This window comes from Tiliqua scincoides, chromosome 1 (assembly GCF_035046505.1).
Source record: "Tiliqua scincoides isolate rTilSci1 chromosome 1, rTilSci1.hap2, whole genome shotgun sequence".
Lineage (NCBI taxonomy): Eukaryota > Metazoa > Chordata > Lepidosauria > Squamata > Scincidae > Tiliqua > Tiliqua scincoides.
In genome coordinates this window covers 248,371,666-248,660,023 of record NC_089821.1, presented here as the reverse complement: position 1 = coordinate 248,660,023, position 288,358 = coordinate 248,371,666, and the positions used below count along the sequence as shown (strand labels likewise).

At 43.6% G+C, this 288,358-nt stretch overlaps 6 protein-coding genes and 1 pseudogene across 8 annotated transcripts; 4 read left to right on the top strand and 3 right to left on the bottom strand.

Moving 5' to 3' along the window:
• The first annotated feature begins 61,709 nt into the window (after nt 1-61,709).
• SRP9 (signal recognition particle 9) lies at nt 61,710-68,188 on the top strand. Its single transcript, XM_066611669.1, has 3 exons — nt 61,710-61,887; nt 65,587-65,655; nt 66,681-68,188. The coding sequence occupies exons 1-3, from the start codon at nt 61,816-61,818 to the stop codon at nt 66,798-66,800; spliced, it is 261 nt and encodes an 86-aa protein (XP_066467766.1). The 5' UTR covers nt 61,710-61,815; the 3' UTR covers nt 66,801-68,188.
• Nucleotides 68,189-74,802: 6,614 nt separating this feature from the next.
• EPHX1 (epoxide hydrolase 1) lies at nt 74,803-111,424 on the top strand. Of its 2 annotated transcripts, XM_066611667.1 has the most exons (9): nt 74,803-74,920; nt 95,600-95,787; nt 98,187-98,367; nt 100,404-100,631; nt 102,660-102,789; nt 103,602-103,816; nt 104,483-104,591; nt 109,125-109,250; nt 109,965-111,424. In XM_066611667.1, exons 2-9 carry the CDS (start codon nt 95,605-95,607, stop codon nt 110,176-110,178), a joined length of 1,386 nt encoding a protein of 461 aa, XP_066467764.1. In that variant the 5' UTR covers nt 74,803-74,920; nt 95,600-95,604; the 3' UTR covers nt 110,179-111,424. The 2 variants fall into 2 exon arrangements, with proteins under 2 accessions (XP_066467764.1, XP_066467765.1); XM_066611668.1 differs by lacking the exon at nt 100,404-100,631.
• Nucleotides 111,425-136,251: 24,827 nt separating this feature from the next.
• On the bottom strand, nt 136,252-180,993 carry TMEM63A (transmembrane protein 63A). 2 transcript variants are annotated; one of them, XM_066611665.1, is made up of 23 exons: nt 180,915-180,993; nt 180,070-180,253; nt 178,890-178,969; nt 177,525-177,585; nt 174,819-174,856; nt 171,373-171,515; nt 168,731-168,782; nt 168,104-168,212; nt 166,993-167,063; nt 164,545-164,625; nt 161,938-162,061; nt 161,324-161,460; nt 158,631-158,777; nt 157,624-157,777; nt 156,226-156,332; nt 153,770-153,856; nt 153,111-153,173; nt 152,469-152,631; nt 150,412-150,517; nt 141,853-142,020; nt 141,062-141,177; nt 140,175-140,237; nt 136,252-139,222 (listed from the first exon to the last, which is right to left on the bottom strand). In XM_066611665.1, exons 2-23 carry the CDS (start codon nt 180,214-180,216, stop codon nt 138,716-138,718), a joined length of 2,724 nt encoding a protein of 907 aa, XP_066467762.1. In that variant the 5' UTR covers nt 180,217-180,253; nt 180,915-180,993; the 3' UTR covers nt 136,252-138,715. The 2 variants fall into 2 exon arrangements, with proteins under 2 accessions (XP_066467762.1, XP_066467763.1); XM_066611666.1 differs by having other exon boundaries at nt 161,324-161,457.
• On the bottom strand, nt 154,376-154,495 carry LOC136638197 (5S ribosomal RNA; annotated as a pseudogene).
• A 14,288-nt stretch (nt 180,994-195,281) lies between the features above and the next one.
• On the top strand, nt 195,282-201,810 carry LOC136636536 (left-right determination factor 2-like). Its single transcript, XM_066611662.1, has 4 exons — nt 195,282-195,549; nt 196,533-196,776; nt 200,093-200,332; nt 201,471-201,810. The coding sequence occupies exons 1-4, from the start codon at nt 195,282-195,284 to the stop codon at nt 201,808-201,810; spliced, it is 1,092 nt and encodes a 363-aa protein (XP_066467759.1).
• Nucleotides 201,811-217,984: 16,174 nt separating this feature from the next.
• Nucleotides 217,985-229,238, bottom strand: SDE2 (SDE2 telomere maintenance homolog). Its single transcript, XM_066611661.1, has 7 exons — nt 229,063-229,238; nt 226,319-226,436; nt 223,462-223,573; nt 222,233-222,402; nt 221,467-221,575; nt 219,773-220,133; nt 217,985-218,627 (listed from the first exon to the last, which is right to left on the bottom strand). Exons 1-7 carry the CDS (start codon nt 229,168-229,170, stop codon nt 218,412-218,414), a joined length of 1,194 nt encoding a protein of 397 aa, XP_066467758.1. The 5' UTR covers nt 229,171-229,238; the 3' UTR covers nt 217,985-218,411.
• Nucleotides 229,239-257,669: 28,431 nt separating this feature from the next.
• On the top strand, nt 257,670-263,967 carry H3-3A (H3.3 histone A). The gene is made up of 4 exons (XM_066611660.1): nt 257,670-257,777; nt 259,142-259,293; nt 260,393-260,546; nt 263,318-263,967. Exons 2-4 carry the CDS (start codon nt 259,166-259,168, stop codon nt 263,444-263,446), a joined length of 411 nt encoding a protein of 136 aa, XP_066467757.1. The 5' UTR covers nt 257,670-257,777; nt 259,142-259,165; the 3' UTR covers nt 263,447-263,967.
• Nucleotides 263,968-288,358: the final 24,391 nt, after the last annotated feature.

The following is a 288,358-nucleotide window of genomic DNA, read 5'->3' as shown; positions in this document are numbered from 1 at the left end:
GAGAGTGTCTATCCAGAATCGCAGTGCAGATTCTGAGCCACCAGGTCCACCACTGATATGGTATTCTCCCTTAGACAACTGCAGGAGAAATGCAGGGAACAACAACAGCCACTCTTTATAGCCTTCATAGATCTCACGAAGGCTTTCGACTTGGTCAGCAGGGACGGCCTCCAAGATTCTCCCCAAGATTGGATGTCCACCCAGGCTCCTCAGCATCATCGGATCTTTCCACAAGGACATGAAAGGCACTGTTGTCTTCGATGGCTCCACATCAGACCCCTTTGACATCTGAAACGGAGTGAAGCAGGGCTGTGTTCTTGCACCTACCTTGTTTGGGATTTTCTTCACTGTCCTGCTGAAGCATGCCTTTGGAACTGCAACAGAAGGCATCTATCTCCGGACCAGATCAGACGGAAAGCTCTTCAACCTCTCCAGACTGAGAGCAAAGTCCAAAGTTCAGCTGAAATGTCTGCGTGACTTCCTCTTTGCCGACGATGCAGCTGTCACTACCCACTCTGCCAAAGATCTCCAGCAGCTCATGGATCATTTTAGCAAGGCCTGCCAAGATTTTGGACTGACGATCAGCCTGAAGAAAACACAGGTCATGGTTCAGGATGTGGACACACCTCCCTGCATTACAATCTCTGCACATGAACTGGAGGTTGTCCATGACTTTGTGTACCTTGGCTCAACGATCTCCGACACTCTTTCTCTCGATAGCGAGCTAAACAATCGCATCGGTAAAGCAGCTACCACGTTTTCCAGACTCACAAAGAGAGTCTGGTCCAACAAGAAGCTGATGGAACATACCAAGATCCAGGTCTACAGAGCTTGCGTCCTGAGTACACTTCTGTACTGCAGCGAATCATGGACTCTTCGCTCACAACAGGAGAGGAATCTGAACACATTCCACATGCGCTGCCTCCAACGCATCCTTGGCATCACCTGGCAGGACAAAGTTCCAAACAACACAGTCCTGGAACGAGCTGGAATCCCTAGCATGTATGCACTGCTGAAACAGAGACGCCTGCGTTGGCTCGGTCATGTTGTGAGAATGGATGATGGCCTGATCCCTAAGGATCTCCTCTATGGAGAACTCGTGCAAGGAAAGCGCCCTACAGGTACACCACAGCTGCAATACAAGGACATCTGCAAGAGGGATCTGAAGGCCTTAGGAGTGGACCTCAACAGGTGGGAAACCCTGGCCTCTTAGCGGCCCGCTTGGAGGCAGGCTGTGCAGCATGGCCTTTCCCAGTTTGAAGAGACACTTGACCAACAGTCTGAGGCAAAGAGGCAAAGAAGGAAGGCCATTGAAAGTGGAAGCAAGTCAAACTAGACAGTACTGGGCTACATGGACCAATGGTCCAAAGGAGAATTGTATGTCCTCTTTTTCAAACTTTGAGAGTGTCACCAGAGTGAAAGGACTAATGGTTCCTGCCATATGTACTATCAAGCCTACTCTGTAACAACTATAGATACTTTAAAACCACCTGAAGAGCTCCAGTTGAAATTACAGCAATTAGCTACTAGATCTACATCACAGCTACACATGACACTTCTAATTAAAGGTGTATACTAGATGCCAACTCCTCAGTTCTCCAGTTAGTTTCATGGATGGATCTGGGGAACAAAAGGAGACTTTGCATGAAGTGATGGCAAGGTAAGAGCATGCAGATGAAATCTGAGGATAACACCAAGTTAGGAAGCACTGGGAGAGTCATGACATCCCTTAAAATAGGAGCCAGTGCTGCCTTTTGTATATCTTCCAAATCTTTTCTTTATAAATAATGGAGGAGCACAGACAGACAGAAAGACAGACAGGAGTCAGTGCACTCTGGAAATGCACTCGTCACAGTGTTGTCAGACATGCAGTCTCTCCAGAACTGAGCTCAAGGGGAAAGCAGTTTATTAGTTTGCTGCAGTAGATGGCTGGGCATGATGCTGACTAACTGAGAATGTGTGATGTCACAAGCCCTTTTTCCCCCTCTCCCCAGAGCTGTTTTTCAGCTTTAAAAAGCCTTGTTGGGTTTGGTTTTGTTTTTTAAAAAAAGGTTCCAAATGATATTTTAAATATTTTAATACACAGGTAGTGATATAGATAATGAGGAAGACAGGCCAAACATAGCTTCCAAAGCTGAAGAGGGGAAAAAAAGGTTTTCACATTTTTATACCACCCTTCCTCCAAGGAGCTATATTGTTCCCCCTTTTGCTCTCACAACAACTCTGTGAGGTAGGTCAGATTTAGGTATGCATGTTGTCATGGGCTGTGTCAGGGGTCAGTGCGTCAGTCACCACCAGAGGGCTCACGTGCCACTGATGGCCCATGTGGCTGCAGTCCATCAGGTGAAGGAAGTTGATCTCATTCCATGGGACTAAAGTGTACTGGCTCCTTTTATATATGGCACACCACAACAATGCTCAAAAAGCAACGTTTGTGGTGGAATGTCAAAAGACAAATCCTAAGCATGGTGGTGATGCACATGACTGTCTTACCAAAGGCTGAGAGCCAATCCATGCACGCTTTTCCTGGGATTACCCTGAACCAACACAACAACAAACTGCAAACAATCAGACCAATCAAGAAGAATCAAATGCCTTCAAAACAATGCAGGGATTAAAATAAAAAGGCAACAAACATCTGTGTTGGAAAACAAGACGCTCTTTATTCTCAACACAATTCAGGATATATTCTGTCTCAAGGGAAGTGAACTTTATCAAGCAGCTGGGTTTGCTCATTCTCCTGGTACTTAAAGTCTAAAAACTTCCTCTGTTAACATGTTTATATCAAGACAAGTAGACTTGCCCTAACCTACTTCCAAATGGTGACTGGCTGAAATGGTTGTTTCTCCTGTACTGTTCTCTCCTCCTCCACGTTTTTATCCTTGTGCTTCAGTGTTCAGTTAGATCTATTTCTGGCCATTAACACAGAGAATCTGAGAAGATCCAACCGCTTCAGTCATAAAGACCCTGAGGAGGACTGCATCTTGAAATGCAGTGAGAACGAAGGATCTGACTTTTCCTATACAGAACAGATATATCATTTCCATGTATCTATGGGGATGCGCTCTCCACTGCTTTCTTCCTCTCGCTTTTACCCATTTCATGCAGCGGTACAGCTCCGTGTGGTTGAGGGAAGGAATCGGTGAAGGAGTCTTGGAAAATACTTCATCCTTTCACGAAACGAGGATGGGTGCCATAGCACCCGTGCATTCTGCTGTATTGTGGGCTCTTGTGCTTTAGCATAGGAACATCATGCCTAGATCCACTGCAGGTAGATTTTTGCTTTTAATTGATGGAAGACGACAAAAAATAAGTCAGTTCAAAAACAAGCCGCTACCATGATATGAAAACCATCTGGTGATGTGGGTAAGATTTTGCCATCCATCTTCCACAATTAACTCCCATTGAAACTAGTTCCCTTTGTAAGAAGAGGAGCAGTCTTAAAGTATCTTTGAATGATGTCAAATCTGAAATGTTTATGTAGCAACAAGCCTCTGAATAGACTGAGTCTTGGAAATAAGATTCTAACTATGAACCTCTTCATTAGCGCAATTATAAGTAAACTCTTGTCACCGGAATTTCACTACAAGGCAAGGAAGCCTCATGTCATGAATTATTTCCATATGGGCTTATTTAGAAGACTTCATTGTGTGGAAATGGGATCTGCAACAACCCCAAGCTTAAAATGTTTGATTAGCCTCAACACGTTCAATGAATCTTGAAACTATATCATGGTGTTGTAAGGGCAGTGTGTCTCCTACTATAGTTATGGACCAGTGCCATTTCAACGGTCCAGATGGTGCATGGCTTTATTGTCATCATTTCTGATGGCTGGCCAAGGTCATGAGAGAATTTAACTCAGACAGAAATTAGCCTCAATTTCTAGCAGCTGCTGCTAGCTACATTTTTCAGAAGCAAGTACGGGGGGACGGGACTGAACACAAACACATGTTCAATATGTGTGGTCTGGGTATAAGCTTCCCTGGAACCGTGCAAGCTGGATGGCAGAGTCTATGCTGCAAAGTAAAAAAAACCTCAATAGCTAGTACTATGTGTGATAGCTTCTTGTAAATGTACTTTCATCATATATTCAGCCTCTCCATGACTGATATGCACTGCATACAAGAAGTGCATACACTTCTACCATAATGTTCAATAGTTTCACATCCATGGAGAGCAAGGGCTGTGATGTTTGCACATATCCCTTTCTGCTATATTTCCCCAGATCATAGCAGTACTGCAAGTAAACTTGCTTCCGTTTTGTGTGGTATATGGTTGGTTCACCAGGTGTAGTGTCAGACCAAACATGACAGGAGTACATACAGAGTAATGAGACAGCTGGAACCACATCTAGCTGGAATTAGGGGTGTCTCTGGCAGGAGTTTCCATCCTCGCCTCACCCCCCCCCCCTCCAACTCTGGCAGAATTACACAGTAATGCTTTTATATAAATATTGCTTCAGGCTTTCCACTTTCCTAAGCAGTAGGAAGTCCCTTTTATAGATTCTGATTCTTTGTATGGCGACAGTTGTGATAAGCTCTCACAAAAAAAGACATAAGAAATACCAGCAAACAGCGACTGAAAGAGATGCTTTGCTGAGATGAATAAGGACCATTGTCCTTTCACTGCTAAACATAAGAGAACCACCACTTAAAAGGTGCCTCTTTGTCCAGTTAGTAGGTGTAAACTCTATGATGTAACACTCTTTCTTGTAAACTTTTTCTCTTATTAATTATATTGGTGGAACAGATGATTCAGGTTTTGTTTTTCTTGGTTTTTTATTCTGTTGTGTGTTGTGTCCATTAAAAAAAAGCTTTTAAAAATTTTTTAAAAAATTCCTAATCCATGAACTATTTGGATATTATTCTGTATAAAATGTATCATTCTAAAGGGGATGTGTTCAGGACATGTTTGAAGTGTCTCAATCAGTAATCAAGCCACTTGCTAAAGTGAGTGCTTGAACTGGAGTTTTTACTGAGGAACATGAACTGGAATTGACCCCATTTTTTTTTAAAGGCTTGACTTTGTGCTAGTCATCGAACAAGCAGCAGATCCCCCAAATTAGCAACATATCCTTTGAGCCCCAGGAGGCACCCTCTTGCCAGCCAACTGCTACAACATAGACTTGTTAGTCCCTTGCTAGCTATATTAAAAATGAACAAATTGTTTCCTTCAGCTGCTATCTAAGCAGGTGGCATACATTTAGTAGTTAGTAGCCACCAGAAATACAAGGCTAAGAACCCAGCAATCAAGCTATACAGAACCGCAGAAAGAATATGATCTCTTCACTTGATACAACAGAATAGCATTTCCATTATTGTATAATGTTTTTATGCTTCAAAGAGGAGGTGGAGGTGAAGATAGGAAAACATTGAGATTTCCAAGAGTGAATGGTGATGATTTTGTCAGAGGGACAACTGGAAGTGGGAGTGGTACACTCTGCACAGGTATTGATTCCCCTCTTCTGGAGCATCACCAACATCAGTTAGGTGCATGTGATAGTGAAGGCCAAGAGCTTAGACGTGGTTCAAAACCGGCATTGTGTGTGCAGCATTAAACAGCTCTTGTAGATGTGGCCATAGAATGTTTTCACATGTCACAAGAAGAACATTTTTTATTTCAGAAATGCAGTTTAGTGAGCATGGTTCATGGAGCCAGTAACTTGAAACTGAAACAGGAGGAAGTACTGTTCTGTACCTGTAAAATGGGTGGCTAAATCTCTGCTAAACTCAGAGTGGAAACACTTAACAAAATATGAAACAAGGTCAGCATAAGAGATAAAATCCATAAATTAATATTTTATGTTGGAAAAAAATCAAAAGAAAATGTACAACCCTTTGGGAATCCAAAACATGATGCCTCATTAGGCTGCATGTTTATGCTTTATTCCTTTTCTAAGCTGACGTTATAGTAGTGGGATAAGGCTATTAGATCCTGGAAGGGGCAGGATTGGCGGTGGGCCCCCGGTATCATACATTATTTATTTGCTGGGGTTGTGGCACAAAATCTAGCTAACATGTTCCAAATTGTCTTCAAGGGCACCACCACATATAGCATATCACAGTGAACTAACCTGGATGCTTCAAGACCATGATTAACTATAACAAGAATACAGTATTTCTGTCTAGGAGGGGGTGACAGTTGGTGCATCAGTCAAAAATGGAGAAACATGTTTCATGTTGTGGATGCCACTTGAGCATGCACAGTCTTACAGTGCCCCCAAGCTATGAACTTGCTCTTTCAAGGGGAGTGCAACTCTGTTCAGAGTGGGCTGGATACTACCACCAATAAACATTGAACCACAGCTAACAGCACCTCTGGAATGAGTTTCGGTTTCTTACCTGTTGTCCAACCCATTACTGATTCCGGTCACCTGTTTAGCATTTCCACTAACCCTGATGATTCAGATGATTTGGGGGTGGGGGGAGAGATTGGCAAGGAAGACTGATGTAGAGGGCTTCCAGCAACATGCAGGGCCTTATGCTAAAGATGTAGATTCTGGTAATTTCTTCCTAGCATGATCCTTCCTATTGCCTCAAGAGAACCATGAATTGAACAGAGAGTTGTTGGGACTTCCATTTCCCAGGCTCCCTGATAGCAGTGAGTTCTAGGCACGAATCTAACATTCAATATGAAAAAAACACCAACATTAATTCTTTTGGATGAATGTTGAAGGATTTCAAGTATTAACATATTATTTCTACTTAAAAAACCCAATAGCAGCATTCATAATTGGGATTTAAATAAGAAGAATATGAATACTGTACTCATTTTTGCAATAAAATATTTGCTTGGGTTTCCATCCTATGCACACATACATGAGAAAGAGTCCAACCGAAATCAGTGGAACTTGCTCCCAAGCAAACATGCTTATGATTGGGTTGAGCAATTCCCACCCCCCACACACACCAATTCAGCTACAATTCAGTGGCTATATATAAGTAAGATCATTATTAGAATTTGCCATCCTTTACAATTTAAGTAGCTGTCATAAGGACAGATAAGGACACTCTTATACAGAAAGAGCCACAATAACCCCAAAGGCCTTTTGTATCCTGAAAGCATATGAGACAGAGGAAGGCCTGTGTCATGCTTTACAGTATCTTCACTGTCATCAAGGATACCTTGGGAACAGGGTTTTTTTTTTCACAGCCAAGAGAGATATAAATGGCTTGGGCTTGAATTGAATATTCTCAGCATAGCATGCATCATTCCTGACAGCATTCAAATCCTCATCCACCACATACAGAAACTGAGCTGGAATAACATAGATTTCACAGGAATACAATTCCACAGAAAGTAAACAGAGTAACAGAAATAGAACTGAAGGTAGAACCAGACTCTAAGTATGATACTTTATAGCTCTGTCAGCACTAAACTCTTAAACTGAAACAAATACTTGACAGCAGCGTTGGCAGCAACCTGGCCCCCCATTTGACAAGATTACGAGTAGTAAAAATATTGCTTAGGGTCACACTCTATACTTCCCTGCACAGATTTAATGAATGGAATGCATGATGTGCTTGCTAAGTTCGGCTGGATAAACATGGAAAAAATCTAGCGGAGCAGTGTCACAGACCACAATGGTTTCATCGTCGGCTATGTAATTGGAAGAAGAGATTCCTTTGCTATGTATCACTTACTTTTTATAGATCACCCTCAACAAATACTTCACGGCCATTAATTCTTCCCTGATGTCCGCATACAGGGATGATTTATATATATGGATGTGTAATGAATTAAAAAATTATGTGAGAGCTGCATTTCCTTTTGTGGGGTAACAACATGTTCCAAAAACAGCTTTACTACTCTCCCCCTCTTAATTAATTAACTCTCCCCCCCCCTAATACCTGTATATATAATTATGTTTGGAAAACTGGAATATTTTACATTTTGTTTTTTAGCATTTTGAAACTTGAAGCTCTGCAATGACCTATCTATATATAACTGGTGGACAAGCAGGTCCCCCCACCCCACCTGCCCAGATTTTGTGGCTTATTTGCAATAAAGAGGATACACTAGAAAGGTTTTAAAACAAATGCCACTCTCTTTCTACAGGCCTGCTCTCCTACTTATTTCATCCATCTCCTTGCTTTTCAAGTGCCAATGCTCCCAGAGCACTTTGGGAAGTCTCATCCAGAAGGCCAAACTACAGAAAACCTAAAGAGAAAAACTAAATTCAAGCAAGGCATGACTCACTACATATGCTTGAACTTATTTAGTTGACTCCAGTATTGTCTAGTCTGCCAGCAGCTGTCTAAGGTTTCACATTGAGGTCTTTTCCATCCCTGCTACTTGAGATGGTTGAAATTGGAGGCAAGGGGGATTGATGCAGTGAGATTTTGCATGCATGGAAAGCAGGAGCTTACCTGCTGAGCTATGGTACACCCCTAATTTCTCCCCAGACTACTTCTCCACAACCTTCTTTAGAGATACTGTTCTTCCTTTCATACCTTTGAACTGGGTACTCGTTTGAGACCTCTAGTCCATGTTTTCTGGACCACTAACACAACCTGCACAACACAATGGAGATGGCTTGCATGTGCAAAGCAGCACCACATTTTTGGATTCCCAAAAAACCTTCTCTCTATATCTGCCAGATCTAGAAATATAACTGTCAATTAATGGCAGCCACAAGAAATCCGATTTCAGACTGAGCCTGCAGAAATGGGGAGAGAGGGGTTAAATTTTTCCCCTACGACATTTTCCTAGTGAGAACAGTCCTCCACTCCACTTGCTATTTGTCCTACATGGAAAACATACAAGTATCATCTGTATGGTTTTCCCTTATTGGGTAAACAGCTTGGGAGAGTGCAATTTTCATCAGGAAAACATCAGAGGAAAGGGTTAACTCCCCAGCTGATCTAAATCAGCCCCTCCCCCATAGCTGCTTTTCAATTTTTTTTAATGTAGAAGATCCTATCCACAGATCACCACATCTAGGTGCTCCCACATCTAGTTGTTCCTCAGTTTGGTGCATTGTGCATTTAAAGCTAAAGTCTTGCTGGGCTTCCAAGCATCAGAAGACTGAGATTCTTCAGGCAGACTCAGAAAGGGTTATACAAAGTGAGCATAAGAACATGTGAAGGTTTTAGAAGTACTTTGGTATAAGGACTCTCATATTCAAGAGCTCTCATCGCAAGGTGCTCTGCCCCCCTCCAGATCAGCTGCCATGTCCCTTTCAGTTGATAAACATAATAAGTTTGTTGAAGCTGAACCTGTAGGCAAAGGATTTGTCATGAACTTGTGTAGGAGCTGCCACTTGTAAGCAGCCTCAAGGCCCTATAGTGCTTCAGCTGGTGGATACAGCAAAAGTCATTGGGTCCAACAGTATTGGAAGAACGATATTACTACAGAACATGTAACAACAGCAAGACAAGATGTCTACAAGACAAATCAGTGCCTCCTATTGTTTATCATGAAAGTGATACTTGTGATTTAGCAGCTAAGCACGCTTGGAATCCTGAAGTAATATATGAGATTCTGTTGTATGAACTTTTGGGGCATGTTCAAATTTACCATGAACTAGGAGAACAATTTTAAAAGATATGGTAATTTCTTGATTATTATTATTATTTTTTACCCTTTATTTTCCTCTCTAAATAGCAGGGATGGGGATTTGAGTCAGGTGACTTGAGTGCAAGTCACAAAAACACATGTTTTTTGCTGACTTGTGTACACTCAAGTCAGGCATATCAATGATTTCAGCACTGACTCAGAAATGAGTCCCACCGCAAGCAGCCTCAAGTCTATGTCTGGGTGTGCTTGCTTACTTTTTTCGTACTGTGAAAGACCTCATGGGGCCATCAGTCAGACCCGGTGAGCAGCAGGGAAGTTCCAGCCAGGAGGCGGGTTAATGTTTTGGTTTTGCATCAAGCAGGAGGCATGGGGGAAGCAGAAGTGGGCTCTCTTCTCCATCTCTGAAGGAACTTATGATTGTTGGACAAAGGTTTTTTTCTCTGGATGAGTGAGGGGAGAAGGCGGGGGGAGGCAGTTCCTAGCCATCCAGGAGAAATGGCATGGCTCCAGCAGGCTCATAGAATGACTGGCCATAATGGGACTACTTCTAAGTAGAGCTGCAAAGGATTGGGTCATTTTGGTAAGCCTCCCAGATGCTGCACGTCACCCTCCTCCCTCTTGCCACTTCTATCCCCGCTCTCACACCGTCCATCCCACCCCCTTCCACCTTGTTTACAGATGGGATAGGGACATCAGGGGAGTGTTTACAGAGAACTTGGACACACACACACACCCTGGTAGCAGCTCTGTTTTTTTCTGCAGCTGAATTTTTTTACGGAAAAGACTTGGGACTTGAGTCTTAGAGTTTCCAAAATACTCGACTTGTGACTTGACTCGAGTCAAACCACACTGGATTTGCCCATCTCTGCTAAATGGGAATGGGAAAGACCTTGTATCTATTAAGAAAGATAACTGATTGGAAGAGAGGTAACAAAACACACAGTAGGGTGCAATCCCCTGCACATTTTCCTGAGAGTAAGATTCATTGAATACATGGTGCTTATGTCTAAGTATAAAGATATAGGATTATGCGGTAGGTTCCCTTCAATTCCACGGAGGGATGGGGAACCATTGGGCTGCAAAATGGTGCCATTTATCATATGCCTCTTCCCATATGAATTATCCTCTCTCCTTAAGATTCACTGGAGAGAACTTATTAAAAATCCCATCATTGTGGGATGTAGTATTATAGGGTTTTTTGTGCATGCTCAAAGGTCCTCTCAATAGGCTGTATGGTGGACACATATCCTTCTTCATTGGCTTCCCAGATGCGGTTCAAATCTTATTTGTTTTGTCAGACATTTAGAGATTAACAACGTTCTTGTTGTTGCCTTGCATTTGAGCTATATGTGCTATGTTTTATATTTTTTTGTTATTTTAACTGCTGGTTGGATTGATGTTTATTTTTAGAAGGCTTTGTTTTATATACAGAGTCTTACTTTTGTACACTGCACCTTGAATGCAGGATATAAATGGAGTAAATATATATATAAGCATTCCAGGCCTGAATTCTTGTAGACTGACATATGAGATTTTCAAAATTGAATAATGGTCTAACAGCCCAATCCTATCTTTTGCCCCACCATAGCGGGCAGCTGCACCAAAACATGCTATGCTGCATCCCGTGGGGGGAGGGGGTTGATCAGGAGACTTGGGAGAGGTAAGGGAACATGTTTTCCCTTACCTCCCCTTAAACACCCCAATTGCCAATGGATCTCCTCAAACCTACACCAGCTCTTTGACTTGTGCAACTCAGAGGAGAGAAAGGGGGCATGTCAGGAGGCAAGGAACAGGCTAGCATACTGGTGCAGGTCGTGCACACTAGAACATGCCTCCTCCCCATCCTAGTTGCTGCCCCATTCTGCCCACCCCACCCCTACCCCATTTCACCCACCCTGCCAGCTTACCTGGACTCCCATGCAGAGCCAGGAGTTGGAGCAGGCCACCAGGTGGCAGATCTGAAATGGCTGCTAGCCACCCACTTTTGTAATGTCATTACTAGCGTTGCATATGTAATTAGTGTTATGACGTCTAAATATGCCCAATAGGATCTGGTCATAAGTTGTATCTCAATGTCTGTCCAAACCCTGATAGTTTGTGACTCTCCTTTGAATATACTCATTCTCTCACGTTCATCCTTTTTCATTCCTGGACAGTGCTGACTGTAAGCCAATTGGACCAACTGTTCCCAATTGGGCCCAGCACCTAAGGGCCCCCCAAGGGCTGGGATAATCTTCTCTAGCCTTGTATACAATTTATATTAAAATGTGCTTAGATTCATTTGGTCCCTTAACCCACGTGCACTTTTTAAGCACACATTTTGATTGCTTTCCTTCTACCATGGAGATATAAATGCTGCTAAAATAAACTTCATATCTCTACGATTCTACAGACTTTGGCTATGAATTTGGGGCCCTGCCAAAAATGTTTCCAATTGGGCCATGCAGTCTCTAAGGTTGGCCCTGTTCCTACACAGTGGCGTCACTAGGATTTGCGTCACCCAATGCGGGAGGCCTGCTCATCACCCCATGCAGTGGGTCTGGCAATGCCCCAGGTGGTGGGTGTTGTGATGTACCATCACCCTGCCCCCACTGGTTTTTTTGACTGTACCTTTTGTTAGAACACAGATATTTCAATGTGGTTTGCTTCATTGCATTCTGCATGAAATTACGCATTGATTGATATATAACATGATGGTATTATTCCTCCAAATTCTGATTTTTGTGCTTTTGAAAACTTGTAGAGTCACACAACACACACACACACCCCGTGTCAACTTACTAACACCTTATTGCAGCAGTTCTCAAACTTTTAGCACTTGGACCCACATTTTAGAATGATAATCTGTCCAGGACCCATTGAAAGTGATGTCATGGCCAGAAGTGACATCATCAAGCAATATAAATAATTATAAATAATTACATTAAAATAAAAGAAATAATTAAATAAGGGGGAGCCAGTCCTGTTCCACCAACTGAATCTACTCTGAAGTAAGTCCCATAGTGGTCAATGGGGCTTACTCTCAGGAAAGTGTGGGTAGAATTGCAGCCTGTGAGCTCAAGCCTATGCATGTCTACTCAGAAGTAAGTCCCATAGTGGTCAATGGAGCTTACTCTGTAGTCTGCCTGCAATAACAACCCCCCCCAAAGAATCAGTGAGATTTCCAGCCCTCCCCAGTGCCCAGTTTCAAGTTTTTCTATTTCAGACATATCAAGATAAAGACCTACCTGGCTTTGCAAGTGCAAAATAGAAAACTTCCCCTTACCAGTTGAAACCTCTTTTTTGTCCTTTTTAGTGGGGGGGGGGGGAGGCTGCCTTCTATCTGGAGCATTTGTTGCACTCCAGCTCCATTGTATCAGGACCCTTCTGGTGGCCTCACATTCCCCTTTGCCTGGCCTGACCACCAGCCAAGGCACGTCTGCCTACTCACAAGTAAATGCAACCATGAGGCTGCTTCGCTTTCCCTAGGGCTCAGTAGACTGCAGCTGGGAGGGAGGGACCTCCTTCTCAGGTATTTTGGGGGCTGCATTCATTGGATGAGGACCATTCTGATGTCCTTGGAGTCCTCTCAGCCTGCCATGTCCAACGGACTAAAACAAGTTCACCTGTTTGTGAGTAAACATGGCCACGTGGCTTCGTTTCGGGATCAATAGAGGGAGGGACCTTCTTGGGTGTTTTGGGGGGCTGCGTTCATTGGATTGGGACCATTCAGGTGTTGGATTCCTCTCAGCCTGCCCTTTTGGATGGACTATGGCAAGTACGCCTACTCGTGAGTAAACACACGATACAGCTCACTTTCACTTTCCATAGGGATCCTGCATTTTTTCTTTCCAGTTTTTTGGTCATAACTTTTGAAGGAGTGATTTCGCTCGGGTTTTTCGCATTGCATTCTGCTGGAAATTCCTGGTGTGGCCTGCACCCCCCGCACCTCCCTAGCAACGCCACTGTTCCTACATACAGTATTTGTCACTTTCTTCCATCTCCTCTGTCCTCCTCGATTCTTGAGTTTTGCCCTTGATCTTAATGGCAGTGGTTCTGGGCCTCTTTATAATCTTGGGGCAAGCTAAGGCTGGTGCTCACAATGTCTATGCTGAAGAAGCAGTTCCAATTCAGGAAGGGAGTATGGTTTACTGACAACATTAATATCCTTAAGGAGCAATAATATTGCTGTTGGATTCTGGCAAATTATGGAGGAACATGATGAGATGTGCAGAATCCACACTATTATCCTGCCCACAGCCTTCCACTGGCCCTAATAACAGCTTTGTTGCTAAACCTATATAATTTGATTTTTAATAGCATACTAAAAAGTAAGAGCTCAGCACTTTATAGAGCAATTCTACATAGTTTGTGGGACAAATATATTCTGGCTGCAGAATGTTATAATAATTAGTACAAACGGATTCAGATACAGAGAAAACAGAAGTGCTACAGCAACATGCTGTCAGGCAAGTGAGGCTGAGCTAAAGGCAGGGAAGAAAATCTTGAAGTGACTCTTAAGATACCTACTGAAGTCACCAAGAGCCGAAGGCTGCTTGGAACAAGTAGGGCACAAGTACCACTACTTTTTCAGAGTTTTATTTTGCACAGGGAGAAGCTCACTGATTAATGAACATAATTAAAGTAAGTTAAGCAAATACTGCAATAAGGCAAAAAGCTCTCTCAAGCTTTTGGCCAGCTAGCCACATGAGATTTCTCAAGTTTATAGGAAATTCAGCAGGGACAATGGAACTGACAATGACAATGGGACAATGACAGCAAATCCAGGAGGAACAATACAAACAATGGGTTGGGGTGATGGGAGGTGGAGTCTTGTAATTGGGAGATCAAGCAGCATTTTTCAGCTAACCTCTTTTTATTATAGCAAGAACCAGTAAATCCATTTTCAACTTTAACTTGGTATTTAACACTGTTCTGTGAGTGCGTCCACAATAGGGGCACTGAGCACTATAAGAGCTACGATATGCTTCTAATTCATCAGTTACATTCATTGATATATGACTTTTTGAAGGATTACAATGGGGCTCTGAACTAACTGGGTCAATTAAAAATAATAATAAGAGAATGTAAAAAACTGAGAAAGTAAAAAACCAAGCAGCACTTTCTCCCTTGCATAGCGCAGAACGGAATTACATCTCTCATTGATTTCTTGGATCAGGGTCTTGGTGTAGGGGGAGTGGCATCTAACCTTTCCCCTTGTGTCATGGCCCTGATTCAACATGCCTTCATGAAGTTACTATTAGCTGCAGAGGGGAAAACATAGGTACAAGAAGCTTCCTCTTCTATAGCTAGTAGCGGCTTCAGAAGAGGATTTGAATTGGGGAATCAGCACAGAAGCCCCTCATGCTGCAGCATTGATTCAAATTAGCCTTCATCCATAGCTGCTATTTGAAAAACAAACTGGGAGTTCTAATCAGGAAATTCCCATGTCATGCCTAGTTTAGCTCTAAGAAAAGTCCTGCTGCATTGTGTGCATGCATCATCCAAAACAAAGAATGTTTTCTGCAGAATCATCCTGTCATTTGCAGTCATGCAAATGGAATTAATCAATTAAAATGACTCATCTGATTTATTTCTCAAGATTTTTTGTAACTAGTCTACAGTTCTAAATAATAGGAAATGCTTCATTATACCAGTAATAGAAATACAGCACCAGTGTAAATACAGGATTGTGAGAGATTTATCTGGAACCCATTTTGTGTCTGGAACCCATTTTGAGGTCATAAAAGCCTGTATTCTTTTAGCCATTCTTACAGTGAGCATTTGACACCTCCAACTGTGTACTTTTGATTGCGCCTTCTCAAATCTGGCACAAAATCAACAAGAACTGAAGTTGATTCATAGATGTTATGATGTTAGATATTCCATTACCTTGAAACATGTAAAATTATGCATGGGATAAATAGAGCGGACAGAGGGAAGTTTCTTTCCGTCTGCAAAAGACCAGAACCAGGGGCCATCCACTAAAATTGACTAGCGGGAGAGTTAGACCAGACAAAAGGAAACATTTATTTCCTCAATACATAATTCATCTGTAGAACTCCTTGCCACAGGTGATGTGGTCATGGCATCTGAAGGTCTAGAGCCCTGTTTCTCAAACTGTGGGTTGGGATCCACTAGGTGGATTGCAAGCCAATTTCAGGTAGGTCCCCATTCATTTCAATATTTTGTTTTTAGTATATCAGACATGATGCCAATATGGTATGTGATTGCATTTGGGGAGATCTGTACTTTTAACAGGCTACTATGTATATGTTTTTAACAATGAAAGTCAATGGGGCTTACTCCTGGGTAAGTGTGGATCCAATTGCAGCCTAGGATTGTTAATAATTTTTCCTTCTTGGTGATGTCTCTTCCAGCCATGACTTCACTTCCAGGTTAATGACATCACTTCCTGTGGGTCCTGATACATTATCATTCTAAAAAGTGGGTCCAGGTTTGAGAACTGTTGGTCTAGATGCCTTTAAAAGGGAATTGGACTGATTTATGGTGTACAGGTCGTGCCTCGTTATCCATTGATTTGACTCACCACTGATATGGGGATCCGGTTTAAATGCCTTGTAACAAAGGGAAAAAGTACCAAAATCCCATTTCCTACCTTCGCGCTGTTAAACTGCTCCGGTTGCAAGCTTCTTGGGGGTTAAAGATAGCTTTAAAAACTCACTTTTGGGTTTCTTGCTCCTCCATTGTCAAGCCAGTATGCATCAGTGTAGACCAGTGGTTCTCAAACTTTTTAGCCCGACCCACTTTTTGAGAAACAGTGGTATAGATGCTATACCAACTGAATGTGGTATGGCATCTATACCAATGCATTCTGGAGTGCCAATGGAGGAGCAAGAAACCTGGAAGTGGCTCTTTAAAGCTATTTTTCCACTGATTTGGAATCCACTGATTTTTTTTTAATCCGCTAAGAGTTCTGGAATGGAACCCCAGTGGATAACGAGGCACAAACTCAAAAAGTCCATCTCATGTTACAAACCATGATGATAATATGCAACCTCTGGGTTTTAGAGGTAACCTATCTCCGAATTGCCAGATGCAAGAGAATAGCAACAGGATATAGGTATTTTGTTGTGTGCTGATACATCTAAAACATACAAATGAAAACTCAGAAGACAGTGAAAAAGTCCAAATTCCAGTACAACTTATATAAAACCAGCATCAGCCTGCTGAAAAACACAGTTCTTCTATGAAGGCATTGAAAAGCTTACAGAGCAAGTGCCTACTGGACTACATAGGGAAGAGAATTCCCTAGGGCAGAGACCATCACTCTTGTGAGTCACCACCAACTATAATTCAGAGGGTGGCAAAACTCACAAGAAGGCCTCCCAGAAGGACTATATAGGATGGGCAGGCTCATGTGGACAGATACAAGTCCTTGATATTCTTTGACTCTGAGTCATATAGGGCTTCAAAGGAAATAACGCTTTGAATCATGTCAGCACCTTGAGCCATGCCTGGAAACAAACAGCAATGGTGTAAGATGATCTTATATTGGGCACCCAGCAACACCTAGCAGATGTATTTTGCAGCAGCTAAAGTTTACTGTAGTATTCCCAGTAAACACTCGCAGCTTGAGCAGGAAGTTACTCCTGTAAATTGCATACTTCACAGCATCAGGACTGAATGTTATTTTGCAGAGTTATTCTCAACCCTGTTTCTCAGTCCCTTTAATCCATATTGAGAATCCCAAATAGTGACTAGAATATCAGCACATGGTCAACTGTTACATTAAGGCCAGAATCCTCTGCAGATTTACCTGGGAGCAAGTGCTATTGAACACAACAGAACTTACTTCTGAGGAAGTGTGCATAGTATAGCATTCAAATATACATTTTATAATTTACCTAGGATTTTTTAAAATTCCATTTTTCAATTTTTATGCATTTACCTTAAACTACTACAATCCACTCCAAAACTGTAGGATAAAATGAGCTAGATCTTTAAATGAAGTATAATAAGTCTCAAAGGAAAAATAAGTGCCAGGAGAAGAAAACACTCTAATGTTTAAATTTAAAATTGATTATTTTGTTGTTATAATCTTAATGAAGTGAGGGGTGCACCATGATGAACTCCTATACAAAACATTACACTACGCCACTGTTAGTAGCAGCAGCAGCAGCATTAACAACATTATCTACCAAGGTAACTACTGTATGTAGTAGCACACTGTTAAGAAATCAACTCAAAAATACAATTAAAACCATTCTAAAATTATCTTCCTAACTTTCAGAGAGAGAGAGAGAGAGAGAGAGAGAGAGAGAGAGAGAGAGCTGGCATCCATCATGATGTCATTGCTTGTGAATATTCTGTTTTGTATGATAATATGATTCAGTTTAAACAGATGTTTTAAAAGAGCATTATTATACAAACTTTGAGTTTGTTTGCTTTAAAAAAAAAAATCCTAGCTGAGCTAACTGAAACTGGAAGGTCAGGTTTACTTGAGCTTTTGTTTACTGACTGCATTGCATTCCCATTGCACAATAAAAGACATTGTGCGCATTACCTCCCAGGATCTGCCTTGGTAAGCTGTTTTCTCCTCCAACATGCTTCACACAGGTGAGCTTAATTGGATTTAAGTTCTCCTGCAATAATGACTGTGAGAATATTTGGGCTGTAAACATTGCAGACGAACTAATATGTAACCCAAATAAACTTTTTCTTTAGGACTTAAAAACAAGAATACACAGTCACGGAAAGATTTTCTGTACCCACTTTAATGTTTTCTGGCTTAACCCAAATCTATATGAACTCTTTAAGAATGCAAAACAGTAAGTTATCCAGCTACTTAGGGCAACCCACTCAGACCATTCTGACATTACAACTCTGTAACAGCTGCACAGAAGCACGAAATTGAACTGCTGCAGACACTCACCTATATGTCGACCTCACAGATAAGCCAAGGGCAGCTTTTCAGTCAAAAATCATGGAATTTTCTATGACCCTCGGATAAGTTGGGGGCAAAACTTAGGAATGCGTGAAATTCTTTGAAAATGACTTACCAGGAATTGTTCTGAAGCAGCAGCAAAAAACAAAAAGAAAAAAAATAAAGAGGTGGCATTTTTACCTTTTCCAAGCAGGAATGGAGTTGAAGGTGCTTATGGGAGTTGTAGGCTTTGTGAGGAATACAGTGCTGCACTTCTGTAGCAGCCACCCTCATATAGAACTACAATTTCCATAAGTGCCTACACATCTTTCCCTATTTGGAGAAGCTAAAATAGATACTTTTTTGTGTTGCTGCCTCTGAATGATTACTGATAAGTAAAATTACTCTTTTTTCCACGCACCACCCATGTGTCCTGCTTCTCAGCCCAGTTCCACCCCCACCTCACCAGGCAGAAGCTTTATTTACTATGTTGCCCCATGTATAAGTCAACCCAGGTTTTTGGGGTTGATTTTAGGCATGGATGTTTTTAGAGTTATACATGTTATACATGAGTATATATGGTAGGTGCTCTGCCTGGGGCCATATGAACCCATGGCCGGACCCCAAGGTTTTCAGGTACTTCATGCCCCCTCCAGCACTTTAATCTTTCACCCCGCTACAGCTGACAGCCTGACACTGGTATGGTAGGTACTAGATCGCAGTACATAGTCCTATATCCATTTGGAATTAAATTCTATTCACAATTTTTATATATTTTTATTGCTCTTCAAGAAAGCACATTTGGGGAGTATAATTGTTCGATACTGTAATATTTTGAATGAAATTTTTATTATTTATTTAAAAATATCATTTGAAATAGAGATATGGACAAAAAAGGAATCGGTAAGCAATATGGCATTAAAGTGTGTGTGTGTGTGTGTGCATTATACTTATACAGTAGAACCTCTTTAAGTTGACCACCCAAGGGACTGGAGGAAATTGGCCAACATAGGGAGGTGGTCAACATATGGAAAAATATGTGATACTGTATTTATAATATTTTTAGAGTCTTTATGATGGATATCATACCTAAATATATACAGTGAAGATACAGGAAAAAATGCATTCAGAATTTTTTACATTACATACATACATATACTGTATGTGAATTATTATGCTTTTTTTTAAAAAAAGAGTCAATCCTGGTTTGCTTCTTTTTTGTGTAAAGAAGAGAATGCACTATCAATGCTGGCTATCCCATTCAACATGCCTGGACATTTATTCATGGCATATGACTTCAACTGTTTTATCAGATGCCCAACATCCCCTTCCTTTGGAATCTCTGCATCCATGTCGTCCTCACTTTCTTGCACTTCCCTGGGTGGGCTTCACTTCTCTGCTGGGTTGTACTTCAGACAATATTGCTTGGAATATTGTTTCCGAATCAGGTTCATTGCAGGTTGCAATGTGCCCACCTATAAAAACCCTTTCACACACACGCTAGCAGGCGTAGGGGAGGGATTGTCGCGTGGCTTCTTTCTTTTCCAAGATGGGACAAACAAGACTAAATACAGCTCCACAGTATCGCGTTCAGTGGGCAACTTACGGAGGGTAAATTAATACTCTGTGCAATAGTCGAAGTGGTCAAGATACAACTTACAAAGGTGGGCAATATAGAAAGGTTGGTCTCCCATAGTGTATATGCAGTGTCTGTCCATACTGTGAAAATTAGGTCAACTTAAGGAGGTAGTCAATATAGAGAGGTGGTCAACTTTGGAGGTTCTACTGTATATTTATTCACACACACAAACACACACACGCGCTCTTATGTGTACACACACTCTTATGTATTCTTACAGCACAGAGTTCAAAGTGCCTTTAACTATTGGAGCCCTAGGGCACAGGTAACAGTACCTCAGCTAAAGAAATAAAATGATGGGCCCCTAGTCCCTGCAGGGCCCCTAGGCTTCAGCCTTATGAATAATACAGCCCTGGCTCTACCCATGTTAGGGTTATAATAATTTCAGAAAATCCGGGCCAAGCAGGAGAAGTGCATGCTACTTCTGAAGACAACAGTGGTGCCCCTTTTGGAAAATGAAATACTGAGAGAGGGGAGGGGGGATGCAAATAGACTCCTCCCACATGGTCCAGATGGGATGTGCAGCTTCCAAAAGTTATGTCAGAGGAGGCATTAAGAATCATTCTGCACCTCTCAGATAATTATGTGGAAGACTGAGGTGATAGATTGGGCCACTTCAGACTCCCGGATGATTTTTTTAAAAATACTCCTCTACACTGGAAAAAATCTTTGCAGCTTATACCTAATAAACAAATCAGGGAGCAAATTATGGTGTAGCCCTCTCTTTGGTGTGCTAGTTTATTTGGGGAATTTTTTTTCATGGGGGAGCCATTAAAAATATGAACTCCCCACCCACCTACAATCTGAAGTGCAACAATCCAGTAGTCTACTGTCCAAAATATACAGTACCTCTTCACTTTGTATAACATAGAGCACAGTGTATATTTCCTGTGCTTATTGGGATAAGCTCTGTGTACAAAAGAGTGGGACATCATGGGTGAAGTGCGATGCATTTATTTTGCCACAAAGTTGGCAAAATAGGAGAAACAAGTGTGTAGGGGCTCTCAGCATCTCTACTGTTTTTGTGATGCCAGTGCTAATCACAGAAACAGCTAAGTGAGCCGTATGCAAATGAAATGAAGGGTAAGCCTCACTGCAGTGAGGTAGCCTAGAGCAGCAGAAAAGCTTACTGAGTTTTTGCATTTTTGTTTTAATGAGGTGTAGGGAGAGATGTGTGCTTAAGACTGAAATCCTATACACACTGACCTGGGAGTAAGTTCCATTAAACTCAGGGGGGCTTACTTCTAAATAGGCATGTACAGGATTGTACTGTTAATGTGGAATGGAGAAGCACACAGCCAGAAAAGAAAAAGAACTTTAAAATAAAACATTCATGGAACAGTGGGGTATTGCTCTGGGAAAAGGGGTCAGCCCTACCCTATTTTGTTCTTTTTAAAGGACTACATGAGTGCTCATGGTAAAGTACTTAGTCTTTACTGAACTGAAAAACCACCCTTTAAACAGTTCTAAACAGCTAAATGAAGCACAATTAAGTTGGCATGATTTCATTTTTTTTCAAATCAAGTCACCTTGCATCTAAATTGCAGATACAACAGCATGCTCCTCAACTTCTTACAGAAAATGAAAATCTTGCTGTACACAGCAAGCCACTACTAACAAGAAAATATGCTCCAAACATACAACACACTTTTAAATTAAACATTCACCATGTTAGCATCAAGGGAGAGTGACTTAGAGAACACTGTTAACAGCAGAGAGCTGGAACATGATGTGGATAAAGCTACTGTTTAAAGCCATTTCAGCCAGTGTACAATCAGTACACCCCTGGCATCTCAGTCCATTAAAACTACACTAGATCTGTAAAAACTCTCTGCCTGCTGTTAAGGCTATGTGAATACTGGAACATTAAGTCACATGTGGTTGTCTGTGCACATACAAAAATATTGGGGAAAATGGATTTGCTGAAATTGGAATAACTCTTGGTTATGATGATATAATGCCTGATCCAACTCTGACATAATTGCGAATTTTGGAAAAAGACCAAAGCATTTCTCATGGAGTAGAGTCTCACTGCAGAGTGCATAAAGAAAATTGCCTAGCATCTACTGAGGCTTATCTAATTATGTCTGTGTGACAACTTTATATAATTACCTACAACTTTTATATACACTTGTATAATTAAAACTAAATGGCATGGGTGTTGTATGTTAATGGTAACTGGGTCAGGAACAGATAAATGTCAAACAGCCCTCACTTCAAAGAAACTTGTGAGAAGAGAGGGCAGCAGAGATGAAAAAGATATCAGCTGGTCAAACCTTCTGAAGCCTACATTCAAAATGTTGTCTCTGCCAAGTGAGGGCCCAATCCTATCCAACTTTCCAGCACTAGGGCAGCCGCAATGCAGCCCCGAGGTAAGGGAACAAATGATCCCATACCTTGAGGAGGCCTCCAAGACTGCTAGACTGCTTCCCTAACACAGGAAGCAGTGCATATCCCATAAGCACAGCAACACCGGCACTGGAAAATTGGATAGGATTGGGCCCTCAGGCAGTTACTACATCAACCTCCTCACTCCCTTCTGATATCCATTTACACCACAGAAATCAAGTAGTGGGATGTGCTCACCTGAAATGTACATGTTGTTTGAATTTTAACATCTGATATTTTTAATATCCTTTTGGTCCTTGGTATCATTGCTCAGTTTGGCTGAGGAGGTCACACAAGTTGTGAGATCATCAGCCTAATCCTGGCATATGGTGCCTTTAAAATACATTATGGTGATGTTTTCCTTTTGCTTTGGGACAAACCTTGACCTCAGGCTCTAATTTGCTGCTGTCCTGTGAGTAATGTAACTTTACTTTCAAGCAAATGATCTGGATCTTGTTCTCCTGAGCTATTCAACATCTTAGTTTAAAAGTAATCTTCACTATATGGGTATATGTATAACCTTTAAAAGTGCATAGTAACTGCTGCTTAGTAAAAGAACCTTTCAATGGGATATTCCTGGTTTGCCTGGAAACTTGAGAATTCTGTCTAATTCAGATGGGGGGCACAGGAGGTGTAGAGAGAGGCAATGGGAGATTGGCAAAATTAGGAGCACCCTTTGCACAATCACAAGGCAGAGCAAATGGAAGAAAGGGTATGGATACAGCCCATTGATTCGCAATTTATATTTACATATTCATTGTTTTTCACTTATTCAGTTCCACTAAAGATGTTCAAATTATTAAAAAACACAGATAATTATACACAGATAATTATATTTTATAATTAAATAAATTAGGATTATTAAACTGATGCATGCTTTACATAGTTTATCGTTAATGCCAAAAAGGAAGTTTTCAAAAAGCAGAAATCAAGATTTTTCTCCCTCCCATTATGGTTTTCACTGCATCCAGGCATCAGGAATGAAATGTAATTCAAGAATTACTAGGTGATAAAGAGACTAAGAGCCCAATCCTATGGGCTCTGAGCGCTGGCACTGAACTCCAGCGCTGGGTGTTGTAAATGTGTCATAAAGCACGTTTATGACACCCAGAGCGTAAAGAGTGTCAGCACTGTACCAGTGCTTGATGGACGCTACCTGGAACAAGGGAAGAGCTCTGGTCAGTGGTAAAGTCTTTCAGAGGGGAGAGAAGTGTTCCAGGGGAGGGGGAGGAAGGAGCCAAGGGGCAGATGGGAGGAACTGGCAGAGCCCTGCTCTGCCATATCCTATCCTCCATGTCAGGCTGAAAAGCCCAACACGGAAGTTCTCAAGTCTGCACCAGCAAAACAGCCGGCACAACTTGAGAAGCCCTATTGTAAGGCCTGGGGTTTTTCCGGAGGAAGAGGAGGCCTCTGGCGGCCTCAACAGTGCAGCTGGATACAGCACAACTGCACCCGGCCCCACCTCCAGGGAGAGGATTGGGTTGTAAATAAGTTAGGAATAAATGAGCTTGGTTTGTGGAACTCCTGCTTCAATATATCCGCTTACTTTTTTATCTACAGACAACAGCACACCACCAGTCTCTCCACTTGTAGCTTTGTATTACATGATCAAGTTCTGGGATTGCACATGCACAGTTCAAGGTCCATGGTACTATGTTCATGGCATTCATGTTCAGTTTGCTACATACCTTTTAAACAAATATTGTTCAAGATGTTGAAAATTTTCGAATGATGAATGAAACAGGATAAAAAATGTACTGCAATTATTTCCCACTGTTCTTCCAAAGAGCTCAGATACACAATATACAAAATTCATCCCTCTTTTATCCTCACAACCACCCTGTGAGGTAGGTGAGACTTATCCAAATTTCCAGCAGCAATGCAGCCCCATGTAAGGGGAAAAAAACATGCTCTTACCTTCAGGAGGCTTCCATGACTGCCCCACCATCACCACAGGATGCAGCGCATGTCCCGCTGGCACAGCTGCATCAGCACTGGAAAGCTGAATAGGACTGAGAGAGAGTTCCTAGCTCAAGGTCATCCAGTGTGCTTCACGGCTGAAAGGAGCTTTGAATCTGGATTTCCCCATTTCTAGTCCAACACTTTAAACACGACAGTGAAGTGGCTCTCATGGAAGGCACATTCACACCTAAAATGGAAAGCAAAGATCACCTCTCCCAAACAGACTATCTCTGTGTTTCCAGTGGCATTCATCATTCTTCCACATGTTCTTCTAGGGGTCTGTGGCATATCTCATTCTCCATGACTAATGTTCAAATATTCTTTTATTTTGCACTCTCTTTACCTTTCTTTTTACCTGCCTTCATTTCCTCACCAGGATTCTGCCAAGTTCTCATTGATAATTTCCTCTGTCTCTGTTTCCTTTCCCATTTTATCCTTTCTGTCCTTGTTTTTTTTTTAATTATTTAAAATGTAAATACAATGTGAATGTAAGAAGCAAAGTTGACTTCATCATAGATTTCCATATAGCAACAAGTTGAAAAGCAACACATACTACTTGAAAGATAATCTCTACAAGATGATTAAGAGCCCAATCCTATGCACTTCTACTCAGAAGTAAGTCCTATTATAGTCACTGGGGCTTACTCAAAGGAAAGTGTGAATAGGATTGGGCTGCAAGTCAGGTTAAATTCCTTCTCAACCTTTCCTTTTCTTTCTCCACCTCCCTTTCTTACCTCCATTTTCATTACTTTTGCTTCTGTTTGTCTGTCTGACCTTTCATCTTCTACTAAGCTACAGTCTGTTTTCTCGACCTTGTTCCTTCTCCCCTTTGAGAAACATTGCCCCTTTTGTCCCTCCCTAATTTGTTTTTTAATCTCTTGCCTCCTTTTCTACTGATCTTTTCTTGCCAGAACTTAAGGTCACCTTTCCATTCTTCAATTCTATCTGTCTTAAGCATTTAATACTTCGGACTGTTTATCCTTCCGTTGACATTGTGTGGGTTGTTTTAACGTTTCTTGGTTTTTCTGGACTCACTTTTCTGTTTGGTCTTCTATTGTTCCTTATTTTCTGCCTCAGTGGGAGTTCTTCATGAGGTTGTGTCATGAGTCCATTCCTCTTCACCTTCTTCCACCTGGTCCACTGCAGAACAATCCTATGCATGTCTACTCAGAAGTAAGCCCCACTGAATCCAATGAGGCTTACTTCAGGTAAGCGTGTATAGAATTGCAACCCTATTCATTCCTTAACATCAAGTATCACTTCTACATGACCAATTTACAACTTTATTTTTTGTCTCCTGATACAGCTTCTGCTTCTCCTGCCAATGTTCCTTCCTGTTTTTCTACTGTTTCAATCCAGGATGTAATCTTACTGCTGAAAATGTATTCTCTCTAATGCTGAATTTTTGGGTTATCTCCTTAATTGTTCCTCAACCTCTTCCTTTTCAGCTTTTTGCTTACACTGTATTTCTTCCTCCCTGCAAGTTTGAAACTTGGGGGTACTCTTTGATACTCCTTTTTCTTTTCTTTTTTTACTTTCCTTCAGGCAAAGATTTATGAGTTCCAACTTTTTAATATTTCAAAAATCTGCATATTCCATTCCACTGTTGCACTTTAAAAAATTATGACTACAATCCTATGCAAACTTTCCTGGGAGTAGGTCCCACTGAACACAATTGGTCTTACTTCTGTGTAGACCTGCCTAGGCTTGGCCTGTATGGCAAGCCTGGTGTTATCTCCCCCCCCCCCTCTCATCTACAGCCTTTTCTGTGGGTTTGAACCAAATCAAGCAACCAAATTCTTGGTCTTCCCATAATTGTGCTCCTTGATTTAGCTGCCCTTGCCTTTTAATATTTATTTGAAGTGTCTTATTTTTGTTTAGAAATACTCTTCTAGCTCAAGAATTTCACTGTAGGTTTTGCAGCAGCATCCTTTCTGGCTTGTAGTGGTCTCTGTCTGGAATCCATTGCCACCAGACCATCCCCCTCAGCCTTTACATGCAACACCTAAAGGCGTATTCATTCACTTGAGCCTTTCCCAATTGATCCTTTTATGTCTTATTCCCTTTTCTTGCTAGGAGACTGTGTGGCTACTGGAAGGGTCTGTATTGAGGTTTGTTTATTGCACTTATATCTTGCCTTTCTGTCAAGGCTAGAGGAGAGAGCTGTGGCCATACTAATCCCCAACTTGGTAGCACCCACACTTGCCTAGAATAATAGGAAAATAGCTTTTTCTCTGAATAGAAACAGACAAGTACTTCATAAAAAGGATAAGAGTTTATTAAGGAAGATTAAACCAAAGAGAAAATGGGTAAGGGCCAAATAGGCAAAAATAGACATTTGGAATTAGACAAATAGGTCTTACCATTTGAGAAAAATGAAAACAATAAATCATAACATGAACTAGACTGTTTCCCTGTCTAGTGTGACTTACATTGGATGCTTCTCCAATGTCCTATCATTCACCTTCCAGTCAGGAAGGGATCACTTTGACACTATCCAGGTTAACCTTGAAAAGGCTGGACCACATCATACCCAATTCAAAGCAGCCAATTTCTTATATGGAGTTTGAAGGGAGCTGGATTCTACTGTTCTGATTGGTGGTTTCCAGGTCATCCACCTGGACTTCCCCTCAGCCAAGGTCAGGTGGTTGGACTTTCCCAATGAACAGGTAGATGCCAAACTCAGGAGGGAGCTGATGTTTATCTCCTGGTTCTTTGTTCAACCAGAGACAGGTGTCAGTCACTGGTGCTTCCAATACACATCTCAGTCAAGCTGCTCCTTCCAAAGTTCAGATGGAAGAGGTTAAGATGACAGAGATGAACAATGCTGACTCATCTTAGCCAGTGCCTGTTGTGTTCACACACAAGGCTGTCAATTAGGGTGAAGGGTCTCCTTTCACCACACAGGCCTTTGGTTTTTTCTTTATGAATAACTTCTGTAGTTTTAGCAGTATTTGTCCATAGCAGCAAAAACCAAAGAGGCTTGTCAGACCTTAAAGACCGGTGCAGCTGAAATGCAGTGCTGTGGTAAGGGAACAAATATTCCCATACCTTGAGCAGGTCTTTGTGACTCTCTCCCCACCACAGAATGCAGCGTACACCCCACTGATAGAGTTGTACTGGCACTGGAAAACTGGATAGGATTGGGACCTGTCACATTTATTTCAGTATAAGCTTCATAGACTGCACTCCATTAAAGGATTTTATTTCAGGGTCAGCCATAACCCATTTTTGCCCAGTCCACAGGTGTACACATTCAGTCCCTGTTGCATATGCAACAATGGGCAGAAATGGCTTAAGCCAATTTATCTGATTTCACCAAATTGGGGTCTGTATTTTAAGATTCCCCATACTGAGCAGCAAGCAGATTGCCCACTGCTGTTGCTGGGACCTTACTGATCAAAGGCAGGACATCTGCTCCTGTGGGCCTGCCCACCTGCCCTGTATTCATTCAGCTGGTAATGCGCCTCATAGAAGTAGTTGTTGGTGGCAACAGGTGGACCTGGGCATGCCTGCCACTCATTGGGGTGAGTGGGGGCCATGCGGGATGGGGCCACAAAAAAGCCCCACAGCTTCCAAGGCCAGCCCTGTTTCGTTTTATGTATTTGATAATGTGAACTGCAGTCCACAAATGTTTATGCTGAAATAAATGTGTTAGTCTTTAATGTGCCAAAGTGTGCTATGTTTTAATCAGATGACATAATTTCCATGGCCTGAGTTTCTCTTTGCCTACCCTCCCTTCAGGGCACACAGGTTTATTTAACCCCTGAGACAGTGTAAGGGAGCCTATTCCAACAGTTTTTTTCAGGCCATTGGCAGCCTTTTCTGGAGTTGGTGCAAAGAGCTTCCTGCCCTTGGCTTCCCCTATTTAACTTTGGTACAATACCTAGATTTTGACAACACTTTGGAAATATTTAATACTATTTATATCTTATTGTTGTTGTTTTTTCCCCTGGGAGCTTTTCCCCATTAGTTTCCTCAGTTGTCTTTTATCTGATTTCAGTGCTTCTTTCCATATTTTCTACTATGACTGTTTTTCTCAACATGATTCATTATGCAGGCTTCTCCAAGCATTTTAATGTTTTATCTAAGCCACATCTTCTGTGTGAAGCCTACTAATATATGGATCTACAGAAGACTGCAGAATATGTTTAATCAGCTGGCTTTGCCAATGTTTGTTAGAAATAGAGCCTCAGGCTACAGTCCTGTGCACAGCTGAGCTGCCTAAATCCCAGTGAAGGCAATAGGATGCAGGTGCCTAACCTGCAGAATTGCAGCTTTAGCTTGTAAAAGGAAGTCACTGTGGTGATGCACTGAATTGGATTTGAGTGAAACAGGATCGAAGCTATGCTGAGCCATAGAATTCCCCTGGGAAAGTTATTATCTCTTGGTCTAATCTACCTCACAAGGTTGTTGTGGGGATAAATGAAATGTTCCTGGGTTCCCAGGAACAAAGTGGGGCAGAGTACCTATACCTTTAACCATTGTATAGAAAAGGGAACTTTGGCAGGTGCAGCTCGTTGTTGTTGGCAACCTTCAGTCTCGAAAGACTATGGTATCGCGCTCTGAAAGGTGGTTCTGGAACAGCGTCTAGTGTGGCTGAAAAGGCCAATTTGGGAGTGACAATCCCTTCCACACCGGGAGCAAGTGCAGTCTGTCCCTGGTCTGTCTCCCTGGCTATGGGCCTTCCTTCTTTGCCTCTTAGCCTCAGATTGTTGACCAAGTGTCTCTTCAAACTGGGAAAGGCCATGCTGCACAGCCTGCCTCCGAGCGGGCCGCTCAGAGGCCAGGGTTTCCCACTTGTTGAGGTCCACTCCTAAGGCCTTCAGATCCCTCTTGCAGATGTCCTTGTATCGCAGCTGTGGTCTACCTGTAGGGTGCTTTCCTTGCATGAGTTCTCCATAGAGGAGATCCTTTGGGATCCGGCCATCATCTATTCTCACGACATGACCGAGCCAAAGCAGGCATCTCTGTTTCAGCAGTGCATACATAGTAGGGATTCCAGCACGTTCCAGGAATGTGTTGTTTGGAACTTTGTCCTGCCAGGTGATGCCGAGAATGCGTCGGAGGCAGCACATGTGGAAAGCGTTCAGATTTCCCTCCTGTTGGTGAGCGAAGAGTCCATGACTCGCTGCAGTACAGAAGTGTACTCAGGATGCAAGCTCTGTAGACCTGGATCTTGGTATGTTCCGTCAGCTTCTTGTTGGACCAGACTCTCTTTGTGAGTCTGGAAAACATGGTAGCTGCTTTACCATGCATTTGTTTAGCTCGGTATCGAGAGAAAGAGTGTCGGAGATCATTGAACCAAGGTACACAAAGTCATGGACAACCTCCAGTTCATGTGCAGAGATTGTAATGCAGGGAGGTGAGTCCACATCCTGAACCATGACCTGTGTCTTCTTCAGGCTGATCGTCAGCCCAAAATCTTGGCAGGCCTTGCTAAAACGATCCATGAGCTGCTGGAGATCTTTGGCCGACTGGGTAGTGACAGCTGCATCGTCGGCAAAGAGGAAGTCATGCAGACATTTCAGCTGGACTTTGGACTTTGCTCTCAGTCTGGAGAGGTTGAAGAGCTTTCCGTCTGATCTGGTCCGGAGATAGATGCCTTCTGTTGCAGTTCCAAAGGCATGCTTCAGCAGAACAGCGAAGAAAATCCCAAACAAGGTTGGTGCAAGAACACAGCCCTGCTTCATGCCGCTTCGGATGTCAAAGGGGTTTGATGTGGAGCCATTGAAGACAACAGTGCCCTTCATGTCCTTGTGGAAGGATCTGATGATGCTGAGGAGCCTGGGTGGACATCCAATCTTGGGGAGAATCTTGAAGAGGCCATCCCTGCTGACCAGGTCGAAGGCCTTTGTGAGATCTATGAAGGCTATAAAGAGTGGCTGTCGTTGTTCCCTGCATTTCTCCTGCAGTTGTCTAAGGGTGAATACCATATCAGTGGTGGACCTGTTGACTTGGAATCCGCACTGTGATTCTGGATAAACGCTCTCTGCAAGTACCTGGAGCCTGTTTAGTGCAACTCGGGCAAACAACTTTCATACTACGCTAAGGAGAGAGATGCCACGGTAGTTGTTGCAGTCACCCCTGTCGCCTTTGTTCTTGTACAGCGTGATGATGTTTGCATCCCTCATGTCTTGAGGTACTCCACCTTCTCTCCAGCAAAGACAGAGGATTTCATGCAGCTCAGTGACGATGATCTCTTTGCAGCACTTTAGGACTTCAGCAGGGATGCTGTCTTTTCCAGGTACCTTGCCAAAGGCAAGTGAGTCCAGGGCCACGTGAAGTTCTTCTAGGGTTGGTTCACTGTCAAGCTCCTCCAGCACAGGCAGGCACTCAATGTGGTTCAGCGCTTCTTTGGTGACTACATTTCTCTGGAATATAACTCAGAGTAGTGCTGCACCCAGCGTTCCATCTGCTGCGCCCGATCCTGGATGACCTCGCCTGTGGCAGACTTTAGAGGGGCAATTTTCTTCTGCGTTGGAGCTAGGGCCTGCTTGATACCGTCATACATCCCCTTGATGTTGCCCGTGTCAGCTGCTATCTGTATCTCGGAACAGAGCTGGAGCCAGTAGTCGTTAGCACATCTCCTGGCAGTCTGTTGGACTTTGCTGCGAGCAGTTCGGAGGACCTGCAGGTTGCGCTCACTGGGACAGGTCTTGTATGCTGCTTGAGCTCTCCTCTTTTCCTCAATGACTGGTGTCAACTCCTCAGAGTGGGCTTCAAACCAGTCTGCTGTCTTGTTGGTCTTCTTGCCAAATATGTAGCTCAGCGTGGAAGGATTTAAAAAGTTGCCAAAATTTCCTTTTCTATACAATGATTAAAGGTATAGACACTCTGCCCCACTTTGTTTCTGGTAACACTAACCATAAAGCACTTTCTATAGCAATCCATTTGAATTTTAAGTAATGACAAAGATTTCAGGGTTAGAAGCAAGATTCAGATATCCACTCCTGAATAAATTCCAGATTAAACTGCAAGAAGCAATACATTTTAAGAGTGTTGGTCATGCTTAACTTTTATATCTCACAACAATAGCAAAATGAACCATACAGGACAGTCAGTCCCACCTGTTTTAAAGCCATTTCTGCTCAATGTTGCATATACACAACAGGAACCAAATGTGTATACCTGTGGGCTGGGCAAAAATGGGTTGAGCAGAGAGCTTTAAGAACATAAGAACAGCCCCACTGGATCAGGCCATAGGCCCATCTAGTCCAACTTCCTGTATCTCACAGCAGCCTACCAAATGCCCCAGGGAGCACACCAGATTACAAGAGACCTCATCCTGGTGCCCTCCCTTGCATCTGGCATTCTGACATAGCCCATTTCTAAAATCAGGAGGTTGTACATACACATCATGGCTTGTACCCCATAATGGATTTTTCCTCCAGAAACTTGTCCCTTTTAATGGCATCCACGCCAGATGCCATCACCACATCCTGTGGCAAGGAGTTCCACAGACCAACCACACGCTGAATAAAGGAATATTTTCTTTTGTCTGTTCTAACTCTCCCAACACTCAATTTTAGTGGATGTCCCCTGGTTCTGGTGTTATGTGAGAGTGTAAAGAGCATTTCTCTATCCACTCTGTCCTTCCCATGCATAATTTTGTATGTCTCAATCATGTCCCCCCTTCAGGCGCCTCTTTTCTAGGCTGAAGAGGCCCAAACGCCTTAGCCTTTGCTCATAAGGAAGGTGCCCCAGCCCAGCAATCATCTTAGTTGCTCTCTTTTGCACCTTTGTACATGCAAGCCAAATGCATAATACCATTTCATTGTTTATAACAATAGGTCATTGAACTCATGAGCAGGCTGCAGATGTAGATGAGAACAACACATGAGGCCTGAAACACAGTGTTTGTGTGTGCATGCACAAGAGACAGGCAGACTTCTCAACTGGCACATGAAAGTGCCAAATGAGACTAAAGTACACATTATAGTAAATGTGTTGTTAAGAGGTACTCTTAAGATTTGCATCTTTTAAAAAGCAAACATCAGCAGCAGCATCCCCAATACAAAACTGGATCATGGCATGTGGGGTTAATCTTTTTCCTCACTGAAAATCCCATAAAAAACTATTAGCCTCCAAAGTTGCTATTTCTAGAAAATAGCAACTATAGGAGGGTGATTTTTGGCAGAAAATGGTGGCGTGGAAAGGGTTAACACCCAAGCTCTCCCATGCCTGAGGCTCTGATTTGGATTGGGGCCCACTGCTGCTTTAAAAAAAAAATTACCTGTCCACTGCACACTTCTTAATAATGTGTTTACTACAACGTGATTTACATCGTAATTCTAATTGCACTTTAGGCTGGCACAAGTCCCTTGCGCTAGCCTAGGAGGGTCACAAATGTGTCATAAAGCATGTTTGCACCTCCTCAGGAGGAAGCTGTGCTGGCACATGGAGGTACACTGGTACATGGAGGCTGAATCCAGCCTCTGTGGTAGCTTCCGCCAGGTAAGTTGCGTTGGCCGAGGTGAGTCGACGCAGGGTTTGGGGGGATAGGGAGGAGGCAGGAGGAAGGTGTTCCGGGGTGGGGATAAGGCAGGCGGAGGGCATCCTGGAGTGGGCGGCAGGGCTGGGATCCAGCTGTTATGCCAGATCCCAACCCCCATTCCCGAGGTGTGCGGAACGGCTTCAAGCCACTCTGCACTCCTTGGACTTGTGCCACCTCAGGAGGTGGCATAAGTCTAAGGAGACCCATAGGGGCTGCAGTGGCTTACCTGGAGGTAAGGGGTAGAGTTTCCCCTTACCTCTGGCTGAGCCATTTTGGGCACCTATCCGGTGCTGGATACAGAGCAAGCCTCTTGGTTGCCTGTTCCAGCGCAAGATAGGATTGCACCCTAAGATTATTAATATTCGCATTCATGAGGTCTACGTTTTTGATATTTTTAAATGGTTCTTTGACACCATTTCTCTTCTGTTATCACCTGAGTGGAAATGAAAATACAGTATTGTCTTAAATGCATGCAGGTATAATTTTTACCCCCTTCATGGAATCAGGTCCAAGCCAGCAATTGAACAGTATTTTACTCAATTTTTCTACATAACCTCTGCACACTCAGTGGAAAAATCCCCATGATTTTTCTGCAGCATTTTTAATCAATTCCATAGGCTTCCCATCACTACTGATACTGTACAGAAGGCTTCCCTCTGCACCCCTCCCCCTGCTTTGATCATTTCCCTTGTATTTCACATCATAGTCCTTGAAGGTCTGCATTCAGCAACCAGCAGAAACTGTTTCCCAGATGGTAAAATCAGACATCCCACTTGGGTTATTGTATTTTTCTTTTTAGCTTCTCACAATCCCCTTTGCACCGTTAGGGCTTTACTGTTGCTAAGCTTAGTGCGATCTTGGCTCGGTTCCAGTGTAGGTAATTATATCCTGACTGGTCTAAAAATTCCTCCTGTTGTTTCATCTGGAGAAGCAGATCTTCAGTTTCTGTGCTCCAGGGTCTCTGGGTGCCCATAAATGATAGGATACTTCTCCCCCCCCCCCGTCCCAAAGGAGGATACATTTCAGGATGAATGAAGGCTTTTTGAAGGGGAGAGAGTGAAAAGCACAGCAGTTTGCTAAGCAAAAAAGCACAGCAGTTTGCTGAGCACCCTTCCCATGTATGACTAAGGAAGGAGAGGAAAGAGGGGAGAATTTGGTACAAAATAGAATGGGAAGGTGTCTGCTTAGCAAGGCAGCAAGATATAACTCTGGCCTGCACTTCTGAGCACTTGTAGGCAGCAGGATGAAAGCCCTAGCATGTGCAGAATTCATTTCCCTCACCAGTATCTTCAGTAAGCTCCCAGGTACAGTATCTGCGGCTATAAGCAGAACTGAATCAGTATGTGAATTACAAGTCCCCTTAATCTTTCTGATGTCTTTTTAGCTACTGTTTGTAAAAGGTTAGAGGGGATACACTGGCTGTAATTGGGGGAGTGGAAATCAGAGAGTAGGGCTTCTGGTTTTCCTTAAGGACCTTATATCTTTTACCTCAGAATCTGGGGACTAAACTACATGTTAAGAAATATGGGGCAACTGTCAAAAATGGAAGCCTTGGCTCCGGTTCCCCACCCCAAGAGGAAGAGTACAACTTATAAAGCCTGTGCTGAAAATTTTCCTGGGAAAACTTTGGGAGGCTGTAGCTCAAAATTTTTATTTAATTAAAATAATTTTTATCCTGCTTTTCCCCTCCCAAAAGAGAACCCAAGACTGTTGGCAAAAAATCAAAACAGTAAAACCACTGTAAAAGCCAAATGATATACAGTATAATAAATATGACCATAGCAATAACAGACCACATGAAACCAAAACTGAAGCTAGGTAAGCATATCTTTGCCAGTTCTGCACCTTGGCTCTAATCTGGTAGTGTCCCTGCTTTAGGGCTTGGAGAGGGTCCAGATTGGGGCGGGGGGCATTGGATCCCCTGAGGTCTCAAGTTCCTTGAGAGGAACATCTATGGGAGAGCAAATTCTTCTCCCCAAGAAGGTCTGCTTAGAGGTCAGATATGGACCCCACCAGAAGCACCTCATATATAGCAGATTCAGGAAAATACACATCACAGCATCAGGACTTGGGTAAACTGTGCAAGAGAATATCGAGGGAGAGATTGGAATTTAATGTGGGGCTAGATATTTCTTATAACAGGTATTTCCTCTGTAAGGGGCTAGACTTCTAGGTAGGTATGAGTTGTACTCATGCTTCAGAGAGACTTGTGCCTCAGAGAGATTTGTACCTCAGAACTTCTGCTTAACAAAGTAAACCTTGAGTTTCAGAGTATAATTTTGTATCATTGATCCTAAAGGAACATACATTTGAGGACTCATGGTCCTCAATGCCTTTTTTTGCCTCCCCCCCACCCCAAATTCTGTGACTTCCTTCTAAATGGCTTCATTCTGCATTACAAAATTCAGATTCTGAAAAATATCTTAGACCATTTTTGGATTAGTTTATATCCTCCAACCCATGTGATGCTAAAGAGAGTCTGGAGGAAACTGATCTGGAATAATTGGCAGCTGGCAGGATGATGAGCAGGGAGGAGGTATTGGACAGCAGAGAGCCAGTTTTAGGCAGCTGATCAGAATCAGTACCACAAGACCTGGGAGAGCTTTGAGGAGCAGCAGACATTTGTCCCACAAAGGTCCAAGTTCAGTCAAATCCTTATACCTCAAGCAGGTCTGTTGCCCAGGTCTGGTTCCCACCATGCCCACAGGACCAGGCAAAGGAGATGAAACTGGGGGGAGGAAGAGGAATGGGATGGGAGGGCTGCAGGAATGGGTGGATCCAGCAGCTATGGCACGCATCGGATTCTATCCCCTCTTTTAGCAGCCTTCCCACCCCTTTCTTCTTGGTCTTGCACCACCTACCAAATTGGCGCAGGTCCAAGGAGACCCATTGTGGAATGGGAGGCTTACAAAGGGGTAAGGGGAAATAATTCCCCTTTCCCCTCCAAAGCCTCCTGATTCCCCAACCCCCCCCCCCACTGGATACAGCACACTCATTTTTCTGCACAGCTGCATTGGTGGGGGGAAGGTTAGGATTGGATTCTTAATGCCTTCTATTGTCTTCTCACAAACAGCAAGATGAGATGTAAAATCAAATTTCAGGTAACAGCTCACATGATGTAATGTTCCTCCTCCACCACCACCACCACCGCCCAAGATTCCTACATATAGAACATCAGTACCTTAAGGAGAACACTAATTAGAACTTCCTGGAAAGTTCTGGAAGTTTGTCTGTCACCATCAAATGCCAGACAAAAACCCAAGTACAGGATTTGAGCTGCCTGCAGAAGAAAAGAATCTTACGGTCAAAATCAGGGTATGGTTAAGAGACTGAGGAGCACAACATGTGGAATATCTTAGATCAGTGATTTTCAACCTTTTTCATCTCATGGCACATTGGCAGGGTAGTAGTGGTTGAAAATGGCTGTTTAGCTAAAAATGTTGTTTAGCTTCCCAATGCTATTTACGTAAACTAGCCCAGCTTTGGGGAGTAAAATGCTTCTTGATGTTCAGAGTGGAGCTCAATAATCACGACTGCATTTTACTGGTGGAGGTGAATGCCATTTACTCTCTGAACCATTTCTGAACAGAATCTATCTGTGTCTAGACTTAACATAAACTCTAGGGTGCCTCCAGCCTTCTAATTCTAGCCTAGGACTGAAGGACCTGCAGAGGAATCCTTCACTTATCAGAAGCCAGGACGTATTCACAGAGTATTTTTCCTGATATCTGCCATGTTCTCATATATCAAGCAAGAGTGCCCTCAAGGGCATGCAAACAGGCATTTTCTATGGTTGCTCCATAGTTGCATTTTCTATGGTAGCTTTATGGTTGCTCCATAGTTCTGGTACTCTCCTCCTCCTGAGGTTCACCAAAGCTTGAGTCTGGGCATCATCCAGATGCAGCCAAAACACCAAACTGTATACACCATTCTTACACATGCAGATTTGTACACAATCCTGGGTATTGCTACAGAAAGGAAGAACACTTTTTTAAAATAATAAATGAAAGCATGTGGCCTACATTGATCTATACTATATATCAATGCAGGCCACATGCTTTCATTTATTATTGTTTCTCAAACTATGGGTCGGGACCCACTAGGTGGGTCACGAGCCAATTTCAGGTGGGTCCCCATTCATTACAATATTTTATTTTTCATATATTACACTTGATGCTACCATGGTATGTGACTGCATTTGGGGAAATGTTACAGACCTGTACATTTAACAGACTACTATATATATTCTTTTAACAATGATAGTAAATGGGACTTACTCCTGGGTAAGTGTGGTAGGATTGCAACCTAGGACTGTTAAAAATGTTCCTGCTTGATAACATCACTTCTGGCCATGACATCGCTTCTCCCAAAGTGATTCTTCGTGTCCCGACAGATTCTCATTCTAAAAAGTGGGTCCGGTGCTAAATGTGTGAGAACCACTGATCTATAGCCTTTCTTGTTTCACATAGCCTATAACTGAAAAATGTTGATATCTTGCTATATGTAAAAATGAAGCCATGATTTAGCAAAGAATTATTAAAATGTGGGTCTTCCTCAATAATCTCATTGGGTGCCCACCAGCAAAGTTACAGATGAAGAGCTCACAGGATAGAACTAGGGTGCATAACTTTCCTGTTTCGAATTGCACAGGGTTGTACTTTAGAATATTCAGCAGCAGCCACCACTGAACAATACCAACAAAATTCTTCAGATGAGTTTTACAGCTGCCAGAGACTTCTAACTATGGAATCTTAGCCACAAAAGGAGAAACAGAGCCAAGGAGAACACATTATCTGTTTGCAGTCCTGACAAAAGCCTCATTGTGGTGTGAGTAGGAAAACAAAAGGGTTCACCACACTCTGGTTATGCAGGCACAAATGCTTGCTACAGTCTTTAAAGGCCCAGAGAGGGAGCTCTGATTTGGGGAGCAGGAATGCTGATTTAGTAGCTACTCTCACTCACCACAGGATCTGTGGACTGATCCTGTCTATCCAGTTGGCTGGGTCCATCATCGGATATGCTTTCTCCATTACTGATTCTTTGTATCATGCACATCAGGGGTTCGTGCAATACTCTCTTGGTCTACAGTGCCCAACTGGAAAGCTGCCATCTAGATGTGAGCAAACAAACACCAGGGTCAGCTTGCAGGATAAACCCAAAGGTCAAAGCTAGTTCAGCATATCATCTCCCAGGTATCCCTGGAAAGCTCCCAAGACAAGATGGTGATAGACAACTCAGAATTGTGTATTCAGATATATTGCTAAGGTCCCCTGCCACCTGAGGTGGTAAGCCAAATGTTGTCCCCTCTTACCTGGTGATGAGTCAGGCTGCTCCTGCCACTTCCTGGATTGGAAAAGGAAAGTGAGACAGAGCAAAAGTGTGGAGAAGAGAGTGGTGGTCTAGGGTATCTCCACTGCTCTAGCTCATCGGTTCTCAAAGTCACTCGAAGTTTGAGCCTGAAGGTAAGTCTTTGCGGGAGTGGGGAGAATGGCAGTAACACGATCCTTGGGGTCATGCTGCTGCAGGGGAAAAGAGGGCTTTTCAAAAATGTAACTCACCTGCTGCTGGGGTCTGGGGGTTGCGGGGAACCCCACGGAGCCCTCTGCAGGGCTTCCTGCGGCTTGTAGAAAGTAAATTGTGAAGCCAGAAGTGGGTTGCGATTGCTTTTTTTTACTTTCTACAAGCTGTGGGGAGCCCTGCAGAAGGCTCTGTGGGGCTCCCTGCATTCCCTGGACCCTGGCAGCAGGTAAGTTATGTTTTTTAAAAGCCCCTCTTCCCCGCAGCAGTCCTGCTTTCCCCCTGCTCCCACCCCTTAAAGTGAAATGGGTAGCGGTTTTTCAGCTGGTGGGTCATGTCCCACCAGTTTGAGAACCACTGCTGTAGCTAGCCCACCACTCTCCCCCCAAAGCCTTCCTCTTCCTCTCTAACTCCCTCTTTCTTTTCCAATTCATGGAGTAGGAGAAGGAGCAGTGGAGGCGAGTGGATGGATGGAGGTGGGCACACTCTGCCACTCTATTGCTTGAGGCACCCACCTCAGTTGACCTCATGGATGGGCCAGCCCTGGTGTTATGTATGCAAGTTATACAGGATCGAAATCCTGCATAACTGATTGGCCCAGACTTATGGCTGGCCAATCAGGTGATGGATCGAAATCCTACCATCCGATTGGCCCTCTAGTTAATTGCACCAATCACGGGAAGTCGGGGTGGAGTTAAAGGCTATAAAAAGCCAGGGGTTTGCCTTGTATTTTGCTAGGTTCTGTTCTGAAGATGGAATAAACGTATTGAGCTGTTATCACTATGCCTTCCTTTATTCTCATGGACCCACTGTATAACACTGGTGACGAGGATGGAATCCTATTCCTCCATGCTGAACAACGCTAGAACCAAGAGCTGATCCACTTAGAGCTGATTCACCTCTGGGGAATTGTCGCCCCAGACAAAGAAAGAAGACCGGCTTCCATATGTCTGTTGAGCTGCCACCATGACCACCCAAGGTTACATTGGGGAATTTGATCCAGCGTCCCCAGAGCTATGGGACACTTACACAGAACGTCTTGAGTTCTTCCTGGAGACCAATGCAGTTAAAGATGCCGCCCTAAAGTGGGCCACCTTGCTCAGCATCTGTGGCTCTGTTGCTTTTGAAATCGCCCAGAATCTTGTGGCACCAGCAGAATTAAGGGATACCAGTTATAAGGATATCGTGGGCCTCCTACAGAATCACTTCTCGCCCCAGCCGTCCCGTTTTGCGCACCGCCATGCCTTCTACAAGCGAGATCAGGCTGCCAGTGAGTCTCTTCCAGCTTACGTGTCCGTACTTCGTCATCTTGCATGAAGATGTGAATTCCGAGACCTGGAAGAAATGCTTCTCGACCGGTTCGTATGTGGCCTCTGGGACAAAAGGATTCAGAGGAAGCTCTTTGCGAAGGAAGAGCTGACCTTTCAAGAGGCTGTCAAGGAGGCGCTGGCATTTGAAAAAGCAGAAGATGCAGCAAGGGAGATTCGTGCCTCTTGCAGCCCAGCCACAACTTGAAAAGCCAAGGCAGTCCACCATGAGGACACGGCCGCAGACCGTCTGGAAGAAGGGGAGGTGCTATGAATTAATCGAGGTATGTCAAGACGCAATGATCGCCAGGAACAACAAGCACCTAGATCCAGGGTCCGGCAAGCCTCCGATGTCTCCAGCCAGGGCCCTTGTGCCAGCTTTGGGGAACCACATGAACGTCAGAGTTGCCAGTTCCGTGATGTGACTTGTCGGGCCTGCGGAAAGAGGGGCCATATTGCCTGCACTTGTCTCAGTAAGCCTTCTCAGGCTCAGAGCCAGAAAGTTCTTCAGGGGTCTGTAGGCCAGGAAGAGATCTACACTACTTCCAGAGTACACCCCATCCAGAGCGCCCGGTTGCCAACCAAGGAAAAGATAAAGGTAACAGTAGAAATTCAAGGCTCTTCCTGCGTAATGGAAGTGGACTCTGGATCAGCGCTCGCTATTATTTCTACAGAGACTTTTCGGCGCATTTGCCCTAGAAATAGCCCCAGCCTGAAGCCAATTGGACTTCTGCTTACGGATTTTCAGGGTAACCGTGTCCCTGTTCGGGGTGCGGGTAAGTTAAAGGTTCTTTATAAACACTTTGATGGGCTCCTGGATCTGGTGGTCACCGAGGGACATTGCAGCAGTCTCCTTGGCCTTGCGTGGTTTGATGCTCTGGACATCCAGGTGACTGAGTATCAGCAAGTTAGACTTTGATGCAGTCTGCCAAGAGTTCGCCCAGGTCTTCGAGGGGACCCTTGGCTGTTACACTGGCCCCCTGGTCTCTCTGCACCTAGATCCGGCCGTCACGCCCATCCGCATGAAAGCCCAAGGTAGACGAGGAACTGGATCACCTTGTGGCTCAAGGGGTCTTAGAGCCAGTGCAGCACGCACTCTGGGAGATTCCAATTGTTACCCCTCTCAAGCCTAATGGGGATGTGAGGATCTGCGCGGATTACAAATGTACAATCAACAAGGCTCTCCAGCAACATGCATACCCGGTGCCGGTCATCAGCCATCTCCTTGCCTCCCTTGCAGGCTCCAAGGTTTTCAGAAAATTGGACTTAGCCCAGGGTTATCAGCAGTTGCCAGTGGATGATGACACAGCAGAGGCACAGACGATAGTTACCCACCGGGGTGCCTTTAGGGTCAAGCGCTTACAGTTTGGCGTCTGTGTTGCACCAGGAATTTTTCAGGGCCTCATGGACACTCTCCTCAAAGGAATTCCTGGGGTCATTCCCTTTTTTGACGACGTGCTGATTGCCCAGGCATCGGATTTGGAATTCATCAGTCGCCTTTGCGAGGTCCTTCACCACTTCCAGTCTGCTGGACTTAAGGTAAAGAAAGAAAAGTGCATCTTGGGAACCCCAAAAGTTTAGTTCCTGGGATACCTCATCGATGCTAATGGTATCCATCCTGCACCAGAAAAGGTTCGAGCTATTGTGAATGCCCAACCTCCAAGCAGGAGTTACAGGCATTTTTAGGACTCCTGAGCTTTTAACATTCTTTTTGCCATATAAGCCAGCATTAGCAGAGCCACTCCATCGCCTCCTGGACAAGAGGACCCCCTGGGTCTGGGGCCGCCGCGAGGATGCTGCCTTCCAAGAGGTAAAGAATTTACTCACTTCCAACTCCGTACTGGCTCACTTTGATGAGTCACTTCCTGTTGTCCTTGCATGCGACACCTCTCCATATGGTATTGGTGCTGTCCTCAGCCACACACTCCCAGATGGAAGAGAGGCTCCAGTAGCCTATTATTCGCACACCTTGTCTCCTGCTGAACAGAATTATGCACAGATAGATAAAGAGGCTCTGGCTATAGTGGCAGACGTCAAAAAATTCCATGGCTATCTTTATGGTCGATGATTTTTGATATTGACGGACCATAAGCCTCTGCTGGGTCTTTTCACCCCTGATAAACAGACGCCACAGATTCTGTCTCCCCGCATCCTGCGTTGGTCCATATTCCTGGCAGCCTACCAGTACTCCCTGAATTACAGGCCTAGCAAAGCGATGGGCCACGCAGATGCCCTCAGTTGCCTTCCGCTGCCTGCTCATGGACCTGATCCAACTCCAGCACATGGCATCATGCTCCTAGAATCATTCCCAGAACCGCCGCTCCATGCGTCGGACATGGCTTCACACTTGGCCAAGGACTGTATCCTTTCCCGTGTTCTCAACTGGGTGTGGAGGGGGTGGCCTACGGACCGCATGGACACAGAGTTCAATGCATATGTCTCCCACCAGCGCAAACTCTCAGCCCATAAGGGTTCCCTCCTCTGGGGAAGCAGGGTCGTCATTCCAACTAAGCTCCGTCACCGGGTCCTAGAAGCCCTAGATGAAAACCATCCGGGCATCATACGAATGAAGACACTGGCCAGGAGCTACGTCTGGTGGCCCAGAATTGATGTGGCCATCAAAGAATGTGTGAATCGATGCAACACCTGCCAGGAGTCTCGGCCAGAAGCACCTAGAGTGCCCGTACAACAGTGGGAGTCCACTGGAGTCCCCGTGGTTCTGACTACATACAGATTTTGCAGGGCCCTTTCACGGCCAAAATTTCTTCATTCTAGTGGACTCCTACACCAAATGGCTAGAAGTTGTCCCAGTAGCAGCTATGACATCCCAGGCATTCATCAGGGCTCTCCGCAAGATCTTTGTTACCCATGGCCTACCTGATATGATGGTGTCTGATAACGCTGCCCAGTTCACATCAGCAGAATTCAAGGAGTTCATCGGCAGGTATTTGATCCACCATGTGACATCAGCTCCCTTCCATCCATCCACGAATGGTTAAGCTGAACGCAATGGTGAGAACCACAAAAGCAGCACACACCTGCATCATCCAGGGTGAGCGGGACCATCAGCTGGCAGCGTTCCTTTTTAGCCAGCGAGTCACACCATACACTGCCACAGGCCGCAGTCCAGCGGAACTTCTTATGGGGCGGCACCTGACAATGCATCTTGACTGGCTGCACCTAGATAGGACTTCGGAAAGACCACCGACCTCCAAGATACGAGAGGGTGTACATGGGTTCAGCCCAAATGACCCAGTGTATGTACAGAACTATGTGAATAGTCCAGCGTGGATCCCAGCAACTGTCATTAGAATCACTGGCCCCGTCTCATACGAGGTGGCCATTCCGGACGGCCGGACCCTCCGCCGTCATGTGGACCAGATGCGTCGCCGCCTGGCTGACTCAGCACCCACCATGCGACTAAGATGATTTCTTTGCATCTGTCTTCACGGCAGAAGACCTCAGGCAGATACCGCTGCCCGAACGGCCTCTCCTGACCGAGGAGTTAAGTCAGATAGAGGTTAAAAGAGAAGATGTTTCAGACCTCATTGATAAATTAAAGATCAATAAGTCACCGGGCCCTGATGGCATCCACCCAAGAGTTATTAAGGAATTGAAGAATGAAGTTGCAGATCTCTTGACTAAAATATGCAACTTGTCCCTCAAAACGGCCACAGTGCCAGAGGATTGGAGGATAGCAAATGTCACGCCTATTTTTAAAAAGGGAAAGAGGGGGGACCCGGGAAACTATAGGCCGGTCAGCCTAACATCCATACCGGGTAAGATGGTGGAATGCCTCATCAAAGATAGGATCTCAAAACACAGACGAACAGGTCTTGTTGAGGGAGAGTCAGCATGGCTTCTGTAAGGGTAAGTCTTGCCTCACGAACCTTATAGAATTCTTTGAAAAGGTCAACAGGCATGTGGATGTGGGAGAACCCATGGACATTATATACCTGGACTTTCAGAAGGCGTTTGACACGGTCCCTCACCAAAGGCTACTGAAAAAACTCCACAGTCAGGGAATTAGAGGGCAGGTCCTCTCATGGATTGAGAACTGGTTGGAGGCCAGGAAGCAGAGAGTGGGTGTCAATGGGCAATTTTCACAATGGAGAGAGGTGAAAAGCGGTGTGCCCCAAGGATCTGTCCTGGGACCGGTGCTTTTCAACCTCTTCATAAATGACCTGGAGACAGGGTTGAGCAGTGAAGTGGCTAAGTTTGCAGACGACACCAAACTTTTCCAAGTGGTGAAGACCAGAAGTGATTGTGAGGAGCTCCAGAAGGATCTCTCCAGACTGGCAGAATGGGCAGCAAAATGGCAGATGCGCTTCAATGTCAGTAAGTGTAAAGTCATGCACATTGGGGCAAAAAATCAAAACTTTAGATATAGGCTGATGGGTTCTGAGCTGTCTGTGACAGATCAGGAGAGAGATCTTGGGGTGGTGGTGGACAGGTCGATGAAAGTGTCGACCCAATGTGCGGCGGCAGTGAAGAAGGCCAATTCTATGCTTGGGATCATTAGGAAGGGTATTGAGAACAAAACGGCTAGTATTATAATGCCGTTGTACAAATCTATGGTAAGGCCACACCTGGAGTATTGTGTCCAGTTCTGGTCGCCGCATCTCAAAAAAGACATAGTGGAAATGGAAAAGGTGCAAAAGAGAGCGACTAAGATGATTTCGGGGCTGGGGCACCTTCCTTATGAGGAAAGGCTACGGCGTTTGGGCCTCTTCAGCCTAGAAAAGAGACGCCTGAGGGGGGACATGATTGAGACATACAAAATTATGCAGGGGATGGACAGAGTGGATAGGGAGATGCTCTTTACACTCTCACATAATACCAGAACCAGGGGACATCCACTAAAATTGAGTGTTGGGCGGGTTAGGACAGACAAAAGAAAATATTTCTTTACTCAGCGTGTGGTCGGTCTGTGGAACTCCATGCCACAGGATGTGTGCTGGCGTCTGGCCTGGACGCTTTTAAAAGGGGATTGGACAAGTTTCTGGAGGAAAAATCCATTATGGGGTACAAGCCATGATGTGTATGCGCAACCTCCTGATTTTAGAAATGGGCTATGTCAGAATGCCAGATGCAAGAGAGGGCACCAGGATGCAGGTCTCTTGTTATCTGGTGTGCTCCCTGGGGCATTTGGTGGGCCACTGTGAGATACAGGAAGCTGGACTAGATGGGCCGATGGCCTGATCCAGTGGGGCTGTTCTTATGTTCTTATGTTCATGCCGATTCCAGTCCCCGGTGGAGAGCATCAGGTCTTGCCACAGTCTGGAGAGGCCATCAGTCCAGACGTGATACTGCAGGAACCGAGACCTCCCTGGACTTATCTGAGCCACCAGATGTCAGCGCACCTATGGGGAGTCCCTCTGCCATAGATGTGCCAACCCCAGAGCTGACTGAGGAACCAGAGGTCCTGATACCGACGCCACGCCATTCTTTGCGAATGTGGGTACGGCCCCACCACTTACAGGACTATGTTGGTTAATCTTGAACTGTACTTGGGGGGGGAGGGGTGTTATGTATGTAGGTTATGCAGGACCGAAATCCTGCATAACTGATTGGCCCAGACTTATGGCTGGCCAATTGGGTGATGGATCGAAATCCTACCATCTGATTGGCCCTCTAGTTAATGTAAGTTCTGGCCAATCAGGTGATGGATTGAAATCCTACCATCCGATTGGCCCTCTAGTTAAGGTTTCAATTGCACCAATCACGGGAAGTCGGACGGAGTTAAAGGCTATAAAAAGCCAGGGGTTTGCCTTGTATTTTGCTAGGTTCTGTTCTGAAGATGGAATAAACGTATTGAGCTGTTATCACTATGCCTTCCTCTATTCGAATGGACCCACTATATAACACCTGGTGTAACCCAAGGTTCAGTCTACATAGAACTCCTGATGCAGCAAACAGCTCTTGGCACTGCGTTCAATAATGCATGTCTTTCCTTTTACTAAAACAGCTCAGCCTTGCAAGGGAAATTGTGTTGTCTTCCATTTGCGACTGAAAAAGCTATTTGTGGTGAGAATTTATTAACGGCGGCACAACCATCTTATGGTTTCCAGGCCTTTGCCTTTCTTTTCATCCTGGAGCTAAAGTGCCATGTTTCTGCAGAAGGGTCCGTTAGTGCTTCTCTATGGGCATTGCTAACAATGCTTCCCTTACTGGGGGTATCACTAGGATTACACTCACTGCCAGAATCCTCTGGCACAAAAATCACTGTGAGTCAGAGCAGGAAAATAATTAACCGTCATGATACTTTTCTGAGGAGTGAACAGAATACATAACAGGCTTTATGGGGTATTGAATTAAACCTGCTCCTGGGGAAAAGAAATTCCATAGTCTTTGTTTTGCTTACAAGTTAAGGCATCACTGGTTCAATGCTGAACAACCTTCCAACTACTCTGTCTCCAAAACTGCCCCTCCAGTTTCCATATTTAGGAAGTCATTTGCAATAATCTGTTAATCACTTTATTTTATCATGTCCTTTTAAGAGGTTAAAGTCCACTAGAACAACTCCATTACGTCAGCAGCAGCATCATCCCACTGCGTTCTCAAAACCCAACTCTCTAGTCTTCTCATGCAGTGTTAGAATAAGAAGCTCACTACAAAGTAGCCATGCCAGTGCAAACTCAATAGCTGTAAATCATGGTCTGCTCTTATGAGCATGAGCAGCTTCAGGCTTTGGACTTGCATTCTTCCTCCTCCCCTTCCCTCCTCTTCCTGTGTTCCTGCAAATTCACTTATCCGTGGGAACAAGACTGCAACTCACATCACACCATCTGCTGTCTGTTCTCAGCTATACACAGACATTCTGAAGCTATCCACAGCCATCCTAACACTATTCTCTGCATATATTTTGAGGCTATCAGTGGCCATTCCAAGGCTATTTGCTGCATCCATGGCCATCCTGGAGCTGCTGCTATGATGAACATGATCATGATGAATATTTACATACCACTTTTCAACAGGAGTAGTTCACAAAATGGTTTTACATAGTAAAATAAATCTGTAAATGGTTCTCAGTCCCCAAAGGGCTCACAGTCTAAAAAAAAATAACGAAGAGACACCAGCAACAACCACTGGAAAATATGCCATACTGTCCATGCCATACTGAAACTATCCATGCCATTCTGATGCTGACATTCCTGACCAGGCTAGCTATCCCTTCCCCTACTCCCTCTAACCCCATTAATCCCATAGGATCATTAGGATCATCAATGAGTTGGTATCCATGGATTCATTATCTTCTGGATTTTCTAGGAATCCCAGTGGATAACAAGAATGGATTATAAAAAGCAGTCATGAGGTGGTCCAATTCAGAGTCAAGTACTGGGGAAGAGATGAAGTTAACCCTTCCCTCTGTGCCATTTTTCTTATCCAAATTGTGCCCAGAATTGATACATGCCCTGTGGAGGAAAACTTACGTAGCAGTACTATGACTGCAGGATCATCTAGCACATTTCCTAATGGTCAGCTTTTTCTCCATAATGGAATAGTGAATGTGGGCTGGAAATATTTGTTACTAAATTTGCTGGTGTCAGATTTCTGCAGATAACTAGGATGAGAAGACAGAGCCTATTTCTTAAAAGCTATTACCATTTTCCATTAGTACTGTATCTTAGGGGAATTGTTATTTTTTTAAAGATAAAAATACTCAGTAACATGGAAAGAAACAATTTTACTTAGTAGATTCATGCCAGGGACTGAAATACATATTCAGAAAGTGGGAATTCCCTCCCATATATAAAATGCATGAGTTTTGTGAAGGCTTCTCTTCACACAGTCTGTTCACCTCAGGGTTTGAATATTTAATTTCTCTGCAATAACAAGTTCAGAAAGAGCTTTTTTAAAAGCAGAAAATCCCACTTGTGTAAAGCATTCATTGATTTCCAGCAGGAGTCAGATTTGCAGAGGAGGGGTTCCTTATGCCAGAGGCCTTCCAACAGGTGAGTCAGGACTCAGAAGTGGGTCACCACCCAACTCAAAGGGGTTGCAGCAGTGCTATTGCCACCATTTTGTGTTAAGACTGGTTCTGCAACCTGGGTGTGAGGTCCTAGATAATCTCAGGAAATAAATTCCAGGAAAGAGACTTTGGCTTTGGAGAGGTAGCTTTAACCAAGTGCCCCAACCTTTAGTGGGGCCTCCCAGTCTCCCACCCATCCACCTGCTCTCCCTTGCAGCTGCACTCTCTCTGCCTTGCTTCTTTTCTCTTTCCCTCTGCCTTTCAAAATTCAGTGCATGCTGTTGCCATATCACTGCCAAGCAGCAGTGAGGTAGGTGGAGGTATGGGGGGATGTGGGGAGGAGGTGTTTGGGGTGGGGGGAGGCAGAGGGAGGGTGGGGAGGAGGTGTTCCAGGGGGAGGGAGCAGGGCAGGAGGGAGGCAGGACCACTCACTGCCCGACATGGAGACTCTTGATTTGGTCAGCGGAGAATCAAATAGCCCCATTGCAGGGCTACTCACTTTATCCGGGGGAAGAGAGCGAAAGTCCCCTTCTCCTGAGGAGCCACCAGCGGCTGCCTGGAGTGTGGTGCATGCGCAGCTGCAGTTAGTGCCCTGGGCAACTCAGGATTGGACTGTTAGACTGACAAGGCAGAAATGTCTGCAAAAAGGAAGAGCACCCATTCCCCAATACTGTAGATGCAGAAATACTTGTGAGCTGATCTTAAGAAGTGATGTAAACATCTTTTCCTATTCCTATTTTCACTGAATTTTATTTAACACGTAGGGCCCTGTACATGAAATAAAGTAATTTCCATGTGGATTCCAGATGCAAAAATTTGCTGGATGTAAAAGCTAGTCAAAAGGGAGATCATTAATCACGGTCTTGCTGATTGGATGGTGGAAGAAGGCCCAAGGGAAAAGCACATGAGATCAGCACTGCTGTAAAGGTGCTTATACCCACAGGTTCTCATGGCAGAAAAACTAAGAGTGGAGAGAAATTATTTCTGGTTGCAGAACAGAAATAGCTATAACTCAGGACACATGAGAAAACACAAAGAAAAGCAGGCACACAGGCCCCTGTTCTGCTCCAGTAGAGTTCCAAGATGCCCCACAATAGCCCAGTGATGTAAAAATATAAAAACAACCCAAAAAGAACAACAAAGCAAGCTACAACAACTTAAGTCCAATTGAGCTTTCCAGAGCCTGCTGGAGCAGCAGCGCCAAAGTGGCTACTGCTGTATCCAGCAGGCACTGGGAAGCAGTCTGAGGTCTCCTCAGGAAAAGCCCCAAGCCCCACAATGGGGCTTCTCGAGTCTGCGCTGGCTATTTTGCCAGTGCAGACTTGAGAGTCTCCATGTTGGGCCTTCTGGCCCAATACAGAGCACAGGATACAGCAGAGCAGAGCTCTGCCAAACCCACCTGCTTCCTGCCCCAGTTCCTCCCCCCACCCTGCCCTCCCCCCCAGAGGATTGCCATTGCTACCCATGCTGCTCTTCCTTTTCTTGGACTTGAAAAGGAAGAGGAAATATGGGGGAGTAGGGGGTGGTGAGTTAGACTTTCCAGAGGGGTTTGCATTTACCCCTTTGGTAGCATGTCCTCTTCCTGCCGGGGCTGTGCCCGGGGCCTGACTGGCGCAGGCCCATTGCCAGTGCTCCATACTCACTGGGTGCTGTAAATGTGCCATAAAGCATATTTACAGCACTCAGCACTGGCGCTAGAGTTCAGTACGGGCACTGGCTGAGTTTAGGATTGGGCCACTGACGTACGGGGGGGGCAAATGGGACAAAAGCCCCGGGTGCCAACCCTCTGGGGGCACCTCCTCAAGCCTCGCCCCTTCCCGCTGCCTGTTTGCCTTTTGTCTTTAGAGAAGCCAGCAGCTCTGCTGGCTTCTGTCCCTTTAAGAAAAAAACCTCCTCCCGACAGAGGAGGGGTGCCCAGGGCGAAAATGGGGTGTGGGGGTGGAAAATGGGGGGTTGCCCTGGGCGCTAGGATCCCCAGGAATGCCACTGGATTGGGCCCTGAGATGCAAAAACCAAAAGACAAACACTAGCAAGCCAAGATCCAGGCCAGGCCCAAACCTTCCTGCTACATAAGATTCCATGTCTCCACAGAGCTGGTAGTACCAGTTCTGCTCCTCCTATTCCCTGGGCTGGAAAATGAAGAGTGGAAGAGGAATGCAGGAAATGAGAGGAGGTGGAGCAGCAGTCACTGGGCAGACAGTGGTGGGTGCCCTCTGCCAATCTGCTGCCTGAGCCAGCTGCCTCAGTCCGTTTCATGGATGTCCTTCATGATGGCCAAGACCCTAAAGATTACATCCAGTATGGATGGTCAACATAAATCAAGGTATACCATAAAAGGGTGGTCTTAACCAGGCTTCTAAAAACAGGAACAGAAGTAGCCAAGCTCAGAGATGTGGCTCAGTCACTGAGAAGCACCTGTCCTGACCTGAATACCCTTCAGCTTTATCTCTGAAGGTGGTGGGATACAAAGCAGCAAGTTCCCTGGTGACCTCAGAAAGCAGGCAGACTCATATGGAAAGAGATCATCCTTGCAAGTACTCTGGATCCAAATTGGATTTGGGTTTTGAAAGATGGTAACACACACTATGAATTGGATGCAGAAATGAACTGGGAGTCAATAATACCAGGGTAAGATGCCAGATAATATCAGATCCTAATAACTGCCTGGTACCTGCATTTTGCAACAGCTTCCGTTTCTAAACACCTTGCAAAGAGTGGTGGAGCATGTTGTCATAGTCTGACTTCAATATGACCAATATAAATACACTTTCCTTGGAAGATTGTATCTAACCTTTAAAGCAGGAGTCTCCAAATGTTTTGGCCAAAGGGCCGCTTTAAATATCTGGCCCAGTGTCGAGGGCCAGAAAAAATAATTTTAAATATAAAATGTAAATAAATATGTTAGAGCTGGAACTTAGATGAATGAATAAATGAATGAGGGCCCAATCCAATCCAGTTTTCCAACGCCGGTGCAACTGTGCCAATGGGGCATGCACTGCGTCTTGTGGTGGGGCAGTCACAGAGGCCTCCTTGAGTTATGGGAACATTTCTTCCCTTACTTTGGGGCTGCATTGTGGCTGCACCAGTGCTGGAAAATTGGATACGACTGGGCCCTGAATGGGCTCAAATTTCCGGGATTTTTCAAAGCACCAACACACACCACAGGAAAAAAAAGCATACACTTAAATAGACCCCCATTCTCCCACCCCACAAGCACAGCTCTGGTTGTGTTTGGTCAACTGGGCCAGAGGCTCTCAGGGGACCAGAGGCTGGCCACGGGCCAGATAGAGGCTTGCTGCTGGCTGCATCTGGCCCCCAGGCCGGGGTTTGGAGACCCCTGCTTTAAAGCATGGTTGTCAAACATGCCTATAGGGCAGATACAACCCAAGGAAGCTCTTTATCCAGTCCACATGATAACTGGGCTCTCCCAGTGCTGCTCTTTCATCAGTACAGCTGCTGCTACGAGGCTCTGGGAGAGAAACAGAAAGAGGCTTATGAAGGCAAGGATCGCTATGGAGGAAGGGGCAAACCAAGACAAGGAAGAGTGGGAGACTCTGCTGGCACTGGAAGAACCCAATTATTACAGGTCACCCTTTCAGCAGCACTGTTTCTGCCATGGTATCAGTTCACAGACCACCTCTTAGCTGCTGATCTGTGAAGGGATACCTCAGCAAAAGCAACACTGCTGAAAGGGTGGCCAGCATGATAACTGGCCTCTCCCATTTCTTGATCGTATCAAGATTTGCACATTTTCTCTTTTGCCATTTTCAGCTAATGAGTTCTTATGTGAGAACAAAGTGCTTATTTCTGGCCATAATCTGCTTAATGATGTAACTTCCGGTGCTCAGCAGGTGACATGGATGCTAAGCAAATGCTGTATGAAACAAGCTTGACGCCCCTGCTCTAAAGCATCCCACGCACATCTGCACACACCATTCCCATCATGTCAGAACTTCCCCTCCCCCCCACAAAGGTCAACACTGTGAATGCCATACACGAATTGTAATTTTAAATGTGAAGAGATGGAAATGTCAGTAAATATATGGGAATGAGCAATGAACTTTCCCTTCCTTAGGGAGAGGTGGCTGTTGGATGGTGTTGAAGCATATTGCTCTAGTGCCAAAAGTTACAGCTCAGAACTACAGCCAGCCCTGTAGAATAGCTCATTTCTATTCCTTAACAACATGGCAAATCAAGCCTTCACTCGTTCTTCATAAGTTTTCTTGTAGTCATTTTCAAATCATGCGCATATGGAAAAGTTAATAAATGTCTAACACAAAATTAGTGAGTAATTCATGTTCTAGTACAGGCTCCTTATATTTGCTTTAAAAAAGAGTTATTTCTAGCATTTTAGCCTTTGAAGCACTGACACTTAAAATCAATGATTTATACTAAGCGAAGAGAAGCCCCAGAAGATGAGAAGCTCAACTATTGTCCCAGAAGATTATCATTTGGAAAGTGTAGTGACAAGAGGCAATCTACTGCAGTCTACAGAGGCTTAGCAATGCTAGAAAATTTACTTCATTTGTGAATATTAATGAATAGGGATTGTTGTTTAGTAATATTTTTGTACAACTACATTAATATGGTTGAACATGACCTCCACATCCTATAGCCCTAATAATAAATGACCCTCCCCCAGGTTCCCATGGCACACCTGCAGGCCATCTGTGAAAAACTGCTGGTATAGAGGGAAGTTGTTTGAAGAGGCTGAGAGAGTAGAGGGAAGGTTCTTAGAGGAAAGAGGACTGGTTAATGATGTGAGACTGGTGGGTGACTGCCATTCCCAGGAGCTACTGAGAACCAAGGTGTTGCTGCAATGGCTGGAGAAGCTGCTGATAGGAAGGAGGACCTCTGCAGGTTGAACAGGCAAGCTCCCCAGGTGGTGGGGTCCAGCACTGCTTTCTGCAGAGGAACTATTTAGCTTAAAGTGGGCATAAGTTCTCTAGACCAGTTGTTCCCAAACTTTTTACTATTGGGACCCACCTTAAAAAAAGTTTCACTTTTAACAGCTGCTCAGGCCTCTGTATAGCTATGACTGGGTAGCAGTGCTCCACCCAAGCAGGTTATTTAGCCCTTGGTGCACATAGCCCAATCTGTCTTGTCAGTTCTGTAATAAGAGACTTCCTTGTGGGTCATTGCTACACAGCCCCAAGAGGTACCCAGTGTGTCCCCCTTGGCAAAGGAAAGGGGAAGAAGGAAGCATAAATAGACAACCAACAACCTATCAGCATTCTAGCTGCAAAGCCATAGGTGGAAGAGCATAGACCTGCTATGTGGGAGGGGCTTCTCTGGTTACATTCAAAGAGAAGCAGCCTTCGTCATCACCTCCCTCACTCTCCAGGCCCCATTTTTTGTTTGAATGGGAACTGAGTATTCATTTAGAAAATCCAGACAAATATACAAGGTGAGGCAGTTTCTCTTTAATTGTATTTCTCCTGTCTCTTTGGTTAGGGGGGCCTGCTCTTCAGTCCACAATATGCATGCTAGCCCTGGTTGTAGATATTCAGTACCTCTGAATATTCATCCAAATTATTTAAAATCTGGTGCAAATGGGAAAAGAATTATAGTCTTTATGAAAGTAATGTGCCAATCTTGGATGGCAGTTATCTGGAAAGAAGCCACATTGTACACAAAGGGACTTTTGAACCACTTTAATTCAGCAATATACATATCACCTGTAAAATTTACAAGAACTACTTGTGAACTACTTAGAAGGGGTCCATCTGTACAGACTAATCTGTAATCAGAAGGAGTAGGGGGCTTAATCCTTCCTTGCTACTAATTCTCCTTCATAATGCTCTTCATTCTCCTGGGTTCACTTCTAGTCTTACAGGCTGTCTCTGGAAGAAAACAGTTTTAAAACAGCTTTTGGGGGCTTTTGCAGGGGAGAATCAGCAAGTGGAAGAAGGGCTAGTTATCTCCTGCCAGTTCTCCCCCACTGCATTATTATTAAGAACATAAGAAGAGCCCCACTGGATCAGGCCAAAGGCCCATGTAGTCCAGCTTCCTGTATCTCAGAGTCGCCCACTAAAAGCTTCAGGGAGCACACAAGACTACAAGACATGCCTGTGTCCTGGTGCCCTCTCCAGTTTCTGGCACTCTGAGGTAGCCTACCTCTAAAACCAGGAGCTTGCGCATACCTACCATGACTTGTAATCTGTGATGGACTTTTCCTCCAGAAATTTGTCCAATCCCCTTTCAAAGACATCTAGGCAAGATGCCATTACCATATCCTCAATTTTAGTTGATGTCCCCTGGTTCTGGTATTATGTGAGAGGGAAAAGAGCACCTCTCTATCCATCTCCTTCATAATTTTGTATGTCTCAATTTTGTCTCCCCTCAGGCACCTCTTTTCTAGACTGAAGAGCCCCAAACACTGTAGCCTTTCCTCATAAGGGAGGTGCCCCAGGCCAGTAAACATTTTGGTTGCTCTCTTCTGCACCTTTTCCACTTCCACTATATCCTTTTTGAGATGTGGCGACCAGAACTGGACACAATACTCCAGGTGTGCCCTTACCATTGATTTGTACAATCATTCATTGGCATCCTTCAGTCTTGGAAGACTATGGTATCGCATACAATGGCTTTATAATATTAGCCATTTTATTCTCAATGCCTTTTCTAATGATCCCAAGCATGGCATTGGCCTTCTTCACCGTTGCCGCAAATTGGGTCAACACTTTCATAGAGCTGTCCACCAGCACCCCAAGGTCTGTTATTAATAGCACTATTACTATTTTTGACTACTATGATTATGGTTACTATTATTAACAGTATTTAACCGTTGGCATTAGATGCAATACATCTGAACAGCAACTAGTGTGATAAGCAGCTGCTCAAACTAAAAAAGGCCAGTCTACACATTACAAGGCCAGATTTCAATGTGGCAGCAGCAGCAGAACACTAATAAGGGTCAGATGAAACCTTGAAGCTGCTATAGAGGGACCTGGAGATTTCTCTGTAAAGATCTGTTTCTATAATCATGGCTTACTGTTTGGCTAGTAACATGCTAAACACCACTGACAATCTAGCACTTATGTAACACTAGCAGCACAGTTTGCTGGAGTTTTTTTAACCTAGCTGGCATCCTGGGTTACAGTTCTAAAATGCTTTATATTACAGGCTCAAAGCTATACCTAATACACCTTCCCCCCAACAATTCATCCTCCCTTTGATCCACATCCCATCTTTTTGTGGTTAATAAACCAATGGGTTGCACTTTCTTAGTTTGCTTTTGGATCTCAAAGCTGCTGTGGTGCGTAATTCAGCTTTTCAATTGCGGACTATTCTGTGGGCTGTTGCTACTTGTTTGTTTGGCCATATACTGCTGAAGCTTGTTCATTTCAGCTAATCTAAAACAGCAGCTTCCATTGTGATTCAGATCAGGAACTTCTGCGTTTTAAGTGCATCTCCCTAAGGCGGATAATAGAAAGCTGCTATTTTTGCTTGTTATATGATAGCAATGATATAAGTTTTAAAAACATAGGCAGAATCAAGGAAGATTCCTTGCTGTACTTGTAATTATGGGACACCTATCTCTGCATTAATTATTCCTTAATTTGAAAACTTACATATTTTCATGCTGCTTGCTCCACTGTATTCGTGTCGGTTTTAACTGAGTCTTGGAAATAAAGGAGTTGTAGGATCTCTATAATTGTCTAACCTCCAACCTACTGCTAAAACTAGCAGCTTTCATTTCAGCTTCAGTCAGAAGCCACAGGGTCTGCTTGGAGTTAAGCCTTTGAAATAGCTGTGGCTGGGTCTGGATCTGGAGCATCTCTCAGCAGAATAGAACTAGTGATTTAAAATGGTTTTTTTCTTCCCAGAGGTAAAAATGTTTCTTCGCTACAAATAATCATGTACTTGCTTAATGAGGGGTCTTCCGGCCTGGGAAACTTTGAAGCAGTATAGCTTTAAAAAACATCAATTTATTTTCCATGAGCTCACGGTTTTGACTACTTTAATAAGCTGAGCAAGAGAAGAATAAGGGATCTTCCTATCTCCATCTACCCAAAATGTACACCCTTCTCCTCCCTGTTGTGCAGGCAGCTTGCAACTTCCCCAAGGTCTTATTTTTCAGTATTGTTTCTACAATTTAATTCTGTTAATTTCAAATAAACTAGCTGATGTGACTGCTTCAGTGTATAGACGTTTGTTTTTAGAAATGCACATGGTGCATCGCAATGATGATGTTGCTTGTGACTATTATTCTGCTCTGCTTTTCTGTTTAAAAAAAATAACACAAAGTGACTCAAAAGTTAAAAACACTGTACAAAGTACAAAACAATGTAAAGCACAATGTAACCAGTAGGAGTAAAAACTGCAGAGTAAGTAAATAAACAAACACAATTTTAAGCTGTAAAAGCTAACAGCACTTTCAGTCAAAAGCATAGAAAGGTCATTGACAGCTGAATCCTATCCCCCTCCCCACTGATACAGCCACATGGTATCCATCTCATTCTGGGTGACCAGATGTCATAACTGTAAAAGACGACAAGGCAACCCAAAATGCATGGTATCCAGGAAAAATGTAGGACATGACAAAATAAAAGCTAAAAAGCAAGTGGTTAATTAAAAAAACGATGGCTGCAGTCCTAACCACACTTTCCTGAGAGTAAGCCCCATTGAACAAAATAGGACTTACTTCAGAGTAGACCTGGTTAGGATTGTGCCCTATATTACTTATTATTAGGGACACAGTGGAACGATGGCTTAAACCGCTGAGGCGACAAGCCTGTTGACTGCAAGGTTGACAGTTTGAATCCACGCAACAGGGCTGTTTGTCCCAGCTCCTGCCAACCTAGCAATCTGAAAGCAAGTAAAAATGCAAGTAGATAAATAGATACCACCTGTGTGGGAAGGTAATGGCATTCTGCATGCTTATTATTGATCATATTAATTTTATTAATTATTATTAATATACTAATTATATTGATATTTATTATTAGATTTAAAACAAAATTACATGTAAATATATATAATAAATTATAAGAAGGCTGTGTGTTGCCTGTTCATAGGGAATAGGAGGACATTTAAGTTCTTCTCCAGAACATGAGACTAAAAAAGAGAACACGTCCTGGAAAAGAGGACACCTGGTCACCCTGAGCAGGGGGGTTGGATCCAGAGGCTTTGGAAGTGAAAGGGGATTTAAATCCTCTTACACCACTGTAAGCCTCCTACTCTGCAATGGCTCTCCTTAGACCTGTGCTATCTGTTTTGCTATTGCTAGTTTGAGAAGAGAAAGGTGGCAGGGAGGCTGCAGAGAAGGGGGAGAGGATCTGGCATGAGCCATCACCTTCAATTCCATTCCCTTTATGCCCTCCTCCCTGCCCAGATTTTTGTTGAAATGGGCAGCCCGATCCTGTGCTACCCAATGCCAGTGCTCCAGCCTCACCGCTGGGCATTGTAAAAGTGCTATAAAGCACACTGGTGCCAGAAATGAGGCTACTGCACTGGTGGATGCATCGCTGAAGCACCGGGTGGTAAGCTTCCTTGCCTTTCAGGGAGGGTGGGAGGTGGAAGTAGGAGGGCAGGCCAACAGGTGGATCGGACCCAGGAATGGGGCAGAGTTGGCAGCTGCCAGATCCTATCCCCTCTTCTGAGCCACAGAGCCCAACACAGTTCTCAGTTCTGCGCAAGTTCAAGGGCTGGTGCAGATCTGAGTAGACCCATCTGGGCCAGCCACTCTTGACATGGGGTAAGGGAATGGAAATCTATGTCACCTTCTCTGGCCTCACAGGATCCAGTGGTGGCCATTTCCTGTTCCTGGTGCCAGGGAGGGATAGGATTGGGCCCTAAATGGGAAAAACTGAGTGTACTGGGATGGCTGCCAGCATGCTCTCCATTTCCTACTTTGATTCAAGAGCCCAGTGCAGGAAGGGTCAAGACAACTATTTCCTCCATATGGGCTCTTTAAAGCAGGAAATGCCAAGGACCATGGGAGTGATCCCTGCATACTCTGTACTGTATTCCCTGCTTTGATTCAAGGAGAAATGAACCAGGTAAGGGGTGCAGGAGCTGGGGGTGGCAGTGCTATTGGGCTGCCTCTGGCAACTGAACTGTTTCAGTCAGTTCTGTGTTTCCAGACCACACTCACTTTCGCCACCCAATGAACATGGTCTCACCTGGTCTGCCTTGTATTGGCAACCTTCAGTCTCGAAAGACTATGGTATCGCACTCTGAAAGGTGGTTCTGGAACAGCGTCTAGTGTGGCTGAAAAGGCCAATCCGGGAGTGACAATCCCTTCCACACCGGGAGCAAGTGCAGTCTGTCCCTGGTCTGTCTCCCTGGCTATGGGCCTTCCTTCTTTGCCTCTTAGCCTCAGACAGTTGGCAAAGTATCTCTTCAAACTGGGAAAGGCCATGCTGCACAGCCTGCCTCCAAGCGGGCCGCTCAGAGGCCAGGGTTTCCCACCTGTTGAGGTCCACTCCTAAGGCCTTCAGATCCCTCTTGCAGATGTCCTTGTATTGCAGCTGTGGTCTACCTGTAAGGCGCTTTCCTTGCACGAGTTCTCCATAGAGGAGATCCTTTGGGATCCGGCCATCATCCATTCTCATGACATGACCGAGCCAACGCAGGCGTCTCTGTTTCAGCAGTGAATACATGCTAGGGATTCCAGCACGTTCCAGGACTGTGTTGTTTGGAACTTTGTCCTGCCAGGTGATGCCGAGGATGCGTCGGAGGCAGCACATGTGGAAAGCGCTCATTTTCCTCTCCTGTTGTGAGCGAAGAGTCGTCTCATGGACACCTGGTCTGCCTATCAAGTGGCTTTCCTAATAGGGCAATGGATGCAGTTGTTGGGGAGAATGAGAACAGCAGGTCTGTCCTCAAATTTCCTTAGGTATTAATTGCGTTGCTAAATATGTTTGTTCCCTGTGGACCTATGCTAATTGTGACATCTCTTCTGAGTTGTAAGGAAGCACATTAAAGAGTTGTTTGACCATGATCACCTTTGTAGAATGTTTGGAATTCTATTTTGTGTCTGTGTTCCCTATTTCTTTCCTGTGTGCACAGTGGGAACTTACCAGCTGAATGTGTTGGTTGTTCACATGGCCCACCTGTGATCATTGATTGGTTGTCACCACTGTTGTGGCTGTTGCTATTATGACTCGCTGAATGAGACAATTAGGACTTCAAAACGTACTGTCACCCCAGCCACCCACCTCTGCCCAAGGTGGTCTACCACCCTCCAATACTTCTGTGTTTTCAGATATAGGCTGGAGATGTGAAGGCTGGTTTATGAACTTAGCACTATGAACCTCCCACAATCATCTCACACCTATCTATGTGGCATGCTTTCTCCTTGCAAGCATTGTAGTAGCAGCGCAGTTGACCAAGTTTTTCTATCCAGGGCATGAGGCAAGGTTCCAGTGAAAAATATGGATTAACACTTCTGCCCTTCTTTTTTCGTTGTTAGTCTGTTGCCCTCAGTAAGTAGTTGTTGAGGGTGAGTGCTCCTTTTGGTGCTTCGTGCTGTGGACTTTCACTGTTCATTGCCCTTTTCCCACCTTGGTCATCTTGTATTTCCTGTAGGCAATACTCTGTGTTGGCATTCCCTTTACTTTCCCAGTGTTGTTGTGCAGTTAACTGGTACAGTGAGAAAAGTGCTGTGGTATTGTGCCTTGCAGCTTGAAGTGTGTGATCTACTGCTTTGTTGCTCTTTATATGTGCCTGTGATGTTAGCTACTGTGAACGCTCATTTGTTCAAGAATCTTAAACTGGAACAATGCATTATGCAGCCAACACAAGGAATACCTGCTACTAGTTACAGGGTCATCCTAGGCTGGATTTCTTGAAACAGCCCATTGATTCCTTGCTGTTAGTGTCCAACAGTGGTTCCCACTGTTGTGTGTATACACAGGGTTTTGTTGACCAGTATTCTATTCTCTGATTGGCCTCATAGTGTCTTGTTGCCATGTGCATGTTTGGAAGTACAGTATGTTTGCTGTTAGAGCTAAGAGCTATCTTCTGTGCTCTGTACCCTCTACAGCCGTGATTTTCAACCTTTTCCATCTTGTGGCACTCTGGCAAGGCACTACAATGGTCAAGACAAACCACTGGTTTTTTGACAATTGACAAGGCACACTGTGCTGCCGTGGGGGCTTACATCCCCCAGTGGCCCTAGTAATAAATTACCCTCGCACACCTGTAATAAATTACCGCGGCACACCTGGAGACCATTTGCAGCACACCAGTGTGCCCACATTGATTGAAAATGATTGTACAGTGATTCCCACAGTGATTGAAAATGACTGCTCTACAGCAGGGGTGTCCAAACTTTTCGGCAGGAGGGCCACATCATCTCTCTGACACTGTGTCGGGGGCCGGAAAAAAAAGAATCAATTTACATTTAAAATTTGAATAAATTTACATAAATGAATATATTAGAGATGGAACTTATATGAATGAATGAAGGTTTTGCAATACCTCAAGGCTTCAAAAAACATTGCACAAAGCAGGACCAGCCTTTCCTTTGCTGCTACTGCTGCATCACAGATGTGAAACAGCAAGCAGTGGAGGAAGCACTCATCCCACAGCTCATGCGAGAGGTTGAATAGTTGGCCGTCATGCTGAGAGCAGTTGCATCAGACCATTGTGGGCTCCAGCAAGTCTCCAGGGGGCCAGAGGCTCATTGGAGACTGAAGCCTCCTTGAGGGCCAGACTGAGAGTCCTCCAGGGCTGCAAGTGGCCCCAGGGCCTGGGTTTGGGCACTCCTGCTCTACAGTGTGTGGGGCTGGACTTGCATGAAGGCTGATGTGTTGCATGAAGTGAGCGTATGTTGGAATCTGTTTGCCCTTTGCCTTGTGTTTTCTGTGTTTGCTGCCCTGTCTCAGCACTATTCTTTCCTTTTTCCTATGCATGCACTTGTGTGCACGCGTATGCAGCTGTGCATCTGTGCAGAGTGAGTGCACATGAGGGTTTTTGTTTGTCACCGTAGGGATACACCTGTATGGCTGAATGTCAGTCCTGCTGGACTGTGCATGATTAGCAGAGCACTTTGAGCTAAGGCTCATGTTTTCTGTGCTGTAGCGTTCAGCTGACTAACTGATGAGCTAAATTATTTTACAATCTCTGGATTTAAAAAATCCTCTTTACTTATCAGGGAACAGATCTTTTTTGAAAAGCCCGTTCACTCTGGTTTGAGTGTAAGGATTGACAAAAGCCATTGGTGGCAGGCAGGGTCTTGGAAAGGGGACTCCTTCTCTCTCCCACTCCAGCAGTGATTTTCAACCTTTTTTGTCTCCTGGCGCACTGACAAGGTTCTAAAATTGTCAAGGCACAGCAGCGGTTTTTGGACAACTGACAAGGCACACCTTGCTGTTGGTGGGGGCTCATATACCCCAAGAGTCCTGTGAATAAATGACCCTCCACTAAATCCGTGGCACACCTGGGGACCATTCATGGCACAGTGCTTGGAAATGGCTGCACTAGAGAAAGGGCTCGAAGTGTTGGTTTATAGTTTTGTGTGTGTCTGCCGCATGCCTCTGTATGCCCTTGTTTGTTGTTGTGGCTGTTTGGGTGGTGGTGTTTGTGTGTACTTTGTTTTAATTTTATTAAAGAATACAAATTTTTTATTTTTATGCCACCAAAGGGTCCTGTGTCTGAGTGTGTGTGGGTGGCTGTGTCTCTGGTCTGGCCTTGTGGGCCGCCTGGACCCCTGTGCAGCAGAGGAGAAGCGGGGTATAAAAAGCAGCCACTGAAGCACAAAATGGAACTCCAACAGCCTCGCCCTCGTGGCGCTTTCTGATTGGACGGAATCCTGACCAACGCGCGCCCTGCCACCAAGACCAGGGCCGTTGGTTTCGTCGGCGATCTTGGCCGCGCATGCGCGACAGGTCCTGCCCCCCCCCCCGCGGCCCATGCTGAGTTGCTATTGAGTGCAGCGGTCCGGCCAAAGAGCCCCCAGGAGCCGTTCGTGTCCTCCCCGTCTCGATGGTCGCGGCGTTTCCTCTCAGGCGCGGAAGAGGAGGAGGAAGCGGGAGGGAGCGACTGCCGAACAAGCCGCCTCGCTATTGGCGGGGGGGGTCAGCAGCGGCCAATGGCGTGACTCGTTGCTGGGGTTCGGTCGGCCTCCGGCCGCCATCTTGCCGCTCCCGAAGCTCAGCGCTGAGGTGTCCGCTCCCGGGCGACGCGAGGCAGGTAGCCATGCCACACTACCAGGCCTGGGAGGAGTTCACCCGCGCCGCCGAGAAGCTTTATGTCGCCGACCCGATGAAGGTGACCCGCGGGCGGCCTGGGCGGGGACGCCGGTGGGCGGGGAGGGACTTGCTGCCAGGGGCCCCAAGGGAGGCGTGGGGGGGGGGTATAACGGCCACAGGCGCTGCCGGGCTGCCTGCGCAGCTCCTCTTGCTCTGCTCGGCCTCGCCGTGGTGAGGGGCTGTTCACCCACCGCTTCCCCCAAGCGGAGTTTGGGCCTGACAGAGGCGCTTCTGTACCCTTCCTCCCAAGGATAAGGGGTGTTCGCCCCTTTCTATAGGGAGGGGGAAGCCGCCCCCATAGGACTCGGGGAAAGTCCATGTCTGCTTCAGCTCTGCACTCTTGCTGGTCTGGGTGGCGTCCTTGGCTCTGAGGTGTCTGCGCCTCTCTCTTGCCTCGTCCCAGGTCTCCAAATGGCTGAGCTGGAGTAGCTCGGAAAGATTCTTTCTGCAGGTTATGGTGCCTGAACCAGTGACTTTTAGGAGGAGCCCTCCCGACTTATGCTACATAGTGTTAAAAGCTGCACGTAAGTGCGCTCACACTTGTAGCCCCAGGACCCACTTCTTAGAATGAAATCTGTCAGGACCCACCAGAAGTGACATCATCAAGCAGGAACATTTTTCACAATCCTGGGCTGCAATCCCACCCAGGAGTAAGTCCCGTTTACCATCATTGTTAAAAGTATATACCCACAGTAGCCTGTCAAAAGTACAGAGCTGTAACATTTTGCCTGATGTAGTCACATACCATGGTAGCATCAAGTCTGATATATTAAAAGCAAAATATTGACATGAACGGGGACCCACCTGAAATTAGCTCGCAACCCTCTTAGTGGGTCCCGACCCACAGTTTGAGAAACATACTGAAGTATGACTGTATACAGTAAGGGGAGAGGTGGAGAGGAAAGCAAGAGGAGGGAATAGACTGGGAGCCCAATCCTAGGCATGCCTACTCAGAAGCAAGTCCCTTAATAGTCAGTGGGGCTTACTCCCATGAAAGTGAGGCTAGGATTGTAGCCTTAAGTGTTTTAAGTGCTCTTTCTCTCACACACAAACTTTTCCTCTTATAGAAGTTAACTCTTCTTCTCCCCCCCCCCCAGTACAGCTTCATCAGTGGTGAATGATTATGGGGAGAGGGGCTAGCAAGCCTCAGCTTTGCAACAGAGAGTTTAAAGTTTGGATTCAATAAGGGGGAGGGGGCAAAAACAAGAAGGAAAGGGGAGTTGGACTTAACCCTTTCAGTGGCTTGAGAAACAAAGGTACAGCCTTCTACAGGCTCCCTCTCTCTCTCTTTAAGAAGATCACTCTCCCCCCTTCCCCACCCTGTCCAACTTCATCTGTGGGGAGATGGGAAGGGGATTGCAAGTTGTGCTTGCCAATGGAGTGCTTGAAGTTTAAATACAGTAGGAAGGGGGGAAGGGGGAACAAGAAGGAAAGAGGAGATGGACTCAGCTGTTTCAAATGACTGCTTCTCCCTCACTCAGACGCCCCCTCCCACACACAGCTCATTGTCTCCTGCTCTGTCTTGGGTGCTGCTCCGGAGATGCCTCTGTGGGCACTAGTGCTGAGCGAGGGGGGCTGCTGATGGCTGCGGTGGCAATTGCCCTGCCCTGTGCTTGGAGCTTCTGCAGCTGGGCAACAGCCTGAAGGAGCATGTGGAGCACACCTGCACCCCACCTGCAGGCAGCTGCAAACGCTCAGCAGCACCCCAGCCTGCACAGCTTCCTCTCAGCAGAAGATCACTTGCTCCCTCCCTCCCACCCACCCACAATAGTGATTGGCTGGCTCACTCGCCTCCCCCCCCCCTCGCTGCTTGCCTGCCCTGGAGATAAGGTGGGGCAATGATTCTCACTACTTTTCTGGGAAGAAATTTTTTGCCTTATAGGTGAGTATCTATGGTATTTTTTGAGGCTAGATAAAGGAATTAAGCATTATCCTTTAAAGCTCCTCTGTGAAAATAACCATTAGATGTTGCTCACTTAGTCACCTTTAAGACTAGACGACTGAAATGCGCTGTACATAAGGCTATTCTTGAGGGTGGTTTGGAAGCCGCAATTAGTGCAGAACATGGCAGCCCAGTGGTTACAGGAGCCAGATGCTTTGACTCTGCTGGATCACTGCTTCATATTAAAATTAGTTAATGCTTTGTGATACACTGGCTGCCCATTTGTTTCAGGTCCCAATTCAAGACACTGATACTGACCTTTAGGGCCCTTCACAACTTGGATCCAGGCTATTTGAGTGACCACCTTCTCCCATACATTCCAGCCTGCACTCTTAGGTCATCTGAGAGAACTCTCCTTCAAGTATCACCTCTATCCCAAGTGAGAGGGATGGTGGCTCAGGGACAACTTCTCTGTAGTGGCACCACAGTTAGGGAATTCCCTTCCAGGGAAATTAAGAATTGCTCCCTCATGCTTTTTGGAGAAGGCTCAAAACTGTTTTGTTTGGAATTTGGTGGTTGGGTGGATGTTTGTGCTTGGCTGCTTCCCTGAAGTATTTTGTTTCTTAAGAACAGCCCCACTGGATCAGGCCATAGGCCCATCAGCTTCCTGTATCTCACAGGGCCCACCAAATGCCCCAGGGAGCACACCAGATAACAAGAGACCTCATCCTGATGCCCTTCCTTGCATCTGGCATTCTGACATAGCCCATTTCTAAAATCAGGAGGTTGCGCATACACATCATGGCTTGTACCCCGTAATGGATTTTTCCTCCAGAAACTTGTCCAATCCCCTTTTAAAGGCATCCAGGCCAGACGCCATCACCACATCCTGTGGCAAGGAGTTCCACAGACCAACCACACGCTGAGTAAATAAATATTTTCTTTTTTCTGTTCTAACTCTCCCAACACTCAATTTTAGTGGATGTCCCTTGGTTCTGGTATGATGTGAGAGTGTAAAGATCCACTCCCTATCCACTCTGTCCATCCCCTGCATAATTTTGTATGTCTCAATCATGTCCCCCCTCAGGCATCTCTTTTCTAGGCTGAAGAGGCCCAAACGCCATAGCCTTTCCTCATAAGGAACGTGCCCCAGCCTAATCAGGAAGGTGCCCAGACTAATCATCTTAGTCGCTCTCTTTTGCACCTTTTCCATTTCAGCTATGTCCTTTTTGAGATGCGGCGACTAGAACTGGACACAATACTCCAGGTGTGGCCTTACCATAGATTTGTACAATGGCATTATAATATTAGTAGTTTTGTTCTTAATACCTTTCCTAATGATCCCAAGCATGGCTCATGGTTTCCCTCATGGCTCCACGATGTGTGTTGGGTTTTTGCTTTATTATTATTATTATTATTATTATTATTATTAACAGCATTTATATACTGCTTTTCAGCTAAAAGTTCACAAAGTGGTTTACAGAGAAAAATCAAATAACTAATAGCTCCCTGTCCCAAAAGGGCTCACAATCTAATAAGATGCAAAAGAATACCAGTAGACAGCCACTAGAAAAGACACTGCTGGGGTGAGGTGGGCCAGTTACTCTCCCCCTGCTAAAAAGAGGAGCACCCACTTGAAAAAGTGCCTCTTACCCAGTTAGCAGGGGTTAACTTTAAGCAGGGGTTATAGTTTAGTGTTTAGTGTTAAAATTAGTTAATGCTTTGTGATACACTGTATGTTTATTATGGAGCTTTGTAAGCTGCCTTGGGCATTTGCTTTGGCATGGGAAAGGTGGGATATAAATTTTCAAATAAAAATATTTTTTGTCTTCTCAGGTGCGTGTGCAACTCAAATACCGGCACAGTGATGGAAATCTGAGTATCAAAGTAACAGATGATGTAGTTGTAAGTAAACTGTTGGTGGAATGGCTTTTGCATTTAATGTTCCAAAGAGTTATCTATTGTTCTAAAAAATACTGACCATTTACTTATTGATGGAAGTAGTTTGTATCCCACCTTTCCCTCTGAATAATCAGAGTGTTCTCAATGGTGGAATTATAGTTGGAAAACAGTACAATGCAGAATAGAACAAAAGCATGCCACTGATCATGCAAAGTAAGAGGAATGTAGACAGCCTATCCCTTTGTCTTGTCTAGTCAAAATCTCTTCTCCAACTTCTTTTTGCTACTTGTAGAGGCTACAGAATTGCAGTACACAGAAACTACTGTTCTTTCACCCTTGAGAATGTTGAGGTGTTCTTGTTCAGTAGTTCCCAAATGTTTTAGAGATCCTAGAGCAGTGATTTTTAATATTATCTCATGGCACACTGAAAAGACACTAAAATTGTCAATGAGGGCTCACATTCCCCATTGGCCCTACTAATAGATGACCTTCCCCTAAATTCTTGTGGCACACCTGTAGACCACTCGCAGAACACCAATGTACCATGGCACAGTGGTTGAAAATGGCTGCCGTAGAGGCTGCTGCCTGATTTATACGTGCCAAGGGGTGTGGCTGTAATGGTGATTGGGCAGCAGTGCTTCCACCAGTAGCAGCTTGTTTAACCCTTAATGCACATAGCCTAATCTGCCTGTCAGTTTTGTGAACCACCAAAAATTGGGTTACAACTCACTGGTGGGTCCTGGATCGACACTTTGGGAACTGCTGTCCTAATTCATAGGTTGACTAGGCTTGATTCGTTTTACAACATAAGAAGGACCCTGCTATGTCAAGCGATCCCTCTTGAGGTGATTCTGTTGGCTAACATGGCTCATAATTAGTTTCTGTGTCTGTATTCTGTGCAGTGGAGAAAAAACAATAGAAATGGGGGTTAAATGCTTCTGTATGGCAAAATGGAATAAAATGTAATCTAATATTAAACTGGGGGCAGATAGATAGAAACTCCTGATAAGTATGCCTCTCTCTTTCAGTGCCTACTGTATAGGACAGACCAGGCTCAAGATGTTAAGAAGATTGAGAAATTCCACAGTCAGCTAATGCGACTCATGGTAACCAAAGAATCCCGCAGTGTTGCTATGGAAACAAACTGAGTGACTGGGGAAAAAAATGAAGGCTCCCATTATATTTCACAGGAAGAAAATATCACTTTGATTTTGGCAGACTTTGGGACAGAAGAACCATGATGGCATCGAGTGGATTTTTACTCTAAAGTGGGTTTTGTAAGGATTTTTAGGCTCCACTTCAGAGCGACTAGGAGACTCTATGCTTTCATTTGAAAGCTTCTATTTTTATTTTTTTTAGTTTGAGCAAGATGATGTCCTCTACAGAAAATACTGAAGGTTAATGAATTATAGGCCAATCTTCACACTTTCTTTGTAAATTTTGAACACACTGTCTCAAAATGTAGAATGAGGAAACGTTTGTATTCCTTTGAGGGGTTGTAAGAGGTTATATGGAGTTCTGATTGTTCTTGACTTTTATATTGCTATGTTTCTTAAAGTAAGGATTATTGGTTCAGCATGTAAAACTGGATGTTCAAACATTTCTCTATATATGGATATACTGAGTGAGCAATACCATTTAATCCAGAATGGATTAAATTTGCCAAAATATACAACAAAGCCTGTGAAGGATAACTTTCTGCATCCGATCTGCTGGTTTCAAAACTAGTGTTGGCCCTAAAGTTATTAGTAATCTGTGGAGTTGTTCATGTGAAACTGATAAGAAATAAACTCTTCTTCAGGGCTTTAAAGAAAATAAATTTGGTACCCAACTTTCACTCTTGGCAGAGACACAGAAATAAGTTGCATGTGGTATGTCTTGTCCTGATTGCTCCCAAGTTACTGGATGCAGCTAAGACATCCAGTGAGAGCCATGATTGAAGTTGGGCTACTTATTGTGTCATAGATTATATTTCCTTTTTTAAATTTTTGAATATTTCTTCATCATTACCTAATTAAATTTAATGCTACATGAATTGAATGCAACACTTTGCACCATAGTGCTGCTGGAAGCCATCTTCCTCACTCGCTCTTCTTGTTGCTGTAGAATTCCTGAAAAGTTGCTGCTTCTTTCTCTCCACCTTCTAGGCATACCTTTTCCCAAATCCCCAAGATTGCCTACTTCAACAGGGAGGCTTGAGAGGGGTCAAGATGGTGGCTTCCAGCAGCATGGCTTCCACAAGTGTAATACTCTGGATTATCCCACAGTGATTGATTCTGTCTTATCCAACATCACAGTCCAGATAGGTGGAAGGCTCTCTAATTAAAGGAATATACTACAACGTTAAATAAAATGTTTACTTGGTACTTTTTACTGAATACCAGTTAGCTGTACTGTTCGCCAAGACAGCAATCCTTGCATGTTAACTTCAAATGAGCAACAAGTTCAGGCTGTGACACATACTAGTATCTGTATTTCAGCCTCATGTTTCTGTGTGCCAATATGAAATCAGCACAATAAAAGGCTTACCAGTCCAGCTGTCTTATCTCTTTATATGTCTTTATATTATAGTTATAGAAACACTGTTGCTTCACCTCATAGAGATGGATTTCAAACCTTGTTAAACCATTTCTGTCCAACATTGCATATATGCAGCAGGGACCAAATGTGTACACCTGTGGGCTGGGCAAAAATTTAACCTTTCACAGTTGGTGTGCTAAAAAGGGGTTCAGTCTGCTTAAATTGGAATTGTGCTGTATGGCCATGTCACAGGCAAGCTGTCTCACCTGCCAAAGAATGTGAGTGTTGCCAGTATTCATTTACTGCATGCAGATAATTTCTATTGTTTCTTGTGGCTTGCGCAAAATCAATGTGTGAGAATGCATTGCTTGCTAGTACTGGCATGTTCACTGGGAGAAACATAAACAATCTTTGTGCATAGTTCTCAGAGCTACAGATCATGTCCCATCTCGCCTTCCTGTTGGGGCGGGGGGGGGGTAAAGCCTTGAGAGCAATGGAGAGTGGGAAGAACAAGGTAAGAGGAAAAAGGTGGCGTCCAGCTAGGTGGAAGGCTCTCTAATTAAAGGAATATTCTGTACTGCAGCGAGTCATGGACTCTTCGCTCACAACAGGAGAGGAAACTGAGCGCTTTCCACATGCGCTGCCTCCGACACATCCTCGGCATCACCTGGCAGGACAAAGTTCCAAACAACACAGTCCTGGAACGTGCTGGAATCCCTAGCATGTATTCACTGCTGAAACAGAGACGTCTGCGTTGGCTTGGTCATGTCGTGAGAATGGATGATGGCCGGATCCCAAAGGATCTCCTCTATGGAGAACTCGTGCAAGGAAAGCGCCCTACAGGTAGACCACAGCTGCGATACAAGGACATCTGCAAGAGGGATCTGAAGGCCTTAGGGATGGACCTCAACAAGTGGGAAACCCTGGCCTCTGAGCGGCCCGCTTGGAGGCAGGCTGTGCAGCATGGCCTTTCCCAGTTTGAAGAGACACTTTGCCAACAGTCTGAGGCTAAGAGGCAAAGAAGGAAGGCCCATAGCCAGGGAGACAGACCAGGGACAGACTGCACTTGCTCCCGGTGTGGAAGGGATTGTCACTCCCGGATTGGCCTTTTCAGCCACACTAGACGCTGTGCCAGAACCACCTTTCAGAGCGCGATACCATAGTCTTTCGAGACTGAAGGTTGCCAATACAAAACTACAACGTTAAATAAAATGTTTACTTGGTACTTTTTACTGAATACCAGTTAGCTGTACTGTTCGCCAAGACAGCAATCCTTGCATGTTAACTTCAAATGAGCAACAAATTCAGACTGTGACACACACTAGTATCTGTATTTCAGCCTCATGTTTCTGTGTGCCAATATGAAATCAGCGCAATAAAAGGCTTGCCAGTCCAGCTGTCTTATCTCTTTATCTCTTTATATGTCTTTATATTATAGTTATAGAAACACTGTTGCTTCACCTCATAGAGATGGATTTCAAACCATGTTAAGCCATTTCTGTCCAACATTGCATATATGCAGCAGGGACCAAATGTGTACACCTGTGGGCTGGGCAAAAATTTAACCTTTCACAGTTGGTGTGCTAAAAAGGGGTTCAGTCTGCTTAAATTGGAATTGTGCTGTATGGCCATGTCACAGGCAAGCTGTCTCACCTGCCAAAGAATGTGAGTGTTGCCAGTATTCATTTACTGCATGCAGATAATTTCTATTGTTTCTTGTGGCTTGCGCAAAATCAATGTGTGAGAATGCATTGCTTGCTAGTACTGGCATGTTCACTGGGAGAAATACGAACAATCTTTGTGCATAGTTCTCAGAGCTACAGATCATGTCCCATCTTGCCTTCCTGTTGGGGCGGGCGGGCGGGGGGGATAAAGCCTTGAGAGCAATGGAGAGTGAGAAGAACAAGGTAAGAGGAAAAAGGTGGTATAAGGAATAAGAACAAGCAAGTAGCTACAAATCCCACTTCTGATCTCTGTCAGTGCTTAACCATTTTTAACTTTGTTTGCTTTTTAACTGATTATAGTTTAAAGGCAATTCAGTGTCTAAGTTGGCTGCCCCATACCAAGCTTGTTAGGGATTTACAGCTGGAACCACTGAGGTGTTGAGATCCATTTGTTTTGAATTTAATTATGTGCACTATGAGGTCTAGCATTCTATAGCTAAAAAGATCAAACTATATTTTAAAGACCAGTGACTACAGAATGAGGCGGCTTTTCAGCTTTAATGGGGAAGAATCTAGGAGCTGGACCTGAAGAGAGTCTGCCTCATGGAATGTAGAAGTCACAGATTTAGCACTCTAGAAACAGATCTTGTGGAAAGGGACTGAACATTGTATATAGTCATGTATTTTGGTTGGGAGCCAAAGAGGAATTATAGGCTTGTCCAGGGACTTGAGATCTAGGGATTTGGACTTTTCTTTTGAACTGGAAATAAGCGAGTGGATTTCTGGAACCTAGTAGGCAACCTTCAGTCTCGAAAGACTATGGTATCGCGCTCTGAATGGTGGTTCTGGAACAGCATCTAGTGTGGCTGAAAAGACCAATTCGGGAGTGACAATCCCTTCCACACTGGGAGCAAGTGCAGTCTGACCCTGGTCTGTCTCCCTGGCTATGGGCCTTCCTTCTTTGCCTCTTAGCCTCAGACTGTTGGCCAAGTGTCTCTTCAAACTGGGAAGGGCCATGCTGTACAGCCTGCCTCCAAGCAGGCCGCTCAGAGGCCAGGGTTTCCCACCTGTTGAGGTCCACTCCTAAGGCCTTCAGATCCCTCTTGCAGATGTCCTTATATCGCAGCTGTGGTCTACCTGTAGGGCGCTTTCCCTGCATGGGTTCTCCATGGAGGAGATCCTTTGGGATCCAACCATTGTCCATTCTCAACGTGACCAAGCCAACACAGGAATCTCTGTTTCAGCAGTGTATACATGCTAGGAATTCCAGCTCGTTCCAGGACTGTGTTGTTAGGAACTTTGTCCTGCCAGGTGATGCCGAGGATGTGTCAGAGGCAGCGCATGTGGAAAGCGTTCAGTTTCCTCTCCTGTTGTTAATGAAGAGTCCATGACTCGCTGCAGTACTGAAGTGTACTCAAGACACAAGCTCTGTAGACCTGGATCTTAGTAAGTTCCGTCAGCTTCTTTTTGGACCATACTATTTTGTGAGTCTGGAAAACGTGGTAGCTGCTTTACCGATGCATTTGTTTAGCTCAGTATCGAGAGAAAGTGTGTCGGAGATTGTTGAGCCAAGGTACACAAAGTCATGGACAACCTCCAGTTCATGCGCAGAGATTGTAATGCAGGGAGGTGAGTCCACATCCTGAACCATGACCTGTGTTTTTTTAAGGCTGATCGTCAGTCCAAAATCTAGGCAGGCCTTGCTAAAACGATCCATAAGCTGCTGGAGATCTTTGCAGAGTGGGTAGTGACCGCTGCATCGTTGGCAAAGAGGAAGTCACGCAGACATTTCAGCTGGACTTTCAGCAAAGTCCACTTTGCTCTCAGTCTGGAGAGGTTGAAGAGCTTTCTGTCTGATCTGGTCCAGAGATAGATGCCTTCTGTTGCAGTTCCAAAGGCATGCTTCAGCAGGACAGCAAAGAAAATCCCAAACAAGGTAGGTGCAAGAACACAGCCCTGCTTCACGCCACTTCGGATGTCAAAGGGGTCTGATGTGGAGCCATCGAAGACAACAGTGCCCTTCATGTCCTTGTGGAAGGATCTGATGATGCTGTGGAGCCTGGGTGGACATCCGATCTTGGGGAGGATCTTGAAGAGGCCGTCCCTGCTGACCAGGTCGAAAGCCTTCGAAAGCTGACACGGGCAACATCAAGGGGATGTATGACGGTATCAAGCAGGCCCTAGGTCCAACACAGAAGAAAATTGCCTCTCTGAAGTATGCCGCAGGCGAGTTCATCCAGGATCGTACGCAGCAGATGGAACGCTGGGTGCAGCACTACTCTGAGCTATATTCCAGAGAAAATGTAGTCACCGAAGAAGCGCTGAACAACATTGAGTGCCTGCCTGTGCTGGAGGAGCTTGACAGTGAACCAACCCTAGAAGAACTTCATGTGACCCTGGACTCCCTTGCCTTTGGCAAGGCACCTGGAAAAGACAGCATCCCTGCTGAAGTCCTAAAGTGCTGCAAAGAGATCATCGTCACTGAGCTGCATGAAATCCTCTGTCTCTGCTGGAGAGAAGGTGGAGTACCTCAAGACATGAGGGATGCAAACATCATCATGCTGTACAAGAACAAAGGCGATAGGGGTGACTGCAACAACTACCGTGGCATCTCTCTCCTTAGTGTTGTAGGAAAGTTGGTTGCCCAAGTTGCACTAAAGAGGCTCTAGGTACTTGCAGAGAGCATTTATCCAGAATCACAGTGCGGATTCCGAGCCAACAGGTCCACCACTGATATGGTATTCTCCCTTAGACAACTGCAGGAGAAATGCAGGGAACAACGACAGCCACTTTTTATAGCCTTCATAGATCTCACGAAGGCTTTGGAACCTAGTACTGGTTCACAAAAGTAGCAGAAATTAACTGCCTACTTTTACTAAACCTTTCCCCAAGAAACCTATTCTTTTCAATAACAGATGCTTGAACTTTGGCCTGATCTGAAATTTCCAAAGTGTCTTCTGCTACACAGCGACTGAATCTTTATACATAGGATTCCATGTGTAGTCTCTTAGTATAATTGTTAATGTTGTCTAATATATTGACCATTGTTGAGCAGGTGAGTTTTTTCTGTATCTGCTAAAATATCCATGCTGCAAGATCTAGAGTCTTTCGGTTATGCTGCACTGAAAAGCTAGGAGCTTGTGCAATGAGTCTGGAAGCCACTGTCCAGCTGTTGACATTATCTAGGTCATCCTTAGCGTGATGGTAATATGATGTATGGGTATAGCACGCAACACATCTAATTGTGAATATAGTTTGCCATAGTAACATTCCATAGGGTTGAGCTGTAGTTGGTGAAGTTCACTTTTCAAAAGATGCTACTTTGGATGAAGTGGTCTCCAGTTCACCAAAGCTCATAATGGAATAAATTTGATCTTTAAGGTGCTATAAGATTTGTCATTTTTGCTGAAATTGACATGGCAACCCCTCTGGCTCTGTAGGAGTTGTTGGCTCAGTAGGAATATGTGAATAGTGCATGCAGAATGCACAAAAAAGGTGTATCTCTTGGTGTGAATATTGTGAGGCATGCAAAAAGAGGTAAAGGGGAGTAATGATCCCCAGGCTGGGGGGGGGGGATGTGCATGGCATGCCAAGTTATATTTCTCCCTAATTTTCTCTTAACAATTTTTCCCAACTTGGTACTTTTTGCAGAGGGAATCTTCAAATATAGAACCATTAACTCAGTGTGCTTCTACCTGCACAGTGGTACAGCCCAGACATGGGTGTACTTATTGCCTCACTCATTTCATGTGCTGTTTGCTTCTTGTAGTTGTAAAATAGCCCACTAGTGAACTGTAGGTTATTGAGTGATCAGATATTTTTGTCCCATGGCCTGCTCTTCCCCTATTCACTGCTCCTTGCATTCATGCTCAGATTGTGTGAGCCCTAATACTGAGAACTCTAGATGCTTAACTTGGGGTGGGGGGTGGGGAGAGCATGTTACTTAATGGCAGGAAATCCCAGGCTCAATTCCCTGTGGTGGAAACTCAATCAACAAGGAATTCATAGCAGCTTGGCCTACAGTGTTACCTTGGAGACTACTAGGCTAGGGGACCCATTCATCTCAACATTTCCCTTACCTTCCTACTCTTATACTTCTTGGTCACCTTTTTTAATCCCTTGCAAATCTTCATCTAACCTCCTGGTCTTGTCCCTCTTAACCCTCCCTGTCACTTCACTCTCCTCTTCTCCCTCTCTTTTATGTGCAGCAGAGGGGGAAAAAACAAAGCTGTGGCTGCCTTGGAATTGCCCAGAGATGGTCAAAATGTCTCCATAAACCATAAAAATGAGCATCATGTGGAGTGCAGACTGATGTGTGTCACCCATTCTAAAAGTGCAGTTGAGGCCGGTGCCTGTTTATAATGTACACACTGGAAGGAAAGCAAGTCCCCACATCCCGTGCTGGATTCCTCTAGGGCAGAAATTTTCAACCAGAGTGCCGTGGCACATTGATGTGCCACAAAGGTGCTGTGGGTGTCATTGCTTTAGGGCCATTGGAGGATGTAGGGCCCACAAACACCATGCCCTGCTTGGCAATGGTCCAGAAACTGATGGTGCGCCTTGACAACTAGCGCCTTGTCAATATGCCCTGTGAGATGGACAAAGTTGGAACTCCCTGCTGCAGGGTCTTAAATGTATGCCATCCAGCCAAATGCCACCAGCGCAAATCCATGGAGTTCCCTATCTAAATGATGTCCCTCGCCCCAAGGGGAGCATGCCTGCTCCCTGACCCGCTGTCCCATCCCCAACTAGTAGGGGATGCTCTCTTCCCCCTCTCCCCGCGTTTCCCCAGGAACGTCCCTGGTACTGGAGGCTTTGCTGCCGCGGGTGGGGCATTGTCTCTTCCTGAGAATGGAATGTGAGGTTCTTTCCTCCCAAGAACTACACTTCCCAGAACCCTTTGTTTCAACCACCGGCGTTCTGCTCCTGTTCTGATTCCACAGCCCTGACCAGCCGGGAGCAGCGAAGCTCCAGTCTCCTTCTCACCTGGCAGGGTGGAAGTCGCTCTGCCTTCTTCTGTGGACCAAGACCACATTGCTGTAGGCGAGGAGCTTCCCGCGGAGTTGTCCGGGACGGTGTTGCAAGTGAGGCTTTACTAAACCGAGTTTCAATAGGCATGTCAAGCCTGCCTTGTGCAGAATACACATTTGATCGCTTATTGATTCTATAGATTGCATAGAATCTTAAGTATTGATTGCATAGAATCTTGATTATTGATTTATTGATCACAATCTGTGGATTGCATTTCTATTCTGCACTTGTTCCCAGGGGACTTACCTAGAATGGCTTAAGTCAGTGTTTCTCAAAGTGTGGGTTGGGACCCACTAGGTGGGTCGTGAGCCAATTTCAGGTGGGTCCCCATTCATCTCAATATTTTATTTTTAATATATTAGGCTGGTATGTGACTGCATTTGGGGAAGTGTTACAGATCTGTACTTTTAAAAGGCTACAGTGTCTATGCTTTTAACAATGATAGTCACTCCTGGGTAAGTGTGAGTAGGGTAGCAGCCTAGCGCTGTCAAAAATTTTCCTACTTGATGATGTCATTTCTGGTCATGACATCACTTCCGGTGGGTCCTGATAGATTCTCATTCTAAAAAGTGGGTCCCGACACTAAAAGTGTGAGAATCTCTAAGTAGTTCTTTCCTATTTTCCTTCTCTCCCAGATATCCTCACAATAACCCTGTAAGGTAGGCTAGACCAAGAGATGGTGAATAGCCATTGAGCTTTACAGCTAAGTTGGTGTTTGAACCTAAGTTGGTGTTTGAACCCATCCTCATCTAATTCTCTCCTGAAATCTAGCTTCCATTAACACATGGTACAAATAGCACAAGACAGTCTCAAAGGTGCTTTTTCAGTATCATGTTTGAAACAGGGATGTGCAGTGGGTTGGGGAGGTAGGTGAGGCAGAGCTTCCCCACTGAAGTCCTTCAAAAAGCACTGCCACCACATGAGGCACTCACGACGCATGCGCTTGCATGGGTTGTGGATGCTTGGGTGCCTCACGCGGCAGCCGCACTTTTTTGAAGGACTCAGGTAGGGAGGCTCTGCCTCACCTGCCTCCCCACCCACTGCACATCCCTGGTGTGAAAAGACTCTGAAACCTGTTTGGATATGAAGGAAACCTTGGTATATGGACAAGATCTGGGTTTCTTGGGCATTTCCTATAAAAATCATTGGGGGGGGGGAAACAGAATGAAACTCAGTCGGAGATTTAGAGTAGATAAACAGAAATACTTCCTCACACATGTGGAATTTGTTGCCATAAGATGTGATGGTGGCCACTACCTTGGATAGCCTGTAAAGGGATTGAACAATTTCATGGAGGACAAGTCTTTCAATGGCTACTAGTCGTGGTGACTATGTGCTATTTCTGGGCTCAGTGACACTAAGCTCTAAAAACCACTTGCAGGGGATCAGTAGTGGAGAGAGATATACCTTTGTCTTCAGCTTATGGCCTTACAAAAGGCAGCTGGTGGGCCACTATGAAGAATAGGATGGTAGGCTAGGTGAGCTTTTGGCCTGATCCAGCAGGACTTTCTTATATTCACTCATGCCAACAAGCCAAGTGTCTCTCCGCATGGCACCTGGAACCTTGTCCCAAGAATCACTGCACATTTTGTGAGTTGCATGGTGTGAAAATCCCTAATTTCAACCACCCCCACCCCCATTTGGATGCCTCTAACTGCCACAGAGCTTCTGCTACCAGCATTCACCCACCCAAGCCACTTTGCAGAAAATAGCAGCAGAGCTGGAGGTTGTAAGAAGAGGAGATAAGTCCTTTCCATTCTCCTATCTCGGACTCTCCTATTTCATTCTTTCCAAGAGGAGGATGGAGCCATGGGCAGACCTTGTAGAATGGATGATGCATGCTGGGAGGGGTGTGTAGTGTACTCTGGTGGGGTGTTTATTTGACAATGGCATTTGCATACTGCAGGGGGTAGGCAGTTGAATTTGGGGGTGGGTTTTGGTGATGTGTTGCCCTGCCAAGAAGTCACCTCTAATGCCACAGTTTTTCCATGGAGTCAGTTTACACATTTTCTTGCCTAGTCACCAAGTACTGAATGCTCAAGTGACATGGATCTTTAAATCATCCCTAAGCTTCTAACTTTTTTTCACAAATAGTACAGTCTTGAGGGGTACAGATTCTGTAGGCATACTGTGTCAGTCTGTTTCAAAATGTGCAGAGGTTCTGATTTAATGTTGTTAATTTTAGACTTGGGATTTATCATGCATACTACATGTGTACTGATTTATCTTTCTCAACACTCAAGAGATTAGTTCATACTATATGTTTGAGATCTTAGAATCGCCTCATTGTTATATGCATAAAGCATATATCTGCTTCTGGGTGGTCCAGTTGAATTTTAACTTGCTTTGGAACTCCATGTGCAGGTAGTACTAACTTCACTGAAATTATCGGACATGAAGTTTGAAACTGTACTTTGCCCTCCACATGGCTGTTAGCTGATTAAATTTGTGTCGTCTTTTCTCCTCCTTTCCAGCTTCAATTTCTATTGTGAGAGAAGGGTTGATGGGAAGCTAATCTAAGCTGAATCCATTTTCTTTTAGAACACTCTGGGAACTGCTGGGGTACAGTCAGAAAAAGACAGATTAATCCTGTTTCTTTCTCAATTGTGTGTAGATTAAGTTACAAAGCTGCATGGTTACCGATGCTGGATGTCTGCCACCTGCATTATTGGGCCTTTCTGTAACCTTTGCCATTATGTGGGCAGTTCAGAAAAAGAGTACTTTGTGTTTTTTATCACTGCACAGTAGTGGGTGAGAGCTCATTTCCAGGGATCTCCTATCTCTGATCTTTTATTCCAAGCAGAAGTGGGAAAACTGGAAAAACCAAAGGTGATAATGACTTATATGAGTATTCCTGCCTTAGTTTCCATAGAAAGTTGTCTTAACAAAATAGTAAGTTAATACACTTCAATAGTATAGTATAGTATGATTTTTATATTTTAGGTCAGGACCCCAAACATTCCAGGAAAGCTGATACTAGTTTAGTAGAAATTGTTTTCTCATACCATCTTTGAAACTCTGATAGGCACTGGGATGGATATGGTAATTTACTAGAAGCTACTGTAGTCAGCATTCTGTTGCCGATTAGGCACTTGAAGGCAAACTGGAGCATATTCTTTTGAACTTACCAGTTAATAAGGTTTGACAAACCTGTTCCTTCTAAAGCAACCCTGAGTGAATTATTCCTTAGAGATGGTCTGCATTACTGGCTTACATTCTTGATTTGCTTTCAGTCATTCCATATGTATGGTGGATAGCAATGGTTCTGTGTGCAGTCACTTGAGTATTTTCCCAGACAGGTCATTCTTTTCTCATAAATGGAATAATGTATGTGGGAGAATGTTGGGAAAATATATGCTGCTTAATCAGAAATCTAGAACAGTAGATTTCAATGTTCAGTACCTCTGAAACCTAGGTGGTGCTGGATTATCAGATACAGGTTGAGTCATTATTCACGAGGGTTCCTTCCCAGAATTCACCTGGATGGCAAAAATCGCATTAAAACAAATCCATTTTTATAAAAATGACCCTTTGCTAGGCAGTTTAAGAACAGCCTTGCTGACCTTTGTGTTGTAAAACAAAGTCATTAAGCAGACAATCCATCAATCAGTGTCTCTCCAGGCAGAAAGGCTTCACTTCCCTTTACACAGAGCAAAGTGCTCAGAGGGAAGGGAATGTTTTAAGTGCCTGGAGAAAGACTACCACAGATATTCGCCTATAAGTCGATCTCACAGATTAGTTGAGCGCAGGTTTTGGGCCAAAAATCGTGGAAATTTCTATGACCTTCGGATAAGTTGGGGGTTAAACTTAGGGGGGTGTCTGACTATAGTTTTGTCTGATTTTATTAGAGGCTGGATCCTGAAAAATAACCTACCAGTAATTGTTACCTAAGAACTATACAGTCTCTAATTTATTAAAAACATAGTAAAAGATCATAAGATACATTTTTATTCTTTTTAAATTCTGGTCTTCACTTTTTTGTAAACGCTATCAGAGTAAGTGCACTGTAAACAACATACCAGTAAAACAGTAGTTCCCAACCTGGGGTTCATGTACCCCCAGGGGCACTCAACAAGACCTTTAGGGGTACTTGAAAAAGAATGGAATAATGCAGAAAAAGGCAGGTAGTGCTCCAGAATGTCTGGCAGAGGCAGCAAGGCAGGAAGGGAGGTAGCTGGTTGGCAACCTTCAGTCTCGAAAGACTATGATATAAGCCTACAGCACCCGGTATTCCCAGGCAGTCTCCCATCCAAGTACTAACCAGGCCTGACTCTGCTTAGCTTCCGAGATCAGACAAGATTGGGCATGTGCAGGGTTGGCTGTGAAAGCCCCATCAATAGCTAGTTTTTGGTCATCAATTCATGTATGAACCAGTGATTGATCATTTTCCATATTATGTTTCTGCTTTTTTACTGTGTTGGTTTTTAATCACCAAGAATCTCTCAGGACACTTCTGGTGCAAAACATTACAAAGGCATAGTCTTCAGTTCTTCAAACAGATATAAAGAGAAAATGCTGTGATGAATACATGAAGTATGGGGTTTTCATATAGTGGAGGGCTTATATTATTAATTGCAAACATTTTGCTAATATGAAGGGTACAATTTATTGGAATTGGCTGCCAAGGGATATGCAGGTTGGGAAAAAGGTTGGGAATCGCTGCAGGAGAACCATGAATCAAATCCACCTTTAATGTGTCTGACGTGTTAAGCCAGAAACTCTACATACATTTGTCTGTGGATAAATGTAAGGACTTTTTGACAAATAGGCCACAGTCAGTTAGGGTGGGCTCTTATCATTCTTCCACTCTGATATTAAATACAGGAGCTCTCCAAGGCTGTGTGCTGAGCCCCTTCATCTATTCCCTGTATACACATGATTGTACCCCATCACATAACACCAATGAAATTTTTTATAATTTAAGTGAATTCAGTGAACCAATGAAAAATTTTATAATTTGCAGACGATACTACAGTGGTGAGGCTTGTACATGGGAATGATGAGTCTGCTTATAGGAAGGAGGTACAGGAGTTGTTATTGTGGCGCAAAGAAAATAATCTCTCACTTAACATCAAAAAAACTAAAGAACTTATAATTGACTTCCAGAAAAAGAGGGTTGTACACATACCATTTTACATAAATGGTGAGGAGGTGGAGAGGGTTGCTAGTTTCAAATTCCTAGGTATTTACATCACAGAGGACCTCTCATGGACTATTAACACCAGCGTGTTGATAAAAAAGGCACAAAAGCGGTTATATTTTCTGAGGAAGCTTGGGAGGTTAAATTTGTCACAGCAGCTGCTTGTGTCTTACTATCGTTGCACCATTGAGAGTGTCCTAACCTATGATATCTTGTTGTGGTATGGAAATTGCTCTGCTGGGGACAAAAAAGCTCTGCAGAGAATTATTAAGATCGTGCAGCACATCATCAACCTCCATCTACCGGCTTTGGAGGACATCTATACATCTCGCTGTCTGCAGAAGTCACATAGTATTCTGAGAGACCCCTTCCATCCGGCTCATAAGTTCTTTGAACTGTTGCCTTCGGGTAGACGATACAGAACCATTAGAGCAGCACCACATGATTCCTGAACAGTTTTATCCCACAGCCATAATTACATTGAATAAGGCGATATAGTTGTTACCATGCTCCTGGGCATTATGGTCTGTTATACTGTTTTTATATTATGATGCATGTTGTATAGAATGTGTGGGTGAGTGTGTAGAGTGTGATTGTTGGAATTGTAGTATATATTTATGCTTGTATATCAAAGGCACATAAATTTCGTTGTGCTGTAGCACAATGACAATAAAGTTACTACTACTACTACATAACAGGGAGTGTGCAATTCTGTTCACAGCAGAGAGATTAGCAAGTGCAGCTGCATATAGTTGCAACCCTTTTAACTCAGAAGTAGACCGACTGCTTTCCATGGGTGTTGTTCTTAAGTAATGGTGCACTGAATTGTAATCTGGGACTTTGTTTCAGATGGAAAGGAGAATGACATCCTGCTGTTGAAAAAAACAGACCTCTGCCAAATGCAAACGTTCGCAAAATGGAACAAGGAGAATAAAAGGTTAACTTTGGCTGGAATTTCCCAGGGAGGTTACCATAGAAATTAACCAGAACAGTAGACTCTGCACCAATGCTAGGACCTTGGACAAAGAAGTTACCATTGAAATAAACTGCCCTCTAATGATCTCTGAATTGCTTCTAATGATCAAGTAGTGCCTGCTGTTTGAAAATGGGAAAAGGGTTATAAAGTGTATACTTTGTTGTTGCTTCAACAAGCAGGTCCTGACTGTGTTCTGGATCACTCCCTTTACTGCAGTAAAGATTCAAATTGCTATTGCCTCCTCACCATTTAAATTATAGGTTGCTATAATATCATTTAATCATTTTAATATTTTAATTTCATAATTAAATTAGCCTAGGAATTTGAAACTAGCAACCCTCTCCACCTCCTTACCATTTAAATTATAGGTTGCTATAATATCATATTATAATATTTTAATTTCATAATTAAATTAACCTAGGAATTTGAAACTAGCAACCCTCTCCACCTCTTCACCATTTAAATTATAGGTTGCTACAATATCATTTTATCCAGTGACCCCAGATTGTAACCCACATGTAAAGGCCACTGGAGCAACACGTAAGCATAGTGGGGGGAAAGGCTGCTTGGTGTTTAGAAAGAATCATTTTGCAAGTTTGAAGCAGAGAATAGTAAAAGCTGCTTGATTTTATTAAAGGCAATAAGCTGACTGAGGCTGGAACTTTGGGGCCTCAAAGGCTGTGTTATACACTTTGGAATTTAGTTTAGATAACAGCATCAGGCAATGGCTGGAGATGTAAGCATTGGCAGAAGTTAAACACACCTGTGTTCCCCAGAAAAACTCTGTAACTATACTTTCATGCTGCAAGAGGAAAAGTGTACATATGGAGACCAAGTAACCTTTGATACCAAACCAAAGTATGCACCCAAAGTAAAAGGTCACAATAGTTATATAGTTATATAGAATTAAGATCCTAGTGGCTGGGATCCAAGTAGTAATCTGGGTGTGAGGGAAATGGGAACTGATTGTACTGCTGGATTCTTTTCCCATTGTACTTCGATTCTTTGCAGCCTGGTTTGGACTCCGGCTTCAAGCATCAGGGAGCCATTTTGCAGAGTTGGGAAATGCCCCAGGCTGGCTTAACTGCATATGCAGGCTAGCTGTTCCCCTGGGACAATTGGGCATGACAGTTGGGGCTACAGGAACTGAAGGCAAGAGAATTGCTTGGAGCAACTCCTGAAGCTTACATCCAGGTTTATGAAACTGCTGCTGGTGATCTCTGCGCTTCACATTTGCATCATGCTGTAATAACCGCCATACGTTCAGTCTTGTTAGCTTACAAAATAAGGCAAACTATGATTCAGTTATACTGTGAATTTTAATACTTTTTAATGGAAGATCTCCAAATAATTTTGATTTTACTTTATGTTGCAGTATGTTGCCTTGTCCACATGTAGTAATAAAAAAAACTATTTGTTGCACTGCTGACAGGCCGTTATTCTCTTATTAGCACTACAATAGCAAATTGCAAATCTTAATGTGGGAAGAAGTATAACACAAATTGTGATTTTACCATCTTGCAACATAAATGAAAATTTGGATTCCATGATCAGGTTGAAATTGTTGCAAGGTCAGCAGCAAAGTTCAAAAGCAAACTCAGTAGGCAAGAGTGGTGATCGTTTGCAAGCTTTATTCGTTGCAACGGGCTTCTCAGGGGCTCCTGTCCAAATGAAGAGAGCAATGAGAGCTATGTGGGAACTCTCAGTGCCTCCAGAGAAAAAGCAATGTTCCAGTGTGAACCTCTTGCTTATAGAGCATTTTGGCTTCTTTGTCTGAGGAGTCTTGTATTTCATTGGCTGCGGTGTGACATCAGAGATGGAGGCTTTCTCAGGATTGGATAGTTTCAAGTCAAAATTTACATTTGAGACATATAATTTAACAACCACTAGATGGCACTCTTTACTCATTTATTACAGTACTAGGTTTTGATTTGTCTTTTGCAATTATTTCTGGCTATTCCTCACTGGCCTGACCCTGACATGTTTCAAACAGTCATCTGCTTATCTATTCAACATTCTTTCTGTCTGGTCATTAATCACTGAGTCTTCTGCTAACCAAGCTTTTGGTTTTCCCTTTATTCTATGTGTGATTCTCTCTTTGTGATGTATAGTGGTATCTTCTATTCTATGTGTAAACATATATTTAATACAAGACAAACTTATTTCTTATTGTAAATAAAGATTTTAAGAGACTTTTCTCTTTATTCTAATTAAATCCAGCTTTCTCTGTCAGCTTAGAGGCTCTGAGAGAGATTCTCAGGAATGTTTTGCCAATTAGGGGCTTTTTCATATTATCTTGTTCCTGTCCAGCTGCCTCCATTTGTCAAACAAGATAAGAAGTTGCATTACTAAGACTTTCTCATTAAAACTGCTTCTGACCTGTGTATAAACTATTAGTTATCTGCTATAACTCTTCCTAATTAATGGTGCAGGTGTATCCTGACTACTCCTTATCTATCTTTCCTGTATGTTGTAATTCTCTGGTTCTCATTAAAAGTGACAGGCGGGACATACATAGTTCAGAATGCCGTTGCCTAGATAAGAGTCTTATCTGAGGAGTATACCACATTCCAGTCTCCCTGTTAGTCTTTATTAATTAACTGTGCTACATCAGCCTCTCAAGGTTACTTTGAGACACATCTGAGACTTAAGTCTTTTTTAAATTTAGCTTCCACTATTCTGTGTATTCCATGCTTTGATCAAACTATGTTATCAGCTAAAATTCACTTCTGATGCTACTAACATTAATTTAACTCTATAATTATTAAGGCTGTGAAGAATGTTAACATACATGCTAACTTAATAATTCCTTTGGCATTTCTATGAAACTTTGGTGTGTTGCTTTGGCATGGTTCTGTTTAGTTTCATCTGCCATACTAGCAATTAACTTGAGATGTAAATTCCAGCGTACTCCCTTTTAATGAAGCGTTCACCTTATCTGGTGCTTTGATAGTTTGCTAAAAGACATTCTTTTATTAATTTACACTCTTAAAGACACTACTCATTAAGCATTAAAAGCACATACATAGTAGCCTGTCAATAGTACAGATCTGTAACATTTTCCCAAATGTAGTCACATACCATGGTGTTGCTCTGGTAAAATGCATATACAAGATTCTTTTTGATTTAAAGAGAACTAATAGAATAATAAGTTTTAAAAAAGCCTTCTTCTCTCTGGTTTAAGGAAGCCTGAAAGTTTAGAATGCAATAATGCTTTCCTCCCCTTCAATTCTCTGCTTAAAGCAAACTTGAAGAGGGAATTTGCCTCTCTATTAAATTTGCTTCCAAGAGAAGCTTAAATCATTTGTCATAATACCAATTAGCCCAACAGATGGAAAATCCAACTTCCTTATCTTGTGTCCTTGACATTCCTTGAGACTGATCTAGCAAAGGCTGCTAGTCCAACAGTTTCAGAAAAGCCTCAGAGCTAAATTTTTTGCAAATTTGTTTGTGGGCATGCTAAACATATGAGCATAGCATTTTCCTTATACACTTAACTAATTCACCCATAACATTGCATTAGCATTATTAACATAAGTAAACATAAATGATTAGTTTCAGCATAATGGCTACATATACTCATAGCATGGCATAACATTTGCTTCATTAAACATTTGGCCTGTTAGCATGAGTGGCTTCATGGCCCTGTCTCAAAATGGCTGGAGGGTTATCTTTGTGGCTGAGCTTGAGCATCTGTGATGTGTAAAGCCTTTGTATAGATTTGTTTCCCCTTTAGAAAGAAACCACTTGGAAAATAAAAGCAGAATCAATTTACAGTACTTGCATACTCCTTCCAAACTGACTTCATCCTTGCTCTTAATTAATATTGAAGCAATTCCCACTATTCTTTCATATGAGAGCTTGTGCTGATCACTTCCCTCTGAGCAGATGGTTTTAATTAAAACATCATAAGTCCTGTGACTGTATTTCACAAATTGTCCTTTCTAATGTTTGTTGAACCCTTTTCTGCCCTAGAACCCAGATAGAATTATTACTAAGGGCTAAAATAAGAAGGTTCCCCCTTCTTATCTTGATGTGGTTTTCCTGAGCACCGTTTGTCTATTAAACTTGTGACAATTTATGAAAACTTTGCACAAATGGTTTGGTTGGATGGACTGTTACACAGCTTATCCTTGGCTGACTATCTATCTAATCAGGAACTCCTGTGAGAGACTAGCTTGTAACTAGGTAATTCCCAAATTGTGCACCAGAGCATAGTCAGTTGCCACAAGAGCATGGCTGGTGTGCTATGCGAGATAAATTAGATGCTTGGAAGCCCCAGTGAAACCAGGTACAGAGAAAATTACTTGCTGTATCTTCAATTTTCCGCTCTTTCAGTCACCTTCCAGTGAGAGTTTCTGCTTTGGCTTTGATTGACACTTCTAGTACAGAAACACAGCAGAATTTACCTGCCGTTAGAGGAGTATTTGTATTTCTTTGTGTAAGCTGTTGAGAAGCCACTTGGAAAATAAAACGTGAGTTTCTTGTTCTAGTCAGGAGCCTAACCTAGAACAGTGACTCGAGCAATTCATAAGGATGTGAGCTCCTCTACTGGTAGGTAATTCTTGCTTCCTAAAGGTGGAACCTAAAGCAGCAAAGTTTGGGAAAAACATGTTGCAGCTTTCAGGATGAGACTCTGAAGCTTAATATCGAAGCATCTTATTGGCCAAGATCCAAAAGTCTGGGGCAGTACTAATTTCCATGCTTACAATTTGAGTTTCTCATACTGCAGCATCTTCTCTTTCAAAACTGTACATAACAAACCTTTTTAAAAGCAAGAAGTCCTTTGAAAGCAGTTTGTGAAATAGTATGTTGTTCAAAGAAGAATAAATTTCAAACTGGGTGAGCCCAAAGCTAAAGTAGCTCTTTGGCTGCTGGCCATGGTGCCAGTCCTGTTTGATCCTGAAAGCCACATGTGTATAGATTTAATTCAAGTCTGTATTGAATACATTCATTTTTCTTTCTCATTACAGTGCATACTTAATTGTTCTACTGTCAGTTTTCACAGTTACTATATACAATAATGCCGTATATGGACAGAGTGTTTTTGCATGAGATACAAAAGACCGAACACTGTAATGAAAAGTTGAAAATAAAAATCCAAATCGGGAGAGTGTTTTCCTCCCCCCCCCCATTTCTAGCTTCCACTTCTGAGTTAATAACTTTGATATGGGTATGAATAAATATTTAGAAATTCTTCCTTTTAATCCCAGCACTTATTGTTTCTGTGGCCAACTGCTCCAAATGGTTTCTGTTGAACATTTATGTTGGCATATCCTTCTAACTTTCCATAATGAGGAGAGAAAGTGATGGTTTTCATTTGTTTCTGTTTCTGTCACCTTCAGATGGTAGGTTTTGTTCTCTTAATACAGTGAAGGGCTTTTTTTTTTAAGGCTTTCATATGTGGGCACCATCCAGTCAAAGTTAAGCATTTGAAACTCCCATTGATTTTTTAAATTCTTAATGTGGGTGGATCATATTTTCAATGTTTTGTGACTACAGTTACCTTCAATACAAGTACTGAGATTTGCTGCTCATGGTTATAGGGTGGAAAAGCTGTGTGCAGTGTATGGAGACCTATTCAGTAATATAGAAAGCAGTGCGATTGCAGTTTTGCGTATAGGGAGAGACATGACATGCACTCTGAGTAGTGAAAAAGATTGTCTTTCTGTAGATGGTCTGTGCAATTCATTCTGCAACTGAACTGCCTTTGCTCTTTGGTGTTCTGCATGTCTAAGCTAGGTTTGGTTCACTGGTTTCAGTAGAGACCTTCTTTGCCCAAACTGACTCTGAGTTCACCACTGACTGAGATGGGGAAAAGGAATAGTCTTAATCTGTTTTAATTCTATGTATGTTTGCCTATTCCTAAATGAGAAAAGATAGAAGTTCAAAAACTGTGGGATAACTCTATAGTGATAAATCCATTATCTGAAGAACTTGTTAGATCTGGTTTATGCCAGACCTGACCATCATGTACTGAAATAAGCTAGACATTAAATTTTTTAACTGAAAAACCCTAAGGCTTATTGTGATTGGATCTACTTGCACTGTCTCCTGCAAAATGGATATTCGCACCAGTGTTCTGGCTTAACAGTAAGGCATATGCCTTTAAGTCTTTATTACTCATCATATTCATATGGCAATCATAAGACTGCTTAATGCAAATACCTGTAGAGTTGTCAGAGCAGTTTAAAAAGTTGCTCATTCTCAGACTACAATACTATCATACACACTGCTAGTTTTAATATGCCATACTCAGTACTTTTAGGAATGCAATAGTCTAAAAATCCGAGTTTCTTAGATGTTTCAGCTTGAAGTATTAATCATGGTATTTTGACTGAATCTATAAACAGCCCTCTGTTACAAACATTTTTATATACATTTCCCAGTCTTGTTAACATAGTATGAGATGATGAATGAACAGTTATGTCCAAGACTTGGCACTGAGTCCCTGCATGAATACATCCGCTTGTTAATTTCCACTGAAGTTCTAAAATCAAAGGCAATTTGGCAAGCCTGTCTAACCAAATGGCCTTGGAAGGACATAAATGCCTTACTTAGTTATGTTTTGAAAACTGCAAATAAATTAACTGTTGCAAGAAGAAAAGTGTAGTAGAACTTTAAAATTAAGCGAATTGCTGGGCTTGCTTTATGGTAGCCCTTTGCGGTGGGCAGTGTATAGTGGAGGGGTTGCTCTGGAAAGTCTGGCTGGCCTTGTAACCTAAAGACAGGCTAGGGACCTGTCACTGATGGGAATCCTTGTCATACAGGTTTTCTGTCTGTTGCATTCTTGCCTCGGTTTGGGGTGTCCCAAGAGGACTTTTTCACTAAACCAACTAGGTAGGTGCACTTCTGCTGTCTTGAGCTGGTTCTGCGCGTGTTGCCTAACACCTACTTAAAGACTTCAGTATCCTGAAGTTCTGCTTTCAATGCTTATCAATTTCACAGCGAAACATACAATTTCTGAAACTTATTGGACTGAAAGTGTGATGAAAGCCAGTATGGTGCAGTGGTTAGAGTGTTAGACTTGAAAAGGAAAAAACTGTTGAAAGTAAATAAAACAACTGCATGAGATGCTATTAAATAGTAATGCAATGCCAAACTTCTGTGTTTGTTTCATCAAGGTAATACTGTATAATAATTATCAAAAGGGAGACTACCATTTCTCAATTCATTTGTTCCCCTCCCCCATGTACAATTTCTGTTAAGTTTGTCAATTTGGCAATTGTTTTCAAAGTCTGGCCAACTTTTTCCTCATTGTAAGGCTTTCTGCTAGAAGCCAGTTGGCAGCAACTGGAGTTCCTGCTGCATTTTAATGAGCTCAATATGTAGAACATGATGTTCTTTAATTGTAGATTGCGTCAATATATGTTGACAAAATGTTTGGAGTAAAAGTAATAGTATGATTTGTTTGAATATCCAGTCGTCGTCCCCCGTAATGATTATATTTTAGGATAGGACCACCGTTTGTGAATAAAACCAGCTCTATGGTTGTCACAAGGACAACTATTGTTTAACCTATTTATATAGGTTGAGCTTATTTATCTGTAAATTTTCCATCTACGGATCTGGCTCAGCGCAGGTCCCCCAGACTTGCATTGAGCTAGACTTGACCCAAACTGAACCCTCCAAAGGCAACCAGGAAAACACCTCCAGAGGGTTTACAGAAGCCTGCAGAGGACACATGCACCCGCCCATGGCCTCTGCGAACTTCATAAAGATCCCAGAGCACAAAAGAAGTGACTTCCTATTTCCTTCAGGAAACCAGAAGTTATTTTTTTGCCCTTATATGGCATTCTGAGGCTCAGGGACCCCCTGGAGAGTTTAATGGTGCCCAAACCGCTGATTTCATGATCCACAGTTTTCAGTATTCATGGGGGGAGGGGGTTCGGTCCAAGAATGAATCCCTCACGGGATACCAAGGCACCACCTGTATTTCTTTATGAGGTGTATAAAGTTGTAGTGCAGTTGTTAGGTACTTAATAGTGATTCTCTGTAAGGCTAAAACAGAATGAAGCTTTTGAGCTCCAAAGTAAGTATTTGAGCCAATATGTCTTCTGTTACTGTTCTGCCAATCATTTTCTTCCATTTTCTCTAAAACCTGTCTCCATGTAAGCATTTATTAAGAGAGATTATCCCCCCCACCCCTCCCTATTTTTTTTTATTTTTTTATTTTTTGCTGAATTTTTGATAAGAAGTGGTTTCAGATAGGGTCAAAGAGGAACTCTGAGGCTACTGAAACCTTTGTGTGTGAAAATGCCCTTAGTTATCTTTCCTGCAGTGAACTGCCAAGCAAGCAGAGCCTCCTTGAGATGGTAATTAAGCTAGAACTTCAATTGGAGCACTCTCAGACTAGGAACTGACCTTTCCCTGTGTGTCTGAAGTGTAAGATCTCCATAGAGTATCACATTTTGTGTGGTTGTACCCTGGGTTATTACGTTGTTGGCAACCTTCAGTCTCGAAAGACTATGGTATCGCGCTCTGAATGGTGGTTCTGGAACAGCATCTAGTGTGGCTGAAAAGGCCGATTTGGGAGTGACAATCCCTTCCACACCGGGAGCAAGTGCAGTCTGTCCCTGGTCTGTCTCCCTGGCTATGGGCCTTCCTTCTTTGTCTCTTTGCCTCAGACTGTTGGCCAAGTGTCTCTTCAAACTGGGAAAGGCCATGCTGCACAGCCTGCCTCCAAGCGGGCCGCTCAGAGGCCAGGGTTTCCCACCTGTTGAGGTTCACTCCTAAGGCCTTCAGATCCCTCTTGCAGATGTCCTTGTATCGCAGCTGTGGTCTACCTGTAGGGCACTTTCCTTGCACGAGTTCGCCATAGAGGAGATCCTTTGGAATCCGGCCATCATCCATTCTCACAACATGACCGAGCCAACGCAGGGGTCTCTGTTTCAGCAGTGCATACATGCTAGGGATTCCAGCATGTTCCAGGACTGTGTTGTTTGGGACTTTGTCCTGCCAGGTGATGCCGAGGATGCGTCGGAGGCAGCGCATGTGGAAAGCGCTCAGTTTCCTCTCCTGTTGTGAACGAAGAGTCCGTGACTCACTGCAGTACAGAAGTGTACTCAGGACGCAAGCTCTGTAGACCTGGATCTTGGTGTGTTCCGTCAGCTTCTTGTTGGACCAGACTCTCTTTGTGAGTCTGGAAAACGTGGTAACTGCTTTACCGATGCGCTTGTTTAGCTCGGTATCGGGAGAAAGAGTGTCGGAGATCGTTGAGCCAAGGTACACAAAGTCATGGACTTTGTTAGATGCCTTCTGTTGCAGTTCCAAAGGCCTGCTTCAGCAGGACAGCAAAGAAAATCCCAAACAAGGTTGGCGCAAGAACACAGCCCTGCTTCACTCTGCTTCAGATGTCAAAGGGGTCTGATGTGGAGCCATCGAAGACAACAGTGCCCTTCATGTCCTTGTGGAAAGATCTGATGATGCTGAGGAGCCTGGGTGGACATCCGATCTTGGGGAGAATCTTGAAGAGGCCGTCTCTGCTGACCAGGTTGAAAGACTTCATGAGATCTATGAAGGCTATAAAGAGTGGCTGTCGTTGTTCCCTACATTTCTCCTGCAGTTGTCTAAGGGAGAATACCATATCAGTGGTGGACCTGTTGTCTCGGAATCCACACTGCGATTCTGGATAGACGCTCTCTGCAAGTACCTAGAGCCTTTTTAGTGCAACTCGGGCAAACAGCTTTCCTACAATGCTAAGGAGAGAGATGCCGCGGTAGTTGTTGCAGTCACCCCTGTCGCCTTTGTTCTTGTACAGCATGATGATGCTTGCATTCCTCGTGTCTTGAGGTACTCCACTTTCTCTCCAGCAAAGACAGAGGGTTTCATGCAGCTCAGTGACAATGATCTCTTTGCAGCACTTTAGGACTTCAGCAGGGATGCTGTCTTTTCCAGGTGCCTTGCCAAAGGCAAGGGAGTCCAGGGCCACGTGAAGTTCTTCTAGGGTTGGTTCACTGTCAAGCTCCTCCAGCACAGGCAGGCACTCAGTGTTGTTCAGCGCTTCTTTGGTGACTACATTTTCTCTGGAATATAGCTCAGAGTAGTGCTGCACCCAGCGTTCCATCTGCTGCGTCCGATCCTGGATCACCTCGCCTGTGGCAGACTTCAGAGGGGCAATTTTCTTCTGTGTTGGACCTAGGGCCTGCTTGATACCGTCATACATCCCCTTGATGTTGCCCGTGTCAGCTGCTATTTTTATCTCGGAACAGAGCTGGAGCCAGTAGTCGTTAGCACATCTCTTGGCAGTCTGTTGGACTTTGCTGCTCCTGGGTTATTAACAAGTAGAATTCAGTGGGGCACCAATGCTCTTAAGCACAGTGAGAAATGCAACCATTTTCTCTTTGAGTGAATATTTTATTTATGCCTCCAGAGCCATTTCAAAGCCTTGAATTAACTCTTTGAAACAACGCTGTAGCCCAAGAGAGAGGGGGCAGCGGAATGTGTTATAAACAATGCTTGCCCTACAGAAAAATCTGAAATAATTAATAATTCCCAAGACATTGAGGGGCTTTGAAATGTGATGCTCATAAAAAAGAAAATCTCACCCACCTCCATATTTCTTAGATTTAAAAAGTTTCTCAAAAAGATTAAACATTAAAGATAACCTATTCTGTGCATTTGTTCAGTGGAAGCACAAAGCATTTTAAAAATGAATTTGATAGGATGATTCAGTAATTTTTGAATGTGGTGTTAAATGCACATTGAAATAGAGGTGTACATGGGGTTATGATCAATTTGCTACTTTTTAAAATAACCCGTCCTTCCAAGGAGTTCAGAGTACGTACACAGTTTTTCCTCACCTCCCCATTTTAGCTTCACAACAACTCTGTCAGGTAGTTTAGGCTGAGAGATGGTGACTCATCCAAGGCCACCCAATGAATTTTATGGGTTAGTGGGGATTTGGACCTGGAACTCCCTGATTCTTGTCTGACACTGTGTCTAACCACTGCATTTCACTGGCTCTTCTTTTGCACCATGTTAAAACTGGGCACTGTATGTATACATGAAGAACATCTATCTAGGTTGTGATTTTCTTTCTCCCTTTCCTCTTTCAGATTCTAAAATTAAGAGCAATGGTAGGCAACTGGTCCCAACTACTTAATGTATATGAAGTCTTCAGCCTGCTTTCTCATCCCTTCTGGGGCTGGACGATAATGCTAGTTGGAAAGCTATGTAAAATCTATTGCATGAGCTGAAAGAAAAACCTTAGTGCAGTGGTTCTTGGGCATTTTAGACCGGGTCCCACTTTTCATGATGACAATCTGTCTGGGGCCCACCAGAAGTGATGTCATTAACCAGGAAGTGATGTCATGCCCTGAAGTGACATCATCAAGCAGAAAGTGACATCACTGTGATGCCAGTGCCGGAAGTGATGTCATTAAGCAGGAAGTTCCTGCTTCCTGCTGGAAGTTAAGTTGTCACCTAGGAACTCATAAACTTCAAATGAAAAGAGAAAACATTCCAGCACAGAAGCTTTTCCAGTTCTCTGTCCCATGCTACCATTGCTACCAAGTATTCCACCTGTAAAATTCAATATACTTCTTGTAATGAGGTGTGTGTGAAGGGTGTGCTTTCTTCCAGCTAGTGTTGAACATGGCACTGATATATTTTGAATATGCCCATCAGTGTTCATGGCACTAAATAACTAACCCGAAGCCTCCTACAGATAGATCAAAACCAGACTTGTCTACACACCTATAAGATGGGAGTCTTCCAACTCACCTAGCCCTGCAGATCACCCACATGCTCAGTCCAGTTCTTCCACCCCTCCCTCTCCTGGGTGTCTCAGTGCTTTAGTTTCTGTATTTGCTGCACATCAAAACTTTCACCAAGTGAATCCTTCACGGGAGGGAGATGCTTTTCTCAGCCCTGAATCCTCCCTCTCAAACTTTGTGCAAGAAGCTTTGCAAAGGAGCCCATCTGAAGCAAGGGGGGCGGAGAAGGAACTCCCACCTGAAATTCAAGAGATAGGCTCTGCTCTGCCAACACAGCCATCCTCACTGGAGAAATGAAACAGGTGCTGCCTCACTCCTTTGCGCCTGTGCATGCCGCTCTTTTAGACCCTGAGGGAGAGAAGCTTCTCCCATACATGACTGATGCAGTCTTGGAAAGTGCCGGCACCCACTGCCAGAATCCAAGATGGCGCCGCCCAGCTCATTTTGCCAGAATCAAGTGGGTCGCGACTCACAGTTTGAGAACCTTTGCCTTAGTGGGCAAATGTGGCCTGTAATGGTTGTGTTACTTTCTGTTGTTCTAGAGCGGGGTTGTCCAAACTTTTTAGCAGGAGGGCCACATCATCTCTCTGATACTGTGTCGGGGGCTGGGAAAAGAATCAATTTACATTTAAAATTTGAATAGATTTACATAAATGAATATATTAGAGATGGAACTTATATGAATGAATGAAGGTCTTGCAGTAGCTCAAGGCCTATAAAAGGACTTGCACAAAGCAAGGTCAACCTTTCCTTTACTGCTACATCACAGATGTGAAACAGCAAGTAGTGGAGAGGGCCCTTGTCCCACAGCTCATGCAAGAGGTTGCAGTTGCCCTCGCACTGAGAGCAGTTGTGTTGGGCCAGCATGAGCTCCAGTAAGTCTCTGAAGGGCCAGAGGCTCATTGGAGACTGGGGGCTCCCTCCCGGCTGGATTGGGAGTCCCCGAGGGCCGCAAGTGGCCCCTGAGCCGGGGCTTCGACACCCCTGTTCTAGAGCATGGGTGGCTAACCTGCACTGACCACTGATGTGGGTTTTGGGGGGGGGAAATAATTGATCGAAATTGGTTGGAATCTGCTTTTGGATTATGTGCACATTTGAATTTATTCTCTTCCCTAGATAAACTCTGCTGTAGACACAGTAGTATGAAAGAGAAGGGGGTTTGTAGCATGGCATAGAGATCTGTCATTCTACAGCAGTGGTCCCCAGTCTGTGAAGCACAGCTCCTGGTGGTGGCACAGTGAACACGCAGGGTTGGCGCAAGACCTTTGGACCCAACATGGTGCTGAAAATTGCAAGAAGAGGCTGAGCAGGCAGAGCTCTGTGCCTGAGGTTTTCATCACTTGAAGGACCCACCTTCTTACCCTAAGCTTCTTATCGCCATTTTAGCTCTGTTCCTTGATCACCAACTGGAAGTAACTGGCGATGGCATCATTGCGTCATGTGACATTGCCACTTCCTGGATCCAAGTACTCTGTCTGCAGCATAGAGGGCACTGTGATGAAGGTAAATTTGGATAGCGCTGCTGCACAGGAAGAAGCTGGAGATTGTGCTGGACAAACCCAAGTGGCTATGTGTAGCCAAGCCTACCAATTTTACAAAACTATGTATCTTTAGACATAAAAGATTTTCGATAGAAAAATATAGCAGTGGTAAATTTTCATCACAGAGAATGTTCCACTCCACATCACACATCTGTCACAGTTGGCTAAGGCCAGGAGAGTCTACAGGCATAGCTACAGCATAGTCCAACCTGCACGGTCTTTAACCTGTCTCTCAAACTTTGGATTTGAAATGTTGCATGCTTGCTGAGAAAGTTGATCACCTCTATACTAGGGGATGCCTATATTTCAGCGTTGGCTGCTTTTTGTGTGATTTAGATCAGCAATTAGCTTTTATAGTTCACTTTTCATCCCATATTCTGCCCCAATAGCTTTCAAGTACAAAATATTCATGTTAAGTGTCCCACAAAATATGTGCTGATTTAAGGAAAAATACATTGTCCCTTATGGTGGTTTGGCTACTCAGCTCAGTGGTGGAGCTCATGCATTGCATGCAGAAGGGTCCAGCTTTGATTCTGGACGTCTCCAGCAGAAAAAGGGATCATGCAGCAGGCGATGAGGCAGAACTCAGCCTGAAAATCTGGAGAGCCACTGCCAATAGATGATCAGTAGGTGATACTGAGCTAAATGGTTCAATGGTCTGACGTAGTACGAGACAGCTTCATAAAATAAAAACTTCATAGCTTTTTCCCTCTTGAATCATTTGCCTCACTTTTATGGAAATTTTTTTGTCTTTTTTTTTTTAAAGCCTGGTGCACTCCACCTGCCTATAAGCACCTTGTTTCTCTCTCACACTCTTTAGTTTTATACATTATATCTGACACTTTAGGTCTCTTAGATTCTCAAGCTCCTCCATCCTATATATACACTTTATACACTCCCAACATGTTGATATTTGTATGCATATTTAATGTTGTCTGAGCCTCGTTCTTGAGATTTTTGCCTTGCGTTCCTTTCTGGAAAGACAGATACTGTAGATGTTGCGATATCTGATGGTGGTCAATCCAGAAAGCTCTATGAATCAAAAATTGGCTAAAAAACCCCATTATATTTCACTATTCCATTAACCAGCAGCAGTTCTAAGTGGCTGCAAGAGTTCAGAACTCCTGCGGGCTGCTGCAAATAGTGACAAATAACTTTGTTTGGTGGTATGGTGAGTGTTTTGGTGAGAGGTTACCCATGAGGTCGGGTATAATGTTCTAATATCCAGAAAAAGGTGATATCCATCAACCCTTCTGTACAGTAAATACAGATATTTATGCCTGATAATACAGTAAAAATTGCAGTATCTCTAGACAAGATGGTCTTTTAATATTGTGATTTATGTTTTTCTTTTGCAGTCATCATGTTGCTTGAAATACTGTGGGCTGTGGTCTTGGGGGCAATTATCTATCTCTATATAACCAAGAAAAAGGAGGACACATTGTCTATGGGAGATGGATGGTGGGGCAGAGGACAGAAGCCTGACTCTGAAGAAGATACGGCCATACATCCTTTCAAGGTGGAAGCTTCAGAGGCTGAAATAAATGTAAGAAGCTCTTTCTTGAAGACATGCAAACTGCAGAGAATACTAGGCTCACAGCTCAGTCCTAACTGTGCTTTTCTGAAAAATAGTTCAGTAGAACTTGTATTGAAATACTGTGCTTAGATATAACCTAAATCTCTATCCAGATCTACAGGACATCTCAAGAAAATGTACACAATAATAATAATAATAATAATAAACTTTATTTCTATCCCGCCCTTCTCCCCAAAGGGACCCAGGGCGGCTATACACGCTTTATAGTGACAATTTATCATGCTGATTCATACTTATACTTCATATGGTGTACCCAGAAACAATCACTTTGCCCAGTTAGTTAATTAGACCAAATGTTTGAAATGTTCCCCACTGATGTCTATACACTGCTAAAATTTTTGACTCTGGGATACCTCCTCAATTGCTTCCCTTAGAAGTTTGAGTTTCAGGCTTTCTGCAATGTAGTGTGTATGAAATAAAGCAAATTAAAATGTGTGTACATTTTTATATGCAGCATGTCTCAAACAAATGTAAATGTTTTACTGTGCAAGTCTATGCATATTTACTCAGAAGTAAGCAGGACAATGAGAAGGAGGTATACCAGTTATTGTCATTCCCCTCTCACACACACAAAAATATCCCATGGGAAGGCCCTAAATATTGCCACCCTGCATGAAGCTTTTGTTGTGTCTACTGAGAATGTAATTTGGGGGGGCGTATAGGATTTTTTGTTACTATTGAATGAATGAAAGGGTTTTACAGGACACACTGGAGCTTCATTTTCCTGCTTGCATGCTGTCTCCTCTTCCCCATATGCACATTAAGACCATGCAAAGCAGAGTTAGGTTTGACTGTCCGTGACAGGACAAGAAGGGAGCACAGACAGTAACCTTATCAAACGAGCTGTTTTGCAGAAGTGACGAGTGCTTCCAGGTCAAGGACTCTTGGCACTACCCTGTGGTTGCTTTTCTGCTTTCGATATCCTCCAAACTTGCACCTGGTTTTCTGCACTCTGGTGGCTATTGGATGTTTTTTTTTGGGTGCACATCCAGGCATGTTCTGTCCACACTCATGGAGATGGTAGTTAAAGGTATACTTGCTGTCATTTTGGTTCTGGGCATGCACAGAACGTGTGCTTAAAGTTACAGCCCTCAGTCAGCCAAATTCTGCACCTTGAAATAGTTCCTACATTTCCTGAAGTTGAAACAACTTTTTATTGGTCATTCCCTGAAATGGTTTTTCTTCCACTGCCATCTACACTCTAACTGCTTCTTAACCCCATGATTCCCTTGTTGTTATATATTAAAGGGCAGTTACCCTTGAGGACTATTATGCAAGTGTCTGCTCAGCATACGCTTGTGATATAGTGTTGATACCAATCTAAAAATCAGTCAACATGCTGCTGAAATGCAGGGTCTCTGAGAGGAATTTTATCAAGGGATACAAATTTTCTTTTGGGCCCCTTTGCAAAGGGGGAAGGGTGAAACAGAGCCGAGGAGAGTGGTGATGGGCAAGCAGAATATGGGCAGGGAGGGGCACAACAGGGTGGGGGAGGGTAGAGACAGCTGGAAAAGTCTAGCCCTTGGACTACCAACCAAGGAGCCCTTGTCTACCAACCCATGTGTCATCAGTAGTGTCCCCAACATCCCTAGTTGTGGTAGTGTTGCCAACATCCTGTGCGGGCAACAAGTTTGAGTAGACAGGAAATTGTAAGCTCTCAGGAAATTTCTGGGCCCCCTCCTTTGGCTTCTGGGCCCCCTTTTTGACCCTGGGCCCAGGTACAAATTACCCCCTTTACCTCCCTCTCCTAGGCTCTGCTGAAATGACACCTGATGATGCCTGACAATGTTATGGTGAAGGTGCTCCCAGTTGCAGCAGTGAAGAGATGTGACTATAAGGCTCAGTCACCCCAAATGTTACTTACAGAATCCTAGAGTTGGAAGAGGCCTTCAGGGCCACCTAGTCCAATCCCCTGCTTGAAGCAATGTGGGACACATCAAAACTACGCTATCTAAAAATGAAGAAAAAAACAAGAGTCCAAAGCATCTTCAGCTCAGGAGACAGCACTCCTGTTTCGTTCTTTGACCCCTGAAATGGGATTTTTGGAATTTTGAAGGGAGGTGGAAAGAGCAAAAGGAGGACACAGGAAACAACTTTACATTGACAATATCCTGTGGATGCCTCGCAAAAAGTAAGTGAAAAAGAGTGGCAATTCTGGACTAAGCTGTATGTCTGAAAACACCCCAGAAGCCACTAAACAAATGAAGGTTAGAAGCTTACTGGGATGGGATTCTTCCCCATGGAGGTGTCGGATTCGTTTTGTGTTAAATATTACTGCCACAAGTATACAACTCTCATTTCGCTGCATCATTTTTCCTTTTCCTCTGTCCCCCTTTGTTGTGTTCTAGGATCTGCACCGAAGACTTGATCAGGCTAGATTCACCGAGCCATTGGAGGACAGTTACTTTCGTTATGGGTTTAACCACAATTATCTTAAAAAGGTTGTGTCTTATTGGAGAAATGAGTTCAACTGGAAGAAGCAAGTGGAGGTTCTCAACACATTCCCACAGTTCAAAACAAAGATTGAAGGTTTGTTGCTAATGTTGATCTTTTGAAACACCCACTGACCCAGGGGGCTTTTTGTCCAATGAAATTTTAACTCTTTGTGCACACAAAACAAAGGCACCCAATGCATCTAAAAATGCCCCAGCCCAACAACAAGTTGCTGCTTCCAAAAGCTGGATCAACACACACCTGTGTCTTTATCTGTTGGAAGATAGTCTCTCTGTGAAGGGAGCCCCACCCCAGGAGGCAGCAGAAGACTCCAATACAAGTGGAGCAGCAGTAATTTAAAAAATAAATTGCAAGCCTCTTTCCCCAAAATTTGGGTTGCAATCCTATACACCAGTGTTTCCCATCTTGGGACTTATGACCCCTCCCCCCAGCAACTGAAAACAACAAATTCTACCTTAAGGGGTGTTGCAACAAGCAGGGACTGCAATGATGGCTGCAGTGGCACTTCTGCAATTATGTCACCACCGAGAAAAAAAGGGGGTCTCTTCACTTACCAGGGGTTGCTATGGCCTTCAGAGGGGAGCCTCTGTGGGACTCCCAGCACTTAGAACGGCTTCCTGAAGCAGTTGTGACCCACTTTTGCAAACATAATGAAAACCGGAAGCACTGTTGCTGCCAAGTCTCCATCTCCCCACCCTTGTGCCAGCCCTGCAGGTAATAAATGGTTCCCTTACTTTTGTGTAAAGGTTGGGAACCACTGCTATACTTACTTTCCTGAGAATAAGTCTCACTGAATACAATGGAACTTCAGAGTAGGCTTTCATAGGCTAATATAAACATATGGCACCTTCCCCCTCTCTTCAGCAGGAAGAGAATTGGGCTTCCACTCTACCCCCCCCCCCATCCTAAGCAAATATGATCAAGCAAAAGCAAAGGGGAAAGACAGCTACCCCTTAAAGCCAAAGACAAGGAGCTTTGGCAAAGAAGGGCTCTGCCAACAGCCATCTAGGATGCCATCTATCTCCCCCTGGAATTGAGAACAGCTTCCTCTTTAGAGTCCTTTCAGTGGGGTCTTAAGACCTTTTTATTCAGGGAAACCATTTTATGCTGACGCTGCGGGGGGGGTGACACTTTTTTATGGAAGTATTTTAATCAGAATCCAAGTTTTATTGTGTATTATTGTTTTTAAGTGTGTGTGTGTGAATAAATAAAATCAATGTTTTCAGTATAGTTTTATTTGTAAGCCTCCTTACTGGGAGTTGGGATAGAAAGGCGGGGTATAATCAATCAATCTTGCTTATCATTTTCATAAATATTGAGAACCATGTGGGTTTTGGAGGCACTCATTCAAAAACCCTCATGGAAGAATCCAAACTCATGGATTGGGAGAGCAATGAGTGGTGAAGAGATATGTTCTGTTGTGCGGCATGAGACCAGATGCAGTGCTTGCCTTCCTGCCGAGTGAATCTGCCACCCACTGCCACCTCTGCTCCTGCATGCTCCTCCCATGGAGGGTGGGAGGGCAAATAAGCAGACCTGCTTCCACCACCTCCTTCGGGTTTTTTTTTACAAAGCGCATGCTGTGCAGCCTCTTCAGTCTGCTTATCTTCTGTTTGAAACAAAAAGGCAGCATTCCCTGATCATGCTTATTATAAACAGAAGAGGGGCAGAGTCCAGAGCAACTGCATGCAGCAATCTTTGTACGTACAAGGAAGGGGTGGGCAGGCTCCAAATAGCATATCCTTGCTTCTTGATTGTTCCTGAGTTTTGCATCCTAACATACGCTTCTTCCATGGAAAATGCTCATCGTGGATTTTTTGCAAATATGGTTTGGGCCTTGGACCAGCATTTTTAGCGTTTCAGCAACCCTAGCAAGTAGGTTAGCTCCCTTTGCATCTTATCCTTGCAATGACTCTGTGAGGTAGGCTAGACTGAGAAATAGTGACTAGCCTAAGGGAACCTCGTGAGCATCGTATCTGAGTGGGAATTTGATCCTAAGTGCTCCTTGTTCTAATCTAATGCTCTAACCATCACACTGCACTGTCTCAGGGTAATGATAGTGAGTCACCCAAGGCCACAGTGAAAATACAGCGTGTGTTTCCTTTCTGCAGGAATTGATATCCATTTTCTTCATGTCAAACCTGCACACTTGCCCCAAGGCCAATCTGCAAAGCCATTGTTGATGGTTCATGGCTGGCCTGGGTCAGTCTATGAATTTTACAAAATCATTCCTCTCCTGACGGACCCTGCAAGTCACGGCCTGAGCGATAAGCATGTTTTTGAAATCATTTGCCCTTCCATCCCTGGGTATGGCTTCTCAGAGGCACCTCACAAGAAAGGTATGTTGTTTCATATCGCTGCTTGCTTCAGATACGGCTGTTCCCCTTGCTGAGTGAACTGATTGGTTTTCTTCTGGACTACCCCTGCAGATTAGGGTTGTGGAATCTGTTCCATATATGTAAGTACACACACCATCATGTCTCTTTTCCTGGCTGTTTGCCTACTTCTTAAGCCTTGCAGAGGCCTGTGGTTTTCTGCTTGTGTTCTAGAGAGCCCTGGAGTTCCTCTGAAGTGTAAAAAATGTCCTCAGAAGTGTATTGGAGGTTTTTCCATAAGAAGATTAGGAATAGTAGTCAAGCTTTCTTGCAAAACTGTTTGGCCAGACTTTCCCTGCATTGCATGGCTGTAGGTGAGGAACAATATGTGTTCTAGGGCACACAGTCAGCAGCAAGGAGCTGTGGGACCCAATTTTTACAGGACCCCCACCCCCGTGCAGGGCTTACACCAGAATGAGCTGCAGCAGTGAGCCCAGGGCTGATGGAGCCCCATGCAAAGCATGGCAACTGGAAGTAGCTGACAGTGATGTGATGTCAGGGGGGCAATTTTGAGCCAGTTGGATGCAGGGGCAGGTGGAAGGGCTGGAGCGTCTGCTATAGAGTGAGGTTCTGGCTGCGGTCCACTCCATTCACTGCTACAGCACAGGGCCCCTCCAGGTGCATGGCCCGATTTGGTCAGATTGTTCTAAGGTCGGCGCTAGCTCTGGGACCAGGCAGAACATTTGTGCTTTGCAAGTGCTTGCTTGGTCCAGGCAGTGCCTCTTCTGCCAGCTTGGTACGACACTGTCTGGAAGTGATCTCGGAGACTCAGGCAAGTGCCGCCTGTTGCCTGGCATGGGGGCCCATTAGTAGCAGGGCCCAAATTGGCCTCAAGCTGTCCTGCAGCCAGCACTCCATATGAACCAAGTATGAATGTATTTATCTGTCGGTTTTTGCCCCACCTTTCTGCCCCAAATAGGCTTATTCACTATTAAAAATGCAAAGATCTAAACATCAATAATATAAAATAATCAAAAATAAAACTAAACAAAGAAAATTCCAATAATTAAAATACTAGAACAAGACATCTCCCCTGCTGAGTACATACTTTAGAACAGGCTGTGGAATCTTGGGTATCATGGATACCAAGCAGACAAGTCAGTCTGAAGGTAGAAACTAGGGACATCAGTGGTATAGACATTCATTTGACTGTATATCTGCTTTTTCCAATACCATGCTATAGTTAAGGGATATTAAACAGCTCTTGATGCAACCTCTTTCCTGATTGACTAAGGTGTCTAATAGTATATCTCAACGCCATCCTATCTTGTGCTGGGACAGGCAGGCCAGAAGGCCTGTGCTGTATACAGCGCAAGACAGGGGCCCAAAGTGGCTCAACTGAAGGTAAGTGGAACCTCTTCCCCTTGTCTCTGGGTAAGCCACTGTAGCCCCAATGGATGTCCTTGGACTTGCGCCACCTCCAGGGGTGGTATAAGTCTGAGGAGAGCAGAGTGGCTTGCAGCTGCTCCACACTGCTCGGGGAACAGGGTTGGGATCTGGCATATCTGCCAGGTCCTGGCGCCGCCTCCTGCTGCCTGCCCACCCTCCCCCTTCCCTGGAACCACCTTCCCCTCTCCCTAGAACACCTCTGCCCTGCCTCCACTTGCCCTCCGCGGACCCTTATGTCAGCTGAGCTTGGCAAGCCTCCCCTTTCAAGTCGGCGTAAGTGCTGGATTCAAGCTCTGGGGGATGGCATGCGTCCCTACGCCAGCCCAGCCGGCTCTCAAAGAGGCGCAAACATGCAGTTTGTGTTGCACCCTCAGCTTCATTGGCATTGTGATGTCTTATTGTTCCATTTTAAAATCCCCCTTGAGTGGTCCCACCTCAAGTTGTACAGTAGGGAAAGAACACTGCCTTGAGAAAGAAAGAGCATAATGAAAACTATTTTGAAACCAGCAGTAAATATGGGTCTGAATTAATACAGTCTAATATGTATGCGTGGTCCACATGGGGCAAACAGCAGTCCTGCGTGGTAACTTTCTCTCTCTGCAGGTTTCAATTCTGTGGCCACTGCCCGTGTCTTCTATAAATTGATGCTCAGGTTGGGCTTCCATGAATTCTATGCTCAAGGAGGAGACTGGGGTTCACTGATCACTACCAATGTGGCTCAGATAGCACCAAGGTGAGTGTTCAACTTCTTGACAAGTAGAATTGGATTCATGGGTTATCCACAGGCTGTCTATGTCAACAGGGTGCCTTCACCTTTATTCTCCTGTTAAATAGACTACTGTTCTAGATCTAAACAGGACAAAAGGATAGGTCATTTGTTCCCAGAGGGTATTAACCCCCTTTAACTTTAAGCTGTCCTGTTCAGTCTAAGTAAATGTTGCATATCTGCTAGAGCTGATACTTGAATAACTCTTCATAAGGTGCCTAATTTGGTTTGCCCTTTAAAAAAAAAATCATATGAATGCTACCAAACTAACTGGCTGAAGTGGTTATTGTGTACAAACAGGTTCTTTAACATGGATAGGTGTCTTCTGACGTTCACTAGAAGTTTGTGTTAGAGCTAGGGTATAGAAGTGTGTTCTCTTGGTGTCTTATCATTTTCCCTGTTTAGATCTGTAGCCACTAGCTAGGAGCACAGAAAGTGTCTCTGGAAAGAGTAACTCCCTTCCCTTATGATACACTCATGTGTGAAAGCAGGAAGCCAGCCATTCAAGGAAATCCTGTGAATAGAAGTACTGTGCCAAGTATGCTATGGTTACCGGCTGTACTGGTTTCCTAACATGGAGCCTTGTGAGTGTTGCCTTGAGGCTCCAAGCTTGTACCATATTCATGGGATCTGCTTTCTTTGTTTATAAGCTTGATCTCTATGCCTATTCCAGTGGCAGTGGGGTGCCAGCCAACCTATGGTTAAGGCAGAAGTACATGGATTATAAAAGTGTTGTTTCAGTGGGTGATTGATTTGTCTTTATATTAAAATTATTTTAGACACGTGAAAGGCCTTCACTTAAATATGGCAGTAAATCTCACCCTGGGATTCAAAGAGCTGGTATCCATTCTGCTGGGACGACATTTCCCGAAACTGTTTGGTTTTCAAGATGAGGATGTCCAGCGGATGTTTCCTTTTAAAGCAAAAGTGCTCTATAAGTTGCTGATGGAAAGTGGCTATTTTCACTTGCAAGCTACAAAACCTGACACTGCTGGTAAAAAGCTTTAACTCATTGCTTCACTTGCTTGTCCTTGCAAGTAGATATTCTCCCTCCCACCCCGTGATCAACTAATTAATGTTTTCACAAATGCAAAAATGTGCAAACCTGCAGGGACATGTGCAAAGGAAACAGAACTGTTTCTTAAATGCTCGTGAGAGAGCAGTACAGTGACATTTATTGAAATACTGGTTGAGACATGGTTTTCTTTTTCGAACAGCCAAACATTTCTACTTAAAATTTGCTATGTTTCCCGGACTCAGATATTGCTTTGGGGGCCAAATTTGCCCTGAAGGCTGCTAGCTGGCTGTCCCTTATCTCTGTGGCCTTAAGCATTTGGCTTTGTCCTTTTCACTGAAAAAAAACAAAATTCTCAAAGTAGTTCCAGTAATTTTTGTTTATGCCATTAGAGCTGCTAATGCTGTTGAAATATCTGATCTTTGCTTATATTAATACGTAATATATTTTTCCTCCCACAAAGCAATTTACCAGGGCCATCAAAGGGTTTTTTATTTAGTGTTCTCTCAAGTGGCAGTTGTTTCAGACAGCTGAAATCTGTGTTGGGGGCAGGGAGTCTGTACTGACTGAAAGCATACTGACTGAAAGCATACAGTACAAAAATGTACTGACTGAAAGCATACTATGGTTTTTCCTTCTGTTGAGGCTGTGGCTTGAATGACTCTCCTGTCGGAATGGCAGCATACATCATAGAGAAGTTTTCTGCATGGACTGATGACAGCTTTCGGAACCTGGAAGACGGAGGACTAGAAAAGTGGGTGCTGTCTTCCAATTCTTCTTCCTCCCCCTCCCCCCCCATGTAGAGATGTCAACTTAACTTTTTCTGGCTGGGTTAAGTCCCCCCAAATTTTATTTGTGTTTATGAAGCATTTATACATTGCCTTTCCAGTGCAGATTCCAAGCAGCTTATGCCAACACTACGCCATGAGTAGTTTCAGACTGAGTGACTGAACAGGGAGGCTTTCCCTGTTTTGCCAATGCCTTGCAGTCCTGCCTACCCATCTTAGGAATATTTATATCCCACCTTTCCAGCTCATGATGAGATGTATGAGGAGTTTAACGACAACAGCATAATTTAAGGGCAATCCTGTAGTGAGCTTAAAAACTTTAAAACAAGCCAAGTAACACAGCAGGCTATTGGCAGCACACAATACTCAGCAGCGAGATCTCGGAGCCAGCCAAATCCTAAGCGTGCAGGAAGAAAAGCATTTTGTTCTGGCATCTCGAGGCAGTGGAGGAAAGGGATAATCTGGTCTCTCAGGGCAGGAAGTACTGAGTGCCACAGTGAAGAAGGCTCTCTCTGTCCCTGCCTCTTTGAATGCAAGAAACCACATGCTGCAGAAGGACTAAACCGGACTCTGTTTTTGTGTTTCTTTTATTGTGTATTGTTTCTGCCTCCCCTGAGAGTTCTGTATCTACATGTATGCAAAGCAGCATAATGCAGGCATTTATCACTCCACTGGACAAAAGTTTGCATAAAGAATAAGCAATTGCTTTGCTTTCTAACTTGGTTCTTGTACGATCATTCAAGTAATCCATGGCTTGGACCCCTCTGCTTCTCCTCATCCCTTTTCAAGAGCAAAGAAGGCCTAAGCCTCATTATAGTCTATACAAGAAAGGCATAGTCAGCATCTGAGCCCCCTCTGCAATTACCTCTGCTTCCTTATAAGTTGCAGACTTAATTGTGCTTTGTCATAGGCAGCTTTACCCCTGCTGACTGCCTGGAAAGCTGAGAGTCGTTTTGTCCAAACTGGACATAATGCTTTGTGAACCTCTCCTATGCAAGCCCTATTGAAATGGCATGGGATCTGTTTGCTCTCCAACTCATTTGTTAACAAGCAGAGCAAAATAATTGAGCTGTGTTAATTAACTAAATATGCAACTCCTCAAAATGTGGTACACTTGAGGAACTGCTGCCTGTACTGGCCCAGTGTAGACATGGCATTCCCGGTCTAACAATAAGCTGAGATGCCCCTTCTCTCCCTCTCCTCCTCTCATCATGTGCTCATCTTCATAGAAAATTCCTGATTTGTTAAACCACCGTTTGCTATATCATCCAAGTGGTTTGAGTGCTCACTACAAACTAGAATCAAACTGCATTCAAACTGTAGTTTCCAAGTTCAGATATCATGGTGAACTGTGGTTTAACAAACCAGAATATCTTCAATGAAGCCAGGGACTTGAGAAGAGAGGGGACAAGTAATTCTAGGGCTCAGTCCTATTTAACTTTCCAGTGCTGATGCAGCCCCAATGTAGCCCCCAAGGTAAGGGAATAGGCATTTCCTTACCTTGAGGAGGCCTCCTTGGCTGTTCCCTCCCAAAACAGGATGCAGTATATACCCTGTTGGCATGGCCTGCATAGGTGCTGAAAAGTTGAATGGGATTGGGCTCTTAGTTTTCAGTCTAGTAAACCGTTGTCTGTTGGACCAGGAAAATGATGTCTGAACAAGGCAATGTGTTCCTGTTTCCATCGAACAGCGGTTTTCAATCTTTTTCATCTCATGGCACACTGACAAGGTGCTAAAATTGTCAAGGCACTCCATGCTCACATCCTGCAATGACCCTACTAATAAATGATCCTCTCCCAAACTTCCATGGCATACCCACAGACCATTTGCAGCTCACCAAAGCGCCATGGCACACTAGTTGAAAATCGCTGAGGAAACACAAAGGGGAGGGTGGGTTCTGTTTACTAGATTCATCTGTTACTGTTTTTTTAATGAGAAGCAAAAGTTGAGAATGTTCCAATGAATTGAAAAAAGAATAAGCAATATAAAAATATTTGTAATAATATATTGCAGCAAGTCATGATAAATTTAGATGACAATAAATTGTATTTCAGTCACTGGTCCCCACTTCGAAGGAGAATAGGGATCCTATATGTTACTATATCCTGCCCAGAGTCCTTGAAAGGGGAAGGGCTGCCATAAATCTTTTTAAGAGGAGGGGGAGTGTATATGCTTTAATGAGTTTCATTTTTTAAGTATCTAGTGTAAATAATTTAATCCAGTAATGACTTGGGATAGAAATAGACTTAAGATTCTGTTGATTATCTGTAAAAATGAGGAAGCTGCTGGTGCAAGGTGTGTCACAGTACACATTAAAAGCAAATGCCACTAAGAAATATTTGCACACCCCTTTGTTGCGGATGTATGCAAGCTGAATGGAAGAGAGCCGGTCACATTTCTAGCTCCTGCATTATTGATAATGTATGGCAGGGTTTGTGTCTCTGAATAATGTCACAAACTGCTGTTCTGCTCTTAACCTTTTGGAGAAGAGTGAACGCTGGCTCTTAAACATTCTTTTGTAGGTCATGGTTGAAAAAGAAATTGTCCGGTTACATAGTTGGAGTATACAGTCTGCAAGTGGCATTTTTCAGGACTGTAACACACTGATTCAGTGTACCCACTCCCTGCAAGCTGCAAAACACCTGTGTACAGCCTGTACTGTTTTCTGGTAGCCTGCCAAACAGGGATGTAGAAAACAATGGAGATATTGGGGTCTTTTAAAAGGAAAAAATCCCTACATCCCCTTCTCCCTACATCTAATCTGTACAATATGCAGAGATTATGAGCAAATACTGTACAATTTACAATAGAATAAGCTCAATGCAGATAAAAGATTACAGTCTTAAAAGGAAATATAATTCAAAATGTGTTTCTTATGTAAACTGTTCTCTAGTAGAACCTCCAAGTTGTTTGCTCAGCAGATTTCCAAGATGGTCTCTAATCTTACCCTGATCCCTGCAGAGGCCAAATCCTGAACCAGGTCCATAGCAGTGTACATCTAGTCAGTAGATTAAGAGCAAGTGCTGTGTAGCAATTCTTTATCCCTCCACTAACAATCATAGACTTTACATCTCCTCCTCCTTCCTCTTATTTATAGTGTTCAGTTCTGGCACACTACTGCACTCCTGGAATCCTATGCTTCTCCTTTCCCCCATAGCCATACCCTAGTTGCCCCATCCCTGACTTTTTTTTGTTTTTCTTGCACCTGCTTTTGAGATCTTAGGCCACAATCCTAACCAATTTTCCAGCACTGGCATAAGGGCAATGCAACTCTGAGGTAAGGGAATAAACATTGTCCTACCTTGAGGAGGCCTCCATGACTGCCCCCCAACTGCAGGATGCAGCACATGCCCCACTAGCACAGCTATGCCACTGCTGGAAAGTTGGTTAGGATTGAGCCCTTAGTGACCTGTCCTATAGTTGTTACTAAGGCCTAGTTTAATCCAGAGTCCTGATTTCTGAGCAGAAATCTTCTGTGCTCTCTCTTCCCATCTTCACATATACCACATCAGTGCTCCAGAAATGTGAGCTAGGCCTTTTAGGGATGGAATAGCAATGTGCTCCTATCAGACTCTGCATTTCCGAAGACCTGTGAGCCACAGGTGGCCAAGACATCAGTCAGTTGCACTGTGTATTTCACTTTGTTCAATTGCAGCAGAAGCTGCCCAGGCAAGGAACTTGCAAGCAGCAGGTTGTCACTTGTGGCTGGAAGTAAAGGTTTCGGATCCTTGTTTGCTACATAGGAGCCAAAAGGTTCCTTGGAGAGAAGGAACAACTGTGGTGCCTCAAGACTGGTAAACTTCTCTTGGGCGTACAGGTTGAGTCTCAGTATTTGTGAGGGTTCCTTTCCCTGAACTCAGAAATTCCGTTCCCAGAATTTTTGTGGATGGCAAAAATTGCATTAAAGCAAATCCATTTAAAAACAATGTCCCTTTGCTAGGCGATTTAAAAACAGCCTTGCTTACTTTTGTGATGTAAGACAGAGGCATTAGGCAATCCATCAGAGTCTCTCTCCAGGTGCTTCGAAAGGCTTCACTTGAAGCCAGCGACCCCTTTCTTCACCTAGAGCGCAGCACTGGGAAAGAATGCAAGATGATTATCTTTCTTTCATGTGCTCAGGGGGAAGGGAGGGGTTGCTTTTCTTGGGGTGAAGCTGTTCTAAATGCCTGGAGAGAGAATGATTGATGGATTGTCAGCTTGCTGCCCTCTCCTGTATTAGCGAGGCCATTGTTAAATGACTTTTTTCCTTTAATTTGAAGGGCCCTTTTCATCATGTTGAGATAAATTGCAGGTGAAAAAGTCATGGCTAATTTGGCTATATCTGTATTTCGAATATGATGACGGTTGCTTTGTGCAAGCTGGACTGGCTGGGCCTGCAAGGGATTAATAGTGAAGGGGAACATGGAGAAGACGCTGCTCCTAATGGAAGAAGTCATTCAATTGCTCTATAGAAATTGCACCAAGCTCTAATGTAGCTGTTTTTGGAATGTTTTTTTCAGGAAGTTTACTCTGGATGACCTTCTCACAAATGTCATGCTGTACTGGGTACCTGGCTGTATGGTTTCTTCAATGCGATTTTACAAAGAGAATTTCGGGAAGGGCATTGGCACACAAAAGCATGAGAAGTAAGAAATTTCAGTTTATTCTGTTATTTTAACATTCTCATCTTGTACCCTGGATTCTGCCTATATCCTGTGCCCTGACTGTTTCTCCAGACTGTGAGAACACTCTCTCATCTACGGAAAATGTGCCAGGTTCACACAGAAAGGAAACAGGACAGGCAGGCAAGAACACCTCATTGGCTAGCAGGGGAAAACAGAGGTGCCAGCCTGAGTTTCTCAGGTGTGCATGCTTCCTTCTCCCTGGTAGTTAATTGGATATCAGAGGATACCACTTGAGAGAAGCCCTCACTCCATTGACCAGCAGGAAAAAAAGAAGGAAGTGCAAGTGCAAAATGTAGGCAGTTACCTCTTCTCCCTGTTTCCCAACAGAATTAGGTGGTGTTTCTTGCAGTTAGTAGCCAGAAATGTCCATTCTGCCTCTCCCCCCCCCCCCCGTATTGACTGCTGGGAAAGAAAAGGAGGAGGAAGTGTGAGCTAAATTTTGCATGCACTTCATCCTCCCACTCTTTCACACAAATCACTGGGGTGGGTCTGTCCAGTAGGAGGCTCTTCTGGAATCATGTGTCCCAGTAGTTTTGACCTTAGGCACTATGCCTGCACTCGGCAGGCCTCACTTTCTTTATTTTGACAGCAGTTCTTCTGAGTCCTGCTAGAAGAGGGCCCTGTAGCGAAGAGGAGAATTTCATCTTTCTTCTTTTTCTCCTTATCGCTTTGCAGGATCTCTGTGCAAGTTCCTACAGGAATTGCTGTTTTTCCCAATGATGTCATGCACACTCCTCTGTCGTGGCTCCAAAAGAAGTTTCTCAATGTTGTTTCATTCAACTTCATGTCCAGAGGTGGTCATTTCGCAGCTTTTGAAGAACCAAAAATACTGGCAGTGGACATTCAGCAGTTCGTGGACAAAGTGGAAAAGAAGCACTATGCCAAATGAAAAAGAAACCTTTGTTTAGGTTTGCGGCTGCAAACATGGCTGCTGTAGGCAGATACCTACAGATCTATAACTTTTCCCATATAGAAATTGTCCAGGTTAGAAGTGCTTTGTTTTAAGGTGGATTCTGCCATGGCCTTACAGGTTCTTTATAGCTCTAACTCTTATCCCAGTTGAAAATGGAATCAATATTGTTCAAACTGGCTTCATGATGGGCTAGCATAATGTCATGGTTAAGAGACTTGACAAGGAATGGAGATGTTTCTGGCTCACAATTGCTTCACCTATGAACTTGCTCAGTGGCACTTGAGCAAGCTGCTCTCTCTTGGCCTCAGTTGCCTACCTGCAAATAGGGGGTGATCTTCTTGACATATCTAACAGAGTTGCTTTGAGAATGATTAAGGATTCATAATGTGTATGAAATGTGCTAACTACTTAGGGCCCAATCCTATCCAGCTTTCTAGTGCTGATGCAGCCGCACTGCAGCCCCAAGGAGAGGGAACAAATATTCCCTTACATAGAAAAGGGATTGTCCCCCTACTACAGGATGCAGCACATGCCCTGTTGTCACAGCAGCACCAGCACTGGAAAATTGGATAGGATTTGGCCCTTAGTACATACAGTGCTAAGTAGGATACTTAGGGATGTTCCCTCTAAGACTTGGTGCCGCTGCGCAGAGCCCTCCCACGCTACACAGCAACATGGCTGTATCTTTCTGGCAGTCAGATGTGATGTTATCAACTTGATTGAGAGGTGCGTGGCTGCACATCTTGGAAGGAACGCCAGTCAGGGCATGAAGCAGGTCTGCCAACTTGCTGCTACTCATGTGATAAGAGAGCAGTGGATAAGTGGAACAAGCGACAGAGCCTAGTTTAAGGACCAGTAGGCCATGACCCCAATTGGAGTAATTCAGTTCAGTTTGGATTGCTGGTCAAGAATTGTATGAACTGGGAAACCAGCAAGATGCAAGTTTCTTCATTCCCAAGGAGCATAGAAGGAAGCCTGTGGCCCAGAGTGCAAATTCTGCCTTAGACATAAATAATACAAGTAAGTCCCCTAATGGAACCTCCTAATTGAGATTTTCAATAAATAAATTGATGGTGGTGCTGTCCCCAGTTAATGACTTTGAGTTGGTTGATGAAATATGCATATGATAAAATACTTTTGAAGGGAATAAAGGTATACAATAGTTTCATTATTTTTAGGTGGTTCATGTATAATCTTTATAATCTTTTCTGATTATAAAATTAAGAACTAATAAATAAAAAATTAAGAACTAATTGGTATTCTGTTTCTGCAAACATACAAACTTCTATTCTTGGGGGGGGGGGCAGTTCTCACAGATTCCCATTCTGTTCCAGAAGGTCCACCAACCCCTATATGCAGATTTTCAGGGAGCTGCAGAAAAGACCTTGTATAAGGAGAGAGGGCTAAGGACTTGTGGGTAAGAATTAGTGAGAGCTATTAAAAAAATAAACTACTGCAACCTCAGTCTTCCCCCAGTCACTAAGAGGGCACTTCCTTCTAAACCAGATACTGTCCATGTACTACTAGTCTTTTATATCCCCATGAATATTAAATGCTGTAGCTGTGTTTTCAGATAAAATCTGTGGTGCTCAAAATGCTTAATTATGTACCAGACATGAGCTTCCTTGCAAGGCAGGAGTATTCACAGCCCTGAATGTGCAAATGTAAGAAACTATGTACCTTCTTTTGCTATGTGTAAATTTACTGCTTGGGAATTAGATGAGTTGAAATTAGAACTCTTTTGACTCTTTGACATCTTCAGGAAGAGGGGGAAGCATGGAGAGGACCTGGCTTTAGAAAATATAGATTACAGTTCCTACTCACCCATGACATCAACTGACACTACCATCCTAAAAGCACTTATTGGGGAATAAGTCCCATTTAACACTGTGTGACTTGCTTCTGAGTGAATATGCACAGAATTGCATTGAGAGTGGCATGTCATGAACTTTCAATCCAACCTACCTCACAGGGTTGTGGTGAGGATCAAGGAAGAATAAAGTGCAAAGCACTTTTTCCTATGAAAACTATCAACTTGATATCTATTATAAGCAACAGTAGCTGCTTCAAGAATTACCACTGTTTAACTTTTATGCTTGCCGTTTGCTTTACGGAGGGCACAAAATTCCATAACAGTTGAACTATAACATTCCTATGAACATTAGGTGCTTAACTGCTTTCTCTCCCACATTTATTATCTTGAGTAAAGAAAATTGTATGAGGATTTTGTGGTAAATATAACAGTGCATGATGAAAATTGAATTAGTTTATAAGTGGATAAGAATCCTTTCCTGTCATTTGCACAATAGAAAGATCAAACTGAAGTTACAGCCCCTTCCCCTGCAGAAAATTTTGGATTTTTAAAATTATATTTGCAATCCAGTTCTAGTGTTTTGTTTCTGTTACAGGCAAAATACAACCATTGGGTATCTTATAGAATTCCTAGTCATTGATGAAAGGTGTCAGTTCCAAGGCTGATCATGCGGTATAGGCAGAGTACTGAACAAGGCCAAATGAAAACTGTCTGTACAATCTCTAGGAATTCTGTGGATTTTCAAGCAAAAATTAGGCAATATGAGAAAGCAAGAAAATATTACAATGCCCAGGATAAACCATGATGTTTTTCCCAGAAATTCTGTGGATTGGAGTAGGCAACGTTTGCTAAAATACCAAAGACAAGAAAAATTAAATAAATATTCTGTATTGTGTGTGCTTATAAATAAGTTATTAATAAAATGATCTGTAATTGCAATGGAAGCAAATACTAATGCATGATGACTTAATGGTGCACCCTTATGAATCACAGCCCAGTCAGCATTCATCAGATGCATAACATAGTTAATTACATGAATTATCATACCATGACAAGCATGAATGACACCTAACTTGACACAGAACATTATTCCTGACATAAAATCAGCATTTGACTTGATAAAAATAAAGTTTATTATTATTATTATTATTATTATTATTATTATTATTATTATTATTATTATTATTATTGACTTTGGCATTTAAGTCTTGCAATTTTGCAAAACTTAGTCCATTTCCAGCTGTTTGAGCTATAGCAGGGCTGGCTGTCCAAACTTTTTGGCAGAAGGGCCAAATCATCTCTCTGACACTGTGTCAGGGACTGGGGGAAAAAAAGAATTAATTTACATTTCAAATTAGAATAAGTTTACATAAATTAATACATTAGAGATGGAACTTATGTGAATGAATGAAGGTCTTGCAATAGCTCAAGGCCTATAAAAGGCCTTGCACAAAGCAAGGCCAGCAGTTTCTTTGCTGCCACTGCTGCATCACAGACATGAAACAGCAAGCAGTGGAGCAAGCCCTCGGATTGCAGCTCACACAAAAGGTCGAACAGGCATGCTCATGCTGAGACCAGTTGTGTCAGTTCAGCGTTGGCTCCAGCAAGTCTCCAGAGGACCATAGGCTCATTGGAGACTGGGGGCTCCCTGCGGGATGGATTGGGAATCCCTGAGGGCTGCAAATGGCCCCCCCAGACTGGGGTTTGAGCACCACTAATCTATAGCAACTGATTGCAATGACATCCTTCCAATTTCTAGGAGGTCTAAGTTTGCGTAATTCAAAGACAGCCGATACTCTGCAGAGCCCCTGGTATTTGCACTTTGACGGATGTTCCGCACATTGCTGACTCAACATCAGCTAGTCTGTGGGATGCCTTAGCACTCTGTAGGAGATATGTAATACTTTGCCTAGTGTTTGGGGGGGGGGGGGTCCTAGCATAGACTTCTTAGGTATTCCTTATATTACCTGAATGAAAATGTTGCCTGTAACATTTAAACTTTGTAAGTGCTTGCTTCTGCTTCATTTGTGGGGGACTAAGCATATGCTCTCCTGTTAAAAATGTCAGACCTCTTGTTTTTTAATTCAAATTGGCTTTGGAGGTCCTGGAGTCCTGTAAACTATTGTGATTGGGGGCGGGGTATAAACTGAACAAAATAATCTTTTTTTCAATTTTCTTACATGGAATTTATTACATAATAGCAAAAGAACCATAGGTTGCTTGTGGAGACAGTATCTGGAGATGAGCAAAACTGTGTTCAAAGAGACTTCTAAGGGAAAATCTCTACAAATGTGTTAAATTTCCAAGGGATGCACCCTGCCCAGAATTCACACTGCATTTAATTTCACTCACAGCCCTTGGGATTAATATCACACACATTTCTTTCATCTGACATCACAGGCATTTATGTTTCTGAAATAACACTGATAATGCACAGTTTGACCTATATGTGCCCCAATAAATGTGATGCAGGGCCCTATCCTATCCAGGCTTCCAGTGCCAATGCAGCCATGCCAACAGAGCGTGCACTGTATCCTGTGGTGGTGAGGCAGCCATGGAGGCCTCCTCAAGGTAAGGAAATGTTGTTCTCTTACCTTGGGGCTGCATCGGTGCTGGAAAGTTGGATAGAATTGGGCATGCAGTGCCTTAAGAAACAGGCAGAGAGAACCCTGTGTCAGGATTTTAAAGGAGCCAGTTTTAGCTTTTGCTAGAAGTAAGCAAGTTCTGGCAGGTAAACCATGTACAACTGCAAATGATGCAAGTTCAGCAGTAGAAAAATGACCCTGGAGAGGGAGATTACTTTTCTGTCTAGTCCAAGAGAAGCAATTGTTCTTCTTTAATAGGAGAGAAGTACAGGAAGTGGGGAGGAGACTGGAATTGTCCTGCAATTAATAATCCTAGTGGATGAGCTTTTACAACAGATGTCCCCCCCCCCCAACAACCATTCAGTAGGACTGTCACAAATCTCTGTGTGGTGCTCCAGTTGTTGGAAGTGAAAGTTGCCTGTGCTGCAGCTAGCTGAGGCCAGAATTCATCAAGGCCCCCTGGTTGTGTTGTCATTGAAGAGCCAATGCTTGGCACATGGAAGACCATCAAGATAAGTCTGTCGCAGTGCTGTCAGGCCCCTGCTCAGAAACGGAATTTATGTTCCCAATACAAAGAGCACATGTGTTATACTGGACAAGTGAAATAACTGATAACCTTTGGGACACCAGGGTAGCTTTATAACTTCTCCTGTCTCCTCAGTCAATCGAGAATTGGTGTTACACAGAGAAGGCCTCAGATGATTACTGGGCAATTCCTTGGCTGGATGCTTCATTCAGTCTAACTCCATCATTGCTTCACAGTGCAGGGCCCTCAGCAAGATGACTTCTTGTGTGTTTCCCTGTTCCTGGATAGGCCTGTCCCCTAGTCATGTTAGTGGACACTGACTTCTTTCAGCCAGCAGGGCAGCACCAGTACCAGTGCCTTGTCCAGGTGTTGCCATCTGCCACGATATACTATTGCAATGCTACATGAGACATTGTGAGTAGAAATAACATGGCAGGTAGAGACTGCTTATTGGCCTACTGTTCTTGCTGCTGCCACCACTGTGAGGAAAGGGGCCCACCTACCTGGCAGCTGCCAATTGCTAGCTGGGTTCAGTCACCACCACTCCTTCCAAAGCCAAGGCAGATGTCAGCAGGGGACTCCCTTTGGGTACTGGGCCCTCAATAGCCTTTTAGGAGCCTTATTTAACTTCCGTCTTGTAACCCACAGCTTTGGAATTTATTTATTCCTATAAAATACTGTTCACCTGCTTTTCTGTGAGCATTCACAGCTGCTATTAACAATTTAAAGCAAGACTAATCCAAACATCGCAATTATGACAATGAATGAAGTAAATTTAAAGAGCAAAAAATAAAAAAACAGCTCACAGAGCAAGAATGGTGAAAACAGAGAATCACCCAAGATTAAGTGCTCTTCAGAACTAACACATCTGCATGATGTGTTGAAACTCATTTAAAGTCGGGGATGAGGTACAGCTCCAGGGGCTGAAGTTTGTTTATTTCTATCCCACCCCCAAACATCAGGGTGCCCACAGCATCTTACAACCATAAATGAATATGCAATACCCTAAAAACAAATTGCACTGAAATCAGCAATCAGTATTAAACACAATACATAAGACTGGAATACCAAAGCAGTGATAAATAAGACATCAAAGCCCATAAAAACAAAACAGAGCAGATCATTAACCAAACAAAAAGCACAGGAGAAGTACCCTACAAGGCGGGAACTCAAACCAGAATGAAAAAGGTCTACCACCTCAAGCAATTGGATCAACAGACTCAGTATCTGAAGGTAACTCTCCTTGTATTATTTATTGAGACGGCTTTGTTCTTTGACTTAGCTCTAGTGACATTAATGTGTTCTCCTCTGGCTCCAGATCTCCCACGTGTGGTCTCCTGTTTCAGGCCTCGAGGTCACCCTATGGAAGGTTTCAGGCACATGCCAACATCTGTTCCAGCCAGGAAGCATAGCTGTACCGTAACTTAAATTAATGGTCCCTTGTAGACTGATCTGTCATGATACAGACAAAATAAGTGGGAAGGAAGTTCACAAAGTGATGCTTGCCAGACCTCTGTTCAACTGTAAGCGCAGGAATATTCTCATCTTGCTCCTGAGTCAGCCTCAGATCAGGGGCCAGACCCAGAAAGGGGAGTGAAGTGGGTAGAGGCTACAGCATGCTGTTTGCTGGGCTTTTATAAAATTATGCAGACTCTGTCTGCAGGGGTGGCAGGGAGAACAGTGGAACTGGGGAGAGAGAGATCTACAGTTATATCTATATACATGCATCTATAAGCACACCCACCCTAGCAATCACTGCCTGGGAAGTAAATGTGCCACGCAGGGCCTAGGAGAGGGGGGTAAAGGGGGTAATTTGTACCCGGGCCCGGGGTCTGAAAGGGAGCCCAGGAACTAGAGGAGGAGCCATTCATTTTCCTGAGAGCTCAGCAGACTGCTGCACGGGGGACAGGACACTGATGCTAGCTCCCACAAACTGGCCTCCAACTCCCATAAGGCAAAGCAGCTGCGCCACCTACTGGGCTTGAGTACAAGTACACAAGGTGGGCCTGTGATCTGAGCTGTAAGAGGGGCTGAGATCTGTTCTTGTGGCCTGCTGGCATCCTAAATATTTCCTCAACATTTTCAACGTCTGAAAAAAAAATTTTGTGGCTGAGACTGGCTTGTTTGGAGTCAACAGAAACAAGCTTTATATTGCTTCCCATGTAGATTATTTTGGCACAAGACAGTCAAGACTAGCACTTCTGCTGCACAGAAGTCTGCAATGGTATCTGCTGAAGGCTGGGGTTTGAATGGAAAGTGGCAGAAACTTTCCTACAGGATCCCAAAACATGAAAAAAGCAATAGCCACAGAGAATGTGTCCTGGCTTGGCAAGAACTGGAAAGGCACCTGCTGCCTGGGACAGGAGCTGACATAATCTTACAAACATCAATCAAACCTGAAGCTGCAAAATGCTATAACCTCTTAAAGCATATAATAGATGTTGTACTCGTCTTGGGAGAATGTGGTCTACCATTTACTGGTCAGAGTTTTCCTTCTCTTAGATGAGCTGCCTTCCCAGGCTGAACAGTGAACCAACCTTAGAAGAACTTCACATGGCCCTGGACTCCCTTGCCTTTGGCAAGGCACCTGGAAAAGACAGCATCCCTGCTGAAGTCCTAAAGTGCTGCAAAGGGATCATCGTCACTGAGCTGCACGAAATCCTCTGTCTCTGCTGGAGAGAAGGTGGAGTACCTCAAGACATGAGGGATGCAAACATCATCACCCTGTACAAGAACAAAGGCGACAAGGGTGACTGCAACAACTACCGTGGCATCTCTCTCCTTAGTGTTGTAGGAAAGTTGTTTGCCCGAGTTGCACTAAACAGGCTCCAGGTACTTTCAGAGAGCATCTATCCAGACTATTGCAGTGTGGATTCCGAGTCAACAGGTCCACCACTGATATGGTATTCTCCCTTAGACAACTGCAGGAGAAATGCAGGGAACAACGACAGCCACTCTTTATAGCCTTCATAGATCTCACAAAGGCTTTCGACCTGGTCAGCAGGGATGGCCTCTTCAACATCCTCCCCAAGATTGGATGTCCACCCAGGCTCCTCAGCATCATCAGATCCTTCCACAAGGACATGAAGGGCACTGTTGTCTTCGATGGCTCAACATCAGACCCCTTTGACATCCGAAGCGGCGTGAAGCAGGGCTGTGTTCTTGCACCAACCTTGTTTGGGATTTTCTTCGCTGTCCTGCTGAAGCATGCCTTTGGAACTGCAACAGAAGGCATCTATCTCCAGACCAGATCAGATGGAAAGCTCTTCAACCTCTCCAGACTGAAAGCAAAGTCCAAAGTTCAGCTGAAATATCTGCGTGACTTCCTCTTTGCCGACGATGCAGCTGTCACTACCCACTCTGCCAAAGATCTCCAGCAGCTCATGGATCGTTTTAGCAAGGCCTGCCAAGATTTTGGGCTGACGATCAGCTTGAAGAAAACACAGGTCATGGTTCAGGATGTGGACTCACCTCCCTGCATTACAATCTCTGCGCATGAACTGGAGGTTGTCCATGACTTTGTGTACCTTGGCTCAACGATCTCGAACACTCTTTCTCTCGATACCGAGCTAAACAAACACATCGGTAAAGCAGCTACCACATTTTCTACACTCACAAAGAGAGTCTGGTCCAACAAGAAGCTGACAGAACATACCAAGATCCAGGTCTACAGAGCTTGTGTCCTGAATACACTTCTGTATTGCAGCGAGTCACGGACTCTTCGCTCACAACAGGAGAGGAAACTGAACGCTTTCCACATGCGCTGCCTCCGACGCATTCTCGGCATCACCCGGCAGGACAAAGTTCCAAACAACACAGTTCTGGAACATGCTGGAATCCCTAGCATGTATGCACTGCTGAAACAGAGACGCCTGGATCCGAAAGGATGTCCTCTATGGAGAACTTGTGCAAGGAGTAGACCTACAGGTAGACCACAGCCCTACAGGTAGACCACAGCTGCGATACAAGGACATCTGCAAGAGGGATCTGGAGGCCTTAGGAGTGGACCTCAACAAGTGGGAAACCCTGGCCTCTGAGCGGCCCGCTTGGAGGCAGGCTGTGCAGCATGGCCTTTCCCAGTTTGAAGAGACACTTGGCCAACAGTCTGAGGCAAAGGGACAAAGAAGGAAGGCCCATAGCCAGGGAGACAGACCAGGGACAGACTGCACTTGCTCCTAGTGTGGAAGGGATTGTCACTCCCGAATTGGTCTTTTTAGCCACACTAGACGCTGTTCCAGAACCACCATTCAGAGCGCGACACCATAGTCTTTTGAGACTGAAGGTTGCCAACAGATTTACTGGTTCATCCCAACGAATTGGTGATCCAGACAATGGAAACTTTTTAGGACTCATTGAACAGCTCTCCAGGTGGAACCCCATCGTTCAGGAACATGTACTATGTGTGGAGGAGTCACAGAAAAGGGGTGAGCGGCTTCAAGTTCATTATCTGTCCCCTGACTCACAGAATGAGTTTATTGCAAAATGCTCAAATCTTGTGAAACACATTTTGCTTGAGAGGCAATCTACAAAGTGCTTTGCAGTAATAGTAGATCCCACACCAGATTCCACCCATACGGAACAAACATTTCTTTTGAGATATGTACTTTTAAAAGAAATGCAGCATGAGATTCAAGAAAGATGTCGCACATTTGCAGATTGTAGCAACAAGAGGGGAAGAAATTGCTCAGTTGATACATTGAAAGAACATGGTATTCCTCTCAGTGATTGTAGAGCTCAAGCCTATGATAATGGGGCTAGTATGGCCGGAAAGTACAATGGTACATAAGCAAAAATACTAGAACAGTGCTCTATACCAATTTTTTCACCTTGTGGTTGTCATACACTCAACCACATGTGGAAATTATCCACATCAACCATTATGTGGAAATGATGCTGCTGAATCCCTACCTGAAGCAATAACCTTCTTTGGAACAATTCAAACTGTGTACCACCTATTCAGTTCCTGTCCTAAGAGGAGGGAATTACTATAAAACCGTATTGATTGTTCTCTTCATTGTATGTCTGAAACACAATGGTCTGGTCACATTGAATGTGTACAACCTTTTGCAGCTCACTTGCCTGGCATTAAATTAGCACTGAAAGACCTCCGAGAACTAAATTTGACCACAAAAGCAAGATATGAAGTCACTGGAGTTTTAGTATACGTGAAATTGTTTGCATGTGTGTTAATATCAGTACAAAATATTAGCTGCCATAGATATTTGCAACAAGGTCATCCAAGCTAGAGATGCCACGCTGGATGTTGAAGTAGCAAACATAGAAACTCTTATCACAGAGATAAAAGAACTTCAAAACAACTAGAAAAGCATATGAAATGAAGCCAAATTGGTTGCATCAAATCTAAATATAGAAATAACACTCTCCCACAGAGGTGATGGAGTTAGGCACAAGAGGGCAAGGCCACATGATGACAATACACCTGATGCTGACTTGGAAGAAATGGATGACACAGATGATACTCCAGGCCTATTTCAGAATGTGTGCGTTTTATGTTTTGGTGGACCATGTTATAGCAGGATTCACCGTCTGCTTCAATGCTGTTAAGCAGTTAGCAGAAAAATTTGATTTCTTGTGGCAGTATCTCTCCATGACTAGCTGCCGTGTTAAATTAACACCATGTGGGAAAATTTCAGCCCCAATTCCTACTAATTTAGGAGTCAAACAAGGATGTGTCTTAGCTCCTATGCTGTTTAACATATTCATTAATGATCGGGCTCCTCATTTGTCCCTAGTTGACGCCCATTCTCCTAAATTAGGTAATTTACCGTTCCCCCTTCTGTTGTATGCAGACGATATGCTGCTATTGTCCCGTACGAAAATTGGCTTGAAGCATTTAATCAACTTGTGTATTAAATACCTAACTTCCAATAAATTGCAGTTAAACTTTGAGAAGTCTAAGATAGTGGTTTTTGGTTCCCAATGGAAACCTACCTCTTGGTCCTTTGGTGGGAAGGTAATCGAACAAGTTAAATTTTTCAAGTACCTCGGAATTCTGTTTCATCATAAACATACTTGGTCACCCCATCGCCAGGCTGCTATTAACTCAAGCAATTTATTAGTTCAAGCTACTTTGCGGTTTTTTTACACCTGGGGCAATTCTTATATCCTAGCAGCAGTGCAGATCTTTAAGTCCAAGGTTCTGGCACGATTGCTGTTTGGTACCCCTATCTGGATTTCAGCCAATTCCACTCTAGTAGTCCAATCCATATTCCTCTATAAGATCTTTGCGGTACCTCACTGCGTCCCTTACGCAGCATCATGCCTTGAAGCTGGTCTGCATAAAATTGAAACACTGGCCTGGCTGAGATTCTTGAGATTTTGGCTAAGGGTCAGTTTCGAGGCAAATCAGAACATCATGCTCTCCAATATTCTTGCTGATGTTTCTTTTTCCCCTGGTCTAACCTTATTTCATAAAAGACTCCAGCTCCTAGGTCTATCAACTAATCTGATAGGAGGATTACCCATGTCTGCAGCTTACAATCTTATTTGGACCCGATTATTTGATATAGAGAAACAGGATTTGCAAACTGCAGTCCGTGAGTCTTGTTCACCTCTATATATTGGTCTTTCATGGCCCTCTGATTTGGGTTCAAGCTATCTATCGTTCATGTGTTCACCTCAGATTCATAGAGCCTTTACACTGGGTAGGTTTAATATCTTACCTACAAATGTACTAAGAGCAAGATTTAATAGACCATTGGAAAGTCCCCAGTCATGTTCTTGCGACCTGACCTCAAAAGAGTCCTTGGCCCATGTATTTCTGTACTGTACCCACTATATTGATTTACACCATCAATTTCTATATCCATTTCTGGAAAGCTTCCATGGTTCAGATACAGACTTGGTCCGGTACTTGTTAGATGGCAGAAATGAGTGCCGCTCATCAAATGTAGCAAAATATATATTTAAGGCACTGTCAAGGCGTAAATTCCTCTGTATTTCTTTGCCTGATCAATGATTGGTGGCTACCTTGAATGTTTTAATTTTGTTTTCTTGTTGGATTGTTTATGCCAATAAAGGTGGAATGAATGAATGAATTAATGAATGAAGTATCTCTCCATGTCTGCATGTGACGTGGAGAGAAAAGTTTTAATTTTGTCAGAACAATATCTTGCTGACCTTAATAGTGATGACTGGAAAAGAAATGCAACATTTACCATCGGTGCATAAGGCAAATTTTGGAAATGCACAGTTAAAATCATTAGATCTATTGTTAACAGAGTACAGACTAGGTGATCTGTTTCCAAATGTTTGTATTAGTTTAAGAATATTGTTAACAATTCCAGCAACAGTAGCTTCTGCAGTGCGGTCATTTAGCAAACTAAAGCTAATTAAGAATTATTTAAGAAATACAGTGTCTCAGGGACATCTTGTGGATTTGGCCAGGCTAAGTATTGAATCAAGTGTTGCCAGAACAATTAATTTCCATGTTGTGATTCAAAACTTTTCACAGAAAAAGACCAGGAACGCTGTTTTTACAAATAGTAAAGCTACAATTCTATACATGCGTTTCAGGGAGTAAGCCTTATTGAACACAATGAGGTTTACTTATGAGTAGACATTATTAGGATTGCACTGTAAGTTTCTTAATAATAGTTATGTCTTCTGATGATCATATTTGCATATTAATACAAAATGGTGTTTCAATGTGAATTTTGTCTCCTTATCGGTATTGTTCTTTCTCATCTGCATTATAGCGTAAACAAATATGTTCAAAACAAATGTGCTTTCTTATCCTCTTTTATTTATATTTATTATACTCACTGACCCCTGTCGCTGCCCTCGTTGACCCCTCCCCCTTTGGGAAGGGGCCCAAAAGAAACTTTGTACCCCCTGACAAAATTCCTCTCAGAGGCCCTGTTGCCACGTGTTCTATCCTGCCTTTGGACAACTTGCAACAGAGACTTTTTTGTGGCTGGTGGTGCCTGCCTCTGGAACTCTCTGCTCCTCTTTCCTAGCCTTCCTCAGAGAACTGAAGACACTTTTTAAAATTTCATGTTGCTTTTAATTAGGGTGTCACTGCTTACTATTGGAGTCTGGATTGTACTGATTATTTTTATTGTTTTTATCTTGTCTTTTATGATGTAAGCCATTCTGAGTTTCCAGAAGGTCTAAATCTTCTCAATAATAAGGTCTCAGGATGAGACAGGTTATGTGAGAAACTAGAGGAAACAGCTTCATTTTTATGACAGAGGTCTGTGGGAGTAGTTATGCCTCTGTGAGATCCTCAGGGATCTGAACTACTCCACGTCAAAATGGACCAGTATTCAGAGATGATCATCTGAGGAGTTGTATTTGCATTTGTTTTTTTTCCAAATGAAGTTTTTTATGTCCTGGATACGAAAGTACATTGTAAACAATAAATAACAGATTGATTAGAAAATATCTAGCAGCTGCTGCAGTTCTCAAATATTTTCCAGGAGATTCAACCCAAGGCTACATTGAATTTCAGTGTGCAAAGAAAGATTCTGTTACAAACAGACATTACACAAGAGGTGAATGGAGCTCTGTTTCCATTTTTAAATCAAGGTAAAACAGAGAGGATGTGATTTAGGGAACATCTGAAATAGTCACATTTTCTGCACAGTTCTAAGCAGTCATAAAAACATGAGAAGAGCCCCGCTGGATCAGGCCAAAGGTCCATCTAGTCCAGCTTCCTGTATCTCACAGTGGCCCACCAAATTCTTCAGGGAGCACACAAGACAACATCTGCATCCTGGTACCCTCCCCTGCATCTGTCACCTTATGACATCTGTGCTTCTTTTTAAAGATGACCAAAATGGAGGGGGGACTCCCCCTCATAAAGGAGAAAATGATTTGTGCCTTCTGATGCCCATCTCTACTAGCCACTGAGGATTTTTTCCTGTTTTTCTTACCTAATTAACTATGACTACATTTGAGCAATTAGTTGATATGCATAGGTTCAGCTGCCAGTGTCTCATTAACATTCCATCTCTGTTCAAGGACTGCTCACTCCAAAAAGAGTTCAGTGATAGATGCTCCATATTATAAGACTGACCTTCCCATTTAAATGTTGTCTACACTACAAGGACATCATCGCATACCTTTCCGGTTTGCAAAATTGTGTTTATTGACCATGCCTCTGGATTGAAGTCAGGTTCACTGTGGTAAGAAGAACAAGAATGAAAGGAAATCACGGACTTAAGGAAACCTGTATGGATCACTGCAATGGAAATCCTGATTCTGCTCAAATGCATTCCAGTCCAGGGAGACCAGAAGTTTGGTTTTTTTGAGGACAGTCTGTGCAATCTTTCACCAAAGACACTTCCTCCAAAGGCAGTCCTGGGCTTTTCCCCGCCTGGGGCCACCTCTGTCTTTGCTGCCCCCCATCCCTGACCTGGAAGTAATTGCGGTGATGACGACATCATTGCAATTACTTCTGCACAGCTGCCTCTTCTGTTCTCTCTTTGAAACAAGCTTCTAAGTGGCACGAAAGGCTCCATCGGAATGTTTTGGCGCCCCTGGCAGCAATGCCCAGGAGGCATGTTCTGCACACCTCCTGGAAGCAGCACTCACCTCTGTCCCAGGTGCCACTTCCAGCAGCGTCAAAATGCTCTGATGGAGCCTTTTGTGCTGCTTGAAACAAAGGGTGAACGGAGGAGGCAGCTGCACAGAAGTCGTTGCGGAGGAAGAGGAGGCACGTGCCACTTCCCACCACTCTGAGGGCAGCCCCTCTCTCCTCTTTCTTTAAAGGGGAGGAGAGGGGGCAGCCCTCAAACATGGCTGGGAACCATGCTGAGAGTGGCTGCAGGAGTGCAGTCACTCTCAGTGTAGTTCCCCGCTGATCTGAGCTCTGCTCTCCTCCCCTTTAAAGAAAGGAGAGGGGAGGAACAGCTCCTCCACTCCTACAGTCACTGTTGGCATGGTTCTCAGCATATGGGGGGGTGGGAGAGGATCACAGTACTACCTCACCAAGTGAGCACCCAGAGCATTTGCCCCCCTTGCACTTCCCTGGGTACTCTATTGACTTCCTCTTTAGCTGAGCCCACTCGTAGATTCCTTTACATGGTAAAAGGCTTACAAAGGAAAGCCTTGTGATAGCAGCAGCCTTATGCACAGAGGATACTAACCTTTTGTCCCACCATTAAAAGATGGGGGTCTGTTGGCCACTCTGTCCCAAGCGGATGCAAAAGATACACCGCTCAAAACAATAAAGGGAACACTTAAACAACACATCCGAGATCTGAATGAACGAAATATTCCTATTAAATTCTTTGTTCCTGACATAGTTGAATGTGCTAACAACAAAATCACACAACAATCATCAATGGAAATCACATTTATTAACCCATGGAGGTCTAGGTTTGGTGTCATACTCAAAATTGAAGTGGAAAAACACACTACAGGCTGATCCAATTTCGATGTAATGTCCATACAGCAAGGCAAAATGAGGCTCAGTAGTGTGCGTGGCCTCCACGTGCCTGTATGACCTCCCTACAACGCCTGGGCATGCTCCTGATGAGGTGGCGGATAGTCTCCTGAGGGATCGCCTCCCAGATCTGGACTAAAGCATCCGCCAACTCCTGGACAGTCTGTGGTGCAACGTGGTGCTGGTGGATGGAGCGAGACATGATGTCCCAGATGTGCTCAATTGGATTCAGGTCTGGGGAATGGGCGGGCCAGTCCATAGCATCAATGTCTTCATCTTGCAGGAACTGCTGACACACTCCAGCCACATTAGGTCTAGCATTGTCCTGCATTAGGAGGAACCCAGGGCCAACCGCGCCAGCATATGGTCTCACAAGGGGTCTGAGGATCTCATCTCGGTACCTAATGGCAGTCAGGCTACCTCTGGCGAGCACATGGAGGGCTGTGAGGCCCCCCAAAGAAATGCCACCCCACACCATTACTGACCCACTGCCAAACCGGTCATGCTGGAGGATGTTGCAGGCAGCAGAACGTTCTCCCTGCCATCTCCAGACTCTGTCACGTCTGTCACATGTGCTCAGTGTGAACCTGCTTTCATCTGTGAAGAGCACAGGGCGCCAGTGGCGAGGTTGCCAATCTTGGTGTTCTCTGGCAAATGCCAAACGTCCTGCACGGTGTCGGGCTGTCAGCACAACCCCCACCTGTGGACGTCGGGCCCTCATACCACCCTCATGGAGTCTGTTTCTGACCGTTTGAGCAGACACACGCACATTTGTGGCCTTTTGGAGGTCATTTTGCAGGGCTCTAGCAGTGCTCCTCCTGTTCCTCCTGGCACGAAGGCGGAGGTAGCGGTCCTGATGCTGGGTTGTTGCCCTCCTACGGCCTCCTCCACGTCTCCTGGTGTACTGGCCTGTCTCCTGGTAGCGCCTCCATGCTCTGGACACTACACTGACAGACACAGCAAACCTTCTTGCCACATTGATGTGCCATCCTGGATGAGCTGCATTACCTGAGCCACTTGTGTGGGTTGCAGACTCCGCCTCATGCTGTCACTAGAGTGACAGCACTGCCAGCATTCAAAGGTCACCCAAACATCAGCCAGAAAGCATAAGGACTGCAAAATGGTCTGTGGTCACCACCTGCAGAACCACGCCTTTATTGGGGGTGTCTTGTTACTTGCCTATGATTTCCACCTGTTGTCTACTCCATTTGTGCAACAGTATGTGAACTTGATTGTCAATCGGTGTGGCTTCCTAGGTGGACAGTTTGATTTCACAGAAGTGTGATTGACTTGGAGTGACATTGTGTTGTTTAAGTGTTCCCTTTATTGTTTTGAGCAGTGTATTTACGAACAGGCCTACATTGCTGAATTTGTTCTTTCTAAAAATGCATACATCACCTTTCTGTGGTGCTCCTGAATTCACTTGTGTGACATAAAACAGCCAGTAGAAGATCTAGCCTGCCTTTCTACTCCCTTACCCATAAGCCTAATACTATGAACAGTGAATGACACACAGCAAGTGTATCGTGCTTAATCCAGCCTTTCCAGATTAATCCAGATTAATAACCAGCCTTTCCATAAAATGCACACAACGGCTAAAAAAAGTTTTTTTAAAAATTATATAACAATGAAAACAAAAAGTAGCATCACAACAAGTAAATAAAAAGGAAACTGATCCAGAAGTAAATAACCCAATATCAAGAGAGCAGCCCAGCAGTGAAAGTTTTTAAAGTAACAACCCTAAAAAGTCAGCTACCAAAAAATTCAGCCTCACCTCCATCCTAAATAAAATTGTTCAGTTGTTAGTGGGAGGTGAAAGACAGCCACCCTCTGTAGAAGATCTCATAGGGTCTTGTTTCTTTTCATATCTTGAAGTGCAAATGCAGGATACATAATAAGCTTCCCATCCAAATATGTGTTGCACTATGGATGCATCTTCATTCAGTTTGCATGTTAGCCACACTCTGCAACAGGTAGCCCAATCCTAAAAATGACTTCAGCTGGCAGAGGCCTCCTGCGCTGACTCTCGTGTTGCAAAGGTGCTGTAAAGCATGTTCTGATGCATTCTGGAGTTGCGTGAGGCACTGTGCACTCCAGGTAAGGAGGGACGAATTTGCATGCAGGGGTGGCAACATCCCATAGGGGGTGCCAGCACGGACCTTTGCCCTGGTGCGCAAGGCTGGGGAGGTCCACCACTGGTGGAACCAGGGGACGATTGTAGATAGGATCTGCAGTGGCAGTGCATGCCATATTCTAACCCATCGCCAACCTGGGCAGCTTTACATGGGCTGCTTGTATTTGCACCAGCTAAATAGCTGGCACAGATCCAAGTAGCCCCATACAGCTTGCTGGGGCTCAACATGGGGTAAGGGGGGAAAATGTCCCTTTACGTTGAGGTGATCTCCAACCTGCTCCTAACCTGCACTGAATACAGCACAGGACACTGCGGCCTGCTGTACTGGCACAAGTTAGGATTGCATCCTTAGTTTTCTATTAGTCGCTTTATCTTTCCTCAAAGTGGCCTGAATGAGGCATTGGAATGAGGGTGCCAAGAATTCTGTTAGAAATCACTCCCCCTTCACAGAACTGTAGCTCTCAGATTTCTGTGGGAAGAATGGCTTGTTTTTAAAAATGAGTTCAAGACTTTTCTGGATAAAGAGTGGAACAGCCCTATCAAGAAATGCTCAACTGAGTTTCTCTGGATTGGGGCTAATAGAGGCCAATAGATTAGATTTGTAATGGAGAAGAGTCAAACTGGCAAGAGTGACACATTTTTGCCATCTCATGCATGGGGCACCCTCCCCACTTGCATTCCATCATGAAGATTAATCCTTTGTACAGGCAGCAGAGAAACAGCTGGCTCAAATTTGCACACTTCCCAAGGGGACAACTGCTTACAAACTGGAAGGAGAAAGATGACCATATATGTCAGAAACCCAGCACTAGAAGAAAATGGGAACACTGCATTTGCTCCAGCTGGCATCCTAGAGCTTTACATTCTCTGCAGGCTGGTGGGATCTCATGTTATGCAATCGCAGAGACATATCTGCAAAAAGTAGGAGTAATGTACAAGGGTGAACGCTTTCAAGTATGGACCTCAGGAGACAGTTGCTGTCATTAGTTTATGCACTGCCATAGTTTTATGGAACAGCTGCATTTGGACTGAAATCTTGTCTCTGCCTTGCAGGCCATGAAATTTCCAAAGCCGTCCCTTGCAGCTGTTAACAGAGGGACAGCACAAAGGTCAAGTCCTCCTGCTAAAAATTTGAGGCTAACAGATGAAAGTGTCACTGACCAGACAGAGGCTGAAAACGGGCAAAAATCAATAAATGAAAAAAAAGGTTTTAAATGTTTAGCTGTAAGAAATTCTTCATGGTGTGAGGAAAAAGGCCAATGCAGTAAGGGCTCAGTCCTATCCAACATTCCAGTGCCAATGCAGCTGCAACGCAGCCCTGACATAAAGGAATAGAAAGTTCCTTACCTTGAGGAGGCCTCCATGACTGACCTTCTGACCGCAAAGGCATCTTTTGTGAGCAGAGTTGCATTGATAGAGATTATTTGTGCCCAATTTCATGCCAAGTGCCTGAGACTTTCTGCTTGCAAGACATCCAAGACGAGGATGTCTGACATCATTTACCACACTGCCCACATCACCCATTCCTACAGCCTAAGAATCAATGTGGATAAAACCAAAGTTATGACCACAGATGGATCACAGATAAACACTCACCTCAGTGGAGTCCAAATTATGCAGATCAATTTGGATGGAATCAAGAATTCAAATCAAGAATTCAAATACCTGGGATCACAGGCACAGGAGGAAAAAGTGGCATCCATCACCGAAGTCCACAGCAGGATAGGCCAGGCAACAGTAGCATTTGCCTCATTCAAAATAGTGCCTCTGGAAGAAGGCTTCTGGAAGGTAGTGCTGGGGAGGAGGTAGCGGTTGTGGTGCATGTCGGCACCAACGACATGGGCAAGTGTAGCTGGGAGGTCCTGGAAGTCAAATTTAGGCTATTAGGTAGGAGGCTGAAAGCCAGGACCTCAAAGGTAGCGTTCTCTGATGTGCTACCTGTTCCACGCGCAGGGCCAGCTAGGCAGGCGGAGATCAGGGGTCTCAATGTGTGGATGAGACGGTGGTGTAGGGAGGAAGGGTTTCGATTCATTAGGCACTGGGGAGAGTTTTGGGACAAGCGGGGCCTGTACAAGAGGGACGGGCTTCACTTGAACCAGAATGGAACCAGACTACTGGTGCATAACATTAAAAAGGTGGCAGAGCAGCTTTTAAACCGATCCCTGGGGGAAGGCCAACAGAAGCCAAGGGGCATCTGGTTCGGGACTCCTCATCCCTATGGGACGAGGATGGGGAGGTTAGAGAACAAGGTAAAGGCAGAGTAGGAGAAGAAATTGGGAATGGTAGCGAGATGGGATGTGATAGACGGTTTGGCACAATGAGAGCATTCAGGTATAAAGGAGCTAATAAGCAGCTCATCCTGGGGCATTCCATGTACAAATGCTTTTATGCAAATGCCCGAAGTTTCCGAGCAAAGATGGGAGAACTGGAATGTCTGGTGACAAGGGAAAACATTGACAGAGTGGGCATAACGGAAACCTGGTGGAATGCGGAGAATCAGTGGGATACCGCAATCCCGGGCTACAAACTCTACAGGAGGGCCAGGGAGGGGCTTGTTGGAGGTGGGGTGGCCCTTTAAGTTAAGGAAGGGATAGAATCCAGCAAAGTAGAGATTGAAGGCGGGTCCAACTCCATAGAATCCCTAAGGGTTAAATTACCAGGCCTGAGGAGTGATGTAATACTGGGGGCGTACTATCGTCCTCCAGAACTGAAACCAGAAGGGGAACTTGAAATGAGGAAACAGATCAGGGAGGTGACAAGGAGGGACAGGGTTGTAATCATGGGGGACTTCAATTATCCTCATATTGACTGGGTCAATTTGTGTTCTGGTCACGAAAAGGAGACCGAATTCCTTGACATGCTAAATGACTGTGCCTTAGAGCAGCTAGTCATGGAGCCCACCAGAGGACAGGTGAATCTGGATTTAATATCGTGCGGTACTCAGGACCTGGTTAGAGATGTCAATGTTACTGAGCCATTGGGGAACAGTGATCATGCTGTGATCTGTTTTGACATGCACGTCAGGGGAAGAATACCGGGCAAATCTCACAAAACCCTTGACTTCCGACGAGCGGACTTCTCTCAAATGAGGAGGCTGGTTAGAAGGAGGTTGAAAGGGAAGGTAAAAAGAGTCCAGTCTCTACAGAGAGCCTGGAGATTGCTCAAATCAACAGTAATAGAGGCCTAGCGGAAGTGTAAACCACAAAGGAAGAAGGGCTCGACTAAATCCAGGAGGGTGCCCGCATGGCTAACCAGCCAAGTTAGAGAGGCCGTAAAGGACAAGGAAGCTTCCTTCCATAAATGGAAGTCTTGCCCTAATGAGGAGAATAAAAAGAAACATAAACTGTGGGAAAAGAAATGTAAGAAGGTGATATGGGAGGCCAAGAGAAACTATGAGGAACGCATGGCCAGCAACATTAAAGGGAATAATAAAAGCTTCTTCAAATATGTTAGAAGCAGGAAACCCGCCAGAGAAGTGGTTGGCCCTCTGGATGGTGAGGGAGGGAAAGGGGAGATAAAAGAAGACTTAGAGATGGCAGAGAAATTAAACGAGTTCTTTGCATCTGTCTTCACGGCAGAAGACCTCGGGCAGATACTGCTGCCCGAACAGCCCCTCCTGACCAAGGAATTAAGTCAGATAGAGGTTAAAAGAGAAGATGTTTCAGACCTCATTGATAAATTAAAGTTCAGTAAGTCACCGGGCCCTGATGGCATCCACCCTAGAGTTATCAAGGAATTGAAGGATGAAGTTGCTGATCTCTTGACTAAAATATGCAACTTGTCCCTCAAAATGGCCACGGTGCCAAAAGATTGGAGGATAGCAAATGTCACACCTATCTTTAAAAAGGGAAAGAGTGGGGACCCAGGAAACTATAGGCCGGTCAGCCTAACATCTATACTGGGTAAGATGGTGGAATGCCTCATCAAAGATAGAATCTCAAAACACATAGATGAACAAGCCTTGCTGAGGGAGAATCAGCATGGCTTCTGTAAGAGTAAGTCTTGCCTCACAAACCTTTTAGAATTCTTTGTATATAATAAAATAATAATAAAACTTTATTTTTATCCCGCCCTTCTCCCTAACAGGACCCAGGGTGGCTAACAACATATTAAAAAAAACAAATTTTAAAAACATTAATCCATAACAGATAAAAACATTTAAAAACACATTACAGGGCCATAAAAACAGTAGTCAGATTAAAAGACAGCATAAAAGAGCAAGTCACTGAGGAATCAAGCCTGTAAAAAAAAACTAAAAGATGTATAAAAATGTTAAAAAGGCCAGAAATCAGAAGGCTTGTTTAAACAACAGTGTTTTCAGGCCTCGCCGAAAACTCTCAAGAGAGGGAGCCATTCTCAAGTCAAGGGGAAGGGAGTTCCATAATGTTGGTGCCACTACCGAGAAGGCCCTATTTCTTGCAGCTGCCCCCTGGACCTCCTTGGGTGGCGGCACTTGCAAAAAGGCCTTTTCTGATGACCTGAGAGGGCGAGCCGGATTGTACAGGAGTAGGCGGTTTCTAAGATATCATGGCCCAGAGCAGTATAGGGCTTTAAAGGTCAAAACCAACACCTTGAATTGGGCCCGGAAACAAATTGGCAGCCAATGTAGCCCCCGGAGAAGCGGGCTGACAGAGTCAAACCGCCTAGCTCCGGTGACCACACGGGCCGCCGCATTCTGTACTAATTGTAGTTTCCAAACCGTCTTCAGGGGCAGCCCCCCATAGAGCGCGTTACAGTAATCTAACCTTGATGTCACCGTGGCATGGATCACTGTGGCCAGGTCTGCACGATCCAAATACGGTCGCAGCTGGTGCACCAGCCGAAGCTGAACAAAGGCCCCCCTAGCCACAGCCGCCACCTGGGAATCCAGGAGCAGCTGCGAGTCCAGGAGGACCCCCAAGCTGCGAACCTGCTCCTTCAGAGGGAGTGCAACCCCATTCAGGGCAAGTCGATAATCCAGCACCTGCATCGAGGATTTCCGAACCAGGAGAGCCTCTGTCTTATCCGGATTTAATTTCAGCTTGTTAGCCCCCATCCAGATCCTCTCTGCTTCCAGACAGCGCTCCAGGCCCTCAACCGCCACCCTGGAGTCTGGAGGAAAGGAGAGACAGAGCTGGGTGTCATCAGCATATTGATGACACCTCACTCCAAACCCCCGGATGACCTCTCCCAGCGGTTTCATGTAGATATTAAATAGCATGGGGGACAGAATTGAACCCTGCGGCACCCCGCACCTCAAGGGCCAGGGTGTCGAACAGGCATCCCCCAGCACCACCATCTGGGACTGACCCTCCAAGTAGGAGCGGAACCACCGCAAAACAGTGCCTCCAACTCCCAACTCGGCCAATCGGCCCAGAAGGATACCATTGTCAATGGTATCAAAAGCCGCCGAGAGGTCCAGCAGGACCAACAGGAACGCACTCCCCCTGTCCAGTCCCCGGCGTAGGTCATCCACCAAGGCGACCAAGGCAGTTTCCGTCCCAAAGCCCGGTCTGAAACCAGATTGAAAAGGATCCAATCATCCAAGACCCTCTTCATCCAAGACCCTCTGGAGTTGGGACGCCACCACCCGCTCAATTACCTTGCCCAGAAACGGGATGCTGGTCAACAGGATGGATGTGGATGCGGGAGAACCTGTGGACATTATATATTTGGACTTTCAGAAGGCATTCGACAAGGTCCCTCAACAAAGGCTACTGAAAAAACTCCAGTCAGGGAATTAGAGGGCAGGTCCTCTCCTGGATTGAGACCTGGTTGAAGATCAGGAAACAGAGAGTGGGTGTCAATGGGCAATTTTCACAATGGAGAGAGGTGTAAAGCAGTGTGCCCCAAGGATCTGTCCTGAGACCAGTGCTCTTCAACCTGTTCATAAATGACATGGAGACAGGGTTGAGCAGTGAGGTGGCTATGTTTGCAGACGACACCAAGTTTTACCGAGTGGTGAAGACCAGAAGTGATTGTGAGGAGCTCCAGAAGGATCCCTCAAACTGGCAGAATGGGCAGCAAAATGGCAGATGCATGTCAATGTAAGTAAGTGTAAAGTCATGCACATTGGGGCAAAAAATCAAAACTTCACATATAAGCTAATGGGTTCTGAGCTGTCTGTGACAGATCTGGAGATCTTGGGGTGGTGGTGGACAGGTCAATGAAAGTGTCGACCCAATGTGCGGCGGCAGTGAAGAAGGCCAATTCTATGCTTGGGATCATTAGGAAGTATTGAGAACAAAACAGCTAATATTATAATGCCGTTGTACAAATTGATGGTAAGGCCACACCTGGAGTATTGTGTCCAGTTCTGGTCGCCGCATCTCAAAAAGGACATAGTGGAAATGGAAAAGATGCAAAAGAGAGTGACTAAGATGATTACTGGGCTGGGGCACCTTCCTTATGAGGAAAGGCTACGGCATTTAGGCCTCTTCAGCCTAGAAAAGAGACACCTGAGGGGGGACATGATTGAGACATACAAAATTATGCATGGGAAGTATAAAGTGGATAGAGAAATGCTCTTTACACTCTCACATAACACCAGAACCAGGGGACATCCACTAAAATTGAGTGTTGGGAGGGTTAGGACAGAAAAAATAAAATATTTCTTTACTCAGCGTGTGGTTGGTCTGTGGAACTCCTTGTCACAGGATGTGGTGACGGCGTCTGGCCTGGATGCCTTTAAAAGGGGATTGGACAAGTTTCTGGAGGAAAAATCCATTACGGGTTACAAGCCATGATGTGTATGTGCAACCTCCTGATTTTAGAAATGGGCTATATCAGATGCAAGGGAGGGCACCAGGATGCAGGTCTCTTATTATCAGGTGTGCTCCCCTGGGTATTTGGTGGGGCCGCTGTGAGATACGGGAAGCTGGACTAGATGGGTCTATGGCTGTTCTTATGTAAGGCCAGTATCTCCATCAAGACCAAAATTAGCCTCTTCCAAACACCGATCTTACCGATTCACCTATATGGATCGGAAACATGGACTCTGCTCAAACTGGACATGAACAAGCTGAATGTTTTCCAAATGCGATGCCTGAGACAGATCCTGCGGCTATCTCTTTGTGATCGCCATCGTAATGTGACAATTCAGATAATGTGCGACCATTAGTCATCTGTAGAAGAACAAATCCAAAAACACAGACTGCAATGTTTGGCTATGTCTGCAGAACGAACACCAAGCTTGCCACTCAAGCTCCTCTTGTGAGAGCGATTTTCCCACTGGAGGGTTCATTGGGCAGCTCCAAAGACAACGTGGCTCAAATACATTATGGAAGATCTAAGGAACCAGCAATTGACAATCAATAAGACAAGAAATATTGCCAACAATCACAAAGAATGGAAGCGTGTCATGACACATGGATTCCAACTGCACCTACAGCAGCATATTGAGAGAACAAACGTCTCACCAAGTACCAGCTAAGGACTGAAGAAGCAGCAGCTTGCAAGACATATGCTCCACCACTTAGCTATGCCCCCTTTCCCAAAGATACTGCCTCCCATGACAGGCAGAACCAGCAACTTTCTGTCCTGCAAGCAACATTTGTGCCTATTAAGTACGTAGTTCCTCAGAACCCTCTCAAGCTAATACAAATCTCTTTGAGGATTCTTCCGTTCCATGATGTTCCAATATCACCATGATCGTATTATTCCAGGTTGCCATCATTCTTGGTGTATTTTTTTACACAGCAGTCTGGCTTTTGCCCAACTGCATAAAAATGAACAGAATTAAAACAGCCAGAGACTTCAGGTCCACCCTTAAGACTACTTACTTCTTCAGAGGGTTTGTATTTTGCCTTTCCTGCAAATGCAGCCCACAATGATCCTTACTGTGAGTGTAAATGGCATTCAACTTTGGTTCACCATTGGTACAGTTTCAACAAAGTCCTATTACATAGGGATTTCACACCTCAGGTATGCAAGAAACGGTCAGCCCCTAGCTGGAGGGTGCTGTTTTTTTCCTGTTCAGCTGCTTGTCCTGTAAAGGGAAAGCAGGAAAGAATGTGCACACACTGACCACTGGGTACTTCTTCACTTAGTCAGCCTGCTTTCTTCCAGGATTCACTCTCCTCTTCCTGACAAACAGGTTTAATGATCAGCAAGTTTTCAGTACCCATCTCAGATATTTACACAGCATTTCAATAATCAAGACTAAGTATGCAACATAAGCCATTCTGTTTGTGCAGGAAGTTCTGTTTGTGCAACAGGGATGATAATAGTCTTTGCAGACCTCCCATTCCTTCTGCAGCCACAAATATCTGCTCGGGGCAAAAGGGTCCCCCCAACCTTTGGAAACAGATTTTCAGAAGGTACGTCAAGTTGCAGGGGAAAGATCCAGGAAAATCGTCCTTCCGCTAACAGAACTTCTTCCATAAATAGAACTTTTTTTTAAAAAATGATATCCCGCCTTTTCCATGCCCAAGCAAATGTCTAAGATGGCTAAGGTCCATAATAAGTGTCCTGTGTATCACAATACAAAGTTAAAAAAAATCAAAACAAAGCATTAAAACATTGATTTTAATATTAAACATTAAAACATAAAAATAATTAAAACAAAGCAAAACCCAACACACATTGTTGAGCCATTGGGGGACACACACAACTAATTAGTCCAGGGAAGCAGTCAAGCCACAGCACTATTGCAGAGCTCAGAATTCAAACATTCACCTATCCAAATGCCAAATAAAATAGGTATGTTTTGAGCCCTTGCCGAAAAACCACAAGGGAGGGAGAATTTATCTGGAAGGGAATTCCATAGTTGTGGCACCACTACAGAGAAGGTTTGTCCCTCTCTCTTGGGATAGTGGTGGCACTTTAAGGAGAGCCCCTTCATATAACCTAAGAGGGCAGGATGGAATGTATGGGAGAAGGCGCTTCCTCAGATAGGCTGGACCTTTGTGAAGGGTCTTAAAAGTCAGTACCAGCATCTTGAATTGGGACTGGCAGACAGTATAGCTGCTGAAGCAGTAGTCCAATAGATTTAAACTGTCTGGCCCCTGTACCCACCCAGGCTACTGCATTCGGCCTAAATGCAGCTTCCGAACCATCCTCAGCGGTAGTGCCATGCACAGTGCATTACAGTAATGTCTTGAAGACATTAAGGCACAAACCACCATGACCAGGTTCGATTGGCTCACATAGGGTTACAGTTGGTGCACCAGTCAAAGCTGGGCAAACACACTCCTAACCACAGCTGCCACCTGATTCTCCAGAAAGAGTTCAGGAGCGCTCCGAGACTGTGCACCAATTCTTGCAGGGGCATGCAACCCCATTCAGATTGGGTAAATGACTCAGTACCAGCATCAAGGATTTCTTGACCAGGAGGACTTCTGTCTTTTCTGGATTCAATCTCAACCTGTGGGCTTTCATTCTGACTCCAATTGCTTCCTGGCAATGCCCCAGGACTTCCGCTGCCTCCCTTGGCACAAGATGGAAAGGAGAAACAGAATTGGGTGTCATCAGCATACTGGTGACACTCCACTCCAAATCTCTGGATGATCTCTCCCAGCAGTTTCATGTTAAAAAGCATGGGGGGGGGGGTAGACTAGAACTGTGTGGCACCCCACACTTTAAAGGCCAGGGCACTGAGCAGGTGTGCCCCAGTATTACCATCTGGGACCTGTCAGCCGAGATGGAGTGGAACTACTGCAGAGCAGTGTCCTTAAGCCCCAACTTGGCCAGAAGGATACCATGGTCAATGGTATCAAAGACTGCTGAGAGGTCCACCTTCAGATACAAAATAAATTATGATAATACACCAGAATATTTTGCAATCATGCCACAGAAGTACAACAGTATCAGAAGTCAACATCGCAAGAATCTTAAAAAAAAAAAAAATCAGCACAATATTAAGTAGGAATGTTTTGGGAATCTTGTTTGCTTTTCAGTGAGCAAAAAGTGGTCTTCAGTTCTTCACATAGTTTCTTTCCCTTCTCCATCATGACAAAAGTATAATATTTTGCTTAGCACATCACAGACACACACAACCATTTTCTTGGGGTAGAATATAGGTACTGGGGTGTATTTAACCATGGATTCTACATTAAATTCTTGACTGAGTTTCAATAAAGGAGCAGTGTTAAAGGAAGTCAATCTACTCAGCCAGAAATTGTATCTTAATTCAGTGTTTTATTAAATGTGATTGCTTAATTACCATTGGATTCAATGTAGCTTTGTAGAAACTTATACCTACTTCAAAATTTAAAAACAGCCTATCATACTGTGATACAAGTGATACTCTTGGCACTTAAGCAGGCATTTCTTTTTATAACCAGAGATTTAAAAATTATAAAATGTTCACATCCTTTATTGTGAGTAAATAAATTTCCATGTGCGTGAGGCCCTTAAAACAGTGACCTAAACATTAACAAATGCAGTCCATACTTAAAAATTGTCAGACATGAATGTTTTCATCCCAAATCCTGTAGTTTTGGCACAATTTGTCTCTACGTGTACAGGACAATTCCCTTCTGTGATAGAAAAGTGCTCCTGCATACTCTGAAAAGTATGGGGCACTGGGCAGCGGTTCAGAGTATTCCCTGATTACACTGACTTGGCATTTCTTATGTTAGTTTTTGTTTAAGAAAAAATGTTGCATTTGGATTTATGCTGCCTCCCTCCAGGCAAGTGTTTAACAGACCCCAAGGCTGGTTAAAATTCAGAAGGCATAATTTAAACAAAACAAAACAAACCTAGGTGCCATTTTTGACAACTCTTTTGGCTCCAGTGATCTTGCACTTAAAGCACACAGTCAAATCTTTCCACAAGGCAAATAATTAGACATGTAAATCCCAAAGTAGTTTCTCTGAGCACAGTTGTTCAGTATGCCTATGCCACAATTTGCGTGATGGCCTACAAAAACAAAAAACAAACAAAAAAATCCCACATTAGCAACTCTGTAAACATCTGTACAGCAACCAAGCCTCTCCTGAATGGTCATAGCAGTGCTTCTTTTGAAAGAGACCCTACAACATTAAGAATCTTTGGTGAAGTTTATTTTTTGTATCAGGGAAAGTACGCCCTCTTGTGTTAGTCTGTAACATTGAGCTACATATTTTTACTTTTCTTTGTTGTTAATTGGTTCTTCTGCAAAAGAAACATGGACCTCCAACTCTGCACTGGTCTCTTCCATGGTGCCATAAGTTGACTGCTTTCTAGAAGACAGGTGGACATCTTCCACGTTTGTACTGGTCTCTTCCAAGGTGCCACTGGTTGACTGCTCTCTAGGAGACAGGTGGACATCTTCCACCTTTGTACTGGTCTCTTCCAAGGTGCCACTGGTTGACTGCTCTCTAGGAGACAGGTGGACATCTTCCACATTTGTACTGGTCTCTTCCAAGGTGCCACTGGTTGACTGCTCTCTAGGAGACAGGTGGACATCTTCCACGTTTGTACTGGTCTCTGTCATGGTGCCATAAGTCGACTGCATTCCAGGAGACAGATGGGCGATTTCCACGTTTGTACTGGTCTTTGCCATGGTGCCATAGGATAGCTGGTCTCTTTGAGGATGGGGCAGAACTATGTTTTCACTAGGACCGTAAAGCAGAACACGGGGAACGTATCTCTGGAATGTAGAACAATTAGAATTTTCAATAATTAAGAAATACTGAGGCAATGTATGACTATTCCAAAATTTCATCAAACCTCTTACCCCTGGTGTTCTTTCTCTCCTACCTACTCTCACAAGATTTCCCAATTACCAGCACGCCACATAAAAACTCCACAAGTTGAATCTTATGCTTTTTCTCAACAGGTTTCATTAGGACCAGAAAGATTTAACTCATGCAATTGCTCTTGAATGAATAGCATTTCATGATCTTGAAGATTTCAAGAATGATTCGAATGTCTATGTTCAAGTGAGACACTGCTAAATCTGAGCATTGCATGTACCATTAATATGGTCTGGTTCAGATGATTCAAACTAAGATTTGTTAGACTGTGAATGTGCAAGGAGTCCTTGCACACACACCCCTTACACACTCCACTAAATGGAAAGTTTCTGGCTTGGTAAACCACAGTTTCCCATGATATCTGAATTGTGTAACTATGGCTTAAGTGCTGCCTATAAACAAGATCAAACCACAGTCTGACATCCTTCTTTGTGGGATAGCTTAAGTGATTGTCCTTGGTTTGGACATCAGGGGGTACTTATTTAGCATAAGCCAGCCAATTTTTCACTTAGCAGGAAATGGGGTGGGAGAGGAAGCTTACAGGGTTGTTACTCTTTCCTCACTTGTTTAAAATCCAACCACCATCATTTATCAGATCACCCGAACTGGATTTAAGCAGAGTACATTAATTCTAAATGTGTCTCAACTGGACCAAAATCTTAGCTTGAGGAAAGAAAATTTGTCAGCATTGTATATACTTTAGGTCAGCTAGCCCTGGCCGACCAACGCATGTTACCTATTACCACAGAACTTGCAAATGCATGCAAACCCTTCACTGGCATGAAATTGTTGTTCTTTTGGCATGAAGAACAACAAGCAAGTAACTATTTTATGATAAATTCTTACTAGATATTTTGGTGCTACCGATTCAGTGTCACTCCCTCCTTCACCATTCATGTCGCCTTCTTCCTACAGATACCAATGAAAAAGAGTCAAACCAACAAATGTGTGCAATCCCAGATAAAATGCAATATCTATAACAATATAGTTATCTGTCAATTACTGTCTAGCATTACTCTCAAGTCTCCCACTTTAGAGTTATATTGTTGGCATCCTTCAGTATCGGAAGACTATGGTATTGCGCTCTGAATAGTGGTTCTGGAACAGTGTCCTCTCCAGTGCGCAAAGCCTGGGTAAAGTAGGTATGGAGGATAGGCTGTTACCCATGCAGCAAATCCCCCCTCTCCACGTCGCTGAAATGTTCCAATGGAAAGGCAGAGGCCAATACGGTTGGTTCCAGCGGCATCGCAGGAGTTGCCAGAACGTGACTGTGTTCAGCCATGAACTGCCTCAGGGACTCCAGCTCCGGATTTTGCCTCGAGGTTGACTCCTGAAGCCTTTTCCATAACTGGATGTAGCCACAAGGCAGTGGAGGTTTGGGATCAGAGTTTTCCTTCTCTCAGATGAGCTGCCTTCCCAGGCTGACGAGTCCCATCTACTCGGCGGCTGTTTAGTCGCCTCTTACGACAAGTACAGCCAAACTGAGGGCCTACTCTTATCCCTAGCCCCCAGGGAACTAGAGTTATATTACATTTATGTATTCACATTATAAAAGAAGTCCCCTTCTTCTTGCATCATTTACGTATTTACAACTAAGCTGTCCACAAACACAACTTGGCCCTACTAAAGCATACAACGTCTTGACTACTTTTGGTACCAGCATGTGACAAATCCACCTCTAATTAAGTGGGGATGATTTCACAGTCTTCAGATAAAGCCAATGGGGAAGTTACCTCATAATATATGTAGCTCATTTTCTTGAAGGCACCAAAACAAGCATAGCCAATGGAAACTGTAATTGCTATACCAAGAATTATGAATGTAAATATAGTTGTAGCTGCTTGAAGACCTAAAAAAGACACAAAGCATCTATAAACATGATGTAAAAATAGAAGATGGGGGCACAGAATTAATACTAAGAAAAGACACAGGTGAAAGAAAACAATGCCAAACATATATTCATGCAAATCTTCAAGTGTATCATTTTAAAAGTGCTTTTTGCCACCTATTCTCAGTCTCAACATTTGGGTCTATCAGGGGTCTCTAAACTTTTCGGTCAAAGGGCTGCATCAAGTATCTGGCACAGTGTTGAGGGCTGGAAAAAAAAATTAAATGTAAAATTTAAATAAATACATTAGAGATGAAACTTAGATGAATGAATAAAGGAATGGGCTCAAATGTCTAGGACTTCTCCAAGTACAAACACAGCCCAAGAAATAAAGTACACACTTAAATGGACCCCCACCACACAAGCACAACTCTGGTTGTGTTTGGTCAACTGGGCCAGAGGTTCTCAGGGGATCAGAGGCTGGCTGCGGGCCAGACAGAGGTTCACCACAGGCCACACCTGGCCCCCATGGAAGACCTATCCCCTTCAACCATAACTCCTTTCTATGCTCCCGTCACTACACACATACATAATTTAGTTCAGAGATATCCATGAGAATGATAAAGTCACTCTCCATCTACTGTACAAAATGTCTTCACCTTCAGTGTGCTGACCTACCAAACCACCTATACTTACCTAGCTTCAAAACAGAGAAAAAGAGCATCCAGAACAGGCACAGAATGGGAGCCGTAAGCGCCTGACTCATTGCTGCAAAATGCATCTGCTTCTCTAATTTAGCCGGGAGATATGCATAGTAGAGATTGTGTCGGTCAACTGTATGCTTCATCAGCAGATAGATTAACCCTGAAAATAGGAAAAAATAAAGTTACCAAAAACTACAAAATATCTACCACCAGTGCTGATGCTGGACTGCAAAACCTTGCCCCTAGTCCCCCAAGGTCCGCCCCCACCATCTACCCCCTGAGGATATGTTGGGCACTGCCATCGATACAGAAGACTCCAAAGCTGACTTGACCAGGTGGCCCCTCAGTCAGTGCCCAACCTCCAACTCTATCCCATCTACACTTCTCAAAAATCATGTCACCATCTAGCTGTCAAGTCTCACTTTTTTCCCTGTACAAGCCAAGGCACCAAGAGTGTTCAGACTTTTTGTGCCAACCAGGAGTTACAACACGTGTAGGGTACATGATAGGCCTATAGCAGACTCTTGCCACTGACTTTGAAGAAAACAAAGTAAAATGTATTGTAAGGTTTAGCCTTCCTACTCCAAGTGGTGGGATACAAAGATATAGAATGGTTCTACTGCAAAATCTTTTCACTGGAGTTTCCTTCATGTAATGAATATGCAGCAGCACTTTTTGTTTTCAACAATTCCATCCCAAAATAGCAAGTTTGCTTTTTCATGCTTATTTTGTGATGCACACAACATGATATGTTTGTTAACAGTGGCTCAGTACTGCTCCTATCAGCATTCTGCTAGCATGTGCTTGGGGATTTCACATATCTTTAGATTGTTTTGCTCTTCTACAAATATTGAACAAGTGCACCTATGGTGATGCAGAGCACAGAGTAACCAGACTGTCTAAAGAACAAAAAAACAACAACAACACTCTACTGGGATCATTCTTTTCTGCTGACAAATGCTATGTATCACTGTTAGATAAGCACCAGCCAGCAATCAGGAAGAATTCCCTCCAGTAAAAATGCAATCCATCACACATTGTGGGACTAATTGTATCATGTGACAAGCACATTTTACTTATAAGAAAATAGGGCATTACATTATTTTTTAAAAATAATGTGACACAAAATTAAACATGTTATCAATAACTGAGGCAAACAAAAGCTCATAAGAGAAAAGCAAGCATGATGGTTTTCAAGTTCTAAGCAAATTCCAATATGGAAAACTGAGTTACGCTTAACTAGTCCCCTATGGTTTCAGATTAGGACAGGAAGCCAAGAACAGTATATCACACTGAAAACATAGATCAGCTATGCTGCTAAATAATTTTCCTCATGTAGCTATACTCCTATGGGGTCTGTTGGGTTCTTTATTTAAAAAATACTAGAACTGAGATTTCTTGCATAAAGATATATTTAGAAAAGTATACATGTTGTCCCTCGTTATCTGCTGGGGTTCTGTTTCAGAACCCCTAGTGGATAAAAAAAAAACCAGTGGAAAAACAGATTTAAAGACCGACTTCCAGGTTTCTTGCCCCTCCATTGCTCGACTGTCATGCCTCGACATTCACAGAGGTTTGATTCTGGGACTTCCTCCTGCTACCATAAAATGTGTTAAATAAAAGCAGTTTAAAAATTAAGAAGTGTGTCCTTTACAACTGTGGTTTAAAAACAGCTCTTCTTACTGTTGTAGAGAGGCAATCAGCAATAGAAATGCAAAGAACCCCCTGCTTTGCCTGGTTCAGCTGAAGAATGGAATGATCACTTATATGACTATCTCTCTACAACAGTAAGAAAAGCAGTTTTTTTAAACTGTGATTTTAAAGAGATGCATTTTTCCCCTTCTCCAGGGATCAGCACATTCCTTCTCATTTGCGGTGGCCATTCATGTTGAGTCAAATCCGTGTATAAAAAATCTGTGTATACAAAGGTTGGACTTGTACATTTTGTTTAGCATTTTCAGAAGGATTGAGACAGAGAGGGAAACAATGAGTTTTTCTATATTCAGGAATGCTAAAGCATCATCAAATCTAGGGCCCAATCCTGTCCAACTTTCTAGCACTGATACATCCAGAATGCAATCTCGAGGTAAGGGAACATTTGTTCCCTTACCCTAAAGAGGCCTCCATGACTGCCCCGCACCACAGGATCAGCACACACACCACAGTTGCATCAGTGCTGGAAAATTGGATAGAATTGGCCCCCCAGACACCAATGTTAAGATGAGTTGACTTTCTAGATGGCAAGGATACATCACTGAATACAATAGGACTTATTTCTGAGTAAACATACAGAAGATTATTCTGTGAACTAGAGTATCTGCATACTCTAGTGCAGTGGTTCCAAAACACTGCCAAAAGTGGTTTTAGCATAGGGATGCACTTTTAAAAATGACACTCTATTGAGAGCCACCTAGCTTTATGAGACTAAAAAAAAAGTTTTCTTCACCAATTGCTCAAGCTTCTGTTTTTATCTTTTTTTACTATGGTAGGAGGGGAACCACCTTCTGAACTATTTGGCTGCTAGTGTTGTATTTCATATTAGCAGAAATTAAAGCTAAAAAGGAGAAAAATGGAATCCTCATCTGTGAATGTGCTGTTCTTGGAAGAGAAAGGAAGGCTTTCTTTACTGAGTGGGTTGCTCCTCCCACTCCGAGAGGCAGAGCCAGACTTCCTGAGGTCTCTTCCTGCTGTGGGAGGCAGCCCAGCTCAGTCTGGATCTGAAAAGCTGGAACTAAGACACTCTCCATACAGAGACCAACATGAGGGACCCAAGCAGAGTCATCTAAGGTGACAAATATAACTGGCAAGCAGCCAGGAGGTTAACAACCAACAGTCTCAACAACAGAACAAAGTTAGCATAGGAAAACTTTGAAGAAAAAAACAGGGTAAGACTGGGGGAGGGGCAACCTCCGGATACCCTGTCTGCCACCCCTCTGCTGTCAGTCTGAAGAGAAGGGTGCCCTGCCAAAAAGCAGGTGGGTAAAATGCCCTCCTTCCTCTTCCAAGAATGGGACATTCACAGGTAAGAATTCAATTTTCTCTGGAAGAGGAAGGAGGGTAATCTTTACTGAGTGGGATATGCCAGAGCTAGGCTACCCTTGGCAGGTTTGGCAAGGGCATGTCATCAGATATCACCTTTTGTAGGACCCTCTTACCAAAAGCTGCCTGAGCCAAGGCTGCCAGGTCAACCTTGTAGTGTTTTATAAAGGTATTATAAAATTTCTTACAAATTTCTGCTAGGGAGGTTACACCCTCATATGCTGCAGAGGCAGCAGCTCCTCTTGTGGAATGGGCAGTAATCCCTAGAAGAGGTTCTTTGCCCAAAGCTCTATATGCCTCCTCTATAGGTAACTTGAGCCATTTGGAAAGAGAGGCAGCAGAAGCTTTTTTGCCTGGTAGTGAGCCTGCAAAGATTACGAACAAAGCATCAGTTTTCCTTATTGCCTTGGTTTGCTCAGGGCGCAATCCTAACCCCTTATGTCAGTGCTGGAAAGCACTGGCATAGCGGTGCCAATGGGACATATGCTGCATCCTGCAGCTGGATGTCACTCACGGAGGCCTCCTCAAAGTAAGGGAATGTTTGTTCCCTTACCTCAGAGCTGCATTGCCCTTATGTCAGTGCTGGAAAGACACAAGGGGTTAGGATTGCATCCTCGGTGTTAATAGCAAAGGGCCCTCTTAACATCCAATGAATGCCAGCTTTGCTCTTTTGGGTGCACAGGACTGGGACAGAAAGAGGGCAAAACCAGTTCTTGGGAGCAATGAAAAAGGGAGTTAACTTTTGGGATAAAAACAGGATCTGGACAGAGAACTACCTTATCTTTGTGGAAGACACATAAATTAGGATTAACAGAAAGAGCACCTAGCTCTGACACACACCTAGTGGAGTAATTGCCACTAAAAACAGCGTTTTAAGGATCACTTCTCTGAGAGAAACCTTAGCCATAGGCTCAAAAGGGGCCCTCATCATGGCTGAAAGTACCCTATTGATGTCCCACATAGAAAGTGGTGAACTACTGGGGGATTCAGGTGAGCTACCCCCCACAGGAACCATCAGATGTGCGGATGAGAGGAAATGTTATAGCTAAGGCTCACTCCCAAAGTACTATTCAGTGCAGTGCCTTGCCTCCTGAGGGTATTGGTGCTAAGCCCCTTACTCAGTCCATCCTACAGGAAGTTGAGGATATGGCAAAACTTTGGCTTCATAGTAGGTACCCTTTTCTCTAAACACCAATAGAAGAACTTCCACCAAGTAGACCTGTATATTGGTGGATGGTCTCCTGGAAGCCAAGAGGGTGCCTACGACCTCCTCAGAGTACCCCATAACATTCAGAATGTTCAATCACCAGACTGTCAAATTGAACACTGCTAGACATGGGAGGAGGAGAGTCCATCCCGGTTGTGTCAAAATTCTGATGATCTCCGAGAATCACAGATGATGTGGACACCTGGGACCTCCAACCCAATACCAATAGGACCTCCAACCCAAACAGTCTGGCCCAATGCAAGGTGAGGGGAAGCAGAGATATAGGGGAAAGGCGTAGAAAAGCCCCATTGGCCATGGTGTCTGAAGGGCGTCTATTCCTTCTGCATCTCTCGACTGCACTCTGGAAAAGAATCTTGTTACTTGCCTGTTTTCCTGTGTGGCAAACAAGTCCAGAACTGGAAGACCTAGTCTTGACATGATCTGAGAGAACACGTCCAGGTGCAGATGCACAAACCTCATTGAGTTTGTGTCTGCTGAGCTGATCTGCCTCTGCATTTGCAGTGCCCACCAGATGTTCCACCCTTATCAAGGCCACATTCCTTTCTGCCCACTGCAGAAGGAGAGTTGCTTCCTCCATGAGGCTCTTGGAACTTGTGTCGCCTTGACAGTTCACATAGGCCTTGGTCATCATGTTGTCCATCCGAATCAGGATATGATGGCCCTGGAGTATGCTCTGGAAGCGCAAGACAGATAGCCCGCAGTTCGAGCCAGTTGATGCTGTGCTTCGACTCCACTGCGGACCAGGTTCCCTGGGTCACCAAGCTGCTGATATGCACACTCCCACCAAGGAGGCTCATGTCTGTGGTGACTATCAGACACCCGGGAATTTCAAGGAGACCTTCTGTTACAATCTCCCTGGAGCTAGCCACCAAACCAGGCAGCTCCTCACCTCGCTGATGCGGATGTTGGTGTGCACTCTTGATCAGGTGAAGATACAAAGCCAGAAGAGTCTGGAGAGGACACCAGTAAAAACGGAACCAGGACTTCACATCTTGGCACAAGACCATGAGCCCCTGAAGACTGGCTAGTGTCATCTGGTCCAGGCTGTTCGAATGAGCTGAAAGGGAAAGAAGTTCCTGTAGAGTCTGCTGTCTGCAAGACAACAAAAGTTTGAATACTTTCGTATAGACCAGTAGGCCCAGGTGTTCCAATTGTTGAACTGGTGTAAGAAAACTCATCTTTTCGTTGACTACAAAACCGTGGCTGCAAAGACATTTCAGGGTCAGAAGGAGATCTTTTGACACTTGTTCACTGGAAAGAGCCCTCAGAAGAACGTCGTTGAGGTACAGAAACAGAGAAACCCCGTGGTGCCTCAGATGGGTCACTAGTGCTATCAGGACCTTCGTGAAATCACGAGGGGCCATGGTCAATCTGAAAGGAAGAGCCTTGTTTTGAAAATGCTGGTTGTTGTAGCAAAACCTTAGGAATTTCCAGTGAGCTGGGAGTATATGGATATGGAGATACGCCTCTGAGAAATCTATTGAAGTGAGGAAATCTCCTTTCTGAATTGCCACCATGATGGATCTCCAAGTTTCCATCTTGAACTTTCTCTTGTGGAAAGAGGCCAGTATTGCTCTCATGTCCCTATTTTTCTTTGGGACCAGAAAGAATACAGAATATACTCCCTTGCCTCTCTGTCCTGACAGGACTGGCTCAATTGCTCAGATCTGCAGAAGGTGTTCTATGGCTTGGAGCTTCCGCCGATGTTTCTGAAGGTCCATGAAGCAGGAACTTTCCAATATTGGTCTCTGGGCATTCTGTTGAATTCCAGGGCAGAACCTTGTGAAACTGTGTTAAGGACCCAAGCGTCTGATGTAGTATTTTGCCAAGAGTCTGCAAAGCCAAAGAGGTCCCCCCCTATATTACAAGGGGCATCTCCAGGCCTGGTGTCAGGCTTGCTAGTCTTTGCTTGCTCTAGATAAGGAGGACCTAGCGTTACCCTGCATCCTTGTTCTGGGGAACAGTCGAGCCTTGTTCCACTTTGATCTTTGCTTGAACTGCTCCCGCTGGCAGTAACCTGGCTTAGGCAAACGAAAGGAACCAGACTTGGACTTGGCCTTGGTCAAGTCCTTCTTCCCAGAGGGAAACACCTTTCTCATTTCTTTGTTTTCAACGAATAAGGGGGTCGAGTGCTTGGCCAAAAAGCTTAACCCCCTGAAAAGGGACTCTGACTAATTTGGTCTGGGAGCTAGAATCCCCATCCTAGTGGCGAAGCCAGATGTTATGCCTTGCCACCACATTAGATGCCATTGCCCTGGCAGACAGTTGCATGGTGTCAAAGAATGAGAAAGAAAAAGCTGCTGCCAAAGAAATTTTCTTCAAACAGTTCTTTTAGAAAGACCCTGCTCAGAAGAGGCCAACTCCTCAGTCCATTGGAAAGCAGTCCTGGACATAACTGAACTTGCAGCAGCTGCCCTGAAAGCATGAGAGGTTTTAAGGCAGAGTCCATTTTTTTCTTGCAGCTGTCCTTGGGTTCACTCTCCCCTTCCAAAGGCAACACTGCTGTATGTGAGATTGCAGTGACTGGTGCATCCATGACTGGGACCTTGAGGGTCTGCATGATCTTGTCAGGGAAGGAATATAACTTGTCCACCAAGTGGGAGCTATGCTTGTGTTCCATGGAATTGCTTCATTCGTTGGCTAGGACCCTTTGGAAAGACTCTGGAAATGGCATCACTGCTGGCTTGGAAGGTCCCTGAGGGAAGAGGTGTTTGGTGCAGCTGCAGCACTGCAGCTTCCCACGGAGGATGTTGAAGTTGAGAGACCAAGCATCTGGGAGGCTTTCTCTATCACATATCCGAGAAGAAGTCAAGAGGAAAAAGTCTGCCCACTTTCTGAGCCTTTATTTCCTCAGCCTCATCATCAGACAGCTCCCCTTCTTCCCTTCCCACCTCAGAAGATGATGTGATGGGGGAAGGGCTGAGATCATAGGAAGGAGAGCCTGACCTCCTGCGACTGCCCTTGGACCTATGCAAGGGCATCTTTCTCCTTTTATGCTTAGAGTGATGCTTATGGGAGCACTTATGGTGAGGAGGGAGATGAGGACAATGGGCTCAGAGATCTATGCCTTTTCTTAGGTTTTTGGACCTGCTTAATAGTTTATCTGACCAGAGAGGGGAGGTGGGATTTTAGGGCCCCATCCATACCATAGCAGAGATTTGGGAGAAAAGTTCAGAGTCCCTGAGCTTGCCCTGTGAAGGACCTGGTTTGGGTTCCTGCCCCTTGGAGAGCTCCCCACTGTCTCCCTGCCATGCTGCCATAACGGGTTCTCCAGTACCTGCAGTGGATCAAACCTGGTCTGGCTGCAATGCTGCTGCTCTCTACTTGGTTGCACAGTCCTGGGCCACAGAGATGACAGCTCCTGGGACTTGTCCTGCCAGATCTCTCCCAGACGCAGCAGCAGGCCTCTTCAAAATGGCAGCAGCAGCCTCTTCAAAAAGGCGCGCCTTTCCTGCACAGCTCCTTGGCCAGCCTGGAGCCGCTCCAGAGCTCTGCTGCCTCTATTGGAGGGGAACACGGCAGTGTGCCACAGTAGGAAGCTCGAATGCGTTCTCCCCTCTTCTCCCACTGCTCTGGTCGCACTGGTGTGAAACTCCGAGGCATTAGAGAGTGAGTACCAAAAAGGCCTCCCAGCAGCAGCAAAGCTACGCTGGTGAGGCATACTAGGCTGCCCCGTCTCCCCTGTTCCCCGGCTGAGTGAAGAGAATGGATGAGGAGAAAGCAGCAGGGCAGGATGGAAGGCCAGAATTGGGAAAGGAAGGCTGTGGGGAAGGGCGCAGAAGGAATGAAGGAAGGAACAAAGAGATGGAGGAAGAAGGCCAGAAAAAATGAGCCTATGGGCTCAGCAATGCCCCAACTTCTCTCTTATAGAGGCACAGCAGAACTGGACTGGGCTGTCTCCCACAGGAGGAAGAGACCTCAGCAAGCCCGACCCTGCCTCTCAGAGTGGGAGGGGCAACGCACTCAGTAAAGAATGCCCTCCTTCCTCTTCCAGAGCATATAATCCCTCAGAAAAATGGAAAGTTCAATCCCAAATTTTTAAAATGCAAACATGCAGAGTAAGACCTTTACCAGCATTTAGAATAATTATCCCTTCCCACTTGTAATGTCTGCACACTATGCGATTCAGGTATTATTTTCTTTGATACTACATGTCCAAACTCAAACAGTATCACAGTGGGTACAATGCATAATTCCTAGATCTCAGTACTATGCTCATGTAAATCTTCCACCAAGGATTTCTGCTTGTCTGTTACAAGTCCAACTCACAGGTCAAAAACTTACCAAAGGGGACAATAATAGGACAAGTGATACTGTAGGCCATGACAACTGTGAACACACACAGCATCCAGGCATACATTGATCCGAATTCATATTCATATGCTTGGTGCTACAAGAAACCAAAATATTTACATTAAAGTTGTAGGAACACAAGATTCATGAAACTAGAACTCTGCCTATTATTTCTGTATTCTCTTTGTTACAGTGATACACCTTCTATTCTGAAAATGATTTATACCATCAGCAACTTCTGGGGGAAAGGATGAGCATTAAGTTGTATAGCTAAAAATTAATTAAGACCTAAGACAACAAGTAAGATAGGTTCACATATTTACTTATTTAATTCAGAGCATGGAACTGTTTTTGATGTGGATCATAGATAGAAGTGTGCTTATTCAATTTTATTTTTTAGCAGACTATTTTTTGACAAAAATGAGAAGTGCAGAAAGATGTTATGTGTTTTTAGTCCTAGGGTGTATTTTTTAATAAGTTGCTTTAAAAGTGTATTAAGTAGGTGGTATAGTGTTGGCAGATGGAGCCACATGCATGCAGAGATATTAGAGAATCTATAGAGGTGTCAGACAAAAAATTTTTCGCCAATTTTGGTTTCTACAAAAATCAGATGTGCAAAAAACAGTGTTATGTGATTTTCTTTTGTTATCACTGAAAAAATCCAGCTCTAGTTATAGATCTATTTTCTACTTAATATCATAAAAATTCAGGGATCCACGGCTAGAAGTTATGGGCCCTATCCTATCCAACTTTCCAGCGCTGATGCAGCCACAATGTAATCCCAAGGTAAGGGAATAAATGTTCCCTTACCTTGAGAAGGCCTCGTCCCCCCGCCCACCAGAGGATGCAGTGCATGCCCCATTGGCACCGCTGCATCAGTGCTGGAAAGTTGGATAGGATAGGGCTCTCAGTATGCTTGGTCATAAACAATAGATGTTTTGATAATGTTTATTCAAAGGCAGGTTGCAATGCAAGAATAAGATGTTTTGCTCTTTGATGTAATATATACTAAAGGTTACTAAAGGTGTTAAACAGAAGGTCAGAAGAAACAGAGCATCCACTGCAAGACCTGTGTTCCACCCAATGCAATGGTTGGCGGCACGTCTCCGTGCCACTAATCACAGTTGCAAATGTGCCGTAAGGCACGTTTGCAGGGCTCACCGTCAGGCTCCCACCAGTGTTAGCCCAGCACCAGGTGGTGCTGGGCTAGCGCCAGGCGGTGGCCCAGGTTCCACGGCTTGGCAGTCTCCCAGACCGCCGGGCTGCAAAACGGGAGGCGGAGGGGTGGATGGGGGCATGTGGGAGGCGTTCCGGGGAGGGGGGAGGCTGGCGGGGGTATGGAGGTGGTGTGCCGAGGGGCGGGGGGAGGCAGATCCGTGGAGCTGAGCTCCGCAGGATCCAGGGCACTCGTGGAGGGCTATGCACCCTACACGAGCACCTTTACTCGTAAAGTGAGTAGCCCCATTGCAGGGCTGCTTACCTTATTTGGGGGAAGGGGACAAATGTCCCCTTCTACTGAGGAGCCTCCAGCAGTAGCGCGGGAGGTGCAGGATTCGGCGGCAGCCCTTTTCGGTGCCGCCAAGCCTGGGCACTCCAGGCAGCGCAGGATTGGGCTGCCCATTATCAAGGGAACAAAAAAATCCTGCAATAAAGGTCAGCAGGCAAAATCTTAAGATAAAAAGTACCCCTGTATAAAGTTGGCTAATATAAGTAGAGGTGGGTGAAAATGGTTTTATTTTTTTCCACAGATTTTGGTCTTTTCCAAAGTTTGAAGTGCAGAAAGTGGTATGTATTTTTATTCCAAGAGTGCATTTTTATAATTATAATCACTTTAAAAGTGTACTAGGTAGGTGATATAGGTGAAACAGTGTCAGCAGATGCAGCCACATACATGTAGAGGTGTGAATGGTTTTATTTTTTCACAGATTTCAGGTTTTTGTGTTTTTTTTTACAAAAATGAGAGAGGTGTTAAGTATTTTTATTTTGCTATCACTGAAAAAACCTGCTTGTAAATATAAGTCTTCTTATCCTATAGAAAACTCTTGTACCTGCTTAATATTTTTTCTCTCAGCAGTGGATTTAGCCAATATCATGCGAATGGTATACAAGATAAGACCTGGCAAACGTAGTAGCTCCATTCCATTGCCAATAAAAGTTGATGCAATCACATAGTTTACAAAGAAGGCTCCTTGATCTGGCAGGAAGACACATCTGTACCAAGTTTTAGGGGGAAAAAGTCACATCGTCAGAGGAGGCAGGCAGCAAAGCTCTTCATTTTTATCCCTCTGTGATGTGAACCTTCCACACACAGATCCCACAACTCCATTCACTTGAGCATTCTTGTACCACTCTCTTCTAATTTTGGCTTCCCTATCATCTCTCCCCCAATTTCACACATTCAGAAGATATCATTACAGACCTCCTGTTTTAGCCTTGCCCCCTTGAAATGAATACATGCATACTTGACTTGTCTGACTTGACTGAGAACATATACTTGTCTCTTAAACAACTTTGTCTGCACCACAACTGGTAGATATTTCCTGAATTTTCAACATGATTAGAATTATGTTTTTATTTTTCCAGGTTAAATTAATTTGTATACTCTGTATCTGCACTTATAGAGAAAAGCTGAGGATACGAATGTATCTTCAGATAGAAAACAAATGAAAGACTTTAAAAAAACTACTTACTCTAATCTCACTTTAGAGTCATTGGATTCTCTGTCAAATAGCCAACGAAAGAAGAAAGCCAGACTGGAAGAAATACATTTCGTACTCATTACAACATAACACACATGATTTAAGATGGCGATTTCTAGTCTGTGGCTACTTTTAAGTCCTAAAAAAGTCAGAAAATCTCATTACAGACCTCCTGCATCACTTCTGTTTTGGCCTTGCCCCCTTGAAAAGAATGGGGGAAAGCAATGAATGTATGTTCTATTTATATCAGCAATATTTAAAATTACCCCTCTTTTGATATTGTATCAATACAAAATCAATACTGGAATACAAATATGCATGATACAGCAGAGACGAAGTAACACAGGGTTGACACAAGCAAATAAAAAGATAAGAAAGAGTTATGTGGCATAAGCACAGAGTGGTAGATTCAGCTCCAGTTACAGCATTGTTTCTTTAAAAAAACAAACAATAGCAATATAATAAATAAAAGCAGTCAACATGCAAAAGTGAAAGGAAATTTAAGATATTCACTTTACATTACAGAAGTGAGCAATTTTTTGTTTGACACAGCAAGAACCCTCATTAGATATTTCAACATGATACATTCCAGAAGACCTCTGCAACCACCACCGCCCCTTTTTAAAGCTTGCATTCTAATGTGCTCTTACCTGGTCAAACCAAGTGAAGGCAGAATTAACACCATGAAGATCAAAAAGAAAAAGATTTTATGCATCATTATTCGGTTTTCTGAGGACCTACCAGAAAGAAAAGTGATTAACAATCAAGTGCCTCATATTTTATGGCTCTCTCTTCTTTCTACCCTGCTAGTTCTGACAAATAAATATGGAAATGAGAAGATTATTTGGAAATAAAATTGCTTCCTTTTTATAATGTTTCCTTTGCTATTTTAACTCTGTTACTCTCAAAACTCTTAAAATGAAACAAAGAGTTAAGATTCGTACTAATTACCTAGTCCACATTAAATCTACTCAGCTACCAAGGAACATAAGCAATGCAGGCCATTGTTAGAGCAGGTCTGCCTCAAAGCATGTAATGGTAATGGTACATGCTTCACCACATCTTTTCACAAATGAAACACTGAACCTGATTAGAATCTTTATCAAAGCCATGGACTATATTGGAAACATAGCATGTCTCCTTATACTTTAGGACAGCAGGTGCCAAACCCTGGCCCATGGGCTGGATCAGGTGCCTGGAATATGCCTTCTCTGCCAAATGGTTGGCAACCTTCAGTCTCGCAAGACTATGGTATAAGCCTACAGCACCCGGTATTCCCAGGCGGTCTCCCATCCAAGTACTAACCAGGCCTGACCCTGCTTAGCTTCCAAGATCAGACGAGATCAGGCATGTGCAGGGCAACAGTTGCTGCATGTGCAGTGCTTACCATTCTGTGCTGCTGTATCTTCCCTCCAATCTCTTCACAAAGTTGTGCCATACAGCTGCATCTGATGCCTGCTGTCCCAGGAGGTTCCGCACCCTGATCTGGGCAGCAGAAGCAGCTGGCCAGAGCTACTTTGTGAGAAGGGAAGATAAGAGGCAGCAGCACAGGACAGTAAGTGCCACTCATGATGAGGCATCAGTTTTCTGCATGTCTATTTTCTACACGTAGAGGTCCCATGGTTTGGAGACCGCTGATTTAGGAGAAGCTCCTGTTCTACTCAAGGTAATACCTAGCACCTCTATAGCACTTTCAGCATGTACAAAACACTCCACGTGTTTCGCTTACAATAACCCTGTAGAGTTCCCCCCATGTTGCAACATCCCCATGCTCTAAACATGCTCTAATTGGGGAACAGAGGCCAAGAAGTTGGCTTCCCCACCTGACAAGTTCAGATTTGAACCAAAAAAGCCCAGTCCCTAGTTCCCACCAGTCAGACTTCTGTTTAATGTTGAGCCAAATAACGTAACTGTCAAGTTGGCTCATATGGGCAGGCACAGTCCGTCTGGAGTTGGTCCCAGACCATGGTACAAGTCAAAACTAGCATTTTGAATTGAGTGCAGAAATTGACTGGTAATCAGCAAAACTGATACAGAATCATGCCACTCTGCTCCTACAAGCACCCATGTGGTGGCATTTTGCACTAGCTGCAATTCTGACTCATTTTCAGAGGCAGCTCCACACACAGCGTGTGTGTCCAGATAAATCTGGACACAATGAATGCATGTGTAACTGAAGCCTTCTCCAGGTAGAGAAGAGTACCAGGTAGAGTCACAGCTGATGAACCCACTTCTGGTAAAACATATTACTGGTAGACAATGTCACCTCACTATCTAAGGATAATGCTGAGTTCAAGATCACTCCCAAGCTGCAGACTTTTAGAAGCAGTGCAGCTCCTCTAGAACACATTGCACACCACCACATCAGTAGTGTTTACAAATCCAGAGCACTTCTGTTTTTTCTGAATTTAGCTTCAACATACTCGCCCTTATCAAGACCAGAACTACCTTCAGGGATAAATTCAAGGTTTCTACTGCCTTTCTAGATCAACTCGCCAGAACAGTCATCTGGAAGATTATACTATACTCAGAAGGTGGTGCTGGTGGGGACTGAAGTCACAACAATACAGTGCTTCACAGACCCAAACCTGCAAGATGACCCAGAAGGATATCATAGCTGTTGGTATAAAAAGCCACTGAGGAGTCCAAGGAAATTAAGAGGGTTGAACTACCCCATCTATCTCCTGGGGAAGGTCATCCACCAAGATAATTAAGGCAATTTCTTTCCCAAAACCAGGCTGGAAGGAATTTAAGTAATCAGTATCATCCAGGACAACCTGGATTTGAAACACCACTATAGGCTCCAAGATTGGCAAGTTGGAGAAGCCACAAATTATTTAGGGAGGTCAGGATCAGGGTGGATTTAATCAACAATGGTCTTATCACCACATCTTTTCACAGGGAGGGGGAAACTACACCTGGCTGGATGGAGCATTTGGAAAGGGTGATGGAATCCCACAGTCAAATAAATTTTTATGAATGGGGGAAGTGAGAGTTTGCAGTTCCACTTTCTGTAGCATTTGAACATTTCCCCTCCCCTTCCCATTCTCTCTTACAGAGATCTTGAGAGCATTAGGCAGGTAAAAAGTAACAAAATGTTCTTTACTTTGTCCAGTGCGATTCGAACAATGCTGAATAATAGACGATATTTGGTAGCAAAGCTGAGAAAGACCAAAGAAGGACTGTTGGGAAGAACTGGCTAATAATAGGGCTCTGGAAAAAGAGAAAAAGAAAAGAATAAGAAATGTAGGCCAGTACAATTGTCTAACACAGCTTAGGTGAAAGCATGATTTCTTCATAGGCTTTAAATAGGTATACAACCCACTGAAATATTGCTTGAAATGTAGTCTTGTTGGCATCCTTCAGTCTCGGAAGACTATGGTGTCACGCTCTGAATGGTGGTTCTGGAACAGAGTGTCCTCTCCAGTGCGCGAAGCCTGGGTAAAGTAGGTATGGAGGATAGGCTGTTACCCATGCAGCAAATCCCCCCTCTCCACGTTGCTGAAATGGTCCAATGGAAAGGCAGAGGCCAATACGGTTGGTTCCAGCGGCGTCGCAGGAGTTGCCAGAACGTGACTGTGTTCAGCCATGAACTGCCTCAGGGACTCCGGCTCCAGATTTTGCCTCAAGGTTGACTCCTGAAGCCTTTTCCATAACTGGATGTAGCCACAAGGCAGTGGAGGTTTGGGATCAGAGTTTTCCTTCTCTCAGATGAGCTGCCTTCCCAGGCTGACGAGTCCCATCTACCCGGTGGCTGTTTAGTCGCCTCTTACGACAAGTACAGCCAAACTGAGGGCCTATTCTTATCCCCAGCCCCCAGGGGAATGAAATGTAGTAAGTAGTTGAGAAAGTAGCTAGGATTTGGCCAGAGATCAACACTTGTATAACATGTTGTTCACCCAGTGTTTCTTAAACTGTGGGTCGGGACCCACTAGGTGGGTCGTGAGCCAATTTCAGATGGGTCCCCATTCATTTCAATATTTTATTTTTAATATATTAAACTTGATGCTGCCATGATATGTGACTGCATTTGGGGAAATGTTACAGATCTGTACTGTTAACAAGCTACTATGTATATTCTTTTAACAATGATAGTAAATGGGACTTATTGCTGGGTAAGTGTAGGTAGGATTTCAGCCTAGGATTGTTAAAATTATCCTGCTTGATGATGTCACTTCCAGTCATGACATCACTTCTGGTGGGTCCCGACAGATTCTGATTCTAAAAAGTGGGTCCCAGTACTAAATGAGAACTAATGTGAGAACTACTGTGTTAACCCATGACCAGAGAAGTTGATGAAATACGGCTTTTTCCTTGATCATTTATTATTTCCAGGCAGGATGTTATAAGAAACATGTATGGCATCTGTTACATTTGGCTGTACCATTTTCAGCCCTTCTACATCTTCCTGATTTTGCATAAAAGTAGAAAGAAAATGAAATGGACAATGCATATCAGCCTAAGAGAAAAAGATGATGAAACGTGGACATAGTATACTACTCACATGAAGATACTCAATAGGTTTCGTTACGTTGAATTTATCCATAGTTGAGATAATGATGGAAGGAGTGGTCAGAAAAAAGAGAAGGATGAAAAGGATTATGTTGATACAAAACCACTGAAACCACCACTTCAGCCCTTGAACTGAGAGATTGCACCTGCCAAGCAAGAAGTCATAACAAAAAGCTTATCAGTAAGCATTTTATATTTTGCAGTACTAACACAAACAGATGGCATATTGTTGTGTTAAAATGGATAGAACTATTTTACTAGGCAGATGCCAACCATCGGAGGAAGGGGGAGGTAATTATTTGAAGTAGTAGACACTTAACCCTTTTCTCAGGCCTTCCACTTCTCCCCTGAACCAGTGTTGCAGTAAGCGTGCATTCAGAACACATAGCTGGAGAAAAGCAGCAAGCCAATGTTTATTAGAGAACCCTACATATTTTGAGCATCAGGATGCTCTTTGGGGGAGCACTTTTTAAATCAAAAAACTTGATTAGAATTAGAACAATTTTAATTGACCAGATTAATGCCTTTATTAGAATTTACATGCTAAAATTCCTTCCTCCCTTGAAGAACACAGTGCTCCAAGTGCATCTAGAATCTATAATATAGGCACCAGTCTGAATTTTTGCACTTTGCTTCCACTGAATTGAATCCCACATCCCTTGAAGAGCTCATCAATTCAACTACTGCCTTTGAACAGGTACTGCATGCACAGCTGTGTCTGCTAGGAACATGCACAACTAAACCAAGGCACAAGGGTTCCTTGAAAGTGACCGTGGCAGATAAGCCAATTTCAAATTGGTTTGTATTTTTAGTACATGACTTAAAATGACATGACTGTAATTGCTTTAAGATTGTATTGTTCGCGCTGCTCACAAACTTCAGTCTCCATAGCCCATAAACTTATAACTAGAAAAGGGAAATTCTGGAAACACAAAACAATCACTCTTTTACTTCTGGTTATTTCAAATATGAACAGAAGAAAATGGTCAGGCAAGTTACCAATGAATATTGTCAGGAAAGGAAGCATATGCAACATTCCACTTTGAAATGCCGAGTTCTTTGCTATAGGTTGATGGCTGAGGATCTCCCTTACACATTGTAAGGCTGTAGCCTTGACATTTACAGGCATTGAAATCTTTAAGAACACTGTAGTGAAAGAAAAAGTATTTTACTTTTAATGCGTAGAAAAGCTCAATATGTACACTGAGAGACTGTCAAAGGAAAGGCAACAGCATCTGACCAAGGCAATGTTTGCATAGCCCATGACCCCTGCAACCATCAATATTGCTTTTTACAGGAAACCCTGTATCCAAACTATCAATATGAAATATAGCAGAACTTAGCACTTTCATCTGGTTAGGGACTAAAGCACTGAAGAAAGTCAATACATGGATGAATGTCAAAGCATAGTCTTATTTAGCTTGCAAATTAATTTTGGCCAGTGAAAAACAGAGCTTGTGTGGAGGAATGGGAGATAGACTTTCAGAGCAGCTCATAATAATTAAAAGCACAAGGCAAACACAGTGACATCGATGAATGTCATGAAATGGGACAAAACAAGAAAGCATGAGGATGAAATTAGAAGTGTAGTCATAATTGAAAACAGTTGAAAAAGCAAAGCGATGAAAGATAAGGTATTGCTAACCCAATGCTAGTGCAGAATTGTCCCATTTATCTGTAGTTCAGATATATGATGGGATATACAAATTTATCCCCAACTCTCCTAGCCAATGCACTGCACTCTGATTTGAAGATACGCAAAAAGGCAGAAAGGAAGTCAGCCACTCTCTCTTAAATAGCTGGCAGACCAATCCTATCCTTGGTTGGCCAGCGGAGTGCAGAGATGCTGACACTTCCTGGGCTGGGGCCCAGACAGGTAAGTAAAGACATGCCTTACTTACCTATTCCACTTCAGGCCTACTCAGATCTACGCCTGTTATTAGCTGGATTAAATTTGGTAGGCCCAAGAGTTGTGGGTTCTGGATCCTGGTGGACACTGTGTCTCTGAGTTCCACTCTGACTCACCCCGACCCACTGCTGCTGCCATGACCCACTCCACACCATGATCTTCCCCAACTATCAACTTACTTGGCATGGCAGACAATCTGCGGGCTGCTGGTTCCTTCCTATAAATTGACACTTTTATATGAAACTGAACCAAACTGCTAGAATGAAGAACTCTGTTCGTCACTCTCTTTCTCTTAAAGAAGCAATCAAATTTTCATACCCAACATAGGCAGAATATAGGTACATCTATCCACATGCATCTTCAATTGCATCTTCAAAACTGACCTGAGAAAGTGTCTCAAAATTTTAGCTCCAAAACTATAAAGCATAGTCTGTTCACATGCAAACATTTCACAGCATACAATTGTGCCTCTGTATTCATTGGGATTCTGTTCCAGAATCCCCTGAAGTTACCTGAAACTGCAGATACGGGTGAATGCCTGCACCCCCATTCCCTGGAAGTGAGGGGAACCCTGCTTCCCTCACCTCCAGAGGGTTCACTGAGCCCAGTAGCTAAAAACACATGACTAAAAACACGTGACCTTATAAGTTTTCACTGAGAAACCTTATAAGGCATTAAAAACCTCACTTCCAGTTTCTCAGTGAAATTGGAAGTCGTGTTTTTAGCTGCCAAGCTCAGTCTTAGCCCTGCCGAGGCTGCGGACAAATGTCAGAGAACCCTCTGGAGGCAAGGGGAGGAGAGCTCCCCTCGCCTCCAGAGGGGATACATGTGGAGGGCCCTGCAGACCCAATTCACGGATAACTGAATCCACAGGTACAGGATCCCCCTGTACTTTGTTTATCTGAATGGCCTACATAACACCTAAAAAGTTAGTAGAATCAGAAGTTCAAATAGAGTACCATTTACATAGGATAATGCTAACTGCGTGGGGAAAAAAGTCTTTTTAAAAAAGGTATTTCTAATGAACCATAGCTCAGATGAAAGAGGTTTATTGTCTAATACTGCAATTCTGCCTACCCACTCAGAATGAAGTCCCATTGTTTTCAATGGGGCTTACTCACAGGAAAATATGTATAGGATTGCAGCCCAAGACAAGTCAATTAATTGTTGGTTTAATGCAGGGGTGCCCAAACCCTGGCCCGGGGGCCACTTGCGGCCCTCAGAGGCTCCCAATCGGGCCCTCGGGGATCCCCCAGTCTCCAATGAGCCTCTGGCCCTCCGGAGACTTTCTGGAGCCCACGCTGGCCCAGTGCAACTGCTCTCAGCATGAGGACAACTGTTCGACCTCTCATCTGAGCTGTGGACGAGGGGCTCCCTCTGCTACTTGCTGTTTCATGTCTGTTATGCAGCAGTGGTAGTGAAGGAAAGGCTGGTCTTGCTTTGTGCAAGGCCTTTTATAAGCCTTGAGCTATTCCAAGAGCTTCATTCATTCGTATAAGTTCCCTCTCTAATATATTCATTTATGTAAATTTATTCAAATTTTAAATTGTAAATTAATTCTTTCTTTCCCAGCCCCTGACACAGTGTCAGAGAGATGATGTGGCCCTCCTGCCAAAATGTTTGGACACCCCTGGTTTAATGTAATAATGTGATTAAAAAGCAATGCATTTCAAGTTGCGCCATGTGAGTTTCTACAGTATTTTAACAGACCCATGAACTTGGAATGAATATTTCATTCTAAAAAAAGCAACTTTAGATATAGAATTAAAGAACAAGCACTTACAGTGTTGCCATGGATTTCTCCTGGAATGTTACAAATGCCATTCCCAATGGCTTATTATATACTATTTGTGCTTCTTTCAAATATTTTTCCAAATATATAGCGGTTAGCTTGGTGTAGTAATCTATAGCATCCTCCTGCTGAAAAAGATACACTGTCATTACTGATCAAACAATAATCACAAGTTCCAAAAATAGTACAGTGGGCCCCCTTGTCAGTGGCTCCACATCCACAGATTTAATCAAGCACAGACTGAAAATGTATTTTAAAAAATTCACATATCCTGGCCACATAGCCATGTTTATCTCAAACCCATCCATTTACGAAAGTTTAGCCAATTTATGTATTCTTTTTGGCAATTTATGCAGTTTGGGCAAATTGACACAATTTTGTCAGCATGGCTTCTGCAGACTTCAATATTCATGGTTTTGATATCTGTGCAAGCTTCCGGAACCAAAACCTCATGGATACAAACGGCCCACCATACCTACTTCCTTTTTTCATATTTTAGACTTTTCCTATTTTAAACAGCTGGTGCAACAGATTTCTGTTGTTGATGAAACAGAAAACACTTTCACAGTTTTAAGCAATTAAGACGGAATATAACAGTTTCTTACCCTTCTGCATTCGCCAACATCACAACAGCAGAACTGGCCGCATGGTTTCGAATTTATTAAATATCGCTTGCCAAACCTCTGAAACATGTGTGTATAATAAAGCATACTTTTCTCTGCCTTTGTTCTAGGCACAAACACAAAGGTTTTGTGATAAAACAGAAAGTCAGCGCCCCGCATTTAGTGCAACTCAGTTTTCATAAGCAGAACAGCCACCATAAGCGTTACACATGCTAACATTTGCACCAATTAAAAAATGTATCCAGCTATGTATGATGAATCATGTAGATAAAATTTAAATAAACCACTTTGAGCCCTTGTCACTGATAATATGCGATTGTCATGGGCCCTTCCTCCTCCTCAGAGAACAGTCCAAAGTGTTCTGGAAAACCATCACAGTGAGAAAGAAGCCAAAGTAATGGATAATTATCTGTTGACAATGGGCAATGGCCAATACCATCATCACCCTTTGCTACACTCTACAATTGATCAGTAGGACTTTTTCCCCAGTCTGGTTGGACATCATGCTTGGCTACAGTCATCTACAAAATTAAGTGGAGAATGCACACTTAATTTTTTGGATGAAAAGGTTCTTTCATTCACTGATGATGAAAGAACCTTTTCATCCAAAAAACTACACTGTTAAGTTACAGAATAACAGGCATACCTATATGGTAGGGGTGACCAAACCACGGCTTGCGAACCACATTGACATATGTGCAGTTTGCTCTTTGACATATAATGTACAGCTCACAGAAATATGTCACAACTAATACAAAAGGCAAATTTAAAAATTTCAAGCTTTATAGCTATTTACCAAAATTAACTGGATTTTACTGACTAGAAGTTTTAAGGTAACTATAGAGACATTAATCTATTGACCATAGAAGAAAGGTTTGAAGAAGCAGTTTCCACTGAAACAGAAAAATTACTGAATGACCGTAGATATTTGTAATTCATACTTTCTTATTAACAGATTTTCAAACCATTGGCAGATTCTATTTGTAATTGCTTTTACGTGAAGCCGGAGTCAGCCATTACTTTGCACAATGTGCAGACATGCCACCTTAACCACAAGGGTTCAATTTCAGAACCCCCACAGATAAATGAAACTGCGGATATGGGCAAACGCCCATCCCCATGGTCTCGACCGTCTGGAGGCGAGTGGAGCCTGGTTCCCCTACGGAGGGCCCTCTGATCTCAGCAGAGGCTACGGACATCTGTCCACGGCCTCTGCCAGGTTCATACTGAGTTCAGAGAGGCTTCCCAAGTCTCTGGATGCCTTCTAAGACATTAAAAATGTCACTTCCAGTTTCTTTGTGAAACCGGAAGTTTTTTCACTCTCTGAGCTTGGTCTGAATCTATCAGAGGCCACATCTGCGGCCTGTGCTGAGCTCAGAGGACCCTCCCCTCCCCTAACCTCTGGATGGGGCGCATGCAGGAGGCCTGCAAACCCAATCCACAGATAACTGAATCTGTGGATATGGGATCTGCAGATATGTATGAGTTGTAAGATATTTTATATATCTTTTGTATATAAAAGGATGGTTATACATTTACAGGTAGAGTCATTATTCGCAAGGGTTCAGTTCCTGGAACCCATGTGAATACCAAATTTTGCATGGAACCAAGTGAAATTTGGGCTCCACCCACCTTGAACACAACCAGAGTCTTCCTCTAGTCACGTCTGCAGGCCCTTCTGAGGCCCGTGAAGGCCGTGCGCAGCCTCCACGGGCCTCAGAAAGGCCTCCGGAGGGCCTAGAGAGGCACTTCTGGTTTTTGGCCATTGTGAGGCTCATGGAGGCTGCATGCGGCCTCCACGGGCCTCAGAAGTGCCTCCGGAGGCGACTGGAGCCCAGCTCCTGTCACCTCTGGAGGACTCAGGTGGAGCCAAGTGAAGTATGGCTCCATGCAGGTCCTAGGGACCCACATTGAGTCAGACTCACAGTTAAAAATATTGTGAATAAAGAGGCTCCACCTATATAGTACTCTAAAAAATTATTTCCAAGTGTGCGTTTTAGGTATTTGTGATTTCCTAGAAGTGAGATACAAACAAAAACCTTTCTTATTTGAACCTCGGTCGCTTAGGCACTATGGTACTCCAGCTCTCTAAAGCAGTGATTTTCAACCTTTTTCATCTCGTGGCACACTGACAAGGCAATAAAATTGTCAAGGTACACCATCAGGTTTTTGACAATTGACAAGGCACACCATGCTGCCAGTGGGGGGGAGGGGCTCACATTCCCATTGGCCCTACTAATAAATGATCTTCTCCCAAATTCCTGTGGCACACCTGTGGACCACTTGCGGCACACTAGTGTGCCATAGCACAGTGGTTGAAAATGGCTTTTCGAAAGGGACACATAATGGAAACATGTAATATATAAATCTTCCATACTGCAAAACATTTCTGCAGCTGTTTTTCCTGATCTTCATTCATTTTCCCTATCAAAATTATTTTTCTGTATGCAAAATATGATAAAATCTCCTGAGTGATGCTGCAAGTCTGAAATAATTAACACTATCACAAATAAAGCTACAATCTTGTTATTCAGCATCACTTTTACTGGAGAAAATGTTCTGCGAACAGGCCATTATTCATACAGATACCTCTCTGTGAAAAGATAGGTGATCCCAGATACATCATAACATAGTTGGACCTCTTCCACTGTGCAGGTTGGATATGCCTCACTACAAAAGAAAGTCATGGATACTGTTATCAGACTTTATTGATGATGGTACCAAATTTCAGCTTGGGTAGGCTCAGAATACAAAATGTTTGGATTTCAGCCCCATCCACATTCACTTGGAGCCAAATGGCTTTGAAGTTTGGCTGCAGCTCAGAATAGGCTTGCCTCATCACAAGCATCTTCTGTTGTTGCTGACACTGTCACTCTTTTCTCTTGTAAATGTACCTGGTGGCAGTTGTTTACAGGAACTTCCTGAGGCCCTGGAACACTGCCATAGTAGCAACCACGTGTCAAGAATTAATAAAAATATAAGTTCCCAGGGATTGAGCCCTCCTGGGAACTTTATTTTGAATTTGACATAATCAGTCAAAAGAGAAATTTAAACTATGTTCAGAGGAGGGAACAAAAAAAGAAAAATTGTTGCAAGCAGAATAAGTCTGATGCAAAGCACAAGTTTAAAACTATTATAACTGAGTCGTTCAAAGTGGAAGTAGTCTAAAATTTGATAAAATTATATACTTTACAAGGTAGCTCCTCCATACTAACTTCATACTGACCAAGTAAATTGTCTAGATTTTATGAACAGACTATTCAGGCTTAATGGTATAATCACTTTAAAATTTACATTTGACATATTTTGTAGATTTATACAGACAATTAAAAAAGTGTAATGTAGTCTGTCAGTAACTGAATGAAAAAAATTCAGTCTGTAACATATGTACAGTAGCCATTCAGGAATTATATCTTCAACTCAATAATACAGTGGGTCCTCTTTATTCATGGATTTGGCTCACTGTTTGTTTTGAACCCACATCTGAAGAATCTACAGAGAACCTCCCGGATGTGACCAGAAGTGCCTTCAGACACAAATGTGCTTCTGGTCGTGTCCAGAGGGCCTATTGGATACCAGACACGGATTCCATTATCCGTATCTGCAAGAAGTGTGGGAACACACCCCCTGTGGATACCAAGGTCCAACCTGTACTTATTTTACCTATGCAAACCTATTCCTGATTCAATATAGATGGGGCCACTTTATCCATGGATTTGGGACCCATGGTTTTACAGCCAAAAATCAGAAGTGCCAATTTTCGGCCTTCCATAGGCCTTAGAGAGCATCCTTAAGATCAGGGAAGCCATGCAAGGCCTCCCCAGCCCTCAGAAGGGTCTCTAAATGCAACCAGAGCACAGTTCCAGTCACGTTCAAAGGACAGCAGGTGGGGAGATCCGTGGATTTGATTATCCATGATTTCAGTATCCATGGGGGGTTTGGGAACAGATCCCCTGTGGATACCAAGGCACCACCTGTACTGCACTTTGTGGCAACAGTACATTTCATGCAATACCAAAAAGCTCATATTAGGCACAACTCTGATTTTACTGAACATTAACTTTTTAAGCCAGTGCTTCTCAAACTGTGGGTCGTGAGCCAATTTCTGATGGGTTCCCATTCATTTCAATTTTTTAATAGACTTGGTGCTCCCATGGTGCATGACTGCATTTGGGGAAATGTTACAGATCTGTACTTTTAACAAGCTAGTATGTATATCCTTACAACAATGACAGTCAATTGGACTTACTCTTGGGTAAATGTGGATAAGATTACAGCCTAGGATTGTTAAAAATTTTCCTGCTTGATGATGTCACTTCCAGTCATGACAGATTCTCATTCTAAAAAGTGGGTCCCAGTGCTGAAAGTTTGAGAACCACTGTTTTAAGCCATTAACTTAATCCGTGTGACTTTTTAAAAACCACTCTGCCAGAATGCAATTTCCCCTTCCCATCCAAATTTGTAGTCTGCATCATCCAATAAACAAACTGACCTACTCCCATGCTTTCATCGTTAATGGTCCCATGGACCATAGCTTTCAACATTTGCTGACAGACCGAAGTGCTCATACTGCAAACTTGCTTTAGAAAAAATAAAGTTTGCAAAAAAAAGTCAGAATTCTAATTTGTTAACAATGTGGTTATCGGTGCCTCTGTAAGAGGGTTGCAACTTGATTGCTTCCCTGGACTAATCTGTGTGTTTGTTCCCTCAGGCTCAGTGATGTGTGTTGGGTTTTGCTTTGTTTTAATATTTTTAATGTTTTTGTGTTTAATGTTAAAATTAATGTTTTAATGCTCAGTTTTGATTTTTTTTTTTTACTTATTGTTGTGATACATTGTACTTTTGTTATGGAGCTTTGTAGACCACCTTGGGCATTTTCTTCGGCATGGGAAAGGCAGGATATAAATTTTTCTAACAAATAAATAAAATAAATAATAAATAAATAGAGAGCTTAAATTACAAGAACCTTATATTGCTATTAGTAATAATAATAATTATTATTCAACAGCCAAATCAGCCAAGGTTATTATTACTTACACGAAGTGATTTTTAATGTATTCTTTTTCAGCACTTTTGGGAATGCCAGTTATGAACAATGTGCGCTTCACCTAAAACAACAAAACATCAAGGTTTGTCAAGAATACTAGCCCAGAGCAAAAGCCAAACCAGGAAAATTGCTGCGGCATATTTCTATTTAGTTATCTTCTTTTTCCAAATACAGTTACTCCCCCACTTACATAAAGGTTCCATTCTGGTCACCCTTATGCAAGCTATTTTATGCAATCCAGAGGTCTTTCTGAGCATGCACAGCTCCATGGAGGCTTTTGGGATGAGCGAGGAAAGAACTGTTAGAAGATAAGACAGGTGGCCATCTGTTATTGTCATGGTTTATGGAAGGCTTTGCACACGTTCAAAATTACACAAGTCTAGGTTTACATAAATTGGGGATCTTCTGTACACAATGTGTATGTTATAGTAAATTCATTTAACATGAGTTTCTTAGCAGGTATCCTAAATTAAAGCATCACTACTTCCACATTCATCAATTGTCTGCTCTGATTACCAAATGCATGGGAGCAATGGTAAGGTAGAAATATGCCTTTCCCTCCTGCTTATGGGCTTCCCAGAGGCAGGTGTTGGCCCACTTCATTATTTTATTTTATATGTATATATTTTTGAAAGAGTTTTTTTTTTAGAGTATTTCAACCAATAAGAGAGCACGTAGACAATGATTACTCCCACTCTGAAAAGACTTCCTGACAACACTAGATAGCCAGATTAACATTTCAGAGCCAGAGTAATATTAGTCTGGCTATCTAGTGGTGTCAGGAAGTCCTTTCAGAGTGGGAGTAATCATTGTCTACATGCTCTCTTATTGGTTGAAATCCTCTTTTAAAAAACTCTTTCAAAAATATATATACATAAAATAAAATAATGGAGATATTGAAGTTGCTGATTAGAGAAAGAAGCACCATGAATGAGCAAACATTTTTACCTTGTTTTGCAGGTTCCGCTCCCCCAAACAAAAACAGGTACTTGATTTACTAAGGTAGGGAGTTTTCCATGAAATTCTCCATGCCCCAGCCATTCTGGTTCAACAACATATAGGATGAACAATAATTTAAACACCTTTAATACAAAAACTTACTGTGCCTTCTTCTTTGTATGTGATTGATTTACCGTGATGTTTCATAAAGACAAATGTCAAAATCAGATAAACAACAGCAAAGACTGTGTGCAGCCAAAGAATATTGTCACTGTGGGAAAGATCATTTCAGTATATTAGAAGTGAGATGACTGGGGTATAACACCTGCTTAGAATACTATTCAATTTATGACTTTTTGATGAACAGCAAGCTTTAGCTTTGTGTCACCCTATAGTTCCAGTTTAAACTATAGTCCAGACAGGAAACTGAGGTATTAAAAAAAAGAAAGTCACTAATCTAATCTAATTATACACCAAATTTGGTGTGACTTCCCATATTTGAACTAATTAGTAGGTCTCTGCTATATTCAGCAATTATAAACAAAGGCAAAATGATTGATTTGTACATTCCTAATGAGAATTAGGATTCAAGGAACCTTAGAACTAGTTACACAAGCCCAAAGGTGTTTTGGACTTACCAATGAAAGGCAATTTTTCAAGAAGAAACAAAAACCAAATACCATTTCGAGTCAAGCTTTTTAAAAAATAGTTAAAATTGAGAAATGCCATTTGGGTTAAAAAAAAAACATCATACACAATAATTTAGGATGCAACACTTTGATTACTTACTCAATGTGTATGTTTGCTATCGTGGTTCTCCCAAAGCTGTAAGGATCTTTTACTGAGAAATAGGAAAACATCATTTATTTAGATGAACAAGTTCAAAGTACAACAGCAAAACACTTTTGCACAAGAAATGTTTTATATTCATATTTTCCTTCTGCATGTTACAACAAAATCATCATATTAGTCAACACAATCATCCTTCAGCAAGGATGTATGTAACACTGGTAAACATCTAGTATTGCAAAAAAAAAAAGCAGCAAAATGAAGTGGAATTGTCCACTCTCAACTCCTGAAGCACCCAGGCAGGAAAACACATGTGTAATTGTTTCAAAGTGATTAGGAATCTTCTGGCAGGCAAGGCTACCTTGTTGTTGTTGGCAACCTTCAGTCTCGAAAGACTATGGTATCGCGCTCTGAATGGTGGTTCTGGAACAGCGTCTAGTGTGGCTGAAAAGGCCAATTCGGGAGTGACAATCCCTTCCACACTGGGAACAAGTGCAGTCTGTCCCTGGTCTGTCTCCCTGGCTATGGGCCTTCCTTCTTTGCCTCTTTGCCTCAGACTGTTGGCCAAGTGTCTCTTCAAACTGGGAAAGGCCATGCTGCACAGCCTGCCTCCAAGCGGGCTGCTCAGAGGCCAGGGTTTCCCACTTGTTGAGATCCATCCCTAAGGCCTTCAGATCCCTCTTGCAGATGTCCTTGTATCGCAGCTGTGGTCTACCCGTAGGGCGCTTTCCTTGCACGAGTTCTCCATAGAGGAGATCCTTTGGGATCCGGCCATCATCCATTCTCACAACATGACCGAGCCAACGCAGGCGTCTCTGTTTCAGCAGTGCATACATGCTAGGGATTCCAGCTCGTTCCAGGACTGTGTTGTTTGGAACTTTGTCCTGCCAGATGATGCTGAGGATGCATATAAGGCATACCTCGGTGATACCGAGGTAGTACATACAAGGCTACCTTATATGTACTGGATTAGATGCAGGATTAGTGTACTTTACAATTCGGCTTATCTGCACTCCTCCACCATAAAATGTGCTGACACCTTCATTCTCCCATGGTCTCCCTTTTATTTGCAGGGGTACACACATGAAAAATGCTGTTGCTTCTAACTCTCACCCCATCCTAAATTCCATATAAAAATTCACTTATCACCTGGGTCTTACTGCCAAATACTGTAGAAGGTTTTGTTCCCAGGCCCAATAGACTAATAGCAGCTACATTGCACCTTGTGGAAAATGAGTTATAGAGAAGTGAAGAAAAGTCTCATCTTCCCTTCCTCTGTTTATACTCCAAGAAGAATGAAGGAAAGAAGCAGGGAAGAGGAAGAATCTCTGAGAGTTAGGAACAGGGGGAGAAAGAAGAGTCTTCTCTCTCTACCCATTTTGTATTATCATAGGCTGGACTTGAACATTACAGAGGAGTATTCGGCAAAAACCCCTTCTGAGAAGTCATCCTGGTAATTAGAAACAGAAGTGCTGAAGACAAGAAGTTTCAAGAAGTCTTGAAAACAACCAACCAACCTTTGGATACAGAGATGAATGCAATGAAAGCAAAAGTGATGAACAAGGCCTTGAATTATTAGGGGCTCTATCCACTTTTTGAATTATTTTGCAATAAAACACTCAGGATACAATCTTATATACACTTACCTTGGAGCAAGCCCCTCTGAATATAGTGGGTCTTACTTCTGAGTAAACATATATAGGATTGTGCTGACAGTTCCATCATCATTTCTGGTACACAGAAATGACAGCAATTCAAAATTCATTGTGCATTTGCAATGACCATGATGCTGCGCATAAGATGGCTAAGACAGTCTAGAATTCATTGACCTTTTAGGAATGAATTCCTAAAATTTTAGGAAACTACCTTGAATTAAGCACTTTAGAAATTACAAATAATGGTAACAGCAGCATTATGAGAATTGCAGAAATCAGGAAAATCTAGACCACATAGCACAGATAACGTGCAATCACACCTGTCCCTGCATATTGCAAATTAGAGCATTTGTAATGGGTCGTATCAAGAGAGAATTGCCACAAATACAGAAGTATCAACCTACCATCTACATCAATATTTTCCACAGTTATTTTGCCAGACACCCACATACTTTCAGAAGAAAATAATAAAAGTGACTGTATTTTTTCTTCCGTGCCAACATAGCTACATAACAGGGTATTTTGATGACCAGAACCAGAATTTTCAGAATGGGTTTTCTAACCCAAGTCTAATATGTTGACCCACAAAACTTTAAGGGTGACACAAAACATATTCTAAGTCAGTGTTTCTCAAACTGTGGGTCTGGACCCACTAGGTGGGTTGCAAGCCAATTTCAGGTGGGTTTCCATTCATTTCAATATTTTATTTTTAATATATTAGACTTGATGCTACCATGGTATGTGACTGCACTTGGGGAAATGTTACAGACCTGTACTTTTAACAGGCTACTATATATATTCTTTTAACAATGATAGTCAATGGGACTTAGTCCTGAGTAAGTGTAGGTAGGATTGAAGCCTAGGATTATTAAAAATTTTTCCTGCTTGATGATATTGCTTGTGGTCCTGACAGAGTCTCATTCTAAAAAGTGGATCTCAGTGCTTAATGTGTGAGAACCACTGTTCTAAGCCATAAAAGTTTCTTACCAAGTAAATCGCCTGATAGATTGACAGGAAGTATGATACACAAAGACAACAGGCTGACAATCACCAATAGACAGATGAGATGACGCTGAAAGGCAAGATAGTGCAAGGCATCCTCCCCACATTTTTCGTAAATCTCTTCATCACTGTTTTACAAATAAAGAAATAAGTCAGTCAGTAAGCTTATCCTTGTGGAATTTGTGTAAGAGATAGGAAACCTCTGGGAGTTTTACTGCAGAGACAGTTAACCCTCTGTCTTGTGCAATACAAATTATCAAGGAGGTATCACAGAAAGTCATAGGGACAGTACTTTAAATGACATTACTTTTATGTCCTGTGTAAAGTCATTTAAGCTGCAACCCTATTTAACCCAAAGGAGCTGACTGAGTAGACATCCCTAAGTTTGGACAGTGAAAGACTCAAAAGTATAGTCACTTGGAAAGATGGAATGAAAGACTGGTTTTCTCTTAATTTCAGTATTTTACTTTACATTGAAGAACAACTGGTGGGAAGGGGGCAGAGACTTTTCAGAAGTGGCATCTAAATTCCCTTCCCAGCGGCTTTCAAACAGAGAGTAAATACTTTCTTTCAGTTTAATATTTTCTTTATGAAGTCTGCTCATTTTAACAGCCAAGATTCATTTTCACATGGGGGCTATGGTCCTGGAAAATGGTGTGTATCTTGAAACACGTAAATGAAAAATGGCTTTTCCATAGGAAATAATGGGAATGGTTAGGGAACAAGTCATCCAGCACTCACATTGACAACTGGTGATTATGGAGAGAGGGTACTGGGATTGGGACAGCAAGTCTTCCAGTTGAGATGATTTGTTGTCAGGGGAAAAGTCAGTTAACATTCACAACAACTGGTTAACAATTGGTGACTTTTGCTTGCCCAAGATGATATAGGGGTATCACCTGGGCCCAGCCCGGGTGGCCAAAAGCTCCCCAGGAGCAGGAGATCCTCCTGGGGGGGGGGGTAAGACCCAAGTGCCATCAGGACTGGAGTCCCTGGCAGAACACCTACCTGGGAGTAGGGGCAAGGACCAGTTGGGAACAACAAGCAGACACGTGGTCAGAAGGGGTGGGGCTGGCCCAAGGGGGGGGCTGGCCTCATAAGGAGCGTGGAGAGGGAAGAGGCTCCTCTCCAGAGAGGGAAAAAAACACCTCTGCCTAAGGGGAAAGAGGGAGGCCTCCAGGGGGAGAGGACTGAGGTTTTCCCTGGAGAGAAGAGGCTGGGGCAGAGATCTCCCTGACCCCAGACCAGCCTGGACCCAGAGGGTGACCCCTGGAGAGATGGGGTTATCAGGACAGGGGCTCGCAGCCAACTATACCCCATGGTGTCCAGCTGCCCGGGGGACCAGCATGGAGGTAACGGGGTCCCCGAAGGCCAGCTAGCCTGACCCCGACCAGCAGGGCTGCAGCCCTCAAGAACCCTGACCCCTGGCCCAGAGACGCTGGGCGAAAAGCTCGGGCTGAGACTGCCAAGGAGCAGGCAGGGTCGGGTCCGGAGCCTACCAGACGACGACGGCACGTGTCAGTATGATGTATGGTGGGCTGTGACATAACAGTCCACATGAATGTAAAACTGCTGACGTAATTAAACCGTCTGTGTCGAGCAACTATACCTGCCTCCCGTCCCTTAATACACCGCCGACCTCTGTTCATCGGCCAGGTAAGCCCCTCGTGTTCGGTGGCAACCCCAGGGAAGGGGCCTCCTCCCGCTATGGATGTTACAAGGGGGTTGAGAAGGGAGGCTACTGGGAGTGGGAGTAGCTACCAATATTTATAGCTGAGAAAGCAATGAGAAAGAGAAAGATGCTGGTAAGAAAACTGACAGCGCAATCCTATATTGCACTGGAACAGGCAAGCCAGGAGGCTTGCACTGTATCCAGCACAAAATAGGGCACCAAAGTAGCTCAGCCAGAGGTAAGGTAAAACTCTACCCCCAGGTAAGCCACTGCAGCCCCTATGAGTCTCCTCGGACTTGCACCACCTCCGAAGGTGGCACAAGTCCGATGAGAGAAGAGCAGCTTGAAGCCACTCTGTGCTGCTTGGGAACAGGGGTTAGGATCTGGCATAACAGCCAGATTCCAGCCCTGCCTCCCGCTCCCTGCCCTGAACTTGGCCAACACAAGCCTTCCTTCCCAGGTTGGTGCGGAGGCTGAATATGGCCTCTCAGTCAACAATCGAGGAGATGCAAATGTGTCTTACTGAAGTCCCTTGCGCCGGCCAAGGGCACTGTCAGGACTGCGCCCTCAGAAAGTCGAAAGCAGCATTTCTGTGAGCACATTTTCTTTTTCTCTTTTTTTTAATCTTTGGGCTTTAGAGGAGACTCTCTTCCACAGGAAGATGCCAGCACCTAAAGGATTGCTTCTTAGCCCCTAACTGACCATGATACTTCAAAAATGGCCAACATAATTTAGACTTCCACTATTAATTTGTAATTTTCATTCAATGACATACAAATTAAGACAAAATTGTACAATTGCCAAAAAAAAGAGTTAGTTTGGCAAGGAGGCAGCTACGCAGCTATCTTTCCCTATTGCAGAACACGAAAGCCAAAAGTGGAACTGAACATCAAATAGCATGACGACTCTAGTCTGAATTTTAATTCTCCTTAATGTGGAAGAAGGTATATAAATAGGTCATTAAGTACATGACATTTTTGCAATGGACACCTAAACTTAATTCTAAATCACTGAGTAACATCTTTTGCTGTAGAATACAAAGCCTAGATAGGGTCTGTAAACATCATTCAATAGAACTGTTTGTTATTCCACCATTAACTTCTGAGAAGTCTGTTATTCCACTATTAAATAAGAAACATGCTACTAATATTACAACTAAAAAGAACAGATCTTGAAGTAAAAATAACTGAGTAGGTGGGAAATGGAAAAGTCAAGTTCCTCAGAAAGTTCCTATTTTCTATTTTTAAGAACTTCTTAAAATTCTCTTTAATTTAGAACCATGATTCTCTTGGCAAGCTCATATAATGAGCCAATATCAGTATTTAATTATTCTTCCCTAGTGATTTTCATCCTGCAAGCTGTTATCATCACAACAAGTCTTCTTATCCATTACATGGAACAAAATCAAAGACATCTGCTGGCTGGTTTCATATAATAAATAGCTCATTAATCTTTTCAAACAAACAACATAACCAAATTTCTAACTACAGTACTCATTAATAGTATATACTAAAGCTATAATATTTGACCAATATACTGTCAAGTGTTTCTCTGTAAAACTTATTAATTCTGTTTCTTGGGCTTTTGTTGTTTAAGAATTATATTCCATCTTATAATTTTAAAAAACTCCCAAGTGACTTTGAAAAATTAGGTAGAAAACATTAAGGTAACAGCTTCCCATTTTCAAAATTGTTATATAACAAAAAATATAAAGTATATGTTAGACACCACTGAGATCACTGCTTGTTTGTATACTCACTGCATTCGAAAGGCAGCTGTCACCCAAGAACAAAAGCCCTACAAACAAACAGTAAATATATTTAATTTTCTAAATACCAAAGAGGCTACAGAGTATGAAGAATTCCACTTGCTCAATGGTTCATGTAAGAGTTCCTGCCTCCTCCTTTCCACTGCAATCACATATGCTCCCTAGGGATTGAAGAAGTATCCAGAATAGCATGCAATGTGGGGTGGGGCAGGGGCTGGAGGAGAAATCAGCAGAAACTGGAAAAACTCTTGCATTAAGAGAATTATTTTCTGCATAAGCATGAGGCTTTCTGGATTCTCTCAAGGAGTACAATAATGTAGTAATCTGAATTATTATTATTATTATTATTATTATTTATTATTATTATTATTTTATTGATTTATATCCTGCCTTTTTGCCCCATGGGCACACAAGGCAGCCTACAACAATTAAAAAATACAAAATTAACAATTAAAAACACTAAAACAGTTTTCAAATAATTAAAAATCTAAAACAAACCCCGTGGGTTCTAATATAAAAGGAGAAAGAAAGCCATCCAGCCTGTCAACAGTTAAAAGCTTTTTGAAATAAAAAGGTCTTCAGTCCACGCCGAAACATTAGCAAAGAGGGAGCAGTTCTCAATTCTAAGGGGAGGGTATTCCAAAGTTTGGGGGCCACCACCGAGAAGGCCCTCTTCCTGGCCGCCGCCCCTCTCACATCTCTTGGTGGTGGCACAAAGGGCCCCCCCAGATTATCTAAGATGATCTAAGAGCAGGATTGTAAGGAAGGAGGCGGTCCCTCAAATACCCCCGGCCTGAGCTGTGAAGGGCTTTAAAAGTCAAAACTAGCACCTTGAATTGGGCCCGGAACAGAACCAGCAGCCAGTGTAGTCGCCGAAGCAACGGCTCGACAGAGTCAAACCGAATTTTGACTTGTCAAATGTACAAATTTACATTTGTAACTGTAACTACATTTCCTTCTCCAAGGAAAAAGAACTGTGGGTTTATCTTCAACTTCTCAATGTCAGCACCATCAGGTTTTAGAGACAGAATACCAAATATAATTGTTGTTTGTCAAATGTACAAATTTACATTTGTAACTGTAACTACATTTCCTTCTCCAAGGAAAAAGAACTGTGGGTTTATCTTCAACTTCTCAATGTCAGCACCATCAGGTTTTAGAGACAGAATACCAAATATAATTTCAACATGGTAGCTTTAGAAACGTTTGGAAATATTAAGTGAGATTGTTCTACACTAATGTTTATTCTCTGCAAATATACCACCAGGGTGGTAGCAACTCATTTTAGGTCCCACACTCCTCTGGCAGGCTGACTGATACTGAATCATGAATATGTTGAACAAGCCTTGTGATCTGGAGTGGGACAAGGACTCAATACAGATGGAATTTGGTCCTTCCTGGTCACTCAGGTGTGCAGCTGATGTTCATGGGTCCATCATGCTTGCTACATTCAAGCAGAGGCTTGACAAGCACCTGTTGGATATGCTCTAAGAGGATTTCCTGCCTTAGGCAGGGGGTTGGACTAGATGTCCTATTATGCCCCTTCCAACTCAATGATTCTATGATACATATGGAATTTTTCCTTAGAAACTTGCCAAATTGGGAGTCTCACAAGCCCCAATTACTCCTTCAGCTCTGCCAAAACAAGGGGAAAGATATATGTTGTATATGAATTGAAGTGAAATTATTATGGGTAACTCCATATGTTTCTAAGTCTCAGGGTGAGCTTCCTTAAGGAGGCAATTGCTAGGTGAGACAAACATTTCTCATACAACGCATTTTTAAACAGTTACACATAGGATTAAAACAGAGACAACATGAATCAGAACCATAAAAAGCCAACTCCTGACTTGAATAATCAGTAGCCACTGATGAGGTGTACAAGATAGGCAGCCCAATCCTATGCAGGATTGAGACACCACCAGACACTTTGCAATAGCAGAATGGAGTTCGGCCGCCGTAAAATGACCACCAACAGTGCATGGAGCCATTTTGCTGCAGGAAGTGGCTTTACCCCACATCCACTGCTGGACCCTGCTGTGGCCACTGGAGAAGGGGGTGGGAAGGCGACATTTGGTGGTGATGGCTGCACTGGATCCTATTCCCTGTGTCAGCAGCCTCCCTGCCCCCTTTCTCTCCTCAGACTTGTGTCAGCTAAAGCGGTGGTGCAGGTCTGAGGAGATGCACTGACACAGAGCAGAAAACTTATGAAGGGGTAAGGAGATTTAAATTTCCTTTTCCCTCTGAAACTTCCCAATCCTCAACCCCCTTCCTTTTTGGCACGGCTGCATGGGGGGGTGGGGAGAAAGGATAGATTGGGCTATGAGACATATAAAAACAAATTATATCAAACAATCCTATACTCTTATTTAGGAATAAATTTAACTGAACTCAATGGGACTTCTGTGTTGCAAAGATTTCCTTTCTAAACATAAGGAATATTTAACTAGTGCTAACAGTAAGCAATTACATATTTCTTCAAAATACCATTTATTTATTTGAATTTTAATATTTAATGTTAAGCTTAGAAGAGATAGATGAAAAAGCCATAAAAGCAAAAAGATCCCATATGTGCACACTTCTGACAATATTACTACTTCAGACATTAGAGCTGTTTACTTATAGGTGATCAGGAACATTATACAGTACGTATGTATACTTGTAGCCTAGGTGGCAAGCCTAAACCCAAATACTAACCGTGTCAGGATCCAGTTCATAAGGTGATGATAAAGTAGACAGTCTACGAAACCTGGATTCACTAAAAGACATAAAGCCCTCAGAATTAGAATCCTATATAAACAATAAATACTAAAACTCACAGACTCATAGAAGAAGCTCTTAAAATATGAACATGATTATGAAAATTAGAAACTGTGAAAACACCAATAAAAAATTGGTTTTAAAGAGTGGAAATAGAACAACTAGTACACTAGGAGCAAGTACACTAGGGCAGTGTTTCTGAAACTGTGTGTCGGGACCCACTAGGTGGGTCACGAGCCAATTTCAGGTGGGTCCCCATTCATTTTAATATTTTATTTTTAATACATTAGACTTAATATTACCATGGTATGTGACTGCATTTGGGGAAATGTGACAGATCTGTACTTTGAATAGGTTATTATGTTTATGCTTTTTTCTCCTGGGTAAGTGTGGGTAGGATTACAGCCTAGGATTGTTAAAAATTTCCCTGCTTGATGATGTCACTTCTGGTCATGACATCACTTCCGGTGGATCCCGACAGATTCTCATTCTAAAAAGTGGGTCCTGGTGCTAAAAGTGTGAGAACCACTGCATTAGGAAATACAAAAAACTACTTCACTTTGCTCCTAACAATTTAAACCAGTTGCTTTTTTTCTAGATCCTATAATTTTAAAACCCATTTCAAGCTTGCAACAGATCCAAGTCTTAAATTCTAGACAGTACAGGGGCTCTCCAGCTCCTTCTGAGACCAAACACCATCACAGCTGAATTTTAAGAACATTTGCCATCTGAAAAAACAAGGGGTATGAATAAGATACCCTATCAAGTTGTACCCAATATAGATAATTCCTGTCCATCCCAGAGTCACTGGTTCAGCACAATGAAACATATGGACAAGTACATTTAGATTACCGAATCAATTCTTATTATTTAAACAGCTGAAGTACTACATACTCCACCCTCTATAGGCAGTTGCCACTGAGTAATGAGAAAAAAATCCATCTCCTACATGCACAGTCATCAAATGACTGCTTGGACAGGACCACTGCAATTAAAACCTTGTGCCAAACAGCTCCTACCAGAAAATCTCAGATCTGTGATGAGTTGGCATTTGATGTCTAAGGGTTTCCTACTCATTGTCTTCTCTCAGTTCTCTTCCTTTGTGGTCATTCATGCACTCATTCCAACTTTATTGGCATAAAATTCCTTTGTGGTCCATAGAGCTGAGAGTATGGCTTGTGGTAATGCCCAATCATACCAAAAGCATTCCATGGACACCAAAGAGCAAGGCACTGTCACCTTGGCAAAACCCTTCATTGTGCTTGACACCAATATTTGACACTGATTTTTGCACATCTTTACCTCTCTAGATCCGATACCAGTGCAATGCGTCCATAATCCCAGAAATGCTTTCGTATAATGGAAAATACCAATATTAAAATCTAGGAAAGAAAAAAATGATTAGATGTTTCATTATTATAACACCACCATAAGTCTATATCATTTCAGGTTAAATTGGTTTCATCGTTCAATTTTGTCAGTGCCAACAAGATTTTCAGGATCAAATTTACGTAAGAATACAAGAAGAGCCCTGCTGGATCAGGCCAAAGGCTCATCTAGTCCAGCTTCCTGTATCTCATAGTAGCCTACCAGATGCTTCAGAGCACAAAAGACAACAAGACACCTGTATTCTCCCTTGCATCTGGCTTGCATCTGGCATTCAGAGACAGCCTATTTCTAGAACCAGGAAGTTGCATATGCCCATCATGGGTTATAACATCTGATGGACCTTTCCTCCATAAATGTGTCCAATTCTCTTTTAAAAGCAACAAGGTCTTCAGGTGACATCACCACATCCTGTGGCAAGGAGTTCCATAATTAACATTGGGTAAAGAAATGTTTTCTTAATTAAACATTGGGTAAAGAAATATTTTTTGTCTGTTCTAACTCTTCCACCACTCAAGAGAAAGAAGAACGTCTCGCTATCCATCCAATGCACAATTTTATGTCTCAATCTTGACCGCCCCCCCCAGGCACCATAGGACAAACTTACGGATTTCTGTGAACTATCACCAGAACATAGTCCTGACTCTAGTGTTCAACACACTGGATATACAGTAATCCCTCAATGCTAAACCAGTAAGACATGTGCTACAAAGGGAAGAAAGGCCTGAAGTGGTATTAGTGTTAAGTGAGATAAGAACAAACTTTTGACATATAAATGATACTGCCTGGTTGCTACTAAATTTAGTTTGGCAAACACCACTATCAGGCAGAATTTAAAAGACAATTTAGTATCCAAGCTACAAACCCTGTTACTTATATTAAAACCTATTTTACATTCCTACCATTTATTATTCTTTAGCATACTAGATTCTACAGCATGATCTGTCTGCAGGAAAGAAAGGGACTGATATTGTCTATCTGAGCACAGTAAAGTAGATACTGATTCACCCTTTTCCAAATTCCCTCCTGAGAGATAAGAGATTCTAGATAAAAGAGAAATTTGCCAGTTATTACAGCGGTCCTCAAATGCACATACCAAAAAGCAAATTACATCGAGCAGCAACACAGTAGGGACTCCACCAAAGGTTACGCCTTGAAGCACTGTGCTTTTCGGTGCAGTGCGGTAGCAGTATATCTCATCTGCAGAATGATTCCCTGAGGAATTTCCAACATCCAGTAACATGTTGTCTCACTTAAAGAATATAATAGGGAAGTTACAGCTGAAAAGGAAGCAGTATACTTGGGTAATATAGCCAGAAAACATTTGCGTTGGTTTTTTACAAAACAAAACAAGAATGTCAAAGTAATTTTACCAAAACCATTACTTAAGAAGTTTCGCAACATGAAAAAATATCAAAATATTAAAATAGGTTTTAACTTTTAAGAGACTAGTGTTTGCACTATTTGTGTTGTTCACAGCTTTGATTGGCTTTTTATAAAGGCAGTGTAAATATATTTTAATTGATAAACCACTACTTCCAAGATATATCACTATATTCAGCAAACAGAAGTCCAGACCAGAAGTTCTTAACCTTTTGTGCCGCATGCACCATCAAATATATTTTTGTATGTGCTTTATTTCAAATAAGTTGCTCTTTTCCTTAAATTCAATTGAACATGTATAGCAAAAAGCAGAACTTCAAAACACATTAAATTTCAATAACTGAGGGGGGGAGCCTTCACTGAATCTGAAGACCAAAAAAAATCATGAGACCTGGGGTCAAATCACTCACATATAAGCTAACTACCTAAAGACACATGCAAATAGAAATTTAGCTTATTTCGGTGGCCACAGAAACTGTCTAAGGTACAATACTGTACTATTCTTAAAGACAAAGTACTATTACTACAATAAAGACATATCCACAGTAAACACAATACCTCAACTTCAGTTGTAATCTCTGCTTACACAAGCAATTCCAATGGGTGCATACAAAAACACATGTCATCCAAATAAGACATTCATGCAATGTGGTCCTTAAAGATTCCATAAGATTAGGCTGGATTCCTGGACAGGGGCCATTTCAAGGAAATATCTGCATGCAAGCGGATGTATAATACGTTTAAATTATTTTTGTTTTCAAGTTTTATATTCATGATATCCACTAAAATTGAGTGTTGAGAGAGTGAGTGTTGGGAGAGTTAGGGCAGACAAAAGAAAATATTTCTTTACTCAGCGTGTGGTTGATCTGTGGAACTCCTTGCCACAGGATGTGCTGACGGCATCTGGCCTGGATGCCTTAAAAAGGTGATTGGACAAGTTTCTGGACGAAAAATCCATTACGGGTTACAAGCCATGATGTGTATGTGCAAGCTCCTGATTTTAGAAATTGGCTATGTCAGAATGCCAGATGCAAGGGAGGCACCAGGATGCAGGTCTCTTGTTATCTGATGTGCTCCCTGGACCATTTGGTGGACCGCTGTGAGATACAGGAAGCTGGAGATGGGCCTATGGCCTGATCCAGTGGGGCTGTTTCTATGTTCTTATATGCTAAATGTTACATTATAACAAGAATATCTTAAGATCACATCCAATTATTTCAAGGGCCTTTATCAAAAAGCAGTAATACACAAAGCAGAATGTGTTGCCTTTACTGAGATCACAGCTTTAGAAAATGGACAACAAAGGATGTCAACGCCCTTCCATGTCTTAAATTCTCATCTGTCACTTAGATGGGAGACCGCCTGGGGATACTGGGTGCTGTAGGTTTATACCATAGACTTTAGAGACTGAAGGTTGCCAACCATCAAAAACTGGAAGATTAGGAAATTCTAAACCTTGCAGGGCACAGAAGACAGCCAAGTTCATCAGGAGCCTGATAACAGCCTGAGAATATGTGTAATTAACAACTTTGCCTGAAGACTAAGAGCCCAATTCTATAACTTTCTTCTCAGAAGTAAGTTCCATTATAGTCAGTGGAGCTTACTCCCAGGAAAGGGTGTGTAGGATTGCAGCCTGAATGAGGAACTTAGCAATATGCTTTTAAATGAGAATTAAGAGGCTCAAAGGCCCTGAAGCATGTCAGTCACCTGCCTTAGGAAAGAATCAGAAGCCAAAGCTGGCAGGACCAGGTCAGTTCAAAGTACAGCAAGCAGAGCAGCACGTGAGGAGTCCACCCCGCCATATGCAACACCAACCACAGGACCGCCTCAGCGTGGGCATCACAGGGAAAGTGCGGGGTGGCAGTTTTGGCCTGCCAGAGGCGCTGCGCTGCAAGATGCAGAAGTTCAACAGGTGCAGCGCTCTTCATGCTGGAAAGCCGACTGCATTTCCGCCCGCCCTGCAGCTGTGGCGCCTCTGTGGGACTCGGGGGAGCCCTCAGGTGCTGCAGCCTGAAGCGTCCAGAAAATGGACACGCGCCTGGTGTCCGGACAAGCCAGCCCAGCTGCGTGCACAGGAGGAGCCGCGCTCACAGCTGGCAGCGCTGCTGGCAGGAAAGGTGCCTCCTCACAGCGCGAGAGAAGACCGGGGAGGGGAGGGGACTTGCCTGAAGTCACAGAGTTGGCGGGAGGCAGGGGGGAAGCGGGGCCCAAAGGCACAGTCCAGACCCTTTCCTCCTACGAAGGCAGCGGGCGCGACAGGCGACACAGCACTGCCACAGGGCGGGCAGGCGGGGAGGGGAGGGGAGGGGAGGAGCTCTCCCCACCAGTCCCCCCACAGAACAGCAGGGGCGGGCAGGAGACTCCACCCTCCCGCTCCTCTGTGGCGCTTCCCCTCCTTCCCGCCTTCCTCGCTCAGGCTGCCGAGGAGAGGACGCTGCTGCTCCAGTAGTGGGGAGTGGGGAGTGCTCCAGTAGTGGGGACTGCCCCGGCGCAGAACTTTCCCCACAGGCTCTGCCAGGGGGAGAAGGGCACCAGTCACTGAGGAGGGTCGCCCTCCCTGTAGAGAAGCAGCTAGTCCTAGAGCCGCGCGTGCGCCGCATTTGGCCAAGAGCAGCCTCTTGGGGTGGTGGTGGACAGGTCGATGAAAGTGTCGACCCAGTGTGCGGCGGCAGTGAAGAAGGCCAATTCTATGCTTGGGATCATTAGGAAAGGTATTGAGAACAAAATGGCAATATTATAATGCCGTTGTACAAATCGATGGTAAGGCCACACCTGGAATATTGTGTCCAGTTCTGGTCGCCGCATCTCAAAAAAGACATAGTGGAAATGGAAAAGGTGCAAAAGAGAGCGACTAAGATGATTACGGGGCTGGGGCACCTTCCTTACCAGGAAAGGCTACGGCGTTTGGGCCTCTTCAGCGTAGAAAAGAGGCGCCTGAGGGGGGACATGATTGAGACATACAAAATTATGCATGGGATGGACAGAGTGGACAGAGGGATGCTCTTTACACTCTCACATAACATCAGAACCAGGGGACATCCACTAAAATTGAGTGTTGGGAGAGTTAGAACAGACAAAAGAAAATATTTCTTTACTCAGTGTGTGGTTGGTCTGTGGAACTCCTTGCCACAGGATGTGGTGATGGCGTCTGGCCTGGACGCCTTTAAAAGGGGATTGGACAACTTTATGGAGGAAAAATCCATTACGGTTTACAAGCCATGATGTGCATGTACAACCTCCTGATTTTAGAAATGGGCTATGTCAGAATGCCAGATGCAAGGGAGGGCACCAGGATGCAGGTCTCCTGTTATCTGGTGTGCTCCCTGGGGCATTTGGTGGGCCGCTGTGAGATACAGGAAGCTGGACTAGATGGGCCTATGGCCTGATCCAGTGGGGCTGTTCTTATGTTCTCAAAGCTCTCCTCGTGCCTCCTGAGGGCGCTTGCCCCTAAAGTCCACCACGCCTGTCGCAAGAACATGAGAAGAGCCCCTTTGGCTGCATCAGGCCTGAGGCCCCTCTAGTCCAGCTTCCTGTATCTCACACTGGCCCACCAGAGGCCAAGCCTATGCATGTCTACTCATAAGTAAGTCCCATTGGAGTCAATGGGACTTACTCCCAGGAAAGTGTGGATAGGATTCTCAGGGCCCAGTCCTATCCAGTTTTCCATTGCCGGTGTAGCTGTGCCAGTGGGGCATGCGCTGCGTCCTGTGGTGGGGGGACGGTCTTGGAGGCCTCCTCAAGGTATGGCAACATTTGTTCCCTTACCCCGGGGCTGTGCTGGAAAGTTGGATAGGATTGGGCCCTCAGGGAGCACACAAAAGACAAGAGACATGCATCCTGGTGCCCTCCCTTGCACTGGCATTCTGCAGTAGCCAACCCCTCTAAAGCTGAAACAGGAATAACTGGAAATGTAGTGTTTGAATCACCAAACTGTGAACCAGGAAGCCTCTGCAAGTCTTGCCAAACTTGCTAGGTGACCTCCTGCAAGTTATTAAGCCTCAGCTCCATCACTTACAGTACAGGGATAATTATATTGACCTTATGATAAATAGTGTTGTTGTAAGGATTTTAAACTACTGCATGTGGGCACTTTGAATAGTGCTATACAAACAGTAAGTATTTTATTACCATTCAACAATAGCATGAATTCTTCCCTCTGATTTTCGATTAGGGCCTAACTGCTTGCTATGTGGAAGCCTCGTGATCAGATCCCCTGATTCAGCAAGTCTTTCTTGCTGAAATGTAGCCATGTGAGGGCCCAATCCTATCCAATTTTCCAGTGTCGGTGCTGCTGTGCCTATGGGGTATGCACTGCTTCCTGTGTTGGGGAGGCAGTCTTGGAGGCCTCCTCAAGGTATGGGAACATTTGTTCCCTTGCCTCGGGGCTGCGTTGCGGCTGCCCCAATGCTGGAAAGTTGGATAGGATTGGGTCCTGGGACTGCCAGTCTGATCAAAGCGGTAGTTTGACATTTTCTCCCCTTGTTCTTGTCTGATCAAAATAGCATATTTGATCCCAAACTTTTTCTCACAGAGGACAAATACTGGTACTTGCATGTTTCACTCCTGCAGGGCAAACAGCATTCTGGGGAGAGGAGATTTTGGCAGGAAAACAGCATGGAAAGAAAGTGTTAAACATTTCCTTCCTCATCTCCTGTTGCTGCTTTGATCGGTTTGGTGCATGCAAGCACACATACGCACTGGGTGACTGCCTTTCAGCTAAAATAAAAACATCCAGGGATACCATCACAGATCTCTCATGTAGCATGTATTTTGGCCCTTACTAGCATGTTATCAAGAATGCAGTGCTGCATTTTCTTGATGGGGATGAACATGCTCCTGATTATTTGTAATCATGACTTTTAAGTGTTTCTTTTTATATCTCTAGTAATGTCCTTACTAACATTGTTGATCACAGGTTGATCACAAATGTCGGTTCTAGGTCTGTGTCTAAAGTATAGCCTTACATCTGTGCTTAAAATGTGATCATGGCTAACAAGGTTTGTTAGCTTGTTTTTCTTCTATCCCTTTTTGGTTGAGAACTTTTGTAAAATTGTCTGTTTTTCCTTTGTGTATTTCAGCAGCATTAAAAAAAACTTTACTTTTTCTGTTTGGTAAGCATACAAGCTGCAGGGTATGCCCGGTAGCACACCATGGTTATCAGTTCAGTGTTTATTTGGCTGTCCTCACAAGCATAAACCACTGTAACATTGCCAGTAATTTGAAGTAGTGCTAGGATGGAGAATGGGCTGTCTGTCCAGTGCCCCCAAGTCCAGTATTTCCAGTGCTACCAGAATCTATGTCACACAGAGTGCTATAAAAGATTGTGTCCATTTTTATTTTTATTTTGCAGGTACTGGAATGTGATGGCAAAATTGAGAAAATAGGATGCTGTATATCCATATAAACAAAACACATTAAGGCCCAAAACCTAACCAACTTTCCAGCACTGGCACAGCTGTGCCAATGGGGCATGCATCCTGCAGTTGGGTGGTAGTTGTGGAGGCCTCCTCAAGGTAAGAGAATTTTGTTCCCTTATCTCAGTGCTGGAAAGTGGGTTAGGATTGTACCCTAATTAGATCTAGAGAATCATCATTTTTTGAATCCTGAATATGTGCAAACCTGAAGCTTAGATGAATGTGAATAGCAAGACTATGATTTGAACATTTATGTATTTTAAAGCAGATTCTGTTTAGTTAGTTCAGTCTTGCATTAGAAATTTATGATTGTTTGCTCAGGTGAAAGGTAATATTAGTTGCAGTGGTAAGTAACTCCTTGTCTTTGTCCTGTGCTTCTTTCTGCAAATGTCTAGACAGACCTTTTTAACCAACTACTGCAATGTTGTTTATCTGCAACTCCAGCAGTAGAGCCATCTTTCCTCTGTCCCCCACCTTGTCAATAAAGTTGTTTTTGTTTGACTCTGTCTGTTCTTCTAGTGGCAAAAGCAGCATCCTATTACTAATTAGCAAGCATTTATTTTTCACTCCTGGGGATTGATGAAAACTATATTAGGATCTAAAAAAGAAGTCAACAGATCCCTAAATCCTTCTGCGATTGCTGTCTTTTGCATATTCCATATCTCCCCTGGAGATATTCCTTATCTCTCCTTAGTTGAGAAAACTAAGTGTGCCAGTGCTTTCATTTACATGTGTGATTTTCTTTCTGTATGACTTAGATCACTGGATCATCGGTACCACCCATCATCAGATTAACCCCAGTTCTGTATTTATATCTTTATTCTTCCCAGCAGGATTTTCCTCTGTGGGTCAACTCCCCTTCAAGCATACATATCCTCAGATTTTTAGGCAGCAGGTGGTTTGAGGTGTTACCACTTACCTAGCTTCTCCCTGTGGTTATAGCATTTCCACTATAAATGTTTTGTCTTTCAGAGGGGTGAAAGTAAAACAGGGGCCAGATTAGCTGTTAAATGTCTCCCTGTTGGGACTCTAATTAATAGATCTAATTCACATTCTTGATAGCTGATCGGAAGCACTCTTCACACATTATGCATTTTAAGTTTAAACACATATGCCTAATAATGCAAAGTGTGACTACAACCAATGCTCATTTGCAAACACAAGTATTATACAGGTACATTTGTTAGGAGGGTGGGAATGACTCTGGCACCCAGTTGAGGATGCATTCCCTGGCAACAAAATCTCACCTTTCCTCTAAAGGTTGTAAGGAGCTACGCTAAAAGCTTTGATCTTACCATGTACAATACAGTATAGTCTTCTCTTTCACTGTGACCACAATCACATAGGTGAGAGAAATAATGTAAAGAGACTTTTTTCCTTTATTTCCCCTGTATGCTGGGGCAAACCAAAGATAATTTGTATACTATGCTTTGAATGTCAGGTTCATTAAGCAACAAAAGCAAAATCCAGTAGGTTTTTACATGCGCTCCTTTGGGACTGGCTCTACCCTTAGCTGGTCTGGGCTACAAAGTAATGAGGAATGCAGATAGCTTGAGTGCAGTAAATCCAGCAATAATAACTAGCTTAGGTTTGCCCTGTGTTTCCAGAATGGAAAAGTTTGACCTTCCACTGAGCAGGGAACATCTCCAAGCTATCCCAGCCTCAAAGCATTTATATTTGCATTTCATTTTGCTGGGTACATTACATGTTTGCAAAGAGTACAAACACATGTATATGTTTGTTAAGGAGTAGACTCTATGAAGTTCCAGATGACTCCAAAGTCATGTCCTTTAGCTAATTGAAATCGTCTTGAACTATACAGTTCTAAGGTTCAGAGTAGTGACAGTATTGTTAACAATTCCAGCAACAAACAGTAGTTTAATTCACAGCTTTGCTTTTGAGAACAGGAAAGGGGTGTGCTGGATTATCCCACTGAAGATATTCAGGGCTATGAATGCAGGGTATCCAACATGGGTAGAATAGCTTAATGATGCAGTGTGGTCGAGGGGGGAGGGAAGTGAAAGTTAAATACTTGACAAGAGTTAACTTGGTATGAAGACATTGTGTATTGATAAGCTGATAAGAACTCCTACTCTGAAATTTTAAAAAATCAATTTTTTATAGACCATGGACCAAAAACATAAAAGTGTAGTCCCACATGCATTACTCTCTGTACAAAATGGCCGTTGGGTTCAAGTCACAGAACGTTCAGGCAAGTTGTTAATACTATCACTGCCTAGATTCCACAGGGATATGACATAATTCCAGAATTGTAGCAGTGAAAGCACGATATGAAATAATTCCTGAATATTGTCATTCATTTGACAGATGAATCTCCTCCACTTAAGTTTGCATACCTTTCTGCTGAGTTTTTTCTTCTCTCCGTTTCATTTTCTCATGCCCCCTCTCTTGCACATTGTTTTATCCTTGATCACTACTAAAGAGTTGGTTGCTGCTGCCTCTTTCCCCCACCATCCTCATTCTTAGAGGTGCTGTTACTTTTTCTGTAACTTTTTTCAGGTCCTGCACTGTAAGCTTAACCACTACTATTTCATCGCATAGGAAGTGTACATGTCCCAAGCACATGGACAGCATATTGTGGCATTATATCTGTTTGCAAACCACAGCAAAGTCTGATCAGAAGAAAGAGGATGAAGAAATGTAGTATCTTGCAACTCTGTGACAGTCATTTTGTAAATTACTGCAGAAATAATCTTTTCCGTTAAGCAGCATCAAATTAGTATGTACATTGGTATACTTTAATGAATTCAGAATGTATTGTTAAGGATCCTTTGTTTTATTAGAGTTAATAGACATTGTTGGTGCACACAACATTTAGAGTGCAACCCTGTGTCTACTCAGAAGTAAGTTCCATTTTGTTTGTTCAATGGAGCTTACTCCCAGGAAAATGTGTGCTATTGCAGCCTTAGAACTCAAACTGCTAGTTGCAGAGGATAAACACCGCTGACATTCTTTACTTAAAACCATGTTTTTGTTACAAAAATTCTGGCTGCTTGAACTGAGTCAGTGCACATGCAGAGTTCCTTTCTAAAATTGTGCTGAGAATAGTTACTTGTTAGTGTTTCAGACATTCTTGGTATTATGACAGCCTATCGCATGGACCCATTCCTAACCCTGAGCTCTGGAACTTATGTGAAAAGTCCAAAGGTATACAGTAATCTGACGTGTATAGACTTCACCAAATAATGCAGATTAGAAGAGTCGGAAGCAGGTCTATTTAGCTTTACTTCCTGACTGTACCAATATGCTTTCTGAGAGTATGTCTGTTACCAAAAGAGCTGTTTCTGTTTAGGGAAATTATTAACACAGTCCAATTGGGACATTAGGGTCTCAGGCTGGATAACAAGACAGTGTAATGCAGAGAAATTCCCTTTTGCTTAAAGAGGAGACAGAGAAAGATAACTTTCAAAAAAAGATTATGGGGGATTTTCACGTAACATACCTGTATAGTATTTCCAGTGCACTGCATAGATTTAATATTTTGAATTATGAGGGTTCAGGAACTTGCCTTAAATTTACAGGCCTATACAGGTTTACTCATAAGTAGATCCCACTGCATTCAGTTGGGCTTACTCCCAGGTAAATGTGCCTAGGTTTGCAGCTTTTATCGCATATAAAAACATCCTCTTGCTAGTATTGTTATTAAAACTGTTCATATTCTGCTTTTTAGCAAAAAGTTGACAAAATGGCTTATAGAGAGAATCAAATAAATAAATGGCTCCTTGTTCCAAAAGGACTCACAGTCTAAAAAGATGCAGACAACAGCCACTAGAGAAGACACAGTGCTGCAGTGAATAGGGACAGTTACTTTACCTCTGATAACTATAAGCACCAGGTGAAAAAGTGCCTCTTTCTCAATAATAATAATAATAATAATAATAATAAATGAAGATATTAACTTGGGCACTAACTTCTTTGGAAATATTGTAGCAGCTCCTGCAATGGATCTTGTTCAAGATTTAATATCACTACAAGTGTCACTTCTCCGCTTAATTTATTTTCATGGAATTAAAGCTGTTTTGGCACTAACCATATCACAGATCTTTAGCAGGAGACCTCTGCAATTCTTATTTAGCTTGCTCTTTAATATGTATTTTGGGCAGAGGTGATTGAGAAGACACTTTCTAGGAGATTTAAAAATGCAAATCATTTTTCTTTCATTAGCATCTGGTTTGTGGCAACTCTGCCTTTGAAGACCTTTATTAATGCATCTAAATAACACCTAGGAGAAGTTGTTATTTGCAGGAAGACCTTTAAAGTGGAAAAAAACAGCATAGAGCAGCATTTACTTTCCCTTTGTTGGAACAAGGAACACCTGGAGAAATTAAATGTCAACAGAATTCTAATTATAGGAAGAACTTTTTTACACAATGCATAATTAACCTATGCAAATTGAAACCACAAGATTTAAGAGGAAACCAGGAGCTTAGTCAAATTAGTAGCATTCAGAAAAACTACTTGTGATCCAGTGAAAATTATGGGTGCAATCTTTATCTTTCAGAATTCTGTAGTAAACTTCATTGATTTTAAGGGAACTGGACTGCTCCCATTGTACTGTACAGTAGATCCTTTTTCGATCCTGTATATGTTCAGCTGTGCTTTATACCGTGTTTGCATTCTCTAAGATCTAGGGATGTCTGGGCTAAATCTTTCTTCCAGAGATGATAGTTTCTAACTTGTAGGGTATATTTTACATGAGAGAGCCTTCAAAAGTGTAATCCACCATGAGCAGGCTGAAATAATACTGTCCTGCCACCTTAGATCTCTGCTGTTTTGCACCACCCTTCTTTTGCTGCAGGACCAAAATCTAAGGTATGTACGCCTCTTGTCACTTAGGGTTTTATAGTCAAGCACACCATCCTAAATATTCTTAATAATATTAAAGGATTGAGGAAGTCTATATCAGTCACAGAAAAGTAAGCAGCATAAAACAATCCTACAACATGCATCAATCCAACTGTTTTTCACCTACCTTGTGTATCATTCAATCAGATAACACTTTACCAAGTGCTGAGGACTCTCCAGCCAGCATACGGAAGTGCATTTCTATCTAATATTATCAGGATTGGGGAAGTGAGTTGTAGCAGACTGAAGGAAATGTTGTAATGAAACTGCTTTGTTTCTTATTTCTACAATAAGTAACATACTAAAAGCTTTTGTACAGAGAACACTGATACACTGCAAGTTTGCCAAATGCACATAATTTAAAACATCTGATCCCAGTATCCTCCACTACACAGAAGCCTGCTAAGTATGCCTATTCATACAGACACCATATTGTACCTCTCTTCAAGTAGAAGATACTGAAGAAAAAGCCCAGTGAGCTGAAAACTACTTGTATGTGTGCCATAATAACGCAATCTATATTGAACTCACAAGTTCAGTGGTAAAGGAATTTTATTATTTCTATGCTACTCTTTGGTGTCAGATTTACTCTAAGAAGCATAACAAAAAAAACAACCCTTTGATCTACATGAAAATACTTTATCTCATCTATTTTAATTTATAATATTTATATGTTGCTTTTCTACTAAAATATATGTACACATATGTTTTTCTTACTAAGGTAAATAGCTTGGGGGAAGGGTTAACCCCTTTCCCTGCACAACTGTTGCAGTCTGGATCTGGTCTCCTTCATGTCGACTTAATTTTGAAGAGGCAGAGGAGCATCTCTGCAGCATTCTTAATTTGACCCTAAAATATAACAGTGCTGGTACATCACTGAGCTACCTGTTGAGGTCTTCCACTGACGCAGTTATGCAACCACTGAAAATGCCCCTTCACTAGTTGCCAGCTGCCTAACTTCTGAAGTTGACAGCATGTGGATGAGGGCATCTGAAGCAAGGCCTCTGGATGAGGGCCTCTGAGACAGGTTTATGTGGGAGAAGGTGATCCTTCATGTGATCCTGCTGATTTCACTCACTGAATCTTTTGCAAGTAAATCTTGACAGCTCCTGGAATTGCTATGGGCAAATAGCTATTTAGGTGAAGACTTCCAGATTAAATATATACACTGACCCCCCCCCCCCAACCATTGTATATGACCTATTAAGAATTAGGTAATGGTGTCATAGAAATGAGAAAAATAACTTTGAACTAGCTCCAATAAATATGTCATGGAAACTACCACCTAAATTGTTTCTCTTGCTGGTGGTTAGATGATTACATAAGCCACGAAAATGGATGATATGTTTTTTACTGAGAGATGCCGTTCCACATGGGAGTGAATGGAAGAATATCCCCAAAACTGACCATGTTTGACAGTCCAAGCTTATATTATGGTACAGTGAAGATGAAGAAAAATAAAAGCTTAAATAAAGTGAGGTTCTACCAGCAAATACTGTGCCCTAGTTTCTATGACAAAATGGTTTGAAATGTCCTTGCTTATCTAGCAAAATCTTAACAATTAGGTTTGAGCCTATCACACTTTCCCTATTAACACATAGGCTGTGATGAAAGAGCATGCTGTCATTATGCAGATATATCCCCGAAAAAAAGAACATAATCCCAATAGTATGGTTGCACAGTAAAAACTAGCCTGACGTTTATTGGCACCACCATCAAAAACTTGTAGCCTTGAACTGAAAACTGGGTTCTCTCATATTTCATTCTTTGCAGACACTTTTAAATCCCTTGTCTGACATTTTAAATTCACCATGTAGATTCTAATACACATCACACAAAAAGAGCTTCTATAAAATGCCTGCCTTTTCTTGTTTGCACGACAAAAAGAGAACGGTAAATCCAGCAATTGGAGCAGATAATCACCATTGTGTGAAGAGACTTGAATCCACATGTTGTCTTTCTAACTGAGCTTCAGCTGTCGGTCTGCTTAATAATTTTATATTACCTGTGGAGCTCATAAATCTGCTTCCAATACACATTTGACATTAAAGTATTTTCAATCTATTGGACTGAACACCAGACCCAAGAGGAGGCACTTTCTAATTGAGAGGCCCTTACTGCAAATACTCTATCTGAAAAATGTTGCTATAAAGAGCACCTAACAAAGCTTGACTCATATCACTAAAGTCAATTTTAAAAATGAACAGGTAGTTGAGAGCTGCATTAGCATTACTAATTGAGTACTTCAGATACATGGTATAAAACTCATGAAATGTATGTTCTTGCTTTACTCAAGGATAGTTTCTCAGTAAAGCCAACTACATAAGTTTCAGTTTCGTTGTGCATTAAACTTGTACTAACATTATCTAAAGTGGGGTACTATGTATGAAAGTACTGTATTTGTACACCATCGGGTTACACAAAAATTCTGTGTGTGCTCTTGGGACAAATGAATAGTGAGACCCCTTTTGTATAGATGCTTGAGAGGTTTTTTTTTTTTAAATTAGACTCAATCAAAAGAAAATAATAATAATAATGGGGTTGGGGACCTTTAGGAGCAGATATCTGGACACAGGGGAGCTGCTAGGGGATGACAGGAATCAGCAAAAATCTCACCTTGCTGGGGTGCAGTTTCTTCAATGAATGGCTCTTAGGATACAACCCAATATCCAGTAATAAAAGAGACCTCATTATTTCACAGCCAGAACTTGTATCACTCTATGAGACCCTCAGATATCGATGCAGTAAATTAAAAACAGTCTTGTAACACCTTAAGGACTAACATATTTATTTTGTTAGATGAAGTGGACTCTAGACCTATTCTGAAATAAATATGTTAGGGCCCAATCCTATCCAACTTTCTAGCACCTGTGCAGCCACAATGCAGCCCTAAGGTAAGGGAACAAATGTTCCCTTTTCTTGAGGAGACCCTTGTGACTGCCTTTCCACTAGAGGATGCAGCAAACTTCCCCTTACTATTGCTGCATCATTGCTGGAAAGTTGGATAGGATTGGGCCCCCTAGGCTTTAAATTGTTACAAGACTCCAAATTTTTGCTGCAGCTGATTAACATGGCTAATGTTAATCAGTATTCCCACCCCTCCCCTTTGGAGCCATTCAGGATGGTGGGAGCAAAATGCATTCGCCTCCATTTTGCTCCCCCCACCCAGAATGGCTCCAAAGGGGAGGGGAGGGACTGCTTGCATGCTGCAGTGAGGCTCCCTGCAAAACTGCGTGCTTTGCAACCCTTCTAGCTAGTGAGTGCATACCAGTATCCACATCAAGCAACAGGATCTGCATGGAATCACACTTGTACTATTCTCCTGAAGAGATGATTGGTGCTGCCATTTTTGATAGTGCTTACCAAATATGGTGGGGAGGAGACCTGATCAGGCTTCTCTATTCCGTGAGTGAAAGTTTATCAGTGTGGTCAGAGAGACAGAGCCTTGTGAGCAATTTCAGCTGCGTACATAGCCCAGTGCTATCTAATGGTTGGGAACCAGAGTATCTTAAGAATGTGAATGTGCCCAACTATTGAGAAAATCTCCTGAGGTTCTGCTTCAGGTCCCCCTGCTATGAGAATTATTACAGATGAGCATGAGGGACAGAGCCCTTCCAGTGATGACACATTGGAATGCCCTACTTGAAGAAATTTGCTTATTCCCATTGCTACTAGCTTGCATGCTTTTACACAAGCATGTACTAGTTATCCTCTTAATGTAATATTTTGTACTGCATCTATTTTTAACCTAATTTCCTTCCACCTTGATCAAAGAAATTGCTTCCCAAAATTAAAGCAATAACAAGTAAACCAAGTCTATTCATTTGAGTTTTATTCCTCCTCAAAGACAGTCCTCTAATGTGATTGTTGATAGTACTACAGTAATGGGATTTTGTAAGCTTTTCCCCTGGAAAACAGGAAATTGTATTTCAGACAGCAGCAAGAAGTACATAATTTAATTTTAACTAAATCTCACATGCTATATTTATTCTCTAAAATTACAGGAAGCTGTCAAAAATCATGAGAATACTTTTGAAAATTGCTCCCATCTCCTTCAAGCATAACAGGACAGTTCAATGGTGTTCTAATTTGGCAGCCCCATCAGATCCACAAAGCTCTGAGCCAGGTTTTCTGGAATCAATAATAACAACTACAATAGCAGCAATAAATGTAATGTAATAGAATTAAGTAGTTTCTGAATAGCTCCTCCCCATCTCTTTACACATTGCAGGAAAAAATATCACAACACACATCAACTATTAACTTTGTTTTCCTTCATGGAGATGATCTCTGTTCAGAAAAAAAAAGTACTGTAGTGAATGAAGTAGGCCTGAGATATGTCAAGCCACGTGGGGGAACAAACAGAGCACCTTCTAACTATTCCTGTATTAAGTTCACGGCCCTGGAAGGTGTTACTATAGCTTATTTGTATCAAAGGGGATGTGACGCTTTCAAGTCCTCTGCCTCATCTCCACTTGTGGAATTTGTTATGTCAGTGGGATCAGCCTTGCTATATAAAACCATCACATCAGGTCCCTTTTTCGTTTGAGCAGCTTGCAGCCTTACTGAGCTGTCCCTTCCCTGCCCACAACAGCTTGTGGAGAGCTTCAGGGGTTCTTTTCCGCATCTGAGTGACAGTTAAAGGATGGCTGTCAGCCTTAACTGGGTGGTAACCTCTGCCCTCTTCATAGCTGCCGCCGCCAGTGGATTTAGCGACAAAAGGCTCAAAGAGATTTTGCTGGAGAAACTAGGGCTTCCTGAAGTCCCTGCTCTTCAAAGGACAGACCTAGAGAATCTGGTCATCCCAGAGAATATAAGGAATAAATACACATCCATGCTGAGGCATCACCGAGTGAAGCGGAGAGCCTTGCCGAGTCTTGCCGGGATCCTGAGAGGAATTCCTGGCAATGCAGGTAAACAGTGCTGTTATTCTTGCATGCACCTGGAAGCAAAATCTTTGTCCTACATCCACTGAAACTGTACATCTGAAACTGTAGATGCAGAACACGTGATAATTGTTATTCAAACTACTGAAATACCTCTGAGAAACTGAGATCTAAATCTCTACCCAAAGATGAACTTCATTGTTCAGAACTTTTCTGTACATTTAATCTATTTGCAATAAAGGTGATGTTAAGGTAGTGTAAATATATCCTGATTTAATGACTAGAGCAGGAACAGACTGATTCCAGGGGAATATTGCACCTCTTGTATGATGCTCAACAATTAACTCATGTTCTGTTGTTCTGCAATTTTAAAATTGGCAAGTGCTATTCTGATCCTTTAGTGGAAATTCATCCATTTTCCCCCCCACAGGATTAATTTACATTACTTCCCTTGTGTGCATCCTAAATGTGTTTAATTCAGTAGTGAGTTTCATTAAGTTCAAAGGATCTACACAAATAAGGGTGTGTAGGATTGCAGCCTTTGTCTGCTTGAATTTGTACATTAAGAATCAAGATGTTTGTATAAAATGGTAAAGGGGGGAAATGACAGTATACCACATTGTTGCTGTTTTCATTATTCCTGAACGACAGCTCTAACATACATACTTATTTGCGGGCTCTAGCCATACACCCATCAAGAATGGAAGAGTGAGATGTGTGCTACAGTTCAGTTCACTGAACTGAACATTTTAAAGTTATGACCATCTGCAACATGATCATCTGTTGGAAGAGATTTCATGAATCATTCATTATGATTGCTTGGAGGGTATGTCCAGGTGACAACTTTGTGTGATCTTCATTTGGTGTTTGTATACTAGACTAGTAATGCAGGTAGCAGGATAAAGTGGGTAAAGGCAGGTGTTTTTCTGCTGAACCAAAATATGATTCTTTCTGTACAGTCAGTGCTGTCCATCCTGAACTTCAGTATTTCTGCCCCCAAATACATACAGATATTCCAGGAGATATTCTCTATTCGGACACCACCCGCCAGAATCTTATCTTTGACATGGAGGGCAGAATCCCAGAAAATAGTGAAGTCACCATGGCTGAACTGAAGCTTTTCAAGAAGCCTCTGGAGAGGACACACCTGCCCAGGAAGCAGTCTCATAGGCCAGTCACAAATGCTAGGGTGAGCGTATACTGGGTGCAGCTTCAAGACAACGGCACCAACCGAACTTCATTGATTGATTCCAGGTATGAATGAGTAGTCCAGTGAAACGGCTCAGGAAAAGTACACTTGAGTATTCAGGTGCCACTTCAGTTGCAGTTGGGATGACAAGATTTGCAACAATAGTTAGAAACGTTTTCTTAGAACTTTTTGTACTTCGTGATAACAAGAGATATAGTTGCTCCTAAGGAACATTAATTGTGTGGTCTGAAAAGGGAATGGGAAGAGGACTGGACTTCACCCTCCACCTCTTCCCAAACAGCATCTCTGAGGGATGATCTAGTTCACTATTGTCAACTTGTATGTGATAGGCAACTTATATGATGCTTTCTGCAGGCACTGGTTGAAATGCTTAAGGCTGCAATTCTATGTAAATATACCTGGGAGTAAGTCCCATTGAACTTTATGAGATTTACTTCTGAGTATACACAAATAGGATTGTATTGTTAGGTTCCTCATGTGCCTGTAGTGAGGTAAATGTAAGAAAAGTCTTAGTCAACATTTTTGTAAACATTTCTGACCACTGTCTTTTAAACGTTTTTCCCTTGTGTGCGTGTGTGTGTAAAAATAAAACTTTTGTGTAAAAGGAAAACTGTAGTTTTCCTCCTGGCCAGCAGTTTTCAGTAGTAAGTTGTGTACACCTATAAAATCCTAAGGGAAATTTTGTGCTATTGCAACAGTCTCCAAATACCCCCTTCTGTGAATTATAATATTTCTTAACTTCCCTTATATTCGGAGACTGCATTTGGCTATCTAGTTATACTGTGCTACATTATGACTTTATTGGATAGTCTGGCAGTATCTGAACTGACAGCTTTCAGGACATGACTGATGACAACCTGTATGAGTTCGTTCTCTTGCAAAAATTTCCTTATCAGATAATTTGTTAAGGTTTTCATGAAGGTTCTTATGTCATTATTGTCTTGAATGCCTGTCTGGTCAGTCCATTGCTCCACATGGATCATATGCACACACATAAATCCCAAGAAAGCAGGGACTTTTTGTTTACTATATCATTGGGGACAGCTCCTGATGCAGCTGGAGCGAATGTAAGGAAGACCTTGCTTGCACAGGAGTGCCACTACAAACTAGAGCTTCTAGGTCAGGGGTGTCCAACGTTTTTGGCAGGAGGGCCACATCATCTCTCTGATGCTGTGTCGGGGGCCAGGGGAAAAAAAGAATTAATTTACATTTAAAATTTGAATAAATTCACATAAATGAATATATTAAAGATGAGCTTATATGATTGAATGAAGGTCTTGCAATAGCTCAAGGCCTATAAAAGGCCTTGCACAAAACAAGGCTGGCCTTTCCTTTGCTGCCGCTACTGCATCACAGACATGAAACAACAAGCAGTGGAGGGAGCCCTCAGCCCACAGCTCACACAAAAGGTCAAACAGTCGCCCTCATGGTAAGAGCAGTTGCGTCTTGCCAGTGTGGGCTCCAACAAATCTCTGGAGGGCCAGAGGCTCATTGGAGACTGGGGGCTCCCTGAGGGCTGCATTGAGAGGCCTCGAGGGCCGCAAGTGGCCCCAGGGCCGGGGTTTGGGCACCCCTGTTCTAGGTCATATCCATATTGTTTTAAAGAGCAAATTCCCACAATTCAGTTGGCATGTTGAAAATAAGGTTTTTCAAATATCGCTGTAAAGTTTGGCACACGGTGAAGTGATTGCATCACTGCCTTACATTGTACGCAACTAATAGTTTAATCCAGTGTTTCTCAACCAGTGGTACAGATACCATCAGTGATACTTGAGGTGGGGTCAGGTGGTACTCATGGGACCCTTGGACACCTGCTGCCTGACAGTGAGACCAGGAACAACACACAACAAACAGTGGTAGGAGATGTGGCTTGGCAGGCAGAGCTCCAAAGCATGCTTTTCCGCACTCGAAAAAGCCCTTCCGTTCACCCTGAGTCTCTTACTAGCGTTTGTTGCATTGTATCTGGCCTCCCAACCCAGAAGTAACTGATGATGACATCATCACCAGTTATATCCAGTGGCGTTTCGGATAGGTGGACCATATGAAGTGGTATGGTAGAGGACAAACAGTGTTTTAATCCACATTGCATATGTCTGCAAAACTGGTTCGACCAGAGCTGGTCTGGTAAATGGTAAATGGATGGTCTGGTAAATGTGGCTGTTACGCAATTACTTTAGCAAAGTCTGTGGGGACCCACTCAGCCCACATTCTCAGTATTCCAGTTGTATGAAATGTCCAATATCAGTAAGTGCAGATTCATTTATAGGACCTGCTCGTTCTCTTCCCTGCCTCTGCTAAAATTATAAGAAGCTACTTGCAATTGGTTTAGTGCTTGAAAAAGCTATGTTTTTTTGAATTTGGATACAAAACATGCCTGTTTGAATGGCAAAACACTCATGCTCTTGTTGCTGAGCTCCTCCAATAAACACATAAATGGTGTTTGATTCCTCCCTGCTTATCACTTCTCTATTTATTGTGGGAAAACTTCCCAATTTAGCCATGCATGAACCTCTTAATTGACAACAGGGTGTGTGTACTTTGCCATGTAAATTCAGATACTTTTGGTATCAAAGTTTGTCTATTTCAGTGTTGCTCAGCCAATGGCACTTGTGCCACTGGTGGTACTTGAGAAGGTATCCAGTGGTACCTGAGGTGGTGTCTGCTCAGCACTGCAACATGACAAACAGGTCTGGGAGGCTCAGCATTTAGAGCTCCAGCGCACTTTTTGCATGTTCAAAAAAAGCCCTCCTATCTGCCCTGAGCCTCTTACCAATGTTTGTTGCATTGTGTCTGGCCTCCCAATCCAGAAGTAACTGGCGATGATGTCAGTGATGCCGGTGGTACTTCCAATAGGTGGACCATGCGCAGTGGTACAGTGGGGAACAAACATGTGCTGGTCTATTTATTATTGCATTATGGCTATATATAACCCACCTTTCTGTGATTAAAATCACACCCAAGGTGGCTTTTGAATGTAACAAAAACAAGCCCAATTTTTTAAAAATCATGAAAAGCGAGAGGAGGCAGTAAAATACTGTACAACAATAAAAACAGCAGGCATCAATAAAGACAAGGGGCTCTGAGATTAGGCAAATGTTCAAAATGCAAAGTATGAATGGGTTCATATTTTGGATTAGTCAAAAGTCTCAATTAAAAAATTGGCTTCTTCCATTTCTTAGAAAGTATTTCATCTTCTGCAATTTGTCTGAAAACAGTAACTGTATACCTCACTCATTCCAAATTTGCTTTTGTTTCAATTTCAGTCTAATTTTAATTTTTTCCCTAGATTTGTTTTTCTTAGCAGTTGAGTCCAAAGCTTCTACACTCTATCTTCATTGTCAAACTTTTATTATTATTTAGGTTAGTTCCAATTGTAGAGTCTGGCTGGAAGAATTTCGATGTCACTCAGGCAGTGCATTTTTGGCTAAAAACCAAGAAGCAAGGGCCCATGTTCCTGCAGATTTGGATTGAAGGAGAAAGATTAGGCAGCTATGCCTCTGAAGTGGCCAAAGTTGTGCGCTTTACTTCTCAGGATCCTTCAGATAAAGCTCTGGGCAAACCGGAGTTGGTGCTTTACACACTCAACCTAGAAGAATACGGGTAAGTGTCTGACCATAACTCCATAGCAACCTTGAAGTTATTGTTCTCCCTTCTCACTGATTAAAATCTCAGGCAAAGTTTACATCTTCCTTGAACCCAATCATCACAACCCAACCTACTTAGACGTTAGGTCAGTTTGATTTCAGGAGGGCTCAGATTTGCTTCTCAGCAAGCATGTTCAGGATCGGCATGATCCTATGCGGAACTGTGCGGCATGATCCTATGTGTTTTTCCTTGGAAGTAAGGAACTCTGTTCAGTTGGAATTACTCCCAGGTCAGTTTGCAGAGCATTGCATCCTTGCTCACTTCCGAGTAAACACGCACAGGATGACACTGAGTAAACATGCACAGCTGTACATGGTGGAATTTTGGAGCTGACCTTGAGACAGGTCCATTGTGCTTTGCTTTAAAAGATGCAGGGAGAGTTGGGTGTTCAGCTCTGAGTATGATAGTCCACAAGCTGTTCTAGAGGTAAGAGCCAGGTATGAAATTCAGGCACTGAACCAAAATCTTACAAACATGTTGAAATAAATATTTACCAAATTGGAAAGCCAGTGTGATATAATGGATTGCATGTCAGACTTGGATCAGAGAGATCTGGATTCAAATTCCTGTTCATCATGAAGCTTACTGGGTCATTTGGGGTTACACTGAGTAAACATGTTACTATCTCTCATATCAGAAAGCTGTTTTGGAGATAAAATTAGATGTGGGAAAGAAATCATGTATGCCACTCTGACTTGCTGGAAGAAAAGGGTGAGATAAAATGTTCTAAATAGGAAAACTCCTGAGAACACAGAAATTATATGGACAATATGCCTTATATTAACTCAATGCATTAGTCCATCTAAGTTAGTATTGTCAGTGCTGACTGGCAATGGCTCTGAAAAGTTTCAGATGGGAGTTTTTCTCTGCTTTACCTGGAGATACCAGAGATTGAACTTCTGCATGCAAAACAGGGGCTTAACTACTGAACTGTGGCCCCTCTCCAAATACGGTACTTAAAACAACTTAAAGAAGAAGAAACATGTTTGTATCAAACCCAACGTTTATAAGCTCCTGTGTATCTCTAGTTCAGGTCTCTCTAGTGGCAATTGATTCCACATCGCAGACCCAAAACTGTTCTGCTTTTTAACAGAGGTCCTGGAGACTGTAAAGAAGAAATGTTGACAGAGAAGAGTGCCTGCTGCCGGCAGGAGCATTACATCAATTTCCGAGAGCTGACCTGGACTCAGTATTGGATTATTGAACCAGCCGGCTACCAGGCTTACCACTGTGTGGGCGGCTGTCGGCAACCCAAGAACTTGCTGCACCATTTTGGCTACGGAGAAAGAACCTGTGCTGTGGTGGAGAGTTCGCCGCTTCCTATGATGTACCTAGTCAAGAAAGGAAACTACACAGAAATTGAGGTGGCAGAGTTCCCTAACATGATAGTAGAAAAGTGTGGCTGTGTCATGGACAACATAGCAGTGGTCTAGCTATAAACACACAGGCTGGTATTGGGTGATTCCGGCTGAAGTTCAAAAGTGGGTCAGCTACAGGGTGCTCTTTTTCAACTTCAATGGCCTCTTCATAGGCAGACACAAACCTTTGTGCTTCTAATCCTGACTGAAAAGATGTTTATTTTTGCTCTTGTGAATACATTTATAGTATTGTTAGTTTCCCCTTCCACCAAGGAATAATAATTATGTCACCACAAATGAAGATTTTTCCAAACTGAACTTTGTAGCTTCTTCTCATAAGAAATCTTGTAGCATGTCCTCATAAGGAAAGTGCTCCAGTTTCCCGATCATTTCGGTTGCCCTCTCTTGCATCTTTCCAGCTTTACAGTAGCCTTCTTGAGGAGTGATGGCCAAAACTGTACACAGTATTCCAAATGTGCTTGCACCATAGATTTGTATGGAGGGTGTTCTAATATTAACTGTCTTATTATCAGTCCCTTTTCTCTTGACCCTTAACATGGAATTTGCCTTCTTCACAGCCTCACACTGAGTCAATCTTGGTTACTGCAAGCTCTTTCCTGAGAACTTATCACCTACAGTTTTGTTTGCCTCAATGTGCTTCACCTTACACTTATTGACATTGAATTGTATTTGCCATTCAGTTGTCCATTCATCAAGTTTGAAGAGGTCCTCTTGGAACCCTTCATAATCTGCCTTGATTTTTACCACCTTGAATACGTTGGTGTCATCTGCAAACATTGCTTATCCCTAGCTTCAGACCACTTAAAAAAAGTTAAAGCCATTTCTGCTCAACGTTATATACATGCAGCAGGGATCAAATTGTGTACACTTGTGGGCTGGGCAGAAATGGGTTCAGGCTCAAGGACACAGTCCCAAGAATGATCTTTGGGGAACCCACTTACTTCCTTCTACTGTGAAAATTGCTCCATTATTCCTTTGTGTCCTTTACTTCTTTTCCAAATGGGATTTAGCAGCCAGTCTTATGAACTATTATCCTGAGATAGGAATTTACAGGATCAGACATGTAGGTTTCAGTGCCAGCTTGAGAGGGCAAGTCATGCCCCTTCTGTTAGAATATAGATAGCATCCTCGCTGAAGTGCTCATGTACCTTCCTTTCCATGGCACAGTCAAAGGAGTTACCCTGAGCAGGGCCAGCAATGTCCCCTTATGTTGGCATTCTATGGAGTTGTTTATGTGAACTACTTAGTAGCAATGGTACTAGGAATCACTGTGCGCCTGTGTGTTACTGTCTTCCTAGGCAAGAACAACCAGGGTAGCATCATAGCTAAGAGACAACAATAACCAGAAAGTGCACAGTTTGAATCTTACCTTTGCCCTGAGTAAAAGCTAAGTGGCTATAGGCAGACCACTGTGCTTCAAGCCCCCATCTGCTGTGTGAGGATAATAATATGAGCCCACCTTACAGGGTTGTTGTGCATTTACTGAAATGATAATACTCAAAGCACTTAACTGTAAATAAAGTGGAATTCATTCATACATATTCTCTATTCTTATTCTGGCATCTTCACCAAAAGGCTGATCCATTTTAAGCTTTAAACACTGATCCAGAAATCATGGAACTGAATAATTGAAGGCATATGTGTGGGTTGGGTATTTTTTAGTTGTAATATACAGATATTGCAATTGATGAATTTCCTCCCCTCCCCCCAATTTTGTATATTTTGAAACACTATGAAAGCAAATGAAGTATAAAATTAACAAAACAGGATCTTGGATTCATTCTGGTTGAAAGATTAATTCTTAGATTCATTCTTGCTGAAATGGTTCTTTGGTTGTAGAAAAACATTCTGCTCTCTGAGAAACCGAGTCCATCTGGGCATGGCCAGATGAGCATGGTGCATGAGCAATGAGCATGAGCATCGCATGGCGATGAGCAATGGCTAGAAAAAAAGGCCCCTCTTTCAGTAGACACACAAATAATGCAACATCCAGACCATTTGTATCTTCAGAGTGACTGCTTCTAGAGTTTGCATGTGGCTTCATACAAACTGACATACTTCTGTTAAATCCTTACTGTATATTCCTGTGTGTTTCTCATCTTGTTCTTGATCAATATGCTCTGTGAGCTGTACACAGTTTGCAATACATGCATGATTCCTATATGTGTGGTTTCTGACTCTGCAATGCGTTTGAGGTTTTTTGTTGATAAGCTATGCCACATCTGCATAGAGCTAACTGTGCACGATGCCTAGATACTTCAAACTTTGCTGGACTGGTAGTGTCTAAAACTGGCAGCTACTCTGTTTCCAGGCTCAATTCAAAGCGCTGGTTTAAGATTTTGACTTAGTAGCTTGCTTGGGATCATGTTGCTGAAAGAACTTCTTTCTCCCACCTGAGCTTTATGATCATCTTCGGAGGCCCTTCTCTGGGTGCCCTTGTCATCTGAGGCGAGACAGATGCAAGGTCAGTCCATTCATTATGCTAACATCTACCCACACCTTCACTGCAATTCCTCCTCCCTGGATTGAAAAAAGAAGAGGGAAACAGTCAAAGGGCACAATCCTAACCAGGTCTACTCAGAAGTAAGTCCTATTTTGTTCAGTGGGGCCTACTCTCAGGAAAGTGTGGTTAGGATTGCATCCCAAGAGAAGAGACTGACAGGCTAGCTAGAGCACTGCAATGCTCTAGGCCACCACTCTTCTCTGCACTTCCACTCCACTCCCCTCTTCCTTTTCCAGTCCAGGGCAGGGGAGAAGCAGAAGCACCAGGGGCAGGATTAGGCACACCACCTTAGAAGGTCTATGGCAGGCCATGGGCAGGCAGCAGCAAAGGGGAGGGCTTTCTCCATAATCAGGCTCTGTCTCTGAAACACCTGCCTTAAAGTGATTTGTGAGCCTGCACAGTTATCATTCAGGTGCTAGGATATGGTTCTCATTCATCAAATCTTTTAATATATTATTTCCTGCTGTATCATTGGTTCAGCAGTTCTCACTGCTGCTCATGTTTTGCTTGCTGCTTGTGCTTCCTTCACAATTTTTATTGTTTCAGAATTTTAAATTATGTTGGTATAGAGTTTCGTGGTTGTTATGCTTTTGTGCCAGTCTGGAAACTCTTAGAAGAAAAGCAACTCATAGTTATTTTAAACAATTACAGCAAATAAAAATATTATATAGTAGTTGGCAACCTTCAGTCTCGAAAGACTATGGTCTAAGCCTACAGCACCCGGTATTCCCAGGCGGTCTCCCATCCAAGTACTAACCAGGCCTGACCCTGCTTAGCTTCCAAGATCAGGCACGTGCAGGGTAACAGTTGCTGTAAAATATTAAAGAGGCTAAGAAAGCCTCATTTCTATACAGGTTTGTGAAATAGATGGACATGTGCAAGTCTGAACAACGGTTAGAGTTGTTTTCAGTGAGGTCTCTGTTGCGAAGTCTGATTAATGGGAGGACATGAGCACACAATTAGACTAAAATAAAAGACTGAAAGCCCTGATAATGATGGTGATCCAGCACCCAGTCAGAGTGTTTGAGGCTAGTCCCATGTAACACTGTATACATACACAAGCATTTATATGTAGGTGACTGTACAAATACATTCATTTAAAAAACCAACATAGGACTGGCTCCTTTCAAATGATACTGCTGTTTGTACATTGAACATAACATGTGGACATGCATGTGGATGGACTACCATGCGTATATCATGCATGGAGTGTACATGTGTTGAACACAGGACTTAAACTTCCAGAGACCCTGGGGGGAAAACTGAACTCTAACAGCTCTTAACAATGGACACTAAGAGCATTTGCAGGCATCCCCCAAAATGCAAAAACAGAGACTGTTCCTAATACACAGTGGCAGGATATATATGGACTAATGGTTTGACTTCATATGAAGGGGACTAATATTGAAGTAACCTCCAATAATTAGTTCTCATTCAAGTCATTGGAAAGCTTGGGAAACAACAGCTCAACTGCAACATCTCAACTGGAGCCCATTTTACTACAAGCTGTGATCTCAGCAGAATGTTCTCCCCCATCTTTTTTTAGTGAGCTGCTTCCATAAGAACATAAGAACAGCCCCACTGGATCAGGCCATAGGCCCATCTAGTCCAGCTTCCTGTATCTCACAGCAGCCCACCAAATGCCCCAGGGAGCACACCAGATAACAAGAGACCTCATCCTGGTGCCCTCCCTTGCATCTGGCATTCTGACATAGCCTATTTCTAAAATCAGGAGGTTGCACACACACATCATGGCTTGTACCCCGTAATGGATTTTTCCTCCAGAAAGTTGTCCAATCCCCTTTTAAAGGCGTCCAGGCCAGACGCCATCACCACATCCTGTGGCAAGGAGTTCTACAGACCAACCACATGCTGAGTAAAGAAATATTTTCTTTTGTCTGTTCTAACTCTCCCAACACTCAATTTTAGTGGATGTCCCCTGGTTCTGGTGTTATGTGAGAGTGTAAAGAGCATCTCTCTATCCACTCTGTCCATCCCCTGCATAATTTTGTATGTCTCAGTCATGTCCCCCCTCAGGCGTCTCTTTTCTAGGCTGAAGAGCCCAAACGCCATAGCCTTTCCTCATAAGGAAGGTGCCCCAGCCCAGTAATCATCTTAGTCGCTCTCTTTTGCACCTTTTCCATTTCCACTATGTCTTTTTTTGAGATACGGTGACCAGAACTGGACACAATACTCCAGGTGTGGCCTTACCATTGATTTGTACAATGGCATTATAATACTAGCCGTTTTGTTCTCAATACCCTTCCTAATGATCCCAAGCATAGAATTGGCCTTCTTCACTGCCGCCGCACATTGGGTCGATACTTTCATCGACCTGTCCACCACCACCCCAAGATCTCTCTCCTGATCTGTCACAGACAGCTCAGAACCCATCAGCCTATATCTAAAGTTTTGATTTTTTTGCCCCAATGTGCATGACTTTACACTTACTTACATTGAAACGCATCTGCCATTTTGCTGCCCATTCTGCCAGTTTGGAGAGATCCTTCTGGAGCTCCTCACAATCATGTCTGGTCTTCACCACTCGGAAAAGTTTGGTGTTGTCTGCAAACTTAGCCACCTCACTGCTCAACCCTGTCTCCAGGTCATTTATGAAGAGGTTGAAAAGCACCGTTCCCAGGACAGATCCTTGGGGCACACCGCTTTCCACTTCTCTCCATTGTGAAAATTGCCCATTGACACCCACTCTCTGTTTCCTGGTCTTCAACCAGTTCTCAATCCATGAGAGGACCTGCCCTCTAATTCCCTGACACTGGAGTTTTTTCAGTAGCCTTTGGTGAGGGACTGTGTCAAACGCCTTCAGAAAGTCCAGATATATAATGTCTATGGGTTCTCCCACATCCACATGCCTGTTGACTGTTTCAAATAATTCTATAAGGTTCGTGAGGCAAGACTTAGCCTTACAGAAGCCATGCTGATTCTCCCTCAGCAAGGCCTGTTCGTCTATGTGTTTTGAGATTCTATCTTTGATGAGGCATTCCACCATCTTACCCGGTATAGATGTTAGGCTGACCGGCCTATAGTTTCCTGGGTCCCCCCTCTTTCCCTTTTTAAAAATAGGTGTGACATTTGCTATCCTCCAATCTTCTGGCACCGTGGTCATTTTGAGGGACAAGTTGCATATTTTAGTCAAGAGATCAGCAACTTCATTCTTCAATTCTTTAATAACTCTTGGGTGGATGCCATCAGGGCCCGGTGACTTATTGATCTTTAATTTATCAATGAGGTCTGAAACATCTTCTCTTTTAACCTCTATCTGACTTAATTCCTTAGTCAGGAGGGGCTGTTCGGGCAGCAGTATCTGCCCGAGGTCTTCCGCCGTGAAGACAGATGCAAAGAACTCATTTAATTTCTCTGCCATCTCTAAGTCTCCTTTTATCTCCTCTTTCCCTCCCTCACCATCCAGAGGTCCAATTGCTTCTCTGGCGGGTTTCCTGCTTCTAACATATTTGAAGAAGCTTTTATTATTCCCCTTAATGTTGCTGTAGGGAAGGATTTTAGGGGTCCCTGGTCTGCCAAACCCAGCTGCTAACTAAACATGGGAAGAGAAGGGGAGAAAAAGGGGGGAGAGAAGAAGGGAAAGAGTTCCAGGCGCAAGGTAGTTACCTGTCCTGTAGAGCAGTTGGGGGGGGGAGAGTCCTGTGAAGAGGACCCTCTGACACAACACAGATGTGTTGGTCCTTGGAGAGAGAGAGAGCATGTGTGAGAGGAAGCCCTCACTTAAAAGGGGTTGAGCTGGATGGTAGCTTGATTACTACCACACAGCAGGGTGCTTGGAATGTGAAAAACATTGAAAGGATCTGGATGTCAGTTATCAGCAAAATTCAGTGGGGTCTATCTATGGCTGGCTTCCTAGATGGGGGAACTTAAACAATACAATGACTCAGCAACACAAGAAGGCAGTTCAAGTTTGCATACAGTACTTAAACAGTGATTGGGTTAGGAGACACTTTTGCATATAGTTCTTAAACAGTGATTGGGTTAAAACAATACAATGAATACAGTAATGTAGGAGACAGTTAAACAATGATTTAAGATACCAGACTCCCTCCCATAATGTGTGACCATGGGGAGGTGGTGGTTGTGTAACCATGAGCTTGTGACTTGACCAGAGTTTTGGAAATGTGGCCTGTGTGAAAAGTTTAGCCTGCATGATATTTTAGACCATAGTAACATAACCAAATATAGAGAGAAAATCACAACTAAAAGGAAAAAAGGGGATTTTCACATAACAGAGTTCCCCTCTACGTGGCTGTTATTAACAAAATAAATAAGCAAAAGGTTATTCTGGTTAAGAGCACCCTCAGTGGTACACTTAGGCTGCAGTCCTATACATACATGCCCAAGAGTAAGGTCCATTAAACTCAGCGGGTTTACTTCTGAGTACACATGAATAGAATTGCACTGTTAGATTGGCCCTTTCAGCTGCACCTCCTGAGACAGTAAAGGAACAGGACTGCCAACCATCTGTGTTAAAATATTCAAGAACTGGGAATCCCCCAAACTGTGAAACTGAAAATGAGAACCCGACAAAAAAAGTCCACTGTGATGTTTGTTCCTTAAGATCTCTTCTTGAGTAAGCGCCACAATTTTCCACCAAAAGAGCTTTGCATTTGTCAGCAGAAAAGTGAACTTTCAGCTGACAAGTCAGGAGATTTTTGTATGAGCCTTCCCATTCATCACAATCAGTTGGTAAATGGCTGCTCAGTATTTTATTTGGGCTGTTATTGTATCTCTAGATTATAGAATTTCCTGTTATTGTACCTCTAGATTTTAGAATCTATAGAATTTATAGAATTTATACAATATAAATATTGTATATTGGTTAATAAATAATAAAATAATAAATAAAAAAAATAATAATCTTCAGAATAAATCTGAAGTTTGGAACGATGAGTCAGCTATTAGATTTTATCACTATTTTTACAATATATCTGCTCCTTTTTCATGACGGCTTGGATCCAGAATACTGCAAGCAGAAGTCTTCTAATGCAGTAAGGCTTTCCCGCCTCTTTCTCTTCACTGCAGCTGCCAGTTCTCCCAGAGAAGATGCACCCTAGGGTTGATGCTTCCTCATTCCACTGCAGCCCCCAACACCACATGCTATCCTGTTTCCAAGCCCCCCTCTCCCACCAACCCACAGCTTTTCAGGGGGCACAGGGGGGCTGCAGTGGGGGGGGCGACTGTGGTCCCCTCTGGTCAGAAGGGCCCTTCCATGGGCTGCCTTCCTCTTGTAGTTGTTTGGACCCAACCTGGATTAAGTAGTTACCCCCTAGAAACCAGCTGAACTATTGACATTAGTAAAATTAATGAACCAACTATATGTAGAATCAGGCCTTGGTACCCCAGCTTAGAGAGTACCTGAAGCAGTTTGAACAGCAGAAGCCTGGACCCTTTTTCTATGTCCATGATAAGGAAAAATATGTAGCTGGCATTCACCACCACCAGGGCATTTACTAAACAAATACCTTACTTCTGCAGTTTTCAAACATCAGGTGCATCACCGTGACTGGGCAGTGAATTTCCAGGAGAGTGGCCTGCACTTTTTACTTTTTGGTTCTAGCATTTATGAGCAATAAATACTAACATAATCAAAATCACTCATAGAGATGTTTCTCTGCTAGCTACATTCATTCATTATTTTATAAGCCCCTTGAGGATAGGACTCTTAACATTAAAAAAGATAATCATCTCAAGAGGATTGTGAGATTGAATCTGCTTCTTGCTAGGAACAATATTAATTATGCTGACTGAAACTGTAAGTCTTAATATTAGCTTTATGTTTGGACTCTTAAAAGAATGTTTGTCTATGTTGTAAATAATAAATCTGTTCCAGGTCTGGTTGTTGTAGAAATCCTGAACATTGATTGTGTTTTGTTCTTTTTCTTTCGTTTCTTTTGGATTTAGTTAAAATTCTAGTTTTTATTATTTTATTTCATGTATTAGTTCATAAAAATTTGCAATAAAATCCAGATGCTTAGTTGTAAATTTATGTATTTTATAGAATAAAATAATACTAAATTTTAAAAGAAAGGAAAAAGATGCCTAAAACACTGTGATCCATGGGATAGTGGAATATCAATCAAAATATTTTTTTTAAACTAGGTTTGCTATTACTGTTTGATTTTTTTTTGTCTTTGTACTCTCTTCTTTTTAATTATATTTTCCTTTGCTGTTATTAGTTAAGGGACTATACTGTACTCATTGATAGGATATATCCAGTATTTGGACTGTTCGCTGCTTGCTACTTGGTTTCAACATGCCTGTGCCAAAGTCCTAAAGTTCCTGCAAGCAGGATTTTATGTTTGTTCTCTCCTTGTGTCCTCCCTCTCCCCTTCATTTGACAATGCCCCGCAAGGACTGTCTAGCACCTAGCTTTCTAGGGCTGCCCCTAATTGGTAGTTAAAACAGAAAGACAAATGCTCAATCCACATCCAAACCAAGGTGGAAATTAGTGGGACTCCATTTAGCGGCTGCCAAACCAGCTGGAGATCTGGAAAAAGAGAACCCCAGACAAGGAGGCTGGTGTCTTTGTACATTTTTCAGGACCTACAGAATGCATTATTTTTGTTTGTTTGTTTTAAATTCATTTGATTCTGTTCTCCTATGATTGTAACAAATGGAATATATTTTTGAAAAAAATCAAAATATTGCCATGGGAGCAAAAACAAATCCCAAATCTTCATGTTAACAAATTCCTGCATGAAAGATTTTTGAATTTTCCCCATGCTGAATGAAAATACTATACTGAGCAGAAAAATTGTATTAGCTATTGATTTTTTATTTGTCAAGTAAGAAATAAAACTGAAACAAAACAGAAGAGCTTCATGGAAAAGTCAGCAAGTATAAACAAGTAAATCAGACGGGAGGGGGTCATAAATATACACTTTAAAGAGCAAAAGAATTGAAACAAAATGAAAATGGATGAGAGCCAGGTCGGAATGATTGCAATTCCTCAATAAATGTAAATGAAATCATATTTTTTAGGTCCTGGAATAGACTATGTTAGAAACCTTACAGCCAAATCCTATCTAACCCTGCAGAGGCCGGGGGGGGGGGGGGGAGAACGACAGTCCTAGGCAAGGGAATATTTGTTTCCTTGCCCAGACATAAACCTTCTCTTAAATTGGACCCCTAAATGGGTCCACTTGGACCTGTGCCAGCTGGCACAAGTCTGAGTGGACCCAAGAAGGTGAACTGAGGATGGGAAGGAGGCTTGGATATTGGCCACCGCATTATCACTTCTAGATTTGACACATACCTCCACCCTGATCTCTTCTCCACTCCTCCCCCTCTGCCCTGTTCTGACTTCCCTCCCCATACTAACTTAATGGCAGTGAGGCTTTTCCTGGAATCGCTGGTGCACAGCCATAAGAACATAAGAACAGCCCCACTGGATCAGGCCATAGGCCCATCTAGTCCAGCTTCCTGTATCTCACAGCAGCCCACCAAATGCCCCAGGGAGCACACCTGATAACAAGAGACCTGCATCCTGGTGCCCTCCCTTGCATCTGACATAGCCCATAGCCCTGGCCTATCACTACTTGCAGTAGTGGCCTGGCTGTGCTCTGTGATATGTGAGAGCCAGAAAGCATGCTGTGCTACTGAAACACAAGGTCCATAGCACAGCTGGCCCATAGGATTGGGGAGTTGGTGTATTCCAGGAAAGGCAACTAGGGCTGCAATCCTATTCACACGTCCCTGGGGGTAAACCCCTCTGCACAGAATAGGACTTACTTCTGAGCAGACATGCATAGAATTGCACTGTAAATAATTAAGAAATTAGCAGGCTAGCCATTTTTACATCTTAGGTAAAATTTTCTGTCCATCACTAAAATATGTCAGTGTCAGATTGCTGGTTTTTTTGTTTTTGATTTTTAAATAGTTTATTTTATTTTTATTTTTTCACATTTTTATACCGCCCTTCCTCCAAGGAGCTCAGGGTAGTGTACACAGCTGCTCCCCTCTTTTTGTCCTCACAACAACCCTGCAAGGTAGTTGAGACTGATAGTGACTGGCCCAAGGTCACTCAGGAAGCTTGAAACCCTCTTGCTGAGAGTTGAAACAGATAGTTTATTACTAGTCTGACCACCATTAAAGGATGTAACACCAATACTTACAGCCCAAATCCTATGCTGCATAGGTACAGCAGTGCTGAAATGGCTGCTGCTGCAGCCACTAGAACATCAGCTAGTTATTTCTTCAGCTGGCACAGAACTGAGGACACCTTTGTCAGGCTCTGCAACTCAGTAGGTGGGATAAGGCAGCAGCCTCTCTGCCAGCATCCCTGCCCTTCTCCCAGGCCCGATCCGCCATCAGGCCCACCCCCCCGCCTCCCCCCCCCCAAAAAACCTCCCTGCCGCCTGGTGGGGGATCTCACCAGTCTGTGCTCCCCTCTGCATCATCCTGGTGCAGAGCCAACTAGCACAAGCCTCTCCGCCCACATTGTCTCCTGCTGGTGGCAAAGTGCCTAACAGCACTTTTGCAACACCCAGCACTGTGATGGAGTCAATAGGATTGGGCCCTTAGCATCTGTGTAGAAATTTTGGAGTGCGCAAAGTGCCTGAACTCTCTTGAAGTCGCTCTTAATACAGCCTTATTAGTTGAAGTATTATTATACCCAAATTGCAGCTGGGGAAGACTGAGGCCAGTTAGCGAGCTCATGGCAGAAGCAAGACTGGAAGGAGGAAAATTCTGATGTGCAGCTCAGTTTCTAGTCCCTACACTACACCATGCCTCTCATGTCTAAAGTAGAACCTCAGCATTTTTTGTCTCACTAAACCTGATTTGGCCTGCTATTGTCATATGGAGAATGAGTGTGGGTATTCATGTCCGCCCCCACACTGAGGCAGTAACCCACTGCCCTCCAGTCATAAAGGAGGCAGTTTATCCAAACCTAAATGCACAAATTGAATATTTAGTCATCCAAACTGCACAATTAGAAGGCAATGGGATGGCACCTCTGTTGCAGGGGAAGGGGAATATGTGTTTTTAACTGTCATAAGCTACTTCAGCTCAGTCAGGTCTGTGTTAAGGCACAGCCTCATACATTACCTTCCTCTTGTCTTTGTGGCAAACACTTAGCGGAGGGGAGGAATAATATATTTAAAAGCATGTTTGTAAACTCATGTGCCCAAATGTACTTTGTACATGCCTCTCCTTAATCCCTCATAGGTGTTACTGTCAGGACATACGCTGGGCCCATGTGATCACAACCTGACTGTACAAAGCAGCCTATGAGAAACTGACTTGCGTTCCTTCTATAGTTGGCTTTCAATTGAATATCCCTGACCAATCTGATAAACAAAAGCTCTTTTCTCACCACCACAGAATTGAACTTTGTCTTCATTTCTACCTCTCCATTCCTCTGTGCAGTGAAGAATACTGATGGGACTGGAGTGCACTGCATGCCTTTAATTTGTAGGCTACATGTAGGAGTAAAAATAAAATAAGGCATATTTATATTGGCAACCTTCAGTCTCGAAAGACTATGGTATCGCGCTCTGAAAGGTGGTTCTGGCACAGCGTCTAGTGTGGCTGAAAAGGCCAATCCGAGAGTGACAATCCCTTCCACACTGGGAGCAAGTGCAGTCTGTCCCTGGTCTGTCTCCCTGGCTATGGGCCTTCCTTCTTTGCCTCTTAGCCTCAGACTGTTGGCAAAGTGTCTCTTCAAACTGGGAAAGGCCATGCTGCACAGCCTGCCTCCAAGCGGGCCGCTCAGAGGCCAGGGTTTCCCACCTGTTGAGGTCCACTCCTAAGGCCTTCAGATCCCTCTTGCAGATGTCCTTGTATCGCAGCTGTGGTCTACCCGTAGGGCGCTTTCCTTGCACGAGTTCTCCATAGAGGAGATCCTTTGGGATCCGGCCATCATCCATTCTCACGACATGACCAAGCCAACGCAGGCGTCTCTATGATCATGAGCGAAAGTAAGGCCTACATTTCCAGAATGTTGAAACCTTCAGTTGGCAATGATAATTGACCCAATACATAATACACAGTTAGCAAACAAAGCATTCTGGGTTACTAAAAATTGCTGCCTATGCTTTTCCTACTTCACTGAGGTGCCATCACTTTTAAGTAGAGAATGTTTGCAGAAACACAAGGAGGTTCCCAGATAAAAGGCCCTCTTAGGATTTTATATTACCACCTTCCACTTTGACTGGATCCCTGCTTTAGCAGAGAGATCAAGGAACATATAGGCTCTTCTAGTGCAAACTGGGTTCCTCAGGCTTCTCCTACTTCTATATCTATCTTGACTGGCCATTGCCACATTCTTCTGTGACATAAACCTCCCCACTTATCATATTGAGAGTAGATTTTGCCAATCTGGTTATTAATCCTTTTCAAACACTGTGTTCCACTGCTATTTCAGGAGCAGGAATCATGTACGTAACATCCAACTGAGTTGGTGTGAAACATCCAAACAGGGCTTAAATATTTATATTAAATAGTTATATAATATATAGAAGGGCTTAAACATTTATCCCAGAACTGATTTTGTACAAGCTACACAGAGCAGTGAGTACCACTGTGACTGTAGATAGTATTTCCCTCAACCCAGTAGAATCACAGCTAGGGCACACAGGAGGGCATTCTGGATCGATGAGTGAGACTTTCATATGGAATTGAATACCAGCACTTAACGCCAGTAGCCAGCAATGGTCGCTGCTGCCCTCTGCAGGTGAACTATCTATGGAAATCTTGTGTAATTTCAGGAAGTCACTTGTATGAACAAGTGCTGGGAACCACTCCAATAACTTATCCTAATTTACTTTCTTTCTGGACCCCTTAAGAGATACCAGTTAAGAAGTATATCTCCAAACAGCTTCCACTACTTTCCACATACTGCCAATAATACTAACTTGTAAGGGTGACAACTGGTTAAATTCCATGTTTTCATTCTAAAGTTTCTACTCATCTGCAAAGGGCATTAGAGGCAATAAACACAACACTAAAAACATTTAAATAGCATTTGTTACAAAGTTCTACAGTCATTGGAAACAGAATGTAATACATTAAACAGCAATAGAATGTGTCCATTCACAAACAAAAAACCCTTTTACTAAAGTTTAGAAAAACACCTGTGACTTTAGCAGAATCATGAGGCAGAAATCCACGTATTACCCACTTAGAGATGGCTGTGAAAAGCACAAGCACCCTTTTGGGAAAAACAAAAGGAGCTGTCCTAACTCTGAAACCAGTTTAACTGATGCACTGAAATTTCACCATTTACACTATTATTTCACTATATTATATGAAACTAATGCGTGAACCCTACACCTAGAGGTTTTTTGTTTGTTCTTTAACACAAACTCCCATTCTGAAGATTATTTTCCAGAAATTAAAATAGATTACTTTTCCAGTTAGAAATAGTGCTGTGGTTGCATTTTATGACACTATATCACCTAAAAGTACACTTTTAAAGTGTTTAAAATAAAAATGAGAACTTGGAATAAAAACACAAACCACTGACAAATTTGAAAGACAGACAAATTCTGTCTTTCAAATTACAAAATCTGTGAAAAAATAAAACCATTTTTGAACACCCCTACCTAATAACACAAAGTCTGAACCAGAGCCCTGTGTCAGTTGCAATGAGATCTTCAAAATGAATGGAAGGTCTTCTTAGCAGGAAAGAGTTGAGGCTGAGAGGCTCTGAGGAAGTATGCTACTTAAAAAAAAAAGGCAACAGTTTCCTTTGAATAACTAATTTACTCCAATCAGACAATAAACCTTAATCCAGGAGTGTTATGCAATTTGGATGGCGTCTAGTGACATCTAGTGGCAGAATGATGGCCATTGCATTCGAAAGTCAGCCATAAGATGGATCGAAAGAAGATAAAAATGACTGAATAGCCTGAGGTACAAATAAAATCTTCATGGCACAACGGCTCATACATGAGATAATAACTTATTGTTCGACAAAAAACTCTGATTTCTGCATTTTTCTGGCATATCACCACTAAAAGGTTGGTGCAAGAACAGGGCTGTGTTCTTGCACCAACCTTGTTTGGGATTTTCTTCGCTGTCCTGCTGAAGCATGCCTTTGGAACTGCAACAGAAGGCATCTATCTCCGGACCAGATCAGACGGAAAGCTCTTCAACTCTCCAGACTGAGAGCAAAGTCCAAAGTCCAGCTGAAATGTCTGCGTGACTTCCTCTTTGCCAATGATGCAGCTGTCACTACCCACTCTGCCAAAGATCTCCAGCAGCTCATGGATCGTTTTAGTAAGGCCTGCCAAGATTTTGAACTGACGATAAGCCTGAAGAAAACACAGGTCATGGTTCAGGATGTGGACTCACCTCCCTGCATTACAATCTCTGCACATGAACTGGAGGTTGTCCATGACTTTGTGTACCTTGGCTCAACGATCTCCGACACTCCTTCTCTCGATACCGAGCTAAACAAACGCATTGGTAAAGCAGCTACCACGTTTTCCAGACTCACAAAGAGTCTGGTCCAACAAGAAGCTGACGGAACATACCAAGATCCAGGTCTACAGAGCTTGCGTCCTGAGTACACTTCTGTACTGCAGCGAGTCATGGACTCTCCGCTCACAACAGGAGAGGAAACTGAACGCTTTCCACATGCGCTGCCTCCGACGCATTCTCGGCATCACCTGGCAGGACAAAGTTCCTAACAACACAGTCCTGGAACGTGCTGGAATCCCTAGCATGTATGCACTGCTGAAACAGAGACGCCTGCGTTGGCTCGGTCATGTCGTGAGAATGGATGATGGGCGGATCCCAAAGGATCTCCTCTATGGTGAACTTGTGCAAGGAAAGCGCCCTACAGGTAGACCACAACTGCGATACAAGGACATCCGCAAGAGGGGTCTGAAGGCCTTAGGAATGGACCTCAACAAGTGGGAAACCCTGGCCTCTGAGCGGCCCGCTTGGAGGCAGGCTGTGCAGCATGGCCTTTCCCAGTTTGAAGAGACACTTTGCCAACAGTCTGAGGCAAAGAAGGAAGGCCCATAGCCAGGGAGACAGACCAGGGACAGACTGCACTTGCTCCCGGTGTGGAAGGGATTGCCACTCCCGGATTGGCCTTTTCAGCCACACTAGATGCTGTGCCAGAACCACCTTTCAGAGCGCGATACCATAGTCTTTCGAGACTGAAGGTTACCAATACAATACAATACCACTAAAAGGAATCATATGGATGACCAAATGGCATATCCTCCAGAGACAGCTGAAGTTATGCTGGTTTAGTACTGCTGAAGCCCCCTGCACACTGGGAAACCATTGGGAATCCCATTTAGATAGTATGGATAGTAGCAGTCTGTTCCTCAATAGGAAACTGGCCAGGGAGCCCTATAAATGAAACCTTCAGTTCCTTGGATGTGACTGAGTTTAGAAAATGAATGTTGGCAGAATAGACAACAATTAATACATTTTTCTTTTCTATTTTGGTTCATTAGACTGCAGCTAATTTGTATAACTACACAAATTAAACAATTAGAAGCAGTTATTCTTGAAGTACCTAGAACTCATCAGTAGTTAACTAAAGTCTAAATTTGATTTGTTAAAATAATGTCTGCTCATAAACTGTACCTGCTACTCCAGTAGAAGCTAGTTTCAGTGCATGTTGTCACAGCATAGCACTCACTCAGGTTTCATGTTTAAAACTAGTATTTTAAACTCAATTTGCAGTTACAAGGATACAGATGGACAAGGACAAGTAGAAAATTTGCCACAGGATCAGTAGTAAAATTTTTATCAACTGTCACAGTGCCACCATGCATTTAATGGCTGTCATAAGTCATACTGTATTCAAACTGCCTGAAGAGTATAATTCAAACAGTGGTTTCAATTTTTCACAACTTTATAGCTTTTAAAAAAAGTGCCAGTGTGCTACTTCTACCAAATGGGCTTGAATGTAAATACTCTTCCAATTAGCAGTATCTCTCTATGGTCTTCTGAAAGTAATGCATTCAAAAAGCTGCAAAAATCAAGGATGAGAAGAGTCTACTGACAAGGACTTCTAGTTCTCACTTTCAACATAGAAAATATTACAGTATTTATAATAATTGTATTGAAAGAACACAAGTTATAAAAATTATACAAACATTTTCATGTTAAGAATCTTTAATAAGGCTAGCTACAAAAAGCTGGGCTGGAGTTCCTTTCATTTCTTCTTCCCCTTTGAAGGCTTTGCAAACAAAACAGGATCAATCTGATCTCTAGAGAGACCCCTCACTGAAAAGAGTCGTGCTGCTCTTTCCTGTAACGTGCCCCCACATTTCAGTCCCAGGGCCATCAGTTCAAGTTTCAGCTTCTCTAGCCCTACAGCTTCCAGTTCAGCAACAGAGTTGAACTCCAGCAGAGCTATTGCTGCAGATTCCTAAAAGAAGAGAGAAACACACCGCATTTAAAACATGACCCACCTATACCCAAAGAGATGGAACAGTGGATTTTCCCCCCCAGTATAAAACTGAACACTTTCAGTGTAATATAATGCGCTGGATGCTTGGGTTTAAATGATACAAGCATCATCTATAGAACTCCTAAACCCTATATTTTAAAAATGAAAAGCTTCAATTAACATAAGAGCCCGCTGGATCAGGCCATAGGCCCATCTAGTCCAGCTTCCTGTATCTCACAGTGGCCCACCAAATGCCAAGGGAGCACACAAGACAACAAAAAACCTGCATCCTGATGCCGTTCCTTGCATCTGGCATTCTGACGTAGCCCATTTCTAAAATCAGGAGGTTGCACATACACATCATGGCTTGTAACATGTGATGGTTTTTAACTCAGAAATTTAGGTCACCTGAGCTTCATACAGGACCAACCTGGTTGCAACAGTGCCTTCAGCCAGAAACGCTATGACAAAGTCTTGCACACTGGCAAAGGATTGACTTCTCCATGAGGCAGGATACCTCAGTGTGTATCACATTTCGACCAATATAGCAACCATCCTGGTTTTGATTGATGCATTCATGCAACCTTATGCTAAACGTTCTATGAGGCTTTAATTAAAACTTTAATTAAAGTTTCTAACTCCTAGAAACATAAGACCACAACACATTTTTGGGATTGCCTTCCTCAGAGACTGCATTCTTGTAAGTGGAAATGTTCTAAAGGGCCCTGTACACAGAGCCGTGTTTCTTCTGGGGCTCCCTGAGACACCTTCAAGGGCTCCACAAGCAGACCACAAGTTGCTGCCACCTGCTTGGCACTGCACCAATCTGTGCTTGCACCGGTTGGGCTCCCTAAGAATCCATTTAGGAGTAAAAGGGCTCTGGGGACCTAAAGTTTGAGAATTGCCGATATAGAATATAACTCGATTTGTTTTTTGCTATTGAAGAACATATCATGCAAGTCCTATTAGCTACTATTCCCACTTTATAATTCCAGCAACAATTTGAGTTGACAAAGTGTCTAGGTACTTGACCAAAAGACCCCACTCTTTTGACAAAGACACCCAGATGATTCAAAGAGCAGGAACGGCCTTTCCTCTAGTGAGAAATAATTTATAACACTTACTGTGCTCTGCAATTGGCCGATGGTTTGCTGAGTGCTTGAGACATTTGCTTGGTCTCCTTCCTTCAAGGTCTTGGCTGCTTCAAGTTTCTCATTAGCTGCAATTTCATTGGTAGGTGGATACTCTACTAGATGTTTTCCAGAATCCTCCACATGTTCTTCTGATTTTTCAGCTGTATCAGAGGTTGAACCACAGCTTGCAGAATCTTCTGAACTGGCAGACCACTGTACTGCGCTTTCAGCCATTTTGAAATGGTCAGTAGTTGATCCTGTACCACTTCCAGATGTACTAGGAGATTCAGCAACTTCACTGTCACTGCTGTCTTCTGCACTATCAGGATCCTCCAATCCTTCCACTCCCAACCTGACAAAATCAGCAAAAATAATGGGGTTTTTTGGTAATATGTATGCAATTTTGTAAAGGGTTTGGACAAGACACAGAAGTTGAGTGGTTGTTTTGGAAGTTGAATTCCCCAAAGAAAAAGAATATGCTTGCCCTATAACCATCAGAGAAATTCTCCCCCCCCTCACCCCGCCTAGCTGATGGACTCTAAGACATTCAATCCAAGTGGCAGGGTCCCCGACTTACCTGGGGGAAATCTGGAGGGAGCAGGCTTGCAGGGCAAGAGGGAAGCTCAAGGCAAGGAGGAGACAGGCTCCAAGGCCAGCAGCAGGTGGAGTACCAGCCTGGAGAGCTAGGAGAGGGAGGAGTGGGGAGGAACACCAGGCCCCAGCCTTTTGGCTCTCACAAGCAATGAGGAGAGGGGCTGGGAGAGGTCAGTCAGCCTTTTAACCCTCCCATGGAGGGGGCGGGCCTGTAGGGGCTGGTCATGAGCATAAAGCCCAGCTGGGCCAAGGATGAGGTCAGTCTGGGGCAGGCAGCTAGAGGGAGCAGAACCCAGCCTGCCTATGAACCAAGGACTGGCTAGGAGCCAAGAAGCCCAAGCAGCTGGGCAAGAAGGACCTCGTTGATGCAACCCCCTTCCCCCCACACTCTCTGCTGAGGCCCCAGTGGTTGGGCTGTTGCTCTGGGAGACAGAACCTCCAGGGCCCCGCCGCTGCCTCTTGCAAATACGAGGGTCCCCCTCAAGCCAGGACCCCACACCAAGTTGAAATAAATCATCTATAAGCACCACTCAAACTACACTGCAGTATCTCTAACTACTACAGTTCACCAGATGGAACACAAACAGAAGACAGGTTCCCTTCTGATTTTCTTATGTTCTGCACCAAGTGTAGAATTCAACATGCTCTTGTGGAAGACTGCTAAGGAGTAGCACATCCCCCTAGGCCTCTGACCTGATCACAAGAAATAATGTCATGAATGAATGTACATGAAATTTTTCTCCTGCTCTCTGCCTCCACCTATATCTCCTTCCGTTGTCTCCTTTGTGTCTATTTCTAGGTTGTGAGTTCCTTAGGGAATGACCTGTTGTCATCTGTTGAGAAGCACCATACACATGGATAGAAGAATAAAGTTATTAGCTTAGGTCCAATGGAACACTTACATGAACAAAGGCAAATAGGAAAGCCCTGTTCTATGAGTAGAAGTGCTTTTGGTTCTTATGTCCAAGCCATTGTATTTAAGCACACATGCCATCTCCCAGTAATTCTAACAGTTTTCTGAAGTGTCTCATCATTTGTCCTTGTCACCTTCCAAGAGGCCAAAAACTCTAACTAAACCAATGTTAGCTTACCAAAGACACCTTTTCTTCTCCGATGTTCCTCCCCTTTCAGATGCATTTGGCCGCTTCCTACTTTCACTGCTTTCTGGCGATACCATTGTGCTGGAAGAAGCTTGCATGCCTGAACAGAAGTTAACACATTCAGCTTTTCCCACTTTATTTAGTCTATTACTTCAAAAGAAATTTAGAAATTCATCATAGAAAGCTCATGTGTAAGAGAATTTCACAGAAAAGACTGCATTTCAATTTTCCATCTCTGCTTCTTAATAAAATCAAGTTTTATTTAGCACACTATCAAACTGAACACCAAGAAATATGGTTTTTTAACTAATCATTTTCCAAAATAAAGGTTAGCAAACACTTTCTTGTTTGGACATGCACACTGCTGAATCGAATTTCAGCAAAAGTCATGATACTGCTGAACTAAACTATGTGTCAACGATATGCCATTCAAAATCTCCTAGAATTGTGACAGAAATTGGTCATGGATCTCTGAGTTTGAGATCCTACAGGCAGCCTTAAGAACCCAAAGATTAATGTCAGCACAACCTCTACCGAAGCAGGCAAGTCAACAGCAGGCAAAGGGGTCTGTGACAAAATCTGCATAGTCAAAATCACTCTGACGGCAGATCAGCCACTGACAGAGGTCAGACAGGGGTTGCAAATACAGAGAGGGGAGTTCAGTAATGCCCCAGGTCTACCTTACTGATGGGTCCTTAGTAAGATGTAACTGAATAACCCAACCACAAACTCAACAAGGTCATGTTTTCAGTACTACCTTTGAGGACAGAGTCCTCTAGCCTCTCTGCCATCTCATGACACTGCTGCTGGTAGTCTGGATTAGTGAAAAAGTGTTTTGGTTCAGCAAGTTTGCGCTTCAGCCTTTCCAAACGTCTTTGTTCCTTGTCTGCTTCACGCTCTGCTTGCTGCTTCACCCATTCAGCCATTCTGCGAAGGGAAAGAAACCATACTGCTTTAAGTCACCCATTTTATCCATCTACCACTGAGTGGAAAAGTGAAAAACTTCATCCACATGCCTGCATAATCTTGTGAAAGTTTACCAGAAGAGAAAGTAAAAACAAAGTAAATCCAGCAGCAACATGCAAGTTTTCTCTATGGTGGCACCCAGATTATAGAACTCCTTCCTGTAGGAGGTGAAATGAGTGCTCTTGCTAATTCAGTTTCATTACCAGTTCAGAACCTTATAATCTCAGCTGACCTCCCCTCTTGATTGTGGTGCTTGGTTTGATGTTTCTATCTGCTGCTTAAGACTGACTTTTGTGGTATTATTGATTGACCATTTCATGGTTGCATTTTCAGTTCTTTTATTGTTTTTAACTTTGCACTGTTAACCGTCTTGAGCACATCCCTAATAGATGGGTAAAGCATGGAATATAAATGCTTAAGTAATTGGGCATAGCTCAGCACAGATCACCATCAAGGGAGGCAAGAAGGGGACACACGCACATAAAATCACAACATATGATCATTAGATATTAGAAGTTCTCTAAAGAAACATATGATCACCACAGCAGAGGTAAAGAGATGTCTTGCTCATTAAAATCACTTCATCATATCATTGTCAGTTTCATTCAAAACAATGCTTTTTGTGTTTCCACTTATGACTTGCTGCCTGTACATAAAGTTTCAAAGGGCTGGGTGCTTTAACAATGTAACCAAATATCCCCAGTCTGCCAGAATGCAATTGCACTATATAAGCAGAATACTGCTGAACATTTTACATATCTGACTTCAGACAGCTACACAGAAGGCAGAGGAACACAAAGTCATTTCAGTCCTTTCAAATGGTACTCAATTTCTGGGTTTAAAGAGACTCTGTGAGACACAGGGTACTAGCATTTTGCACCAGATCCTGTGTTCTCATCTGCACTTTTTGTTACACTTGAGAAACTATCTTCTAAAGCCATGCAGTAGTAGTAACACTGCTCCCTATGGTTGGTTTACATTAGAGAGAGAGAGAGAGACAGAGAGAGAGAAATGTCTCACGCTTTTTCATGGTTAACATCACGAAGTCTCCTTCCACTAAGATCTCTGCAAGCTTCTCGGTTGGTTGTCTTTTCAATCTGAGCACCAAGTGCTCGGAGCATAGATCCAAAACCTAGGAAGTAATTAACAAACTTCAGCAATAGAAGTGCAAAAATAGAAGAACTCTAGAACATGGTTCTCAAACTCTTGTGTAGAGTTTTCCATCCACTAAGTCTTTGCGGGGGCAGGATGAAGCAGCAAAATGATTCCCAGAATTGCATCACTGCAGGGGAAGGAGGGGCTTTTTTGTTACCTACTTACTTCCAGGGTCCTGGGTACAGGGAGTCTCATGGAGCCTTCTGCAGGACTCTCCGTGGCTTATAGAATGAGAAAAAATTATCACAAACCACTTCCCATTTGTGATCACTAAACTGGAAGTGGGCTGCGATCATTTTTTAAACATTCTACAAGCCACAGGGAGCCCTGCAGAACGCTCTGCAGGGCTCCACACACCCCGGCAACAAGTAACGTAAAAAACAGCCTCCCTTCTCCTGCAGCAGCATGATCCTGGGGATCGCATTGCTGCTTTCTCCCTGCCCCCACCTCTTAAAGGGAAAGGGCAGGGGTTCTCGGGCTGATGGGTCACAACCGACCAGTTTGAGAATCACTACTCTAGAAAGTTTAAAAGGGAAAAAAAAACCTCACAATACAAAAGGGGGAAAAACCACAGTCTGGTGCTTGCCTATCTACCAGGGAGAATTTATTTAAAATTAATCCCAATACTGTTCTTGGTATGTTTATCCTCCATCAACCAACTGCTGAAGAGATTTTAGATATATTATTCAAGTTACACTTCTGAGTTTTAAGTTAGAACTTCACTTAAGAGCAGTGCTTAACACAATCCCAATTCTTCTGGAACTGTGTAATAACTGAAAAGTGGTCAATGGGCAATAGCAACAACTAAACTGTAATACTGCTTAAACAAGAATTTTAATTTTCTGCATTTTAATTTTAATAATTTTAATTTTCTGCATTTTAATTTTAATTTAATTAAAATAATTTTAATATAACTGTGTAATAACTGAAAAGTGGTCAATGGACAACAGCAACAACTAAACTGTAATACTGCTTAAACAAGAATTTTAATTTTCTGCATTTGCTGAGTTTTTCTTACTACCACACCCAGTAATTTGAGACAAACATTTATTAATGTTCAGGTCAATTTTCATAATCTTGGCTCAATTATTCACAAATAAGTTTTAGGAGTTTGACCCTTGAGAGTAGGCAGCTGATTTTAGCAGCTCCTGTACCAAGTGTCATCTGAAGTTGACAACACAGAATATGGCATGGTAGCCTAGTAGCACAATGGGGAGACCACAAAGATGTCTGTATTTTGTGAAGTAGTTTAAATTGTGACTTGCCATTTTCAGGGTTTTGTCCCTCTGTATGAGAAATGCATACCTTCAAAAGAGGCTTATAATAAGTCTTAGATACAGCTACTAGAGTTGACCAATGATTTTCAGTATCAAATGTTACTAATATTCATGCAAGAGACTTCAAAGCACTCTATCAAACCCATGAAACTGTACCAGGGCAAAGGATTAAGAGGCTAAGGGAGATTCCTGGATAAATTTGTGTGAATGAATATACTGTATAAGATCTGAATACATTAATGAAATTATATAATTCATTGTACTTTATAAGCCAAAAAAGAGCAGAGAACTACAGCTAAACCATATGCTACTGGTTCAAACTTAGCACCGCAGGCACTAGTAAAGATTTAATGTGAAAAGTGAGTTTTAAGATCTATATATGCAGAACTGAAAGGAAAAAAACATTTCCAGTTTCTGGTAACACCTCAGCATTGAGGTGAATATGGGCAACCTGACATCTGGAATGTTACTTGCTCTGTCAAAAAACTAGTGAAAAAGCTTTCTGATGAAGAGTTATGTATGACTAATGCACAATATGATATGATGCTGATATGTAATCAGTAGCCACATTAAACTTGTTCAAGTGAGCCATTAAAAAGGATCAAAACCTAGCAGAATCTTAGTGACATCAGTGAATCAAGCAACTTATTTGATCAACAGCAGGCTACAAAAAGATGACAATGATGCAAACTACAAGTTTAGAAGGAAGTACCATGTGACCAGGCACAGAATCCCTTGGAGAGGATCTAAAAACTTCTTTTTATCTGAGTATTAACATGTAACTGTCCTTATGATTATAAGCAGGGCTGTGGAGTTGGAAGTTACTTTGGATGGAGGTGGAGGTTTTGTTTATGGACTTCATAGCCCTGCTAGGTTAGTAGTTGGCCTACCGCTACTGACCAGATAACTCAAGAGAGCAGAATTGCCAAGTTGGCATACTAAACTTCCAAATCCACAGCCCTTAGGAGTTCCAGCAGTTGGAGTCAGAAGTAATTTTGAGTAGAGTTGGAGATTTTTGTACCAACTCCACAGCCCTGACTAGAAGTATATCTACATCCATAATGACAGGCCAGCCTCAGACTTGTACAGAATGTAAATGCAGACAGCAAAAACATTTACTGAAAGATTTCAAGACCATGAACATGTATGCTGCTTTTAACAGCAATAAATAGTCCAGTGACCTTTTCCAATAATTTAGTTTCTGTCATCCTGAGTACTGGGTTAGTTGTGTCAGGAATGAAATTTCTTTTATTATAAAATCCCACTGTTACTATAAAAGCATTCTGGTGCTTTGGTTACTACTTAGTAGGAAGCTAAGCTTTAGGTTTTATAGTTACAAGTTACTTGTAAATGATATATTACATTCTTGATATCATTGCACTTGTTTCAGAGACCTATTCCAGTGTCATGCATTATTTAGCATAAAGCAGAAGGAGTGAACCAACCTCCCTTTCCACCACATAGTCTTGGCTCCAGACTGTAGAATGCTCCATCCTGCAGCAGGTCATCAGGATTTGCATGTCGACCATTACACTTTACATAAAAGTGATCTTCAGGAAAGCCCTAGAAAAAGTTGTGTGTTTTTTTTTAAAAACAAAGCACACTCGAGAGATAAATATTTTAATCTATAGCAAATGGAAGCCAGATTAGTTTCTTATTATATTTAAGACAGCAGCAGGCAGTTCTCTCAGGATGAAGAGGAAGATAGGTGAAGGATTTTGTTATTCCTCTAGGTAGGACAGCACTTGTGCAGAACCTTTATGCAGAGATGTGCAAAGCCCAAATAAATTAAATAAGAAAGAATAAATAAGATAAGAATACCACTCCAAATGAATTCAGATTACACTTCTTGGGGACCAAATGTAGTTGAAAAAAACAAATTTTCAAAATGACACGACTATGAAACCTCCTTCCCAAGAGGTTCATCAAACACAGGCTGTATACCAAAAGATATACAGAGGGTGGAGTGAGACCAGTCCTGGGCTTGATGCACCAGCTTACTGTCAGTGTGCACTATCGCAAATGTACCATAAGGTACATTTGCAAGGCTTACTGCCGGGAGAGCACCCACGCTAGCTCAGTGCTGGGCGGGCATCCAGCCTCCACTACTCGGTGGTCGCATGGACCGTTAAGCCATAGTAAGTGGGGTGAGGAGGAGGCGTGCCAGGGGAGGGACCGGGAGCAGAGCTCCACCAAATCCTGCACATTCATATGGGGCTTGGTGCCCAACACAAACACTCTTACTTCACCACTAACCTTTAGGTCGGTGGTGAATCGAGTAGCCCCACTGCGGTGCTACTTCCCTTACCCGGGAGAAGGGGGCGAATGTCCCCTTCTCCCGAGGTGCCGCCCACGGTTGCTATTGGAATGCAGGATGTGGCGGCAGCTGTTTTCTGTGCCACTGCAGCCGCGTGCCACAGGAGCTCAGGACTGGACTGCTTGTCTCCAACTCCTCCCTGTCCCATGAGAAACCAGCCCTCAGACCCTTCTCCCATAAACACTTGACCCAATGCTGGTGCTGCCCATAAAAAAGAGGCCTTGCTCCAAGACACAGAAGTGTATGGGCACAGTGGAGAAGGCACAGGTCCACGCAGCCCAACAAAACATACTGGGACTGAGCATGAGCAAACACGTCATGTCTGAAGGCAATATAGAACTACAAGATTGACTGCAAACAAGACTAGTGCAAGAAAAGAAGAACTTCCTATTTTCCTCCCTAGACCACCTCCTTTTCAAAAACGAGGGCAGCAGGAAAAAAAAATGGATAGTGTGAATGTCCCTTTTTCAGATAAGCATGGAATACAATATGTTTTTTTACAGAACTGAAAAATATGATGGCAATTATATGCATTAGGGACCTCTGCAACTCTTCCACACCTCAGTGTGGCCTGTTATATGCTTTTTGGAAGAACTGTAAAACATTCCCCTTCAATCTGGCATTTGTAACCAGATTAAGCAATCGTGGGGCAGTTTTAAATTACTATAGTACAGTACCTACCTTTCAGTGAGTACAAATGCATATGTGTATGTGTCGGTATTATTTTTTCCTTTAATTGCTGCTACCTTCCCAAACCTTTGAGAAGGGCAAGACAGAAAATCCAACTACTAAAAAAGGCCAGTTATGCAACACTAAGGCTTAATTCTCTGGATCAGAAAACACAGACTCACTACCACTTTAACAATCTCTATCCAACTTGCTTTACCGAAAAGCATAGATGTCAAGAAGTTGTAGAAGGATAAGAATTTTTCCCTCTCCCAACACTTGCTTGTGGGCAAGGCAGGGATTCTAACTACATGCATGGAATGAGGCGAAAAACTAGATCAGCAAACAAAGCTCAAGGAAGCAATTTTGTGTAAGTAATCTGAGAAAGCACATTTTACCATTTCTGCAGACAACAGAAACATTTATTGAAATATTTCAAGAATACAAACATGTATGTTGCTTTTAACAGCAAAAATGCACTTCCTGTCACTACAAACAGGAGCACATAAAGCCAGCTACAGACTTAAGTCAATAGTTCCTGAACTATTGTTAGAACTTTTGTTATTATGTAGTGGGCTATTACTGTATTTTAATGTGGTACTGAGTTTTAATACCAGCAACTTTGGGTTTACTCCAGAAAGAGAAGCAGATGACAAATATTTAGAGGAAACTTAGGCCACAATCCTATCCATACTTACCTGGGAGTATACCCCATCGCCCCTAATGGAACTTACTTCTGCATAGACATGCACAGGGTTAGGGCTCTAAGGCTGCAATTAGAAGTAAGCCCCACTGACTGCAATGAGACTTACTTCTGAGAAGCCACACACAGGACTGGGCTGTAAGGCTGCAATGCTGTCCACACTTACCTGGGATAAGCCCCACTGACTCTAATGGAACTGACTTCTGAGTAGACAGGACTGGGCTGTCAGATTGCAATGCTGTCCACACTTACCTGGGAGTAAGCCCCATTGACCCTAACGGAACTTACTTTTGAGTAGATGCGCACAGGATTGGGCTGTAAGGCTGCAATGCTGTCCACACTTACCTGGGAGTAAGCCCCATTGACTCTAATGGAACTGACTTCTGAGTAGACACGCACAGGACTGGGCTCCAAGGGCAACCCAGAGCTGCCAACCACCTGCCTTGCTCGGGGTACAAGGAACCAGAAACAGCCTCCTTCCCTCTCCTTCCGCGTCTGCGTACCTGCGCGTGGCAGCGGGTGCGGAGCAGGGCCGAGACCGAGCCGTCGTCAGCCGGCAGAGACACCCAGCGCGGCCGGGAACTCAGAGGATCTCTCACAAGGCAGGCCATCTCTCGCTTGCCGCCCTCCGCGGGGCTCCGTTGGCGCGCCCTGCTGACGTCCAGGAAGCAGCAAGCCTGGCGCCGCAGGGAACGACGCGCCGCCCTCCCCCCGCGTGACTGGCGAGGGTGTGTCTGCGCCGCGCGGAGGGCGGGTCCCCCGAGACGCCTGAAGGCGGTCGATAAAGAGGGCGGCGGCCGCCTCAGTGGAGGCGGCGGGGTGCTGCTGCTGAGGCCTTGCGTGGCGGAGCCGCGGCTTGTTCCTTCCTCCCAGCCCGCCTGCCCTTTGCAGCTGCAGCGTGCCAGGCTCCGGCTCTCCTCGCCCTGCCCCGCAGCGCGCCCGAGACCCCCGTGCTCTGCAGCAGGACACACACACACGACATGGATGTGCAGTGGGTGGGGAGACAGGTGAGGCAGAGCCTCCCCATCGCTGTCGCTTGAAAAGCGCCGCCGCCGCGTGAGGCACCCAAGCACCCACATTGTGTGGGTTTTGCCTCGCCTGCCTCCCCACCCACTGCACATCCCTGCTCATTTCCAAGCCAGCATAGCATAGTTCAAATCTAAATAGTCACACAAAACCTTTTAGAGATGGAAAATCCTGCGCATGAGGCAACCACCTTGCAAGGCCCTCCCTAATGAGTGTTTATGCCGAGGTGTGGCTGGATGCCTTACGCATTCCTCACTCCCTAGCCAAAAGCTAGCATCAGAACAATCAAGATGGCGGTGCTGATTCATTGGGAGACATGGCCACTCCACACATGCCATCTCCAGCCAGTGTCAAGCAGTGATGTGGCATTATATCTGTTTTTTTTAGGTAGAACAGCACATCCTGCTCTTCTAAAAGGGACCCAGAATGACTCGCAAAGCCAAGAATTTAAAAAATTCAACAAAATATAAACAAACAGCAACAAATAAAATTGCCCAACTCAAACTGGTAATCATGACGCAAGGAACAAGGCAATAAAACAGTATAGTCAGGACAGTTTGGCAATCTATGGGTGCAATCCTAACCCCTTATGTCAGTGCTTTCCAGCACTGGCATAGCAGTGCCAATGGAACGTGTGCTGCATCCTGTAGTTGGGTGGCACTCGCAGAGGCCTCCTCAAAGTAAGGGAATGTTTGTTCCCTTACCTCAGAGCTGCACTCCTCTTAAGTCAGTGCTAAAGAGCACTGACATAAGGGGTTAGGATTGTGCCCAAAGTTGCTTCCCTGAGTAACTATATTTCTTCTCTCTGTCTAAAATCAGCTTAGGAAAATGATGGACCTCTCTAGGGAGGGCACATTCCACAGAGCTTGCGCCACAATACAAAAGGGTCTGGCTCCTTCTAGCTACTTGCTGCACCCAAGGAAACAGAGGAACATGGAGCAAGGCCTTAGGCATGGAGCAAAGTATTAGAGGTGGCCTTTAGTCCTATGCCATTTAGATAAAAGAAGCAAATTATATTGGATCCAGAACCAAACAGGTAACCAGTGAAGATCAACAATAGGCTGGGTTGATCAGATAATCTCATATCAGATAATCTGACAGTTGCATTTTGTACCAATTGTAGTTTCCAAACAGTTTTAAAGGTATCCTCACATAGAGTGCATTGCAATAGTGCAATCTGGAGGTTTCTAAAGCATGATTGCCTTTGGCCAGGTTTGCTTTCTCCAGAAAGGAACATAGCTGGTGTACCAGCTGAAGTTAGTAAAAAGCACCCATGGTCACCACTGCGTATCTAAAAGCAGCACTGGATCAAGAAGCAGCCCCACACTATGAACGTGAGTGCAGGGAGAATACAACCTCATCCAAAGCAAGTTGTATTTCCACCTTGGATTGCCAGGACCCCTAAAGAACAGTATGTTGATCTTATCTGGATTAAATTTCAGTTTGTTCACCCTATCCAATCCCTTACAGTCTGCAAGGTCAGGATTTTCACTACCAGCCTGAAATCTGCTGAAAGGTAAATGAAGAGCTGAGTATTGTATTATCAGCATATGGATATCTCACTTCTGGCTAACTTCACCCAGCAATTTCATGTCAATATTCCAAAGTTATTATACAAAATACTCCAGTTCAAGCACTAAAGAACAGCATCTGGAACTGATTCGTGAGCCTAGCACTAATCAACTTGCCCCAACATCAACAGTGCCCATATAAATGAGAATCACAGATGTTCCATATGAAATAGATGCTGTTCTGTTAGCACAGCTACTTGAAGGGACTCTGCAATGATGTGCTAGGTCAGGGGTACCCAAACCCTGGCCCTGGGGCCACTTGTGGCCCTTGAGGACTCCCAATGTGGCCCTCAGGGAGACCCCAGTCTCTAATGAGCCTCTGGCCCTCTGGAGACTTGCTGGAGCCCACACTGGCCTGACGGCCAACTGTTCGACCACTCACGTGAGCTGTGGAATGAGGGCTCCCTCCACTGCTTGCTGTTTCACGTCTGTGATGCAGCAGCAAAGGAAAGGCCAGTCTTGCTTTGTTCAAGGCCTTTTATAGGCCTTGAGCTATTGCAAGACCTTCATTCACTCATATAAGTTCCACCTCTAGTATATTAATTTATGTAAATTTATTCAAATTTTAAATGTAAATTAATTCTTTTTTCCCCGGCCCCCTGACACAGTGTCAGAGAAATGATGTGGCCCTCCATCCAAAAACTTTGGACACCCCTGTGCTAGGTGAAGTGATATTGCCGCTGCCTAGCAGCATGATATGAAATATGATTCTGATTATAATTACAGTACATATCCTAGTAAGAAGGGTGGTAAAGTAGTTATAGTCTGAGTCTGAATTACCTTGGAGGCAGTTATTTAATTCTTTAAAAAAAAGGTGTCAGGCTCACATGTACTCAGAGGTACACCCTATGAATCAGACACTCTGGCTCCTGATTGCAGATGTATGCCAACTAGCCATGCACTTTATGCATGCTCACGGGTATTCCTCTACTAGTCCCATATTTTCTTTTGGGATTTTGCAAGAGATTATGGGACTAATCCTGGCTCAAATTATGCCTGGTTTGGAGGTCTGCATCTAGTTCTGGTAATTGCCAAAGCCATCTGGTGTAAATATAGAAATCCAGTGTTTATTTCAATGAGGCTTTGGGCTGTAAAATCAGTTGACATGTATTTTATTGCCCTCCTTCCTCACCCAAGCCTCAAGTGGGTGACAATTAAAATATAAATGATTGAAAGGCAAATCTAGTTAAGATAACTAAAAACAAAATATAAGCACATAAAACACTTCAACCAATAAATGTTTAAGCTCAGAATGCAACAAACAGCATTACTAGGTTATGACTTTCATAGACAATGTTTACCTTAGAGAAATAGGGCTATAGCTCAGAGGTGGAGGACATGCTTTTCATGCAGAAGGTCCCAGGTTCAGTCCTAGTCATCTCCAGTTAGGCTAGAAAGGTTTCCTGCCTGCAGCCTTGGAGAGATGCTGCTACTCATTATAGACCAATGGTTTCCAAGCTTTTTAGCACTGGGACCCACTTTTTTAAAATTATACTTTATCAGGGTCCACCTAGTTTTATGAGACAAAAAAAAAGTTTCACTTTACAAGCCAGTCAAGACTATGATTTTATCCTTTTTACTATGGTAAGAGGGACCATCTTCTGGAACATTTATTGAGCTCCACGTTCATCAGACTGGAACCATTCTGGTGGCCTTGTGTTCCCTTTCACCTGGCCTTTGATAAGACCCAAGGCACAGCCACCTACTCATGAGTAAACATGCATGTGTTGCTCAGTTTGACTTTCTAAAGGGCTCAACACATTTTCCTTGTCTGCTTAGAGGGGAGGGGATTTCCTTCTCAAGAGTTTGTTGGGGCCTGCATTAATCAAATTGAGACCATTCTGGTGGTGTTGCTTCCCCCTCAACCGCCCTTCGAAGTGGACTGAGGCATGTTCGCCTTCCCAGTAGTAAACATGCATGTGTTGCTCCGTTTCGCTTTCCATAGAACTCAATGCATTTTCCTTGTCAGTTATGAGACTGTCAGTTCTACAGCCCATCAAAAATCTGGTTGTGACCCACTGGTGGATCAGGACCCACCTTTTGAAAACCACTGTTAGACAGTACGAAGCTAGATGGACCAATCATCTGATTCAGTGTAAGGCAGCTTCCTATGTTTAATATCATATTCAGGATATCTTATCATTTAAAAAATGTTTATTTTCCTTTGTTAGCTTTTATGTTAGTATTGGTTAAAAATACAGTAATTATTTTATATAGTATGGGATAGTACTGGTTAGAGATACAATATTCTTATTGAATCAGAAACTGTATTTCAGAAATATATTGCAAAAATTCTTAGAAAAAGTGTATGACTGCTATCCCAGCCTTCTATGAGCTTAACATAACTCTCCGAAGCCACTCCATATAGTAAGATGTTGCAATTCCTTCAACAGGTTTTATAGGAGGAATAACAATGAAATGCTTTGTTAGGTTGGCAACTGGGATCACAGAAGTACTCAAATAGATAATTAGCAGGATCTAAATAGCTGTTTAGTTTTGCATAAAGTGGGGGTTTTTGCTAGCCCAATGGAATTTTTACCTTTTAAAAAATTGTTTATCCCCATGTCACAACACAGACCACTTTGAAACTCCCTTGCCATGATGCATGGTGGGGCCTCTCTATGAAAGAGGCATGCCTAAAGCCACATTGGGGGTCACAGAACTAGCTTCAATATTCTTTGAATTCTGGCCAGAGATAGCACACTCGAGGGAATGATGGAAAAAACAGATAGCTCAGATAAGATATGACTATTTACTAAAAATAAGACATATTTTTATCTTATAAAACTACAAGTACTATGAGTTTAATCCTAAGCATATGTCATGAAATCCTCTGTCTCTGCTGGAGAGAAGGTGGAGTACCTCAAGACATGAGGGATGCAAACATCATCATGCTGTACAAGAACAAAGGCGACAGGGGTGACTGCAACAACTACCGAGGCATCTCTCTCCTTAGCGTTGTAGGAAAGTTGTTTGCCCGAGTTGCACTAAAGAAGCTCCAGGTACTTGCAGAGAGCGTTTATCCAGAATCACAGTGCGGATTCCGACTCAACAGGTCCACCACTGATATGGTATTCTCCCTTAGACAACTGCAGGAGAAATGCAGGGAACAACAACAGCCACTCTTTATAGCCTTCATAGATCTCAGGAAGGCTTTCAACCTGGTCAGCAGGGACGGCCTCTTCAAGATTCTCTCCAAGATTGGATGTCCACCCAGGCTCCTCAGCATCATCAGATCTTTCCACAAGGACATGAAGGGTACTGTTGTCTTCGATGGCTCAACATCAAACCCCTTTGACATCCGAAGCGGCGTGAAGCAGGGCTGTGTACTTGCGCCAACCTTGTTTGGGATTTTCTTTGCTGTCCTGCTGAAGCATGCCTTTGGAACTGCAACAGAAGGCATCTATCTCCGGACCAGATCAGACGGAAAGCTCTTCAACCTCTCCAGACTGAGAGCAAAGTCCAAAGTCCAGCTGAAATGTCTGCGTGACTTCCTCTTTGCCGACGATGCAGCTGTCACTACCCACTCTGCCAAAGATCTCCAGCAGCTCATGGATCGTTTTAGCAAGGCCTGCCAAGATTTGGACTCACCTCCCTGCATTACAATCTCTGCGCTTGAACTGGAGGTTGTCCATGACTATGTGTACCTTGGCTCAACGATCTCTGACACTCTTTCTCTCGATAGCGAGCTAAACAAACGCATCGGTAAAGCAGCTACCACGTTTTCCAGACTCACAAAGAGAGTCTGGTCCAACAAGAAGCTGACGGAACATACCAAGATCCAGGTCTACAGAGCTTGCGTCCTGAGTACACTTCTGTACTGCAGCGAGTCATGGACTCTTCACTCACAACAGGAGAGGAAACTGAACGCTTTCCACATGCGCTGCCTCCGACGCATTCTCAGCAACACCTGGCAGGACAAAGTTCCAAACAACTTTGTCCTGGAATGTGCTGGAATCCCTAGCATGTATGCACTGCTGAAACTGAGACGCCTGCGTTGGCTCGGTCATGTCGTGAGAATGGATGATGGCCTGATCCCAAAGGATCTCCTCTATGGAGAACTCGTGCAAGGAAAGCGCCCTACAGGTAGACCACAACTGCGATACAAGGACATCTGCAAGAGGGATCTGAAGGCCTTAGGAGTGGACCTCAACAGGTGGGAAACCCTGGCCTCTGAGCGGCCCGCTTGGAGGCAGGCTGTGCAGCATGGCCTTTCCCAGTTTGAAGAGACACTTTGCCAACAGTCTGAGGCAAAGAGGCAAAGAAGGAAGGCCCATAGCCAGGGAGACAGACCAGGGGCAGACTGCACTTGCTCCCAGTGTGGAAGGGATTGTCACTCCCGTATTGGCCTTTTCATCCACACTAGACGCTGTTCCAGAACCACCATTCAGAGCGCAATACCATAGTCTTTCCAGACTGAAGGCAGCATGTCGTTTAGGGCACAAGGTGACAAAAGTTCATTGCAATTAAGTATACTGTATATATATCACACACACACACACACACAGTGGTACATAATTTTACACCATTGTAGAAATGCACTCACTGCATTTTAGACAGATGTACAATCAAGTTTAGTGGAAACTTATTCTGGTTGCAGCTGATGGGACAGTGCACTGCACTGATTTGCTAGCTCTTGTGTCAATCATGAAGCCATGAACACAACTTTCTTGGAGCAGTTTTTCCAAGTATGGAAAAAATTTGAGTGTGGCTTAAAGTGCTGAACAAAATGTTGATCAGATAATCATGGAAAACACTTTAAAAAACAAAGCAGACAACACCTGAAACAGGGGAGGCGGAGCTAAGAGTAAAGTAATCAGCATTTGTTAAAGACACTACACTAAGGAAACAGTAGAAAAATCCATGCCTGCCCCTGAGAACAAGCCCCAGGGAAGCTACTGAGATGTACAGTCATGTCCCTCTGCATTTTTACTCAAACATCAGTCCTGCTGAGTTCAATGACACCTACATCCCAAATAACTTTCAGTGAGACAGTCCTGTTGGTCCATTGCAGCAAAGATGACAAAAAGTTAGTACGTTTACTTCAGCATCAGCTTTGGTGCACTACAACTACTTCATTAGAAGTATAAAGTGAAATCCTCAGTTGACAGGTATATATACATAGATGGGGACATTGGCATTGGCAACCTTCAGTCTCGAAAGACTATGGTATCGCGCTCTGAAAGGTGGTTCTGGCACAGCGTCTAGTGTGGCTGAAAAGGCCAATCCGGGAGTGACAATCCCTTCCACACCGGGAGCAAGTGCAGTCTGTCCCTGGTCTGTCTCCCAGGCTATGGGCCTTCCTTCTTTGCCTCTTAGCCTCAGACTGCTGGCAAAGTGTCTCTTCAAACTGGGAAAGGCCATGCTGCACAGCCTGCCTCCAAGCGGACCGCTCAGAGGCCAGAGGAAACTGAACGCTTTCCACATGCGCTGCCTCCGGTGCATTCTCGGCATCACCTGGCAGGACAAAGTTCCTAACAACACAGTCCTGGAACGTGCTGGAATCCCTAGCATGTATGCACTGCTGAAACAGAGACGCCTGCGTTGGCTCGGTCATGTTGTGAGAATGGATGATGGCCGGATCCCAAAGGATCTCCTCTATGGAGAACTCGTGCAAGATGGGGACAGAGGAACAGAAAAAAAAGGATGGGGTCAAAGAGGTAAAGTCAATGACCATTATTACGAAAAGCACAATGAACATTCCCAAAAGCAGTAATAGTTAAAAGCTGCTGCCCTGGCTATGCTGGTTAATTAACTAAAGTACTAAGGCAGAAACTTCCCAAATAAGCATTCGTACAATTGCAGCCTAACTTTTGAATAAACATGCGTAAGACTGTGCTGTAAATCCAGGTGAAATCAGATGCACTTACTTAAGGTGGTTAAGCACTTAAATCTAGATCAGACCTCAAGAGTCCATCTGGTCCAGTATCATGATCCCCACAGTCACTTCTGGGAAGCCTGCAGGAAGGGTTGAAGGGAATAATTCTCTCCTGCAACTGGTATTTAAATGTTAGAAACCTATTGCTTCTGAACCTGGAGAGTAGAGCCATCATAACTAACAACCATTGAAACGTGCACTCTAGCTCTCCCCGACTTAAATCAAGGCTAACATTTTGCATTGATACCAGTTTAACTCATTGAATACGGAGATTCCAGTAATAACATAGTCAGGCTTCTGTACACTGAAACTCTGCTTACAGAAGCCTTAAGCAACACAAGTGCTTGTACTGGTCATCATTTGATTTAAAAAATGGGGTATATATCTTTGGAATTAATTAATAGTAGATACATGAAGTGAGGCATTGTGGAAAAATATCATTGTCTGTATTGCATCTTTGTGTGTGTGTGCACGCATGTCTTCCAACAACTGTGTGCATCTACCCACACCAATAGGCAGATTCTCCCATAATAGGGGACTGCTGCATCCGCCCTTTTTGGGGATTGAAGTTGGACTATTTCTGCCTCAGGACACATATCCAATACTATTACCAAAATTGGGTCAGCGTCCCATTATTTTTGCTGCACACTACACAATGAAGGGACCTCCTACCTTGTTCTTTCCTCTGTTTTGCCACCCAGTGCACCATGGGACATGGTACATTCATTGGACTAATGCAGGAGTGTGCACTGGCACACTCCTACAGAACAATCCTATCCTGGCTGCTGGCACTGAAGTACAATGGCACTGAAAAGGCTGCTGTTGTATCCTGTGGGGCCAGGGAGGAAGTCAGAGGTCTCCTTGGGGTAAGGGAACATCCATACTTTATCCCATGTTGGGACCAGGAAGCCCCTGTGGAGCTACTTAGATCTGCACCAGTGATTGAGCTGGTGCAAATTCAAGTACCCTGAGTCAGGCTTTCAGGCACCAGAGATAGGATTTGGCGGCAGCATATGCTACTGTCCCTGCCCTGCTCCCGGACATGAACTGCTCCCTGGGCTGCCCTTTCCCCCAGTTTCACCCATTTCTGTCTTCCCCCACCCTCTCCCTGCCCTGGAACGCCTCTCTGTAGCTTGGTGGCCTACACACCACAGCAGACTCCCAGTGGTTGTCCTGCCAGCATGGAAACCCAGCTCTAAAACATCAGAGCTAATACTAGAACTCCTATTCAGCTGTGTGAGTGTCATCAAGTTGGCCACTTTTTTTTGTTGGATAATCAACAATACCCCCAAGACAGGTGCTTAAATAACAGTCCAAGCTGTGTAGAGCACATCTAAGTCCGTTTTTATTAATGAGCTTAGGTACAACAAAATAGGTCACTGTTACTCAAACTGTGGGTTGGGACCCACTAGGTGGGTCGTAAGCCAATTTCAAGTGGGTCCCCATTCATTTCAATGTTTTATTTTTAGTATATTTATATTACACTTGATACAAACATGGTATGTGACAGATCCGTCCTTTTAACAGGCTACAACGTATATGCTTTTAACAATGATAGTCAATGGGACTTACTCCTGGGTGAGTGTGGATCCAGTTGCAGCCTAAGATTGTGAAAATGTTTCCTGCTTGATAATGCAACTTCTGGCCATGATATCACATCCTGGTTACTGACACCATTTCTGGTGTGTCCTGACAGATTATCATTCTAGAAAGTGGATCCTGGGCTCAAACGTTTGAGAACCGCTGGCATGGGTTATACCCAGGTTAGAAGTGTGCCATTGCGTGCACACTCCTTTGACGTGGAGCTGTGGGCACATGCATATGATTCATACGATCATTTTACATATGATCCTGGTTTTTGCCTTCTGGCAGAAGGCTGCCCTTCCGGTCTGGCCATGCTTACTCTGCGTAGAGTTTGTAGCCAGCCAGACACAGTATTTTGCCTGCTGATTGCTGCCCCCTCCCCATGCAGACACGCTGTTTTTCTGCGGAGCGAAGCCTGTTGCCCTGCGACCAGCCCTGTGCTGGTGGGGCCGGCAGCTGGCCCGTTTCCGGAGAGCCGAGCAATCTCGAGGTGAGCGCAGCGCACGGCCAGTTCCTCTCTCCGCAGTGAATGCCTTCGAGGAAGCGAGCAGGCCCTCCCCTGGCACAGAGCGCGCCTGGAGGGGGAGCTTCTCCCGTGCCCTTCCCCAGAACTGGGCACGAGTCCCGCTCCCGCTCCCGCTCCGGCCGGCAGGCGTCGGCTCCCCTTGCCGGGAAGGGCTGTGAGCTGCGGCCCCACGAAGCAGGCGCTTGAAGGGCGCAGCTGCCAGAGCCTTTCCCTGCCTGCCAAGCCCTCGAGAGGGAGAGCTTCGGCTCGCCTGCGCCGTGAAGCGGGAAGCTCCGCCCCGGCTGCTAGCCAGACACGGCAACCAGGCCTTCGGGCCGGCTGCGCTCCCGCATGGCTGCCGCCTCGCCCCGGAGGCTGTGACGGCTTCGCTCCAGAGCTCGGCGAGGGGCCTGCGGATCTCGCACGGAGCCCCCCCCCCCCCATGGCTGCAAAGGGAAGCCGGCTGCCTGACAATAGGCGGAAAGGAGTTTCACTCGCAGGCGGCAGCCGGAGCCTTGTAGGATGTCCTCCCACAGGAATGCTGCTATTTTTAAACCGCGCTCCTTACTACAGCTTTACTATGAACGTAAAAGCAGAGCAGGGAGCCAGGCAGGCGAGGAGGCTGAACACCACAGGCCTGGCTGGGGACCATGAGACGCCCCTGAAGCCAAGGGGATTTCGAAGTAGACCAGGCTGTTCAGGCCTCTGTCCTGAACTCTGTCCTGAGAAATCTGTTGAGAAATGTCGAGTGCAAAAAGGCCTTTGTGTGAAGCCACTGACACTCAGCAGGCAACTGCTTCTGGGTTTGTACTTAGAGGGACTTTTGGAAATGGCACCTTTTCCTTCTCATCAGTCTCAGTTTTTCATTGCAGATGTTCTCCATTTTTACAATCCTCTCTTCATGCGCTTCCCACCCCCAAGAAACGCATTCGTGATCAGCTTCCAATGGATGAATGACTAGTGTATTTACTCAAGACAAAATCTGCCCTTAATTCCTGCAAAATACAGTACTTGTTCGCTAGAGATTCTGCAACATTTTAATTGGTGTGTTAGTGGCGGGAAAGGCCGGCTGGATGTGAGCAAACAGCCTGCATAGAATCCATTTGCTGGTCTGTAAAGAAGCGGCAGTGAAGCTGAGGAAGAAATTTTACTTCTTTGCCATTATATCACTGAAACTGAACAGAAAGCCATTAGCTGCTCTTTTTTGATTTTAATTTGTTCTCATCCATCTTGAGGAAAATCTAATAATCAAAATGCAGGATATGCATTTTCAAAGTAACAAAAATAATTTACAAAATCATCCTAATAACTGTCATTGTAAGGCCATCAGTTACCTAAAAATTCATAGCTGTAGTCAAAATCCAGAAGCCAAGAAAACATCCTTTTTGAACTTCCAGTTGTAACCAACCTCTCTCAAGGCTGCTCCAGCTTTAGAGGAGACTATTGGGCATTGTTGGGGTGGGAAGTAGAGGCCCAGTACATGAAATAAGAGAACTGCAACTCCTGCACACTATCACAGGTGAATCTTCATGCAGGACTTGGCAAGTTTGGAGACATGCCAGCCTGGCCTGACCCTCTATTGAGAGAAAACCACAACAGCTCTGGCGAGTGAGCTGGTTAATGCATTAAGGCTCTGGCAGCCATCTGACCCCATCAGCCAAGCCTCTCTCACTGAAAAATGTATCAAAGTCATTTTTTTAAATGGCCATTTTCCTTGATAAAAAGTTTGGAACCATTAAAATTATCAAGCTTTAAGCTTCTGAGAGAGGAAATAACACTTCCAAGGAATTGCATTTTTAAAATTATGCTATTCTGTTTTGTTACTACTTTAAGTTACAGGTGGTCATTTATTTGTCATCTAGAGACAGGAGATCACACATTTTGACAGGCCTTGGTAGTCAGCCAGGCTCTGCCTTGCCCCCCAGCAGTCTTTTCTTTAACATTGTTGAGTTTCCAAGGTGTTTGGAGTACCCCTGAAGTGCAGTGCAAGGTTAGGGACAATTGCCTATCTTCCCAGGAAGAGTGCTGGGGCTCATCCACATCACTGTGCTGCTTCTGAGGTGCTTGGAGTGCCTCCAAAGTGTAGCACTATGCAGACTAGCTTCAACCCTCCTCCTGAGCTTATACTAGGTGAGGAGGGAAATAAACCACATTGTGTTGCACATCTTGGACAGTGGCATAGCTAAGGAAGCCTGGGAGAGATCAATTGCCCCGAGTGCCATGCTGGAGGGGGGTGTCAGGGGTGCCTTTCTGAGGCCTCAACTCCATGGCAGCATCTCCATGTAAGATTGGGAAAGACTGCTGCCTGAAACCCTCGAGAGATGCTCCCAATCAGTGTTAACAATACTCACCTAGATGAACCAGTAGGCTTCATACGTTCATAGAATATTATTGATATGTGAGGTTAATTAATATTCTTGATATGTGAGCTATATTGTACAGGCAAGGAGACACTTTTCATTTTAAGATGTGGTGGCATCATGCTATGGAACACAACCATAATGAAATGGAATACTATATTAATAAGCTCCTGATCTGCAGTTGGTATCACCGGTATAATGGATGGAAGCCATGCATTGTGGTAATTGACATTAAGCTTTACAGAAACATTGTGCTGCAGGAATATAAATTGCATATTGCTTTTGCATCCGTACCACTGCTAAGGTAAAGTCTGCTGGGTGCTTTCTAATTAGGGGTCCCTCATTTTCATTAACTATTTCCTTAAGGCAGCGGTTTTCAAACTTTCCGGGCGTTTGAAAACCACTGTAAGTCCTTGTGGGGGCGGGGGAAGGCAGCGGTGTGATCCCCAGGATCATGCTGCTCAGGGGGCTGCAGGGGCTTGAGTGCACTTACCAGAGCCTCCTGCAGCCTCCCAGGGGTGGGGGGAGCCCTGCATGACAATCTGCAGGGCTCCCCAATGCTTCAAAAGTGAAAGTGGAGTGATTGCGTGTGTGGAGGCATTCTGGGCTAGTGGAGAACTAAATGGGGGGTGGGACAGGACTGGGAGGAGGATGGGACCAGTGGAGGCCTCCTCCACAGAATCCTATCCCACTTGTTGAGCTCCAAAGCCCAACATGGGGCTTCTTGAGTCTGCACCAGCAAAATAGCTAGTGCAGACTCAAGAATTCCCATTGAGCAGGCTGGGGCTTTACTCTGGGTAAGGAGACAAATGTAAGGAGACAAATTTGGAGCCATCTCATAAGAACATAAGAACATAAGAACAGCCCCACTGGATCAGGCCATAGGCCCATCTAGTCCAGCTTCCTGTATCTCACAGCGGCCCACCAAATGCCCCAGGGAGCACACCAGATAACAAGAGACCTCATCCTGGTGCTCTCCCCTACATCTGGCATTCTGACTTAACCCATTCCTAAAATCAGGAGGTTGCGCATACACATCATGGCTTGTACCCCATAATGGATTTTTCCTCCAGAAACTCGTCCAATCCCCTTTTAAAGGCGTCTAGGCTAGACGCCAGCACCACATCCTGTGGCAAGGAGTTCCACAGACCGACCACGCGCTGAGTAAAGAAATATTTTCTTTTGTCTGTCCTAACCCGCCCAACACTCAATTTGAGTGGATGTCCCCTGGTTCTGGTATTATGTGAGAGTGTAAAGAGCATCTCCCTATCCACTCTGTCCATCCCCTGCATAATTTTGTATGTCTCAATCATGTCCCCCCTCAAGCGTCTCTTTTCTAGGCTGAAGAGGCCCAAACGCCGTAGCCTTTCCTCATAAGGAAGGTGCCCCAGCCCCGTAATCATCTTAGTCGCTCTCTTTTGCACCTTTTCCATTTCCACTATGTCTTTTTTGAGATGCGGCGACCAGAACTGGACACAATACTCCAGGTGTGGCCTTACCATAGATTTGTACAATGGCATTATAATACTAACCGTTTTGTTCTCAATACCCTTCCTAATGATCCCAAGCATAGAATTGGCCTTCTTCACTGCCGCCGCACATTGGGTCGACACTTTCATCGACCTGTCCACCACCACCCCAAGATCTCTCTCCTGATCTGTCACAGACAGCTCAGAACCCATCAGCCTATATGTGAAGTTTTGATTTTTTGCCCCAATGTGCATGACTTTACACTTACTGACATTGAAGCGCATCTGCCATTTTGCTGCCCATTCTGCCAGTCTGGAGAGATCCTTCTGGAGCTCCTCACAATCACTTCTGGTCTTTACCACTCGGAAAAGTTTGGTGTCATCTGCAAACTTAGCCACTTCACTGCTCAACCCTGTCTCCAGGTCATTTATGAAGAGGTTGAAAAGCACCGGTCCCAGGACAGATCCTTGGGGCACACCGCTTTTCACCTCTCTCCATTGTGAAAATTGCCCATTGACACCCACTCTCTGCTTCCTGGCCTCCAACCAGTTCTCAATCCACGAGAGGACCTGTCCTCTAATTCCCTGACTGTGGAGTTTTTTCAGTAACCTTTGGTGAGGGACCGTGTCAAACGCCTTCTGAAAGTCCAGATATATAATGTCCACGGGTTCTCCCGCATCCACATGCCTGTTGACCTTTTCAAAGAATTCTATAAGGTTTGTGAGGCAAGACTTACCCTTACAGAAGCCATGCTGACTCTCCCTCAGCAAGGCCTGTTCGTCTATGTGTTTTGAGATCCTATCTTTGATGAGGCATTCCACCATCTTACCCGGTATAGATGTTAGGCTGACCGGCCTATAGTTTCCCGGGTCCCCCCTCTTTCCCTTTTTAAAAATAGGCGTGACATTTGCTATCCTCCAATCTTCTGGCACTGTGGCCGTTTTGAGAGACAAGTTGCATACCTTAGTCAAGAGATCTGCAACTTCATTCTTCAATTCCTTAATAACCCTTGGGTGTATGCCATCAGGGCCCGGTGACTTATTGATCTTTAATTTATCAATGAGGTCTGAAACATCTTCTCTTTTAACCTCTATCTGACTTAACTCCTCGGTCAGAAGGGGCCGTTCGGGCAGCGGTATCTGCCCGAGGTCTTCTGCCGTGAAGACAGATGCAAAGAACTCATTTAATTTCTCTGCCATCTCTAAGTCTCCTTTTATCTCCCCTTTCCCTCCCTCACCATCCAGAGGGCCAACCGCTTCTCTGGCGGGTTTCCTGCTTCTAACATATTTGAAGAAGCTTTTATTATTCCCCTTAATGTTGCTGGCCATGCGTTCCTCATAGTCTCGCTTGGCCTCCCCTATCACCTTCTTACATTTCTTTTGCCACAGTTTATGTTCCTTTTTATTCTCTTCATTAGGGCAAAACTTCCATTTACGGAAGGAAGCTTCCTTGCCCTTCACAGCCTCCCTAACTTGGCTGGTTAGCCATGCGGGCACTCTCCTGGATTTAGTGGAACCCTTCTTTCTTTGCGGTATACACCTCTGCTGGGCCTCTATTACTGTTGTTTTAAGCAGCCTCCATGCACTCTGGAGAGACTGGACTCTTTCTACCCTCCCTTTCAGCCTCCTTCTAACCAGCCTCCTCATTTGAGGGAAGTCCGCCCGTCGGAAGTCAAGGGTTTTTGTTAGAGATTTGCCTGGTATTCCTCCCCCAACGTGCACGTCAAAACGGATCGCAGCATGATCACTGTTCCCCAATGGCTCAGTAACGTTTACATCTCTAACCAGGTCCTGCGTACCGCACAAAATTAAATCCAGAGTCACCTGTCCTCTGGTGGGCTCCGTGACTAGCTGATCTAAGCCACAGTCATTTAGCACGTCAAGAAATCCGGTTTCCTTATCGTGACCAGAACACAAATTGACCCAGTCTCCAAATCTCAGTGGGTAATGCAGCATTCCCAGACTGAGGCTGACTGATTTCCTGACTGCATCTGACTGATGCTGCACCCTGTTCCTCTCTGAGACCAAGATCCAGGTTCTAGGAGTACCCCACATGATGATTTCAAGTCACAGAAAAGTCCAACATAATTTTATTGGGAAGTGGCTGCTTTCAAAAAAAAAAAAAGTCACCTCCCCAGTGCCTCAGGCATTTTAATTCTCTCCTGAAGCACTAGTTTGCTTTATGCTTTTTGAAGGGCATTTGACCGACTCTCTGTGGCAGGGCAAGAAGAGTTGGCAAACCCAACATACAGGAGAGTTCAGAGAAGAAAACTGACAAAATAAGCTTTTTCTCTTTTTGTTCTCCCTTGTACAGAGGTACTGTGACTTTAATTATAGCTTACAAAGAGACAATGTGCTGAATTACTTAACTTCTAGGTAAGGATTCTAGTTTTTCCTAATTAGCATCTGAGCATTTGGCAACATAGCTGAAGCATGAACATACTGGCTTCAATGTGTCTTGAGGGCATTTGAGCTGCTAGCCAAGTCTGTGAATGTCACAATGTGTAAGAAATTAGAGAACAAAAGTTGTACAGTAGGACCTTGGAATATGTCTCCTGGAACAGAGCTTGACACCATTTGCAATCGTTTGATGTTTGCGGAAAAGGGCTCATGATGCGATGGACATGTTCAGTTGAAGAGCTTGAACCAACCAACTGAACAAAATCCCTCATTTAGAACACTTATATTCAGCCAAAAGGCCAGTAATTAAAGAAGAATACAGAGAATAGGTTTAAGTGGAGAGTGGTTTAAGAAGAAAAACCTGTAAGACTTAAATCTTCTGAGACTCTGAGTTAGGTGCACTCCAATTCAGTCAAGATCCAAACAGTCCTTCAGACTTGACAATAAAGGGTTTAGAGAGAATCACTGATGTGTAGTGGAAAATGTGTTGGACCAGGAAGGTTTGGGTTCAAATCCCTGGGGAACCTCATCCATGAGGTTCAATGAACACAGGACACTGAGGTTCAATAGACATCAATGAGGACATAAGAACATAAGAACAGCCCCACTGGATCAGGCCATAGGCCCATCTAGTCCAGCTTCCTGTATCTCACAGCGGCCCACCAAATGCCCCAGGGAGCACACCAGATAACAAGAGACCTCATCCTGGTGCCCTCCCTTGCATCTGGCATTCTGACATAACCCATTTCTAAAATCAGGGGGTTGCGCATACACATCATGGCTTGTAGCCCGTAATGGATTTTTCCTCCAGAAACTGAACCAGATACTCCCTCTCCCCACTTCACAAGGTTGCTGTAAGAATAAGATATAATAATGGCCATGTCTGCAAGCCTAGGAGGATGTGCATGATTAAAAAATGTTGAGTAAATAGGAAGTTATCTGCACTGTTATTTATGCAGCAGGAAGTATTTGAAGAGTGACAGAGAACAGATGGAGTCACTCTCCATGACTCCATATTGCACTAACAAAGGAAAGGCAGGGAAAAGGTGTGACTACTACACCTGCATTTTGCACTCCATTACTCGTGCAAATTACTTTTGCACAAGTTATTTGCGCAATTTGCTGTTGGACAGCAGGATGGGCATCAGAACAGGTGAGCTAAAATGAGAGAAAAGAGCACCATCCATGAGTGACGGTGGCTCACTAAGAACAATCAAGTTCTGAGAAGCCACACTGAAATGAATACAGTTTGCACAAGAGCATGGCTGAGCTCATGCATGGAACTAAAGTTGCCAAATCCTCTTCAGCTCAGGAACAGTAGTCATGCCCTACCACTTTGTGAACATTTGGGACAAGATCCAGCCAAAATGAAGCACTGCCAGGCCCACTGAATTCAATAGGAGAGATAAGTGTATGCTAATAGCTAAAGTCCTATACACACTTACTTTGAAGTAAGGCCGGTTGAACTCAGTGGGGCTTACTTTGGAGTAAACATGCATAGGACTGCATTACAAATCTCTCCCATAGACATCAATGTGCTTTTGTAGCACTTTGGTTGGAATGCGCCCTTTGTTTACAATATTTTTTGCTCAAACATACTCGGGCCATATTGATTAGGATTTGTTGCTCCAAGGGCCCTTCTTTAGGCCCAAACCAAAGGATATAAGTCAAACCATACCATCTCATCTGGACAAGGGAGCTACAGACCAATCCAAAGGACAGCAGCAGAGTTGCCCGGGAATCATGCTACATATGAGGCACAATATGGCCTTCTAATATCTGTATAAACTGGTTTTTAAATGATTTTACTGTCCTGTTCCTTCTCACCACAAGGAAATTGTCATTCTGTGAGGGGATGTGGATTTCTAACAGAAAGTGCTCTACACCCTTACAAAATTCCAATTCCCAGTTTCCCTTCAGGGAAGCAATGCAATCAAACTGGTTTGGCTAGTTCTTGTGGTAATGATTTCATTACCAAGAAAAACATCTCATCCAGTAATTCCAATACTGGTGCTCCAGCACTCTTTTCAGTGCACAGCACTTCTGTGTTTTCATAATGTAAGAAACAGACATGTTAGGGAAGTAACAGGTCTGATAAATTCTTACATCACCTTCCCCTGTGCACAGCTGTGACAATACTTGGGTGGCTTGCAACAGCACAGCAATCGCAGTTTCCTTTTTGAAACAAGTAGTATGTCCCTGCTATGCTTCCCTGTCAGTTGCGATCCCATTATACTCCTGTGTGCTGTCAGGTGCAGGCTCTGAGAGTACAGCTCAACTGCCCATCTAAAATTAGTTGAACTAATATCACTATTGATCTGCCACCTCAGAAACTAAGGGAGTGCATTTTAAAGTTAATTATGACAATGCTACAACAGAAAAATAGAAGTTACAACTGGATTTCCCCTTTGACCAGATGCTTTCTTTAAGGGTCAGACCTTTTATATTCAAATACTATAAGTAGGCAGCACATTTATACATGACTAAAAAGTAATGAGAGAAAGATAATGTTGAGAATTTTTCCTCCTAATCATGATTAATTTTGCTCTTAGGCTCTGTATTTGTTATTTATACAGCACCACTGATGCACATGTACTGTTGAATCAGTTTCTTGGATATTATAAGGTGTTAACAAGTGTTTACATAAACAAGAAGGAATGTAAATGTGCATACTGGTAGGTTTAATTAACCAAGTGACATATTTGTGGATTTCTGGTGGTTTTAAAAATCTGTTTATAAACAAATCAACCCAGCAGGCTTTCAGGGTGGCTTGGAAACACAAGCATGAAAAACAATATATTTACAATACAAGAAACCTCAAAATGTAATCAGTAAGTACAAGCCACTGAAACTACAAGAGGACTGCATAGCAGCAGATAAAATGTTACCATATCAATAATCAACAAGTTTGCCCTCCAAACATTTGCTGGAATGTGAGTTAACCAATTTTTTTAAATTAATTTTTAAATTATTTTCCAAAATAAAAACAAACAACAAATATAAACAAACACAAACTCAATACACAACACACACAAAAACAAAAACATACTATTGAAGGGTACAAGCAATCATATATCAATATATCTAATCAATCAATACATATCTTCTAATCTTGTTCCTCTTCTAGTTTAGCCTCTTAATATCATTTATCTATCGTATCATATCCTGTATAATATATCCTGTATACAATATATTCATCTAAATGCCCTGTCTTATACATCCACAACTTCATTTTCAACCAAGCATAAAATGGTCTCCATTGCTCTGTCTGTATCGATTTACGCTGTTGATCCAAAATCTCTGTAAGTCTATCCATTTCCGCCACATTCATTATTTTCTCTATTAATTCATCTTTCATTAGAATTTTAATATCTTTCCAGTATGTAGCATATAAAATCCTTGCAGCAGTTAATATCATAATAACTAAATACATATCATTTTCTTTATAATATCTAAGGTGATATTAAGCAAAAATAACTCTGGTTTCAGCTGTATCGTAAATCCAACAATCTCTTGTATTAGATTCCTTACCATTTTCCAGTATACTTGCATTTTTTTACATGTCTACCACATATGATAAAACGTCCCTTCTTCACATTAACACTTCCAACATTTTTTTGATATGTTCTGATTCATTTTTACCAGTTTTACTGATGTCATGTACCATCTATAAAACATTTTATATACATTTTCTTTAAAATTTGTTGCTCTAGTAAATTTTACATTATATTTCCAAATCTGTTCCCATTGTTCAAATGTAATATTATGGCCTATATTTTGCGCCCATTTTATCATACATTCTTTTATTGTTTCTTCATGCATCTCAAAATCCAATAGGAACATATACATTCTTTTGATATATTTTTTTTGTTTCTAAGAATATTCTATCAAATGCCATCTGCTCTGAATAGAATCCTTCTTGTTTATCTTTCCCAAATTTTGAATCAAGTTGCAAGCGAGTCCACCAATCCATCTCCACACCCTGTCTTAACAGTTCTTCTTTTGCCTTTAATTGCCCATCTTTCTTCAATAAACTTTCATATCTAAGCATTTTTGTTGTCTCTAGTAAATTCAGCCAGGTACATGCTTCTAGCGGTGCCACCCATCGGGGGATTTTGGTATACATCTGTCTTTGTATTTTAGCTCAGATCCATAATAAAGATTTCCTTAATATACGATTATTAAATCGCTTATATTCGTTTGCTTTTCCATACCAAACAAATGCATGCCATCCCCATTCAAGATCATGTCCCTCCAGTTTAAGTGTTCTTTGATCTTCTAATATAATCCACTCTTTAATCCATAGTGGCGCTGCGGCCTTATAATATAAAAACCAATCAGGAAGCCCCATGCCTCCTCTTAGTTTCACATCTTGCAAGGCCTTCAACTCTTGGTTTCTTTCCCTGCCAGATGAATTTTGAGATAATTTGATTAGTTTCTTTAAATATATCTTGCTTCAAAATTACAGGGATTGTTTGGAAAAGAAAGTTTATTTTAGGCAAAACATTCATTTTCACAGTTAACCAATTTAACTGCAAATGGTGTAGTGTAATGGAGAGGGCATTCCAAAGGATTGATCCCACCACTAAGGAAACCTTGCTCCTCGTCCCTGCCAGCCTAAGCTCAAACAAAAAGGAAATTTAGAGCTGGTTCTTCCTTGATGACCTCTGGGCATGGGGGGGGGCGCCCTGAGATTATTATTTATGTTCAGAACTGGTTTAGTGCATGTGTTTTTTGGACTGCTGGAACTTTCTGGCTCGCTGATAGAGATATTTGGGGGGAGGGAAAAAACTTTAAAAACAAACAAATCTCAAACCGTCAAATTGCCCCCCATCCTCCTGCCACAGGGTACACTAAAAACAGTAAGAGTGTAAGGCCTAATCCTATCCAACTTTCCAGTGCTGATGCAACTGTGCCAATGGGGCATGCGCTGTGTCCTGTGGTGGCGGTGGGCAGTCATGGAGGTACTCCCAAGGTAAGGGGGTGTTTGTTCCCTTGGCTAAGGGCTGCATTACAGCTGCATTGGTGCTGGAAGTTGGATAGGATTGGACCCACAAATAGAATTCACAGACGTTCACAAAACTACTATTCTAAAGGTTTGTGGGAGAAGGTCACAAGTCACACCTCCCTTATGAGGAAAGGCTACAGTGTTTGAGGCTCTTCAGTCCAGAAAAGAGGTGCCTGAGGGGGGATATGACTGAGGTGTACAAAATTATGCAGGAAATGGATAGAGTGGATTGAGGGATGCTCTTTTCCCTCTCACACAGCACCAGAACTAGGGGAAATTCACTAAAATTACGTGTCGGGAGAGTTAGAACAGACAAAAGAAAATATTTACCTAGTGTGCAATTAGTCTGTAAGACCCTTGCTTCAGGATACTGTGATGGCATCTGGCCTAGATACCTTTAAAAGGGAAACCTGAGCCCCAGGAGCTCTGACTGACTACCCCAACTCAAAGAGCCAGCTTAACTACTTCCAGCAGGTTCTGCATCCCAGACACCACAAACAGGCAGATGGCTGTCTGCAAGATTGACGCAGAGAGACAGACAGACAACCAGAATTCCCATATGAGCTCACAAATTATATGATTGTTAGGGCACAATTCTACACCTATCTACTCAGAAGTAAGTCCCATTGAGTCAATGGGGTTTACGCCCAGGCAAGTGTGTGTAGGATTACAGCCTTGATTTCACATATCTAAGTAGGCTCAGTGAATTGAAACACAACTTTATAATTCACTTGCATTAACACACTCGCTCCCTTTCATGTGCTCAGCTAGCTGGTGAACTCCATGACCCTCCATTTATGACACTTGCAACTTATTTTGTCCATCTGCATATCCAAAACAGGGGTTTTGGCAGCATCCATTTTGAAAAAGGAGAGGTATGTCAATGTATTTATGCATGATTGCCTGCAGAAGTTAATTTATTTAAAAAGCCATTACTGGGGTTGCTCTACCCCAGCAATTTTCAAGCTTTTTAAATTTAATCACACACTGACAAGATGCTAAAATTGTCAAGGCACATCATCAATTTTTTGACAATTGACTGCCTGTGGGGGACTCACATCCCCCAGTGGCCCTCCTAATAAGTGACCTTCCCCCAAACTCCCATGGCACAGCTGCAGACTGGTTGAAAGTTGCTACTCAACACCGTTGCACATGACTTAACAGAGCAAATGTTGCTTTTTTTGTCAGGGCTCCATGACCGTAACATCACTTGCTCCACAAGCCCACAGTTTAATAGGGCATATAACATTCTTCAAGGTGATAGAACATTCTAAAACCAATTTTGGTTTAATGTGATACAAATGTCAATTTAAAAAACTTAAATTAATAAACCTCCTTTAAATTGAGAATGACAGCTAAATTAGGTATACCATAATTATTACAATCTGACTTCTACAGAATTTTCAGGTGGTGAGTAACTCTAGACTTGCTAGCCTATCTTTTTCTTCATTTTAATCCAAGCAGTACAAAGTGCAGCAGAGCACAGATGTTGTAAAAAGCTGGGGAGCAGAGGATGTACACTTCTGAGATGACACCTTTTCCACGGAGTGGTGACTTTCTCTTCCACAAAATCCTTGTGGCCACTGGGCCATGTCAATTTGACTGGTTAGTTAATACTGCTTCAGGCACAATTAATAGCCCTTCCCTGTTTTACAACTCACAAAATAAGTTGCAAGTGTCACAAAGGATGGTCACAGAATTTAGCAGTTAATTGAGCATATGAAGGGGAGGGAGTGTGTTAATGCAAGGGTATTATAAAGTTGTGTTTTCATTCATGGAGCCTACTTATGAATGTGAAATTAAGAATCATATAATTTGTGAGCTCATATGGGAACTCTGGCCATCTCTCTCTCTCTCTCTCTCTCTCTCTCTGTGTGTGTGTGTGTATCTGGGATGCAGAGCACACGAAGTAATCTAAGCTGGCTCTTTGAGGTGGGGTAGTCAGTCAGAGCTCCTCAGGGCTCAGGTTATATATCAAACACAATTCTTATTCTCTTATACATGGCTGATGATATTCCTGGGAAGCAGGAGACCATCTTTAAAAGTACATTATGACATTTTGGATAAAGCAATCATCCACTGAAGTCAAAAATCATCTCACTATGATAACAAGATTAAAAATTGAACTGGCAAAGAGCTAGGAGTATTACGTATCACAAAAAGTTGGAAGGCAAAAGTTCATGTGCAGCTTCCTCAAAATGCATTGGAACTTTTTTCTGACAATGGCACTGTGACTTTATCAGGTGCACAACAGTCTGAAATTCCACAGGTGTAGCAAAATTAGGACAAAATTTTCTTTGCCTGGTACAAAAGAAAATTAATCAGAGGGTCAGTGTCATCATAGGAAGTTACCATACCCAGTCAGACCATCAGTCTATCTAGGCCAGTACTGTCAACTCAGACAGGCAGCAACTGTCCAAAGTTTCATCAGAGAGGAATTTTTCTCTCCACTACCTGAAACCGTCTACATGCAAAGCATGTGCTCTACCACAGCCCTTATTGGTGAAAGTATTCTACAGTATATATAATGTGTTTTATATACTGTATGTGTATATAATATATGTATATATTTCCATTTACAGGTTATTTTTGAAAATAATAGTTATGTTAAAATGGACAGTAACAGTCAAAAGGAAAAAAATCTTTTTCCAAATAACATAGATTAGATTTCCCTTTCAATTAATCAAGAGCTCCAATATGCCTGAGGATACAATTCAGTCCAAAAAATATCATCCCTCAATTCAAGGGCTCAATTCAGTTAAAAGAAGCATCAAATGGATAATTGCAAGTATGTTGGTAGATCCCTCAGTGTGGATCAACACACACCTCTTTTCTATTCAGCTCACTGGGTTTCACTTACAATCTTCTGAATTGTTTGTTTTTATTCTTTTGGGGGAGGGGGAGAAGGAAAAATACACTGTATCTAGAGAACCAACATGTGTATACATTACTGGATAGAAATGGAGACAAAGAATATTCATGCTTCCTTGAACTGTGCCATCATAGAAATCCTGAACCTTTTCACCAATAAAAGAGTTCCTGGCTGGGAATATGGAATAGTCTCATTAACACTAGAGGGCATGTTTTAACAATCTTTGATGGAACAGGTTACACTAAGTTTGTGGTACATAAAATAGAGAATTCCTCATTCCCAACTGCAGTCTAAGGACCCAGTTCTGTACAGAGACCTGAGTAATGTATGACTGTTTACTTAACAGTAAGTAAAACTGAGTTCCATGGGAATTGCTTCTAAGCAGGTAAGCATGAGATTGCAAACTGAATCAACTCGCTCACTGTTGTTGTTAACTTTTTTTTTTTTCTCAAATAGTCATACCCCATGGCATAGGAGAACCTGCTTTTGAAATTTTAGGAATCTGCAAAAGCAGTTTGTGCTGAGGCAAGCAGCAACTTCAAAATATTTATGATAAGATAGGATAATGTATTAGTGATGGTCTTCTTAACAATTAAGTACTTGTTAAAATTGAGTATGTTTATTTTTGTACATACTTCTGTGTACATTTGTACCTCCTCCCTATGTGAGGGATGAAAAGAGGGAGAGCAAGTGGATGAATTAAATAGATATTAATGGTGGTTACTTGATATATTACTGCAATTGTGTAGGTTAACATGGCAACCTTTGAGGACTGAAGGGTGGGATATAAACACCCACCAGGAATAAAGATTCTGCAGGTTAAATATTGAATTATGTTATGTTTAAATAATTGGAACAGATTTTCCACATACTGTTGCTAAGAAGTTCCCATACAGCTTGGGTTTGCTTATAAATCTTAGGACTGAATGTAACAGGAAATGAATGCAAGAATCAAATCTATTACACAAAGCTTCATTTTTTAAGCTGTTAATTATAACAGCTTAAAAAGTCCATGAAAGTAAGTATCCATGAAAGTCTTTGCAGGACTGTGGTCTGCTTTTTCATCATGAAAAAGAACTAGCAACTGTGAAGATGGGAGCTACATTTACCCAGACAATTTTCTGACTATTTCTTTTTTGTGAACATTCTTTTTATTCCTTATCCAATATAACTCTGACTTTGAAATATCTTCAAAATTGCTTTTATTATTTTGACTGCTCTTACTAACCTTGATTTCTCAGGTGAAACAATATCCACAATCATTTATTTTACAGGGAAAGAGGAAAAAGATTCCTCCCCATTCTCAATTATCTTTAATATTCTTCAAAGTTTTTATATACTGATCCTCAAATATTTTCAGCACAATTTACAAACCAGTTAAACCAGAGTTTGGTTTGAGATCCAGAGATCCACAATTGAGGATATAGGATCACAATTTAAATCTAAACTGATTTAATCCACAGAAACAAGTGGTGTTCAGTAGGAAACTTTGAATGATAAATGCAATTAAGCTGAAAGACCCTTCAATGTGGATAAGCACATTCTCTCCCTTTCTCCATATGACTTGGAAGGGAGAAGAAGAAAAAGATATGTCTATTTGGTAGAGCTTCTGACATTCTTTATGCCAGGAAATTCAATTCATGAGTTTCATAATGAATTAATAAATAAGATGAAAATAGGATTACTCATTCAACGTAACAGCTTTTCTGGGACAGGTGTTCTCTCACCAGAAGCTTTACTTATTGTCCATCTTCTCTCACCACAAGTTGGAAGGAGGGGACCTCTGAGATTGCAGGTTCTTGTTAATAACTGACCAGACCAGATCAAACTACTAAATCCCAGGAATTGTGGACTCTGTCTGGTGATCTCTTACTGAATGCAAATGAGAAGAGATGGGAGGAAGCTGATTGGCCAGATCCCGGACTTTCATTGTGTAATTTAACACCAACTGTCCTTTGAGGGAGAAGCAGCAGAGAAAGGGGAAGCAGGCAAAGATATTGAAAACTTGCTCTGCTTCTGAAATTTTAATGTTTTTTCTTAGTGTTTGTATTGCTGGCCACCTTGAGTGACTCCTGAGTAGGAGGGGAACGCTGCACAGGATGCACATTTTAAAAAGAAATAAATGAAGAAGTCCCTTCCTTGACATGAAGCAAAAAGATTGGCTGGGGCTTCCAACAGCAAGACACAATGAGTTTCTGGGGGGAAATTCTTCCATATATGCTGAGTTGTAACCAAAAACAGCACTCTATCCTTTTGTGGTACAAACCGGATGCGTTTCTGTTACAATTGATAAGATACTCTTGGATAATCTTGGAGATTGTGACCTGGACACAAGTAAGGGCAGGTTGTCTCCGATATGCTGGGCCCAGACAATTTAGGAGTTTACAGAATAAGCACCTTGGTTAGCCACAGAATGCTACTGGAGCAACAACAACAACAAAAAAATGCTGATGCACTTGTGTAATATGCTTGATAGCCCGACTCCACTCTGTGTTCAAAACCACCTAAATTTTCATGAAGGGCAGTCTTATGGAGAGCTCATGCTAGCAGTCTAGTCTCAATGTGTTTGTCAAGGAGACAGTGCTCTGGTACGTCCAAAGCAAAGAGAAAAGATCACAACCTTTTAATAGGTTGGAGTCAAAGTGTTTCTGACCAACACACAGCATAGTTTTTATCCCCTTTCCTTGCAAATGGTTTCTAATAAAACTGCACTCTTTGATCACAAGTGCAAGGCACCTGTTGCATATTAGTGTGCAAGTGATTAGAAAAGGAGGGTTGTGGATCACCATCAGGTAGGAGCCAACCTCGGATTCATAAGATTTCACAAATCTCAACAACAAGATGGTGTCTTTAGAAAGCAAATATTTCCACTGACCCTGTTATTCACCTCAGTAGTTTTCCCTGTTTCCCATTTAGCCCGGGAATTATGATGTTTTACAATCTGTATTGTATTAAGATCAGGAAGTGACAGTTCTACAGTTCTACATGTATTGTAGTTTTACAGATGGGTAACTGAGCAGAAAGAGAGTAAACTGGACATTTTTGCCACAACCACAACAGCCACCTGAGCAGTGCTGGTGGGACTACTAGACTACAGTAAATAGCTTAAGCTGAAGACAATACAGAGAACCAGCAGAGGACCAAAAACTGACTAGTGATATTCATAAGGGCCAACTCACAGGTGTATGCACATCATTGGACTGCTTACCACTTGTAGACTTGCAGCTCAAATCAGACTGCACCACATTGTGGCTGAAGTGATGCAAGGAGGAAGAAATATAGAAATTCTATCTTTGTACCTTTTGGAAAGTATGTGACACTTTTACAAGTCTTTTAGGGGGGAAAAAAGATGCTCTTCACGCTTTGTCTCATTTTAACCAACACCAAGTCTGTTTTGCTTCATGGGCCATTGTGCTCGCATCACTTCGATGAAGGACACTGAAGGACAACCAACATTCCTCTGGTGTTTAGTCTGTGATGGCTCAGTCCATGCCGGTCACTCTTTGCTGCTTCGGTCACTGAGGGACACACGTGGATATACGCGACCCAGCCCAGATTTCCAGCTTGCGGCCCTCTTCACTTGCCATGCCCCACTGGACTGACTGGGAGTGAAATGGGAGGCATTTTAATCTGGAGAGAGCCAGACCTCCTGCACTGCCCTGGCAAAAGCCAGCACCATATAGTACCCAGGCCTGAGCACATCAATAACTTCTCCCCCCTTCTTCTTGTGTGGCTTTTTAGGATGCTGCTGCAACTAATGGAGAGCCTGATCCTGTGCGTGTCTACTCAGGAGCGGTCCCATTATAGTCAGTGGGGCTTACTCCCAGGAAAGCGTGGATAGTGTTGTAGCATCAGAGCCCAATCCAGGCATGTCTACGCAGAAGTAAGCCCCACTCTAGTCAATGGGGCTCACTCCCAGTCCTAGCCACACTTTCCTGGGAGTAAGCCCCACTGACTCTAATGGGACTTGCTTCTGAGTAGACGTACATAGGCTTGGGCTGTCAGTCTGCCCCTGGGGCGATGCGGCGCTGGAAACCCCTGGAGGCTGCCTCTGCCACGTCCTCCTGGAGAGCGAGGCGAGCTTGAGCCAGGCCCGTCCTGGAGGGCTGGCGACCCCCACCCGCTCCGCAGCTGCCTGGGGGTTCGGGTTCCAGAGCGGCGCTGGTGAGGGGACCGTTGGCGGGGCCGTTGGCCGCTCCCGCCAGGCCGTTGGCCCGGGACTCCCCCGCCTGCCGGCGCCCCCTCGGCTTAGCGGGACGAGGGGAACCCTGCGCTCCTCCCGCTCGCGCGGCGTGTCTTTTGTGTTTGTACACACAGAGGCGGCCGCGGGAAGCCGCGAGTGGGCGGGGAGGGCGGGGAGGGCGTGGCCTTGCCGTCCCCCATTGTCCCCCATTGGCGGGGCGGCGGGCGGGGGCGGGGCCGGGCGGCGCGACGGCCCTCCCGAGTCAGCCATCTTTCAATTGTGCTCGCAGCCGCCGTCGCCCGCAGCAGCCTCGTCGCTCTTCCTCGCCTGCTCGGCAGCGCGCTCGGCTCAGCGGAAAGGGGGTGAGTCTCCGGCCTCCCCCGCGCGCCTCCGCTCCCCTGCGGGCGTCCCCCGGCCCCCCGGCAAACTTCTGGGGGCCGCGGCAGCAGCCGTGGGGGAGCGCAGTGCCCTCCTCCGCCTTCCGGAGCGCAGCCCGGACGGCTCCTTCTTTCAGCGCCAGCCCCGCTCTGGCGGCCGTCGCCCCCTCGGTGGCGCCCGCCGCCCCTCTGGACCCCCCCGCCGCCGCCCCCCCCGGCCCGTCCTCGCCCGGCTCGGGGCCGGGAGGCGGCTGCGCACGGGAGCGGTGCCAGCCCGGGGAAAGTCCGCCGCCGCCGCCGCCGCCGCCTTCCCCGCTCCACAGTTGCCGCCGAGCTTCACCATCTTGTCTCTGGTCACCGACCATGTTTCCCTCCCTCCCTCCCCTCTGCGCGGAAGCCGCCTCCGCCCCGCCGAGCTCTGGTGGGCAGCCCGAACTTTTCCCCGCCCGCCCGCAGCCCCGGCCCTCCCGGGGCTCGCGGCTCTCGTGTCGCCGTCCCCCGTCTTCACTCGCCGAAGGAGCCGCATTTCGCGATTGTTTCCATTTTGTTGGGGCCGAGTTTGCCCGCGAGAGGCGCTTGGAAGCGCGGCATCCCCGGCGGGCCGTGGCAGGGCGGGAGGCAGCGCCGCTGGACCGGCCCCCCGAGAAAAGTTCTGGCCCGAGAGCCCTGCCGGTGTCCCCCTCTTGGGCTGAGGAAGCGCGGCTTCCAGGGGCTCCCCTTGGCAGGCACGGCAGAGCTCCGCTCTGGTGGGAGAGCGCTGGACAGCCCGGAGTTGCTCTCGCCCCGGTGGCGTAGCTGGAGGGGGGCGGAGCACTCAGGCTTGGCAGCGAGGCGGGCAAGCGGCCCCTCCCCGAAACGGAGCCTGCTCCCCCCGCCGGGAATGGCTACCGTCTTGCCCTCTTGTTTCTGGCCTGCAATCGGACCCCCCCCCCTTCTTGCTCGTCGTAAGCCGTCCACAGGCTGCCCATCTCCAGAAGACTATGGTGCTTAGGCGGGCAGGGGGTGCTCTGGCAGCGAGGCGGGCAAGCGTCCCCCCCACGCCTGCTTGCTGTATCTCCCTTTTAAGCCCCGGGTGCAATGGCTGGATTCTGACCTCAACCCAAAACTTGGACACTTATTTGAACCTGGCACTGGTTGCCCCCCATTTCCCCCCCCCCCGTCAACTCCAGCATCTCATGCAGCTGGAGAAGTCGGCCCTCTCTCTGCTCCAGCTGCAGGCTCGTTGCCTTGGGTGTTGAGGGTCCTTCACATCCCACCTTGTGCTTAAGGATTATTTCTCCCCAACCCCATTTTCGGCGCTGCCTTGCGATGGTGTTTACTGATCGCGTGGGGGGATCTCTTGCCTGTAGGTGTAAGGAGAAGTCCGCAGGAACATGGCTCGTACCAAGCAGACTGCCCGTAAATCCACTGGTGGGAAGGCGCCCAGGAAGCAGCTCGCCACAAAAGCCGCCCGCAAGAGCGCGCCTTCTACCGGTGGGGTCAAGAAACCTCATCGCTACAGGTACAGAAATGTCCGGAAATGAAGCCATGTGATGCAGTCATCCCTCAACCACATGGAAGTGGCTGATGAGCAGAACTTCTTGGCTTTGAGGAAATAGGGGGGCTTTATTTAAAAGGATGGGCTTTATTTAAAAGGATGGGATCAAGACAAGTCCAACCAGCGTTATTCCTCAGCCTGACTTCAAGCCATTTGTCACCAACTTAAATATCGTTTTCAGATTGAACATTTCCAAAAAGCTTTAGAAATGTGTTTCATTAATTGATTTTATTAATTAGATTTTCAAAGTCTGAAAATGCCATTCTTTTTTTTTAAATAATGAAATCTTGTTCCGTTGCTTAGGACGTAGTGGTGATTACTGATAAACTTTGTTACAGTGCACAGTTTGTTTTATTTTGTTTCAGATCTGTACAAGCCTGACCACTTGTCAATTTATTTAATTTAGTTTAGCTCTTTAAGAGATTGCTATAAAACTGATAGAATTCATACTGTTTGCCACTAGAGGTCAGTAGCTCCCAGCAGATAAGCAGGTAAATAGCAAGTTTTACACTTAATGTTTTTAAAAATATGTGCAAGATGGTAAACTATAATTTGCATAACTTTGCTGATAGTAGTAGTTGTTTTTCTGTGATCAATGTTTTACGTTATTCACACTTTAGGAAAAGGGAAAGAAAATGGGTACTGAGAGTTATGATTATGCTCTTCAGTTAATTTGTCATTCTGTTTTTTGCTGTTAACTGAAATGTACTTGGTGCTCAAAATATGGAGGGATCCTGCCCCCTGATTCCTTCCAGTTTTAGCCAAATCATGTTTTTTCCTCATCCCATAGTCTTCTAAAAAATAGTAGCTATAGGAGCAAGCACAAAAAAGTATCAGATGTTAGAGCTGGAAGGGATCTTGGAGGTCATCTAGAGACTGATTCCTCTGGTTCAAATGCTATCAAAATTCTGTCAGCAGGCCCTTACTAATATTTTGGAAGCAGTTCTTATGTAGATGCTTAGATCACTTCAAAGGAAAAATTATATAAACATGCAGTTTATACCCACCTTTTTAGAGTAATAGGGAAAAGTTTATTAATATTTTTAATTTTTTTTGTTCAAAGGCCAGGTACTGTGGCTCTTCGTGAAATCAGGCGTTATCAGAAGTCAACTGAACTTCTGATCCGCAAGCTTCCTTTTCAGCGCCTGGTGCGTGAAATTGCTCAGGACTTCAAAACAGATCTGCGTTTCCAGAGCGCAGCTATTGGTGCTTTGCAGGTAAAAACATAAATTGAAATCCCTCCTCTGGTGTTAGCCTCTGTCTTTAATACACATCATGGGTTGTTTGAACAAATGAATTATCAGGTGGGTAGGTTTTGGGTGAAAGATGTTAAAGTAACTGTTTTGTTTTAAGTGATAGTTTTTGTTTTAAGCCAGTGCTGCCCAGTCTGATACTTGGAAGCAAATTACTTTTAAATAATTATGTTGACTTCTTAAAAAATATATAGCATATAGAACTTAGTTTACCACTATCTTATGCAGGACGTATGTGGTGTAGTTTTACCAACACAAATGACATACAGAGCCCTTTCTAGAGTGCAGCCATTGACGGTGCTGTGCTGTTGGTACGTGAGAGAGAATGCGATTGGTTACTTCCATATGCTTGTGTTATTGGTTGAGCTGTTTCTATGGTCAGTCAAAATCTCACATGATTGGTGAGTTTGAGCAGTGAGCATCCATGTGTTTGTAGGTGAGCTGATAACTGCCAGCATTTTAATTTTTCCAGAGTAATTGGTTGCCCAAAGTAAAAATCACTTGCTATAGAAGCTAAAGTGTTGGAACATAAGAGTTTCAATACAGATCTTTTGAAAAAAAAAAAAACATTGCTGCAGACAAAGTTATGTTGTGTGTTCTTGCATCTTTCAAAATGCATCCTTATCTTTTTGCTTAGAGATGTAGGTATACAAAATTTTGATTCTTTGGTTAGGAAGATGGATATGTTGTGAATGCAAGCCATATTATGATCTGTAGGTATTTAGTAGTTTCTCACCTTGTGACGTTTCCTGCGCTATCTACCCATAATGTGTCGTTCCTTTTTCCATACAAGTAAGAAGAGTTGGGCAGCTTGCTATATAGCCTCTTAGGATGACTTATGAGAAATGTAAGGTATTGGTATAATAGCAAAACACTCCCTCAGTGGCTAGATCATTGAGGACAAAATTCTGGATTAGCTGAGCCTTTGTCTTGCTTTCATTTGTATGTTACCAAATTAAACACAAAGCTTCAGTAGATTGGAATAGTGTGGTGAAGTAGTGATTTCCAAATACAAAGCAGGAATTTGTGCTTTAGAACCATGGCCTGCTTCCGTTTTATGTACCAATTGTGCTATGCTATTGTTAAGTGTATCTTTCAGAGAGAGTAAGGAACGTTATCCTCTCTCATTTGGTATTTTTATTAAAAAGAATGACTTGCAGGTGTGAATTGAAAAGGGTTAATTAATATGGGGACCTAGCCCCCTTGCGTTATCACTACTGTACTTGGAGAAGGCTGTTCCTTATGCCAGTAGTAGCCCTCTATTTGAAGTTGGTTGCTGCGCCAGCGTATTGGACCAGTTTCATGACACTTTCTAATCTGGGCTATTTAGCGCAGTGTGGGCATGTCTGTCATGGATTCATAATCTTGCACATGCTCATTGGAATGCTTTGCCTGTTCTGTGTGGTGCCCTAATTGGACAGAAGTACAAAGCAGAAGTACTTGTAGCTCTATGATGAAAAGAGAGCTAATGTAAAAGTAGTGTAGGCAGTGTCTTGTGAACATGCAAAAGAGAGCACAGTGTAAAGGACATGGGTAGAGTTCTAAGCAGAGTACTTGATTAAAATACTTAACGCTATCCAGGCATGTTCTACGCAGCCCAATTATTGCTAATTTCAGGCTGCCAAGCTCCTGACACCCAATGTTTTGCCATCTCCCTGGGACTGCAAAACAGGTGAAAATTGAGCCTCTGGTGGGCTGCTTTTGGCTTTGTGGGTCACAAGCTGTGCATGCCTGCTCAAGGGGCTGTAACTAAGATGCTGTGAAGTCTATCTGCTGTTGCAAAACAGAACCATCAAGAAATCAGAGTGCAACATTATGGCCAGATTTTGAGAAACTGCACCAGTGTATGGCACAATCTGTTCTGCTTCTTCATAAGATCCCATAATCAACCCATTCATCCTGCCTAGATATTGCTCATACCTGAAATATAATTTACACACACCACACACGCACTAAAGGGTATGTTTATGTGTATATAAAATAAATATATGAGAGTGTTGGTCCTGAAATCCTAAAAAGTAAAGGTGGAAGGACTGTAACACTGCCTAGTCCAGCTCAGTATTCTGATGTATTCTTTACTATCTTGAGATTGTCCAGTATTATACAAGAAGACAGTTAATGGACTACCTCAGTTACCATTTGACAGGCAGAGAGCTGTCTTTAGTACTAGAAAGTACTTGAAGTGACTTGGATCATGTTGGTGAGCTTCCGTTGATTCCTTTTGTGTCCACCAGTGGCTTTGTGCATTGGCCAGAATACCACATTTCTTTTGGAAAGAATTATTGGACACTTCCCTAGTCATCCCACATGGTGGATCAGACTCCAGTAGAGAACCTTGTGAATGAACCTTGCAAACTGCTGGTGCAGTATGTTACTAAAGAGAATAAGTCTGGCTTCTGATCTGGGTGTGGAAGCAGGAAAAGGAAAGAGAACAGGTGGATTCTGCAGCTGGGTGCTGCTTAAAGGGCAGGGGACCTAAAGCCTAAGATACACTTAAGCTCCTCTGAAGCAAGAGCAATGCAAGTTATCTTTAATGGAGAACATTCCTAAGGAAGCATTGCAACTTCTTGTTTCAGTTTCAAGAACAGAAACAAACAAGCTGAAAATGTTTTTGTAATTGTTTATGGGTCTGAGTTCCTTTGACATTTGAATTTTGCCCTCTTGTGGGGGAAGGGGTAAGAATACATACTTCAAATGAATAAACTAAATTCTCTCTCCTTTTTTTTTTTAAATAGGAGGCAAGTGAGGCCTACCTGGTTGGCCTGTTCGAAGACACCAACCTGTGTGCTATCCACGCCAAACGTGTCACAATCATGCCAAAAGATATCCAGCTAGCACGCCGCATACGTGGAGAGCGTGCTTAATTCTACGAAGATGGATTTGTCATTCTCAAAACAAATAAAATCTCTTCTTCCTGTTATTGGTAGTAATGAACGTTAGATATTTTTTTCCCATGGGTTAAAAGGTACCTAAGTATATGGTTGCAAATGGGGGAAAATAGGGGACAGAATCGAATATTGGCAAGCTTTTTTTCATTTTCATTTGTGTGTGGATTTTTAAATATAAACGTGGGGACATATAAAGCATTATTGCTATCAAAAAACCATTTCAGTGAACAAGTTTCAGCAGTTCAACTTTATAATAATTATAAATATGCCAGTCAAACTTTTCTGGACAATGCCAGCATTTGGATTTTTTTAAAGAATAGTAAATTTCTTATTGATGGCAACTATATGGTGTCTGTAACATTTTTATTATACAGTAGATTCCATCCATTCATTATACTTTTCTACCTAAGTTGTCCTACATGCAAGTACTTGTTTTTAATGTTGTCTGTCTTCTGTGCTGTTCCTGTAAGTTTGCTATTAAAATACATTAAATAATACTTGTTCTTTGTTGTAATTTAACTCTTAAACTGCTTGCACTTGGCATCTGGTGAAGTTTATTAAATGTGCATCTAGATTTGAGGTGCTTGGGAAAATGTGCTGTTATGGCTTAAACTTTGAATGGGAACAAATGCCCAACTGGGGTAAATAAACTTAAATAGCATCCATAGTTGTGAACAGTAAATTGAATTCAAAGTAGAATTCAGACTTCAACTGGAATTTGCTCAAACTTTATTCACATTCATTGTGGCTTTATCAACATTCAATAGTTTCCAAGGTAGAAAAATAAACTCCCAAGGTGGAGGATACTGCTGATGTTGAAGTAACTCTGGAGTGTTGCTTAAATGCTTCTATAAGGAGGAAGGCATGAATGAATCATACACAATCCTGACTTCTGAAAGAAGTAAGCAAGTATAGAACTAGTCACGGCATTGTGGATGCCAACAAGATTTTGCCTCCAGCTCTCCTGGAGTGGTGGTGTCTGATCCACTCCCCAATAGAATTACACTTTACCATACTTGTGTGCAATATTCAATGGTATTCAGGTCAGGGTTATGTTTGTGCACAAGGGTGCCACATCTAAGGGTGTGCACAAGGGTGCCACACCATTTAGACATCTAAATAGCAAGGAGGAAGAGGGTGCAGGTAGAATGTCACTTCTGGCTGGGAGGGTCACATTTTTTTTAATGTGCACAAATGTGCTGTATAGGCTGAGGGCAGCCCTGATCCAGGTAATTATTACCAGATGGCATCTGAGCATCTTCAGTGATTGCACAGGAAGAGGAGAAGGAGGGCTGAGGCATAGGCTAGAGAATGAGAGTATTCAGTTGACTTCTGTTACCACCCTGGGGTGATTAAAGCCTCTTGTGGGATATTTTGGTGAAAAAGCCAAATACTTCCTGCTTTGCATTATGCATGGGAAGGATAAAGTGGATAGAGAAATGCTCTTTACACTCTCACATAACACCAGAACCAGGGGACATTCACTAAAATTGAGTGTTGGGAGGGTTAGGAGAGACAAAAGAAAATATTTCTTTACTCGGTGTGTGGTCAGTCTGTGGAACTCCTTGCAACAGGATGTGGTGACGGCATCTGGCCTGGATGCCTTTAAAAGGGGATTGGACAAGTTTATGGAGGAAAAATCCATTATGGGTTACAAGCCATGATGTGTATGTGCAACCTCCTGATTTTAGAAATGGGCTATGTCAGAATGCCAATGCAAGGGAGGGCACCAGGATGCAGGTCTCTTGTTATCTGGTGTGCTCCCTGGGGCATTTAGTGGGCCACTGAGATACAGGAAGCTGGACTAGATGGGCCTATGGCCTGATCCAGTGAGGGGTGTTCTTATGTTTGGTTGCACAGTAGAATTCTATCAGTAAAGCAGATGTCCCATGTGTAGATGCAGTGGGCTCCCCAAAACAGGAAGAAGTGGAGTCAAGAGAGGTTTCTACAGATGGGAAGGGCCCTTGAGGGATGCAAGCAGAGCATGAGGAAAGGCTTCTTACACAAAAATGGAAAAAAAAAACTAGTGGGGACAAAGAATAGTGCATGTGTGTTGTTCCCTCAAGTTCCCAGCTAATAGTGACAGCAGCATGCAGATGTGAGCCCTCACCCAGAGCTAGCTGAAAATCTTTTGGATGACCCTAAGCAAATTGAAATGTCACCTCTCCCATCGTGTCTCGTCATTGTCCACTGAGCCTGACAACAGTGAGCTAGGAACATCTCTGTCCTGCCTTTCTGGGTTAAACCAGACTATCCAAGACATCTTTAAAAAAAATCAGATTGCAGGTCTTAGAACTCTATTTTAAACAAACAAGCAATACCACATTAAATTATTTAGACTCAGTCAGGATATAGTTTTATTGTTTTCAGGTTTAGTGAATGTCACTGTACTTACAACCCTTTACAGCTCACTCTATATAAGCTAGGCAGCTGGTGGGAAGAGATCAGAGGGCTCTAGATTGCCCCCCCCTCCAGAATTCAACAGCACTCAGCCCTGCCACCAATGAGCTTAGCTGTCTGCACTTTCTACAGATGTCAGGCAGCTGTTCTCTCTCCAGGGCATCTACAGAGCTAAGGCAAGTATCCCAGACAGTTATGTGGTTTGTCTCTATAGATGGGCTAGCCCTGCCCTTGTCTGTCCAGGTTGAGAATTAGGCAGAAGTAAATGGCTCTGACCTCCACCTCCAAGCCCAATTCCACCTTCATGAAGGATCCTTTTTAATCTGTCGCTTTGAACATATCTCCACCTAATTTCTTCCCATTAAAATGATCCTTTAAATCATGCAGGGGAAAGTTTCCTTGCCATTTGTGGAACAAGGAGAGAGAAAATATGTGGTAAGGCAGGAAGGGCACGAACCATATTTTCTGCTATAGGACCCCCGCAGCTTGTTTGTGAGATGACAAGCTGTACCTGCTGTAATTCCCGCTTCTATACAAATGTTAAAGGTCCAGGATCCCTAAAGTTAAAAGTTTGCCCACCCCTGCTTTAAGTTGTGAGCAGAGTTCCCTGAGGGCATATTCTGACAGCCAAAATCCCCCTGCCCTGTATCCTGGCCTAGGCAGGAAATCCAGTCCTTTCTTGCTGGAGAGGCCCTGCAATGCAATGGATGGAAGCAGCAGTGTCAGTTACTTTGCATATGGGTCCTGGTCCCTCTTACCCATCCATTGTGTGTCCAACTGCATAGCCAGCATCTCCTGGTAATGGAAATATGCAAGATCCCTTGAAAAGATAGGGTGTGGTGTCAACAGTGGCCCCTTGCTCTGGCAAGTATGGGGTTAACATACTTAGGGCCTTAGATTGCAGGGCCCAATCACAGGGCCTTAGATTGCAGTGAGTGTGCTGGCAAAAAGCCCCTCAGGGTTAAAAGCAGCACCTGCAGGAAGGAAAAGGGTGTGGGTAGTAGAAGGAGGAGGAAAGCTTGGAGGGTGGGTGGGTGAGCTAAACTGATGGATTAATGGAACTGATGGACTACTGGACCTGCTGACTGACCAATGGACTAACTGACTGACAGATGGGTGAATGGACTTCTGAGGATTGCTGGAACAAGGACAGCTGGAGACTGGTGTGTGACTGCCATGCCCAAGGTGCTAAGGACCAAGGTGTTGCTGTGGTGGCTGGTGAAGCTGCTGGCAGGAGAGGGGAGGAAGGAGAACCTCTGCAGGTTGAATAGGCGAGCTACCCTGGTGGTGGAGTGCTGCAGTGCAGAACTCAGCTCATTGCTGGGGAACAAAGGGGAGCTAACCAGCTTAAAGTAGGCATAGGTTCTCTAGGAGAAGCTTGGACCAGGAATTTGGCAAAACACTCCTTGAGGGGGATGTGCCCAGTGCTGTCATCTCCAAGACAAGCCCAGTGCAGACAGCACCATGCCAAGCAGGAGGGCTCGCTCAGCAATCACCTCTTCCTTCTGTATCTTCTGCTGTTATCTCAAAAGGCCTGTTTTCTGAGCCCAATTCCTTTCCCATAAGAGTTTAGAAATTAAGTACTGCTGTTGGTATATAATTTGCCTCTACAAATTATTATCTGTTGAGCTGATAGTATTTGCTCCCAACCACACAAAAGGGTTTCTCACTGGCCCAAAATACTGACTTGGCCTACTCCTGTGCCTTTTGCAGCTGGTTTATTACCAAACTTGGCAATAAGATTTTTTCATGGCATTCCACTAGCTATTGCCTATAGATCAAGCTTCTTTTAATGCCACAAGAACTAGTCAAAACTGGCACATCCACATCCACTAGTCAAAACTGGCACATCTACATACATTTGTGCAGGGGACTAGTGTTTAAAAAGAATGCACTTTCATAGACCACATCAGTGAAAAGCAGTTCTGTGTAGCACCATACACAGAGGTTGTTCTGAAACTTAGATGTGGTGTCCCCACTGTGCACAGGCACCTTCCTGCCTGACGAGGACCCCCCTTAGAGAGAGAGAAATTCAGATCATCTCAATGTAGCATCAATTATGTCATTTGGCCTTGCATTTGATTTTTATTTGTTAAATGGCAGCAACAGCACAGGGTGCTATCAAGAACAGGAGCAGAGGGGAGTGGATATTACCCTTTTCTCTTTGCCATGGTCCTAACCTGGACTGGAGATCTGCATAGCTGCTCTTTCTCCTAGGAGGGAAACTGCCACAATGAGTGCATCAATAATTGTATCAAGCACACCCATGTGGAGTTTGGTACATGGTGAAGTCATGTCATGTGACTGAGGGCCTAATCCTATGTAGGTATAAGAAGTAAGTACCACTGTACTCAATGGGACATGCTCCCAGGAAAGTGTGCATAGGATTATAGCCTGTATTGCTCCCAATTACAATTCAACCCATATTTCTTCTGCTACAAAATTGCTGAATGTAGGAAACTAATCCCACTGCCACATCATTCTGTACTAGATTCTCCATTTTGTATTCTTTTGGTGATGTGAATTGCCTGTAACATGGCTCCCTGCTTGGCATGCATCCTGGATATTGTTTCCACAAACATGGGGCTTATGTAATGGGCTAGTGACTTTTTAGCAAAGTGAGGGACTAAATGGGAAGGCTGGTAGCAGTAATTACAAAAGGAATGCGGTTCTCTGCTTGCAAAATGTTTGCAGGACTAAGAAATCCAAAGAAAACCAGTGCTATTCACGGTTCTGTTTAGTATGCCTCTCTAAATGCATCAGTGCCTGGCAGCTGTGACCTTGTCCAACAGCTTGTGAAGGGGTCTTCCCAGACAGACACATGGGCCTGGATGCAGGCGACCAAGAGGCTGTCACAGGAGCTTTCTTGAGAGAGAGTGAGGTGAGAAGTCCCATCTGGAAACAAACTCAGGACAGATTATGGAGAAGCACTGTGTGTCAGTCCATACACCAGCTGGAGTGACTTCAAACAATTTTCATGGGTCTTGCACAAGAGGCCAGGCTGAGGTTACTGGAACCCTAGAGACAACTCCCCTCCTGTCCCCGTCTCTATCTGGACTACAGCAGGTATCGAACTGGCAGCAGAGGGCCTTCTGCGTTGCCAGTGTGCCTGACTGAAGAATTGTTTGCCTTAAAGGGAAATTTGTCTTTCCTGCATGCTTCAATCTGGCCTCATGGCTCAGAGCAGCATTGAGGAACCACACCAGGAACACAAAGAAAAGGGTTGAATGTAATAAGTCTCCTCGCAGTTCCAGCTTCAACCCAAGGCTGGCCTGGGTGTAATAAACAGGGTCACAGATGTGGTATTGGAGTAGAAAGAAGCCTTCCAGTTTGCCTGGAGTGGAGTTGCACTGAAGCTTGCTGTTGAACCTGCTACACAGATTGGAGGTAGAACCAGGATATTATTGCAATGATAGCAGGGGTGACCAAAAAAAAAGTCAACCTGGTCTGTCACTGGCTGAGTGCCCATGACCATTGGAGGGCCCACCTGGCTGCATCAACTCCTAAACCCTCAAGACAGGTGACAGAAGTAGAGCCCATCGTGCCATCAGGTGGGTAGAGGTTCCATGGGAAGCCCAGTGCAAACATCTGTCCTAGGGCCCCAGCAGCCTGGCACTAGATAGAACTGTTGGAAAAGGGGGTTCTGATGTTTCTAGCAAGCAGAGTAATCAGCAAAAGTACCCCTTTCCTATGGGAAATTCCACCACCCAGCTAGTTTGCTGCTATCACTAAACACACGCAGGAGCAGAAGCAGTTAACATTTCAAAAGGAATATTTTACTTATGGCTCCTCAAGCATACACATCTTCTGAGGTGTTTATTACTTATGGAATAGAGAATTGTATAGCTCAGGAGTGGCCAAACTGTGGCTCAAGAGCTGCATGCAGCTCTTTTGACATAAATATGTGGCTCATGGAAACATGTTGTCTGAGCTCCTTTTGGCATCACAATTCATATAAAAGGTAAATAAGAAATTTTTAAGCTTTACTTACCAGTTACAAACAGAGAATTCACTGGTAATGTTCATGGTGAGTAAAAAATATTTAAGAATTTAAATGCTTCTTAAAATATTGAGGCTCTCAAACATCTGAAGTTTATCATATCTTGCTCTTATGTCAGTTTGGCCACCTCTGCTGTGGTTGTTCTGTTTGTGTCCAGGAAAGCTCTTCAGCGAAGGCTGCCTCCTTCAAGAGAGACAATGCTCAGGAGACTGCATCCTTCTTTTATGGTCAGGTAAAGAGAGAGAGAGAGAACAAACATGTGGGAAGCAGGCCTGTAGCCAGGATTCTAGAGGTGGAGAGGCAACCATTTTTTCAGGGGGGGCAATTATGTCAGGTATCTATACTGGTGTGCAAAATGAAGGATAAGTATGGAGAAACATCAAAGACCCATAACTAACCCAAATTTCATTAGGAGGAAATATTTTGGGTTTGTTTTTTTGAAAGATGCATTCATTATCTGTAAAGCAATCTAACAGTGATCTGCATAGAATAAATGCATCTCTGTATGCAATGTAAAATCTATTTGTCTACATAGAAATAACATGCAACTTGTCCTTTCATTTTGGGCACCAGTGCAATACACAGACTTGCAACACTGCAAAAGTAAAACATATCTCTATGATACAGGTAGTATTTACTTGTATTGAAAGCCTTTCATTTGCTGATGACAAAAGTAAATTTACTTTACATACAAGCAAGAGGAAAGATATTGAAGTAAAATATAGCAACGCCATGGAACATTAGTCTTTTACATTATTCATTACTTTTAAAAAGCAAGGTACAGAAGATTTGAAACTACCTAGTAGAGCTGAATTCTCCCATCTTTCTGAGAATTGAATCTTCTTAGAACCTTTTCCATACTTAAATTCTTGGTTCTCTTTAGCTCAAAAGCTAGGTATACTAAATTAGCCATTCTTGAGGGAGACATTGATAGTCTTTGAGGTCTGTTAATTCGTGTAAGCACTGAGAAGGTTGATTCACAAACTGCTGTGCTACATGCAAAAGTTCTTACTGCCGCTAGCATACTGTAACAATCTTCGAAGACACTCTGGTGTTTGTATATTTCACTGAAGAAATTTCGCTTTTCAATTTTGTTCTTCTCAAGGAAATGTTTACTACTTTCATTTCTTCTTTACTTGGAATGATAATATTGAAATTTTTTAGATAATTAAGCCTACCATTTCATCATCTAAATTTTCTGCTGCAATTATTGGCTGAAGAATCTCTTCATTGTCGTGGAATCTTCTTTTTATTTCGGCTAGCACTACATCCAGAATTTCAAAAAAGTCAGACGCATGCTTACTGTGGGTGTCACTACATGATGCTCTGTTACCCGTTGTTTCAGACACCACATAATCATCAAGTAAGGAATTAAATTTCCTTTTCCTTGGCATTTTTATTTCTTCTTCTTTAGCCAGTTTTGATGCTTCCTGCAGAATTGATTTCAAAGTCTCACTGTTTCTTAAGTCTTCTAGTGAACTTTCTGTAGCTTGAATTAAGTTATAGGCCTGTTCGAAGGAAATGTCATGACTTTGGAGTCCCTTATCTACTGGAGAAAGAATTTCCAAAATATTTTTCATTACCACTAGACAAAATCTAAACTCTTGCTTCCACATTATAAGATGGAGACCAGTGCTAAGAACCACATCTTCCCCAGCAAATCTTTTTCCATTATTTATTGATATTAGTTCAAGAGTTTCTGATATATGTTTGTATTCTTCAAAAATTGTCCTATACACCTGAAGATGTCCTGACCATCTCTGTTCCAGCAGATGAGAAAGAGCTTTGCCTTCATACTCAGCAGCTACTACCCCATGGGACAAAAAGTTGTATAATTCCACACATTGTCCAAAAAATTCCCTCACCATTGACACAACTTCAACTGCTTTAACTACAACTAAATTCAGCCTGTGGTTAAAACAATAGATGTACGGAATTTCTTTCTTCAGTTTTTTTTTTTAATTAATGCCTGGACACCACCTTTCTTGCCACTCATAACTGATGCTCCATCATAACATTGGCTCAACAGTTTATTAGGATTTAAACCATACCTTCGGAACATATATAAAGTTGTGTTTGTAAAAGTCTCAGCATCCAAAGCAGTTGTTGTCTCTATGGATAGCATGGATTCATCATTTCACCATCTTTAACATATCTATTAGCAATTGCTGTATCATCACCATCATCATCATCATCATCATCTTCTTCTTCTTCTAGTATTTATATACCGCTTTTCAACTAAAAGTTCACAAAGCGGTTTACAGGAAAAAATCAAATAGCTAAATGGCTCCCTGTCCCAAAAGGGCTCACAATCTTAAAAGATGCAAAAGAATACCAGCAGACAGCCACTAGAACAGACACTGCTGGGGTGAGGTGGGCCAGTTACTCTCCCCCTGCTAAAAAAAGAGGAGCACCCACTTGAAAAAGTGCCTCTTACCCAATTAGCAGGGGTTTGCTAATTGATTTGATTTTTGTCTTTTGTTCCATCCTCCAAGACAGAAAAAAAGGGACATCTGCATTCTTTATGTCATTGGAAACTTCCTCTTGAATGAGATCAGTCATTACTTTAACTATTTCATTTTGAATTTCTGGGGATTGGTACATGGCATTCTTTGGAATAATTTTATAAGATTCAGTTAGTTTTGGGTCCTTTTTGAGGGTATATTTAAAAAGGATTTAAAATAAACTTTCCTCCACATGTTCTTCAATGTTGTATATTTCCCTCATTGGAAGTTCATTAGCTACAAGAAATGATTTCAACAACGCTTGAAATGTAATACCTATGTTTTTCAAGTACATTGTCATTAATTAGAGTTGAAATAGATGTGTGTTGAATCAGTTCTTTGGTTTCTTTCAGACCACATTAACATAGCCTGCACATGGGTCTCAGATGAAGCATGCTTGAAAAATCCTGATTTAGTTTTATTCAATCCCTTACTGGTGCTAGCAGAAGCAATGATATCCCTATCTCCACCTGTTGTTTCCAAAGTTTCTTGATTACACAAGTTTGAAGCCCGGTTTGTTCTGACAACAAAATGGTCCATGTTGGAAGATTTCAACACTAATTCTTTTGCACTCAGGTTCTCCAGAGTAAATGTCTGTTTATTTGGTGGTGTATATTCACAAATTCGCACCTGTCAACGAACCATTGCAAAAAAATCACACTTTTAATGAAAATATAACAGTTTGCAGGAGCAAAGAAGTCAAGTGTTCAGTGGTCACCCAGCATATACACAGGGGGGCCACACCATTTATTAGGCATGGAGTTTAGGGCCTAGATCTATATTATTCCAATTTACACTAACTTTGAATTCCAATATCCATGAAAGTGCGTGGGGTTTAGGGTGAAAACCGACAAGCGGATCGACAACTCTGCACCATGCAACAGAAAACAGAAAACTACTGCCCTAAAGCTGGGCACCTGGAACGTTAGGACAATGACACCTGGCTTCTCTGATGACCTGCACGCAAAACAGCTGTCATCGACATGGAGCTGAGCAGACTGCAGATGGACATCATCGCCCTTCAAGAGACTAGGCTGCCAGATTCCGGATCTGTCAAGGAGAGAAATTTCTCATTTTTCTGGCAGGGAAAACCACCAAACGAAACCAGGGAACATGGCGTTGGCTTTGTGGTCAGAAATACCCTGCTGAAATCCATCATCCCACCTACTGTGGGAAGTGAAAGAATTTTGTCCCTGCAGCTCCAGTCATCAGCAGGACCTATCACTCTCATCAGTGCTTATGCACCGACTCTGTCGTCTCCAGCAGAAGCCAAAGACAAATTCTATGATGACCTGGCCACCACTGTCAAGAAAATCCCTGTAAAAGAGCCATTGTTCATCCTCGGCGATTTCAATGCTAGAGTTGGTGCTGATAACAGTTCGTGGCCCAGAGAAATGGCTCAGTTCGGGATCAGAGAAAAGTGGAGGAATTTGCACAAGCGCTTGAGGAATCTCTTCCAAGCCCGGCTGACGCAAACGCATCCAACAGATGGGAACATTTCAAGAATACCGTTTACAACACCGCCTTGTCCATATTCGGCAAGAAGACCAACAAGGCGGCAGACTGGTTTGAAGCCCACTCTGAGGAGTTGACACCAGTCATTGAGGAAAAGAGGAGAGCTCAAGCAGCATACAAGGCCTGTCCCAGTGAGCGCAACCTGCAGGTCCTCCGAACTGCTCGCAGCAAAGTCTAACAGACTGCCAGGAGATGTGCTAACGACTACTGGCTCCAGCTCTGTTCCGAGATACAGATAGCAGCTGACACGGGCAACATCAAGGGGATGTATGATGGTATCAAGCAGGCCCTAGGTCCAGCACAGAAGAAAATTGCCCCTCTGAAGTCTGCCACAGGCGAGGTCATCCAGGATCGGGCGCAGCAGATGGAACGCTGGGTGCAGCACTACTCTGAGCTATATTCCAGAGAAAATGTAGTCACCGAAGAAGCACTGAACAACATTGAGTGCCTGCCTGTGCTGGAAGAGCTTGACAGTGAACCAACCCTAGAAGAACTTCACGTGGCCCTGGACTCCCTTGCCTTTGGCAAGGCACCTGGAAAAGACAGCATCCCTGCTGAAGTCCTAAAATGCTGCAAAGAGATCATCGTCACTGAGCTGCATGAAATCCTCTGTCTCTGCTGGAGAGAAGGTGGAGTACCTCAAGACATGAGGGATGCAAACATCATCACGCTGTACAAGAACAAAGGTGACAGGGGTGACTGCAACAACTACCGCGGCATCTCTCTCCTTAGCGTTGTAGGAAAGCTGTTTGCCCGAGTTGTACTAAAGAGGCTCCAGGTACTTGCAGAGAGCGTCTATCCAGAATCGCAGTGTGGATTCCGAGCCAACAGGTCCACCACTGATATGGTATTCTCCCTTAGACAACTGCAGGAGAAATGCAGGGAACAACGACAGCCACTCTTTATAGCCTTCATAGATCTCACAAAGGCTTTCGACCTGGTCAGCAGAGACGGCCTCTTCAAGATTCTCCCCAAGATTGGATGTCCACCCAGGCTCCTCAGCATCATCAGATCTTTCCACAAGGACATGAAGGGCACTGTTGTCTTCGATGGCTCCACATCAGACCCTTTTGACATCCGAAGCGGAGTGAAGCAGGGCTGTGTTCTTGCACCAACCTTGTTTGGGATTTTCTTCGCTGTCCTGCTGAAGCAGGCCTTTGGAACTGCAACAGAAGGCATCTATCTCCGGACCAGATCAGACGGAAAGCTCTTCAACCTCTCCAGACTGAGAGCAAAATCCAAAGTCCAGCTGAAATGTCTGCGTGACTTCCTCTTTGCCGACGATGCAGCTGTCACTACCCACTCTGCCAAAGATCTCCAGCAGCTCATGGATCGTTTTAGCAAGGCCTGCCAAGATTTTGGACTGACAATCAGCCTGAAGAAAACACAGGTCATGGTTCAGGATGTGGACTCACCTCCCTGCATTACAATCTCTGAGCATGAACTGGAGGTTGTCCATGACTTTGTGTACCTTGGCTCAACGATCTCCGACACTCTTTCTCTCCATACCGAGCTAAACAAGCGCATCGGTAAAGCAGCTACCACGTTTTCCAGACTCACAAAGAGAGTCTGGTCCAACAAGAAGCTGACGGAACATACCAAGATCCAGGTCTACAGAGCTTGCGTCCTGAGTACACTTCTGTACTGCAGCGAGTCATGGACTCTTCGCTCACAACAGGAGAGGAAACTGAGCGCTTTCCACATGCGCTGCTTCCGACGCATCCTCGGCATCACCTGGCAGGACAAAGTTCCAAACAACACAGTCCTGGAACGTGCTGAAATCCCTAGCATGTATGCACTGCTGAAACAGAGACGCCTGCGTTGGCTTGGTCATGTCGTGAGAATGGATGATGGCCGGATCCCAAAGGATCTTCTCTATGGAGAACTCGTGCAAGGAAAGCGCCCTACAGGTAGACCACAGCTGCGATACAAGGACATCTGCAAGAGGGATCTGAAGGCCTTAGCGATGGACCTCAACAAGTGGGAAACCCTGGCCTCTGAGCGGCCCGCTTGGAGGCAGGCTGTGCAGCATGGCCTTTCCCAGTTTGAAGAGACACTTTGCCAACAGTCTGAGGCTAAGAGGCAAAGAAGGAAGGCCCATAGCCAGGGAGACAGACCAGGGACAGACTGCACTTGCTCCCGGTGTGGAAGGGATTGTCACTCCCGGATTGGCCTTTTCAGCCACACTAGACGCTGTGCCAGAACCACCTTTCAGAGCGCGATACCATAGTCTTTCGAGACTGAAGGTTGCCAATACAATCCATGAAAAAAACTCTAGGAAGGTCTCTAGGAAAGATTCAAAATTTTAGAGGCCAGACCCTTGCTTTCCTCTCCCCCCTCCCAAAGAGAAAGGCCCTACCAGACCCAAACAGTAAAAATGGTCCATCCAAAATCTCAGATGCCAGAGCCATGCTTTTCTCCCCCCCCCCCAAAGAGAAAGGCCCTACCAGACCCAAACAGCAGAAATGGCCCATCCAAAATCTCCTACCTGCTCACCCCCAAATGATGCCAGAGTCACTCAGCAGCAGTCTCCAGGGTCCTGCAAAGTGCCTGCACAGCCACTCAGCTCCCAGGAGGGTGATTGAAGGCACTGAGCACATTCCCTCCAGGCTTTTTCATGCCTGACTCTCTGGTGTCCTGTGACTATCAGCAGGTCGCTATGATTGGCCCCTAAGGTGAGTTACTAAGCATCAGCAGCCTGAGCTGATTGGAGGAGCTCTCAAGGAACAGGAGCTAAATTGGAGGACATTCAACCACATTTACATGACAAGTGTGGAAAAAATGCCAGAGGGGGCAAACTGCTGGCTCGGGGGGGGGGGTAAACCCCCTCTGGCCCCCCCTAGCTATGGCCCAGGAAGATGGAAGTTGTGCAAAGGGGTACACCTCCTACATGTATTATAGAGGGCAAGTAAAATGTCTCAGGTGTCTGGATAATACACTGCCTCAGAACATAAGAACAGTCCCGCTGGATCAGGCCATAGGCCCATCTAGTCCAGCTTCCTGTATTTCACAGCGGCCCACCAAATGCCCCAGGGAGCACACCAGATAACAAGAGACCTGCATCCTGGTGTGCTCCCTTGCATCTGATGTAGCCCATTTCTAAAATCAGAAGATTGCAGGTGGTGTTGTACCCAAATTCCAGCACAAACAGTTCTTCATAAGCAGATGTTCTGGAAACTTAGCCTAGACAAAGCTTTTTCTTAGCTCTATCAAGGCCTAAGGCCAGCGCTTAATTTCTCATGTGAGAAGTACTAGAGTTCAAAGTATCCTCTCCTTTCAATGTACAGTATTTTTCAGTGCGATTATGGAACAGAGCACCGAAAAACCCACAATTTCATTGGGATGAAATGGAACAAGTAATTTAATACACCACACCTACATGGCAGTGGTTCCCAAACTTACCATGGCCATGGTACCCTTCTTTCATGGCAACCTCTTCTTCCTGGCTCTCCCGCGTGCTGCCATCTTGGATTGTGCGAGATCAATCCAAGATGGCAGCATCTGAGACAGCCAGAAAGAAGAGGCTGCTGGTGACATCCTGCGGTGCCCCTGTGAGTTTGCCATGGTGCTTTAGGGTGCCATGGTGCACAGTTTGGGAACAACCGCCTATAAGAGATAAAAACTGGCAAGGAGCAGTTCAGGACTAATTCTCTAGTTGCCATGCTCATCAAGGAAGCAACGCAATCTGCTGAACCTGCAAAGCAGAAAGCATTCAATTTAAAGGCAGGGTAGTTCTTAAAAGTCTTAATAGTGTTTTTTCCCCCCGAATACTGGACAGGCACATTCTGTTGCTGCAACTGTTTTATAGCTCTCTCCAGCACCCTCTAAACACCACCAAAAATCAGGTCTGAAGAAACATGGAAGGACACCATATCACCTAATCCAGTGGTTCTCACACATTTAGCATCAGGACCCACTTTTTAAAATGAGAATCTATTAAGACCCACTGGAAGTGACGTAATGGCCGGAAGTGACATCATCAAGCAGGAGAATTTTTAACAATCCTAGCCTTCAATCCTACCCACACTTACCCAGGAGTAAGTCCCATTGACTATCATTATTAAAAGAATATACATAGTAGGTTATTAAACGTACAGGTCTGTAACATTTTGCCAAATGCCATCTCATACCATGGTAGCATCAAGTCTAATATATTAAAAATAAAATATTGAAATGAATGGGGACCGACCTGAATTGGACCGACCTGAAATCTACCTAGTGGGTCCCGACCCACAGTTTGAGAAAAACTTACCTAATCCACATGGCAAGCTGGTGCATAAAGATGGTTAATCACATTAAGACGACACAGTGAGCAGTGAGCAGTTTAAAGCTGTTTCCCATTTTGCATGCTTCCACCTAAGCATATATTGACAACATTAAGATGGGTGACATCCAAAAGTCCCCTTCCTCAGATGCAAGGGCACCTAGTTCTACACTAAAGGAAGACTCCTTGCTCTGGAAGGGAAAGAGAAACTGTGAATGCTATCTGTTATTCATAGAAGGTAGCAGTCTTACAGATATCAGTTGTTACGTATGTCATTCATGTTACATGTTAGTCTATTTCCACAAATCTTCTTTTTGATTTTAACATCTTATGGGTCTTTAAAGTGCTTGTGTGGTCTATTAAAATGACCTTCCATTTAAAGAGCCAGAGGATTCTGTGGCAAGGATTTCTAGCACTTCTTAAAATAATCTGAATTCAATCAATAGTCTCAGCTTAGTATCCTCCTTTCTACTGAACTGGCAAATACATTCTCTTTTGGTTACTGATTGCTTTCCTTGTTTGGTGTTAAAGCTCTGCTTGGGGAGTGTAGAAAGATCCTCCAGGGACCCGTCCTGTCCACTGTCTTAATCAACAAATCACAACGAGCTTCACAAATATCACTATTCTAAAAAAGTCTGAAATATACAATGGTTGTCATGGAAGAAAGTAATTGGGCACAAAACAGTTATGACTAAGCCCCTCTGAAAGTAACGGAGTGGGATGTGAGTATGACTAACTTACGTCACACTGATTCCAGTGAGGCTGCAAGCCTGTGCACATTTATTTATTACATGTATAGGCTGCCTTTCTTTCACCATGAAACTCCAAGGGGATGTACACAGAGTCTGGAGGTGAACTCCCATCAAGTCACTGACTAGTCTTTTCTTTCCTTAACTTCAGCAAGATGGTCTGTATAACTGTATAGTATAGTATAACTGTACAGTATAACTGAACTCTCCATTTGGGATTGAGTTCCATTGAGCTCAGTGGGAATAAGATTGTGCTGCATCCCAAAACAACTTTGTCAATGAAGTCTGCCACAAAGATGCTTGATCACAAAGGTATTCCCCTCAAAAAGGGCAAATCTGTGAAAGAGAGAAAGAAGCATTAAATTCCAAGATGAGGGGAAATACTTGAGGGGAAATACTTGAAAGGACTAAATGCATTACCTAATTTATAAAAGAAAACTGCAACCTTGTGCAATGATTTGCACAAGGACAAGAAAAAAATATATATGGGGCAGAGCCAGATTCTAAGCATGTTGGCAACCTTCAGTCTTGAAAAACTATGGTATCACGCTCTGAAAGGTGGTTCTGGAACAGCGTCTAGTGTGGCTGAAAAGGCCGATTCGGGAGTGACAATCCCTTCCACACCGGGAGCAAGTGCAGTCTCCAAAGTTTCAGTTAAACTCTGTCCTCAAGACCTCTTCAGTGAGAATAATTTCAGGCTGAGCTCTTCTGTGAAAACAGATGTTGTGATGGGGGAGAGCACAGCCCTCTGAAAATTGTTTCAGCTGCACCAACAGCAGCTAGGATGGCTGACACAAGGGAAAATGTTTATTAAAAAGGATTGAATGGCAAGGCATCCCTGGAGACTGTTGTAATGCTGGTTGGATACAAGCGGTGATACTGTTACATCTGGAAAATGATTGAAAAAAGGGAGAGCTGCATTTCCCCCTCCAATCTGTTACAGAATAAATCCTCCACTCACAAGAAAAGCTTTAATCCAGAAATCTGATTATAAGGAGGGGTTTCCCCTCCTGCCTTTCATCTGTAGCAGCATAGACAACACAAATGGGATACCCCTAGTAAAAAATGATTTCACACCTGCATTGAGTGTCAGGTCTACAGTTCACAGCATGCCACAGAAGTTACATTAGTGGTGGTACTTTCTGCATGCAGTAGAGAATGAAAATGTAAACGTGCAGAGCGGATGCTGACAACTTCAAGATTACAGAGGAACAAATCGCTCCACTGAGTAGCTGGTAGCTGAACAATTCCAGTCACCTAGAGAAGTTCACAGCCTTACATATTTGGTACTGCTCCTTTCAAAGAGCCCTTGCTGGGCATGGAAAACAGTGCAAAGAAGGAAAAGAAATGCTCAGTACTCATGCAATTGTATAGAAGTCTATTCCCCATTTTTGTTTTTAAAAAAATTGCCAGGGGCTCTTTAATGAGATAATGCAGAATCAAACCTGCTTCTGTTCCCAACCCAGTCTGACTGCAAAATCCTTTTCTGATAAGTGAAACAGGGAAAGCAAAAGGACGATAATAATTCTTGCTTTAAAAAAAATCATAAGTAGTTGTGTCAACCCATTAGAACAAAAAAAAAAGGCACAGTTTGGCAGTACTACAAACTCCAACCAAATCAGTGCAAAATCGTAAGCAAGCTTTGCAGTTCTACAGCACTCTTCATCAGGCTGGGTGCAAAGCAAAGTAAAATGGGGTGGGGTGGTGCCAGGGCAAGATGGAAAACCCCCAAATCTTCAGTCTGTAATTGTGCTGATGGAGTACAAGAAGAAGTAAGGAGACTCAATGTAGACTGAGCAGTTGGTGCTAGACAGGAAGGATCTCAGTTTGCACCCAGGGCTTATGAAAAGAAGAAGAAGAGACAATAATGGCCGTTCCCCATTTTCAGGATATAAAGTCCAGCAGTTACTTTCTTCTGTCCCCAGAACTAATTGAAGCTAGTGTGCTAAACCAAATGACTAAATGGCAGGCAAGCAAAAAATCTGTCTCAATAGAAACATCTGTTTTGATGGCAAAACGTACATCCAGTGGATGCAAGAAGAAACATCTCCCTGGGCAAGGCATGCCACAGTCTGGTTGCCTAGCTAAGAAGGCCTTATCTGTGTCAATGCCAACTTTGCCTTGGTCAACATAAGATCCTTCAAAAAAGGACTCCTCAGCCAGTTGCTGGGCATGGGCAGGACTGTAGCGGCCTAGAGACAGTCCTTCATATACCTTGTTCCTAAATGTGTGTGCCAAGAGCAAATCCAGAACACTGGTGGCTGAGACAATCTAAATGGCACCCCTCTGTGGTGGTAAAAATATGTAAATTGATGATTTCTTACAGTTTAATGGCATCACAAAATTTTTGCCTCAATCTGTCTAAAAATAGGGCCAGCCCTGATCTAATCTTATAATTTAAAATCTGTAGGGAAGGACCTTGATGCTCTCTGAAATCCAAGAAGGCAGGAATGTTAGAGGCTGGATGGAGACATGGAAGGTGATGCACAGATTTTTTATTTCTTGCAATGGCTTCCTGGACACACGCCTCTACTTCCTGTACACTCATACTTCCTGCACACTTCTGTGCTCCTGTCCATGGTGGATGGAGAAGAAAGGACTCTACTGAGCCTTGCAGACAGCCCTATGAACTGTGTACGGATGAGAGTGCTGTGCCCAAAATTGCCAGTGAATATAATGTTAATTGAGTGATTGCTTTTGAAAACACATGCTCACACCCATGCAGTCACACAAATATCTTCTTCAGGAAAAGGAGCAAAAACAGTCTATAAAAATGAAAACAAGAAGGCCAACAAAAAATGGACAAGAACATAAAACCAGCAGCAACAATATTAAAATGCAAAACCAGACCATTTTTGTATCTGAAATAGCCTCTTTTGTTAGCATTGTGCATTTGTTAAACTTTTTGAGATGTTCTAGAAATACATTGTCCCTCAAAATGGCTTCAAAACTTGTCCCTCAAAATGGCCATGGTGCCAGAAGATTGGAGGATAGCAAATATCACGCCTATCTTTAAAAAGGGAAAGAGGGGGGACCAATGAAAATATATTTATTTTATTTTATTTTATTAATTTATACCCTGCCTTTTTGCCCAACGGGCACACAACAATTTAAAAATACAAGATGAAAAACAGTCATTTAAAACAATTTACAATAATTAAAAAATCTAAAAACAAACAAACTCCGTGGATTTTCATATAAAAAAGCAAGAAGCAAGAACGCCAGTCAGCCTGTCAACAATTAAAAGCTTTTTGAAATAAAAAGGTCTTCAGTCCATGCCGAAACGTTAACAACGATGTAGGCCAGTCAGCCTAACATCTATACCGGGTAAGATGGTGGAATGTCTCATCAAAGATAGAATCTCAAAACACATAGATGAACAAGCCTTGCTGAGGGAGAATCAGCATGGCTTCTGTAAGGGTAAGTCTTGCCTCACGAACCTTATAGAATTCTTTGAAAAGGTCAACAGGCATGTGGATGCGGGAGGACCCGTAGACATTATGTATCTGGACTTTCAGAAGGCGTTCGATACGGTCCCTCACCAAAGGCTACTGAAAAAACTCCACAGTCAGGGAATTAGAGGGCAGGTCCTCTCATGAATGGTTGAATGCCAGGAAACAGAGAGTGGGTATCAATGGGCAATTTTCACAATGGAGAGAAGTGAAAAGCAGTGTGCCCCAAGGATCTGTCCTGGGACCAGTGCTCTTCAACCTCTTCATAAATGACCTGGAGACAGGGTTGAGCAGTGAGGTGGCTAAGTTTGCAGACGACACCAAACTTTTCCGAGTGGTGAAGACCAGACGTTATTGTGAGGAGCTCCAGAAGGATCTCTCCAGACTGGCAGAATGGGCAGCAAAATGGCAGATGCACTTCAATGTCAGTAAGTGTAAGGTCATGCACATTGGGGCAAAAAATCAAAACTTCACATATAGGCTAATGGGTTCTGAGCTGTCTGTGACAGATCAGGAGAGAGATCTTGGGGTGGTGGTGGACAGGTCGATGAAAGTGTCGACCCAATGTGTGGCTGCAGTGAAGCAAGCCAATTCTATGCTTGGGATCATTAGAAAAGGTATTGAGAACGAAACGGCTAATATTATAATGCCGTTGTACAAATCTATGGTAAGGCCACACCTAGAGTATTGTGTGACGGAATATTGACGGAGTGTGTGATGGAATGTGTGACGGAGTATTGTGACAGAACATACCAAGATCCAGGTCTACAGAGCTTGTGTCTTGAGTACACTTCTGTACTGCAGCGAGTCATGGACTCTTTGCTCACAAAAGGAGAGGAAACTGAACGCTTTCCACATGTGCTGCCTCCGACGTATTCTCGGCTTCACCTGGCAGGACAAAGTTCCAAACAAAACAGTCCTGGAATGTGCTGGAATCCCTAGCATGTATGCACTGCTGAAACAGAGACGCCTGTGTTGGCTTGGTCATGTCGTGAGAATGGATGATGGCCTGATCCCAAAGGATCTCCTCTATGGAGAACTCGTGCAAGGAAAGCACCCTACAGGTAGACCACAGCTGTGATACAAGGACATCTGCAAGAGGGATCTGAAGGCCTTAGGAGTGGACCTCAACAAGTGGGAAACCCTGGCCTCTGAGCGTCCCGCTTGGAGGCAGGCTGTGCAGCATGGCCTTTCCCAGTTTGACGAGACACTTGGCCAACAGTCTGAGGCAAAGAGGCAAAGAAGGAAGGCCCATAGCCAGGGAGACAGACCAGGGACAGACTGCACTTGCTCCCAGTGTGGAAGGGATTGTCACTCCCAAATTGGCATTTTCAGCCACACTAGACGCTATTCCAGAAGCACCATTCAGAGCACAATACCATAGTCTTTCGAGACTGAAGGTTGCCTACAGAGGAGTATTGTGTCCAGTTCTGGTCGCCACATCTCAAAAAAGACATAGTGGAAATGGAAAAGGTGCAAAAGAGAGCGACTAAGATGATTACGGGGCTGGGGCACCTTCCTTATGAGGAAAGGCTAAGGCCTCTGGGCCTCTTCAGCCTAGAAAAGAGATGCCTGAGGGGGGACATGATTGAGACATGCAAATTATGCATGGGGAGTATAAAGTGGATAGAGAGATGCTCTTTACACTCTCACATAACACCAGAACCAGGGGACATTCGCTAAAATTGAATGTTGGGAGAGTTAGGACAGACAAAAGAAAATATTTCTTTACTCAGCGTGTGGTCAGTCTGTGGAACTCGTTGCCACAGGATGTGGTGACGGCATCTGGCCTGGATGCCTTTAAAAGGAGATTGGATAAATTTCTGGAGGAAAAATCCATCATGGGTTACAAACCATGATGTGTATGTGCAACCTCCTGATTTTAGAAATGGGCTATGTCAGAATGCCAATGCAAGGGAGGGCACCAGGATGCAGGTCTCTTGTTATCTGGTGTGCTCCTTGGGGCATTTGGTGGGCCACTGTGAGATACAGGAAGCTGAACTAGATGGGCCTATGGCCTGATCCAGTGAGGCTGTTCTTACATTCATTTTTGGGGAAGCCACCAAACTCCCACTCTACAGTCTCAGTTGCAGAGTGCATGGTGCTCTACCTCTGTGCAATCAATGAGGTGGGCATCCTTTCTGTCAGTACATCTTCAAGTACAGGCCTGCCTCTAAAGCAAAAAGAGGGGTGTGACTTAAAGTGCCAAAGGGGTGTGCAGGTGGGGGTAGAGGTATTGAACCTTTCCCCATTTGCTGCTCTTACCCTACAGTCCACCGGCCAATCCTTTTACCCCATCTAGGCTCTGACTCAGCTAGGAGAAACATATCTGTGGGGAGGTGCTATGGAAAGAATGGTGGTGGGTAGGGAAATTTTCAGCATCCCAAATTTTCAGCATCCCTCCCTTTGCATGGCCCTTTGATGTTTTAAACTGCATTCTTATCCACCACTTCAGACGCCATTAGAACAGACATTAAGAGATGAGCCTGCTGTTCTCAGTTTGAGTGAAGTTTGAGTCTATTTTATTTCTTACGTTTTAAATTTTTATTCCACCCTTTCACTAAGGAGCTTAGGGCAGTGTTCATTGTTCTTTCCTCCATTCTATCTTCACAACACCCTTGTGAGGTAGGTTTAGCTGAGACATAATAATCGGTCCAAGATTATTCAGGAAGGATATGGATTTGATGTGGGAAAGCACTGTGGGATGCAATCAGGAGTATGCATGGATTATAGAAATGTGGTGTGCAGGGATCTATCCATCCCTCTCCCTATCCTCTTCAGTATCTATCTCCTTCAAAAGAAAGAAAAGAGAAGTATGCAGGGACATAGGCCCACTTAAACTCTAACTTCGGACAACTACTTGTGTCTAACAACTGAGGACTCTGGGTGGAGGTGTACGTTCTGGTATGCATCAGAAGACACAGTCAGCTAAGTGGGAACTGGAGGAGCACTGACTTTATATATGAACATGTGTGGGGCTCTGAGTCTGTGGATGGCTCTCTCTTGCTGGATTGGAGCATTTGAGAGATTAATTGTGCAATCTTAAACAAAATTACATGGGAGTAAATTCCATCAAGCTCCATGGGATTTACTTCTGAGTAAACACACTTAGGTTAATGATCATACATAAGAGGTATAAAGTATTAGAACTAGAATCCAGGATTCTGGTGTCACACGTTGTGAAAAATCTATGGGAGTAATTGCATACATCTGGTTGTCAGACACTGATAAAGAAAACTGTTAAGTAGTTAAACGTTCACTGTCTCACTTCATCATCCCAGCATATTAATTTCTTCCTGGTTGTACAATAGCAGCACCATTTCAGGAACAGTGCCTTTTAATATTACATCCCTGGCTATACGGTAAAGATCTATGCGTGGGAAGTGTCTGATTTCGGTAAAAATCTGAGGGAAGTCTTATAGATTAAAAACAGAGCAGTGATGCTCAGTTATCACACAATAAAATGGCAATACTCCCACCTCTTCTAGGCTTGTGACATTTGAGGTACTTCATACTGAATTCTTCCCATACCCCAGCCACTTTCCCTTAAAACCTCTCCCGCCTCTTGTCACCACTGTTGCCCTCCCCCCTGTTCTGGAGTCCCATGCAAGACTGGCCCATCCCCAAGGCCAACTACAGCGGTCACCTCGGGCAGCAGATTGGGCAGGAGCGCCTACTTCCATCTGCCAGTTTGTCTCTACAGATCTTCCTTCTCTTCTCTGGACTGGAAAAGAAAGAGGGAGACAGAGAAGATGGGTGGAGGAAAGGAGAGCAGTGGCCAGAGATTTGGACGAGTAGAGGTTGGCATATCAGACAAATGGGAAGGGTCAGTAGCACCAGGTGGTCTTAGGCCAGTATATGTGTGAAAAATAGTATTGTGGTATGTATATGTATTGGCAACCTTCAGTCTCGAAAGACTATGGTATCGCGCTCTGAAAGGTGGTTCTGGCACAGCGTCTAGTGTGGCTGAAAAGGCCAATCCGGGAGTGACAATCCCTTCCACACCAGGAGCAAGTGCAGTCTGTCCCTGGTCTGTCTCCCTGGCTATGGGCCTTCCTTCTTTGCCTCTTAGCCTCAGACTGTTGGCAAAGTGTCTCTTCAAACTGGGAAAGGCCATGCTGCACAGCCTGCCTCCAAGCGGGCCGCTCAGAGGCCAGGGTTTCCCACTTGTTGAGGTCCATCCCTAAGGCCTTCAGATCCCTCTTGCAGATGTCCTTGTATCGCAGCTGTGGTCTACCTGTAGGGCGCTTTCCTTGCACGAGTTCTCCATAGAGGAGATCCTTTGGGATCCGGCCATCATCCATTCTCACGACATGACCAAGCCAACGCAGGCGTCTCTGTTTCAGCAGTGAATACATGCTAGGGATTCCAGCACGTTCCAGGACTGTGTTGTTTGGAACTTTGTCCTGCCAGGTGATGCCGAGGATGCGTCGGAGGCAGCGCATGTGGAAAGCGCTCAGTTTCCTCCTATTGTGGTATATATGTAAAATATAGTATATTAAATTTGACACTATAAAGTGTGTGTACATTTTCTTGAGATGCCATATATATTGTGCCTGCATTGAATGGAATATATGAATAACTGCACCAGGTGCAAACAAACAAGGATTATACCCACAGACAGTTCAACATATGACCACTCCTTGTGTGAAATGATTGGAAATCAGAACCTCTTGCAGATCTACTGCAAGTCACCCAGAGATTTATTAGTGGGTTCTGATCCACACCTTAAAAGCAAAGTGATGGGCTAGAGCAGCAGTTTTCAAACTTTTTTTTCCTCTGGAGCCCTTTATGCTCCTAAAAGGAGTTTCAGGGAGCTCTAATAGCTCATGTGTGGAATCTTAGGGAGCCCCAGAGCACTGCCACATGTATGGAGTGGCGCAGAGCAGCACTTAGCTGAATACTGGTGAAAAGCAAGAACAAGAGGGGAATGAGGAAGGAGAGCCACAAACAGGGGAGGTGGGAAGATCAGACAAGTAAACTGGTTAGGGGGCAGATAGCAGCCACTTGTGGTGTGCTTGTGGAGCCCCTGAAGGGGTCCCAGGGAGTCCCGGGGCTCCTAGGAGCACACTTTGAAAAACGCTGGGCTAGAGCATCAAAGACACTGTAGACCAACACTCACCTCTGTACTTTCTCTTCCACTCTGTCCTACTCTTCCTTCTCAGTACAAGAGATAGAGCAGAAGGAGTGTGGAGGAGAGAAAAATTAGAAATGCTCTAGCCTGCTACTCTTGTTTCCTCTACAGTTACTGTTTTGTTCTGTCCCTTCCTAGTTTTCCAAACTAGTGAATGGGAGAAGCAGCAGCAGCAGCAACAATGGAGAGCAGACAAAGGTGGACTTGTGTCATACACTTCATACACTCCCAGGGTTTTGGGGTGCTCAGAGTTCTTGGTTCTCAAACCCTAGAGCCCTCAAGGACCTCTGTTCAGTAGTACTGCTGTTCTGCCAGATTCCAAGGCCAAGCTCTGCCTGGAGAAGTATGCCCACTTTAAGCAAATTAGCTCCCCTTCTTTCCCCAACAAATGACCCTGGTTCTGCCCTGCAGTCCTGCTGGACCCCACCTCCAGGGTAGCTCACCTGTTCAACCTGCAGAGGTCCTCTCTCCTGCCAGCAGCCTCCCACCACTACAGCAGACCCTTGGTTCTCAGCAGGTCTTGGGCACAGTAGCCACACATCAAACTCCAGTGTCTCCAGCAGTCTGTTCCAGCAGTCTATTAGTCAGTCTGTTAGTCACAAAGTCAGAGTATCCAGGGCAAAGTCAATAAGCCATGTCAGTCTCCTCTCCAACCTGCACTCCTTCTACAACCCATCAACCCTTCCTGCTCCTTATATCCCTGAGGGCCCTATTGCCTTCAAGTGGCTGCAGCTGTGCAGCACACTCTGCTGGATGCCCAGGCCTTACCCTTAAAGGGGCCACTGCTGACACCACATCTACCTCCTCGCCAGATCTTCCATTATTCCAATACAACTGCCACCACCCTGTATGTGCCAGTGTCTCAGTCCA

Bases quoted from the DNA above. Each gene is read 5' to 3' on its own strand.
- LOC136636536 (XM_066611662.1), top strand. From the start codon at position 195,282: ATGGCTGTCAGCCTTAACTGGGTGGTAACCTCTGCCCTCTTCATAGCT. The intron at 195,550-196,532 runs GTAAACAGTGCT...AAATACATACAG, and splicing joins AGGAATTCCTGGCAATGCAG to ATATTCCAGGAGATATTCTC. The intron at 196,777-200,092 runs GTATGAATGAGT...ATTATTATTTAG, and splicing joins ACTTCATTGATTGATTCCAG to GTTAGTTCCAATTGTAGAGT.
- SDE2 (XM_066611661.1), bottom strand. From the start codon at position 229,170: ATGGCCTGCCTTGTGAGAGATCCTCTGAGTTCCCGGCCGCGCTGGGTG. The intron at 222,403-223,461 runs GTGAGACATTTC...TTCCCTTCGCAG, and splicing joins GATGTTAACCATGAAAAAGC to AATGGCTGAATGGGTGAAGC. The intron at 220,134-221,466 runs GTAAGCTAACAT...TGATTTTGTCAG, and splicing joins GAGAAGAAAAGGTGTCTTTG to GTTGGGAGTGGAAGGATTGG.
- SRP9 (XM_066611669.1), top strand. From the start codon at position 61,816: ATGCCACACTACCAGGCCTGGGAGGAGTTCACCCGCGCCGCCGAGAAG. The intron at 61,888-65,586 runs GTGACCCGCGGG...TTGTCTTCTCAG, and splicing joins ATGTCGCCGACCCGATGAAG to GTGCGTGTGCAACTCAAATA. The intron at 65,656-66,680 runs GTAAGTAAACTG...TCTCTCTTTCAG, and splicing joins AAGTAACAGATGATGTAGTT to TGCCTACTGTATAGGACAGA.
- EPHX1 (XM_066611667.1), top strand. From the start codon at position 95,605: ATGTTGCTTGAAATACTGTGGGCTGTGGTCTTGGGGGCAATTATCTAT. The intron at 100,632-102,659 runs GTATGTTGTTTC...CTCTCTCTGCAG, and splicing joins AGAGGCACCTCACAAGAAAG to GTTTCAATTCTGTGGCCACT. The intron at 103,817-104,482 runs GTAAAAAGCTTT...CCTTCTGTTGAG, and splicing joins TACAAAACCTGACACTGCTG to GCTGTGGCTTGAATGACTCT.
- H3-3A (XM_066611660.1), top strand. From the start codon at position 259,166: ATGGCTCGTACCAAGCAGACTGCCCGTAAATCCACTGGTGGGAAGGCG. The intron at 259,294-260,392 runs GTACAGAAATGT...TTTTGTTCAAAG, and splicing joins AAGAAACCTCATCGCTACAG to GCCAGGTACTGTGGCTCTTC. The intron at 260,547-263,317 runs GTAAAAACATAA...TTTTTTAAATAG, and splicing joins CAGCTATTGGTGCTTTGCAG to GAGGCAAGTGAGGCCTACCT.
- TMEM63A (XM_066611665.1), bottom strand. From the start codon at position 180,216: ATGTTACTGGATGTTGGAAATTCCTCAGGGAATCATTCTGCAGATGAG. The intron at 168,213-168,730 runs GTAAGTAATCAA...TCTTTCCCACAG, and splicing joins ATAGCAAACATACACATTGA to TGACAATATTCTTTGGCTGC. The intron at 167,064-168,103 runs GTAAGTTTTTGT...TTGTTGTTTTAG, and splicing joins CATACAAAGAAGAAGGCACA to GTGAAGCGCACATTGTTCAT.